The sequence below is a fragment of the Loxodonta africana genome, chromosome 21 (genome assembly GCF_030014295.1).
Source record: "Loxodonta africana isolate mLoxAfr1 chromosome 21, mLoxAfr1.hap2, whole genome shotgun sequence".
Taxonomy (NCBI): domain Eukaryota; kingdom Metazoa; phylum Chordata; class Mammalia; order Proboscidea; family Elephantidae; genus Loxodonta; species Loxodonta africana.
Window position 1 is genome coordinate 19573199 of NC_087362.1, and position 288358 is coordinate 19861556.

General features: G+C 37.4%; 2 protein-coding genes across 2 annotated transcripts; one reads left to right on the forward strand and one right to left on the reverse strand.

Moving 5' to 3' along the window:
• The first annotated feature begins 13498 nt into the window (after positions 1–13498).
• Positions 13499–136435, forward strand: LOC100664568 (probable ATP-dependent RNA helicase DDX60). The gene is made up of 37 exons (XM_064273591.1): positions 13499–13621; positions 16911–17193; positions 23657–23726; positions 28645–28985; positions 30086–30208; positions 34513–34683; positions 40535–40693; positions 41922–42063; positions 42945–43109; positions 44366–44468; positions 45325–45440; positions 55789–55955; positions 60575–60827; positions 62324–62487; positions 73022–73177; positions 74310–74459; positions 75800–75919; positions 76859–76954; positions 83096–83211; positions 83842–83981; positions 89139–89248; positions 89354–89458; positions 97863–97988; positions 98353–98480; positions 100990–101148; positions 102561–102705; positions 104474–104626; positions 109552–109656; positions 110326–110526; positions 111276–111380; positions 111518–111662; positions 114223–114341; positions 116935–117082; positions 133056–133198; positions 134569–134720; positions 135197–135259; positions 135342–136435. Exons 5-37 carry the CDS (start codon positions 30140–30142, stop codon positions 135448–135450), a joined length of 4503 nt encoding a protein of 1500 aa, XP_064129661.1. The 5' UTR covers positions 13499–13621; positions 16911–17193; positions 23657–23726; positions 28645–28985; positions 30086–30139; the 3' UTR covers positions 135451–136435.
• A 1690-nt stretch (positions 136436–138125) lies between these two features.
• On the reverse strand, positions 138126–200706 carry ANXA10 (annexin A10). Its single transcript, XM_064273592.1, is given in 12 exon segments — positions 138126–138194; positions 141155–141277; positions 144638–144696; positions 146765–146860; positions 148451–148544; positions 148640–148693; positions 160322–160401; positions 161384–161474; positions 162944–163057; positions 188583–188677; positions 192651–192732; positions 200523–200706. Coding segments are annotated over 12 exon segments (978 nt in total). The 5' UTR covers positions 200544–200706.
• Positions 200707–288358: the final 87652 nt, after the last annotated feature.

Consider the following 288358-nt stretch of genomic DNA (forward strand, 5'->3'; position numbering starts at 1 on the left):
ATGACTTTGAGGGCTTCAAGACTTGAGTGGAGGAAGTAACTGCAGATGTGTTTGAAATTATGTCTTTGAGTTGCACATCTCTAATGAATGACTAATGATATTGAGGTCATTTTCTTATGCTTGTTGGCAATTTGAACATTCTCCTTGGTGAATTGTCTGTTGAAGTCCTTTGCTCATTTTATATATTTTTTTGTCCTATTATTAAGTTGTAGAAGTTTTATATATATTTTGCACATTAGATCCTTATTGGATATATTGTTCCCCAAAATTTTCACCCAATGTGTTAGGCTGTCTAATCACTCTTTTGATAAACTCTTTTGATGAATAAAAGTATTTAGTATATATAAGGTTCCTTTTATTTATTTTATCTTTTCCTGCTCATGCTTTTGTTCCATCTGATAATCCATTGTTAAAAAGTAGACCTCACATTCATGTAGGTCTCTTTTGCTTTCTTGTAGTAGTGTTTTGTAATTTTCTTTGTATAGGTCTTTTGCATCCTTAGTTAGATTTATTTGTATTTTATTTTTTGTGGGCTACTGTAAATGGTATTGTTTTCCTGATTTCCTTTTTGTAGTTCTCTTTATTGGTGTACAGGAATCCAACTAATTTTTGTATGTTTATCTTGTATCTTGCTAATCTGCTGAATCTTTCTATTAGTTCCAATAGTTTTTTCGTGAAGTCTTTTGGGTTCTCTATGTAGGGTATCGGAAACCCTGCTGGGTAGTGGTTAAAATGCTACGGCTGCTAACCAAGAAGTCGGCAGTCTGAATCTGCCAGGCGCTCCATGGAAACTCTATGGGGCAGTTCTATTCTGTCCTATACGGTAGCTATGAGTTGGAATCGACTCAATGGCAGTGGGCTTGGTATGTATAGTATCATATCATCTACAAACAGGGACAGTTTTACTTCTTTCTCACCAATTTTGATGCCCTTTTTTTTCTTGCCTTATTGCTCTAACTAGGGCTTATGGCATAATGTTAAATAGGAGTGGTGATAAAGGGCATCCTGGTCTTGTTCCTGTTCTCAAGGGGAATGTTTTTAGCCTCTCTCCATTAGGAATGATGTTGGCTGTTGGTTTTGTATAAAAAAAAAAAAAAAAATTTAGGAATTTCCCTTCTATGTACCTATTTTATTGAAAGTTTTTATTAGAAATGGATGTTGGACTTCGTCGAGTGCCTTTTGTGCATCAATCGAAGTGATCATGTGGTTCTTTTCTTTCATTTATGTGGTGAATTATGTTGATTGATTTTCTAATGTTGAACCATCCTTGCATACCTGGTATGAATCCCACTTCATTGTGATGTTTATTTTATTTTATTTTTTTTAATATGATTCTGTATCCTATTGGCTAGAATTTTTTTGAGAATTTTTGCATCTATATTCATGAGAGATATTGGTCTGTAATTTTCTTTTCTTGTGGTGTCTTTGCCTGGATTTTGTATCAGGGTTAAGCTGCTTCATAGAATGAACTCACCAATATATCTTCCTTTTCTATGTTCTGAAATAGTTTGGGTGGTACTGGTGTAAACTCTTCTCTGAATGTTTGGTAGAATTCTCCAGAGAAGCCATCTGGGCCAGGTCTGTTTTTTATTGAGAGATTGTTTAAAATGCCTTTTCAATCTCTTTTCTTGCTATGCGTCTGTTCAGGTTTTCAACTTCAGTTTGTGTTATTTTGTGTAGGTAGTGTGTTTCTAGAAATTTGTTCATTTCCTCTAGGTTGTCAAATTTGTTGGAGTATAGTTTTTCATAGTACTCTGTTATGATCCTTTTTATTTCAGTTGGGTCAGTTGTAATGTCCCCCATTTCATTCTTTATTTGGGTTATTTGTGTTCTCTCCTGTTTTTCTTTTGTCAATTTGGCCAATGATTTGTCAATTTTGTTGATCCTTTCAAAGAACCAACTTTTGGTTTTGTTGATTCTTTCTATTGTTTTTCTATTCCCTATTTCATTTATTTCTGCTCTGATTTTTATTATTTCCTTTCTTCTGGTGGCTGTGGGCTTCTTTTGTTGTTCTCTTTCTATTTGTTCTATGTGTAGCTAATGTTTTGATTTTGTCCCTTTTTTTGATGCGTGCACCTATTTCTATCAATTGACCTCTGATCGCTGCCTTTGCTGTGTCCCAAAGGTTTTGGTATGATGTGTTTTCATTCTCATTTGATTCTAGGAATTTTTTAATTCCATCTTTGAATGTTCAATTTGAACATTCTCCTCGGTGAAGTGTCCGTTCAAGTCATTTGCTCATTTTATTATTATTTTTTGTCTTATTGTTTTTAAGTTGTAGAAGTTTTATATATATTTTGCATATTAGATCCTTACTGGATATATGGTTTCCAAAAATTTTCACCCAACGTGTAGGCTGTCTAATCACTTCTTTGATAAAGTCCTTTGATGAATAAAAGTATTTGATATCTATGAGGTACTTTTTGTCTGTTTTATCTTTTGCTGCTCATGCTTTTGTTATAATATCTGATAATCCATCGTCAAAAAGTAGAACCCCAGAAACCCTCCTATATTTTCTTCTATGCATTTTATGGCTTCAGTTTTCACATTTAAGCCCTAGATTTATTTTCAGTTGGTTTTTGTATATTGCCTGAGACATGGACTCTGATTCGTTCTTCTGCCTGTTGAAATCCAATTTTCCTAGCACTACTTATTGAAGAGACTCTTCCTTTCTAACTGAATGAACTTAGCACCCTTGTTGAAAATCAGATGACCATAGATGTATGTATTTAGTTCTAAACTCTCAATTCTACTTCATTGGTCTTTGTGTTTATTATTATACCAGTACCAGACTGTTTTGATTACCTTAGCTGTGTAGTATTTTTTGAAATCAGAAAGTGAATCCTCTTACTTTGTTCTTCTTCAAAATTGCTTTGGCTATTTGGGCTTATTCTTATTACATATGAAATTGAGGGTTGGTTTTTCCATTTCTGTAAAAAAGGTTATTGAAATTTTGATCAGGGTTTTTTTGAATGTATAGTTCACTTTCAGTAGTATTGACATGTTAACAATATTAAGTCTTCTTTTCCATAAACACAAAGTATCTTTCCATTTATTTAGGTCTTCTTTGGTCACTTTCAGCAGTGTTTTATAATTTTTATTGTATGAATGTTTCAAGTTCCTGGTTAAATTTATTCCTAAGTCTTTTATTCTTTTAGATGCTATTGTAAATGAAATAGTTTTCTTAATTTTCTTTTCAGATTTCTCATTGCTGGTGAATAGAAACCCAACAGATTTTTGTGTATTGATCTTGTACCCTGCAACTTTTCGGAACCACTTTATTAGCGTGGAAGATTTCTTGCGGATTCCTTGGGGTTTTCTATATATAGCCTTTTGTCATCTACAAATATGGATAAATTTACTTCTTTTTTCCCAATTTGGATACCTTTTATATCCTTTTCTTGCCTTATTGCTCTGGCTAGGACTTCCAATGCAATATTGAATAGTGGTGGTGATAGGGGGTATCCTTGTCTTGTTCCCAATGTTAAAGGGAAAGCTCTCAATCTTCCTAAATTGAGTATAATGTAGGCTGTTGGTTTTTCATAAATGCCCTTAATCATACTGAGAAATTTTCCTTCTTATCTTGGTGAGCTTTTTTTTTTTAAAATCAAGAAGGGTTGTTGGATTTTATTAAATATCTTTTCTGCATCTATTCAGTTGATCTTGTTGAAGCATTTTAATGATGGCTGCTTTAAAATCTTTGTCAGATAATTCAAATATCAGATTTATCTTGGTGTTGGCATCAATCAATTGTATTTTCTCTTTCAAGTTTTTATTTTTCTGATTATTGGTATAATGAGTGATTTTTTAGTCTGGAAATTCTAGATAATAGATTTGATGGATTGAACAGTAATGACTGAAGACCAGACAAGTTGTGAGATAACATCAAGTACACCATACATGAAGAAAGTAAAAGGTCATTAAAAAGAGAAAAAAAAGAAAAGATGAAAATGGATGTCACAAGAAACTCAGAAATTTGTTCTTGAACTTAGAGTAGCTAAAGTGAACAGAAGAAATGATGAAGTAAAAGAGCTGAACAGAAGAAAGGGTAGCTTGAGAAGACAAAGTAAAGTATTATAATGAAATGTGCAAAGACCTGGAGTTAGAAAACCAAAAAGGAGAACATGCTTGGCATTTCTCAAGCTGAAAGGACTGAAGAAAAAATTCAAGCCACAAGTTGCAATACTGAAGGATCCTATATCAGTCCCTAGAGAAGGCCATCATGCTTGGTAAAGTAGAGGGTCAGTGAAAAAGAGGAAGACCCTCAGTGAGATGGAATGGCACAGTGGCTGCAACAAACAGCTCAAACATAGCAATGATTGGGAGGATGGTGCAGGACCAGGCAGTGTTTTGTTCTGTTATACATAGGGCTGTTATGCATTGGAAGGGGTTTGACAGCACCTAGCAACAGCATAGACAAAATATGAAATGACACAGGAACTATTAAAAGAAGGTGGAAGAAATACGTAGATTCATTTTACCAAAATAATTGGTTGACCTTCAAACATTTCAGGAGGTAATATATGATCAAGAACTGATGGTACTGAAGGAGGAAGTCCAAGCTGCATTGAAGGCATTGGTGAAAAACAAGGCTCCAGGAACTGACAGAATACCAATTGAGATGTATCAACAAATGACAACGCTGGAAGTGCTCACTCATCTATGCCAAGAAATCTGGAATGCAGCTTCCTGGTCAACTGACTGGAACAGATCCATATATTCATCAATTCCAAAGAAAGGTGATCCAACAGAATGAAGAAATTATCAAACAATATCATTAATAAAAAAATAATACCATACACGAAAACGGTTGTAGTAGTATGTCAACAGAGAACTGTTAGAAAATCAAGCCAGATTCCTAAGAGGAGGTGGAATGAGGGATATCGTTGCTGATGTCAGATGGATCTTGGTTGAAAGCAGAAAATATTAGAAAGATGTTTACCTGTGTTTTATTGACTATGCAAAAACCTTCTACTGTGTGGATCATAACAAATTGTGGATAACACTGCAAAGAAAGGGAATTCTTGAACACTTAATTGTGTTCGTGTGGAACCTGTACATAGACCGAGTCAGTCGTTGGAACAGAGCAAGAAGATACTGTGTGGTTTAAAGTCAGGAAACGTGTGTGTCAGGGTTGTATCCTTTCACCATACTTATGTAGTCTGTATGCTGAGAAAATAATCTGAGAAGTTGGACTATATGAAGAAGAACATGGCATCAATATTTGAGGAAGACTAATTAACAACCTGCAGAATGCTTATGACACAGCCTGCTTGTGGAAAGCCAAGTGGACTTGAAGCACTTACAGATGAAGATCAAAGACTACAGTCTTCAGTGAATCATGCCTCAACAAAAAAGAAAACAAAGATCCTCACAGCTGGACAAGTAAACAACATCATAATAAAAGGAGAAACTACTGAAATTGTCAATGATTTCATTTTACCTGGACCCACAATTGACACCCATGGAAGTAGCAGTCAAGAAATCAAACAATGCACTGCATTGGGCATATCTGCTCCAAATGACCTCTTTAAAGTGTTCAAAAGCAAAGATGTCATTTTAAGGAATAAGGTGCACCTGACCTAAGCTATGGTGTTTTCAATCGCCTCTTACACATGTGAAAGCTGAACAATGAATAAGGAAGACTGAAGAACTGATGCCTTGAAATTATGGTGTTGGCAAAGAATACTGAGTATACGATGGACTGCCTGGATAATGAACAAACCTGTCTTGGAAGAAGTGGAGCCAGAATGCTCCTTAGAAGCAAGGATGACAAGACTTTGTCTCACATACTTTGGACATGTTATCAGGAGGGACAAGTCCCTGAAGTAGAGCATCATGCTTGGTAAAGTAGTGGGTCAGTGAAAGAGGGGAAGACCCTCAATGAGATGGATTGACACAGTGGCTGCAACAATGGGCTTAAGCATAACAGCAGTTGTGAGAGTGGCACAGGACTGGGCAGTGTTTTGTTCTGTTGTACATAGGGTCTCTACGAGTCAGAACCAATTCTGTGGTACTTAACAACTACTGCTACGTGTTGAGAGACTCTAAATCTTGTTTTATATTATTCTTTTAGCAAGTGATCCCTTTGTCAATGTATAGCATAAAGGCCCTGCCAACACCACTGGGCCGTGTCAACATCACTGGCAAAAACAGCACTGACATATACTGCTTGCTTGCAGAGAAATGGCATTTTTGAAGTTCAGCTCCCCCCTCCATTCTACTGTCACCTACCTGGTAAAAGTGGGACACTGACTTTCACTGTCTTGTTGCCTCTCAGTGCTGGTATCAGCTTAGCTCCCTCCTGGGCCCTGCTGACAGAAGGGGGGAAAACAAAGGACTGATTCACCCTGCTTTGTGTGTCAGAGTGAGGGTGGAAGCTTAGCTCCCTGCTGGACCCTGTTGTCATCGACAGCGTGGGGAGTGTGGAGGGAGACAGAACGTTGACTAGCCCTGCCTTGTACCACCTCATTCTGCCTCACTGATGTTGGGTGGGAGTAGATGCTCAGCCCTCCGCTTGGGGTCCTGTAGCTCCCGGGATGCCACGATGCCACGCGGGGAGAGGCTCAAAAGACTATTCTCAACCCTGGCCCCTCTGGCATGAGAAATGGGTAAAGCATGAAGGTGATTAACCCCACTTCACACTGCTTTGTGAAGTCTTATTGCTGCCAAGTGGGTGTGGAGGCTTAGCTTGCTGCTGGGCTCTGCTGACTCTCCATGGAGGGATCTGAACACCACCTCTTTCTGCCATGCAGGGAATGGAAGATCACCAACCTGCTTGGCTCTGTCAACACTACTGTGTGGGGGGAATCAGCCCCACAGTCTGCTTCCCACTCTGTTCTGCTGAAGCTGCATTTGTGGGGAGTTTCTGTTTTTCCACTGGGGTTTGGATGGAACAGGATGGTGCTATGGATTGAATTATGTCTCCCAAGAATTTATGGTGAAGTTGTAATCTCCGGTAGCTGTGAAAATGACCTTGTTTGGAAATAAGGCCTTTGAAGATGAAAAGGCCACATCAGAGCAGGATGGGCCCTAATCCAATATGAGTAGTGTCCTTTAAAAAATGAAAGGAGACATATGGAGACAGATGGAAGGACGACAGCCCTGTGACAACAAATCTATGCTGCAGTTGTAAGCCAAGGAATGCCGGGGACCACCAGAAGCTGAGAGAAACAGGAAAGGATCTTCCCCTAGAGCCTTAGGACAGAACAGGGCCCTGCCAACACCCTGAATTTGAACTTCTAGCTTCCAGAACTGTCAGAGAATAAATTCCTTTTGTTTAAAGCCACTCACTTTGTAGTAGTTTATCACAGAGGTCCTAGGAAACAAATACAGGTGAATATTGCCAAAAAGTTTTCTGTTCTTAGGCTACCCTTTTCTTAGTCCTTTGACTAGAAGGAATAGTTGGTGGTTCCAGATTGAAGGCTTTTGTAGCACCCTGCCAGAATATATGGGACACAATAAAGAAACCTAGGGAACTCACTGACACATTTTTTCTCAAGTCTCCAGGTCCCTAGGCATTCCTTCCTAAGCCTTCACCCATAACTTAAAATATTTTTCTATCAAAGAAATCGTCATGCTATTTTAATGAATCTATGAAGATGTATTATATTGTTGTCACTATTGTCTGAATTTTCAACTCATCAGGAGCCTCCCTGCTAAGAGCATTCCATGACAGGAGGGCTATGGGGACCTAAAGCGTGATGACAAATAAGAATAGATCTGTTGCAAAGAGTGGGCTTGTTGATTGTAGAGTTAGTGGCTGAGAGAAAGTCTGGTGCTTGGCCTATCAAACATGGCAGGTACTAAGAGTCTTCTCACTATCCTTGAAGCTGAAACATTGATAACATGGCTTCCTTATCAAGCTCATATAATCTGCTGTGTTTCCAAAGACTAAGCAAAGATCCACAAGTGAGTCTACATATATCCTATTAGAATATTTACCTCAGGTAGGAAACCCAAAACGAGGCCAAACCCGTTGTTGTTGAGTTGATTCTGACTCATATTGCTCATAAATAAAAAATGCTCAGAATTCTTATTTGGAAAATTAGTGAGAGGATCTTTGATATGAAAACTGATGATTATCATGGGAAGCATGTCACTCTCTTCTGAATTCAAACCAGGTTTCTATTATTAAGTGTTGTGATTGTGTGCCATTTAGTTATTAAGACTCATATTCACCCTATATGACAGTGTAGAAATGCCCCACAGGGTTTTCTAGGCTATAATCTCTACGGGAGTTCCATTTCCAGGTCTTTTCTCCTGAGGAGCCACTCCATTATGTTTGTTTGAGCCACCAACCTTACAGTTAGCAGCTGAGTGCTTACTATTACACAACCAAAGTTCCTTTCCTTAGTGCTAGAAGACAAAAAATGTCCTCAGCTATGATGAATCCAATGACAATGTGGTTTCCTTGAGAAGCATGTGTCATCTCTGTGGTTGTGTAAATGCACTAGGGGTTGTGTAAGCATATGGAATGAATATATGCTTGTTTTTCCTCATTTGACATTGATGGAGCATGCTGAATGGTGTAAAGAGCACACACAGGTGTTGATATATTTTTTGTAGGCTCAAGAAATGCTCACAGTAGAATAAGACTCATCTTTGGTTACCTTACAGAATTAACAGCATGACCATATGATGTGAAATCATTTGTTCAGCCTGAACCCCGTGTTAGGATTGCCAACCTTAAATTTTGGCTCTATCTTCAATACTTTGCTTTAAACTATGAAATTTTTAAATTTACTAAGGATCGTATATACAGGGTTGGCGAAAAAGAGGAAGATCCTCAATGAGGTGGACGGACACAGTAGCTGCAGCAGTGGGCTCAAACACAGCAATGATCGTGAGGATGGTGCAGGATGGAACAGTGTTTCCTTCTGGTATCCATAGGGTCGCTATGAGTTGGAACCCACCCGATGGCACCTGATAACAACAACAAGAAGTATATGAAACAAAACATACATTATTCATTGCTTTCAGCATAAGTTAAACATTGAAGAAATTTCCAAAATGTCCTGGACACCTTGTTTTGTCTGAGCAGACTTTCAATTCGTTTTATTGAGAACCAACCCTACCTGTATCCATATAGTACCATGGAAGCAGACAGTTTTTTATATCAGAACTCTGCATCCACAGTTGATTGGTTTTATAATTAGCACCTGATTCAGCTGACACAGGATGGGCCAATGAGGACCTTCCTGAGATATTTTGGACATGGGAATACCTGAATTGAGGTAATATTTCTCTGATGGATAATGCAGTAAGTATAATGTTCTGGAACAGAGAAGCAGAGGTGGTTGGTTGGTGTGCACACACACACACACACAAAGCATGAGATAAATGCCTCTAAAGCAGTTATAATTATGGACAGATAAACAGTGTCGATGGCATTTGTCTGGCTGGTTTATTCTTTGATTCAGAACATGTATTCTGCATTAGATACTGTTCTAAGACATGGGCATAAATAAGTATGATAAAAAAAAATCATCCTTAGTTTGGTTTATAAGCAGGTAATAAATAAATAAGCACATAAATAGATCATGTAATTATATGTAGTAATAGAGTCTTTGACAAAACAGGATAAGGGACAGAGAGTGATATACAAAATCAGGGAGGAAACAAGCCACACAAAGTTTTGGGGAAAGAGATTTCCAAGCAAGGAACAGCAGCAGTTCAAGAGCCCTGATAGGAAAATGAGCTTGTGTTCAAGAAGCCCAGCATGGCTGGGGAGGGGCAAACAAGGAGAAGGGTAAGAGGTGAATGTGGAGGGATAGAAGAAGACACCTAATACGGAAGCTTGTAGACTGTGGATTTGAAATATTAAGGAAAACCACTGGAACATTTTGACATGATCTGAACTCAAACGTACAAATGATTATGAAGATGGTGCAGGACCGGGCATTATTTCGTTGTTATACATTTTTTTTATACATAAGTTCTCCATGAGTCAGAGCTGTCCTTACCGTAACTGACAACAATAGCAATTGACACAGTCTCATCTGCATTTACAAATAAAGCTTCTGGTCATTGTGTGAGAAGAGACTGGAAAGCAGATGGGTGTGCAATGAAGGAGGTGACAAGAAGGGAAGAAGGCTACTATGATAGTCAAGACGAGAGATGTCTGTTGCTTGGATTAAGTTAGAGACAGCAGAAGAGGAGGAAGTGGCCCATTCAAGTATAACTGAGAGAATTTGTTGATGGATCATATAAAGAATATCAGATGAAAAGAATAAAGGATAACCTCAGTTTTTGTCTTATGACGGACAGGTTATTTAGCAGATAGCCATGTTTGTCACTTTCTGTTGTACATACTCATTTTTGTTTTTTTAATATCTATGACTATTCTCGTTCCCATTATTTTTCTACCTCGGCCTATTCAGTTAACCTGTAGATTCAACTTGTCCCCAGTCCAGCAAGGAAATGTATTTTCTTCTAGAGCCTCCAGAAGGAACATAACCGTGCCCGTACTTGGATTTTAGCCTGGTGAGACCTATCTGGAGCCCTGGTGGCTCAGCGGTTAAGAGCTTAGCTGCTAACCAAAAGGTTGGTAGTTCAAATCTATTCGACGGCCACAGGTTCTTGGTTTGGAAAGCTATTTAAGACTAGCGACTTCCAGAACCATAAGATGATACATGTGTGGTTTTAAGCCACTGTATTTGTGGCAAATTGTTACAGGAGCAATAGGAAATTTAATATAGTAGCAAAGCTGACCTTTTTTTTTTTGATTTGTCTATTACTTGTGTCATTCCTCAATAGATTCAAAATCTGGAGGAGGCCAAAGGGGTATTACACAAAATCCCAACACAATTTATGTTCCAAGTTTGGGGGATAAGTTGTAAGAGGAATATAAAAGCAAAGGAATACCTGGTTATGAAAAGGAGCAGTGATTTTCTCTCAGCACTAGGAAAGTGGAAATTCAGAGAAGACTTTCAGCATACATCTTAATCCGGGCTCCAAACACATTCCTTCCATTATTTTCTCATTGTTTTATTTTACTCACTTATTTTAAATGCACACACATGCACGTACACACACACACACATAAACCTAACCTATTGCCACTGAGTCGATTCTGACTCATAGGGACCCTGTACGACAGAGCAGAACTCTCCATAGGGTTTCCATGCTGCATATGGAGCCCTGGTGGTACAGTGGTTAAGACCTCGGTTGCTAACCAAAAGGTCGGCAGTTTGAATCTACCAGCCTCTCATTGGAAACTCTATGGGGGAGTTTTACTGTGTCCTGTAGGGTCACTATGAGTCAGAATTGACTCGACGGTAACAGGTATATATATAGTATACGTAAAACAATGTGAGTAAACAAATATTTTCTTAGACAATGTGGGATGTGAATAAACGCACAAACAAATGGAACCAACTGAAAGTAGATAGGTGTGAAATGAAGGATATAGTCTAGAAAAAAAGAAGACTTGTGACAATAGTGCCAGAGACATTGCAAAGAGAGTGTTGTGTGTGTGTGTGCATGTATGTATGTGTGTGCATGTAGAAGGTTGGATTCTTTGTTCTTTACCATGGAACAATCGTTCCTTCACTAGAAAATATCAGTCTGGTAAGTAAACTGTCACTGATATTCCCAGAGCATGGCCCTGAAACATCTGTATTGTTTCATTGGCTCAAGATAATTCATGTATATTATAACAAAAGAAGGGAATGAAAGCATGAAATTTTCTGCAAAACTTTTCTTTCTGTTTCATAAGAAAGTTGTCACCTTTGAGTGACTTTCTGTCTCCTGATTCAATCAGTAACAAGTTCTATTGACATATCCTTCCCAACAGCTCTAAGTTTATTTCCTTTTCTATTTCCATTCACTGTACCTGTCCAGACCCATATTATTGAAAAATTAGAGTATGTTCAGTAACTTATGCTATTTAACACATCAAAGAGATCTTTTGCAGTAGATATGCCAATGCAATGTGTCCTTTGATTTCGTGACTGCTGCTTTCGTGGGCACTGATTGCGGATCCAAGCAAAAGGAAACCCTTGGCGACTTCAATATTTTCTCTGTATATCACTATGTTTCTTACTGGTCTAGCTGTGAGGACTTTTGCTTTCTTTATGTTGAGGTGTAATCTATACTGAAAGTTGTAGTCTTTGGTCTTCATCGGTAAGTGCTTCAAGTCCTCTTCGATTTCAGCAAGCAAGGTTGTGTCATCTGCATAATGCAGATTGTTAATGAGTCCTCCTTCAATCCTGACGCCATCTCTTGAAAGTGTTGGAAAGCAAAGATTTTACTTTGAAGACTAAGATGTGCCTGACCCAGGCTACGGTATTTTCAATCACCTCATATGCATGTGAAACCTGGACAGTGAATAAGGAAGACCAAAGAAGAATTGACACCTTTGAATTGTGGTATTGGAGAAGAATATTGAATATACCATGGACTGCCAGAAGAATGAACAAGTCTGTCTCAGAAGAAGTACAGCCACAGTGGTCCTTGGAAGCAAGGATGGTGAGACTTTGTCTCATGTACTTTGGAGACATTATCAGGAAGGACCAGTCCCTGGAGAAGGACATCATGCTTAGTAAGGTAGAGGTCAGTGAAAAAGAGATCTTCAATAATATGGATTAACACAGTGGCTGCAACAATGGGCTCAAACGTAACAAGAATTGTGAGGATGGTGCAGGAAGTGTTTTGTTCTGTTCTACACAGGGTGGCTATGAGTCAGAACTGACTTGATAACACCTAACAACAAAAATATGCCATCTCAAGGGTGTCTCCTCTGGGTGTCAAAAACAGTTAAGCACTTGATTATTAGCTGAAAGTTTGCTTGTTCAAGCCTACCCAGAGGTGCCTTGGAAGACAGAAGTGGAGATCTGCTTCCAAAAGATCACAGCCTTGAAAACCCTATAGAGCAGTTCTACTCTGCACTGTGGCGTCGCCATGAGTTGGAGTCAACTTCACAGCAACTAAGAAAAACACCATCTCAGCAATTTCTACATGTACATTTCAGTGACACTGGTTACGTACCTTAAGTAATGTGCCCAAAGGTCAAAGATAATGAAGGTAAAGCCCTTGTGCTCAAGGGTGTTCACGATCCAAAGGAGAGAACTTCTGTATGGATTGAGAATAATATCCAGTAAATTTCATGACCAATTAACCACCTCTAGCTTTCCTCTGTCCTTGTTATGATCTTTGTAGAATTAATTTAAAAAGGAAATAAAGGAAAGCAGAGGAGGAGGAGAACTAGCTGAAGCTGTGTGAGCTTAAGGGGATGAATGACTTAAGCCCTAAGTGCAGTTGGTGGCCAGAGCACACACTGGACTCTAGTGTGTGTTTGATTCTGTCTACTGTCAACCTTTGTCTTCAGTGATCTCCACCTAAGCTTTCTTAGTGGGCATTGGCTAAATAAATGGAACAAAGGTGAGAATCTGTGATAAGCTATTTAGCCTTCCTCTTTTCTCAGCTTCTCCAGGAAAAGAAATCTAAGGCATTATGAATAAGTGGTGTAGAAAGGGTGGTGCCAGTGATTCAGAGAGAGGAATGTTGTAACTCTGTTTGCCTTTCCAGATCTTCTCAGGTCACCAGTGAGGACTCATCCCATCTGTCCTGTGACTGCTGCTGGCTGTTGGACTGTGAGAGAGTAAACTCCAGGCCACAGGTAGAGGTGATCATAGTGCCTTGAGTACAGGCGAAGTGGTGAAAGAAAAAGGAGTGCATGAGTTTGGGTTATTTAAGAAGAAAGATTTGTCTGCTAAGAGGTCAGCTAAACTTCAAAGTCAGGTTTTGGCCAGGATAGTCGTGGTGGTTTTAGTCCCAGGATAAAATATTTTGTTTGCAAACAAAGTAACTCCAAGATTCATCTATGACTGATGTTTAATTGACACCTTTAGATTGAATTCATATTTTTGAAACATGCTGCAAGTTCCTGGTACCAGGTTGCTTATTAAAAAAAAAAAAAACCTACTATGCACACATTTACATTTCTAAGAGCTTATAGTTCAATGTAACTAGCAAGACAAAGAATACAATTTTTTAACTGACTATTTCTAACTGTAAGGGGGAGGGGGAGAGCTTGCACTAGGGAAGAGGAAGAGATATGGGGTGGTGACATTCCTTAATAAGATAATCCCTACAGAAGAAGAGACAGGGGGTGGTGACATTCCTCAATAAGAGGGTTTCTATTTCCTTTGCTTAAACTTTAAGCCAAGGAAATGATGCCTATAGGGGCCCCTAACTTGATAAACTCCCTAACTTGATAAGGTCCCTAACTTGGTAATTAAACCAAGCCAAGGAAATAGTCTCTATAGGAGTCCCTGTCTTGGCTGTTAAACATTAACAGGCAGAGATAAGAGACAAGAAGTGTATAAAACCCTAAGAAAACAGCTGTCGGGACTCTCAGACTCTCTCTATATCTGATTAGCCCGCTTGATGCTCCCTAGCCAAGTGTCCTTTTGCTACTAACCCTTTGCTAGCTAATAAACCTCTGCTCACTTGACACTATTTGTCTCAGCGTTTGAATTCTTTCCTACACCGAAGACAAGAACCAAGGCTATTCTCTGGTAACATAACCCTCCTGGTAAGTTTGGGGGTTGGGCATCGAGGAGCTTAGCAGAATTGGTAGAGAAACAACGGTGTTAAGAAAGGGAAATATACCTTAAATGGTAGGTTATAAACCTGGATCTTAAAATACTGTTGACATAATTATCTTGGATATATTTCTAAGCTTAGTCATTGGGAATTGTGTTTTACTTGAAGATTTGTTGTTGCTGTTAGTTGCAGTTGTCAGCTCCAACTCATGGCAACCTTAATATGTAATGGGACTAAATGTTGATAACCCACTGATATATTAAAAAAAAAAAAAATTAGACTCAACTAAATTGGGGTTCTCTGAACAATTAAGACTGTGTTTTTGCAATGTTTCACCAGAATCAGAAACCAAAGTTGCTGTCTGGGTAGTTATTTCTAAAATCTAATTGTGAGGCTCAATGGAGGGGCCACTTAACCTTTTAATCTAGCATTGCTGGGCCTATTGGGAAGCGCAGAGGTCTTGGGTCGGACAAACCCAGCTCTTCAATGTACCAGCTGCAAGTCCTTAGGCAAGCTAAAAAACCTCTAGGAGCCTGGGATTAGATGTTTGTAGAATTAGGGCTAATAATTCCAAAAATGTGGAATTATTCAGAGGATTACATAAGAATGTGTAAAAAAGATTTTTCAAAACACCACAGACTTTTATGTCAAAACAAATACTGACAAACAGTGCGGTAGAATGCAAAATTTATATACATTTTTATTTAAAAAAGTAAAGTGTGAGTTGTCAGTGAAATCTTATGCTTGCTAGGGCTTCTGTTAGCTCTTTCCCTAAATCCTTCATGATTAGAGTACTTCAGGAGAAATATTTGAGGAAAACTGGTATTTGTGCTATTCATTAATCAAGGGTAAAGTTCTAGGTCATGCCTCCAGTTGTTTCCTGATAAAAATGAACAGTAGGTTCAGTAAAATAATGTTCATGCATATATTATGTGAAGAATAGGGGAGATTTTGCTTCTCTTTAAGAGGCCCAAAAGCTTGATGAGGTGCTCCATCTAAACTCTGTCCTCTGAGATCAGCCTTTGAAAATGTTGCTCTGATTTGCTAGAATGCTCTTGCTCTGTTTTCATTTGTCAAATTCCTGATCCTCCTTAAAGATCAAGCTCAAATAACACCCCTTGTAAGAAGGCTTTTTCAGTTCTTCCAGGCACGTCCCACTCCGTGCTTCTGTGGTACCTAGCTCATCCGCTAGCTATAATACGGCTCCCGTCACATTGCCTCGTGATTGGTCCGCTCACTTTTCTTCTTCTCTAGACTGTGCTCCTTGAGGTTGGCGGCCTGGAGGATATTTTCCTAGAACTGTGTCTGGCATATAGCGAATGCTCAATAAAAGATGGTGGAGTGTTTAAATAGTTAATGAAAGAAACATCCAGCAAATTGAAATTATATTTGCAGGAACTTGTATTTGCTGACAAAAGGCAGAAACAGGAAGTGCTAAAAATTCATGGATTTGGGCAAGAGTGGTCGGCATTTTTATTTCACATTTATACTTTTTTGCTTTTAGGGGAAAGTGTTTTTTTTTTTTTCTTTCCCAATAATTTCTGTGTGAAAAACAAAACCTGAAACAGAGAGGTCAAATGGTCACCCATATTATGCTGTAATTGCATTTCCTGACAACAGTTGAGAAAGAGTCTTTCCAAAACTGAGGCTTCTTGGTACGACTGAAATTTCTGGCTACAGTCTGAGCCCAATCCTTTCTTGTCCTAAACGACTCCTTCTTGGAGTTCTTCTTTGTCATATAATGCAGTTATAATGCACGCATATAATGAGTGACCACATGCATGAATTTAATATATTTCTACATTTATTCAATATATTTTTCTCCTATAATGTTTCATAATTATATTCTTCCCAATGTCTTTTGTTAGATTTGTTATTTTAGTTATATTTAGATTTATTATTTTAGTATGTATTGGTATTTTAATGGCTTCCATTCTTTTAATGCATTTTCTAGTCTGTCTTTGCTGGTGCTTAGAATCAGTATTGGTTTTTTTAAATGTTGATCTTGTATCAAAAGATATTTCTCTTATTTTTCAATTGTGTATAGATTCTCTTGGACATTTGAGGTAAGAAAAAATTTGCACTCACATGGGTCGGGTCGATTCCAACTCATAGTTATCTTACAGGACAGGCTAGAACTGTCCCATAGGGTTTCCAAGGCTGTAATCTCCATTCCTGTGGAGCAGCTGGTGAGTTCAAACCACCGACCTTTTGGTTGGCAGCTGACCACTTAACCAGCGAGCCACCAATATTTAGAGAGGGAAAAAAATCAAGCTGGTTTTGCTTTTGGAAGGAGTAAACTATATTGAGATACGCTCTTTTAAATAAACAAATGATGATTTATAGCTTTGTTTTTCTAGATCATGGCTTCTGCACCTACCTGGCTGCATCGAAATTCAAGTATGAGTGGCAGTGACAGTGACAGTGAGAACGAGATGGAAAGTGATAGCTACGGAGACAATGAGAGCACTGAGAGCTTGTCTTCATTTGATCAATCAGAAGAGGAAGATGACCTAAGCTCTGAAGGCATCATAGAAGACCCAGTGGCTGGGCATTTACAGAGTGAGTTTGAAAATGATGAAGAGAAGCGTCTGGAAGTTGAAGAAGTTACAGATGTTAGCAGTTCTGATTCAAAAATAGCAGGTGAGGCATTATCCACACATATATTTTGCTATAAATTGGACAAGCTACAGTTGAATAATCCAAGGGAGATCACTCAAGCACGAAACAAAATTGACATATCTTTTGGAGTTAAAATGGCCTGTTTGATTTTATTGCATAGTTTTTCCTCTACCAGCTGTTTCCTAACACATATTTTTTGATTTTTTATCTATTTTTAGAATTAAATTGAACTAAAAATTTACCTCACTTTTAAAGATAATTGAAGGAAATCTTTGGTCGTCACAAAATCTGGTCTTGAGGAAATGGATGCACTGGACTGGGTGCAACAGTCCTTGGTTATTTCTTTCTGAACAAGTAAAATGATGTAATGTGTGTGACTTAATAGTTTTTAAGGGAAATAACATCTCAGAGTATTGGGAGTAGGAAAGTAATTTAGATTACAATTAGAACTCGTTTTACAGACACAAAAATTGAGCTCCAGAGAAATTTTAGTATTCCAGAGTATAAACCAGGGCCTGCAACAGGGATCTCTTGACTCACAGGTAATGTTCTAGTTTACTTCGTGGTAGGAAGTTACCAAATTATGGGTATGCTAAAATTTTCAAGTCTCTCAATGCTTTATAGCTTTTTCTCAACCAGATTATTACTTCTTGCTTCTAAGACATTTACTTAAATTATATGTTCCTCTAAGTATGGAAAACAATAATTTCTTAATTTTTGCTGTTTAGCATTAATTGGACTTAAATTGGTTGAACCAGAAAAAGTCACAAACGTTTTCTGTGGCTATTTTTTTGGTCTGTGCTAAGTAAGAAATTATGTCCAGTATCATATTATGTTGTGTCTTTTTGATGCAGTATTATTTGGATTAAAACTGAGAAAACAAGTTCATCATCTGGAAATTTTTTATTTTACACTTTTTAAGATTTTTAGGTCTTTGATCACTAAATTTTGTTCACCATGTACCAAGTCAAGCAAAATTATTTTTTAATCACAGTTTCATGTATACATTTATAAAATATATATATACACACACACACACATATATGCAAAGTATATATATGTATATATACCAAAAATCCATTGCCATAGAGTTTATTCTGACTCATAGCGGCCTTATAGGACAGAGTAGAACTGCCACATAGGGTTTCCAAGGAGTGGCTCGTGGATTCGAACTGCTGACCTTTTGGTTAGCAGCTGAGTTCTTAACCACTGCATCACCAGCGTTCCATAATATATATATATAAAAAATATAGCATACATGAAAATACAAATTTTAAAAGGAGAAAAATAAAATATAAGTAGATATTCCAGTATTCCTGCATTTTCTCCCTGGGTGCTAATGAATTGTCTATGCGGCTCCTGGAATTCATGTATCCCATTATTAAGAACTTGGACCTAAACGATTAGATGTGAATTGTGTATACAGAGATATTATTTTTGGTATACTGAAAAAAAAAAAAGATTATTTTTGGTATACTAAGCACACTTTATTTACACACATACCAGCTTAGAGATGTTAATTAAAGAAATGCATAGCATGATTGGGGCAAACTTTCCTCCATGGTGAACAATTAGTTGTCAGGGCTCTACAGGGATTTCTGAGAGCTGACCAGAGGGCCAGCTGCATCAGGATCACCTTAGAGACTTGTCAATATATGGTTAGGTTTCAAAGAGAGAATCAAGCTGAGACAAAAATTACCCTTGAAAATTCCTTATTTTGGTACTAAAAACAGCTCTCCTTCCTTCCTTCCTCCCTTCCTCCCTCCCTCCCTTCCTTCCTTCCTTCCTTCCTTCTTTCCTTCCTTTCCTCCTTCCTTCCTCTCTTTCTCTCACGTCCTCCTTCCTTCCCTCCTTCCTTCCTTCCTTTCCTCCTTCCTTCCTCTCTTTCTCTCACGTCCTCCTTCCTTCCCTCCTTCCTTCCTTCCTTTCCTGTGTTCTCTTATTCCTTTCTTCTTTCCTTCCTTCCTTCATTGTTTCCTTCTTGTCTTTCTTTCTTTTTCTCTCTCAACAATTTTGGTGCCTTGGTCATTTTTTTTTTTTAATTTTGGACCATTAGAAAATATTTTTTGTTGTTGATGGTGTTCTCTGATTAGCAGTTGAATTTTCTTAGCATTATGTTGTTGGAAAAAAAGTTTTTTTTTTTTCAGTGTACATAGTTGAATTTATTTAAATGAGATATAGGTATATTCATAGCAACCCTGCTGGACAGAGTAGAACTGGTCCATAGGGTTTCCAAAGAGTGGCTGATGGATTCATATTGCCAATCTTTATGGTTAGCAGCCAAGTTCTTAACCACTACGCCACCAGGACTCTGAGTCAGAATTGACTTGATGGCAACAGGTTTGGTTTTGGGGGTTAATAGGTATATTACATTCTATTCTAAAATAGTTTCTTGAACATTGCATTGTAACTACTGAATCAACAAACCCCTGAGGTTTACAGTTTGGAAAGCAATAAGGTACTTACATAATTTCGATGATAGAACTATGAATTCAAAATCAGGTCCAAATAATTTCACTTGATTCAAAAGACTGGAAATAGTTTGTTAAGTATTAGCTTCCTAAATTAAGGACTAGCATAACATATTCAGCCATATTGAAAAGAAAATAGATGCCATGTTAAGTCTCAACATATACTCCAATATTTAAAAAAAATATTAATGACATTCTACATATTAACAGATTAATGGAAAATGATTAGCATTTCAAGATGCTGAAAAACATTTAAGAAAGTTCAACACTCTTTCAAGATCAAAATTTTTCACAAACTAGAAAATAATAAAATTTCCTAAACCTAATAAAAGTAGCCTGCTAAAAATCTACGTAGAATGTGAAAACAAAACAAAAACAACCTGATAAAGTACTAGCAGCATACATATTAAAGTGAGGGACAAGCAAGAATACTTGCTATCAGCACTACTATTCAATATTATATTGGAAGTTATAATCAGTACAACAAACAAGGAACCTTAACAAAAGTTGTGAGAGTAGGGGAGAAAGAGAGACGCGATAGCAGAACGGTCCCAAAATATTTACCTCCGATGTTCAAGAGAACCTACACACAATTGAAAAATAAGAGAAATATCTTTTGATACAAGATCAACATTTTAAAAATCAAAACTGATTCTAAGCATCAGGAAATATGGATTAGAAAATGTATTAAAAGAACGGAAGCCATTAAAATAGCAAAAAAAAAAACCCCAAAAATACTCAGGAATCATCTAACAACATCTATTAGGAAGAAAATAATTATGGAATGTTACAGGAGAAAAATGCATTGAATAAATGTAGAAATATACTAAGTTCATGCTTTTTTTTTTATGCATGTGGCTGCTCGTTATCATAAATACGTCAGCTCTTCCCATATTAGTCTTTAAGTGCAATATATATTAAATCTGCCTTTTCCCTTTTATTTTGCTTTTACAAAAAATATACAACAGAATATCTTAAGGATCTTGGGATGGGACCGGATTTTTTTTTTTAGTTTTTATTGTGCCTTAAGTGAAAGTTTACAAATCAAGTCAATCTCTCACACAAAAACTTATATACACCTTGCTACATACTCCCAATTGCTCTCCCCCTAATGAGAAAAGAAAAAAAAAAATCAGTAGGTAATAAAAAAGGTTAGTAGATTTTACCATATTAAAACAAGAAGTTTCTGTATTAAAAAAAAAAAAATCCCAAGCAGAGTTTCCAAAAAAAAAAAAAAGAACCAAAAAACCCATTGCTGTCGAGTCAAGTCCAGCTCATAGCGCCTCTATAGGACAAAGTAAAACTGCCCTGTAGAGATTCCAAGGAGCGCCTGGTGGATTAGGGCTGTGGACTTTTCCGTTAGCAACTGTAGCACTTAACCACTACGCAACCAGGGTTTCCAAACAAAGTTACGATACATAAAAGAATAAAAAACATAAAATACATAAACGTACTATGTGTAGTAACATTATTAAAAAATGATTGAGAAATCTTGCAATATTTCTGTCTCAGGCAGAATGGGAATTCAACTGTAACTGTAATGTTTTCTTTCTCTTTAATAAATACATTTGAAACAAATGAACAAAGTTTTTTTTTTTTTACATTTATCAATTCTTGGCGTTAGAGTACATGGGTGTTTGCTAATGAACCTTTGTATTTTGTTGTATTTTTAAGTTGCCATCATTCCGCAGATCACCCAAATTGTCTGCCTAAATTTAGGGTTGCCCTTTGACCATTATATTGCCAACTGCATTTTTTTTTGACTTTGATAAAGTTATCTGGAGTTTATACACTCTTCATCTGAATGATGTGAGAATAACATTTATCAAAAGCAAGTGTTAATAATTTACTTAAGCTCAAACTCCAATATTTCTTATTTACTTGCAAACAACCAAACCAAAAAAATAAAAAACAAAAAACACCACCAAGCCCGATTGCTGTCAAGTTGATTCTGACTCACAGCAACCATACAGGACAGAGTAGAGCTGCCCCACAAAGTTGCCAAGGAAAGGCTGGTGGATTTGAACTGCCAACCTTTTGGTTAGCAACTGAGCTCTTAACTGCTATGCCACCAGGGCTCCTACTTGCAAATGCAAATAAAAATAAATAAATAACAAATAAATACAGCTTACCAATTGAAACAGTTGTGCTTCTAGAATTATGTTTGCAATCAATATACAACTTTAAAATGTTTTCCCGAATGAACCTTTTTCCATGACTCCAGCCAATTAAACCAAAAAACCAAGCCCAATTAAGCAAACTTTTAATAAGCAAAACCTAAGACCTAGTGACATGTCATTACTCTGCCACTTTACTCATGGAAGGTTTTCGAATCGGGAGTCTGTAACTATTTACAATGCTAGTTTGTTGGGTCACTCCTCTGCACAGATGAAAATAATGATGATAGGATGGGATTATGAAATTCTAGGGACCCAAAATGCTGAAGACATTTGGAGATCTCTGTATAATTGCAGCAAATGCTAAAAAGGTATCATTGTAATGAAAATGAATATCTACAGTCAAGTTTAGCCTTATCATTTGGGTAATAAATTCCCTGGTAGCTTTGAGAAATGAGGAGCCAGATATTCTCAGTAAGTCTGGCCTTTTATATGAGCCTGTCTAAAGATCACATAATACTGAAAATATTCCTTTTCAATAACAGTTATTGTTGGGTGCTGTGAAGTTGATTCTGACTCATGGCGACCCCATGTGCGCAGGTTAGAACTGCTCTATAGGGTGTTCAGCGCTGTCACCTTTCAGAAGCAGGTTGCCAGGCCTGACTTCTGAGGAGCCTCTGGGTGGGTTTAAACTGCTAACGTTTTGGTTAATACTCCAGTGCTTAACCATTTGCATCCCCCAGGGACTCCCCCGCCACTGCCACACTTATGCATAAATTCACTCTTTAAAGATGGAATAATTATCGGAGGACTTAAATAATATCAGGCATAACAATGTGAGAGACTATATAAACTGTCTCAAAAATTCCCTCAAATCTACAATTAGTTTTAATACTCTTACTTTAGGCTTGACTACTAACCTAAAGGTTGGCAGTTTGAATCCATTTGGCAGCACCATGGAAGAAAGGCCTGGCCATCTGCTTCCATTAAGATGGCTGCCAAGAAAGGCTTATATAGCAGTTCTGTAACACAGGGCTTATCCTGAGTCAGAACTGACCGGACTGCAATGGGTTTGCTGTGTTTTTTTCTTGAGACCTCTCATGCTAAATGCATAACCATTTTTTGTTTTTTGTCTTTCTTTCCAAAGCCTAATTTCTTGACAGTTAGCATTCAACTGGAATATTACAAAGAGATTTTCAGGAGAAATGTGCTTCAAAAAATTAAATTGATTTTCCTTTTTTTTTTTTCATATAATGGAATGCTGAAAAGATACAGAATCTATTGTTTCTCATTAGTGGGATAACTTCTGAATACACACTGTACACATACATATATATAAACACACACACACATATATATATAGATAAATTTTGGAAATGTCAATTTTTCGAAATTCTCTGTACACTTTTGTCTTTGTGAATTTATGATACTCTATGCATGTCATTGAGTTTCATCTGCAAATGACAACTTGTTATTTTAGAGTTTACGAAAAATCCAATATCAAAGCCATAAAAGTTTGCTTATCTTGACTGTAAGTATTGTTTATTGTAATTAGGATACCGAAAAAAAAAAAAATACCAAAACCATTGCCGTCAATTCTGACTCATAGCCACCCTATAGGACAGAGTAGAACTGCCCCACAGGGTTTCCTAGGAGCAGCTGATGGATTCAAACTGCCAACCTTTTGGTTATTAGCCAAGCTCTTAACCACTTCACAGTCATGTCATTTTGAACACAGTTCTTTATCTTACAACACACATGTTGAATATTTCAGCCATGTGTCTGCATTCCTGTATAAAATGAAAATATATTCCAAGTTAGCAACAGGAAGTATTTACTATTTGATAATTAATTTAAAACTGCATATGAAGTGGCCTCTGTGATTTATTTTTAAAGGATTAACTAAATGTGAAGAAGTTCTGAGGAAGCTCTCAAAATTGATCTGGAGAACTCTGTCAAACTCTAAGTAAGTACAGCACAAATCACTCAAAGTAGTATATCCCTAGAAGAAATTTATTTCATTTGTGTCACATAATTTTTGATATTTTCTTGCCAATAAGCATTTTATAGAAACTACCCAATGGAATGAGAAATGGATATTTTGAGAATCTTCTCTTTTCTTGGGAAGCGTTACGGTGTACAAAAACAAACAAACAAACAAAACGGTGTACATCTTTCATTTATTAGTGAGCAGTAAGAGATAGAAGAATTTGAAGACGGTTGCTAGTGGAGGAAAGATTCAGCGTACGCTTTTAACGTTGCAGAAGATTAATTTAACTGACATTATATTCCAGAAAATGCAGCAGTAGTTCAAGACAGGTCAAAGCTTGTCTTTATTAAAGAGAGAATAAACAGTGTCAAAATATTATACAAATTTCATGAAATTGTCTTTGGTATGTTTGGACTAATATGAAAACGTTATGTAATATCAGCAAGGCAGCCTATACCAAACCAACGCATGAACTCATGCCCTCAACAATGATTTTTTCTGAGCCTGTTAATATGCCAGGCACTGGGGATATACAGGTAAAGAATGTCAACAATGTTCCTGGTATTGGTGGTTTCTTGAATCTGATGGCATTGATCTACACCTTCCAATTTCCTTAATTAATTTAGAATCCAAACCAAACCCACTGCTGTCGAGTCAATTCGGACTCATAGCAACCTTGTAGAGTAGAACTGCCCCGTGGAGTTACCAAGGCTGTAATCCTTATGGAAGCAGACTGTCACATCTTTCTACTCTGGAGCAGCAGTTGTGTTCCAACGGCTGTCCTTTCAGTTAGCAGCCACGCCCTTAACTATTGCGCCACCAGAGCTTCTCTAATTTAGAATAGATATAATACCAATTTGAGACAATTACCAAAACAAAATGTTACTACAAATCATGAATTCGAGCTGTCTGCCACAAAGCCAATACTGAGACAGGAGGAGGTAAGCAGCAAGAGGGCTTTTTTGAACACTGATATTCAAGAGACACCAAAAAAAACCCAAACCCAGTGCCGTCGAGTTGAATCCAACTCATAGCGACCCTATAGGACAGAGTAGAAGTGCCCCATAGAGTTTCCAAGGAGCACCTGGCAGATTAGAACTGCTGACCCTTTGGTTAGCAGCCGTAGCACTTAACCACTACACCATCAGGGTTTCCTTCAAGAGACAGAGGGAGTTAAATTTCTCACAAATTCTGCCTACGTAAAGGGCTGACAGGAGGGTTTTATATGGGAAAGGTTAGGGTTACCTAATGTTTTGAGCACATAGTCCACAGATGGTCTTATACATCACAAAACAGCTACAAGAAATTCTTTATTAAATTAGAGATATGCATGTCAGACATCTGGACTCTAATCAGTATGTTTGTAACAGGCTGAAAAAACTCACATAAGAATCTCTCGGCTAGTGGAGCTGTTCTGCCAAGTCCACTCTGGCTGAGATAGGGAGCAAGAAAAAAAGTTGCAGATTAAAAATGTCAGGCAGACTTTCTGCCGTTTTGCAGCCTGAAGGCCATTTCTCAAGAGAACAAAAGAGAGAAGTGAGACCAAGGCCACAGGAGCTGAGAGAGCTCCACACCCCTTTGGAAGAGACTGGTGCAGCTGGTGCAATTAAAAAATGTTTAGAGCTTACTTAGAGCATCATTATGGCATTAGTCATGTCAAGCTCTCAATCACCCATTGTGAATAGGGGAAAACATGTTGTAAGGTATTAGGGTGTTTGTTATGTTTAAGAGTGGAACAGGCTGCTCAGCTATATCTTGAACAGAGCCTGCACCATTTTCCAAAGACTAGAGATTAGTCACGTTTACACAGCTATACTAAAACAAATGAGGAAATACATTCTCTCTAATATTAAAACACTGAAGAAAATGCATTTTCTCTACTTCAAAAACAAAAAAAGATCCAGAACAAAAACATCATATTTTAAGCACATATTATGACCTAGGGATAGTTCTGTTTTCCTCACTTTGTATTTATGTCATTAATCCTGGTGAAGAATATTGAATATACCACGGACTGCCAAAAGAACAAAAAAATCTGTCTTGGAAGAAGTACGACCAGAATGCTCTTAGAAGCAAGGTTGGAGAGACTGCATTTTAAGTACTTTGGACATGTTATCAGGAGAAACCAGTCCCTGGAGAAGGACATCATTCATGCTTGGTAAAGTAGAGGGTAGGTGGAAAAGAGGAAGACCCTCAACAAGATGGATTGACACAGTGGCTGCAACAATGGGCTCGAGCATAACAACGATTGTTAAGGATGGTACAGGACCGAGCAGTGTCTTGTTCTGTAGCACACAGGGTTGCTATGAGTTGGAACCGACTCAGCACACCAAACAACAACGTGAATCCTCACAACGGCCTTATGGAGGAGCTGTTTTCAATCCCTGTTTTACAAGTCAAAAAAGTGTACCAGAGGATATTGAAGGAATTTATCTAAAGTCGCAAACCTTTTAAGTGATAGAGAGTCTGACCCAGGCAGTATGACCCGGAAAACGCACTCGCGTCTGCCCCATTATGTGTCGGACTACGTCAAGAATGAAGTCTGAAAGAATACCCAGAAGAGTTCACATACGTTCTTGTAAAGTTCTAATTTCTTTAAAGTGAAAGTCTTCTAAAAAAGTTTTTTTATTTTTTAAATTACAAATGTGTTTCCTGGGGAAGAACTGGATTTCTGATATGTACTAGTGCCAAGTATAAACTGATACAGCTTTGGAAAACAATTTGGCATAACCTCATACTGTCCCAGTGAGTAATTCCACTTGGATAAACATACCTAAGAGTCTCAGTTGTGTATTAGGAAGTATCCACAAAAACAGTCGTTACTGCGCAGTTTTTAAAAGAAAAAAAATAAAAGAAAGAAGAAAAAGCAAATACCCACTGACAGGAGAGGAATGAAGAAAATTGTGATCTAGACATATAATTAAATATTATACAATTATTGAAGTATTGCTTCCTGCAATGATATTCAAGAATTTTAGTATTAATTAGTAAGGAAGCTTGAAAAGTATATCCAGAACATACCTATAGTATGAGGTCCTTTTAGTAAAGATTCAAAAATAAGCATATGTATATGTTGCAAAACCTTAAAAATTAAAGCCAGGGAGTGATGTGACTAAATTCAAGGCAGTGGTTGCCTCTGAGAGGAAAGGAAGGGAGGTGAGTCTGTGGAAACAGATAAGAGGGTAGATATAAATTATAGAAAATCCTTGATTTCTTGGGTTGAGTAAAGAGGTTAAAACAGGCAGTCATGAAAGGGTTATTAACTGTCCCATAATAGTTGTTTTTCAGAGAAGTCTACTCTTGCTACATTTTTGTTACAACTTTTACAGCACTTCACCATGATTGGTTGAATCCCCAGGTTTCTTCTGCTCTCCTGATAAAAGGCCAAGGCGCAGGCACGCTGACTCTGAATCTATCCACTGTATGGCCTTCCTGGGCGGACAGTAGGGAGCAGTTGCCATTTTTTTAGGGCTGTATCCGGTGCTTTTAGAGCCGTGAGCAAAAACTCATTCACTAAAATTATGCGGACTGTACACGTATCACAAGACTGAAGGTCCTCCCCTCACTGTTCGTGCACAGGTGTGTCACTCCCTGTAAATGGAGTAAGTCGGGCCTGGTCCAGGGGGCTGGCAGCCTTAGGCCAAGAGACCCTGCCTGAATTCCAGTTTTCAAACTGTGAATAAACTTCTCCAACCCTGCGTCTGGCTGACTTTAATTTGCTAGTCTGCTTGACAAGAACCTATTAGTTGACAGCTTCAAGGTCGCAGGTATTCATTATACATTTATTTAAAAAGTCAAGTGGGATAACTCCATGAATGTCACTGACCAAGGATAGAGATTGATATCATTTTTTCAAACCCAGAGTACAAAAAGCATGTTTGTAAATAATGTCAAATATATTGAGACTTTTTTTTGTAGAAAATTCATGCTTATAAGTTTCAATTTCACTCTTAGATCCGTCAAATCGTTAAGTAAAAGCTTATTCTATTATTTTATTATTTAGGTAATGGGGAGCACTGGAAAGTTTGTACTTCAATGTAACAGTGATTTGTGATTGATCATTCTTTATATTTCATTTTTCAATTAGAAGAAAATTTGTGTGACCAACTGAATTACAGAATTTTGTCTTAAGCGTCCATCATGCTTATAATCTTCACGTTATGTGCTTTATATTTTGATTCAGGTTTGTAAGCTTACTTAAAGACTTTGTTGAGTCTGAATTTTTTTTAATTGATGGAGATTCTTTATTCATCACTTGCGTTTTCAATGTGAGCTTAAAGGAAGGACAAACTCTTCACTTCTTCTACATAGTGGAGCAATTTTTGTCTGATTTCATTCAAAAGGGAGCCAGATTTGTAATTGTCTTTTTTAAGGTAACAAAAAGATCTAATTTTCCATTCTATTTTTATAGGATCTAAGAAGTATTTAACAATTTTTAAATTTGATCAACCATAGCTTAATCTTTTAGATATTTTGCTTCTTCAGGTAGAATTAAAGTCTCCACTAATAGGAATTATATCAAGTATTAAAAAAACCCAAAAAACCTGTTACGATCGAGTTAATTCTGACCCATAGCAACCCTATAAGACAGAGTACAAGTGCCCCATAGAGTTTCCAAGGAGCTCCTGGTGGATTTGAACTGCTGACCTTTTGGTTAACAGCTGCAGTACTTAACCACTACACCACCAGGGTTTCCATATCAAGTATTAACAGTAGGAAAATAGCAAGTGAGTCTATATTTATCTATCTAAGATGCAGAAAATCTATTTTAATTGTCTTGAACTTCTTACTCTTTGTATCATGTTATACAACAAGTTGTATACAAAACTAATCTTTTGGAAAATAGTGGCTCTATTTTGTCTCTAATATTAGCATTGGTTTACTTTTTCTACAGGATGTAGAAAATATGTATTTTAATTATCCTGAGCTTTTGGCCCTTCGTACCACATTGATTCAACATTTAGAACACAATACTGAAGTTCAAATTCGTACAGAATTTTCCAATTGCTTGTCTCCAGAATGGGAGATATTTCTTAAAGAATGTTATCCATACTTCCTAATTATCACAGATAAAGGAATAACATCTCATCATACAGATTTTTAAACATTTTTATCATTCATGCTCTTCAGAAGAAAATTAATATTGTACTATTTTTGGGACAAGAGACTGATGTTCTTAGAATTTATGGATACTATGCCCCAAGTGTCTATTCACACAAGGAGTTTTTTGAAAAGGTAAGCCATGTTAAATTGCCCAGAAGAAATAAACAGTGTGAATGTGGAAGAAATTTAAAGAGATCATCAATAGCAGATGCCTTTATTTGAACATTCTGGGCTTGACAACACTTTGAAGGAATATTGTAACTTGAGAAGGATGGCAGAATTTTTTAAATGGCTTTGGCAACAGAGACCAATTGAAGCTAGCTAGTTTGGGAAGTAGCTGATCAAAGATTTTTGGAGGAGGTAGTAGTTTTTCTTGTGGATTAAGCCATTGCTTAGAAAATTTCGAGAGGTAAATAAGAACAGTTGTGGGCTGATTTCATGTACAAGAAGCAATGGGGAGAATAGCTGAGAGAGGCGAAGGAAATACAAGGATTACGGTATGTGTACACACATACACACCCATATTCATTTATGCAATATGGATAGATATTTGTGTAGGCATGAGTGTGTATACGTATTTTGAAAAATCTGGCATTTTCCCCATGTATTCTCACTTTTAAAATTAAGAGAGATGACTGAGAAAATATTTTACAATCTTATCTTTTAGTACTCTTTTTGAAACTATTTTGAATGGTTGTATTTCTTTAAAAATAGATAGCTATGTATATTAGGGGTTGAGAATATCACAGAGTTTCCTTAGTTGGTTTTGTTAAAAAAGAAGATAAAATAACAGATTAGAGGGCCCAATATAAAACAATCATACTACTATTAAGACCAGTACTGTTTAAACAGTTGGCTTTTTTGGAAATTAATACATTTTAATTGGTATTCCTATATTCTAATGCAGCCTTGGTGGCGTAGTGGTTAAGCATTTGGCTGCTAACCAAAAGGTTGGCAGTTCGAAGCCACCAGTCGTTCCTTGGAAACTTCTATGGGGCAGTTCTACTCTGTCCCATAGGGTCTTTCTGAGTTGGAATCAACTCGATGGCAACGGTATGTTCTAATAATCTCATCAGTGGGTAGTTTAGGCAAAAAGAAAGGTAGTCTTCTTTGCTTGAATTAGTTGATTTTTTGCTTGTTTTTAGGTAGTCAAATCATCACGGATATGAGAGGTTTTGTAATGTGTATTTTTATTTGAACCAGAAGATTTACTTATGTGTCTTCTTGTTTAGCATGAAAAACAACTGCAACATGCCTTACATGCCTACACAAGAGAGTATTTCCAGATGTTACAGAAAAGAGGAATATTCCTGTATGGTCGTATGAAACTAAACTTGGAAGACATGCAGAAAGAGGTAACAGACACATTTACCTGGAAACTTTACATAATATGGGTCAGCGCCAAGAAAATGTACTTTTAATGCTTTGTTGCTTCTAGAAAACAGACGTTTCCTTTATCGGCATCCATGTCCTTACTGATTACATAGGATAACATCTTTGGGATGTGTTCTTCCATCTGCATAGCATTGCAGAGGAAGGAACAACAACAGCAAAAAGTTGTAGAGTCGATTTAGACTCACGAAGACCCCGTATGTGTCAGACAGGGGTGGGTTATCCAACAGACAAGGTAAGCACAATGCTTACCTTGCTTACCAGGTTACCTGCAGTGAACAATTTCACATGTTTTCACCACATCAAAGATTCTACTTCCTGGCATCTGTCTCTCTCCCAATCCCACAGCACCTTTCAGCAGAATCAAAACCTCTTTTCAAATTTACAATTCCTGAATTCAAATTGTTCACTACAGATTAGTAAATAAGCACAAGTAAGGTAATGCTTACCTCGCTTACTGGGTAATCTGCCCCTGTTGTTAGAATAGAGCTGCGCTCCATAGGGTTTTCAATGGCTGTGATCATTCAGAAGTAGACCACCAGGAAGGAGCCCTGGTGGGGCAGTGGGTAAGAGTTTTGCTGTTAACTGAAGTAGGAGAATGATGTGGCAGCTGGCTTCCATAAAGATTCCAAAAACCAAACCCATTGCCGTCAAGCCGGTTTTGACTTACAGCGACCGTATAGGACAAAGTAGAACTGACCTATAGAGTTTCCAAGGAGTGGCTTGTGGATTTGAACTGTCAGCCTTTTGGTTAGCAGCCATAGCTCATAATCACTGCACCACAAGTGCACCCACCAAGGTTATAGCCTTGGAAACCCTATGGAGCAGTTCTGCTCTGTCCTATAGGGTCTCTCTATGAGTCGGAATCAACTTGACAAAAATGGGTTGGGTGGGTTTCTTCTGAGGTGGTGAGCATTTAACAAATTTTGATACCTGGGGATACCTCGATGGAAGGAGTCTTGCTAAATGTATTGTGGAAAACCTTTGTCATTTTCTGCAAAATACTTAGTGTTATGGATACAGTGAAATTGAGGAAGACAATTTGTTATAATTTTAAAATATAAAAAAGTATAGAATCCTAAGCCTACAAGATAGAACTTTTTAAGTGTTTTGAAGAAGAAAGGTATCTATGTAGGTAGCAAATGGCCTTTAAGCAATCAATCCTCTGGTAATCTTCCATGAGGAAGCGGCTAAGTCAAGGGTTGCTTCACCCTGCCGATTTCCCCAAACATGGCATCTGACATTGTTTCCCCTTTGACAGAGCCTTCTTTTTAGAAGACTTGGTGTGATGTAATCAGAATCACATGACTCTGGAGTTTGTACAGAAACCCTGGTGGTGTAGTGGTTAAGAGCTATGCTGCTGACCCAAGGTCAGCAGTTCGAATCCACCAAGTGCTACTTGGAAATTCTATGGGGCAGTTCTACTCTGTCCTATAGGGTTGCTATAAGTCGGAATCGACTCAACTGCAATGGGTTTTTTTTTTTTTTTTTTGGTTTGGGAGTTAATACACTTATTAGAAAGTTATTTAATTTTTCTTATTCTCGGATATCTCATCAGTAAACTAACAGTACCCACTTCATTGGGTTATTCTGACCATTCTTTTTTTACTTATTCACGTAACCATGTTTATTGAATGACTACTATGGCCTATATATTGTGCTAGAAACTGAGTTTATAATGGTGAACAATAACAGAAAAGGACCCCAGCCTCTTGGGAATTTATAATCTGGAGCCACAAATGGATATTAACCAAATAACCAAATGTCAACTTGCAACTGAAGCAAGCATTGCCGAATAAAATATACATGGCTCCATGAGAAACTGTAATGGAGGAAGGTGACTGAGTCACGCAGTTCAGAGAGATAAGGAGCCTGAAGCACACAGCACATAGTGAGCACTCACTAAGTGTTAGCCATTCTTATTTTTATATTCTTTTATTATTTTCATTCTCACTCTCATTCTTATTTTAGATCAATAGGTCCTCAACTATTGCTTTTGCTCAGAATCATTTGTTCAAATGTTACCGTGAATGCTCTTATTTCCTAAACTAGTAGCTCTCGAAGGTGAGATGTAGAACTCCCCAGGCTTCCAGAAGCACACTGGGTAAAAACTGAACTCCCTACTTTATTCTCTTCGAACATTCTCTGTGAAGGTACAGATTCCCAGATTGAATCCTCAGCCCTGATCTCTCTTAATTTCAGTCATATATCCAGGTGCCTATTAGGTATTTCCACTTGCATTTAAAAAAATTTTTAAATAATATTTTACTGTGTTTTTGGTGAAAGCGTACACAGCAAATTAGGTTCCCATTTAACAATTTCTATACATATTGTCCAGTGACATTGGTTACATTTTTTACAATGTGTCATTGTTCTCTTTATTTCCATTCTGGTTGTTCTGTTTCCATTAATCTAGCTTCCCTGCCCACCACACCCTTACCTTCTCATCTTTGTTTTAGGGTAAATGTTGACTACTCGGTCTCATACAGATGATTTTTTTTTTTTAAAGAAGCACAGTACTCATGGGTGTTATTATTTATTTTATGGGCCAATCTGTTATTTAGCTGAAAGGTCACCTCCAGCAGTGGTTTCAGTTTCAAATGTAAAGGGTAGTTTAGGACAATAGCCTCGGGGGTTCCTGTAGTCTACTGGTCCATAATCTGTTTTTTTTTTTTAAGAATTTGAGTTTTGTTTTACATTTCTCTCCCATTATATCCAGGACCATCTATTGTTTCACTGGTCAGAACTTTTGGTAGTTGTAGCTGGGGACCATCTAGTTCTGGTCTCAGGATCGATGAGGCCATGATTCATGTAGGCTCTCAGTCCTGTAGACTAGTTTCTTCTTTGAGTCTTTTGTTTCTTTCTTTCTTTTTTGCTCCAGACAAGTACATACCAATAGTTGTATCTTAGATGGCTGCTTGCAAGCTTTTAAGACCCCAGACGCTACTCACCAAACTAAGATGTAGAACATAAACTTTATGAACTATGTTATGCCAATTGACCAAGCTGTCCCACAAGACTGTGGTTCTAAGCCTTCACACCCAGTAAACCAATCTCATGAGGTGTCTGGTTATGTCTAAGTCCACTTGCATTTTTAATAAACATGACAAATATACCCTTGCATTTTTAATAAGCCTCACAAATGTAACATTGCTAAAACAGACTTTCACCCCAAACTCATTCTGTTGAAGCCTTCTCAGCTCAGCTAATGGCACCTCTATCCTTTCAGCTGTTCAGACCAAAAACCTTGGAGGCATCTGTAACTTTATCCTTTCCTTACATCCCATCCACAAGAAAATTCTGTCAGTATGTATCCTGAATCTGCCAACTTCTCACTATTTCTCCACAAAGACTATGTCATCCCCTGCCTTGATAAACGCAGTAGATTGGGCTAATGCAGTAATGTCTTTGTCTTCCTGCTCTGTGCTTGGCCTCTTAATTTATTTTCGACATAGCACTTAGAGTGATTTTTAAACAATATAAATCTACTCGTGATACTAGTTTGCTCAGAACTCTAGAGGGGTGTTTCATCAATCTTAGAACAAATCCATACAATACCCTACAGAGAATGTGAACACTAACCAACAATTTTTTAAATGGATAAATTAGGCTAAGTGATTGTCCAATTAACATCTTAAGTTTTTAGGAGAAAACAAGGATCTGTGATATCGTGCCAGAGAAAGATATTTTAAGTCTGCAGATCTACCTTTTTCTCCTATTTTTCTTGCTGAACTTTTTGACTTTTTGCTCGTTTCCAACTTTCTCAAAGGTGTGGCGGTCGTAGTATTCATGCCTTTGGCAGCAGTGGTTTACAACTATCAAATGAAGGGATGCTCACTGTTGAGCATCAAGAAAACATATTGTATTTTTCTGAGTTGCATCCATCTCACTGAAAAATGTCTGAACTATCAACACGGAAGAATTTATGGGTTAATTATTCAGAGACTTGAAAACTGGGCCATAGTTTATTTAGATCTGTTAGAACGGGTCAGTGGGAGAAATACTCATTAATACTAAAATAGCATTCAGAGCTTAGTTACTTAAAGCCTCATTCTCATTTTCTATAAGACATTTTCCAATTGTTCTGCTTATTTATTTCATAGGCACCTCTTTTATATTTCTCATTAATTTTGAAAGATTAAATTCCAATAATAATATTACAAATGTGAAAAATGCAACGCATTTTTCCAGTGCTTCAATATTACCTAAGCTTCGAATCTTATTTCTTATAATTACTGGCTCTTTTTAAAAACATATTTTATTTCAGATACATCAAGCCTTGTCCCTACTTCAGAATCTGTGGCCAGAAGGTGCTGATGTCAGAGGTGTGGTCTGCTCTGTGTCATGTTCAGTGACTCTAAAACTCTATGAAAAAATGTTATGTCATGGACAAGCCTGTGAAAACCTAAACACATGCACAGAAAATTGTAAAACACAGGTAGGATTCTTTAAAAAAGAAATTTTATTACTTAATGTAGTTTTTGAAGAAGCGATGATTAAGAGGGGTAGTAGCTATACGTGTAAACTCATCGTCAAATAGAAAATTATACTCTTGTCACACATATTTTCAATAAATGTTGAGATAAGTGTATGGATTATACTTTTATGAAAGCATGCAGGAATCTTTACAAATCAAGTTAAAATGATTTTTCTTTCCTGCTATGAGGATGTCATCTAATTACAACCAACGCTACTGCTTTCGTGAGTTGAAAACCCTTTGTCTTTTCATCTCTTCTCTTCTTTATTCATAATTTGCATTTATTTCATTATTCTTCTTTATTCATAATTTGCATTTATTTCATTATTTTAAGAGCCCTACAGCTTTGCATATCCGTTTCTTGTTTTGTTTTTATTTGCCAATAATTTTGTTTTATGCTTTAATTATAAAATATTTTTAACATAAGAATGATGCAAATATTTCAATGTTTATTAAGTTAAATGTTGGAATTCTCAGGTGATATTTAGGACGTAGAATTATAAGCCAGAGATTGCCTAATTTTTACTTTTCGTTAAATGTTTCTAAGGTATGTATGGAAAATATTAAGATTCGATAATACTGCTGTCAATATCTGGGGGTTCATTATGTTTACACAATTCTATATGTTTGAAATAATAAAAAAAAGAATCAATTTTGGAAAAGTATCACAACAAATTTCACTAGTAACTGAGCCATTCATATCCAAGAATCAATACAATGGATTTTGAGCATCTTGAAATCTATTTTTCTTATGCAAAATTTGGGAAACACATATTTAAATCAAAGTTCCGATTACCATTTTCATTTTTGGATCATATGTAAATCATAGAGGTGTCAGCTGCCTGTGTTTGTATTGTGGTAACTGATAGTCGTTAGGGTTTGTGTGTTCAAATGAGTGATTCTTATCTTCCTAGACAAATTTAGAATCAAATAATAAATTAGAACCAGGGGTCAGACGGATGGACATGTAAATATCAGTTTTCCACATTATGAAGCTGAATGGCTTTAGATCTGTAGCCAAAAACAGCTCGCTTTCACTTCACCCCTGAGGCAGACAAACAGCCCCAGTCATAAGTAACTCTGGCCACCTTGCGGGCTTTGTCCTTACAGTACTTGAGAATTCACTCATTCTATGGAGAGGCTGGATTTGAAAGAGAGAGTCCTGAAGGAGTTGACAGGAACACTCAGGGTTTCTCCCAGACTCTTCAACTATATGAATGCTTCATCCAGCCCAACTAACCAACTCTCTAAGCCATTCTTCCTCTCCCGAGAAGTGAGTGATAGGGAAGGGGGCAGGATAAGAATGTATATTTTGCTGTGTGAGAGAATTTTTCCTTCTTAGTTACCAAAAAAGAAAAACCCAGAACACCAAACCTGTAGCGATTGAGTGGATTTCTACTCATAGTGACCTTATAGGACAGAGTAGAACTGCCCCATAGGATTTCCGAGAAATGGCTGGTGGACTCGAACTGCTAACTTTTGGCTAGCAGCCTAAACTCTTAACCACTGCACCGCCAGGCTCCTTCTTAGTTAAGTAAAGTGGAAAGTCATTTATTTTTCAGGAAACAGGAAGAATGCGGGAATAAATGTTCTCCCAAAAGGAAGTTATGCTGAGAAACAACTATGCCAAAAAAGAGTTCCAGAAACAGACATTCCTTTTTCTTTTTAAATTAACTAATTAATTTATTGTGCTTTAAGTGAAAGTTTACAAATCAAGTCAGTCTCTCATACAAAAAGGTATACACTCCTTGCTATGTACTCCTACCTGCTCTCCCACTAATGAGACAGCACATTCCTCTTCTCCACCCTGTATTCCCCATGTCCATTCACCCAGCTCCTGTCTCCCTCTTCCTTCTTATCTCTCCTCCAGACAGGACTTGCCCACATAGTCTCATGTGTCTACTAGAGCCAAGAAGCTCACTACTCACAGGTGTCATTATCTATAGTCCACTCCAATCCCTGTCTGAAGTGTTGGCTTCGGGAATGGTCCCAATCTTGGGCTAACAAAGGGTCCAGGGACCATGACCTCCAGGGTCCTTCTAGTCTCAGTCAGGTCCTTTTATGTGAATTTGAGATCTGCATCCCACTATTCTCCTGCTCCATCAGGGATTCTCTGTTGTGTTCCCTGTCAGGGCAGTAATTGGTGGTAGCTGGACACCATCTAGCTCTTCCGGTCTCAGGCTGATGTAGTCTCCAGTTTATGTGGCCCTTTCTGTCTCTTGGGCTCATCTTTACCATATGTCTTTGGTGTTCTTCATTCTCCTTTGCTCCAGGCGGGTTGAGACCAATTGATACATCTTAAGATTGCCACTTGCTAGCTTTTAAGACCCCAGACACCTCTCACCAAAGTGGAATGCAGAATGTCGGAAATAGACATTTCATATCACAACTCCGCGAGTTTAAAAGAGGGTGTTTTAGTGATGTCATTTTTTCCAGTAATTATGTATTTTATTTGCATTACATTTACTTTCTTATTTAACAAACAACTTCTCAGTACCTAATGTATTACAGACCCTATCCTACGCATGAGGGATATAGCATTGAATAAGACAAGTTGTGTGCCCTCTAGGAATATTTAGCTTAGTGGGGAAAACAAAAACATCAATATTTACAAGTTTGGCTAAGGACTGTGCTAAAGATAAATTCACTAGTACAGAGTCAGGGTAGCCATATAAGAAAGGTGTTTGTGCAAGTCTTAATGGAGAAAAAGTGACTTTAGATGTAATTTGAAAAGCTACAAGTATTTTAGGATGGTCTGAGAAAGGCTTGATTCATTGACTGAGAGTGGTGAAAGACAGGCCTGGAGAGATAGCAAGGGAGATCCTGTAGGGTTTGTGCACTAAGTTGCTTTGTGAAGTGAACTAAGAACTAGAAAATTAATCCTGGATATTTTGAGGAAACATTGAGAGGTTTTTAAGAAGTCCTCTGATATGTTATTCGTGTGTTATGTATTGTATCAGTCAGGCAAGAGGACTGATTGGAGATAAGCCTGAGTAGTGGCAGTGATAGAACTTGAAGTAAAATTGTTGGGACAGGAACACATGGATTAACAGATGTTACGGAAGTAGAACCAGCAAGGCTCATTGACTGATTTGATGTGGAATTATGGAGAAAAGAATCGGGGACAACTATACTAGCTAATAATAAATATTGTTTTTTAAAAGTTAAGTATTCTTAGCACATTTACATGCATTTAGTGATTTAATCTTTATAACAACCCAATGAGTTTGACATTATTAGTATTATTACCATTTTACAGAGGAGACAACCAAGGTAGAGAAAGGTGAAGTAACTCTACCAAGGTTACAAATGTTGTAAGTTGCAGAGTTTGATTCAAGAGCAAGCATTTTAGCTGCAAGGCACTTGCTTTTCAACATAGGTATTAACATTCTCAGAACTACGGTACCTAGGTTTTAGGTTTTAGATTGGGATAACTCACTAAATGGTGGTTTTGTTAACTGACCTTGGGGTATGGGAGGAAGAGCAGTTTAGGGGGTCTAGGTCACTGCTAAGGCAATTAAGTTTTAAAAATTCCCATGATATATACAAGGTTGTGTCTTTTGTAAGTAGTTTTGCGTATGGTACTGGGGGGGTGGCGGTTTGCATATGGAACTAAAGTGAGCAGAAAGAAGACAGAAAGGAATAGCATTTGAAGTATTCAGTTGAGATGTTTTCTTTAAACCATGAGTTAACATACATAAGTATGTTATTTAATTTCAAATATTTGGGGATTTTCCAGAGATATTTGTTATTTAAATTTTAATGCCACTGTGGTCAGTGAACATATTCCGTATCACTTGAATCCTTTTAAATTTCCTTGAACTTGTTTTATGGCCCAGAATATGGTCTATCTTGGTATATGTACTGTGAACACTTGGTAAGAATGTGTATTCTGCTGTTGTTCAGTTGAATGTTATATAAATGTCAATTAGGCCAAGTTAATTGATTATTCAAGATTTCTCTATGTCTCCCCATTTCTTTTTCCTCTTTCCTACTGCTTTTTCTTTCTTTATGTATCCTATTTCTTCCCTGATCATAGGACAAATATTTCTTATTACATTCTGGTTCTCAGCTATCATCATTGCTGATGAGATTTTCATAAGCCTGGGAATGGGAGGTAACATGCCATAGCATATTTAGCATTTGTAAAAGCTAACAGGGAGTAGTGTTACTGGCGTCAGAATTATGACTGTGAACAGGATGAAGCAAGAATGTCAAAAACCTAAATTGCTTAGAGAAACACCGAAAATCAGTGTAATAGAATACCATCATTGTGAGTAGATACGATTTGAATTAGGCAGCATCACCAAACATGTCAGGAAAGCGTTCCAAAGAGACGGCAGTGGAAGTGGGTTATGTAGGTCATCATTATGTTAATTTCTCAGAAGATACATCAAATTAGCAGCGAGTAGAGCAAGGTCCATTGATTACAGAAATGGTATCACCAAGGACACACCATATATCCTAAAACAGCCTCTGGGCAGACTGTAGAGTTCCCGCTTCTGGAAGGTGCGTGAAATTTTTTGAAAGAACCCAGTGCCTAAGCTGAATGCTTCCCCTAAGCTGCTGTCTGACCTGAAGGTGATTCCAGGGAGCCAGATCCTACAAGGTTCAAAAAGACGCCGAAGGGCAGATGGCCTGTGTGGGTCACCCCAATTCCATGCACTCGGAAACCTGGATTCCAGGTGAATCAAAATGATTTTGGCCAAACTAGCTGTGTACTTAAAGGAGCACTGGTGGCACAGTGGTTATTCGACTGCTACCTGAAAGGTCAGTGGTTCAAAGCCACCAGCGGCTCCAAGGGAGAAAGATGTGGCAGTCTGCTTCTGTAAACATTTACAGCCTTGGAAACCAGTGGGGTTGCTATAAGTCGGCAATGGCCCGACGGCAGTGGGTTTGGCCTTGGTTTTGGTTAGCAATATATATTTCTCAGAGCCCATGCTTTCTGTTAGTAATACCAACAATGATGGAGATGTTACTATTAAAAATAACATCTAACTTTCATTGAGTCTTTATTACATCCCAGTGCTGGGTGTGCTATACACATTATCGGTAATCTTTACAACAGTTCTGCAGGGAAGGTAATCTCATTATTCCACTTTATAGGTGAATAATTCAAATAGCCAATTGGCGGTAAAGCTGTTATGCAAACATAGGTCTTTTCTTTTTCTTCTACACTGCACTGCCTCAGCGTGCAGATCATACCCCCTCTTCAGTCCTGGTCTCCCAGATAAGAAGAAGTGTGACAATAAGAAGCTTCAGAGACCTTCCTGCATTGCTGCTCTTGATGTTATAAACAAATAGATAAAGGGCACCTCAGAAGACAGGTCTGGTTATCTGCTTCCAAAAGGTCATAGCCTTGAGAACCTTATGGAGCAGTTCTACTCCATACACATGGGGTCGCCAGGAGTCAGGATCGACTAGACGGTAATTACCAACAACAACAGTCATGCGTCAAAACAGGTGGCCATTCCTTATCATTTTATATAATGAATGCATAAGGTACAGTGAATGATGGGGCTGTATTTATTCTGAAGTATGTACCATAGTTATGAGAATGTTAATATCCATCTTGAAGAGCAATTACCTTGGAGCTAAAATGCCTGCTTTTGAGTCTAAACTCTGCCCACCATTTAGAAAAATAAATCATGGGCTTATTACAAATTTTGTTCAAATAAAATCTCTGAAAAGAAATAAATTCACGACATAGAAAAATTGTGGATAGAGTCTTTTAAGATACTGCTACTGCATGGCTGAATTTTTACATGACAAACGTCTGGGTTGATACTTTTCTAATTCATTGGTTTTCCAGGACTGGGAGGGAGCACCAACGCTGAATGAAGCAGGAGACCTTTGCAGGATGCTCTGCCTTAGTGTGATTTTCCTTCAACATTTATCCCTGTTTCAAAGAGCTAAGAGCAGAATCGTTACTCACACTTGGGACAGAACACTGTCACCATTTCTAAGAATGGTAGGTAAACCACATGGCAATTCAGCAAGGCAAAAGAAGGCGTAATATTTCAACTTCATGTATTTATTATTTTTTTTTTTGCTGTATTCACCTTAAAAATTGCTACCAGCAAACAATGCATATTTCTGGGAATGGTTGTATTCAATGCTAAAATCTCTAATCTGCCATCTATAAAAGAATCCATCCAAATAATCTTACGATTTCTGTGAAGAAGAAATTCTCACAATTGATACATACACACTAAAGTAGTGAATAACAATTTACATTAGTCTGCGTTTATACTTCATTATGAATTTAAACAGAGACGAAAGGGGACAATAGTCATTTGTTAGCTATGGTATAACTTCACTAAGCTTAATTTCTGTATTTTGCACAGTGCTTTTTTTTCTTAGTTTGGTGCTTTTGAACAGCCTCTGGGAATCTCACATTTGGGTTAACAACTTTGCTCAAGAAAAAAAGATGCGTTTGGACCGACCCTTAATTTAAGAAGACATCCTGTAATTCTTTTTATTATAAGAACTCAAAACTGCTTAGAGTAGAAATATTCTAGTAGCCTGAGCACTGTATGAGATAAAAAAGAGATAAAGGTATAGTAAATTACATAAGGTGAGAGCACTGCCATTGTGAAGTATTTTTTAAAAAAAAATCCATGTAATACAATAAACTCAAGCATAATTTTATGGTTGTAAAACCGCATTGTTTTTTTCATTACCAGGCCTTGTCAGCACAGTAGTCTTATACATACAGGTGACATTTTCAATGTATATGTAAGAAATGTCCTTTGATATGTGACTGCATTTTATTTAGGTGCTAACTCATGAAACATTGGTTTGAATGAATTTCAACTGAAACACAGAGGAAATAGCAATTAAAAGCCCATTACTTTTATGTGTTGGTTTGATTATTTTGAGCCAATAAATAATTATTGAGTGCATGAATGCAATAAGTTCAAAAGAGTCATTTCGTTTTGGAGCTGAATACTACCTTAGTGTTCATTAACCTTAAGATCATTAAGCTTTATTACATTATATAACAGAGAGAGGACGAGTCACGCGTATCTGGTCATACATTTTGTCAACGGCAGGGACAGGGCACTGTGCTCTTGACATTTACTGTGTTTCCTTTTTCTTAGTATGAAGCATAGATTCTGTTGAGGGAAGTTAAAGTGAAACATTAATGCTTTGGGAATATTGAATAACTTTTTAATTCTTTCATACTTTTTTCCCAGCTAAAGAGATGTGAATTTTTCATCCTAAAACAGTTAAAGATTAATAACAATTGGAAAGTGAATTTCACCAGTCTCCCTGACTTAACTGATAAGATTTTATGGAAAAATATCATCTATTATTATGAAGTTGAATATTGCAAAGGTATTGTAAAAGGACTGCATATCATTAAAAAGATTTTTTTTGAAGGAGTGAGAATTGTGTCTGACAGATAATGACAATGGATCGTTAATTAATTGATTATAATGGTGTAGAAAGCTTTCTTTGTAGATCTTTTTTGTAGAAACCTGCATTTTGCTAAGAAACACCATGTTCCATGAAGGGCTCGTGTAAGAATTCTTTTTCTCAAGATGAACTCTGGGATCATTTATCAGCTATTTGGGGAGAAAAAAAGAAAGGCTAAATTGCTTACTCCTTGAACCTTACGATGAATTTCCATTTTTTGTGTATCTCTCTTTTTTTTTCTTTTTTTTCTCGTATATAATGCATCCTGGAGATGGTATAAAATGACAGCGTAGGTTTGTTTTGGAGAAGGCGTTCCTAGGAAAACTCTAAAGGAGCATAAGGTTGGAGCGTCATCTGAAGAAGGAAGATGAGCGGTGGAGGAACCCTGCCCCATAATGCCCTTCGCTGGCGCATGCCCCCCAGCGGACCTCAGAACTCCTGACTATGGACTCCCTGAGTTCTTCTGGCTACAGTGTGGGAACCATAGGCTGACTTCTCATGAGTCATATTGATTTTTTTTCCCCCCCCAAAAAAAAATTTTTTTCAAGTGATAGAAAAATATAGTAACATAGTAACTATGTTCAAAGATACTTCTACTTCCTCTAACAATAGTTATAATACTTGCCGAATATGTAAATATAAAAACTTGCCAGAACTTGATGTGTTTTGTTTTAAGCATTCAAGATGAAATAATACAGCCATAGACTTAAATAACTCATATTCTCTCAACACATAAGATATAATGATTGTCACTCAGGCTTTAAAAATTGATTTGAATATTTTTTTCTCTGTCTCCATAGAGCTAAACTTGGAATTGGGTAACACCTTGACACAGGAATATGAGAAACTGTGGAACTCAGTCTTAACATTATCAGGGGGTTGTGATTTTGGAGAACCCGTGCCCTTAAGGAGAACTTCCAGACCATTTCTTAGACAGAAAGAAATACCTAAAAAAAAAAAAAGAGGTACTAAATTTTTTTTTTTAATTGCTGTCAGATTAGCAATATAATCCTTGTTTAGAAAATAAATCTGGCCTTTGTAAGTTTTGCCTTTTTGAAGGATTAGTCCTGTTGATTTTCTTCCATGCCCACAGCATCCCCTTTGCCTTCTTACATTATTGTTGTTATTGTTTGTTTTGTTTTAAGTAAGCACATGAAAAAAGGAACTGACATTTTTTCATTACCTTTTATTATGCCCTTCACATGAATTTTTCTTATTTTGTCTTAAATCACGTAGTGAGTTGATGATAGGGGATTTGGACCCATATCTGCCTGCTTGTAATATGTTCACCATATTTTCTGCAGAGTAAAGGTTTTGCCAAAGCTTATATGAAGAAATCAGTGTGTTATGATTACCTGCCTTCAAGTTGTTAGCTGCATTCCAGTCATCCCCAACTCATGGGGACCCCACGTACAGTGGGATTGGACCTGGATCTTTTGATCCATAGAGTTTTCATTGGCTAATTTCACAAGTAGGTCACCAGGCCTTTCTTCCTGGTCTGCCTTTGTCTGAAAGTTCTGCTGAAACCTGTTGAAAGACAACTGGTGGCTGCACTTGAGGAACATTGACTGGGAATCAAACTCAGATCTCCCTCACGGAAGGCGAGAATTCTACCTCTTGCCTTCTATTAACAGATTAGACTTGGCTACGCATCGGTTGCCATGAGTTGGAATCAACTCCATGGCCACGTTTTCTTTCTTTTTTTTTAATATGGAAAATTTTTATTTGGGACTGAGATAAAATATATAAAGGCTCTTTTGAGTTTAAACTAATCAATGGTGTAGAAGTATGAATTTATTTTACTAATATTAATGTTTAAATGTAAATTTAGAAATTTTAAAACCTTTATCTTTTGTTTCTTTTGGTTTGGTCTAGAGAAAGACTGTTCCCCCCCGCCACCCCCCGAGGGCCAGAATAAGTACTTGTCTTTTCTGGATTGCATAGTGCCTTATTCACTGTATTTCTCAAAGGCATTCAGCATAAATTGAAATGAAATTCTATTTCAATTTACTCAATATATATTTTACATTTGTGACTTTGCATGTAGAATATAAATTTGATTTAAATATCCTGCCTTATAACAATTCTATTGAGTATTATTTACTTTGCAATAAATGATTGAAGTGTTTCATTTTATTAGTCCAAAACACTTACATCACAGTGATTCATTTGATTAGATTTTGATGTTGAAATATTAATTTTATTTCTGAATTCTACCAAGGATCAAGCCAAGAAATTCACATATCAGGACTCATCCCTCTAAAATCCGAGCTTATACAAGACTATGCTGGAGATATTCTTGCAGAACTGCCCTTTCTAAGCAGGTATTTATAGAAAAACTTCGCTTGTTTGTAGTATCTACATATCTCTATTTATATGTCACTAAATACAGTGGCCTGATTTGTTGTTGTATCTATTGGGTCTATTGATTAGCAAATTTCATGTTAGAAGATACATTTTTATGAGAATTTTAGTGATTTTTACTTTCTGCTTCATCAATGTTATTTAACAATATTTATGTATCTTCTTTAAACCATTATATCCTTCATCCTTTGCATGTGGAAATGTCCCCTTTATGTTTTTTCCTGCAATTGACCTGACATGATTTACAGTATAATAAAGGAAATGGGTTGCTGTGGTATGGTGGTAGCCAAGGTATAGAGCGTAAAAGCCAGATGTGAGATAAATCATTCACGTAGATCTTGAAATCATCAAGAATGATGAAAAAAGAGGAAGAATTAAGGAGAAAGATAGGAATTCACGCCCAGGGAAAGAGTGATAGTAATCTGCATTCAGTGAAAGAAATAGAGGAAAGAGGAAGATTGACCACTTCACTAAGAAGAGTTGTAGTTGACACTGGAGTAAGCTGGCAAGAGGCATGTATATACTAAAATTGATTCATTGTTTATGTGAAATCCAAATTTATCTGGGTGTCCTATTATTTTACTTTCTAAATCTCTCAGTCAGTCCTATACTGAAGGCACGTGTTTCAATGGAGTAGAGAGAAAAACAGTGGTCCTGAGCAGCAAAGAGGAGCATGGAGGGTATTCAACTGCCTACAGGATTTATAGTTATAAACATGAAGGGCAGAGATCTTTAAAATAAGTCATGGTTTACAGTAGAAACGAAACAAAAGAAACCCACATGTGTTCTGTAATGTATGTTTTCTGTTTTCCTCAGTGATGATCCTGCTGTTAAGTCTCTTTCCAAGAAGACAGAATGTGATGAACACAAACATTGGCATTCTTCTAGACCTCTTAGTGATGATTTTGAAGGAGCTCGATGCAACAATGGTGGTAAAAATAACTAATATCCAGTAAACATTTTCAATGCTGTTATTTAGTAAAGAATTGTTGTCAGGTGAGGTCAGCACAATCTGGACTAAACCAAATGCAAAGAAGTTTCCTGAGTAAGCTGAATGCTTCAAAGGCGAGCGTGGAAGGGGAGGGGGTTTAGGAACCGTGGTTTCAGGGGACATCTAAGTCGATTGGCATAATAAAATCTATTAAGGAAACATTCTGCATCCCACTTTGGAGAATGGCAGTCCATGGTATATTCAGTATTCTTTCCAACACCATAATTCTAAGGCACACATTCTTCTTAGGTCCTCCTTATTCACTGTCCAGCTTTCCCATACATATGCTGTGATTGAAAATACCATAGCTTGGGTGAGACGCACCTTAGTCTTCAAAATAACATCTTCACTTTTTGACACTTTAAGGAGGTCTTTTGAAGCAAATTTGCTCAGTGCAATGCATCCTTTGATTTTTTGACTGCTACTTCCATGGAGGTTGATTGGATCCAAGTAAAAGGAAATCCTTGACAACTTCAATATTTTCTCCGTTTATCACGATGTTGCTTATTGGTCCAGTTGTGAGGATTTTTGTTTTTGTTGGGATGCAATCCATACTGAAGGCTGTAGTCTTTGATCTTCATCAGTAAGTGCTTCAAGTCCTCTTTACTTTCAGCAAACAAGGTTGTGTCATCTGCATATTGCAGGTTGTTAATGAGTCTTCTTCTAATCCTGATGCCACGTTCTTCTACATTTAGTTCAGCTTCTCGGATTATTTGCTCAGCATACAGACCGAGTAAGTATGGTGAAAGGACCCAACCCTGACACATGCATTTCTTTCCTTAAACCACACAGTATCACCTTGTTCTGTCCAAACTGCCTCTTGATTTATATACAGGTTCCTCATGAGCACAATTAAGTGTTCTGGACTTCCCAGTCTTTGCAATGTTATTCATAATTTGTTATGATCCACACAGTCAAGTGCCTTTGCATAGTCAATAAAACACAGGTAGACATCTTTCTGGTATTTTCTGCTTTCAGCCAAGATTCATCTGACATCTACAATGATATCCTCATTCCACTTTCTCTTGTGCATCTGACTTGAATTTCTGGCAGTTCCCTGTTGATGTACTGCTACAACCGCTTTCGAATGATCTTCAGCAAAATTTTACTTGTGTGTTATATTAATGATTTTGTTCGATAATTTCCACATTCTGTTGGATTACTTTTCTTTGGGATGGGCACAGATATGGATTTCTTCAGGTCAGTTGGCCAGATAGCTGTCTTCCAAATCTCGGCATAGACAAGTGACCACCTCAAGCTCTATATCCATTTATTGAAACATCTCTACTGGTATTCCTTCAATTCCTGCTGGAGCCTTGTTTTTCGCCAGTGCCTTCAGTGCAGCTTGAACGTCTTCCTTAAGTATCATTGGTTCTGGGTTACATGCTACCTCCTGATATAGTTGAACATTGACCTATTGTTTTTGGTACAGTGACTCTGGGTATGCCTTCCATCGTTTTTTGATGCTTCCTGTGTCATTCAATATTTTCCCCGTAGCATCCTTCAATATTTCAGCTTGAGGCTTAAAGATTTTCTTCAGTTTTTTCAGCTTGAGAAATGCCGAGTGTGTTCTTTCCTTTTGGTTTTCTAACTCTAGGTCTTTGCACATTTTATTATAGTACTTTATTTGTCTTCTTGAGCCCCCTTTGAAATCTTCTGTTCAGCTCTTGTACTTCATTATTTCTGCAGAAATTGGTAAAAATCTTCAAATTCTTCATCTTTGACCTTAGTGGCTGGTGCATAAATTTGAATAATAGTCGTATTAACTGGTCTTCCTTGTAGGTGTATGGATATTATTCTATCACTGACAGTGTTGTACTTCTGGGTAGATCCTGAAACGTTCTTTTGACGATGAATGTGATGCCTTCCCTCTTCAATTTGTCATTCCCATTGCAGTAGACTCTATGATTGCCCAATTCAAAATGGCCCATACCAGTCCTTTTAAGCTCGCTAATGCCTAGGGTATTGATCTTTATGAGTTCCATTTCATTTTTGACAACTTCCAATTCCTAGATTCACGGTTCATACATTCCACGTTCTGATTATTAATGGATGTTTGCAGCTGTTTCTTCTCATTTTGAGTCATGCCACTTCAGCAAATCGAGGCCCCAAAAGCTTGACTCTGTCTGTGTGATTAAGGTAGATGCTACTTTGAGGAGGCAGCTCTTCCCTAGTCGTATTTTGAGTGCCTTCCAACTTGAGGGGCTCATCTTTAGGCACTATACCAATGTTCCACTACTCTTCATAAGTTTTCATTGGCCATTTTTTTCAGAAGTAGACTACAAGGTCCTTCTTCCAAACCTGTCTTAGACTGGAAGCTCCACTGAAACCTGTCTACCATAGATGACCCTGCTGGCATTTGAAAGTGTGGTGGCTTAGCTTCCAGCATCACAGCAACACACAAGCCACCACAGTATGACAAACTGACAGACAAGTGATGGGCTGAGAGATTATGGTCTAATATATCTCATAATCTTACCTTCTTTTTGATTTCAAATGGGTTCAGGTAGGTTTATCGCACTCGTGTATTTCTTTATAATCAGCACAATTTTTAGGCTGTAAACTGTCAGTTTGTTGTACTGTGGTGCTTTGAGTGTTGCTGTGATGCTGGAAGCTATGCCACCAGTATTTCAAATACCAGAAGGGTCACCCGTGGTGTTCAGGTTTCACTGGATCTTCCAGATTATGACAGACTAGGAGGAAGAACCTGGCAATCTACTTCTGAAAAAAGAAATTAGACAGTGAAAAACCTTTCAGATAGCAACAGAACATTGCCTGATGTGATGCTGGAGGATGAGCCACTCAGGTTGGAAGAAAATGAAAGTATGACTGGGGAAGAGTAGCCTCCTCAAAGTAGAGTTGGCCATAATGATGTGGATGGAGTCAGGCTTTCAGGACCTTCATTTGCTGATATGACCTAACGCAAAATGAGAAGAAACAGCTTCAACCATTCATTAATAATTGGAACGTGGAAATACAAAGTATAAATCAAGGAAAATTGGACATCATCAAAAACGAAATGGCACACTTGATAATCAAGATCCTAGGCATTAGTAAGCTGAAGGAGACTAGTATTGGCTATTTCAATTGGACAATTGTATGGTGTACGATGCCGGGAATGACAAATTGAAGAGGAATGGCATCACGTTCATTGTCAAAAAGAACGTTTCAAGATCTATGCTTAAATACAACATTGTCAATGCCTACAAGAAAGACCATTTAATAAGACTATTATTCAAATTTACACACCAACCACTAATGTCAAAGATGAAGAAATTGAATACATTTACCAATTTCTGCAGTCTGCAACTGATCAAACATGCAATTAAGATGAATTGATAATTACTGGTGATTGGAACGCAAATGCTGAAAACAAAAAAGAAGGATCAGTCCGGCACAACTAGATGGTGCCTGGCTACCACCACCAACTGCTCTGATGGATTACAATAGAGGGATCTGGACAGAGCTAGAGAAAAATGTAGAACAAAATTCTAATTCACACACACACACAAAATTAAAAAAAAAAAAAAGACTAGACATACTGGTCTGACAGAGACTGGAGAAACCCTGAGAGTAAGGGCACCCTTATAGCTCAGTAATGAAGTCAATCCTGAGGTTCACCCTTCAGCCAAAGGTTAGACAGGCTCATAAAACAAAACGAGACTATATTGGCACACCAGCCTAAAGGCAAGGGCAAGAACGCACGAGGGGACAGGAAAGCTGGTAATGGGGAACCCAGGGTTGAGAAGTGGTGAGTATGGACATGTTGTGGGGTTGGCAACCAATGTCATAAAACAATATGTGTATTAACTGCTTAATGAGAAACCAGTTTGCTCTGTAAACCATCTAATGTACAATAAAAAAAAAAATAATAAAAAAAGAAGGATCAGTAATTGGAAAATATGGCTTGGTAATAAAAAGATGAAGGAGATCACATGATAGAGCTTTGCAACATTAATGACTTAATCACCGGAAATATCTTTTTTCAATGACATAAAAGAAAATTATACACGTGGACCTCACCTGACAATACCCGGGAATCAAATGGGCTACATCTGTGGAAAAGAACCATGGAAAAGCTCAATACCATCAGTCAGAATCATCAGTCAGGGGCCTGGTGCAAAATCAGTTGCTCATATGCAAGTTGACACTGAAGGAAATTTAAACAAGTCCACAAAAGCCAAAATATGACCTTGAGTATATTCTACCTGAGTTTAGAGATCCTCTTAAGAACAGATTTGACTATTGACCACGATTGACTGAAGACCAGAGAGTTGTGGGATGACATCAAAGACTTCATATATGATGAAAACAAAAGGTCATTAAAAAGATGAAAAAAAGACCAAAATAAATGCCTAAAAAGACTTTGAAACTTGCTCTTGAATGTAGAATAGCTGAAGTGAATAGAAGAAATGATGACATAAAAGAGCTGGACAGAAGATTTCAAAGGGTGGCTTGAGAAGACAAAGTATAGTAGTGAAATGTGCAAAGACCTGAAGACGGAAACCAAAAGGGAAGAACACACTAGGCATTTCTCAAGCTAAAAGAACTGAAGAAAAAATTCAAACCTCACGTTCCAGTATTCTACGGGGAAAATACTAAATGACACGGAAAGCATCAAAAGAAGATGGAAGGAATACACAGTGTCAGTGTACCAAAAAGAATTGGTCAACATTCAACCATTTCAGGAAGTAGCATATGATCAAGTACTGATGGTACTGAAAGATGAAGTCCAAGCTGCATTTTAGGCGCTGATGATAAACAAGGCCCCAGGAACTGACAAAATTTCAATTGAGATGCTTCAACAACTAATTGCAATGCTGCAAGTGCTGTCACTTATCTATGCCAAGAAATTAGGAGGACAGCTATCTGGCCAACTGACTAGAAGAGATCCATATTTGTGCCCATTCTAAAGAAATGTGATCCAAGAGAATGTGGAAATTATCTAATGATATAATTAATATCACATACAAGCAATATTTTGCTGAACATAATTCAAAAAGAGCTGCAGCCTTACATTGATAGAGAACTGCCAGAAATTCAAGCAGAATTCAGAAGAGGATGAGGAACCAGGAATATCATTGCTGATGTTAGATGGATAGTGACTGAAAGATGTTTACTTGTATTTTATTGACTATGCAAAGGCATTTAACTGTGTAAAGAAAATGATCATATTAAATTATAGATAACATTACGGAGAATGGGAATTACAGAACACTTAACTGTGGTCATGAAGAAACTGCACATAGACCAAGAGGCAGTTGTTTGGACAGAACGAGGGGATACTGAGTGGTTTAAGTCAGCAAAGTGTATGTCAGGATTGTATCCTTTCGCCATACTTATTCAACCTGTATGCTGAGCAAATAAGCCAAGAAACTGGACTATATGAAGAACTTGGCATCAGGACTGGAGGAAGAATTATTAACAGCCTGTGATACGCAAATAACACAAGCTTGCTTGCTTAAAGTGAAGAGGACTTGAAGAACTTACTGATGAAGCTGAAAGACTACAGTCTTCAGGATGAATTACACTTCAACATAAAGAAAACAAAAATCCTCACAACTGGACCAATAAGCAACATAATGATAAATGGAGAAAATATTAAAGTGTTGATGATAAGGATTTCATTTTACTTGAATCCACAATCAATGCCCATGTAAGCAGCAGTCAAGAAGTCAAACAATGTACTGCATTGTGCAAATTTGCTGCAGAAAACCTCTTTAAAGTGTCAAAAATCAAGGATGTCATTTTGAGATCTTGCCATTATATTTTCAACATCCTCCTATGCCTATATCCATGGGAAAGCTGGACAATGAATAAGGAAGACCATAGAAGAATTGACTCATTTGAATTGTAGTGTTGGCAAAGAATATTGAATATACCATGGACTGCCAGAAGAACAAACAAATTTGTCTTGGGAGAAATACAGAAAGAATGCTCCTTAGAAACAAAGATGGTGAAACTTTGTTTCACTCATTTTGAACATGTTATCAGGAAGGACCAATCCCTGGAGAAGGACATCATGCTTGGTAAAAGCACTATGGTCAACAAAAGAGAAGAAGACCCTCAATGAGATGGGTTGGCCACAGTGGCCAATGGACTCAAGCATGGTAATAATTTTGAGGATGATGCAGGATCTGGCAATGTTCTGTTATACATGAGGTTGCAATGAGATGTAGCATACCTGATGGCACCTGAAAATGAACAACATAGTAAAGTTGGTGTAGGAAAAACTGAAAGTAGTTGCACTTAATTAAGACTCCTTATAGCTTGGGAAGTGGCAGACATATTAGTGTTGCAGATCTATGACTTTCACTTAGTATCTATCTTTATCTATAAATCTCTTAATTTCACCTTCATATTTGAGAGACAGTTCTGCTGGATATATGATTCTTGGCTGGCAGTTTTTCTCCTTCAGTATTCTATATATGTCATCCCATTGCCTTCTTGCCTGCATGGTTTCTGTTGAGTAGTCTGAACTTATTGATTCTCCTTTGTAGGTGACTTTTCACTTATCCCTGGCTGCTCTTAAAATTTTCTGTTTATCTTTGGTTATCGCAGGTTTGATGATAATATGCCTTGGTGACTTTCTTTTGGGATCTACCTTGTATGGGGTTCTATGAGCATCTTGGATAGACATCCTTCCATCTTTCACAATGTCAGGGAAGCTTTCTGCCAACAAACCTTTAACAAGTCTCTCTATATTTTTTGTTATCTCTCTCTGTTCTGGTATCCCAATCACTAGCTAGTTATTCTTCATGATAGAGTCGCACATGATTCTTGGGGTTTCTTCAGTTCTTTAAAATTCTTTTATCTGATTTGTCTTCAAATATCTTGGTGCCAAGTGCCTTATCCTCCATCTCTCCAATTCTGCGTTTCAGTTCCTCAATTCTGCTCCTCTGACTTTCTATTGAGTTGTCTACTTCTGTAATTTTATTGTTAAACTTCTGAATTTCTGATTGCTGTCTGTCTATGGATTTTTCCAGCTTATTAAATTTTTCATTATGTTCTTGAATAATCTTTTAATTTCTTCAACTGCTTTATCTGTGTGTTCCTTGGTTTTTTCTGTGTGTTGCCTGATCTCCTTCCTGATGTCTTGGAGAGTTCTGTATATTAGTCTTTTGTATTCTACATCTGGCAATTCCAGGAATACATCTTCTTCCAGGAGGTCCTTGATTCTCTGTTTTGGGAGTTTGTTGAAGCAATCATCGTCTGCTTCTTTATGTGTTTTGATGTTGACTGCTGTCTCTGAGACACCTATAAGTTATTGTAATAATTTATTTTATGTTTGCTACAGTGTCCTAGCTTCTTGCTTTGTTTTGTTTTGAGTTTTAGGTTGCTAGAGTGAGCTAACTTGATTGTTGGTACCTTTGAAGCACTAATGTCCTGTTACCAGATGACTACAGCTGTTACCAGGCATATGAGCCTAGGAGTCCATTCACTATTCTTGTATAGATTCAGCTCAGTTGTCCTGATAGTTGGTCACATACTGTGTGGTGTAGGCTCTCACCTACTATCTTGGAGGAGCAGTGGTGATGGGTGTATGCACTGGTTTCTGGTAGCGGCAGGGGTCACACTCTGAGGAAGGCAGGGTGCTGACTGCCTTCCCCCAAGTATCAGTGAGGAAAGAGTGTCTCATTTCTCTAGAGCGCTCTGGTGGGTGGGCTTTGCAGCTGCACCTTAGGCACCCAATGCTTATACCTCTGAAGACTGGCAGAAACCACTATCCTCAGATCCCTTTTGCAGGTGGCTAGGTGGCATGGATGGAGTCTCCAGCCCTTAGATCCCTGCTGTGGGTAGGTGACGGCCCTGTTTAATAGACAGAGTGGTATCAGACCTCTGAAACCTCCCTCTCCACCACACAGATGAAATAATTATAGCCAGACCTCTAACAGATTTGCCCTTGCAATATAATAGCCACCTGGAACCATGTAGGGGTGAAAGCCAAAGTCTGTGGATCGCTTATGCCTGGACTGGAGCCACTTCTGCTCTGAGCTTCTGGATTAGGGGAGTCAGGAAAGTATTTTTCCCCGTTTATTAATTTGTTCCTTCTCCCAGGCCAGGAGAATAGCTCAGACAGAGTGCAGCAGGTTCTGTCTCAGGCCCAGGGAAATCAACTGTTAATGAAGCTGGCTGGGGTAGGGGGGAGGGGTCAGATAGATAGGAGAGGGTGCTTTCAAAAGAAGGTGCTATTAGACAAAATCACTTATCTTGTGTGGAGAGCACTGTTATCTCAGATTCCAGAGGTGTGTGTAGCCTGTGTGCACTGGTTGGGTCCCCGCTGAGATTGGCCCAGGGGGTTAGGGCTGCATCCCGCACTTGCCTTCTTCCACTGAAGCAGCTTTGTCCTAAACTCCACAGCCAGCCCAGTAACCATCGTGGCAGGGGGTTGGGGTGCTGGCACTTCATTTGCCTTCTTTCGCTGAAGCAGCTGCTTCCTAAACACCACGGCCAGCCCTGCTGTAGACACGCTACAGGGTCAGGGGTGCTCCACTTTGCTTGCCTTCTTTCACTGAAGCTACTGTGTCTCAGGGAAACTACTATCAGCCCTGCCACCACTGCACCAAAGAAACAGTGCCAAGAAATTGGAGCTGAGGCACTGCATGGGCCCAGCAACTCATCGCTGCTTCTGCACCATCTCACCCTCCCCCATCACTCAGTTCAATTGCTTAATTCTGAGTTTGATGCTCAGGGTTCATAGATTGTCATATATGTAATTGATTCACTTGTTTTTTTGTGTCTTTGTTGCAAGAGGGTTCAGCCGAAGCTTCTGCCTAGTTTGCCATCTTGGCCCTGCATCCAGCATCTATCTTATTATTTGAGACCTAGCACTGTTTTTTTTTTTTTAATGTGTTCCAAGGAATCCCTGGGTAGTGTAAATGGTTAATGCACTCAGCTGTACCTGAAAGTTGGTGGTTTGAGACCACCCAGAAGTGCCATGGAAGAAAAGACTTGTGATCTACTTCCCAAAAAGTGGTAATTGGTAACTCTATGGAGCACAGGTCTACTCTGACACACCTACGGGTCTATTCAAAAGCAACTGGTTGGTGGTATGTGCTCTGGATTATGCTAGGTTCTGGGAATACTACAAGGAATAAAAAAGATTTGCTTCCTCTTCCTGTGATCACAGTCTAGCACAGAAAGTGGTAATGCACATACCCTTATAGAGGTAGTTATTTAAAATCATGATAAGTGCCTCAAATCAAGAGGAAAGTGTGTGACAAGAGTCTGGGAGAGGGATGGTGGATTTTCAAGACAAACTATTGAAGTAAGCTTCAAAAGAGATAAGCTTTGGGCTTTGGAGGCTGGCGGTAGTGGCAGAGAGCAATATCTTTGATCTTAATATGCTATCAGCGTTGGGACCCACTACTGTATGAACAGGTGGTGGTGGCTGGCCCTCAGCATCTGGTCAATCTTTACTTTGAAGGATGCAGTTAGGCTGTGCTCCGGTACCAGAGGGTGAGGCTGGTGGGAAAGACAGAGGTCCTGGTACAAGATGCTGTGGCATAGAGAAGGGCCTGGCTCTGCCAGTCTTAGTGCATTTGGTGATAGGAGGCCATTTGGTGCCTTGGGCAGCCTGGATGGTATTCTTGGGTCCTGGCATTTTCTGTCCCCATTGCTGAGTAAGGAAGCACTCAAATGCTTCTCAGGAATGGTCTCAAAATTAGTCAGGGAAATTAGTATCAGAATAAGTGAATAGGATCTGGTTAGGTCTGATTAGAACATGACATGTGTAGGGCTGTTAAATAGGTAGATAAATTGCAGAAGCTCATTTGGAGCTTTTGGTCTTAGCATGATACCTTACTCTAGGTTGTGTTCAGTACTGCCCCAGACTGGGAATATTCTGCCCATTGGCAGTACCTTAATTCCAGAGTCCATCCCATGATATCATCCAGAATTTGACTAAGTTGTTGTAGCCAAATGTTTCTGACCTAAGTTTTAGGGAGTTCTGTTCCCATGTTTGGTTGGTACAGTGTGTCCACAGGCTTTTCTCATGATCCTGTGACCAGTGCCAGGGTCTAACAATGACAAAGAACTGGTATATTCTCATTTAGGCCCTTCTTTTTTTTTTTTTTTTATGGTGAGTCAGAATCGACTTGACAGAAGTGGGTTATGATATTTCAACATGGCTCAAGTAATCTTATGTTACTATATCTCCATCTCTAACATGTCTAGAATTAGATTAATATGAGTTGTTACAGGATTTTGTCAAAGCCTTTTTCATGAACACTCTAAGTATGGAACTGTTATTTATAAATATTAATACCAGCATATTTTATATCCTACAGCTAATTGCAAAGATGCCAAAGGAAGAAGAGATGTACAGAAATTACATCATTTTTATTATGACTTTGGAAAATCTTTGATAGGACGTAACAAACCTCTAAGGGTTGTGAGAGAAAAGCCTCTGAAACTTCCAGCAAGGTCTTCTATGCAAAAGAAAAGGAAATGCCAGGTACAAACTTGATCTAACAGGGTATGGTGATGTGTGGGCGCCTGAGGCTCTACTCTTTGCTTGGGAGTATTGTACAAATTGGCAATCTCATGTGTTGTTAGAGAACAAGAAAGTGGTAGTGGGAAAACGCCCCCTTAAAAAAAGAAAAGAATAATTGTAAGACCAAAAAAAAAAAAAAGACCAAGCATATGCTAAATACTAGCTGTGAATCACAACCGATAAAGCAATTCATTCTCCTTTTAGAACATTTGGAAAATGTGGAAAAGTGTAATGGAGAAAATAAAATCCTAATAGGACCTTCTTACAAACTTAAGCATCTTTAACATTTTGATGCATTTTCTTATAATCCTTTTCCCTTTCATATTATTAGTCTTTTGAAATAAAATTTTATGGGTGCATAATATACAAAATGGCCATAGTATTATTAGTTTAACCACTTCCTTGTTGTAATATAAAAAAAAATTCGTAAGAAAGAAACACCTGTAATTGCACATTCCTGCTGGTAACCACTATTAACATTCTGTTGTTGGTGATGCCATCGAGTTGATTCTGAATAATAGTGACCCTATGTGCAACAGAATGGGACACCGCCAAGTCCTGCATCATCCTCACAATCATTGTTCTGCTTCAGCTCATTGTTGCAGCCTCTATGTCACTCTATCTCATTGAAGGTCTACCTCTTTTTCGCTGATCCTCCACTTTACCAAGCATGATACGATAATATCCATATGCCTACAAGAAAGATCAGCTAATGTGATTATTCAAATTTATGCCCCAACCACTAAGGCAGAAGTGAAGAAATGGAAGATTTTTACCAACTTCTGCCATCTGAAATTGATCGAACATGCAATCAGGATGCATTGATAATTACTGGTGATTGGAATGCCAATGTTGGAAGCTAAGAAGAAGGATCGGTAGTTGGAAAATATGGTCTTGATGAAGAAACAATGCCAGAGTTCGCATGATAGAATTTTGCAAGACCAACAACTTCATTGCAAATATCTTTTTTTCACCAACATAAACGGTGACTATACATGTGGCCCTTGACAGATGGAATACACAGGAATCAAATCGACTACATCTGTGGGAAGAGGCAATGGAGAAGCTTAATATCGTCAGAACAAGGCTGAGGCGAACTGTACAACAGACCGTCGTGTTCATATGCAAGTTCAAGTTGAAGCTGAAGAGAATTAAAAGAAGTCCACAAGAGCCAAAGTGTACTCAAACAGACCTTGAGTATATCCCACCTGAATTTAGAGACCTTCTCAAGAATAGACTTGACACACTGAACACTAATGATCAAAGATCAAATGAGTTGTGGTATGACATCAAGGACATCATACAAGAAGAAAGCAAAAGGTCACTCAAAAGACAGGACAATAAGAGTAGACCAAAATGGATGTCCTTGAACGTAGAGTAGCTAAAGTGAATGGAAGAAATGATGAAGTAAAAGAGCTGAACGGCAGATTTCAATGGGTGTTTTGAAAAGACAAAGTATATAATAAAATGTGCAAAGACCTGGAGTTAGAAAACCAAAAGGTAGAAACATGCTCAGCATTTCTCAAACTGAAAGAAATGAAGAAAAAATTCAAGCCTCGAGTGGCAATATTGAAGGATTCTATAGCAAAAATATTAAATGACGCGGGAAGCATCAAAAGAAGATGGAAGGAATACACAGAGTCACTCTACCAAGAAGAATTAACTGATGATCTACCATTTTAGGAGGTAGCATATGGTCCATTGAAGGAAGAAGTGAAAAACAAGGCTTCAGGAATTGAAGGAATACCAGTTGAGATGTTTCAAACAAATGGATGCAATGGCTGGAAGTACTTGTTCATCTATGCCAATAAATTTGGAAGACAGCTACCTGGTCAACTGACTGGAAGAGATCCATATTTGTGCTTATTCCAAAGAAAGTTTATTCAATGGAAGGTGGAAACTATCGAACAATATCATTAATATCACATGCAAGCAAAATTTTGCTGAAGATAATTTAAAAATGGCTGCAGTCATATATCAGTACAAAACTGCCAGAAGTTCAAGCAGTATTCAGAAGAGAACGTGGAATGAGGGATATTATTACTGATGTCAGATGGATCTTGGCTGAGAGAGAATACCAGAAAGATGTTTACCTGTGTTTTATTGACCATGCCCTTTGAAATCTTCTGTTCAGCTCTTTTACTTCATTTCTTCCATTCACTTTAGCTACTCTACATTCAAGGACAAGTTTCAGAGTCCCTCTGATATCGATTTTGGTCTATTGTTATTGTCCTGTCTTTTGAGTGACCTTTTACTTTCTTCTTGTATGATGTCCTTGATGTTATACCACAACTCATTTGGTCTTTGATCATTAATGTTCATTGTGTCAAATCTATTCTTGAGATGGTCTCTAAATTCAGGTGGGATATACTTAAGGTCTCTTTGAGTATACTCTGGCTCTTGTGGACTTCCTTTAGTTTTCTTGTGGATCATATCAAATTATAGCTAACATACAAAGACTGGGAATTCCGAAACACGTAATTGTGCTCATGGGAAACCTGTACATAGACAAAGAGGCAGTTGTTTGAACAGAACAAGGGGATACTGTGTGGTTTAAAATCAGGAAATGTATGAGTCAGGGTTGTATGCTTTCACCATACTTATTCAATCTCTATGCTGAGCAAATAATCTGAGAAGCTGGACTCTGTGAAAAAGAACTTGGCATCAGGATTGGAGGAAGACTCATAAACAAGCTGCAATATGTAGATGACACAACCTTGCTTGATGAAAGGGAATAGAACTTGAAGCACTTACTGATGAAGATCAAAGACTACAGCCTTCAATATGGATGGAACCTCAACTTAAAGAAAACAAAAATCCTCACAACTGGACCAATAATCAACATCATGATAAACGGAGAAAATATTGAAGTTGTCAAGGATTTCCTTTTACTTGGATTCACAATCAACACATATGGAAGTAGCAGTCAAGAAATCAAATGATGTATTGCATTGGAGAAATCTGCTGCAAACCCAGTGCCCCAGTGCCAAAGACCTCTTTAAAGTCTTAAAAAGTAAAGATGTTGCTTTGACAACTAAGGTGCACTTGACCCAAGCCATGGTGTTTTCGACTGCCTCATATGCACAGAAAAGCTGGACAATGAATAAGGAAAACCGAAGAAGAGCTGATGGCTTTGAATTATGGTGTTGGTGAAGAATATTGAATATACCATGGATTGCTAGAAGAATGAACAAATCTGTTTTGGAAGAAGTACAGCTAGAATGCTCCTTAAAAGGGAGGATGGCGAGACTTTGTCTCACATTCTTTGAACATATTATCAGGAAAGACCAATCCCTGGAGAAGGACATCAGGCTTGATAAAGTAGAGGGTCAAAGAAAAAAAGAAAGACCCTCAATAAAACAGTTTGACACAATGGCTGTAATAATGGGTTCAAACATAGCAAAGACTGTGAGAATGGCACAGGACTGGGCAGTGTTTTGTTCCATTGTAAATGCGGTGGCTATGAGTGGCAAATGACTGGACAGCACCTAACAGCAACAAGTTACATAGTTAGTGAGTGGCAGGGCCAGGACTGACTCTGGAGCCTGCCGTTTTAAGGGCTTAGCTCTAATGATAATGATTATCAGGATATGAGAAATCTTTCTTTTTTTGTATTCTTACCAATAATGATTTTTAAAAATCAAATTATTTGATCACTGGGTGATACGAGTATATTTTCAAATTTTACATTCCATTTGTGTTTCTTCCTCTATCATTCTCTTTTATAGTCTTTACTATTTTCTATAGTATTTTTCTTTTGATTATTGATTGCTTAATTCTTTTTGTATTTAGAGTGTTATATTCTTTATCATACATGTTGAAAACATTTTCTTAGTCTCTATTTCACACTCTATATGTGTGCTTAAGGAAGTTTCACTTTCTGGATGTTGTCCCTGAAGACAGTAAATTTCGAGGATATCTTTTTATATAGGGTTAGGATTTGTCGCTCTCAAGAAGACCTAATGTCACTAAATCAGCTGTTTAGAGTCCTTGAGATGATCCAGTGTTTCTAGATTGAGAGGTAGAGAATGGAGGAATGCTAAGTAATATATACGCACCCTGGATTCTGGATAAGAAAGTGCGTCACAGAGATTGGTGCAACAAAATATGGAAGTTCTCTGTTGCATACAATAATCTAGATATGGGAATATTAAATCTGATTTTGCCAATATTTATAACTGTCTTGATTATTCTCCCTTCAGGCTTATTAAGAATTCTTCTAGGAATCACTGGGCAAAAGTTGCATTTGTTTTTCTATACAGTATGTTCTTCTCCAGAGTAGTTTGTGATTATACCACAGTTTGTCTGATCTTAGAAAAGATATTTATTCCAAATGGATATTAGTTTGAATTGGCTTTTCTTAGACTCAACTTGCCAGACCTAGAATGAAGGAACGCTGACTTTCCACACACTGGATTAAAATATATAGTAGCTGAGAAGACAGAGAAAGGAAATGGCAAATTAAACTAATGGCCTAAGATATTAAATATTTCTTTCAATACTGTCAGATACATTATCCTGAAAAAAAAATGTGTTTTCATTGTTTAGTTGATTTTTATTTCTATGTCTTTGTTTTCTAGAAGAGCAATACAGAAAAACTTATCGAAGAAAATCAAAAGAGACAGCTAGCTAAACTAGAAAAAAGGGAGGAAGAAAGATGGAATAACTTGTCCCTGTCTATTGAAAAGGAAATCAAAGGGAATCTTAATTCTGGAGTGGGAAGACTAGAAGATTTTCTCCAAACATGCCCTGTTAAATCTGTAAAACTTATTGCTGAAATGGTAGGATTGGAGGCCTGTTTTAAGTCATGGATGGAATACTGTCTAAAGCCAGGTACGTGGATATATTAATTTTAGAATTTTCTTGAATAACATGTTAGTGAGGACAGAGCAAAGGAGTCCCTGGTGGCATGAATAGTTACACACGGCACTACTAACCAAAAGATTGCCTTGTAAATGAGACCTGGCAGTCTGATTCTGAAAGGTCACAGCCATGAAAATCCTACAGAGCAGTTCTACTCCACACACATGGGGTCACTGTGAGTTGGAATTGACTCAATGTCAACTACGAACAACAATCAAATAGAGAAAAGAAATGGCATTGACCACACATTTTGATTCTTCTGTCATGTACTAATTTGGGGAGCTACTTTTGATGTCGAAAGAAGAAGAGGGTATGCTTTTGTTTGATCCAGTAATAACATCACAGCTATAGCATGGGGAGGGTATCAGTGGATAGATTTGATTTGAAAATTCAATTCAGCAAACGATTCTTCAAAGCCAGCCATGAGTACTGAGTACCAGGTTGGGTGTCTACGGTACTCGTACTTCTGAACCAAAGAGCAAAGTCTCTGCTCTTAAGGGTCTTAATGATGTTTCTTAAGGGACTTGGGCACATGCTCAGTTTATATCACCCCACATGTACCATGGTACAATAACCACAACCAAAGCAAAAACAATAAGACTGATGAATATTTAACGATCATTTGCTATAGTCTAAGAAATACATGTTTCATTAATTGAAACATGTGAATTATACATATCATTTAATTCTCACAATTCTTTGAGGTAGGTTCCATTACCCTGAAATTACACATAAGCAATAGGGTTTCCAGGAGAGCTAATTATGTGTTTAAATGTCATCGACAGAGCAAGGAAAATTTTAATATACCACTTTTGCTTCAAAGTATATGCACAAATTAAATAGATAAATTGGGATACAAACACTGTTTTATGGATGAGGGCCAGAGAATTAACATTTTTGATTGGAGAGAAGATGAAAGGTATTTATCCCTTAATTGTGGTCAGAGGAAAGTAATTATTAAAAGTACAGTATGGAATGGCCATCTTAAAAAAAAAAAATTCAGTTCAGCCCAGACTAAATCTTATTTCTAATGATTATACTATTGTCATTATTGTAGTCATTTGACATAGATTATTTTGTTCAATCCTTCTAATATATTTATGTGATTAGACCTTATAAAGATAATAAGGCTTAGAGAGGAAGCTTTCCAAGTACCTAAATGAAGCATGCAAGTTCAATTTGAATTTCAGACAATGAATAATTTTTTAGTGCAAGTATATGACATGCAATATTGCCCCCACATTGGTACCCTCTATTTTCGTTCGTTAAAGCTGGCAACTCTAACTCCAGAGTCCACAATTTTAACTCATCTACAGTACTTGTATTACGAGTCCCTTGATTCTTGTGAGTGATGCATATGAATAAGCTTTTATTTTTCCTGTGATAAAACTAAGTCACCTTTGGGCACTGTTTTGTCAATGTCTCGCCTCACTTAAATCATGCACACAGATGTTTTACTTTAACAGAAGCAGAATCTAAAGATGTAAACATAGTAATTCAGATGATGAAAAGGATTCACGTAATCCATGATAAATACTCAGAACTATTACAAAATTCACATCGACAAAAATTAGCCAAATATTTAAAATATGTTGGATTTGACAACTTGGCACACTCCTTATGTCCTCAGGTAAATGCTATAGAACATATTATGTGGCATTCATGTGTGTGTGTATGAAGTATTTTATGGAATGTATTTAAAATAAATGTATACTAGATTCAATCAAAAGAGTCCAATCCACGATAATATCATTAACTACATATTATCATGGATATGTACAGGTCTAATATTGTTTTGGATGTATATATACCTAGAATAACATTTTTATTCATATAAGGTTGTAGCATGTCCAAATATATTTATAGTAGTTTGCTTGAGATCTTTGTAAAATTCATTCATTTATTCATTAAACAAATATTTATTGACCACCCAGCATGTATCAGGGACTGTTTTAGGCACTGGGGATACTACAGTGGTTTTTTTTTTTTTTTTAATTTCTCCTCTAACAGAGCTTACAATGGAGTTTAATTTTGAATTCTACATTTTTTCAAAAGGCAATCTCATCTAATTAATGGATTTAAATTCTATTTGCAGATGAATTCCAAATGCATATCTCCATCTTTTGACTCCTCTCGTCTCCTCTTCTATCTGATTTATGGATAATTCTTCAGTCCAAGTAGGGACTCAGTATCTCCACTCGGATATCTAATAAACTTATCAAAGTAAAATTTCTTGTCAGGGGTTGATTTCCCCCTTCCTTCTTTTCATCTAATCATCTTCATCTTAGTAAATTCACCACAATCTACTCAACTGCTGAATCACCAAATTTAGGAATTCTTCATTCCTTTCTTTCTCTCACAGACCTTTATTTCCAATCCTTCAACATATCCTGGTCCTTCTATCTTCAAAGTATATCTTAGATTTATCAATTCTCTGCCCCCGTTACCTTAGTCCAAGCTATTGTTTTTTTGACTGTGCATACTACAAATTGACTTTCCTTCAATTTCTTTCCTTGATTTCCTTACAACTTGTTCCCAATATGGTGGCAATCTTGTAAATCTTGAGTCACAACATGTCACTCTCCTACTGAAAATGTTTCAGGGACTTCCCATCTCACTTCGAATAAACTCTTTACCAAGGCCCACAAAGCCCTTCTTACCTGGTTTCTTGTTACCTCTCCATTTCCATTTCCAAACGCTTTATTATTGAGAGAGCAGATCTCATGTTTACCTCAGAGTTTTTGCACTAGCTGTTTCTCCTGTATGAATGTTTATTCCTTCAGGTCTTAGCTTGGCTGGATCTTCTGATCGTTAATGTTTTAGGTGAGACATCACCTTATCAGAGAAGAATTTATGATAATCTGGTTTGAGACGATTCAGTCATTAGAGGCATTTCTCCCTCCTCACCCCCATAACCCATAGAGTCATTAAGATATTTCCTTATTTCTGTTTCTTTACAGCATATATCACTATTTAAATTTCTTTGTTTATATTTTGTTCATTTGGTTATTGTTTGTTTCCCTAATTTAGAATGTAAATTCCATCAGAGCAGGACCCTTCTCTCTATGGTTTCTTTATGTGCCTCTCATGCAGTAAGTTTTAAAATATGCATTCAATAAATGAAAGGAAAAAAGGCAGAAAGGATGGGTGAAGGGAAGGGAAGAGTTCTGTAGATGCGATTGTTGTCTGCAAATCATGTTTTCTACATACCTTCAGAAATTTCTGAAGATCCCTGGAAAGAATTAAAATTAATCCTCAGAGAGATGGATCAACTTCATTTTTTTTTCTTAGAAAGTCTCACAATTATTTCTATTGAATATTTTGCATGTATACTGACTCCTTTAAACTCCTCATTTGTTATTAGCTATTACTTTTAGAGAGTGATTGAAGAGAAAATATATTTTAAGGTAAAGTATCTCTCTTGGTAATAATTTGAGAACCACAAATATAGTATATTTAGAAAAAGGAGAGCTACACTTGGCAGCTGCTTGATCTTAGTAAAGTGAGGATGCTTTTTGTTAAGAGGGGAATAGGAGAGAGGGCATCCACTCAGGATAACTAGCTGGTGAGAGGAGATATAGTTAGCCTTACACTTTGTCCTCAACCAGTGGTTCCTATAATGGCTTTAGAACGTCCCTGAGTCTCCATGCTGAGTGACGACAGGAATTCAGACTTTGCTATGTGGCCCATTCCTGAAGACTGCTAACATGGTCTACTAATCCTTTCAGGTGGGTCTTGCTTCCCTAGCTTCAGGATGACTTTGAACAACTCCTTGGCAATTCTGCAGATCCCTCTGGACTGCTTGAAACCAGTTTTCCTGGGTGGTTTTTCTTTTCCTCTGCTACACTTTGAGGGTCTCTCTCTTTTTTTTTTTTTTGCGTTTCAGCAGAAATTTATTATTTTTTATAAAAATATCCCTGTAGTTAGTTATAACAACAAAACCGTTTTTCATAAGCCGAGCTTACATATATCAATATACCTACAAGGCTAAAACTCTATGCTAATTTACTTTTTGAACCTTGTAATGTGCTCCTATCAGAGCTGTCATTATTACCCAGTTACAGTGATGCCTCGAATCCCATGCTTTCATCTGCACATGCTACAAGCACGCGCTGTTTTTTTCATTCCTGCTGGTGTTTTTTTTTTTTTTTTTTGCTATACTTAGGATTACAGTTTTATTACAGTAAAAAGGGTACAAATGAAGAAACACAGGGAGAGGCCTGGGAGGATCCCCAGTGAAGAGCTTCCATGTCTGCAGAAACACGTTACTCTCCCATGCTTCCATATCTATCACTGACTAGCGAGGTCACCCAAGCTTCAGGGTCCAGAATTTTTATCAGGGTTTCATTACATAAGCTTGATTGAATCACTGCTCATGAGGTTGAAATTAACCTCCTGCTTCTTTTCCCTCCCCTCCCCTGAGATTGTTCTGATATCACATTCCCTGGTGGGACTAGTCACTTCATTCACATAACCCCCCAAGTGTAATTTGGAGCTGCTCCACAAATAATGAAAATTCCAATCACTGGGGAAGTTCCAAGGGTTTAGGGATTACTTCCCAGGAACCAGGAACAAAGACCCAGTGCTCTAGTTAAAGTTAATCGTACACTCTACATTCCCAGGTCCGTCCATGTTTTTTTTCTTTTTAACCTTTTATTTTAACATAATTTAGGTTTACTAAAAAGTTGCAGGTATATTACAACATATTCTTGTAATCTCTTCATCCAGAGTCCTCAAATATTCACATTTTTTTCACTTTTTTTTTTAATTTTTATTGAGCTTCAAGTGAACATTTACAAATCAAGTCAGTCTGTCACATATAAGTTTATATACACCTTACTCCATACTCCCACTTGCTCTCCCCCTAATGAGTCAGCCCTTCAGTCTCTCCTTTTGTGACAATTTTGCCAGCTTCCAACCCTCTCTACCCTCCCATCCCCCCTCCAGACAGGAGATGCCAACACAGTCTCAAGTGTCCACCTGATACAAGTAGCTCACTCTTCATCAGCATCTCTCTCCTCCCCACTGTCCAGTCCCTTCCATGTCTGATGAGTTGTCTTCCGGAATGGTTCCTGTCCTGGGCCAACAGAAGGTTTGGCGACCATGACTGCCGGGATTCCTCTAGTCTCAGTCAGACCATTAAGTATGGTCTTTTTGTGAGAATGAGGGGTCTGCATCCCACTGATCTCCTCCTCCCTCAGGGGTTCTCTGTTGTGCTCCCTGTCAGGGCAGTCATCGATTGTGGCCGGGCACCAACTAGTTCTTCTGGTCTCAGGATGATGTAAGTCTGTGGTTCATGTGGCCATTTCTGTCTCTTGGGCTCTTAGTTATCGTGTGACCTTGGTGTTCTTCATTCGCCTTTGATCCAGGTGGGTTGAGACCAATTGATGCATCTTAGATGGCTGCTTGTTAGCATTTAAGACCCCAGACGCCACATTTCAAAGTGGGTTGCAGAATGTTTTCATAATAGAATTATTTTGCCAATTGACTTAGAAGTCCCCTTAAGCCATAGTCCCCAAACCCCCGCCCTTGCTCCGCTGACCTTTGAAAAGCATTCAGTTTATCCCGGAAACTCCTTTGCTTTTGGTCCAGTCCAGTTGAGCTGACCTTCCTTGTATTGAGTATTGTCCTTCCCTTCACCTAAAGCAGTTCTTATCTACTAACTAATCAGTAAAAGACCCTCTCCCACCCTCCCTCGCTCCCCCCTTCATAACCACAAAAGTATGCGTTCTTCTCAATTTATACTATTTCTCAAGATCTTATAATAGTGGTCTTATACAATATTTGTCCTTTTGCCTCTGACTAATTTTGCTCAGCATAATGCCTTCCACGTTCCTCTATGTTATGAAATGTTTCACAGATTCGTCACTGTTCTTTATCGATGCGTAGTATTCCATTGTGTGAATATACCACAATTTATTTAACCATTCATCCATTGATGGACACCTTAGTTGCTTCCAGCTTTTTGCTATTGTAAACAGAGCTGCAATAAACATGGGTGTGCATATATCTGTTCGTGTGAAGGCTTTAATTTCTCTAGGGTATTTTTTATATTCCGAGGAGTGGGATTTCTGGGTTGCATAGTAGGTCTATTTCTAACTGTTTAAGATAACGCCAGATCGATTTCCAAAGTGGTTGTACCATTTTACATTCCCACCAGCAGTATATAAGAGTTCCAATCTCTCTGCAGCATCTCCAACATTTATTATTTTGTGTTTTTTGGATTAATGCCAGCCTTGTTGGAGTGAGATGGAATCTCATCGAAGTTTTAATTTGTATTTCTCTAATGGCTAATGATCGAGAGCATTTTCTCATGTATCTGTTAGCTGCCTGAATATCTTCTTCAGTGAAGTGTGTGTTCATATCCTTTGCCCACTTCTTGATTGGGTTGTTTGTCTTTTTGTGGTTGAGTTTTAACAGAATTATATAGATTTTAGAGATCAGGCGCTGGTCGGAGATGTCATAGCTGAAAATTCTTTCCCAGTCTGTAGGTGGTCTTTTTACTCTTTTGGTGAAGCCTTTAGATGAGCATAGGTGTTTGATTTTTAGGAGCTCCCAGTTATCTGGTTTCTCTTCATCATTTTTGGTAATGTTTAGTATTCTGTTTATGCCTTGTATTAGGGCTCTTAATGTTGTCCCTATTTTTCCTTCCATGATCTTTATCGTTTTAGTCTTTGTGTTCAGGTCTTTGATCCACTTGGAGTTAGTTTTTGTGCGTGGTGTGAGGTATGGGTCCTGTTTCATTTTTTTGCAAATGGATGTCCAGTTATGCCAGCACCATTTGTTAAAAAGACTACCTTTTCCCCAATTAACTGACACTGGACCTTTGTCAAATATCAGCTGCTCATATGTGGATGGATTTATATCCGGGTTCTCAATTCTGTTCCATTGGTCTATGTGCCTGTTGTTGTACCAGTACCAGGCTGTTTTGACTACTGTGGCTGTATAATAGGTTCTGAAATTAGGTAGAGTGAGGCCTCCCACTTTCTTCGTCTTTTTCAGTAATTCTTTACTTATCCGAGGCTTCTTTCCCTTCCATATGAAGTTGGTGATTTGTTTCTCCATCACATTAAAAAATGTCATTGGAATTTGGATCAGAAGTGCATTGTATGTATAGATGGTTTTTGGTAGAATAGACATTTTTACTATGTTAAGTCTTCCTATCCATGAGCAAGGTATGTTTTTCCACTTAAGTAGGTCCTCTTTAGTTTCTTGTAGTAGTACTTTGTAGTTTTCTTTATATAGGTCTTTTACATCTTTGGTAAGATTTATTCCTAAGTATTTTACCTTCTTGGGGGCTATTGTGAATGGTATTGATTTGGTGATTTCCTCTTCGATGTTCTTTTTGTTGATGTAGAGGAATCTAAGTGATTTTTGTATGTTTATCTTATAACCTGAGACTCTGCCAAACTCTTCTATTAGTTTCGGTAGTTTTCTGGAGGATTCCTTAGGGTTTTCTGTGTATAAGATCATGTCATCTGCAAATAGAGATAATTTTACTTCCTCTTTGCCAATCTGGATGCCCTTTATTTCTTTGTCTAGCCTAATTGCTCTGGCTAGGACCTCTAGCACAATGTTGAATAAGAGCGGTGATAAAAGGCATCCTTGTCTGGTTCCTGTTCTTAAGGGAAATGCTTTCAGGCTCTCTCTATTTAGAGTGATGTTGGCTGTTGGCTTTGTATAAAAAAAAAAAAGGCTTTGTATAGATGCCTTTTATTATGTTGAGGAATTTTCCTTCAATTCCTATTTTGGTGAGAGTTTTTATCATAAATGGGTGTTGGACTTTGTCAAATGCCTTTTCTGCATCAATTGATAAGATCATGTGGTTTTTGTCTTTTGTTTTATTTATATGGTGGATTACATTAATGGTTTTTCTAATATTAAACCAGCCTTGCATACCTGGTATAAATCCAACTTGGTCATGGTGCATTATTTTTTTGATATGATGTCGAATTCTATTGGCTAGAATTTTGTTGAGGATTTTTGCATTTACGTTCATGAGGGATATAGGTCTGTAATTTTCTTTTTTTGTGATGTCTTTACCTGGTTTTGGTATCAGGGAAATGGTGGCTTCATAGAATGAGTTAGGTAGTATTCCATCATTTTCTATGCTTTGGAATACCTTCAGAAGTAGTGGTGTTAACTCTTCTCTGAAAGTTTGGTAGAACTCTGCAGTAAAGCCGTATGGGCCAGGGCTTTCTTTTGTTGGGAGTTTTTTGATTACCGTTTCAATCTCTTTTTTTGTTATGGGTCTATTTAGTTGTTCTGCTTCTGATTGTGTTAGTTTAGGTAGGTAGTGTTTTTCCAGGAATTCATCCATTTCTTCTAGGTTTGCAAATTTTTTAGAGTACAATTTTTCGTAATAATCTGATATGATTCTTTTAATTTCAGGTGGGTCTGTTGTGATGTGGCCCATCTCGTTTCTTATTTGGGTTATTTGTTTCCTTCCCTGTATTTCTTTAGTCAGTCTGGCCAATGGTTTATCAATTTTGTTAATTTTTTCAAAGAACCAGCTTTTGGCTTTGTCAATTCTTTCAATTGTTTTTCTGTTCTCTAATTCATTTAGTTCAGCTCTAATTTTTATTATTTGTTTTCTTCTGGTGCCTGATGGATTCTTTTGTTGCTCACTTTCTATTTGTTCAAGTTGTAGGAACAGTTCTCTGATTTTGGCTCTTTCTTCTTTTTGTATGTGTGCATTTATCGATATAAATTGGCCTCTGAGCACTGCTTTTGCTGTGTCCCAGAGGTTTTGATAGGAAGTATTTTCATTCTTGTTGCATTCTCTGAATTTCTTTATTCCCTCCTTAATGTCTTCTATAACCCAGTCTTTTTACAGCAGGATATTGTTCAGTTTCCAAGTATTTGATTTCTTTTCCCTAATTTTTCTGTTATTGATTTCCACTTTTATGGCCTTTTGGTCTGAGAAGATGCTTTGTAATATTTCGATGTTTTGCATTCTGCAAAGGTTTGTTTTATGACCTAATATGTGGTCTATTCTAGAGAATGTTCCATGTGCGCTAAAAAAAAAGTATACTTTGCAGCAGTTGGGTGGAGAGTTCTGTATAAGTCAATGAGGTCAAATTGGTTGATTGTAGTGATTAGGTCTTCCGTGTCTCTACTGAGCTTCTTTCTGGATGTCCTGTCCTTCTCTGAAAGTGGTGTGTTGAAGTCTCCTACTATAATTGTGGAGGTGTCTACCTCACTTTTCAGTTCTGTTAAAATTTGTTTTATGTATCTTGCAGCCCTGTCATTGGGTGCATAAATATTTAATATGGTTATATCTTCCTGGTCAATTGTCCCTTTAATCATTATGTAGTGTCCTTCTTTATCCTTTGTGGTGGATTTAAGTTTAAAGTCTATTTTGTCAGAAATTTATATTGCTACTCCTGCTCTTTTTGCTTGTTGTTTACTTGATATATTTTTTTCCATCCTTTGAGTTTTAGTTTGTTTGTGTCTCTAAGTCTAAGGTGTGTCTCTTGTAGGCAGCATATAGATGGATCGTGTTTCTTTATCCAGTCTGAGACTCTCTGTCTCTTTATTGGTGCTTTTAGTCCATTTACATTCAGCGTAATTATAGATAAGTATGTGTTTAGTGTTGTCATTTTGATGCCTTTTTATGTGTGTTGTTGACAATTTCATTTTTCCACATACTTTTTTGTGCTGGGACGTTTTTCTTAGTAAATTGTGAGATCCTCATTTTCGTAGTGTTTGACTTTATGTTTGTCGAGTTGTTACATTTTTCTTGGCTTTTACCTTGAGTTATGGAGTTGTTATACCTCTTTGTGGTTACCTTAATATTTAACCCTATTTTTCTAAGTAAAAACCTAACTTGTATTGTCCTATATCGCCTTGTATCCCTCTTCATATGGCAGTTCTATGCCACCTGTATTTAGTCCCTCTTTTTGATTATTGTGTTCTTTTGCGTATTGACTTCAATGATTCCCTGTTTTGAGAATTTTTTTTTTTAAATTAATCTTAATTTGTTTTTGTGATTTCCCTATTTGAGTTCATATCAGGATGCTCTGTTCTGTGACCTTGTGTTGTGCTGGTATCTGATATTATTGGTTTTCTGGCCAATTTCCTTTAGTATTTCTTGTAGCTTTGGTTTGGTTTTTGCAAATTCTCTAAGCTTGTGTTTATCTGTAAATATCTTAATTTCACCTTCATATTTCAGAGAGAGTTTTGCTGGATATATGATCCTTGGCTTGCAGTTTTTCTCCTTCAGTGCTCTGTATATGTCATCCCATTGCCTTCTTGCCTGCATGGTTTCTGCTGAGTAGTCTGAACTTATTCTTATTGATTCTCCCTTGTAGGAGACCTTTCTTTTATCCCTGGCTGCTTTAAAAATTTTCTCTTTATCTTTGGTTTTGGCGGGTTTGATGATAATATGTCTTGGTGTTTTTCTTTTTGGATCAATCTTAAATGGGGTTCGATGAGCATCTTGGATAGATATCCTTTCATCTTTCATGATGTGAGGAAAGTTTCCTGCGAGCAGATCTTCAACTATTCTCTCTGTGTTTTCTGTTATCTCTCCCTGTTCTGGGACTCCAATCACACGCAAGTTATCCTTCTTGATAGAGTCCCACATGATTCTTAGGGTTTCTTCATTTTTTAAAATTCTTTTATCTGATTTTTTTTTCAGCTATATTGGTGTTATTTCCCTGGTCTTTGAGGGTCTTTTGGTGGGGCAAGTAATTTGCAGTTGGCTACTAACCTAAACACTGGAGGTTTTAATCCACCCAGCTGTGCCACAATTACAGTCATTGAAAACCCTGTGTTCAGTCTACTCTGACACACATGGGTCACCATGATTCTGAATCAAGTAGATGGCAGTAGGTTTGGTTTTGGCTTATTACACTTCGTATCAAGCGTGGACACAGACTCGAATCTTGGTCCCAAAGTCCCATAGCTGAAATTTGACTGCCATATTTAACCAGACTTTTGAGGTCTTGCGGATATAGAAACAAGTTACAATGGGGGAAAATATCGTAACACAGTATGTGAGGTGAGCTCATACTTCAAACCCAATCAATTATAGTGTGTATTAGATATTTCTGTCTTTGGTCATTCTGTCCCTGCCTCATACTACAAGGCCATATAGCTTTCTTTCCCACAGAGGAAGGATCGTGATTGTCCATTTCTTTGATGTCCCTGGAAATCAGAAGAAAGGATTTTCCTAAAATAAACTTATAAGCTCTAGGAAAGCAGTTCCCTTTAAAAGAAAATGTGTTGACGAGGATGATGACAGACAGAAATCTAGCTACCTACTGTTTGAAACCACTCCAGATCTGGAAAGAATATTTGTTTTATCTTTGGGTAACAGAAGTTCTTTTTTTTTTTTTTTCCCGTAAACCGGAACATAAATGGGGGAAAAAAAATACTGGCAATTAAAAATAATATGTATTTGGAAATATTTAAGTGTAAGTTTTTCCTACTTCCAGCCATCAATGTTTCAAAACATGTCTCAGGATTGATTCTCAACTAGGACACCTCAATATGTAAATTCTCATTTTCCAAGCTCTGCTGATATTACCATATTTAAGAGTTATCAAAATTTTAAGAATGGAAGTTATGACACGTGTGTGAATTTGTTGTGATGGTGGGTTTCTTAGTGGTAGTAGTTGCTTACCATCGAGTACCATACTTTGAGTAAAATTTTATTTGTCAGATAATACACACTAATTACGTGGGTCCATATAAGAAAATTTGCTTTACCAAAGACACCCTTTTAAGATTAGTATGAGTTCCTTAACTGAAACACAGTTTTTTTTTTTGGGGGGGGGAGGAATTGTTCATTGTTAGCAATGATCAAGGATACACATATTGTAATTAGAAAGTAATTTTATGTGTTGTATTTAAATATATTCTTCTAGAACATGGTTCTGCCACATACAGCAGCATTTTTCTGAACCTTATAGTGAAAATACTATATTTCCTATTATTAATTTTTGTGTCAGAAGAGCGAATGCATTAAATGGAATAAAAATATTACTCTCCCTTATTTACTGTGAATTGTGCTATAAAGCTTATTTAGGATGTGTAAGATATTGAAAGAAACATGAAATAAATCAAACTATAATATGATTGGTAGTAAATTTTCCATGCCCAGGTTTAAAATTACAAAATTACCTGAAATCATAATAAATATACAATGTATATTTTAGGTAAAAGAGTCCATTACTGAAAAGGATATTTCTAAATACTCAGTTTGCATGGGAGCAGCGCGGTTTCAGTTAACACACATGGGCCCGTACTTATTTCGAGAAGAAAGAAGTGATCCTGATCCCAGGGTGCATCATTTCATACCAGACACATGGCAGGTATTTATCTAAAAGATCTGTAGCCTGAAAAAGCAAAGAAACTCCAGGGAAGCAATTGGTTTGGACCTCATTGCATGGAACTAATTGTGGAATGTAAATCATTTTATGACAATGAAAGTAAACCATGCCTTTATCTAACAGATAAAGGAACCCAGCAAAGAGTCAATTGGAATGAAAAAAAAAAATATATAATAGGCCATATGTTTATGATATATTATGAATGACTCTGCTGTTTAACATTTGGACAATCTGAAAGCACCACTACTTAAAAAAAAAGTAAATTGTTGCCAAATATGTATTATTAAACATCAGGCACTACATTTTATATGGGAAATTAAGTGATAATTACATAGTATAGTGGTTAAGATTGTCTGGTTTTTAATCCAAAATCTATAGGTTCTATTAAAGGATAGCTGTAAGTGCTATTAAATGATAGATCTATTAAATGATATAGCTATAAAAAAAAATTAAATGATATAGCTATAGGTTCTATTAAAGCATATATCTTGGAGTAAAAATTTGGCAACAGTTTACCATGTTTGAACTCATTGTTGTATCCACTGTATGAATCCATCTCTTTGAGGGGCTTCCTCTTTTTCATTGACCCTTTACCAAGCATGATGTCCTTGTTCAGGGACTGGTCCCTCCTGATAACATGTCCAAAGTATGTGACACAAAGTCTTGGCATCCTTGCTTCTAAGGAGCGTTCTGGCTGTACTTCTTCCAAGATAGCTTTGTTCATTCTTTTACAGTCCATGGTATATTCGATATTCTTCACCAACACCATAATTCAAAAGGGTCAATTCTTCCAACTCCCTTATTCATTGCCCAGCTTTTGCATGCATATGAGGCAATTGAAAACACCAAACTGATGGATGTGTGGGGGTCTGTCTTATCAGGATTTTTTAAAAAAATCTAAGTGAGGAGTTTTATAGGCGACTTTGGGAAGTGAATTATTTACAAAAGAACAGAAACTGGTGATTCCCGTAAGCAACTGTCCATTTTGAATATTGATGTGTCTCAGAAGGAACTGTGAATAGTAATTAGCTTTAGATGTAATTGAAGTTAAATTAAAATTTAACATTAAATATGTATTTTCAATCTAAAATATGATTTTTTCCCTCTTATTTAGAGGGAACTTCTTGATGTTGTAGATAATAATGAGTCTGCTGTGATCGTGGCTCCAACTTCGTCCGGGAAAACCTATGCTTCTTATTACTGCATGGAGAAAGTGCTGAGAGAGAGTGACGAAGGGGTGGTTGTATACGTTGCTCCAACAAAGGTATCTTGTCCGTATGGCACTCTATATCCTATGGTAATTTTTCTCAGCTGTAGTCATGCATCCTAAATCATAGGGAGGTACCACAGTGTACAGGCTCCAAAGTTACACAGTCAGAGGTTTGAGGGCTCATACACTGTGTTGACTTGGGCCAGTTTCTTACCTTAGTTTCGTCATCTGCAAACAATTGTTCTGAGCACTAAATGAGATAAGCAGGTAAATCTTCCAAAATACCGTCTAGGTAAGAATGATGATCAATATGTAGTACCACTAGCGATTATTTTTATTCATGCCAGTGCCTAAGCCTTCTTATTAATTTAGCCTCAGCTCTTATTATAAGACAGGACTTGACAGTTTTGAGAATCCTGCTAAAGCAAAACGTTTGAAATCTGTAGCAGGGTTGCGTGGCTTAAGAAATTATGGATGATCAGAGGGAGATAGAGCAGTTGTTCTCAGTTTTACCAGCTCTGTGGTTAGATTGGGGTCCCTGGGTTTACACTTGCCTCCTAACTGAAAGGTTGGTGGTTCAAACCCACCAATGGGCACTATGGAAGAAAGGCCTGGTGATCTGTTTCCATAAAGATGACAGCCAAGAAAATCCTATGGTACAGCTCTACTCTGTAATACCTGGAGTTGACATGAGTTGAATGTCAGTCTATGGCATTGGGTACAGGTGGTTGGATGCTCTGTAAAGTAATTCCTGATTGTTGCAAGGGGCTATAGACGTCCTCCTTTTCAGCAACATGCACAAAATAAAATCAAGTGACTCTTGACTAAATCAGGAGTTTTCTCTTCATTTATGAAAAGATTCGGGGTGTTCCTCCCTCTCACTTTCTGTAGGAGAATATTTAATTGCCAGTCTTAAAGGTGAATGGAGAGGAGAGCAGAACCAGAATGCTCATGTTGAGAGGAGACATCTCCGCCAGAGGATCCAGTCCTCTCAGTTTACTGATGAGGGAACTGAGGATAGCAAAATTGAGTAATGTGCATAGCAATTTAGATTTTGTAATAGAGTATTTTATGATAATCAAAACATTATCTAATTTTGTCTGTGGAAATACACACCTTGCTAATGTGGCATAAAATTTTTTTGGGGGGGGTTGCTTTCTAGACATAACATGAGTAAACTCTGTGTGTGATATATTTTATGTTAAGTGTTAGACTAGAGCTGGTAGAAAGCATTTCATACAAAATTATTATTTTATTTAATAAAGAAAGTTATATAAAATCAGTACTGTCTTTTCTTTACTCTTAAACTGTTCCAGATGGTCTACTTTACATAAATTTTTTGGTTTTGTCAATAATTACAGAATAACAGTTTATTGTGTCTTTTATGACTTAAGGCTCTTGTTAATCAAGTGGTGGGAACTGTATGCAATTTATTTAACAAGGCACTGCCAAAAGGACTAGCGGTGTGTGGAGTTTTTACAAGAGATTACAGTCATGACACCTTCAATTGTCAGGTATGTCACACGCATGCACACATGATGAATAATGGTGTCTGTGTGTATATATATGTGAGATGTGTGTGTGTGTGTAAATATATATATATATATATATATATATATATATATATATATATATATATATTGCCCGTGGTGGTTAGGTGGTAGAATTTTCACCTTCCTTGAGTGATCCCCAGGTTCAATTCCTGGCCAGTGCTACTCAAACACAGCCACCACTTGTCTGTCGGTGGAGGCCGTGTGTTGGTATGATGCCGAACAGTTTTCAGCAGAGCTTCTAGACTAACATGGGCCTGGTGATCTACTTCCAAAAGTCAGCCAATGAAAATCCTATGGATCACAATGATCCAATCCTGTTGTGCATGGGGTTGCCATGAGTCAGGGACTGACTCCCAGGCAGCAAACAACAACCGTGTGTGTGTGTGTGTGTGTGTATGCACATACATACATATATTTACCCATATTATTGCACTGCAGTTAGGCATTTCAAGGTTGTACTGTGATGATAAGTTAAATTTAAAATTACTCTGATGAATGTATATTTGAGCAAGTTATTTATATGATTTATCCCATTTAATACTTTGGTTAACTTTCAAACTATTATCTTTTCTGCTAAAAATAGAATGCTCTTCTTTTCTGAAATTTCAACATGAATAAGCAGCTTATTATAACACTGAAGGTTTCAAATTTTGTTGATTTTATATTCCCAGTGTAATGTGTGGGAGAATATTTTTAAATGAAATAAGTTGCATCAACTGCAACATACACAGGGATGTTTTACACAAATTCATTTACCTTTATATAAGTGCAATTGTTGACTAAACAGGGAAATGTCATTGTAAACATACTGTGTCATCTAAATTTCCTTATTAATGCCAAATGTTAAAACTAATCTTTATCAAAGAATCATCTTAATGGTTCTCCGATGTTTTTTGACAGATATTGGTGACAGTGCCCCAGTGTTTTGAAATACTCTTGCTATCACCTCACAGCCAAAAGTGGGTGAAAAGGATTAGATACGTCATATTTGATGAGGTATGTCACTATCCATTACCTCAACTAGATAATTTTTGGCAATAACATAGTGTGTGTAAGTTCTTCCTGTAATAGAGATGGCATTCACATGAATATCATTAAAATAAGTGTTAACCCAGTTTATGAAAGGACTAGGCCTTATGTGCCAGTGGTAAAGAATAGATCTGGAAGGAGCCGGGAATTGAAAAAATGGCTAAAAATGTTGAGATTAAGAGTGAAATAGTGGCAGAGAAAAGTATCTTAGAGATCATGTCTTTGACTGATATCATTGACTGACTAGCAATAAACCAAAAAAAAAAAAAAAAAGCCTAAACCTGTTGCTGTCGAGTTGATTCTGACTCATAGTGACCCTATAGGACAGAGTAGAACTGCTCCATAGGGTTACCAAAGAGTGGCTCATGAATTTGAACTGCTGACCTTTTTGATAGCAGGCAACACCAGCCCACCATGGTGCCAATAGACTTTTTTTTTCTTTCTTTTAGCCAAAGAACTTTTATCCCATTGAATCGGCTATCTTTTAAGGGATACTTTCCTACTTACTTACCACCAGGTACATTGATGGCTAAAATTAGACAGGGACGGCTGGATAAAAATTAGCTTGAAGGCTGAGTAAAAAATCTTCATACACCTAGCTAGATTTGCTCTGATGAACACTACCAGGCAGGAAACAAAAAGCAAAATATAAGCACCAACCACAACAAAAACAAAACAGAGAAAAAGGAGCAAGAAACAAAAGGGAGAGGCTACAAATTTAGGAAAATGACGTGTAATTTGAACATTAATTTTCAGTTCTTTCCTAATATATGTATCTATACATTAATCTTAAAATACTATTTTATTATTTTTATCATTCAAGTCAAAATATATTTTAATTCCCTTCTGGATTTCTTCTTTGATCCATGGGTTATTTAGAAGTATATTTCTTAGTTTTCAACGGTTTTTTTTTTTTTTTTCTTTACTACTTATCTTAAAAAAAAAAGCTAGGTTTTCTAGAAGGGCAAAACCAATGAAGGGTGTATATATATATATATATATACACATACATACATATATAGAGAGTGATTTATTTCAAGGAATTGGCTCACACAGTTGTGGAGACTGGCAGGTCCCAAATCTGTGGGTCAAGTGTGAGGTTAGAGGGTTCTCCTGACTCACTTGGTTGCAGGGGCTGAAGAATCCAGAATTGGCAGGCCAAATGGCAGGCTACTGGCTCACATCCCAAGAACTGAAGGTCAGAGGATGACAAGTCAGAGGCTGAATCAAGAGAGAGATCAAGCTTTGCCAGAACATCTGTATGTACTGAATGCAGGCCACAACTCCAAGGAAACTCTCCTTTCAACTGATCAGCTGCTCACATCAGATCACAAAATGGAGGATGCATACATAAGATCTTCCAAACCACTGAGAATCATGGCCTAGCCAAGTTGATACATAATCTTAACCATCATGGAATTTTTTGTTTTGTCTCTCTTGCATAATTACATTTAGGTCAAAAACATATCCTTATATTTTTGATCCATGAACATTCAGATTAATGAATAATTTTAATGTCAGCAACACTCTGAGAAAATTAAATATATAAGCATTTTAAATAGCATTTATAATACATAAAATAGATGGAGTACTTTGGAATAAATCTTTAGAAATTTGTGCAAGATTTTTATAAAGAAATTTTCAAACTTCACTAAATGATATTTTAACAAAAATAAAATAAGTAGAATGGTGTGGAAGAGAAACAGTCCAGTTTCTTGTACTGGAAAATTTAACATTATAATTATATCTAATAATATAATTATAATTTAATATTACAATTATAATTATGTAGATCAATTTGGACATGTATTATTAAAGCCCCAAATCACAACCTACAGATTTTTCTTTTTCTCTCCTTCTGCCGTGTGTGTGTGTGTAATGGGGTTGATTATTTGATGCTAAAATTTACATGAAAATGCAAAAGAACAAAATCATACATTTGAAAAAGAAGACCAAGTTGGGTAAATTTGCTCTATCAGATATCGATATTTATTGTAGTCTTAAGGTAATTAAGGCAATATGTATTGAAACAAGGATAAACACATAGACCAATGGGCCTGAGAAACAGAACCACATGTATACAGAAATTTTATATAAAAAACTACCCTCTAAGTAGTACTGACAAAACTGATGATCCATATGGAAAAAAATGAAATTAAAAATGAAATTAAATCACCTTATCACATCATACATAGAAATCGATTCCATATAAATTAAAAGTAAGCATACTCTGAAGAGTGTATCTTCATGATTTTAGAGTCTAGAAAGACTTTGTGAACAAGACATAAAAAACACAAACTCAGAGGAATGGATGAGGAAATTTGACAATATTAAAATTAAGAACTTGTATTCATCAAAAGGTATCATTGAGAGAATGAAAAGACAAGCCACTGAGTGTGGGGTATTTGCAATTTATAACTGAAAAAGAACTTCCATTCAGGATGTATGAAGATTTTATTTTAATTAATAAGAAAAATCCACTTACATGAGGGTATATCCAAATGTCCAATACGTGACTGAAAAGGAACTCAGCAAAAACACAAATTAAAACCACAATGAGACACATCCACCACATTAGTGAAAATTAGCACCTGACAGTATTAAGTGTTTCAGAGGATGTGGGGCAGTGGAAAGGCTCATACACTGCTGCTTGGTACAACTTGGGAAATAAATTTGACAAAACCCAATGAAAATGACAATACTTCATGAACAAGGAATTCCACTCTTTCAAATCTACCCTAGAACTAGAAAAATAAGACCTAAAGTCTTCAAAAATGAAACTGAATTTAAAAACTCTTACACATATGGACCAGGAGACACAAGTAAAATGTTCATAGTGGCATTATTAGTGGTAGCACAAAATTGGAAACAACTCATATGTCCATCACAGTAGAAATAACAAAGAACCACAAAACAAAAACAAAAAAACAGAGTGGTATGTTCATACAAGGAGCCCTGGTGGCACAATGTTTAAGCACTTGGCTGCCAACCGAAAGTTTGGCAGTTTGAACCCACCAGTGGCTCCACAAGAGAAAAGACCTGGTAATATTTTCCCATAAAGATTTCAGTCTGGGAAACCCCATGGGGCAGTTCTACTCTGTCCTAAAAGGTCGCTATGAGTCAGAATTAACTCAAAGGTCTAGAATAACTACAACGTGGTCATATAATAGAATACATAGAGCACTGATGACTGTGGAAAGACATTCAACTGTGTGGATCATAACAAATTATGGATAACATTGAGAATAATGGGAATTCCAGAGCACTTAATTGTGTTCATGAGGAACCTGTGTATAGATCAAGAGACATTTGTTTGGACAGAACAAGGGGATACTGTGTGGTTTAAAGTCAGGAAAGGTGTGTGACAGGGTTGTATCCTTTCACCATACCTATTCAATCTGTATGCTGAGCAAATAATCTGAGAAGCTGGACTATATGAAGAGGAACCGGGCATCAGGATTGGAGGATGACTCATTCACAGCCTGTGCTATGCAGATGACAAAACCTTGCTTGCTTGGACTTGAAGCACTTAGTGATGAAGATCACAGACCACAGCCTTCAGTATGGATTACACCTCAACATAAAGAAAACAAAAATCCTCACAACTAGACCGATATGCCACATCCTGATAAACAGAGAAAAGATTGAAGTTCTCACGGTTTTCATTTTACTTGGATCCACAATCAACACACATGGAAGCAGCAGTCAAGAAATCAAGACACGCATTGCATTGGGCAGATTTACTGCAAAGGACCTCTTTAAAGTGTTGAAAATCAAAGATGTCACCTTGAAGACTAAGGTGCGCCTCACGCAAGCCATGGTATATTCAATCACATCATATGTACATGAAAGCTGGACAATGAATGAGGAAAACTGAAGAAAAATTGACGCCTTTGAATTGTGGTGTTGGTGAAGAATATTGAATATACCATAGACTGCCAAAGGAATGAACAAATCTGTCTTGGAAGAAGTACAACCAGAATGCTCCTTAGGAGCAAGGATGGCTAAACTGCATCTTCTATACTTTGGAGATGTTGTCAGGAGGCAACAGTCCCTGGAGAAGGACATCATGCTTGGTAAAGTACAGAGTCAGAGAAAAGAGGAAGGCTGTTAATGAAATGAACTGACACAGTGACTGCAACAATGGGCTCAAGCATAACAACGATTGTAAGGATGACACAGGACTGGGCAGTGTTTCGTTCTGTGGTACTTAGGGTCGCTAGGAGTCAGAACTACTCGACAGCACCTAACAACAACAACAACAACATAGGAATAGTTACAGAGATGTTTGTTTTATAAAACTGTGTTAATCTGAAAATTCATGTTTTATATAATTTAATGTTATATTTCACAATAAGACAGGGGAAAAAATAATGCAAAAATTGACTCAGATATAAATAATTTTCTACATATATTGGCATACATTTAAAATGAAACAGCTACCATATTTTTTAATATTTACTATGGCATTTATTCTAAACAATTTCTAGCTCTAAAGCCATTTACTCTTCAGAGAGACACTGTAAAGTAGGTACTATTATAATGAGTACAAAATAGACGCAAAGGCAATGTAGCTAGTTTTCCCAAGTTTTCACAATTTTAATAACAGAGTCAAAATTAGCACCTCCAGAAATCTGCTCCCCTTTGTTGCACTATTACTGCTGTGTCACTTTGCAGCACAGAGTTATAGAGCCATTTCTACAGTCAAAAGATGAGATTTAATGTCCTCAAACATAACGCTGAATTTAAATGCTGCAGAATGTTTATGTCAAATTATTTTACTTCTTTTCTTATGCATTTTTGGTTAAATATTATCAAGAGTTGTCACTTCAGCATTATAAATTCCACACTCATCACTTATTTATCAATTATTCTTTGACATATCAAACACACATTCATAAGTGTTGCACTGTATTAAAATATCCTTGTTACCAATATATTTCTGATTTTCTTTGCATGTGTTCTTCTTTTCTTTTTGTTTTATTTTTCTAAAAGCTCCGCAAAAGCTTCCATTTACCTCTCCACTGTGCCTGCTTTATAACTCATTGCCTTCAAGTTGATTCCAGCTCACAGCAACCCTATAGGACAGGGCAGAATTGCCCCATAGGCAGTAGTATTTATGGAAGCAGACTGCCACATATTTCTCCCACGGAGCAGCTGTTGGTTTGAATCACCAACCTTTCCGTTAGCAGTCGAGTGTATAAACCATTGTGCCACCAGGGCTCCTGCCTGCTTTATAGTGATCAATAAAGGACAATTTCTTTAGTAAAAATCAGAGATAACTCATAACCATAGGCCTTTTGAAATTGCGTTATTTGGTTTCATTCATGTTTTATTAAAAATAGGGTGTAACATTCGTAGGGATCTAATTTTAAAGATTTACTATTCATTGAGAATTTTACAGAAAATATTCAAAATCAAGTCTACCAGGGTTGCTCTTGTTTTCATATATTTTTATTAATTGTACATATCATGTTGGCGAGTTAATGATGAATGAGTATATGACTACACTTGTCCCCGTTTGCAGTCGGGGGACCCTTAGACTTTCTCTTGATTTCTGACTATTATAGAATAAGTTCTGTATGTACATTTGCAGACTGAGTTACAGCCTGAACAAATTTATTTCAAGTTAATGCGTTTCATAAACATTTTTTGTCTATATTTCAGTGGTGGGATTAGTGACATATGAGTGAGTATTTATTTTTATAGAGGTTTTTCTTCATCTTACTATCTTTCTTTTTATGACAATCTCTGTAATTTAGCCAATATTTTGTTTTGAAATATTACATAAACCATTTATCCTTTTGCTCATCTTTTTTCTTATTTATGAATTTTTATTACTAGGGTATGTAGTAATCTTTTTTTAATAATTCAGCTATTACAGTGTAGGATAGAACAAGTCATATCTGATTTATTATCAGTAAAAGTCTCTAATTCATGTTAATTTTGCTCAAAAGCATGCTGGATTCATTGACCCACTTTGCCAGTGGATGAATGAATATTACCGAATGAAGGAGGAGGAAATGCTAGATCCTGGTAGTATAACCTCTGAAAATTTTAGAAAAGTTTAAACTGATTTATATTAAACCTATTTTTATATATCAACAGGTTCACTGTCTTGGAGGAGAAATTGGAGCAGAAGTTTGGGAGCATCTGCTTGTTATGATTCGGTGTCCCTTTTTGGCACTTTCTGCTACTATCAGTAATCCTGAAGATCTTACTGAGTAAGCCTGAATTTTGTATTGTTGCTATGAATGGATAGGTAATTTTGTACAGTCACAGGTTAATTCCAATAATCTCTAAAACAAAACAGTGTGCAAAAACCTTTTCGACTGAGATTTATATCCTTTGATTTTGGTTATGTTTAACTAGAAAGCATCCCTTCTCATTCTTTGATACAATATAATTACATATACTTACCTGTGCCCTCATGAATTTTATGTAAAAATGATAAAATTTTTTTTTTTTATACTTTGATAGTTAAATTCTTGTAGAGCAGCATAAGGAAGTTTAAAACTATCTGTCGAATATCCTATCCATACTACTAACCTCCCCATGTAAAACTTCAAGAAGAGTTTTCAAAATGGGTCAACATTTATCTAACAGAAATGGAAATGACCACTCTATTTGGGCAGTACAATTTATACGGAACCTGACAGTATCAGTCTTTGGTGTTTGGTTGAAATAAAAAAATTTATTAAACTATGTACTATACAAATAGCTTTAGAATATATTCAGAATTTAGACAATTTTTATTTTCATAAAATCACTTTGAAATGATTTTTTTTTTATTTAAAGACAAATGATGTGTATTTGTTTTTCTGTGACAATAATACCTTTATTTTTATAACTAGATGGTTGGTGCTAATAAAAAGATACTGGCAAGATGTTGAGAGCACAATGGAAGATTCTGGTGCGTCACAAAATGCCACGAAACATTTAAAGAAACAACAAAGCAAAAGGATAGAAAAGCCATCTTACCGAGTTAGATTGGGTATGGATATCTTAACATGAGAGAAGGGGAGCTCAGAAGTACTGAGCACACTCTATGTGCTTGCATCATATTGTTGATGTTGTTGCCTTATGCTATCACGCTGATTCCAGCTCATGGCGACCCCATGTGTTAAAGAGTAGGATTGCTCCATACCATCGTCTTGGCTGAAATTTTTTAAAAAGCAGATTACCAGGCCTTTTCTTCTGTAGTACCATGGAGTGGGTTCAAACCACCAACCTTTCCGTTATCACCAGCTGAATGCAAACCATTTATGGCATCCAGGAACTGTTGCATCATATTAGGGTCTCTTGTGTATGCAAAACAATTTAGTTCATTCTATAGCCCTGAAAAGAAGTCCATTTTATTTTTATTTACAGAGCAGGAAACTAAGTTCTAGGAAGATAAGTAAGCTGATAAAGTCCACACAACTAATAGTAGGTCTATTAAACTCGATGGTCAAGCTTTTCCTCAAGATTATCTATTTCAGTATAATGTAAAATCCCTGCACAGTTTCAGTATGATTAAGGATGGAGTAGTAGCAAGATAACTGTTTCACTTTTCATTTTGTAGGAAAAAATTAAAATTAAAAAAGCATATCTACAGGCAGTTTTAGCCCTCTGAGAAATTATTGTCTCAAAGATCCTATTTCCCCCATGGTCTACTTCCATGCTATCATTCCTGTTTCATATGCTGGGAGTCTTCTTTTTCATGAATTTCCTGACATTTAGATTATTAACTGTTCACCAAAGCTTACCTTTGATTTTCAATTTCTTTTTCTACAATGACCTATCTTTCATTCTTACCTTGCTCTACGTCTGACAAAATCCTACCCATTCATTATTTATAAGATATTATGTTGAGGTATAGCTCATGTATGACGGTGATTCCTCCAGTTCAAGTCCTCCAGTTCAAACTACATTGTGGTAGCCCCTGTCCTAGCAAAGGAACAACTACGTAGTGTTAGTGTTAAGAGATTGTGAGAGCACATTGACGCCCAGGGATAATAAAGTGCATATTGCAATCCTAGCAAACCCAAGTGTCTATCCACAGTACATTGAGTGTAACTTTTCATTCTTCTCCACTAAGAGAACGCAGAGCCAACATCAGCTTGCATGTGTTTCAGGAAGAGAAAGAACTCTCTGACTTCATCCAGTCCTCTGATGGAAGCAGGCAGAACGAGAGGAACCGTCTTCAAAAGGATCAACAAAATCAACAAACCATTGGCCAAACTGGCAAAAGAAAAACTGGAGAGGAAGCAAATAGCCCAAATAAGAAATGAAATGGGGAACACTAAAACAGACCCAACTAAAATAAAAAGGATCATAACAGAGCACGACACTCCAACAAATTAGAAAACCTAGAGAAAATGGACAAATCTCTAGAAACATACTATCTACCTAACTAACACAAACTGAGTTTGAAAATCTGAACAGATCCATAATAAGAGAAAACACTGAAGGGGGAATAAAAAACATCCTGGCCCAGACATCTTCACTGGAGAATTCTACCAAACATCCAGAGAAGAGCTTACACCAATACTACTCAAATTATTTCAGGACATAAAAAAGGAAAGGATACTTCCAAATTCATCCTGTGAAGCCAGCATAACTCTGATACCAAAACCAGGCAAAGGCACTGCAAAAAAAGAAAATTACAGACCACTATCTGTCATGAATTTATACGCAAAAATTCTCAACAAAATTCTAGCCAGTGGAATTCAGTATCACATCAAAAAAATAGTATACTATGTCCAAGTGAGATTCATACCAGGTATGTAAGGATGGTTCAACATTAGAAAACCAATCAACATAATCTACCAAATAAATAAAACAAAAGCATCAAATGATCTTCTCAATCAACATAGAAAAAAGCTTTTGATTAAGTCCAACACCCATTACTGATAAAAACTCTCAATAAAACAGGAATAGAAGGGAAATTCCTCAACATAATAAAAGACGTCTACACAAAACTAACAGCCAACATATTCTCAACGGAGAGTGGTTGAAAACATTCCCCATGAGAACAGGAACAAGACGAGGATGCCCTTTATCACCACTCCAATTTGACATTGTGCTGGAAATCCTAGCTAGAGCAATAAGGCAAGAAAAAGAAATAAAGGACATCCAGATTGGTAAGGAAGAAGTAAAACTGTCCCTATTTGCAGGCGGTATGATATTTTATGTAGAAAAACCACAAGAAAGACTCTGCAAGAAAACTACTGGAACTAATAGAAAGATTCATCAGAGTCACAGTATATAAGATAAGCATACAAAAATCAGCTGGATTTTTACACACCAATAAAGAAAAAAATGGAAAGGAAAATAATACTATTTGTAATAGTCCCTAAAAAAATAAATAAATACTTAGGAATAAATCTAACCAAGAACATAAAAGACCTATATAAAGAAAACTACAAAACACTACTCCAAGTAACCAAAAGAGACATACATCAGTGGAAAAACATACCATGCCATGGATAGGGAGACTCAACACTGTGAAAATGTCAATTCTACCCAAAGCTATCTACAAGTACAATGCAATCCTGATCCAAAAACCAACAATATTCTTTAATGAGATGGAAAAACTAATCATTAGCTTTATACAGAAAGTAAGTAAAGTATATATAAGTAAGGCATTATTGAAGAAGAAGAACAAAGTATAAGGCCTTGCACTGATGAACCTCAGCACCTACCGTACAGCTATGGTAGTCGAAACACCCTGGTACTAGTACAATGTCAGATACGTTGACCAATGGTACAGAATTGAGAACCCAAATGTGAATCCATCCGCCTAGGGTCACCTGATCTTTGTCAAAGGCCCAAAGCCCATTAAATGGGGAAAAGACAGTCTTTTTAACAAATGGTACTGTCAAAACTGGATGTCCATTTGCAAAAAAATGAAACAGGACCAATACCTCACACTATACACAAAAACTAATTCAAAATGGTTCAAAGATCTAAATATAAAACCAAAAAACTATAAAGATCATGAAGAAAAAATAGGATCAATGCTAGAAGCCCTATACATGGCATAAATAGAATACAAACTATAACTAACAATATACAAACACCAGAAAATTAGCTAGGTAACTGGGATCTTCTAAAAATTAAACATTTCTGCTCATCAAAAGAATTCACTGAAAGGAGAACCTTCAGACTGGGAAAAAAAAAATTTGGCTATGGCATACCTGACAAAGGTCTAATCTGCAAAATTAGGAAAATCCAACATCCCTACAACAAAAAGACAAATAATCGAATTAGAAAATGGGCAATGGATATGAACAGACACTTCACCAAAGACATTCAGGCAGCTAAGAGACACATGCGGAAATGCTCCCAATCACTAGTCATTAGAGAAATCAAAACTACAATGAGATACCATCTCACCGTGGCATGACTGGCACAAATTAAAAAGAAAAAACAGAAAATAAATTTTGGAGAGGCTAGGGGGAGATTGTAACTCTTACGCACTGTTAGTAGAAATGCAAAATGGTACAAACATTTTGGAAAACCATTTGTTGCTTCCTTAAAAATCTAGAGATAGAAATACCATATGATCCAGCAGTCCCACTCCTAGGAATATATCCTAGAGAAATAAGAGCCATCAAACGAATAGACATATGCACACCCATGTTCATCGCTGTATTATTCACAATAGCAAAAGTGATGGGAACAACCTCAGTGCCTATCAACAAATGAATGGATAAACAAACTACGGTACGTACTCACAATGGAATAACTATGCAATGATAAAGAACAACGTTGAATCTGAGAAACATCTCACAACATGGATGAATCTAGAGGGGCATTATGCTGAGTGAAATAAGTCAATCGCAAAAACACAAATACTGTATAAGACCACTATTATAAAAAATCATGAAAAGATTTAAGCACGGAAAGAAACAATCTTTGATAGTTACGAGGGAGGGGGAGGGGTGAGGTGGGAAAAACACTAACTAGACAATAAATAAGTGGTAACTTTGGTGAAGGGTAAGATAGTACACAATACTTCTATGACCAAAGCAAAGTCATAGAAGTTTCTTAGACACATCCAAACGCCCATATAGATCGAGTTATTGGGCTGAGGGCTGGGGACTGTGGTCTCAGGGAACATCTAATTCAATCAGAATAACATAGTCCGTAAGGAAAATATTCTACATTCAATTTTGGTGAGTAGTGTCTGGGGTCTTAAAAGCTTTTGAGTGGCCATCTAAGATATGTCTACTGGTTCCACCCCATCTGAAGCAAGAGAGAATGAAGAAAACCAAAGAAACAAAGGAAAGATTAGTCCAAAGGACTAATGGATCACAACTACCACAGCCTCCACCAGACTGAGTCCAACACAACTAGATGGTGCCTAGCTACCACCACTGACTGCTGTGACAGGGATCACAATAGAAGGTCCCAGACAGAGCTGAAGAAAAATGTAGAACAAAATTCCAAATGACAAAAAAAAGGCCAGACTTACTGGTCTGGTGGAGACTGGAGAAACCCGGAGAGTATGGACCCCAGATGCCCTTGTAACTCAGTACTGAAGTCACTCCTGAGGTTCACCCTTTAGCTGAAGATTAAATAGGCCTGTAGAAGAGACAATAATACACATAACTGAACCATGTATACCAGAAAAAATGGGCACAGCAGCCCAGGGGCAAGGATGAGAAAGCAGGAGGTAACAGGAAAGGTGGATGAATGGAAATGGAAACACAATGTCAAGAATGGGAGAGTGTTGACACGTCATGGGGTTGGCAACTAAAGTCACAAAACAATATGTGTATCAATTGTTTAATGAGAAACTAATTTGCTCTGTAAACCTTCACCTAAAGAACAATAAAAAAATTATGTGATTATATGTATATATATACATACACACATGCACACACACACATATGCATGATTATTTATTCATTCTATGTTCCATTATAGGGTTGCTATGAGTTGGAACTGACATGACAGCAATGGTTTTTTTTTTTTTTTTAAATATGTTCCATTATACAAAGGCAAGATTTACAAGAATGTATACAAAAATAAATTAGATAATTGTAATTAAAAGCTAGGATCTGAAGAATTACAGAAGATAATATAAGATAAAGACCAGTAGGAAAAGTGAAGCATGCATATGGACTATAGGTACATTGACTCTTCTTTCCTGTATTTACAGTACGTTACCAAGAGCGATACAATGATCTAGAAAAATATGTGTGTTCCATAAAGGATAATGACTTTGTCATCGAACATTATCACCCATGTGGGGCACTAACAGTCAATCATGTAAGTAAAAACTGCTTGAAAAATGAATAAGTTTCTAGATTTGTATACATCTGCATTAGCGATATAAAATAAATTTTTTGTGTATGTGTGTTTTGTGATTTTTAGGTAAAGAAATATGGAATCCCTTTAGACCTTGGATTATCACCTCGAGAAAGCATTCTGCTTTATGATGCTATGGTACATGTTTGGCCAGAAGGGTCAAGAATGCAGGTGTGTGTGTGTACACATATGTATAGACAGATATATATACTATGGTTACTGCTTTGCCCGACATTGATGATGAACAAATTGGTGAAAGACATTTATTCTGGTATAGATGAAGGCAGCGTAACTCATTTTTTTTTTTCAGTAAACTCTCTCTAACTGCATTATTTTTTTTTAATAATTTTTATTGTGCTTTCAGTGAAAGTTTACAAATCAAGTCAGTCTCTCACACAAAAACCCATATACACCTTGCTACACACTCCCAGTTACTCTCCCCGTAATGAGACAGCCCGCTCTCTCCCTCCTCTCTCTCTTTTCGTATCCATTTTGTCAGCTTCTAACCCCCTCCACCCTCTCATCTCCTCTCCAGGCAGGAGATGCCAACATAGTCTCAAGCGTCCACCTGATCCAAGAAGCTCACTCCTCACTAGCATCCCTCTCCAACCCATTGTCCAGTCCAATCCATGTCTGAAGAGTTGGCTTTGGGAATGGTTCCTGTTCAGGGCCAACAGAAGGTCTGGGGGCCATGACCACCGGGGTCCTTCTAGTCTCAGTCAGACCATTAAGTCTGGTCTTATGAGAATTTGGGGTCTGCATCCCACTGCTCTCCTGCTCCCTCAGGGGTTCTCTGTTGTGTTCCCTGTCAGGGCAGTCATCAGTTGTATCCGGGCACCATCTAGTTCTTCTGGTCTCAGGATGATGTAGTCTCTGGTTCATGTGGCCCTTTCTGTCTCTTGGGCTCGTAATCGCCTTGTGTCCTTGGTGTTCTTCATTCTCCTTTGATCCAGTTGGGTTGAGACCAATTGATGCATCTTAGACGGCTGCTTGCTAGCGTTCAAGACCCCAGATGCCACTCTTCGAAGTGGGATGCAGAATGTTTTCTTAATAGATTTTATTATGCCAATTGACTTAGATGTCCCCTGAAACCATGGTTCTCAGACACCTGCCCCTGCTACGCTGGCCTTTGAAGCATTCAGTTTATTCAGGAAAATTCTTTGCTTTTGGTTTAGTCCAATTGTGCTCACTTCCCCTGTATTGGGTGTTGTCTTTCCCTTCACCTAAAGTAGTTCTTATCTACTATCTAATTTTATCTAATTAGTGGATGCCCCTCTCCCACCCTTCCTCCCTTCCCCCTTTCATAACCACAAAAGAATGTTTTCTTCTCAGTTTAAACTATTTCTCAAGTTCTTATAATAATGGTCTTCTACAACATTTGTCCTTTTGCAACTGACTAATTTAACTCAGCATAATGCCTTCCAGGTTCCTCCATGTTATGAAATGTTTCACAGATTCCTCACTGTTCTTTATCGATGTGTAGTATTCCATTGTGTGAATATACCATAATTTATTTATCCATTCATCCTTTGATGGGCACCTTTGTTGCTTCCATCTTTTTGCTGTTGTAAACAGTGCTGCAATAAACATGGGTGTGCATATATCTGTTCGTGTAAAGGCTCTTATTTTTCTAGGATATATTCCAAGGAGTGGGATTGCTGGATCGTATGGTAGTTCTATTTTTTTTTTTTTAAGGAAGTGCCAAATCGATTTCCAAAGTGGTTGTACCACTTGACATTCCCACCAGTAGTGTATAAGTGTTCCAATCTCTACACAGCCTCTCCAACATTTATTATTTCGTGTTTTTTTGGATTAATGCCAGCCTTGTTGGAGTGAGATGAAATCTCATTGTAGTTTTGATCTGCGTTTTTCTAATGGCTAATGATCGTGAATATTTCCTCATGTATTTGTTAGCTACCTGAATGCCTTCTTTAGTGAAGTGTCTATTCATACCTTTTGCCTGTTTTTTAATTGGGTTGTCTTTTTGCAGCTGAGTTTTTGCAGTATCATGTAGACTTTAGAGATCAGGCGCTGATCAGAAATGTCATAGCTAAAAACTTTTTCCCAGTCTGTAGGTAATCTTTTTACTCTTTTGGCGAAGTCTTTGGATGAGCATAGGTGCTTGATTTTTAGGAGCTCACAGTTATCTAGTTTTTCTTCTATGTTCCTTATAATGTTTTCTATACTGTTTATGCCGTGTGTTAAGGCTCCTAACGTTGTCCCTATTTTTTCCTCCATGATCTTTATCATTTTAGATTTTATATTTAGGCCTTTGATCCATTTTGAGTTAGTTTTTGTGCACTGAGTGAGGCATGGGTCTTGTTTCATTTTTTCACAGATGGCTATCCATTTATGCTAGCACCATTTGTTAAAAAGACTGTCTTTTCCCCATTTAACTGTTTTGGGGCCTTTGTCAAATATCAACTGCTCATATGTGGATGAATTTATGTCTGGATTCTCAATTCTGTTCCATTGGTCCATGTATCTGTTGTTGTACCAGTACCAGGCTGTTTTGACTACTGTGACGGTATAATAGGTTCTAAAATCAGGTAAAGTAAGGCTTCCCACTTTGTTCTTCTTTTTCAGTAATGCCTTATTTATCCAAGGCCTCTTTCCCTTCCATATGAAGTTGGTGATTTGTTTCTCCATCTCATTAAGGAATGTTGTTGGGATTTGGATCAGAATTGCATTAAATGTATAGATTGCTTTTGGTAGAATAGACATTTTTATAATGTTAAGTCTTCCTATCCACGAGCAAGGTATGTTCTTCCACTTTTGTAAGTCTCTTTTGCTTTCTTGTGGAAGTGTACAGTAGTTTTCTTTGTATAAGCCTTTTACAGTTCTGGTAAGATTTATTCCTAAGTATTTTATCTTCTTGGGGGCTACTGTAAAGGGCATTGATTTGGTGATTTCCTCTTTGGTGTTCTTTTTGTTGGTGTAGAGGAATCCAAGTGATTTTTGTATGTTTATCTTGTAGCCCGATACTCTGATGAACTCTTCTATTAGTTTCAGTAGTTTTCTGGAGGATTCCTTAGGGTTTTCTGTGTATAACATCATGTCATCTGCAAATAGAGATACTTTGACTTCTTCCTTGCCGATCTGGATGCCCTTTATTTCTTTATCTAGCCTAATTGCTCTGGCTAGGACTTCCAGCACAATGTCGAATAAGAGTGGTGATGAAGGGCATCCCTGTCTGGTTCCCGATCTCAGTGGGAATGTTTTCAGGCTCTCTCCATTTAAGGTGATGTTGGCTGTTGGCTTTGTATAAATGCCCTTTATTATGTTGAGGAATTTTCCTTCTATTTTGCTGAGAGTTCTTATCATGAATGACTGTTGAACTTTGTCAAATGTCTTTTCTGCATCAATTGATAAAATCATGTGATTCTTGTGTTTTGTTTTATTTATGAGGTGGATTACATTAATTGTTTTTCTAATGTTGAACCATCCCTGCATACCTGGTATGAATCCCACTTGGTCATGGTGAATTATTTTTTTGATATGTTGTTGAATTCTATTGGCTAGAATTTTGCTCAGGATTTTTGCATTTACATTCATGATTTTCTTTTCTTGTTGTGTCTTTGCCTGGTTTTGGTAACAGGGTTATGGTGGCTTCATAGAATGAATTTGGTAGTATTCCGTCCTTTTCTATGCTCTGAAATACCTTTAGTTGTAGTGGTGTTAATTCTTCTCTGAAAGTTTGGTAGAACTCTGCAGTGAAGCTGTCTGGACCAGGGCTTTTTTTTTCTTGGGAGTTTTTTGATTACCTTTTCAATCTCTTCTTTTGTTATGGGTCTATTTAGTTGTTCTACCTCTGTTTGTGTTAGTTTAGGTAGGTAGTGTGTTTCTAGGAATTCATCCATTTCTTCTATGTTTTCAAATTTGTTTGAGTGTAGTTTTTCATAGTAATCTGGTATGATTTTTTTAATTTTAGTTAGGTCTGTTGTAATACCGCCCCTCTCATTTCTTATTCAGGTTACTTGTTTCCTCTCCTGTTTTTCTTTTGTCAGTTTGGCCAGTGGTTTATCAATTTTGTTGGTTTTTTCAAAAAAACAGCTTTTGATCTTGTTAATTCTTTCAATTGTTTTTCTGTTTTCTATTTCATTTAGTTCAGCTCTAATTTTTATTGTTTGTTTCCTTCTGGTGCCTGTGGGTTTCCTTTGTTGCTCTCTTTCTATTTGTTCAAGTTGTAGGGATAGTTCTTTGATTTTGGCCCTTTCTTCTTTTTGGATGTGTGCATTTATTGATATAAATTGGCCTCTGAGCACTGCTTTTGCTGTGTCCCAAAGGATCTGATAGGAAGTGTTTTCATTCTCATTGGATTCTCTGAATTTCTTTATTCCATCCTTAATGTCTTCTATAATCCAGTCTTTTTTGAGCAGGGTATTGTTCAGTTTCCAAGTGTTTGATTTCTTTTCCCTGCTTTTTCTGTTATTGATTTCCACTTTTATGGCCTTATCATCAGAGAAGATGGTTTTTAGTATTTCAGTGTTTTGGATTCTGCTAAGACTTGCTTTATGACCTAGTATGTGCTCTATTCTAGAGAATGTTCCATGTGCACTGGAAAAGAAAGTATACTTGGTTCCTGGTGGGTGGAGTGTTCTGTATACATCTACGAGGTCAAGTTGGTTGATTGTGGCATTTAGATCTTCCGTGTCTTTATTGAGCTTCTTTCTGGATGTCCTGTCCTTCGCTGAAAGTGGTGTGTTGAAGTCTCCTACTATTATTGTGGAGCTGTCTATCTCACTTTTCAATGTTGATAGAGTTTGTTTTATGTATATTGCGGCCCTGTCATTGGGTGCATAAATATTTAATATGGTTGTATCTTCTTGGTGTATTGACTGTTTAATCATTATATAGTATCCTTCCTTATCCTTTCTGATGGATTTAACTTTAAAGTCTATTTTGTCAGAAATTATTACTGCCACTCCTGCTCTTTTTTGATTGTTGTTTGCTTGATATATTTTTTTCCATCCTTTGAGTTTTAGTTTGTGTCTCTAAGTCTAAGGTGTGTCTCTTGTTGGCAGCATATAGATGGATTTTGTTTTTTAAACCATTCTGCCACTCTCTGTCTATTGGTGCATTTAGTCCATTTACATTCAGCATAATTATGAATAGGTATTAATTTAGTGCTATCATTTTAATGTCTTTTTTTGCATTGACAGTTTCTTTTTCCACTTGATTTTATGTGCTGAGTAGATTTTCTTTATATATTGTCCTTTCCTCATATTTGTTGTTGTTGATTTTGTTTCTGCTGAGTCTGTATTTTTCCCTTGTATTTTATTTTGATGAGTAGGATAGTTTGTCTCCTTTGTGGTTACCTTATTATTTACTCCTATTTTTCTAAATTTAAAACTAACTTTTATTTCTTTGTATCGCCGTATCTTCCTCTCCATATGGACGGTGTATGATTACATTTCTTAGTCCCTCTTTATTATTCTAATGTTGTCTTCTTTTATATAATAACATTGCTGTTACCCTGTTTTGGGCTTTTTTTTTTAATAATCTTGCTCTGTTTTTTTGGATTTCCCTGTCTGGGTTGACTTCTGGATGCTTTGCCCAGTGTTCTAGTCTTGGCTCGATACCCGATGTTATTGATTTTCTAACCAAAGAACTCCCTTTAGTATTTCTTGTAGTTTTGGTTTGGTTTTTATGAATTCCCTAAACTTGTGTTCATCTGGAAATGTCTTAATTTCACCTTCATATTTAAGAGACAGTTTTGCTGGATATATGATTCTTGGCTGGCAAGTTTTTTCCTTCAATTTTTTAAATATGTCATCCCATTGCCTTCTTGCCTGCATGGTTTCTGCTGAGTAGTCCGAGCTTATTCCTATTGGCTCTCCCTTGTAGGTGACTTTTCTTTTATCCCTCACTGCTCTTATAATTCTCTCTTTATCTTTGATTTTGGCAAGTTTGTTTATAATATGTCTTCGTGACTTTCTTTTCAGATCTACCTTATGTGGAGTTTGATGAGCATCTTGGATAGATATCTTCTCATCTTTCACAATATCAGGGAGGTTTTCTGCCAACAAATCTTCAAGAATTTTCTCTGTATTTTCTGTTATCCCTCCCTGTTCTGGTACTCCAGTCACTCATAGGTTATTCCTCTTGATAGTGTACCACGTGATTCTTAAGGTTTCTTCATTTTTTTTAATTCTTTTATCTGATTTTTCTTCAAATATATTAACGCCAAGTGATTTATCTTCAAGTTCAGAAATTGTAGCTTCTACTAGCTCAATTCTGCTCCTGTTTCTATTGAGTTGTCTAATTCTGTAATTTTATTGTTAATCTTCTGAATTTCTGATTGTTATCTGTCTATGGATTTTTCCAGCTTATTAAACTTTTCATTATGTTCCTGAATTATCTTTCTAATTTCTTCAGTTGCTTTATCTGTGTGTTCCTTGGCTTATTCTGTGTAGCGTGTCATTTCCTTCCTGATGTCTTGAAGGGCTCTGTGTATTAAACTCTTGTATTCTGCATCTGGTAATTCCAGGAATGCAATTTCATCTAGAAGATCCCTGGATTCTTTGTTTTGAGAGCCTGTTGAGGTGATCATGGTCTGTTTCTTTATGTGACTTGATATTGACTGTTGTCTCTGAGCCATCTATAAGTTATTGTATTAGTTTATACTTGCTTACTGTGTCATAGCTGCTTGCTTTCTTTTGTTTTGGTATACCCCTATGGGTTGCTTGAGTAAGCTAGCTTGATTATGTTCACCTTTGGAGCTCTGGTGTCCTGTCCCCAGCTGGCTAGAGCTGTTATCAGGTATATCAGTCTAGGAGTCCATTCAGTTTTCTTGTATGAATTCAGCTCAGGTTTCCAGGTAGCTGATATCAAGGTTGTGGTACAGGCTCTGTCCTACAGTCTTAGAGGGGCAGTGGTGATTGGCGTATATACCAGTATCTGATTGAAGTAGGGGTCACACTCTGAACAAGGCAGGGGCCTGAGAACCAGCCCCCAAGTTTCTCTGAGGACAACGCATGTCTGTTCCCTAGAGCGTGCTGGTGGGTGGGCTCTGCAGAGGGACCATGGGCACCCAAAGTTTCTGGTCGTAAGGACTGGGAGGTACCAGTTATCTTTGGACCCCTCTCACAGGTGGCTGAGTGATCTGAGTGGAGCTACCAGTCCTTAGGTCCCTGATGTGGGCAGGTGAAGACCTTGTTTAATAGGCAAAGCAATGTCAAACATCAAATACCCGCCTCCCCACTGCACAGCTGAAATGGTTGGAGTCTGCCAACAAGGGCCTTTTCTCTGGAAATAGGCCCACACAGGTCCATGCAGAAGGGAAAAGTGCTCAAGGTCCATGGACGGTTTATGCCTGGACAGGAGCCGCTTCTATGCTGAGCTCCCCTGGTTAATGGAGCTAGCAAATTATCTTTTCCCCCCAGTAGCAAATTTTTTCCTTCCTGAAGGCTGAGAGGAGGGCTCTAGGTGCTCGCCAGGATCTATCTCAGGCCCAAGGATTCAGCTGCTGAAGCCAGCTTGGGGGTAGGGGGGACGTGGTAAAATATTCACAAGTACTTAGCTTTTGCCGAGAGCGCCCTTCTCCTCAGGTTCCGGAGGTGTGAGTAGGCTGTGTGGCTGGCTGCTTCTCCCTGAGGAAACTGTGCCCGAATGCTAGTACCAGCCCACCGCCTCCACCACTGCCATTCCGGCAATGGTGCCTGAGGGATCCCCACGATTCAGGTCTGCTAACTCCTCTCCACTTCTGAACAGTCTCTCCCTCCCCCTGCCCTTCAGTTTGTTGTCTAAGCTTGCCTTTGATGGTCAGGGCTTCCAGCTTGTCACAAATATACTCGTTTCACTTGTTTTTTTCGGGTCTTTGTTGTAAAAAGGGCTCGCCAGAAGAGTCTGTCTATTCCGCCATCTTGGCTCTGCCTCTCTGTAACTCGTTTTTAAGAGCATAGACTCTGGGGTTCCAGTGCTGCTGAATTGGGCAAATTAGTTACATACTCTACATTTTCAGTTTTTTCTCTGCTAAAAGGATATAATCACACCTTGTAAAGACTGACTGAATTGTTATTTGTGAAGTGCTTATAAGAGTCTCTGGTCAAGTTAAGACATATATGTATTTTTTAAGTAAACACTTCAGCAGTTTTCATTTCTTTCCAAAGCAAACTGCAATACTGTATTAAAAATCATTTGTTTTTTGAAATTAATTTGCTCTCTAAACTTTCACCTAAATCACAATAAAATTAAAAAAAAGAGAAAGACAATATTAATAAGGTCAAAAGTTGACATTTATTTCATTTTTAAAAATTTAATTACATCTTATTTTAGGAAAATATAAAATAATCAATGTCTGCAGTTAAAATTATATATTTAATTTTATAAAAATAATTTGCAAATGTAAAAAAAATCATTTGTGTGTTGGTTCTCATGAGAACAGGATAATGTAATATTCCACTGTTAGAAATAGAAAGAACTGTTCAGCCCATATGCAGTTGACTCTAACTAAATATGAAAAAAAATGGGCATTAATTGTATGATAGATTGAGTTTCTAGCAGCGTATGTGGAAAATGTTAGAAAGAATAATGAATCCATTCCCATTGGTATTTTTGGGTCTTCATTTTCAAGGAGTTAGAACCTGAAGAATTCAGTTACTTTAAAAATAAAGTAGTCATCCTGAGAGCAGATGCAAGGAAATACGAAGAGGAACTGAAAAAGGAAATGATTCGTTGGATTCAGCTGGACCCAGACAAGGTAGTTAAGACCCTGTAGGATTTACTTAATAGGAGATAAATGTGAAATGAATCTGATTTCTTTATTTAGGTACAGGGGATCACCCTTTTATAAAGCTCCTCAGAATTTGAAGATGCGAATTCCGTTACCACGCCATGATATTCTACCTTAAATTGAACTAGCTAGCAGCCTTGGTGGCACAAAAGATTAAGCACTTGGCTTCTCTAAAAATATTTAGTGCAGGATTTAGACTTAATTCTGTTTTCTTTGTAAGTTGTTATATTTTCACTATTTCGGTTTTCAGTCTCAAATATCAACTGATTTTGTTACCTGTTTTCAAAATCACAAGTATGGTCTACTTATTACTTATAAAAATTTTATCCAGGTGGATCAGTTACTGAAGTACCTTAAGCCTCAAACTTTTGACAGTGCAGAAATTGAAAAGCGAAGAATGTTTCCCTGTTTTGTGGAAAAACTTAAAGAAATGAATAGGCTGCCTGCAATATTTTTTTCGTAAGTAATGTTTTGCACAGATATCATTACACTTGAATTCATAGGAATTTGAAGACATTTGAAAAGTATCATTAAGGAAGGATATATAATCTCTGATTTGTATTTTGTGGAACTTCGAGGAATTTTAACTCTATGTTGAAGTCATACTTGCTGTACCAAACTGGGTATACTGTGATAAGAAGGAACACCTCTCTTATACAACATACATCAAAATCTGATTGTATAGCTTGGTGGAGTGGAATTCCCTAGTCCATCAGTTATTTGAAAAATTCTATATATAATCTAAGTAAGATAATGGAAAAGGCTATGGTTACCAAAGAAGAGTATGAACACTAACAGACATGCACATATACACACATGACCACACATTGAGTATTTGTTCTGTATCTTGTTTTTAAAATTTACTATACCTAAGCCCTTTAGCAGAAACTCTGGTGGCATAGTGGTTAAATGCTACGGCTGCTAACCAAAAGGTCAACAGTTTGAATCCGCCAGGCGCTCCTTGGAAACTCTACGGGGCAGTTCTACTCTGCCTTATAGGGTCGCTATGAGTAGGAATCAACTCGACGGCAGTGGGTTTGGTTTTGGTTTTTAAGCCCTTTAGTGGAAACCTTGGTGACTTAGTGGTTAAGTGCTATGGCTGCTAACCAAAAGGTTTGCAGTTCAAATCCACCAGGTGTTCCTTGGAAACTCTATGGGGCCATTCTACTCTGTCCTATAGGGTAGTTATGAGTCGGGATAGAGTCGATGGCAACGGGTTTGGTTTTTAAGCCCTTTAATACAGAGAAAAGATCTCAGAGAAGCTTTAAGTCAGTCCCCTACTTTTATTTCTCCATTTGTCCCTTCACAGAATTAAAAGAAAAACTAGATGAGGCTTGGAAATGGCATCAAATAGTTAGCAATCATATTTTCATCATGCTCAAAATGATGATACCTAACCCCACTGCCATCGAGTTGATTCCGACTCATAGTGACTCTATAGGACAGAGTAGAACTGCCCCTTAGAGTTTCCAAGGAGTGCCTGGCAGATTTGAACCGACAACCCTTTCCTTTACAAAATTTTTAGTTGATCTGTTTTGGACGACAGGAGCCCACATTCATATGCATGACCTTGGAACAGTCAGAAACAGTAGCGTAGCCAGTCCATAAACATTTACTAAACATTGACAGTGTTCTGGGCATCCTGTAGGTACTGCGGGGGATATATGTTACCTCGGGGAACACAGCATAGAAAAGTAGTAAATGATTAACTGTAAAGCATAGTCTGCCCCTCAAGGGTACTTAACATATTATATGTTCTAAGTAAATGTGTGATAAAGATACTAAGTGCTTTATGTTTTAGCTGAAAGAGGTAATAAGATGGGCCGGGATGGCCAATGAAGTTTTAACAAAGAAGCAGGTCTTGAAATGTAGATATGCTAGACAGAGAGGAGCAGGAAGGACATCAAACCTAGATCTAATATATTCCACACTGTTTGAAACAGAGCAAGACCTGTGCCCCACCACCAAACAAAGCAAAGGGATGCGAAGTGAAGCGATGCGAAGCAAAGCAAAGCAAAGCAAAAAGCAAAGCAAAGCAAACCAAAGCGAAAGCAAAGCAAAAATTTTGTCAGAAAGTTGAGCAAATTTACATGGAGATAGCTAGCAAGTTAGAGAATAGCTTTGGCTGGAGGTGAGTTTAATTTATGCATGTGTATGTATGTGTTGAGCCCTGGTGGCCTAGTGCTTAAGAGCTACAGCTGCTAGTCAAAAAATCAGCAGTTTGAATCCACCAGCCCCTCCTTGGAAACCTTATGGGGCAGTTCTACTCTGTCTTATAGGGTTCCTATGAGTCAAAATCAAATTGACGGCAACGGGTTTGTTTTTTTTTTTAATGTATGTATGCATGCATCCAGCTATCCACGTGTAACCCTTATCGTATATACATTCAAGGAAGATGGTTGGGTAATTTTATGCCAAATTGTGAACTCCTGTGGATGCCTATTAAAAAGGAGTTTGCATTTTATCTTGTGGTAAATAGGGAAATTTTTGAGCAAAGGTATGATAAAAAGGATAAGCCAAAAATGATGAAGTACAAAATTATTCATTGAAATCCCCACAAAATTAAAGTCCCAACTCAAACTGTATTCGTGTTAAAAATGAATTACCTGGAAACAACAACAACTAAGGTCCTGGTCTATTCTTCACAAATACTCAGAACTCTTGTTATAGGGACTTTTTCATTGGGGAAGGGAACAGTTTTAAGCCAGCAAAGAGTACTTACCCAACTTTTTTCTTATTGTAAAAAAAAAAAACTATTTAAAAATTAACCTGTCTAGCTGACTCTCTTTCTTTCTTCCACTCAGACAGACTCTGATCTAGGAGCCAAGTGGGCTTAAATAAATGGAAGGCAGAGAATAATATTGCCTAAACAAATATTCTTGCTCCCAAAAATTCACTTTAGTGATGTAGACTGGTTGAGTGATATGGGCATACGATTATCAAATGTTGTCACCAATTTTTAACATAGATTCAACATTCACTCAGTGGAATATGAAGCTTTAAAAGTTTTCATCAATTTGATAAAGAAGCAAAATGCTGATAAATATCCAAATTCTGAAAGACGAAGGAAAAATTTGGAAAAGAAACTACAGAAAGCAAGAAAATCCCAAAAGAGAGACTTTGCTGCGTGAGTATGATTTCTACTTGAAACGTGGAATTAAATGTGTAATAAAACATAGGAGTTTTCACTGCTCATTATAAAACTCCACTGTTTTTATATTCAAACTTATGTCTATAATGTCGTGATGTAACTTAGGTCCCTTTTTATGACACATCCAGTTAACCTAATAATAGCTCACTTCAGGGCCATATGTAGGAGAGGATTCTTGAGTATTCTGAAGATTATTCAATGGTTTACAATATTTTTCTTTATTTTACTAGCTCATTTCCTTTTTTTAGGGACACAAAGCCTAAGTTTGCTTTTTAGAAATTATAAGCTTGCAGCTTTGCAGAAAAGAGTGCATGAATGTATGCATTCACTTATAAATAATAACCCTTGAAAATATCACACACACTTTATTGGAACAAGTTATCAACATATTTATCTTTTAATGTAAAACTCAAGAAATATTATTTTAGTATTTTTATGTGTTTGATGCCTTTAGATCAAGTATTGTCTTAGGTTAAGATATGCCTTTGTTATTTTTTTTTCATTCAAGTATTAATTAATCTGGGAAAGAAAATGCATTATGTAATAGAAAATTTCCACTCTAATCTAGGACTCTTCTCTGACTCTTGAGAGAAATGACAAAGACAATAGAATAAGTCATTCTTTCCTTGCTGTATCAGGTGCATTTCTGAGATGAGGGTGATCAGATAGGTTAAATTGAGGTCTGAAAAGAGCAAAATGGCACACATCTGTGAGGACCTATGTCTCAGTGGGCCAGGGGCCATTTGATCTTTTACGTTAATAAACCAAAATAACCAAACTCACTGTCTTTGAGTTGATTCTAACTCATAGTGACACCATGTATTACAGAGTAGAACTACTCCATAGGATTTTCTTGACTGTGATCTCAATGGAAGCAGATAACCAGGCCTTTATTCTGTGGTACTGCTGGGTGGGTTTGAACCTCCAACCTTTTTAGTTTAGTAGTCAAGTGCAAACCATTTGTTCTATTCAGAGACCTCTTTTACAGAATAGCTGATACAAACCAGTTGCCTTTTGTGTGACATAGGTTACCCTATATGTGGTATAATATAGGCCTGTTCTAATGACCCCAACGATTCTGGTTCCTCTTTCTCTTCATGTCATTCTGCTCAAGTGATGACCATTTTGCTCAATTGATTCAGAAGGAAGCCAGCATGAAGTGCTTCTTAATGCATACATTTAAAATGTAATTAAATGGTAATTTACCTAAGCAGAAAACTGAGGTAGTTAAGGATGGATTAATACCTTCTCATTGGGGCAGTTGTGTTTTGGGCTTGAATTATCTGTCATTCTTTTCATCTGTCATGTATAGACATAGCCTCAAATATGAAAGATAAAGGAACATGCTCAAATACCTGCTGATTTTTCTGATGATATTTTATATTCAGTGTTTTAAATTCAGGTTCAAATGCTATAAATCAAAGAATTATTTTACGAACAGCTGAAATAAGTGAGATAAAGAAAAATCTTAAGAAGCATACAGAAGTTTCTCCAGACTGTACATACACTGATCGTGCCAGTGTAGATGATCAGGTAAGAGAAAAGAAAGGGGGATACCTTTTAGCATGTGTATGTGTGTGCCTTTACTGTGCTACTCAACTTGTAAGGTATACAACATACTTTATCTAAATTAATCTTGAATGAGTAGATGGAAGAATAAAGTCAAAGGCTTTATTCTTACACAAATTAAGGTAATTTGTGTAAGTTTGTACAGCTATTAAAAGCAGCTCAGAAATTCATGCCAAGGTAAAACTCCAATATGTATAGCCTTTTTAACCTTATGAAATTGCCTTCATGTACTGAAAATAAAACCAAACCAGTTACCTTCGAGCTGCTTCCACCTCATGACAACTCTATGTGTGCCCGAGCAGAACTATGCTCCATAGGGTTTGCAATGGCTTCTTTCTGGGAAGTAAATTGCCAGATTTTCTTCTGAGGTGCCTCTGGGTGGACTCAAATCTCCCCACCTTTCGAACAGGAGCAGAATGCATTAACCATTTGCAGTACCCAGGGTCTCCATATTGAAAATATTTATACCTTATTCTTTTATGTAGGCAGGAATATAAAAATTAAATGTAAAATCTCTTTTCTGAACTACAATCTTAAACAACAAATTGCTCCAAGAACATCAAAATCAGCTATTGTCTTTCTTCTGAAAACTCTTCATTCTGTCTTCTGTATCTCATAGTACCTCACCACCCACTAAGGTGCGTAGTTCTTTGAATCAGAAACTGTGGAGTCATTCTTGTCTTACCCTCTTCCTTACCCCACATCTCATTCAAAAACTTAATTCTCGAGCAATGATTCACACCCTAAATAATGGGTGCTCATAAATGTTTGTAGGCTGATCTAATCTAGTCTTCATGTAGTCTAAGGCCCATGATCGTTACTTGTATATGCTTTTATCTTTACTTAAGTTATCGATGAAAAGGAGACAGAAAAAGAAAGAGGGAGCAAAAGAGAAGAGAGAGAAATAGAGAAGAGGCAGAAAGACAATAATAGTAACTGGCAGAGAGAGAAAGAAAACAGTGTGCATAAACAGAAAGAGAGAAATTGGGGAGGGAGGGTGGGAAATGGAGGGAGAGACAGCGGGAAACATACAAATGCAGAAAGACAGGCAGGAAGACAAAGACAGGGGAAGAGGGACGGAAAAAACATTGGTCAGAAATGACTGGAGATGATAATGGAAAAAAACCTAGTGGATTAGGTTCAAGTCAGTGAATAAATAGAACAAAATGAGGGTGTTGGAAAATCAGACTAAATGCAGAACCGTGTCAGGGGCATGGATGGTTTTTGGTGTTAGCCTCAGGGCACTTTGATCCCTCACCCAGCTTGTCTCACTTCTTTGAATTCTTATTTTTTCCCTTCATTGTCTCCTGTTGCCCCAGGCTGAGCCGGAGACATTTATTTAGTCCAGTAGAGCTACCACCAGTGATTAAAAGCTCTGAGGGGGAGTCCAGGTTTCCAATACCCAGTGGATATCAGGGGGAACATAGAGAGCACGTAGCTGACAAGGAATGTAGATGAAGAAAAGATGAGCTCATTTGAGGTTGGATTGCATTCTCCTCTATCAGATATCAGGCACGAGTGTCAGGTATTGTGGTCCCGCTATATTTAAATACCATATATCAGGCATCTTATTGGTCAACTAGGCTTCAGATTCTGACCTAAGAAAACAGTTACTCCTTTAGAAGTGTGTCTTCATTGATTTCTGGATAACCCTTTAACACACAACACATTGTTAAATTGAAGAGTCAGTGCTTTAATTTGACACTGAAAATGCTTTGTTTGGGTATTTCAGACTTTCAGGAAGATCGTACACAGAATTAGAAGAACAAGACGATACCATATACTGTGCAGACTGTTACGGAGGGGCATTGGGTATCATCACGGCTCAATGGAATATAAAGAAAGACAAGTTGTGGAAATGCTTTTCAGAATGGGGCATGTTAAGGTTGGTGAACTTTGAGGATAACTTTCCTAAAAGCACGGCCTTCATTTCATCCTTTGGAATGAGTTGTTTTTGTTAGTTGCTGACAAGTTGGCGCCAACTTATGGTAGCCTTAGGTATAACAGAACAAAACGTTGCCTGCCTTCAAGATCTTTATGATCTTTGATATGTTTGAGTCTATTGTTGCCGCTATTATGTCAATCCATCTCATTGTGGGTTTCTCTCCTTTTCCCTGACCCTCTACTTTACTAAATATGATGTTCTTTCTAGCATTTGGTCTTCCGTGATGATATATCCAAAGAAAGCAAAACGAAGTCTCACCATCCTGGCTTCTGAGGAGCATTGCTGTTGTATTTCTTCTAAGACTGATTTGTTTGTTCTGGCAGTCCATGGAATATGAGCGGGGGTCAATAATCTACCTTGACAGCTTAGATAAAATCCACTCTATCTTCCTCCCTCATAATCCTCCCACTTAGAGAGAAGCTTTGCTAACATTTTAACATATTTTCTTCCATTCTATTTTGTACAGTTTTATATAGTTAATGTAATAATGCATATACAATTTCAGGCTCTGTTTGCTTTGTATATTAAATAATTAATTATATTATTAGCATTACATAAACATTTTATGAACACATATCATAATAGAGATACTTAAATATTCCAGTAATGTCGAAAAACTTTTTTAAGCGTATATCAGGGAGCACTGGTGGTGCAATGGCAAAGCACTCAGCTGCTAACTGAAAGATCAGCAGTTCGAACCCACCAGAGACTCCGCAGAAGAGAAGACCAAACGGTCTGCTCCAGTAAAGATTACAGCATAGGAAACCGTATGGGGTAATTCTACTCTATCGTGTAGGGTTGGTATTAGGAATTGACTCGACGGCACACAACAGTAACAGCACACATAATATCAGCTTTCCGATTACCGACTTGGAATTGATTGATTCTGCAAAGTGAAATTAATGTTTCAGAGTGCAAAAATAATTTTAGGACTAGAAATATGTCACCAAACATCCTTTCAGAATGACTTTATTTTACTTTACGTTGCCAAATTTTGAGTATATGATTTGTTGTTGTTGTTAGGCGCCATCGAGTTGGTTCTCGCTCAAAGCGACTCTATGTACCAGGCCCTGCGCCACCCTCACAATCGTTGTTATGCTTGAGCCCATTGTTGCAGCCACTGTGTCAATCCATCTCGTTGAGAGTCTTCTTCTTTTTTGTTGACCCTCTAACAAGCATGATGTCGTTCTCCAGGGCCTGATCCCTCCTGATAATATGTCCAAAGTGTGTGAGATGTAGTCTTGCCATCCTTGCTTCTAAGGAGCATTCTGGTTGTACTTCTTCCAAGGCAGTCCATGGCATATTCAATATTCTTTGCCAACACTACAATTCAGAGGTGTCAGTTCTTCTTTGGTCTTCCTTATTCATCATCCAGCTTTCACATGCGTATGAATATATGGTTAAATATATCTAATTAGATAAAGAAATATGGTTTCATTGTTTTTTATTGAATTGTCTTTACTGTTTGTGAAGTTGACCTTGCTTTTTCATGTTTTTATTCATCAATGAAAATCTTACCCAGGGCTAGGCACTGTTCTTCTCATCATACCCACTGCCGTCAAGTCCATTCCGACTCATAGAGACCCTATCTGTAAGACAGAGTAGAACTACCCCATAAGGTTTCCTAGGCTGTAATCCCAAAGGGAACCGATTGGCAGGTCTTTTCTCCCACCAAGCGGCTGGTGGGTTCGAACCACCACCCTTTCAGTTAGCAGCCAAGCACTTAACTGTTGTGCCACAGGGCTGCTTGCTACAAACGTAAGATGTTTAATAATAGGAGAAACCACACACAGGGTGTATGGAAGTCCTTGTACTATGCTCCAGTTTTTCCATAAATCTAAAGCTATTCTGAAAAAATTAAGTTTTCAAAAAAGTGGACCATATGTGTTCTAAAAGATGAATTCTGTTGATACTCACTGCCATGTTCTGTCAAGTTTCTTAAATGTTTTGTTCCAATCTAAATCATTAAGGAACTTTTTTTTTTTTTGCCTTCTATCAATTACTAAGAAGAGAATTTTTGAGAGTGGAGTGTTTAAACCTTCTACTCTTACCATTGATTTGTCTGTTTCTCTTTGTTGTTCTGCCATTTTTCTCTTTATTTAAGATACCCAATATAGTGTAACTATTTTATAGAAGATTAAAGACAAAACACCTTAAAAGCAGGCTGAGGAAAACAAAGTGTTTACTATAATAGGTAGATTGACATCTGACTTCCCAACAGCGAACAAGGAAGCTAGCAGTAAGTGAAGTTTTACTTTCAAAAGCTTTACAAAAATAATTGTCAACTTAGACTTTTATAAACTGAAAAGGTATCCTTCAAGAATGAGGGCAAAGTAGAACTTTTTGGTAAATAAAATTGTTTACCGACTCCTCTCATCACTAAAAGAAAATTCTAAACAATATACTTCAGGTAGAATAAAAATGATTCCAGGAGAATGGTCAAAAATACATGAAAAAATGATCTGAGAGTCATAAATGTAAGAAAATTGAAACATTTATCGGTCATTTGAAAATTAAAATAACATACTGGATTGAAAAGAGACAAAATTAAAATACATTGCAATAGCCTATTTTTTTTTAGAAGGGGGGTTTCTGGAAGTAAAGTCCATAGGCAGGATAAAATTATCGATCCATTCAGGATTTCAAAAGCATGAATTATTTAATTTTGGCAGTGCCCTCTAAAGCAGAGAATAGAATTTGAGTGTGTAACATCCAAATTACAGGGAAAAAAATGGTATGTGAAAAATCTAAATCAATCGAAAAGTAAGCAAGAAAGGATTTCAAAATTTATAGTGCTGTGAAAAATGGAAATCACAATAAGGATTAAAAAATTGCAATGCTGTGAAAAATAGAAAGCACAATAGCAAACTAGACCATCACAAATCCAATTACATTAAATATATTGAATGCATATGAACTAAACAAATGTAATTATGAGAACCAATTCAACTTACTTATCAAAGTATTTATAGTTGTTTATATGGTACACTTTTAAGATATAAGAATAAGGAAGTGATTGAAAGTAAAAAGAAAAAAATTCAAATTATAATCAAAAGACAGCTGCTGTAGCTATGATTATATCAAATAAAATATATTTTAAAGTTAAAAGAATTATTACAGAAACAGTCACACGCTAGAAAGATATCGTTAGGTGCCATTGAGTTGGTTCCAACTCATAACAACCCTATGTACAACAGAATGAAACACTGGCTGGTCCTACGCCATTCTCAAGAAAGATATACCAATTGTATATTTTTACATAATAGTACTAGTTCAAAATATTTAAAATAAAAATGGCAGAACTACAAAGAGAAACCGACAAACCTACATTAAGTGGGAGATTTTTAACACACTTTCTACTCTCAGCAATTCTATTCTCAGTAATTGATAGAAGACAAAAAATTCACTAATGATACAGATGTGAACAAAACAATTAAGAAGCTTGACAAAACACTGTAGGCAGTATCTTCGGGAAACATTTTAAAGTATGGAACATTTTTAAAATTAAAATATATTTGCTCTGAAAGCAAAGCTTAACATATTTTATAGGGCTAAAATCTGAAATCATCAAAGAATGTACTTAAATTAGAATCCAACAAGATAAATACAGAAACTTCATATGTTTAGATACTAAGAATTAATTAATGGGTTAAAAAAGAAATTACAATGGAAATAAGGAAATATATTGAGTTGATAACTGTCTTGGTTGTCTAGTGCTGCTATAACAGAAATACTGCAAATGGATGGCTTTAACAAACAACAATTTATTCTCTCACAGTTTAGGAGGCTAGATGTCCGAATTCAGGGTGCCAGCTCCACGGGAAGCCTTTCTCTCTATGTTGGCTCTGGGAGAAGGTCCTTGTCGTCAATCTTCCCCAATCAAGATGCTTCTCAGCACAGGGGCCCCAGGTCCAAATGACGACCTAGTCTCCTGGCTCTTGTTTCTTGGTGGTATGCGGTCCCTTGTCTCTCTTGTTGCTTCCCTCTTTTATATCTCAAAAGAGATTGGCTTAAGACACAACCTAATCTTATAGATTCAGTCCTTCCTCATTAACATAACTGCCACTAATCCCACCTCATTAACATCAGAGAGATAGGATTTATAACACATAGGAAAATCATATCAGATGCCAGAATGGTAGACGATCATGGCCTAGCCAAGTTGACACATATTTTTGGAGGGCACGATTCAATCCATATCAATAACCCATGGCCATCAAGTCAATTCCAACTCCTAGCAACCCTCTAGGACAGAGTAGAACTGCCCCACGGGGCTTCCAAGGCAGTAAAATTTTACAGAAGCAAACTGCCACATCCTTCTCCTGCGGAGCGACTGGTGGGTTCGAACCGCTGACCTTTCTATTAGCCAATCGCTTAACCACTGCACCACCAGGGTTTCTTTATTGAGTTGATAGATGGATAAAATACACGTATCCCAACTATGGGATGCAATTAAGCTAGTACTTAGAGAAAAATGTATTGCGATTTATGTGTCTAATTTGAAAAGAATTGCTGAAAGAGAAGCAAGAAAGGACATGGGCAAAGTCAGGTAGGTAAGGTAGGACCAAGATAAAGCAGTTTCCAGTTGATGGTTTCAGTTTTCTCCAAGAAATGTTATCAGTATCAATAACATATTTGATCCAGTTAGGAAAAGTAAAAATCTTTGGAATATTCTTGAATAGCCTGTTTCCCATATCTTACACATCTAAACAATCAGAATTCATCAGCTAGTGTTACTGACTCAAAATCCAATATATAATCCAGTATAATATAACATAACTAATATAATACTATTTTTTTCTTATGAATACATGTATGTATTCTGTGTTATGTATATTTTTATATTTTTATTCCTCTGCCCGTAGGTGGTAACAGCTACCTCATCCCTTGCTTTGGGGATTAATATGCCATGTAAATCTGTTGTTTTTATGGAAGATTCTGTTTATTTGGATGCCTTGAACTTTCGACAGGTATTTAAACTATATACCTTTTATTAAATCAATATACACAGGGATGTGGAACAGTCATTCAGTACACCAAGATAAACCATGCTTACTCGAAAACATTTATGTACTACAAAAATATTTGAAGATGGGTTCTATATATTACAGTTCATAAATATGGTTAAATTTAAAGACTTTTCAAGTAGTAATTGACTGGCTAAATAGATTAGTTGTCTTAAGAATGGCCCCTATTTGGTATATATTATTAGATTTAAGCAAAAATAATATTAAGAGGAGGTAATCATTTAATCATATCTTTTGAGCACCCATTTGGTGCCGAGCACTATTTTACTCATTTGTTCACTCATTCAGTGACTATATAAATTGAGTGTCTGCTATGTTCTAAGTTCAGGCTAGTTTCTGGAAATACACAAATAAATAAGACACAGATTGTCCCTGCTTTAAAGGTTGTGATCTTTAAACAGGCATTGAGACACCGTTACATAAAAAGTAACACATTAAAAAAAAAAAATTGTAAAATAATTTTCTTTTTTTTTTTTTTTAAATTTTGCTAAAATTAATGTACCAAGAAACAAGTTAATAGAACTTCAGGATTTATTTTTGAAAGTTTAATGTAATTTACCATTTACAATATTGTTTTAAAATTATTTAAAAGTTATTGATTATCCCTTTTAGATGTCTGGTCGTGCAGGAAGACGTGGAGAAGATCTTATAGGAAGTGTGTTCTTCTACGACGTCCCATTACCTAAGATAGAAAGGCTCTTGAAGTCTAACGTGCCCAAATTGAAGGGTCAGTTCCCTCTGAGCATATCCTTGATTCTCCGACTTACGCTGTTAGTTGCCAAAGCAGATGACAAAGAGGATGCCAAAGCTAAGGTATACTGTAACATATTATTTAAATTACCTACATAAGTATGATCATTTTACCTCAATTTTCTAATAAGTTGCATTAGTTAGTAAACTAAAGGGAATAAAAAAACAATACAATAAATAAACTCATAGCGATGGTTGATTCCCTTTCATTGTAACTTTATTTGACACAAAAACATGCTTTTGACTTTACGTTTTCAAATATATGGAAACTAAGTCTATACTTTTCCTGTTATAATTACTCTTATCCCAAATTCTACAAATATTGAAAAAGAAACTTTTTTTTTTCTGTAAATACATCTGGTCTAAAACATTTTAAAAATCGAATGTCAAAAAAGCAATTAGACTTTGACAAATGTACTAGAAACTGAAATGTTCCTGATTCTAGGTTTTACATTTTTAAACCATGTGTTTACTTCTTACCTGTGAGGTATAAAGTTATAATTATTTATCTCTCCTCTTAAATTTACCTGTTGTTTTTTATTATACACGCAAACACACACATACACATATAATATAAAACATGTTATGGACTACATAATTATAATAAATATAATTGTTATAAATTATATAGTAAAGTAATATGGAATACCTAATTTAAAATGTAAAGATACGCAGTATATATAGTATATAAGTATAGATTACTATGTTCTCCAATGGAAACATTTAATTGTCCTTTTGGATATTGCAGTTGGAAGGCACACTGCAACATTCCTTTAATATCTAACTTGATATTTTAATATATGTGTATATAGGCATTATCAGTGCTGCAACATTCGCTGATGTCCTTCAAGCAACCAAGAATCAAGTGCATGTTAAAATTTTATTTCATATATTCTTTGCAATTTTTGGCCACAGAGGTAAGATTTAAACCTAATTTTACTAAAATAACGATAATTAGCTCTATTGGCCTACAATCTCCTCTGTTGATAACTTATTTGCTTGCTATTCCTGAGATCTAGGGACTGAGGTTAACATGTTGAAATTTGTTTTGTAGGGGTACCTGGATGAGGAATGTATTCCCAGGGGACATTCTGGACTTGTGTCCCATTTGCACTACCATGAACCTGCAAATTTTGTTTTAGTAAGCTTCCTGGAAAAATGTTTATTTCACAAGTTGTGCACTCCGATGAACATAGATGGTAGGCAAATATCCTTTTCCCAGAAATCTCTTTATTAAATTGCACACACACACACACATATAAAAACCATTGCTGTTAAGTTGATTCTGACTCATAGCGACCCCATAGGACAGAGTAGAACTGCCCCATAGAGTTTCCAAGGAGCGCCTGGTGGATTTGAACTGCTGACCTTTTGGTTAGCAGCTGTAGCTCTTAACCACTACGCCCCCAGGGTTTCCCACACACACGTACACACATATATTCACATATACCCACATAGTCCCCAGAACTGCAGTCAGTCTGGCTGGACGGTGTCCTGTTTTCTAACTGTTTTTACTCTTAATGTATTTGGAACGGCTGGGAAATTTTTTTATCATCAAATGTTTAAAAATATTAATATGTGCATGATGTATGTGCAGAGTATCATGATATAAATGTTTTTCTTAATTGAAATACTTCTGGCTTTAAAAAAAATTCAAACCCTTAGAATCCTTTAAGATGAAGAACATTCTTCTGAAATCACAAGGTATTTTCATGGATAGCAATTTGAAAAATTGAAATAATATATGTAAAATCACTAATTTCATTGTTTTTCAATGTGGTCATCGACATGAAAAATAGTTTCACATTTAGGTCATAATCTCTATATGTATTATAGTTAGATATGAAGCTAACAGTTCCAAGTTAAATATGAATTACAGGAATATATTGACTACACAGTGTTGCAATCTAGATATGTTTTTAAATGTAAATTATATTTTCCCATTTTCAGTAACTCTAGCATATTGCCATCAGCTAAAGAGAGAAACCCCGTGCTGTGGTTCAAACTCAAATCCAAACAACTGGGAACTGGAATATATAATTAATATTCCATCACTATATATATTTTTGAAACTTAACTTTGTTAAAATAACTAAAAATCATATTGTATTATGTACCTTACAATTACTAATAGATCAAACCCTTAAGCCTTTGATCCATATGAATCAATATTTTTTCACTAAAGAATCATGGAAAGCTATCATCACTGAATTTTATTTATTGTAAAAATATTATATGTAATGTTGCATCAAGGGGCTCTACTGGAGCAGTGCTTAAGCGCTCGGCTGCTACCCAAAAGGTCGGCGGTTCAAACTCACCAGCCACTCCATAAAAATGTGGCTGACTGGTTCCATAAAGATTTACAGCCCCAGGGATCACAATAGAGGGTCCCAGACAGAATAGGAGAAAAGTGTAGAACAAAACTCTTAACTCACATACACAAAAAGGACAAGACTTACTGGTTTTGACAGAGACTGCAGAAACCTAGAGAGTATGGCCCCCAGGCACCCTTATAGCTCAGACTGAAGTCACTCCTGAGGTTCACCCTTCAGCCAAAGATTCGACAGGCCCAAAACCAAAATGAGACTAAAGGAGCACACCAGCCCAGGGGCAAGGATGAGAAGGCAGGAAGGAACAGGAAAGCTGGTTAATGGGGAACCCAAGGTCAAGAGGTGGAGAGTGTTGACATGTTGTGGGGTTGGCAACCAATGTCACAAAACAATATGTGTATTAATTGTTTAATGAGAAACTAATCTGCTCTGTAAACCTTCATCTAAAGTACAATTAAAAAAAAAATTTACAGCCTTGGAAACCCTAAGATTTACAGCAGTTCTACTCTATCGTACAGGGTCACTATGACTCGGAATTGACTCAGTGGCAACAGGTTTGGTTTTTTTTGGAATGTTGCATCATGACATTAGGAAAAAAAACCCTGAAAACTATTTGTTCATAAAACACAACTTCCGGAAGTTTCAGTCTTAATGCTTGCTCTGCATTTCTCCAATAGTGTGAGGCAGTTGTAGCCTGTTCCCAAATTCTCTCAAGGATCGTTGTCATTTACTCAGTCATTCTCGGCCTAGTGATTAAGTGGTATTAGTATGGGCATGGCACTCTGCTCCTTACTGTGGCAGATTAAAATCAGGAATCAGACATCAAGGAGATTGAAGCCCTAAAATACTATACGTATTGGGCGTTTGAAAACACGGGCAATAAATATTAGAGAGAAAATATCAGGAACAAAGGTCTGGTGATGGAAGCAGGAGGAGCGAGTTCTCTTTGGACTGTCATGCAATTAAAGACACAGAGCGGATGTCAGTTCATATCTGGCTTCCAGTGGTGGATAAGGAGTTTGGAAAGTAGCAGAGGGCCTTCACCCCTTAGGAATTTTTGAACAGAGGTAGATAAATTGAGTGAAATAGAAGTATAGGGAAGGTTTGAAGTTATGATGGGACCCCGAAATGTTCCATAACTAAAGGGTTGATGACTGTTTTTTTGGCCCCCCCCCCCAAATTCCTACAGCAAAGAGAGGATACCAGAATACAAACCATTCAGTATCAGTAGGGGGATCGTTCGTTTTGTATTATTATAAAATAGTACTGTAACTTATTAAAAATTCACCAAATGTCTGGAAAGTGACTTTTTCAAATGTGTTTTATCTTGAAAGTTTAAGTTTAGCTATTATGAACTGGCTCAGCGTATTTATAAAACAATGAAATTTGTGCTCTAGAATTTTGAAAATTAAACTCTTTATTTTAAACAGGCCCAAAGAAATTTTCTGAAGATGTGATGGAAACCTTAGTGGTGGTGTTAGCACATCTTTTTGGAAGACGTTACCTCCCTCCATGTGTGGAAAAGTATAAGAAATGTTCTCATTCAGCGGTAAGAGAGACAAAAATACCACAACCTTGCACTTCTCTGAAAAATCTTTTCATTATAACATGAAATGCAATAGCATTTTGCCTGTAACGATGGTTTTGCTCTGATTCACAAGAGTTTCTTCTTCCTTCTGCCTTAGCCAGTTCTTAGTATATACAGTGGCTTCTCAGGTGAGGAAAAGACTGAGGTCTTGCTTTAAAAATGGAAAGCCTTTTGTAATTGACTCATTTCACTCAGCATGTTTTCAAGGTTCATCCATGTTGTAGCACGTATCAGGACTTTATTTCTCTTTACGGCTGAGTGGTATTTCATGCTGATATACAAATATCTCAACATAAGAAGTTTAATTCAATTACAAATAAAGCAGAAAAATTAAGGAAAAATATAAAAAAGGAAAACCTATTCCTGTTAGGGATTGCATTAAATATATATATATATATATAAATATATATATATATATATTTATATATGAAACAACAAGACATAAATGTTCTGTTTAAGAAGCATTTAAAAGTATTGATCTGGGCAATTCAGTCATTGCCAAATGATGAGAAAGGAAATTATGATATAACTATTAGAAAGGTAAGCATATTGAGCTGAGTACTTACCACAGCTTAATGCCAGGTGCTTAGATTTCATCCCGGCTCTGCCACTTAGCAGATAGATGGGCAGCTTTCCCACTGCCATCCAGTTGATTCTGACTCATGGCGGCCCTGTAGGACAGAATAGAACTACCCTATAGGGTTCCCAAGGTTATAATCTTTACGGAAGCAGGCTGCAAGTCTTTTTCATCCAAGTCTGTTTTTCTCACCTGTAAATTGAATCTACGTCAAAGGATTGCTGTGAGTTTTAAGTGAATTAACATTTGCAAAGTTCTAGAAAAGCGCCTGACACATAGGAAACATACAATAAGGGTTAGCTCTTGTTTTTGTAATGATTGTTATTTACACTTGAAATAACTGGGCACTGGAAAAACCAAGAGAGTGAACAGAAAAAGGATTAAAATTAATAAAAGTTTAGTGAGTTTTCAGATGCAAATGGATCTAATGAAACGTATAGCTCTTCTCACACTTAAAGAAAATGAAATGTAAAATAATCACACCAATATTAAAAAAGAATATATAATATATATTATATTTCAAGGGTCAATTACAATGAACAGTTATGTTGATAGAACTGTAAAAAGATATATCCCTTAAAAATATTCTTTACTGTGGTACTTTTCCTTCTAGGGATTTATACTAGTGATATACTCAAAGCTACAAATAAGGATGTTGTAGAAATGTGTTAAATCATAATTATTTCTAATTTAAAATTGGAACCCATCTCCATATCAACAATAAAACCCAGTGCCGTCGAGTCGATTCTGACTCATAGTGACCCTACAGGACCGGGTAGAACTGCCCCATAGAGTTTCCATGGAGCGCCTGGTGGATTTGAACTGCTGACCCTTTGGTTAGCAGCCGTAGCACTTAACCACTACGCCGCAGGGTTTCCATATCAACAATAGGGTAATAATTAGATAAATTTTAGCAGGTGTATCATATATGAGATTATATTACATATATATATACCTATATATATGACAGTATTATGCAGCAACTAAAATTTGACTTTTCAAAGAATATTCTATGACATGAGGAAATACTCCAGATATAATGTTGAGTATAAACATTTTTTTTTTATTATAAACATTAGACCATAAAACTGAATAACATAAATTTGGTTAGAACAGGCTAGAAGGAAATACTCTATATACCAAATTCTTTATCACTGATTTCTTGAGTGATGGAATTATAAGTGATTTTAGTTTTTATTTTTATACTTTGCTCTAAATAATAGAATTTAAACTTAGAAATTTATCCTCACCCCAACTTTTAAAATATTTTGACCTTGATGTCTCAGAGATCCAAGTAATCCTCTGCTTCTGTTTTGAATAGTTGTTGTAAGGTGCCTTCAAGTTGATTCCAACTCATAGTGACCCTATGTACAACAGAATGAAACACTGGTCCTGTACCATCCTCACACTTGTTATGTTTTAGCCCATTGTTGCAGCCACTATGTCGATTCATCTCACTAAGGGTCTTCCTCTTTTTTACTCTCTACTTTACCAAGCATGAGTTCTTTCTCCAGGGACTGGTGGTACCTCTTGATAACATGTCCAAAGTACTTGAGATGAAGTCTTGCCATCCTCACCTCTAAGGAGCTTTCTAGCTGTACTTCTTCTAAGACAGATTTGTTCATTTTTCTGGTAGTCCGTGGTGTATTCAATATTCATCAACACCATAATTCAAAGGCATCAATTCGTCTATCTTTCTTAATCACTGTCCAGCTTTTGCATGCATATGAAGCTCTTGAAAATACCATGGCTTGGGTCAGGCACACCTTAGTCCTCAAAATGACCTCTTTACTTTTTAACACTTTAAAGAGGACTTTTGAAGCAGATTTGCTCCATGCAATACGTCGTTTGACTTCTTGACTCCTGCTTCCATGGGCGTTGATTGTGGATCCAAGTAAAATGAAATCCTTGACAACTTACATATTTTCTCTTTTTATCATAGTGAATAGTTACATTCATCCATTTCACTGTTTCTAGGTAATTCTAGATGATCTTCCCGAGGACTTTGCTGCAGTGGTGGAGGAACACAACAACAGAATCCAGAGGAACTTTGGTTCTTTCCTCCTAACAGTTTCTAAGTTGGCGGACATGAGAAAAGAATATCAATTACCTCTCTCAGGAATCAGTAAGATTGTGCACATACATGAAAAAAATGGAAGGTCAGTAAAAGAAAATAAACACAAGTGTTTGAGTTAAAATTAAATTACAGAAAATAAGGACAATTGCAAAAAAGAAAACACCTTCTCTTCACTTACTATCTCAGTAGCCAACATTTTGCGTTTACAACCATAGTAAAAAAATCTCCTACTATTTTGTGCATTAACGACATGTCTGGCAGTAATGAATGCCAAGGTGCAAGGTGAGAGTAGCACTGACTTTGGTGGGTAAGGTTATGTGTTAACTTGGCTGGACTATGATTCTCAGTGGTTTGGTAATTATGTGATGATGTAATTTGGCAGTTATGTAAAGATGTATATTGGCAGCTATTTAGTGATATAGTGTCTTTCATTTTGTGATCTAATATGGTCATCTTCCATTTTTGCTTAACACTTATTTCACATATCAACCTGGCCTTTGGAACCTAACCATGTTGATAAGTGAGGAGAGGGTGTACACATGGAATTTAATGTAATCCTTTGGATCTGTGCTGTAGAAATTTTATAACTGAAAATCTTTTATATTATTTAAAACTAGCTAAGCCACCATGATTTGACTTGAATGTTTGAATTATTTTTATATTTCTAGTGTAATTATCAGCTAATTGCATGGTCTGTTTATTCTAGAATACTCCTTTCCACTCTTAACTAGCTCAGTTTTCAAATCTAGATAAATTTGAAAATACAGGAAAAGGAGTATTGGAGTATTTATTATAAGTCACCAGTATGTTGTATTTCCTTGAGTTCAATGGGAGATAATAAAGAAGATTTAAGGTATTGTCCATGTCTTTGAGGTGTGGACAGAGTCAATGAGATAGAAAAATTACAAAGATGTAAGGAAAATTATGTAAACTATATCAGATAAAATAAAGGCACTGGAAGTAGAGAATACACTCAGTGTCTAAAGGTGAAAAGGTGGAGAGAGAGAGTTAAAAAGAAATAAGATGGCAGAGTCCTCTTTTCCCTCACTTCCAGTATAATAGGAAGAAAAAACAATGGAGCAGTAAAGGCTGCTGAAATATTCTACTTTATTCGTATTTTATGGACGGATTATTATACACCCACTCCTTCCTTATTGACATGATCAGATTCCAAAGACCGGGTCATTATGCGAAAATCATACTTATGTGAGAGTCTTTTGGGAGTGTATTCTGTGCTCCTGTTCCCCGCCCCACCCCACACTGCCCATCAGGTACCCTCCCCCTCCATGTGGGCATCTCAGGGTGCACATAGCATGGCGATGCCCCTCTTCCCCATCACGCCTTCCCCACCAGTGGGGGTGGTGGTTGGGGAAGCCTGCCTCCTCTGGAGCAGCAGGGGCCCACCATCACCTGGCTGCATTCCAGGCCTCCGCACAGACCCCTGCCCTTAGCCTCTCCACCTTCCTGCTCTGCTAGCCCGGGGGACAAGACTTCGTGATGGGTGGTCCCAGGCTTGCAGGCAGGTGAAGCTCACCACGTGGGCCCAGCTAAGACTTTGGCGGTAGCAAACAGGCCTCTTTGGAAGAAGACTTCTGAGCCCTCCGCCCGACTCCTGAGGCCTGGTCTCCAGCTGCTGCCTCTTGCGGCCTGGTCTCCCTCTGCTACCTCTTTGGCCTGGCAGCCCCGCAGCTTTTGCACCACCCACCTGCTCTGGCTCCTGTGCCCGACCTGGGTAATGTGAAACCATCGCGGCCCTCACGCGGCCTCTCTTCCTCTTACAAACCTCACTCTCAACCTCCTCCACCTCCTCCTGCCTCGACTTCTCATTAATGAGCAAATAGTCGGGTGAAAAACTAGAACCAAATCCATTGCGGTAGAGTTGATTCTGACCCATAACGACCCTAAAGGACAGAGTAGAACTGCCCCAGGAAGCGGCTGGTGGATTTGAACTGTTGACCGTTGAGTTAGTAGCCTTATCACTTAACCACTGTGTAACTAGATAGTTTTTTTTTTTTTTAATGTGCTCGAAAGCGCAAAATGTTGGATAATGAGGCAGTCAGTGAGGAGTAGGTGTATTGGAATTTAGAAGGTTCATGAAGGCAAAAAGAAAACATTGGTTTATTTAATCAGAGATTGAGATATCAGCTGGTAATGAGTCAGCTCTATGGAAAAGAACCTAGGTATTTCTAAGCAGCTGCCTATATTTGGTACTTGGAGACATGAGTCCAGTTATGATTCCTCTGTCTTTTCTCCTGGATGACTTCTGTGACAGGCAGAACAATTACCCCCAAAGATATCCATGTCCTAATCCTGGGAACCTGTGACTACATTAGGATTCATGGCAAAAGAGGATTAAGGTTGCAGATGGCATGAAAGTTACTAATCAACTGCCCTTGAGGTGGGTGGGGAGATTATCCTGCATCACCCAGATGGGCCCACTGTAATCACAAAGGTTCTTATAAGTGGAAGAAGGAAGCAGAAGAGAGCCAATGTCAGAGTGATGTGATATGAGAACGACTTGACCAGCCATTGCTAGCTTTGAAGATGAAAGGGAGCCACAAGCTTGTAGAAGCTGGAAAAGGCAAGGGTACGGATTCTCCTCTAGAACCTCAAAGGGAACGTAGCCTTGCAGATACCTTGACTTTAGCCCAGTGAAGCCCTCTTCAGACTTCTGACCTTCAAAATTTTAAGATAACAAATGTATTTGTTTAAGCCAGTGAGTTTGTAATTTGTTACAACAGCATTAGGCGACTAATATAATTTCTAGAAAGGGACATGTGGAATTAATAAAGACTGAGAAATAATAGTTTTTTGTTTTTTTTTTTAAAACATTGCCTTCATTAGTTCACTGGAATCTTTAAAAAGTATGCAAACAGATGGAAATTAGTGTGCTTTTCCTCTAAGACACTTTGTACTCCTGTAAACACATGGATATGTTTATAAAAACACAGTAGGTGTCTCAGTCATCTAGTGCTAAAAACACAGTAGGTGTCTCAGTCACCTAGTGCTGCTATACAGAAATACCACAAGTGGATGGCTTTAACAAAGAGAAGTTTATTCTGTCACAGTCCAGTAAGCTAGAAGTCTGAATTCAGGGTGCCAGCTCCAGGGGAAGGTTTTCTCTCTCTGTCAGCTCTGAAGGAAGGTCTTCATGATGCATCAATCTTCCCTTGGTCTGGGAGAATCTCAGCGCAGGAACCTCAGGTTCAACGGACAGGCGCTGCTTCCAGCACTGCTTTCTTGGTGGTAAGGTCCCCATGGCTCTCAGCTCACTTCTCTCTTTTATTTCTCAAAAGGATTGGCTTAAGACACTATCTAATCTTGTAGGCCCCATCCATACAATTGCCGCTAATGCATCTTATTACATCATACTGATGGGATTTACAACACAGGGAAAACACATCAGATGATAAAATGGTAGACAGTCATACAGGGGAATCCATGATCTAGCCAGGTTGACAGATATTTTGGGGGGATACAATTCAATCCATGACAGTAGGGTTCTGTTGACACTGGACAAGAGTAAACTGTTAGCCGTTCATTCCGAGATGACTCTGGAGTAGGCATACATAGATACTGCTTGAAAACTTGGAGCAAGGGATGCACATGAAGTTAAGGGTCAGAGGCCATCAGCTGCAGGAGTTTCAGCTATGACCCATCACTTACCAGCTGTTGATGTTGTTAGATGCCATCCAGTTGAGTCTGACTTATAGTGACCTTATAGGATGAAGTAGAGCTGCCCCATAGGGTTTCCAAGAATGGGCTGGTGGATTTGAACTGCCGACCTTTTGGTTAGCAGCCGAGCTCTTAACTGCTGCACCACCAGGGCTCCACTTACCAGCTGGAATAAAGCAATTTCTTAGAGCCTTAGGTCCTTCACCAAACAGTAGGGATTATAGTAGCTGCTTCTCTTATTTTTCAGGCTGTTGTGGAAACCAGATGAGAATTTTCTTTCTTTTGATCTCGAATGTATCCACAAATCTAAAAGAGTTCCTGGCACATAATAGACATTTAATCAGTCTTTGTTGAATAAATGAATAAAAGATACTATACTTGAAAGAGCTTTTTTTTCTTTTTATTGTACTTTAGATGAAGGTTTATAGAACAAACTAGCTTCTCCTTTAACAGTAAACATATTGCTTTATGACATTGGTTAACAACCCTACAACATGTCAACACTCTCCCTTCTTGACCTTGGGTTCCGTATTACCTGTCAGCTTTCCTGTCCCCTCCTGCCTTCTCATTCTTGCCCCTGGGCTGGTGTGCCCTTTTAGTCTCTTGTTGTTTTATGGGACTGTCTAATTATTGGCTGAAGAGTGAACTTCAGGAGTGACTTCATTACTGAGCTAAAAGGGTTTCCAGGGAGCCATACTCTCGGGGTTTCTCCAGGCTCTGTCAGGCCAGTAAGCCTGATCTTTTTTTGTGGGTTAGAATTTTGTTCTACATTTTTCTGCCCCTCTGTCCGGGGCCCTTTATTGTAATCCCTGTCAGAGCAGTCAGTGGCGGTAGCTGAGCACCATCTAGTTGTACTGGCTCAGTCTGGTGGAGGCCATGGTAGTTGTGCTCTATTAGTCTTTGGACTAATCTTTACCTTCTGCCTTTAGTTTTCTTCATTCTCCTTTGCTCTCAAAAGGGTGACACGAGTGGAGTGTCTTAGATGGCTGCTCACAAGCTTTTAAGACCCCAGACACCTCTCACCAAAATAGAATGTAGAACATTTTCTTTACAGATCATTTTATGCTGGTTGAGCTAGATGTTCCCTGAGATCATGGTCCCCATAGCCCTCAGCCCAGTAATTCAGTCCCTCAGGGAGTTTGGATGTGTATGGAGCTTCCATGACCTTGCCTTGTACAAGTTGTGCTGGCTTCCCCAGTATTGTGTACTGTCTTACCCTTTGTGGAAGTTACCACTTGTCTATGGTCTATTTAATGTTTTTCCACCCCCTTTCCATGAGTTTTTATAGTAGTGGTCTCATACGATATTTGTCCTTTTGTGACTGACTTATTTCACTCAGCGTAATCCCCTCCAGATTCAACCATGTTGTGAGATGCTTTGCATATTTATCGTTGTTCTTTATCGTTGTGTAATACTCCATTGTGTATGTACCATAGTTCGTTTATCCATTCATCTGTTGATGGGCATTTAGGTTGTTTCCATCTTTTTGCTATTCTGAGCAATGCCAGAGTGAACATGGGTATGCATATGTGTATTCATGTGACAGCTCTTATTTCTCTAGGATATATTCCTAGGAGTGGGATTGTTAGATCATATGATATTTCTATTTCTAGCTTTCTGAGGAAGTGCCATATCGTTTTCTAAAATGGCTATACCATTTTGCATCCCCACCAGCATGGCATGAGAGTTCCAATCTTCCTGCAGCCTCTCCAACATTTATTATTTTCTGTTTTTTTGATTCATCCCAGTAATGCTGGGGTGAGATGGTATCTCATTGCGGTTTTCATTTGCATTTTTCTAATGGCTAGTGATCACGGGCATTTCCTCAGGTGTCTTTTAGCCACTTGAATGTCTTCTTTGGTGAAGTGTCTGTTCATTTTCTTGGCTTATTTTTTAATTGGATTATTTGTCTTTTTGTTGTAGAGGTGTTGGATTTTCCTGTAGATTTTAGAGATTAAACCTTTGTCAGATTTGTCATAGACAAATTTTTTTCCCCAGTTCTCTTTTTCCTCTTTTGGTGAAGTCTTTTTATGAGCATAAGTGTTTAAATTTTAGAAGATCCCAGTTATCTAGCTTATCTTCTGGAGTTTGTGTGTTGTTAGTTATGGTTTGTATCCTGTTAATTCTGTGTATCAGGGCCTCTATAGTTGATTCTATTTTTTCTTCTATGATCTTTAAAGTTTTTTGTTTTACATTTAGGTCTTTGATCTGTTTTTAATTAGTTTTGGTGTATGGTGTGAGGTATGGGCCCTGTTTCATTTTTTTGCAGATGGACATCCAGTTTTGCCAGCACCATTTGTTAAAAAGACTGTCTTTTCTCCATTTGATAGACTTTGGTGTCCTTGTCGAAGATCAGGTGATGGTAGGTGGGTAGATATACATCTGGGTTCTCAATTCTGTTCCACTTATCAATGTATATGTCTTTGTACCAGTACCAGGCTGTTTTGACTACCATAGCTGTATAGTAGGTTCAGAGGTCAGATAGTGTGAGTCCTTTACTTTCTTCTTCTTCTTCAATAGCACTTAACTTATCCAGGGCCTCTTCCCTTTCATTGTAAAGTTAATGATTAGTTTTTCCATCTCTTTAAAGAATGTTGTTGGTATCTGGATTGGTATTTGTAAATTGCTTTGGATAGTTTCGTCATTTTCACAATGTTGAGTCTGCCTATCCGTGAGCATGGTACATTTTTCCACTTACATAGGTCTCTTTTGGTTTCTTGCAGTAGTGTTTCATAGTTTTCTTTGTATAGGTCTTTTACTTCCCTGGTTAGATTTATTTCTAAGTATTTTTTTTGCAGGGGCTATTATTATAAATAGTATTGTTTTCCTGATTTCCTTTTCATTGTTTTTTTTTTTTTAGTGTGTAAAAATCCAGCTGATTTTTGTATGCTTATCTTGTCTCCTGCTACTCTGCTGAATCTTTCTCTTAGTTTCAGTGGTTTTCTCCCAGAGTCTTTTGAGTTTTCTATGTATAGTATCGTATCATCTGCAAATAGGAACAGTTTTAGTTCTTCACTACCAACTTAACCCCAACCAACTTAGATGCCCTTTATTTCTTTTTCTTTCCTTATTGCTCTAGTTAGTACTTCCAGCACAATGTTAAAAAGGAATGGTGATAAAGGACATCCTTGTCTTATTCCTGTTCTCAAGGAGAATGTTTTCAGCCTCTCTCCATTAAGAATGATGTTAGTTGTTAGTTTTGCATAGATGTCCTTTATTATGTTAAGGAATTTCCTTTCTATACCTATTTTATTGAGAGTTTTTTATCATGACTTGGTGTTGGACTTTGTGGAATGCCTATTCTGTCTTGATTAAGATGATCATGTGATTTTTTTCTTTTCCTTTATTTATGTAGTGGATTACGTTGATTGATTTTCTAATGTTGAACTGTCCTTGCATACCTTGTATGAATCTCCCCTGGTCGTGGTGTATTATTTTTTTGATAGGATGCTGAATTTTGTTGAGAATTTTTCTATCTATATTCATGAAAGGTATTGGTCTGTAATATTTTTTTTGTGTGTGGTGTCTTTGCTTGGCTTTGGTATCAGGGTTATTCTGGCTTCATAGACTGAATTGGGAAGTTTCCCTTCCTCTTCTATATTCTGAAATAGTTTGAGTAGTACTGGTGTAAACTCTTCTCTGAATGTTTGGTAGAACTCTCCAGTGAAGTGATCTGGGCAAGGGCTTTTTTTTTGTTGGGAATTTTTAAAATTATCTTTTCAATCTTTTCTCTTGTTTTGGGTCTGTTCAGATTTTCAACATCATTTTGTGTTAGTTTGGGTAGGTAGTGTTTTTCTAGAAATTTGTCCATTTCCTCTAGGTTTTCAAATTTGTTTAAGTATAGTTTTTTGCAACACTCTGTTATGATCCTTTTTATTTCAGTTGGGCCTGTTGTAATGTCTTCCATTTCATTTCTTATTTGGGTTATATGTGTCTCTCCTGTTTTTCTTTTGCCAATTTAGCCAGTGGTTTGTTGATTTTGTTGATCCTTTCAAAAAATCAACTTTTGGTTTTGTTAACTTTTTCTATTGTTTTTCTGTGTTCTATTTCACATATTTCTGCTCTGATCTTTATAATTTCCTTTCTTCTGGTGGCTGTGGGCTTCTTTTGCTGTTCTCTCTCTATTTGTTGAAGTTGTGTAGCTAATGTTTTGATTTCGTCCCTTTTTTTTTTCTTTTGACATGTGCATCTGTTGCTATAAATTGACCTCTGAGCACTGCCTTTGCTGTGTCCCAAAGGTTTTGGTATGATGTGTTTTCATTCTCATTTGATTCTAGGAATTTTTTGATTCCATCTTTGATTACTTCTATTAGTCATTGGTTTTTAAGCAGGGCATTATTCAGTTTCCATGTAATTGATTTTTTTTTTTTTTCCCTTGCTCTTCCTGTTGTTAATTTCTACTTTTTTGCCATTGTGGTCAGAGAAGATACTTTCTATTATCTCAGTGTTTTGGATTTTTTTGAGGATTGCTTTGTGGCCTAAGATGTGGTCTATGCTGGAGAACATTCCATGTGGATTGGAAAAGAATGTGTACTTTGCAGTTGTTGGGTGGAGTGCTCAATACATACGTCTGTGAGGTCAAGTTGACTGATTATGGCCTTTAGATCTTCTGTATCTTTGTTGAGTTTCTTTCTAGATGTTCTGTCCTTTACCGAGAGTAGTGTGTTGAAGTCTCCTACTGTTATTGTGAAACTGTCAATTTCTCTTTTCAGTGCTGTTAGTTTGTTTTATGTATTTTGGAGCCCTCTCATTGATATTTATTATGGTTATGCCTTCATGATGGATTGTCCCTTTCATCATTATATAGTGCCTTCTTTGTCTTTTATGGAGGGTTTTGTTTTAAAGTTTTTTTTATTTAAGATTAGTATTGCCATGCCTGGTCTTTTTGGGTAACTGTTTGCTTGATATATTTTTTCCCCATCCTTTGATTTTTAATAAATTTATGTCTTTGTTTCTAAGGTGTATCTCTTGTAGACAGCATGTTCATGGATCCTGTTTTTTTTTTTTTATCCTCTTTTTCTCTCTGTCTGTCTTTATGTGTGCAATTAGTTCATTTCCATTCAGTGTCATTATTGATAGGTGTGAGTTTATTGCTGTCATTTTGTAGTGCCTTTTTTTTTTGTGGTGCTGATATTTCCTTTGTTCCTCTTACTCCCGTGAGCTGCAATTATTTTGTTTGTGGATTTTTTTTTTCCATTTCTTTTGTTTTTGTAGATTTTGTTTTTACTGGAACTTAGTTTTTCTTCTTTATTTTGATGAGTAGGTTTGTTAATTTTCTTTGTGGTTACCCTGAATTTTACCCTTATCTTCTTAGTTTTGAACCAGTTTGTTATTACGTGGTTTCACCTTGGCTTCCTCTCCATTAGAAAGTTCTATAGCTACTCTGTTTATTTTGTCTTTTATTGTTCTGATGTTGTTGTCATTTATAAATTAACCTAGCTGATTCCCTGTTGTTAATCTTTTGGTTTTGAAGAGTCCTTGAAAGTTCATTTCCTAGGTCGGTATCTGGCTGGTTGTATCTTGTATCCTAGATTCAGGCTCTTCTCTGATGTTGTTTATTCTCAAGCTGAAGAACTCCCTGTAATAATTCTTTTAACTTTGGTTTGGTTTTTACATTTTCCCTTAAATTCTGTTTATCTGGAAATGTCCTAATTTCACCCTCATATTTGAATGACAGTTTTGCAGGATATATTATTCTTGGTTGGCAATATTTTTTCTTTCAAGGCTTTGTATGTGTCACCCCATTGCCTTCTTGCCTTCATGGTTTCTGCCAAGTAATCAGAGCTTAGTCTTATTGTTTCCTGTCCGTATGTGACTTGTTTTTCTAAAGCTGCTGTCAGGGTTTCAGCGAGTGTGATTATGTTATGCCTTGGTGATTTTCTTTTGGAGTCTAGCCTATATGAGGTTCGTTGAGCTTCTCGGATGGTCAGCTTTCATCTTTCATGATATTAGGGAAGTTTTCTGTCAGCAATTCTTCAATGATTCTCTCTGTGTTTTCTGTTTTCTCCCCTTGTTCTGGAACTTCAATCACTCAAAAATTTTTGCTTCTGATTTTATTCCAAATAATTCTCAGGGCTTCTCCATTTTTCTTAGTTCTTTTTTTATTTTTCCTCAAACAGAGTGGTATCCAAGTATTTGTTTTCAATTTTGCTGATTCTGTCTGTCATAGTTTCAAACCTGAGCCTTAGTCCCTCTATGACATTGAAATTTTGTTGTTTATCTTTTGGATTTCTAATTGTTGTTTTTGTATGATTTCTGTTTGTAGATTCATTTTGACATTATGTTCCCATATTTTTCCATTGTTTTGTCTGTATTTTCCATGAATTGTCTGCCTTTTCCATGATTTTATCTATTTTTTCTTCATTTTTGTCTACTTTTTGCTTCAACTCTTGGATAGCTCTGAATATTAGAGATTTGAATTACCTATCAAAAAAAAAAAAAAAAAAATTTTTTTTTTTTTTTTTTTTATCAGGTGGTTCCAGTGCCTTTTCTGCTACCGGAAAGTCATCTGGTGTTTTATTTTGGACACCTAGTGAAACTATCCTTCCTTTTTTTTTTTAATATGTTTTGATATTGTCTGCTATCTTTGGGACATTCGTAGCTATTTTCTTCATTTATTGATTATATATTTGTTTCATCCTGCTTCTTTGTTTTATTTGGTTATGTCTGAGCAGGCAGACTGTGCATTCTCTGTTGTTTGCTTATCTATGGGCAAGATAATTTTCACCTCATTGTCCAATGTGTAAGGCCAATTGCTCAGCTACGCTACAGTGGGGCAGGTCCGGCTGAAAGAGAAAGGCTGGAATGGGTTGTTTTTGGCATGTACTTGGGCTGACAGGGCAGGCTGGGGGTCAGTTCAGGGCAGGCTCCGGTAGGCCATGCCTGTGCTACTCCAGGGTCCAATGTTCAGAGCATGGTGCAGGTAGGCAGGAGGGAGGGGGGAAGTTGTAATGTGTGGAGAAACAATGGGTATGGGAAAGAAGAGAGAGAGGAGAGAGAAATAGGAGCCAAAAAAGAAAAAAAGTGCTGAGGGAGCCTACTGTTAGAGTGAAGATATGAGAAATGAAGAAAAACAAAAAGAAAAAAAGAAGAAAAATAAAGTAATTAAAATAATAATAATAAAAAAAAATGCTGCCAGGGATCCCTTTGGTGAGCGGGGAAGCAAGTGCCAGGCTTTGGGGTGTAGCTCATCTAGAAGGGGTGGATATGGCACACCATACCAGGTACTCGGGAGGCAGGAAAAGAAGGAAAGTAGAGAGAGATGAGAAACAGAAATGAAGAAAAATAAAATAAGAGAAAAGAAAAAATAAATAAAAAGAAAGGCCCCAGGGATCCCAGCAGCATGGCTGCACAGACTGGGAAGTGGCTCCCAAGCCTTGCAGTACAGCCTGGCTAGAAAGGGTGGAGGTGGCACCCAGTGCCAGGTATTCAGGAGACAGGAAAAGCAGTATGTACAGAGAGATGAGAAACTGAGAAATGAAAACAGGCAAAAAGGATAAAAGAAAAAAGAAAGTAATAATAAAAAAGAAATGCCCCCAGGGCTCCCACTCGTGTGGATGTGCAGACTGGAGAAATAGCTCCCAAGCTGAACAGTACAGCTCAGCAAGAAGGGGCAGAGATGGCACACAGTGCCAGGTATTCAGGAGATGGCAAAAGAAGGCAAATTAGAGAGAGACAAGAAATCAAGAAATGAAGAAAAAGAAAAAACAAACAAACAAAAAAGGCTCCAGGGATCCTACAAGTGTAACAGTGTGGATCAGGGAAGCAGTTTCCCAGCCATGTGGTGCTTCATAGCCCGTCAAGAAGAAACAAAGATGGCACACGGAGCTAGGTGTTCAAAAGAAAGGAGAGGGAGGGGATAACAGGCAGGGAAGAAGCCAAAAGAAGCTGAAAAAGGCAACACCAGCAACAAAGATATGGCACTGAAGGAGCCAGCCAGTGTGGGTAGGGCATATTTGTGCTGCATGGAGCCAGTGCATCCTGGGCCACTGTTGTTGGACCTTCTGGGAAGTGGTGGAGGCTGAACAGAGGGAAGAAGGGTAAGGGGTGGTCAAGTGTGTATCTCTGGTTACTAGGTGCTATATCTCCTGCTAGGAGCTCCGTGAAGCTGCTTTCCCATATTCCCTTTCCACCAATCTCTGACAAGAGTCCAAGTTGGTGAATCCATGCTGATAGGAGACCTCTGCTGGTATCTCTCCTTGCTCTCTGATCTCTGTCAGTTTCTTATTCCATTCGGTGCTTGGCTGAGTTCTTTATCTCTTCATTTGACGCTTAGGGTTCCAGGATTGATGTTTGTCTCTGTTTTACCTGGTTTTTCGGGCCTTTGCTGTGGAGGCATGGCACGGTGTTTCTGTCTATAGCGCTATGTTGGCCCCACCTCTGTATTTGAAACAGCTTTGAAAATTATGTATAAAAATACAAAATAAAGTGAAGAAAATCTAATCAAAGAAGAAACAAACAAAATTTACACACTACTAAATAAGTATTAGGCATGATGATATGGAGTAAGGTTGTCTTAGTCATGTAGGCTGCTATAACAGAAATAGCACAAGTGGATGGCTTTAACAAAGAGAAGTTTATTCTCTTGCAGTCCAGTCGACTAGAAGTCCAAATTCAGGGTGCTGGCTCTAGGAGAAGGTTTTCTTTCTCTGTCAGCTCTGAAAGAAGGTCCTTGTCATCAGTCTTCCCTTCGTCTAGGAGTATCTTAGTGCAGGAACCTCAGGTTCAAAGGATGCGCTCTGCTTCTGGCACTGCTTTCTTAGTGGTATGAGGTCCCCACTTCTTTCCACTCTCCTTTCTCTTCCGCATTCCAAAAGAGACCAGCTCAAGACATTATCCAATCCTGTAGACCCCATCAACACAACTGCCACCAATCCATCCCCTCACATCACAGCGACAGGATTCACAACACACAGGAAAACCATACCAGAAGACAAAATGGCAGACAGCCCACACAATCATACAAGGGAATCATGACAGACACCCCGGGGGACACAACCCAATCCGTGACAGAGGTGTTATTACTGGAATCTCCTAATAATAATTATTGGAATTTACCATTTTAATGAATTATCAGTTGATTATGCAGAATGAATTCTTCAAGTCTGAAATGTTACTGAACTATATTGGTTTAAAGAAATCCTGAAGTAGTGGCCATTAATTGTAGGATGACCATATATTTAATTAATAGGAAAAATGTTAGATGATGATTGGTAATGTTTAAAATTGTAGGGTAACTTATTTTAGGGAAAATAAATCCGAGTCATGTATCTGACTTTCAAGGCTTAAGGTCCACACATTATTTGTATTTCTTTCCCAAATTTGGAATCTATTGAGCAATTAACTTGGGAATCAGGTGGGTAAAGCTGATTTGGAGAACATGATTTTCACTTGCAGCCAAATGGGCTTTATAAAGCATTGCCTTGAATTACACTAGCCAGCTTCCAAATCCATGTGTCTGTCCATTTGTCATACTGTGGGGGCTTGTATGTTGCATGTTAATATCACATGCAAGTAACATTTTGCTGAAGATCATTCAAAAGCGGCTATAGCAGTATATGGACAGAGAACTGTCAGAAATTCACGCCTGATTCAGAAGAGGACATGGAACCAATAATATCATTGCTGATGTCAGGTGAATCCTGGCATAAAGCAGAGAACACCAGAAAGATGTTTATCTGTGTTTTATTGGCTATGCAAAGGCATTCTACTGTGTGGATCAAACAAATTATAGATAACATTGCAAGGAATGGGAATTCCAGAACACTTAATTGTGCTCATGACGAACCTGTACACAGATCAGGAGGCAGTTGTTCGGACAGAACAAGGGGATATTGCGTGGTTTAAAGTCAGGAAAGGTGTGTGTCAGGGTTATATCCTTTCACCATACCTATTCGATCTGTATGCTGAGCAAATAGTACGAGAAGGTGGACTCTGTGAAGTAGAACGGGGCATCAAGATTGGAGGAAGATGCATTAACAACCTGAGTTGTGTGGATGACACAACCTTGTTTGCTGAAGGTGAAGAGGACTTGCAGCACTTACCAACGAAGATCAAAGAACACAGCCTTCAGTGTGGATTACACCTCAACACAAAGAAAACAAAAATCCTCACAACTAGACCAATAAGCAACATCATGATAAACGGAGAAAAGATTGAAATTGTCAAGAATTTCATTTTACTTGGATCCACAATCAACAGCCATGGAAGCAGCAATCAAGAAATCAAAAGACGCATTGAATTGGGCAAATCTGCTGCAAAGGCCTCTTTAAAGTGTTGAAAAGCAAGGATAGCACCTCAAAGACTAAAGTGTGCCTGACCCAAGCCATGGTGTTTTCAGTTGCCTCATATGCATGCGAAAGCTGGACAATGAATAAGGAGACAGAAGAAGAACTGATGCCTTTCAATTGTGGTGCTGGCAAAGAATCTTAAATATACCATGGACTGCCAAAAGAATGAACAAATCTGTCTTGGAAGAAGTACAACCAGAATACTCCTTAGAACAAGGACGGTGAGATTACATCTCACATACTTTGGACATGTTATCAGGTGGGATAAGTCCCTGGAGAATGACATCATGCTTGGTAGAGTGTCCACGAAAAAGAGGAAGACCCTCAACGAGATGGATTGACACAGTGTCTGCAACAGTGGGCTCAGGCATAACAACAATTGTGTGGATGGCACAGGACTGGCAGTGTTTTGTTCTGTTGTACATGGGGTCATTATGAGTCTGAACGGACTCAACAGCACCTAACAACAACAGCTCCGAAATAAAACAGCAATTCTTGTTCCCTTGCATCCTGTTCTCTAAGTTGTCATGTGCTGGAGAAAAGTCCAGAATCCACCTTCTTAGTAGGCTGGTGATTGTGAAACAGAGAAAGACAAAAGGGAGAGACAGACTGACAGAGGCAGACACATTGTGGCGGGTGTGGGAAAGTCTGAGATGCACAAAGAAAGAGATAGAGACAAAGACGGACTTAGAGACAGAGAAGAGATCAGGGAGCAATAAACACGGAGATAGGAGCAGAGAGATGAGAAGCAACCAGTGAAAGACAGAAAGAGACAGATAGAAATTGAAATAGAAAAAAAGAGATAGAAATAGAGGGATAGAAAGAAACAAACATGGGGACAAAAAGGCAAGAGAGAGGCAGACATACAGAAAGGGAGAGATTAATCTAGATATAGAGACAGATAGAGACTGAGAAAGTGAGACAGAAAAAGAGAGAAAGAGATATGATAAAAAGACACAAAGAGGTAACAAGAAACACTCATGATAGATGAAGAGAGAGGGAGAAAGGAAGAGCAACGGAGAGACAACAAGTCATTCATGGCGAAACAAGGAGGCACCGAAATTGACTGTCAGAGAAAGAAAGTCAGCCAAGGAGGAGGGAGGAAAGCAAGGAAGGCAAGGACAAAGGGAAGAGGGAGAGAGATAGAAGCAAAATTTGAGGCAGAGAGAGCGAGAACTACTTTTCCCAAACTCACCACCAAGGCCTGACATGATTTGAGTGAGGCTGACAAGAGGTAGACGTTTTATGTGTTGCTTTTGTTTCCTGGGCAGTGAAATAGAAACTCCCTCCTTTCTGTGGAAATATGAATAGTAGAGTCTACAGAAGAAAGTGGGCATTGATGTCAATTTTTAACACTATTATGAGAAGTTTTGTAGTTTTTGTTGTTCTATAGCATCTTGAGAAGAATTAACTAATAATAAATCTCATACTAAAGTATAGGAGGATAACATTGACTTTGACCTGGTGTCCTCAGGTCCACTCCTGTGCAAAATGTGGCATATGTTTTCTGCTTTGTAAATGGTGTCTGATTTCTGAGTGGATAAATTCATAAGAATTACCCAAGTTGCCCAATTGGACTCAGTGGTGTCTCCAAATAATAGAACCATTAGCAGATGCCTGAATGAGTTTAGTTCAGAAAGAAAGCCTACCTAATGATGACCTGGGCCTATAATTCTCAAACTTTCTTCTGAAATGCTTTCCTTTTTAAGAACTTGAGTAGTTTTTCTAGTTATAATGGTATAAACAAGTAATATTTTTTTAAAAATAATTTATGTTTAATAGGAGAACGGGGGTCTCTGGCTAGTGCAAATGGTTAACACACTTGGCTGCTAGCTGAAAGGATGGAGGTTTGAGTTCACCCAGAGGTGCCTTGGAAGAAAGGCTTGGTGATCTTCTTCCAAAAAAGCAGCCATTGAAACCCTATGGAGCACAGCTCTACTCTGACACACATAGGGTTTCCGTGAGTCAGAACTGACCTGATGGCAATTGGTTTTTCTTCATAGGCATACAGTTTTCAGTTTAATTCTTATTTGACTTTTCAATTCATTTCTTACCAGACTTTTCAGATAAAGGGTGTGAAGACTCCACACTGGTCTCTCATTTGATGCCTGGATTGGAAAGCAGAACGGCTGTCTCTCCATTTGCATGCCTTTCCGGTACCACTGATCAAGATCTATCTGACATTACTGTGGTAAACGATGTATGCCAATTTTAGTGTGAAAATTCCTTTTAATCCTGTTTATTCGTTTAAGACAGAGAGTGTTTACGTGATTATGATACTAGTTAAGTGTCCAGTAAAACAAAGACATTGCAGTCATATTCCAGAATAGTAGTACTTTGCACTTAAACCAAAGAACCAGATAAAAAAAACCCTGTTGCCATTGAGTCGATTGTGACTCATAGCGACCCTATAAGACAGAATAGAACTGCCCCATAGAGTCTCCAAGGAGTGGCTGGTAGATTTGAACTGCTGACCTTCTGGTTAGCAGCCAAGCTTTTAACCAGTACGCCATCAAGTTTTGCTTTTTTATACTTAAGTAGTTTTTTTTTTTTTAATTAATTAGTCAAGAAAAAGAATGATACTTTCTCAATTAATCACTATGTATAAATGATCTCTTAGTATTGGAATCACTAAACTATAAGCCCTTGCTACTGAAAGTGTCAATCTCAGACCAGCTGCATCCTTGTCACCTGTTGGAAATGCAGAATCTTTGGCTTTATCCCAGACTCAGTAGTTCAGAATGCATATTAAAAATCTTGAAGCCCTATGATAAGCCATTTGAGGGTAGTTTATGTTTGTTTCTCCTTATTTTTGTGTCCTCTGCACCAAGAAATCATACATGGCACAAAGTAGAAACTCAATAATCATGTATCAAACACTTCAATTTTACTGCCTCACATGAAGCACTAGGCAGGCTTGGGAGGAATGAAACCCCTAATTCTAGCTGGCCCCCTAACAGGTTTTCGGTAGCATTTTGTAGTATTTCAGCAGGAACTAACCTGAGTTTAACTCTAATGACTGTGATCCAATCATTTACCAAAATAAGATACTTGTATCCTAAAAGGCAGTATATGAAAAAATAGAGTGTATGGCATAGGGAAGAACAAGCGCTATTGAATATAGCTAATGCCAATATAAGTTTTGTAGGCTCCAGAATATTTTTTCCAAAAAAAATCAACCCATAAATTGTAGGTTTAATATATTTCTGAGGTTATTAAAATGCCTATTCAACTTTAAATTTCCAATAAATTGGGAGGTTAGTTTCCATGATATCAAAAATAGTTATAATATTTTAATGATTGACTTTTTTACTCATTTTGTTGGAATATTTATGTTAAGGTTTGGAGGAATTTAATGTACTGTTTGAATATTTGACAAAGCTTTGTTTAAAATATATTGGAATATATATACATATTAAAAAAATACGTGTGTATATATATACATACATACATATGTATATTAGTTAGCTGGATGTGATTAACCAAGTATGAACTTGATCATAAATTTTGTAATAGATTAGGGCACATCTAAAAAAATGCTAATAATCTAAAATTTCTGCCTTTCCTTAGGCTATGTTACGAACCCTTAGTGTGAATGTAAAAGACATTCCTTTACTCCAGCTGAAGAAGTATGATAAAACTGGAAGGAAATGTCCATTGAATGGCTATGCATTGAACTTCTACAAACATGGTTCCCTATCAGCCCTGACCTCCGATAATTGGTATAAGCCTTTCCTATTTTAACACCTTTATCTACACGTGTGTGTATGTGTAATGAATGTTCACTGTGACTTATGAAGAATCATAAGCCGCATTATGTTGTGTTTACTTGGCACTGCTTTCAACGTATGTGAAATATTTAACAATAGTAACATTAATCTGGTGATGCACGAGAGCGCTATAAGTCTTCTTTTTTAACCAAGTGAGCCACTTCTTGACCAGCCCAGTCATTTTAGGGCTAAACTCACAACAGTGAAATACTAGATGCAAAGGACGCCAACACTTCTCTGTAGTCTTTCTGTATCCAGTTTTATAGTGTGTCTGAGTTCACTTTGGCTAGCCACGTTTTAATAAGGATGTGGTCAAAGGCCAGCAATTCAGTGGTAGTTTATTATTTCCTTTACCGCAGGTTGGGACCACACCAAAAAAAAAAAAAAAAAGCATTCCATTAAATATTACTTTTCTATTTCTTCTCTAGGTTAAATATGGGAGATGCTCTTAATTCAATCAGGGATTTTACACTTGTTATCCAAGCCATCAGGTACAGTAAACATTTCCCTATTTGAAGATCATATAAGCACTTAATCACAATGGTAATAATTTTAAAACTTAATCTTTTATAGGGTTTCACTAAGTGAATTATGTGATGACGAAGATGACAATGTCGTGTTGGCATTTAAACAACTAAGTGAAGCATTCCGCACAAAATTTTGGAAAGAAAAAAGATGCTGACGATATTGAACTTTACCTGAGTCCTGTGCTTCGGGAAAACAGGAATGGTCAACACGTCCTCCCACCCGTTTGTGTTCTGGGAAATGGCTCACTGCAAAGAGCCGCCTTACCCCGTATGACTTAGATAAGCCTGGACGATGACCCCCTTCTTTACCTGTGTCAACCTCAGACACAGACCCTCCATATTCCCGTTCTTTGTCTCATAAATGATTACCTAAACTATTTGCGCTCATTGGCCAATCTGGACAAAATAGCTGCCATCTTGACTTGACCAAACTTCAGTCGGGCTTCTCCCTTCACCACGGGCCACTGAATTTTGACACCCCCCTGACCCCGAACAGAGCCAGCATCCGAATGCCAAACAGCTACTCCTTAAGGACCTTCCCCAAATCTTCTGATGGCAAAGAAAGATACTCTGTCATCGACTGTCGTATCAAGCCACCTGCTCATCCCACTCCACCCATACTTAGTTCGTTCTAGCCTTGTTTACTCCTGCCTGTAGAAGAAAAGGAACCCTGGTGGCACGGTGGTTAAGACCCAACTAAAAGGTCGGCAGTTTGAATCCACCAGCTGCTCCTTGGAAACCCTATGGGGCAGTTCTACTCTGTCCAGTAGGGTTGCTATGAGTTGGAATTGACTTGACAGCAGTAGGTATAGAAGAAAAACCCTTCTCTGGTTGGTCGTTGATGCCCTAGCAGATCCTATGCTCTCCCTATTGTTTTCACTATCACAATAACCCCCTTCCCTTATTGCAATAGTGACCCTCCCCTTATTGCAATAATCTTTTTTAATAAATTCTCTCCCTGTCTAGGGCTGGATTTTGTTTGTTTGTTTCATTTGATAACACCTTGTCATCCCAGATAAATAAAATGCATTATCTAACTAAGTAGAGATTTCACAGTTTCTTGGGCTAATTATAGAAAGGCTTCCTAGTGAGGAAGGTTTTCAGTTGAATATCTAAATTCTCAACAGATATTCTAAGAACACTTTTTCTTTTTAATTAAAAATTTGAGCTGGCAAAGTAACATCTATGCTAAATGTTTCAAGCAATTACTATTTTTGACTTGAATTGTAAACTTTTTTTTTTCAAAGCTAGAAATCAAACCTAGATTAAAGTAATATAACATCATACACCATAACAGTAAGGTAATAAATCTTGAAGGCGATTTCAGAAACCTAGTCATTTCTAAATCTTTCATGTTGTGTCAAATTTTTTCTGTTCTAAATGTTCTGATTCATCCAGAGTGTATTTTCATTTACCTTAAGACCAGTAGATGTAGCTCCACAGGGCGGGGCTATTGCTAGTATAAAATGTAGAATAAAGCACTTCTATGCAACCTGGGGAAACCCTGGTGGTGTAGTGGTTAAGTGCTATGGCTGCTAACCAAAGGATTAGCAGTTCAAATCCGCCAGGCGCTCCTCGGAAACTCTATGGGGCGGTTCTGCTCTGTCCTATAGGGTCGCTATGAGTCGGAATCAACTCGACAGCACTGGGTTTGGTTTTATTTCCTTGGTATGCAACCTGGTGTAACAGAGTTCGGCTGCTAATCACAAAAGTCGACAGTTCAAATCTACCAGGCGCTCCTTGGAAATCCTATGGGGCAGGTCTACTCTTTCGTACAGGGTCGCTATGAGTAGGAACAGGCTCAAGGGCAACGGGGTTTTTTTTGGTCAACTTCACAAACTTGTCTATCATTATTGCATACGCATCCTCATTTATCTTGCCTGACTTCCTTAACTGCCGCTTTCTACGATCTTGGTTTTTGTGTTTACTCTTGCTTTGATTGGAAGTTCTCTGTTGTGGACTCACGTCTTTCTGCCTCTGCTTTCATACTTGGCTAGGTTGTGGCTTAGGTCTAGATTCTACTCAAAATCTGATCTCAGTGAGTAGTCTTTCTTTTGCTGATTTCAGTTTGCTGAATCTTGAAAGACAGAAGAGACCAAGCTCTACTGAATGCACAAAGCATGATAATTTCCAAAAGACTTTACTACTTATGTTAAGATGCAAAGACAAAAACAGTGAGCAATGGCTTTTCTGGCATTGTTTGGGCAAGTGGTTTGGTTAGACACTGACTCAAAAAAAAAAAAAACTTGAGATGAATTGCCTTTACTAGAGTGGTTGTCAAATGCACACATATAAACACACACAAATACCCACACACACGTGTGCCCACACACATATACATCAAAATCCCTTGTAAATATAATCCTGTCAAACACTTACAAAGCTGCATTTTGCTATTTTTATTTTCTTTTAAAAGCTGCTTTAGCTTTATTTTATTTGTACAAAAGTCTTGAAAATTCTTCTAAGGGGGATGGTCACCCACTGTATTGTCCTTGATCTCCCAAGACATACTTAGGACTGCTTTGAGAACTCTCTTGTAGAGTATCAATGGTTTACATTTCAACAATTCCTGTTTCAATGAGATACTTTTCATTAATCCATCATACACAATTTAATAAATGGCTGATTTGGATAATAGGTGAAAAGCCAGTATCACATACTTTCATCAAGAGAATTTTCTTGGGTTTGGAATAATTTTCAAGAGAGATGAGAAAATATGATTCTCTAGTTTTGTTATCAGGCTACTAGTAGCACAATTTTATCAGAAAATCTACACTTTTGATGCATCTATAAAGCAGTATGAGTGGCCCTCCAAATCCTTCTCTTTATTTTAGTAGTCGTCAGCATCCCCAGCACAGATGGCCAGCAGCGCTTTCTCATAGTGCCCTGAAGCAAAATTCTGAAAAGAAAAAAATAGATATTTGAAGTAATATGTCATAGTATTTCTAGAAGAGAACTTTATTTCCTCTGAAATGCAGTTTGAAAGACCCAAATTTATATACTTTGTCATTCAAAGCTTTAAAGTGTCCTGGGAACTATTCCCACTGGAAGTTATTTGAAAAACGATACCATGTTTGTAGTCACCATAAAGTGGTTTAAGTAAAGTTGATTGATCTCTAATATGTATTTATGAGAATAGCTTGCAGCTGAATTAAATCATCTCCTCATCTTGAGAAATTTATTATTATAAATCAGTATAGAGCCCTCTGGAGAGCAAACTGACAATGTAACTCAAAAGAATATTTATACTCATAAATGCAGTAATTCTACTTGCAGAAATACATACAAATCATTATCAATTATTGATGATCACAAAGATTTATGCTAAATAGCATGTACCTTAATATTGTTTATTGGAGTGATAAAATGAAAATAAAATGGAATGCACAAAAATATGGGGTAGTTTATATACTTTACAGCTCACACAATAGGATATCATGGTCCAATAAAAATGTCCCTTTAAGCAGTAAAATAAATGATTGTTTATATATATACATATGCATTTTTTTTTTTTTTTTTAAGACTGAAAACACCTAAAACAAAATTTCATTAGTGGTTATCTGTGGTAGATAACTAGAATAATTTTTTATTTTCTTTTTATTTTTTTTTATAGTTTGTTTATAGTTTTCTAAAAAGGAGCCCTGTTGGCACAGTGGTTAAAACACCCGTCGGCAGTTTGAACTCATGAGCTGCTGTGCAGAAGAAAGATGTGACAGTCTGCTTCCATTAAGATTAAACCCACTGCTGTTGAGTCAATTCTGACTCGTAGCGACCCTATAGGGCAGAGTAGAACTGCCCCATAGAGTTTCCAAGGAGCGCCTGGTGGATTCCAACTGCTGACCTTTTGGTTAGCGGCCATAGCACTTAACCACTATGGCACCCCGGGGTTTCCCCGTAAAGATTACAGCCTTGGAAACCCTATGGGGAGGGTCTACTCTGTCCTACAGGGTCACTATGTATCGGAATCAACTCGAGGGCAATGGGTTTGTGTTTTTATGGGGAGTTATAATTTCTACATATTCTAAAATGATAAAACAATAAATAAATACAACTATAAAAGCTATCTTCATTAAAAATCAACTATCACCTTAATGTTCTCTTACACAAGATCACGTGATTATAAGTCATTGCTTTAAATGCACATAGTAAAGTTACACTGAGCATTTGTAGACATTGATAGACTTGGAGGTGGCTGTAATTACTTGCAGTATGTGCCTAAGAACTACTTTATTTATCTGGAAAGTAAGTTATGACATGCAGTTCTCAATGGAAAATTTCTATCACCACTAAGAGGTTTGAGGTCTCTAGATGGAGCAAACAGTTTGCCCTCAGCTAGTAGTTGTCAACATTCCCAGCACAGGTTAGTGATTCGAACCCGCCCAGAGGCACTGCGGAAGAAAGGGCCTGGTGATATACTTCCACAGCCAAGAAAATGCTATGGAACAGTTCTGTAATACCTGTGGTTGCTATGAGTTTGAATTGACTCAACAGCGGTAGAAAACAATAACAAAAAGACCATAGGGTTTTCAAGGTGGGTTTAAGGAGAGTTTTATCCCAGACAAGGAGATAAGATTTCTCTTAACTGCTCCATCAACTCTTACTCTCAGGAAACAACCTCGGCTACCCAAGGACCTACAGTCTTCTTTTGTGGTTTTATGGTCTCTTGGTCCTTGGATTGCTGAGTTTCTTCTGGAGCACTCTTTCACTAAACTGAAAAGATATTTTCAAAGAAGTGTTAAGAGATACCTTGCAATGGAAAATTTCAATAGAAAACAACATGAACAAGGCGACAGCATTTAGCTACGTGCAAAATACGAGTTAAGATATATTCTCAGGCCCTGCTTGTTCTTGATTTACTGCTCGGCTGTCACCATCACGAAATTCTTAATATTTTGAGCAAGGGGCCAAGCCTTTTCATTTTTCACTGGGTCCCCCAAATTATGAAGTCACACCTGTATATTCCGACAATTCCTCGCTAGGTTTCACCAAACCCTGGGAAAAGCTTAGAAGTACCAGAATGAAGAAATTGGTGTTGAATTCTGAATCATCCTTCTCTGCACTTCAAGGGCTAAAGAGAAAATTCTACCTAACTAGCAGTGATAGATTCCTCCAAATTACCAGTTTCTGAGATTTGGCTGGCTGCCCTGCCTTCTCTGGGGGTGTGAGAGGTGGTCTGAACAGATGGCGTAGTGGTTAAGTGCTACGGCTGCTAACCAAAGGGTCGGCAGTTTGAATCCGCCAGGCGCTCCTTGGAAACTCTATGGGGCAGTTCTACCCTGTCCTATAGGGTCGCTATGAGTCGGAATCGACTCAATTTACAAGTAGTGTTGTCTTGCCAAAAAAAAATGCATTTTTCCCCCCCCGAGGACTATCTCCTGCTGATCCTGACCATACTTCAGAATTAAGCCTCCAAAGCACTATTATTGTGACTGAGTATTTTACATGGGAGCCCTGGTGGTGCAGTGGTTAAGTGATATGGCTGCTAACCAAGAGGTTGGCAGTTCAAACCCCACCAATCGCTCCTTGGAAACCATCTGGGCAGTTCTACTCTGTTCTGTAGGGTAGCTATGAGTCAAAATCAACTTGATGGCAATGGGTTTGGTTTAGTTTTATTTTACATCACCACAGCAATGGTTTTTGCTTAAGACACATCAAACAAGTGTAAATTCTGTCACTGAAGTAAAGGTTTCCAAGATTAGTGCCTGTTCATGTGCTAATGCCTGTCTGAAGTACTAGATTATCTCTGTTAGAATGCTTAATTTTTTCTCTTCTAGTATAAAGTTATTGAAATTAAAGCTTTTGTCTCAGTTTCAAAAGGGGACCTTATGTGTCTAAATAAATCACTGGCAGGAGACTTACTTTGATATCGTGAAACAGGGATTTTCCATATCTCTCTTTGTATCGTTTCCTAATGGTCATCAGGTCTATTTCACTTCTGGCAATTAAAATCCTGATTACGGTTTTATTATGAAAACCAAAGTCCTAAAGGATATAGAAAAGAGGAAAAAATGAGGAAACTGTACCTTAAATTCAGTGGGATTCCCTGGGAGGTGCAAAACAGTTAAATCCCATGCTTGTAGCCCAAAGGTTGATCATTCAAGTCCACCTAGAGGCACTTTGGAAGAAAGGCCTGGCAATATACTCCTAAAATAATCAGTCATTGAAAACATGGTGGAGCACAGTTCTACTCTGATACACACGGGGTTGCCATGAGTTGGAATCAACTTGACAGCAACTGTTTTGTGTTTTTTTTTTTGGTTTAAAATAGACTCCTTTCTTTTCCTGTACGAATTTGCTCTTCTTTCTGTGTTCCTCAATTGCTGACGGCCCTGTCCATGGAGCCCTCTCTCTTACTGCGTACATATTATGATATTCTCCTACATTTATTTTACTTTTTAAATTTTCCTGTAATTTCTATGTCCAGTGTCACAGCCTTCACTCTGGTCTTTATCATTTCACCCGCAGATTCTGGAAGAGTATCTCCGTGTTCCAGCCTTGTTACCTTCACACTGTTTCCTTCACACTGTACTATAAAATACAAACCTGATCACGTGGCTCTCCTAGGTAAAAATGCATCCTATGGGGTGTCATGGATTGAATTACGTCGCCTCAAAAATGTGTGTATTAACTTGGTTAGGCCATGATTCCCAGTATTCTGTGGCTGTCTTCCATTTTGTGATTGTAATTTCATGTTAAGGAGGATTAGGGTGGGATTGTAACACCACCCTTACTCAGTTCACATCCCTGGTCTGAAGTCAAGGCAGTTTCCCTGGATGTGGCCTGCACTACCTTTTATCTCTCAAGAGATCAAAGAATAGGGAGGCAAGCAGAGAGTTGGGGACCTCATACCACCAAGAAAGCAGTGCTGGGAGCAGAGCAAGTCCTTTGGACACGGGGTCCCTACACCTGGGAACCTCCTCGACCAGGGGAAGATTGAGGACAAGGGCCTTTCTTCAGAGGCGACAGGGATAGAAAGCCTTCCCCTGGAGCTGACACCCTGAATTTGGCCTTGTAACCTACCAGACTGTGAGAGAATAAATTTCTCTTTGTTAAAGCCATCCACTTGTGGTATTTCTGTTACAGCAGTACTAGACTAAGAGTGCTTAAAAAAAAAAAAAAACAAACTAACTCCTTGCTAGATGAATGTTATGCAGTAAGACAGCAATTACATTTTCATTTTATATTCTATTTATTATTGAAAACTGAAAAGAATAAGAACTCCAGGTACTTGAAATATTTGCTGATTTAAATGCAAATATTCAAGAAATACAAAGATCAACTTCTGTATACAAGACCCAGAAATAATACTGCTAATAGGGTCGCTATGAGTCCGAATTGACTTGAAGGCACGGGTTTTTTTAAGCTGATTAAGAAATCAGCTTCAAATTGTCTTTTCAAATGGTGTAGTAGTGACATCCAGTGGCCACCAAGCATAATATAATTTTTGATGTCAACATTTAGGCTGTCGACCTAACAAACGTTTCATAATTTGAGGTTTTTCTAAAATGAATGAGCTAACCAAGTTTCTATATTTAAATCACAGATAAGTGTTTGGCATGCCCTGGAAAAAAATTCAGAGGTTTTCTTTGGCTTAAACAAAAACAAACAAACAAAAAACCAAACCCGTTGCCCTCGAGTCAATTCCAACTCATAGTGACCCTATAGGGCAGAGTAGAACTGCCCCATAGGGTTTCCAAGGAGCACCTGGTGGATTCAAACTGCAGACCTTTTGGTTAGCAGCCTTAGCTCTTAACCGCTACACCACCAGGATTTCCTTTGGCTTAGGAGGAGTGAAAAGTGTTTTTTTTTTTTTTTTTTACAGTATTTTATATTCAAGGTCCTCATGCATCAAAAATTTGATGACTTGGGTATACAGTTCTGCCCTTTTCTTCCTAATTATTTGTAAATGCACCTCCCTTCCTTTTTTGCCTTGCAACACACACACAGCCAGGATACAGTTTACATTTATTATTAGAATAAGTAGCCCCCAATTTAGGTATAATTAGAATCAAGATAACTGTGATGATTGTTTCCATCCTTATTTGTGAGTGAAACTATTCTGTTGTGCTGGTGGTTGGTTCTTTGAAGAAGGAGACTGGTGAAATAATCCCATAGCGTTGCCCAATACACTATTTTAAATAAATTTCCATCATATAAGCTTTTCTGTTTAGAAGTAGAGTAAAAGAGAAGCAGAGGGACTGTGAGAGTTAATCTTTCCCGTGTTTTTAGGTTACATAGACTCTTCCTGTGCATAAATAAAAACGCTCTTTACATAAGACATATAATGAAAACATTTATCACAACTCACATATTCTCACACATACTGCCGACTCTAAACAGATTTTCCTGTAAAACTGCTCTGAGGATATAATGCTCTGAATATTACTGATTATTTTATTAGTACAGTAATTATAAAATTACCATACTACTGGATTTTTAGAATATTGTCTTTGCATTTTCAAGGCCATGACATATATATAATAATTCGCACCAGACTATTACTTTTTCCAAAAGTTTCAAGCCCGTGTGGCAAAGCCGCTCATTACCTCATGCACGTAGGTGTTTGTGACTTTAAAAACAGATGCACCAAAAGACGTGTGATTGAAAAACACACTAAAGTACAAAAAACGTTCCCATTTAATTACAAAGATGGCTTTAGAATGTGTTGTTGCCAAGCAATCTCTTTAAGTACTTTGGGAAACCAACACATCATGGTTAAAAATAGCCACTGACATTATTGTAATGTTTTAAAACTTCAGGAGTGTAGCAATTTCTTGGGGAGAGTTTGTAATGGTTTGACATTTTCTGCTTGATGCCATTTGCTTTGTCTTGCATAAGTGTAACGGTGGGATCTTTGGAAATACACAAAAGCACTAGTATTTACCAGTTTCCGAGGATACTAATAGGTTCTAAAGGACATGAGGGATATAGACCCCAAAGACGTAATTCTTAGATACCTAAATTTGATACAGAAAGCAGAGAATTACTTTCATTTAATGTGTCTTATGGAAACCCTGGTGGCACAGTGGTTAAACGCTAGGCTGCTAACCAAAACGTTGGTAGTTTGAATCCACCAGTCACTCCTTGGAAACCGTACAGGGCAGTTCTCTGTCCTATAGGGTCACTATGAGTCGGAATCGACTCAACAGCAGTGGGTTTGGTTTTTCTGTTTTTATTTTTGGTGTATAACACATTTTTCACTTGGGCATGCTGTCTTTGAAGTGTATATATTTATATATACAAGACCAAAATAGCTATCAACATTTTATTAAGTGAAGTAATATTTGGAAGAAGTAGACACAATTTCTGGAGAAATATTAAAAACATATGGATTGTACTTACATGGATTGCAGTATATAATCTATACGCAAAATAGGCTGGTTTATCTCGAACACAGAGAACTGGGAGAAATCAGAGAGAAAAGAAGAAACTTTAAGGGTGACGATACATATGTTCTTCAGAATTCGAGAAATTTTTTTATATGGAACAATTCTGAAATAGGGATTCTTTGAGCGTTCTAGGGATGTGGGATTCCATATTGCACACTGTATTGTAATTTTTACACTGAGAATAATAGTAAAATCATGACACAGAGAAAAAATATAAAGTCACCGTATTATAATGATTTATTCAGGTTTTCATTCGGAAGTCTCTTAGTTCCTTCATATATCCTAGTGAAGAAAAATTTATCCACTCTATCTGAAGATTAAATAGAGCTAGGAAGGAGCCCAATTTATCTCCGCTATTATACATTTTGAAAACCCTGGTGGTGTAATGGTTAAGTGCTACAGCTGCTAACCTTAAAGGTCAGCAGTTCGAATCCACCAGGCGCTCCTTGGAAACTCTATGGGGCAGTTCTACTCTGTCCTATAGGATCAACTTGATGTCAATGGTTTTTTTTTTTTTTTTTAATTATAGATTTTTATTATTGTAGGATTCAGTATAACAAAGCCCAACCCAATCCGTTCATCTTCCCTTGCAGGCTTGTGATGAGATCTGAATATATTTGAAAAGAATCTGTATGGACCATAACTGCTTTAGACTAGTTTTAGAAGTTGTCGATTCAAAATCCCTATGGCATCAGAACAGCCTAGAGCCAGGTATACAGGTGCCTTTGATGAATGTCAGTTGTTAATTATAGACATTCAACAGTGTTTATTTGAATAAGTGAACAAATTAATGAATTCTGTATTTTGGGCTAGAACTTTCTAGGCAAAATAAAATCACCATAAAAGTGTTTTCTCTGTGGTTGAAGTAATTATTTTACGTTGTGAAGCCATGCCTTTATTTTTTATTTATAATATAATCACTCTTGAGTCTCTGCTAGAATGTAAGCTCCTCGAGGGCAGGGACCCTTGTTGTTCTTTCAATATTCCCTCTGCAGTGCCTAAATCAGGGACCAGAATAGCAGGTGCTCCATAAATGTTATTGAATGAATGGATCAGTTAAAGGGTTTCTAGTACCCCTGTGGTCCACTATTTGTTCTCTCATGCCTGCTGCTTTGTTTTTGGCTTTGGTCTTTGGCAGAAAGAGTTATGCTGAGATTCAGATGACACAGGTTTTAGTCATAAATTTGTTACTAATTAACTGAAAGATGTTGAAGCAGTCATTTAACCTCCTTACATCTTTTTTTTTGTAAAAAGAGGGGCTTTGATACATAGTTTTAACTTTTGTTGAGAATTTGCTGGAATACACGCACAGTCTTCTCAGAAAACTGCACAGACGCAAATATTCATATTTTGTATACTATTTTAAGGATTTTACAGAGTGCTTGAAAGCATTTTCTTGGAACTTCTAGCTTAAAACCTTTTTACTAGATAAACTATAAAGATCCTGTTATCTTTCAGCCCCCATGGTAGATTTCTGAGTAGCTACCAGTTTTTCCTTCTATAGAGGGTACCATCTCTTACTTAGAAAAGAGTGGGCAGAATGCTCTCTCCTGATAGCCTGCAGAAATCACTGCTAAATAAAAACTTGGTAAATCTCTTCTATGGTAGGATTCTCACTGGGTTTGGTTTTTTGGTTTATGGTAGGATTTACTCTTCAAAGCAAGTTTTTTAGAGAGGGGTGGCAAAAAACCCATTTCCTCTAGGAATAAAGGAAGCCACATAGCTGGTATTTACCTGCTCTTGAACAAGGCAATGGCAGTCAATAAATATAAAGTAGATTTAAAGGTGTCAGACCCAGATTACCTGAAAAATAGGGTCTGAGAATTCAGTGTTTCCTAGCATGAAAGTTGATGCAGCTAATAGGGTTGGGTGTTTATTAGACCCATCAGACTGCCAGCTCAGTTCTTATAACAGTAGATGATAGACCTCTAGTCTCCAGAGTTAGCATTTCATTTAAATAATAAAACTCAGGGAAAAATGCATCGATCAAGTGCTTATATTTGTACCTAAATTCAGTCAGAGACTGTGGGTTTATTGTTGGAGAAAAGGTTTGCTGTACACCAGGTAATTTATTACTTACCAATGGCAACTAGCAGTTGCTGAAAATATCCATCGTAACATTCATTAATGGCGTCTACCAAGTCTTGCCCAGAAATATTTTGAAATTCCTGGAAAACTTCAACAAATTGATGTAATTCAAAGGAGAGTTTGTACATACGATAAATTTAAAATACAAATATTGATTGTGTCGCTATACATGGTGACAATGAATGTTTCCTAAAATGAATAAAAAATACTACTGCTATCAGTTGCATTTGATGTAAGAGTCAGCATAAAGCCTGCATCTTGGCGACCATTAGAGAGCCTTTGTTGCTCTCCTCTCTTAGGGAACACTTGTCATTTCTAGTGGGAGCCGCTAACTCACTGCTGATTTAAACTGAAGGGGAAGCCCAGGGCCAGCCATTAGATATGGGACATTTGCTCAAGACACATATTATTAAGTCAGTCAGACTTAAGTCAACAAAAAAACTTTCTAGTAGAGCTTACATCTGAGAAGTAAGTGTAAAAGTCCTCTGAGTGGTGATTAAAGTAGTGATTATAAAGTCTATGAAGAGTATTCTGGAAAATGTGGTATCACCTAGAGGGTCATAGGCTAGAGTTTACTTAGAACTGGGCTACATAAAGCTTCCTTATTTCAAGTACTTACTTATCCAGATTTCTCCCAAGCAACTTTTAGTTCTCACTTACCATTTCAGCAAGTTAGAAGCAGGGAGGCATTTTTTTTTAACAGCAATTCACATACAAAGTGTAGGGGTGGGAATTGGGTTAGGGTAGGTCATCTTTTGGAAACCCTGGTGGCATAGTGGTTAAGAGCTATGGCTGCTCACCAAAAAGTTGGCAGGTCATCTTTTAAAAATTTTATAGAACTTTGTATGTTTTATATACATAGAAAAAAGTTCCTTTTTTTTTTTTTTTTTAATGTAAGGGGAAACAAAAAATGCATCAATTTGGGAAAAGTTAAAGTGCAAACTGAGGCTGCACCTCTAAGACCAATAAGGCAACATCGCATAAATCATGACATTAATAACAATTGCTCTGATTTATTGTTATGAATTGAATTGTGTCCCCTCCCCCCCCAAAAGTTAACCCCTGTGCCTGTAAATATGACCCTGCTTGGAAATAGAGGTTTTCTTTTGTTATCTTAATGAGGTCAGACTAAATAACTAAGACACTCATTGTAAACCTCAATTCTGACTCACAGCAACCTAGAGTAGAGCTGCCCCATAGGGTTTCCAAGGAGTGACTGGTAGATTCAAACTACCAACCTTTTGGTTAGCAGCCTAGTGCTTAACCACTGTACCACCAGGGACCCAAGACACCCATTAGTTACACTATGTTCACTATATTTTTTCAAGACAACATAAAATACACCAGGTAGGAAATAGCTACCAATTTGAGTAAGTTCTCCTCAAAAACAGAGACAGTTTTTTTTTAAGGTTGAGTATTTGAAGATTATAGAATTTAGTTACGGGAAAAAATAAAATTATAGAAAAAACTTTACTTCTCAGTAATGTCATTAAATGAGGTCTGTCTATATAAACGTAATTCAAAATAAGTTCCTTTGAAATGAGTGGCTTTTTTTTTTGTTTTTTTCCATTTCTGTGTAAGATTTCCCCTTGTGTTCTGTTTTGTTTTTAGTTAACTCTTTGCTTTTTATTACTGTAGCATCAGCTGAGTAGCTGGAAACAACCCAGTTAATAATCACCCAGCCACAGCTGCTGGTAGCTCTTGTTGCACAGGGTCATCTGCAGCATGGTTTTGTGCTCCCCGGTCCTCTGCTGGCAGGCTTCCCACAGGACCTGGAACATCAGACAGACAGGGAGTAGCATCGGAAGTGCCCCCGAGCAGTTTACAAAGGTTCTTCACACTCTGGGTGAGAGCTGGTTCCAGTTACCATTGCGTCCTGAGCAGCCAGAGCAGGGTCTGCGTATCCTTCCTCTCTAGTTCCCTGCAAAGTAAGCACAGGTTTCCCTCCATCAGTATTTTACTGGACAACCCATCCTGGCGTCATTGGGACAAATAGCTGGAACCACCAAACACACTGGTAATTCCTGAGAAAGTTCTACGGTTATTCGAAACAAGGTGATCTCTATTTCATAGTTTGTTTGTTTTTTTTTAATTGTGGACTTTTTTGGGTTTGTTATATTTATTTATTTTTGCAGCAGTGATAATCTTTGCAAGATATTGAGGTGTTTTTCAGTTTTCCAGTTCTCTGTACTATATCTTCCCCGTTGTCAACCATAGCACCCACTGCCTGACAGGGGGTGATACGGTGGGATTTAACATTGTTAGGGTGAAAATGCAGAGAGAAAGAATGAGTTAATGTTCAGTCTCTGACATGTAAAATAGGATTTGTGCAGCAAATCCAGACTTTGTGGAGTGAGAGGATTTTTTATATTCCTCCCAGCCATTATGTAAAGAGCAGAGACGACCAAGTTGGTTGTAGAGTTTTACATAAGGGATGTCTCCTTCAAACAGAGACCGGGTCGGGGTTGGCAGGCAGAGTCCTCTGGTCCCCCATCATTATGAGGAAAAGAGAGGGGAGAAAGAAGTAGGCGAAGCAGAGACATTATTGAACCTCACCCTTTAGATCAAAATGCACAGGGAAAGCTTTTTTTTTTTTTAACTACACCGAAGAATATACTGAGAGTATAATGGCTTCTGCCCCTATCATTCCCGTAGAGTAGGTTCCAACCCATAGCAACCCTATAGACCCTGGAAATAGCCACATTGCAATGAACTCAGTGACACAGCAAAATTAGACAGAGGGAGGGCTTCAGTACTACCCTCTTGAATTAACCTCAGTTCCTAAATCTCATGACTGGAACCTATTCCTAAGTGGAGGAACTTGTATTTTAGTAGAGAACTGGAGGGGTAGACTTCCAGATGAGGTTATTTATAACTATGGCAGGGACTGAGTGTTCCAGGGCTACAAGGTAGACACTCAGCTAGAACTGTGTGGGAAACACAGATCTTAGGGGAGGGTTTCAGCCCTGGTGAGAGCAGAGGTGATGGTAAACCGGCGTGAAAACTACTTGGCTGTAACCAAACTGAGGCAGAAAAAACAAAAAACAAAAAAAACCAAACCTGCTGCCCTCGAGTTGATTCCGACTCATAGTGACCCTATAGGACAGAGTAGAACTGCCCCATAGAGTTTCCAAGGAGCGCCTGGCAGATTTAAACTACTGACCCCTTGGTTAGCAGCCATAGCACTTAACCACTAGCCACCAGGGTTTCTGAGAAAAGAGACTGTAAATTAACCACCTGCATGTTTTGGCAGCTAATACTTGAGAAACTCCCATATCCTGGACATCTATATCATGTGTTACATGTCCAGAATTGTCCAGAACTGCCATTCCGTATCCACCAGCCACTCCTTGGAAACCCTATGGGGCAGTTCTATGCTCTTATAGGGTTACTATGAGTGGCAATCAGCTCTACAGCAAGGAGGTGTTTTTTTTTTTTTTTTTCCTGGTCATTTTGTGGCTGGGACCAGCAAAAATGTGGAAAATATCTTGATGATCTGAGGACACTATGACTCTCCTGCTGACAAAAGATCTTATAAACCATGTGCACACCTGTCTACCAGGTGCCTCTGAGAGGGGAGTAGGAGGGCCAGAAATCTGAGAGGACAGTATTTAAGTTAAAGGAATTGAATGTTCACTCACACTGAGTATCCAAAGTATTGCAAGATTAAATCTACCGTATTAGATTAAATATTAGTTCTATTTCTCATTAATCAAGAGTCTGAGGCTTATGAGCAAGCTCAGTTCATTTATAGAAATGAATCAGCTACACTTTTCTTGTGAGTAAATTTGTAGCCCTGGAAAAGTTAATATTTTAAATCCTACACCAGAAGCTCTGTATTATCTAAAGTTGTACAAATGAGGGGAAATAGACATGGGCCTGCCAGACTCACTTCTTCGGCCTCATCTCTTTTGCTTAAAATACCAGGGGACTAAGAATAAAAAAAAGAATGCATGCATGTAATTCATATTTTTAAAATATGTGCATTTATATAAATATGGGTGCTTTAATGCTTGTAGGAACAAGGCAGAGAAGACAATATTTAGAGAGTGAATGCTATTTTATTGAGTGGTAGGATTACTGGTACAATTTTAATTTCAAATCACAAAAGTCGTGAGGTACAGGGACCTCGGGGATCCTGCAGTTCCTCCTCTTATGTTGGAGATAAAAATAAATGGGCTTTGAGATATTTAGTGAATATTCCAATGTGATTTCACTAATTGTTGGAGAAAGATTATGATTAGATTCCAGTGTCATTTCTGGCTCTTGAGGTTTGGTTACTATGCTCTTCTCTTTGCCTAAAGAACTCATTACTTTCAGACAATCTCCTCTAGTCACCTTTTGGATTCCTCCCTTAAGGTTTTAATCTACACCAAGCAACACATGTTTGCAAAAAATTAATGTGCTATATCTTCTGTGGCTTTACTCCATTTATCTAACAAAATAAACCTATTATGGTGATTCTTAGTCATCTTGTTTGGCTTGTCAGTTTAGAATTTGTTGGAATTGATCACTCCCTCCTCCCTGATACACATTCATCACTTGGCTTCTAGGGACTGACACTCTTTTTTCTCCTTCTACTTCCCTGGTTACTGCTTCTTAATCTCATGGTTCCCCTTTACTTTTCATAAAGCAATCACATACTAATGGAAGATCCAGTACTCAATCTCTAGCCTCCTTCTTACCTGTATACACACTCCTTGTCAATTTTTTAGAATCATGCCTGGCACATTATAGGCATTCAGTAAATGCCCACAGAATCAGTACGTGAATGAAGGAAAGCTAAACAAATAAATTTTAAATGGCAGTAGATCATTAGCAGTAGGCATGGACAGATTTTCTGAGTCACTGGAGTTCTTTCAGTGATCTCCCAATCAAAACATGTACCTATGTAAACATCTACCCTTGCAAAGTTTTTCAGAGATATTTAAGAAGATTGCTGTTTTATCATTTTTCTACATTTTTGCTTAACCAAAATCTTTTTTTTTTTTGGAAAGATAATATTTGTGGACATTTAACTTGAAATGGTGCCTATGTGTTTACCTTCCTAGGAATTAGTTCTGAAGGGCACCTTAAGCAGACTAGTTCACTAAAAAAAATGTGAGTGAGTACGTTTGTTATTTGGCTTTTCCCACAAAGACAGAGCCAAGCATGTTTTGCCATATAAAGAGCCTAAGACAGCAGTGTGGTGTGCTGAATCGATGTTAAGTATCAGAGAAATAGCATAAATGAGTAGAGAGCTTGAGTTAGGGGCAAGATAAAAAACAAAGGAATGAATTAAAGAGAGTAAAAATTGGGCTGAAAATACTTGGTACAGATAAATTCCCTACAGGTGATTACTGAAAGTTAATGGCAATAACATCCTCAGCTCAGAGGCCTTACTCTGTTTCAGTTGGAGAAATTGTCATAAAGAGAATTCTGAAAATCAGCGTGAAGAGTGAGCATCCCACTGGGCAGTTTCCATTCTTTCTCTCTGTGCAAACATTTAGCATCTCCAGTGTGATTTGCACATATTGATTAATTAATCTCTAAATTGCGAATTTTTTATTAAGATACTTAGCTCTCTGTAAATCCAGCTTAATAAAACCACATGCAGGAAGTGTTGTGAGTCACTTTAACGATTCACATTCGTTTTCAAGAAGAATGTGTTCTGGCTGAATTGTTTCCTTATTAGAAATTGTCCTGTCGGAAAACACTTTAAAGATTAAGTAAAAGATCTTTTTTCCCCCAGAAACTAAAAGTGATTTTGAACACTTTCCAATTAGTGAATACCTCAAGGCTCCTAGACTCCAGTTCCCACCCCCGCTTCTCTGTTAATTCACACACACACACAAAGTGTGGCTGAATTATCCTGATGTTAAAAAGACGAAGACGCGCAAATTTTACTTTGATTCTGAAAGTGAAGATGCATCAGGAGGTGGAGGGCATGTTTATAACAACCGGAGAACTGTAGACTATTAGTATTTAGAGGGATCTGAGAGAAGAATGAAGTCATATCCCTTAATTTATAGATTAAAAACCTAAATCTCAAGAATGTTATGACAAATCCAAGGACAAGCAACTGAAATATAACAATACCAAGAGGAAAAGATACATATCTTGTTTTATACAGAATGTGATACATATATAATATATATAGCCTCTGTGTGTGTGTGTGTGTGTGTGTGTGTGTGTGTGTGATGTTTCTCTCTGAAATAGAGATGGACAGAAGGATAACTGTCCCAACTAGAGAGTAAGAGAGCTTTGAGTTTATACTCCTGTCAACGGGCTGGAATTCATCATCAATACATTTTGTAACACTTAAGGAAGGAATTCAATTTCTTTTTTGTAAAATACCTGCAGAGATTCTCCCTGAAATGGTGTATACACGTAGTGGTCAGAACAGATTTTTTTTTCCAATTCCTTAACTCACTTTGCATCTTTTTTCAATTATCCAAATTTACTGATCCAAATCCTGAATCAGGGATTCCAAACCGAAGAACCATTAATGTAGAAGTTGGTAATCATGACAAATCTTCAAAAATTTTAAAAACCTAAGAGAAATCATATGTTTTGCTAAGCAGTATGCAACACCATGGGACTTCTCATCCTCAAAACAAACGAACAAAAAAACAGTTGTCGTCAAGTCAACCCTGACTCATAGTGACCCCTTTTGGGCCAGAGTAGAACGTGCTCCATAAGGCTTACAATGGCTGATTTTTTAGAAGTCAATTACCAGGCCCTTCTTCTGAGGCATCTCTGAGCGGACTTGAACCTCAAATCTTTTGATTAGCAACCAGGCAGTAAATTAACGATTTGCACCATCTAGGGACTCCCATCTTCAAATAGAATATTAAGGAAGATTACTGAATATGTATTTTATACGTCTATCCTCTATTATGAGTTTAGCAATCTCTATTTGTAAAGTGTGTTTTAAATTTTAAAAGAAATGAACTGTGAAATTTTCAACTGATAAAACAATTAAATTGTGTATTTTTTTAAAACGTGTATGTCTACACAAATTATTTTATTATGTATACAAATACACACACACTCTCACACCCATACCCTATCAATAATAAAAGATCATTGTTTAATTTCAGGAAAAAGGAACTGGAAATATGAGTAAGATTGATTACCCTATTACATCAACGGCAGGCACTGTTCATTGATTTTTTTTTGTCCTTATGATTTATTTTTCTCTGTTTCATTTTTAAAGTGCCTTTTTTTTTTCTTTAAATTAAAAGGATGCTTATAAAAATACACTGCCATTCTGATTTTTTGGCGTCAGTTACTTCTAAGTGGTTTTAGCTCAACCTTTAAAGAGTTGAGATTCTAAGAGGTTATTTGAAAATTGATGACTTGAATATTTTATTAAATAGAAGTAGAATTGGAGTGGAACTAAATGGAGTTGGAGGTAGGAGAAATTAAATTTAACAATAGAGGTAGAGTGTACTTATGATTGGTTTCATGTTATCTTTCTCATTAGGTAGATATGTGATCTTGGGCAAACAATTAGACCTCTCTGAGTGTCATGGATTGAATTATGTTCCTGTGCAGAGAAGCCCCTAGTCCAGGGGAAGATTGATGAGAAGGACCTTCCTTCAGAGCTGACAGAGAGAGAAAGCCTTCCCCTGGAGCTGACGCCCTAAAGTTGGACTTCTAGCCTACTGAAAAAAACTGTGAGAAAATAAATTTCTCTTTGTTAAAACCATCCACTTGTGGTATTTCTGTTATAGCAGGACTGGATAACTGAGACACTGAGCTTCAGTTTCCTTTTCATGCAAAGCAGGACTACCACCAGTTGGGTTCCCTGGGAAGCTGACTCTGAGATGGAGATTAGCATGCAGCCTGTTTATTATTGAACGTCTTTGGGATCAACCCATTTAGAAGGGAGAGTAAAAAAGAAGCAGGCTCTGGCAGAGCGTGAATAGTCCTAATAAAATGAAATGTAGTCCTAATGAAATTAGTTTTTTTCCTACTAAAGGGCTTACTTTTTTTTTCAATGAACTGAAATACATTTCTAGTTGCACGTTAAGAAAGTAAAAGCTTTTTTGATATTAGGATACAGCTCATAGATTTACAATTTAATAATTGGCTTTAGCAGGAACATTATCTATTCCAAGAACAACCTCTGAGTGAAAGCTGTTATTTTTTAAAAATTGTTTTGTTAAATAATAAACATCATTTTCATATTAAAAGTAGGAAGTAAAACATAATGGAAAAATACCATTCGCAATACCAACCCAAACATCAGATAATTAAAAATAAAGATAATAAGAAAACTGCAGTGCCCATGTCTTTTTTTTTTAAAAAAAAAGGTGATTTAGAAAGACAGACCATACTCCTGGATTGAAAATCTGGAAGCTGTTATTTTAAATTTTATTGTGTGCCACCATTACTTTCAAAATAGAAAAATAATAAGCCTTTTAAATTGAGAGACTGTTTTAATTAAAATTAATCTTATGTAATTCAAAAGTTAGAAAATATTCAATTAATATGCTGCCAAGATTATTTTAAATAATAATAATTATTATTAAGTGTCTCTTTTCCTATAAATGACTTCAGTGTCTGTTAAAAATTAAAATAAGCTTATTCCTAAGACGATTTACACAGAAATCTCAAATTTGATTATGAAACCCCAAATTATGTATCTTTTTTCCATCAGTGTTCACATTTCTAGGGATCAGAATCCTCAGTTAGGATTTGAATAATTGAGGTTGGCGATGTAGCCAGTTCTACGGGCTGTGCAGCCAAAACATGTAAATCCAAATCAAACCAAATTAAAACCAAGCTCAAAAAAGCAAATGCTTGATTTTATTCATAGGAATTCACTAAAAAATTGAAAATTTTAGCCAAAAAAATTTACATAGCAATATGATATTCTTTTCAACTGAGCAATATGATGAAATCCAATCAGCCCAAGTCATCAGCCTGTCCTCAATGTGAAGCGGTTAAATTGGCTTTCTCAGCAACGTTTTCTTTTAGATTTATTCATTCTGAATTCAAAACAAACAATAACTTGGGTGCATACACACACAACTAGATAAAAAGAATTAAATCCAGGTTGCCTGGCAATGGATGGAATTGTTAGTTTCTGTTTTCATCTGGTATATATATTTATTCATTCTTTAATTAGATTGTACTAAGTATTATGAGTCACGGTATGATTTTTTATTATGCTTTAGGGGAAATTTTACAGAGCAAATTAGTTTCTCGTTAAACGATTAGTACACAAATTGTTTTGTGCCATTGGTTGCCAACCCCATGATGTATCAACACTCTCCCCTTCTCTACCCTGGGTTCCCTATTTCCATTTGTCCAGTTTTCCTGTCCCTTCCTGCCTTCTTGTCCTGCTTTTCAGCTGCTATGCCCATTTAGTCTCGTATACATATTTGAACTATGAAGCACGTTCCTCACATGTGTTATTATTTCTTTTATAGGCTTGTCTAATCTTTGGCTAAAGGGAGAACTTCAGGAATGACTTCAGTACTGAGGTAAAAGGGTATCCGAGGGCCATACTCTTGGAGCTTCTCCAGCCTCTGTCAGACCAGTAAGTCTGGTCTTTTTTGTGAGTTTAAACTTTGTTCTACATTCTTCTCCTGCTCTGTCTGGGACCCTCTATTGTGATCCCTGTCAGAGAAGCCTGTGGTGGTAGCCAGGCACCATCTAGTTTTGCTGGACTCAGTCTGGTAGAGGCTGTGGTAGTTATGGTCCATTAGTCCTTTGGACTTATTTTTCCCTTATGTATTTGGTTTTCTTCATTCTTTGCTCCAGACGAGGTGGGAGCTGTTCAAAGCTTTTAAGCTTCCAGACACTACTCACCAAAGGAGAATGTAGAACATTTTCTTTATAAGCTGTGTTATGCCAATTGACCTAGATGTCCCCTGACACTTGGCCCCCAGCCTCAGCCAAGTAACTTAGTCCCTCAGGGAGTTTGAATGTCTATAAAGCTTCTATGACTTTGCCTTGATCAAGTTGTGCTGACCTCCCCAGTATTGTGTATTGTCTTACCCTTCACCAAAGTTACACTTATCTATTATCTAGTTAGTTTTTTACCCTCCCTACTCCTCCCCTCCCTAAACCAAAAAAAAAAAAAAAAACCAAACCCAGTGCGGTCGAGTTGATTCCAACTCATAGCAACCCTATAGGACAGAGTAGAACTGCCCCATAGAGTTTCCAAGGAGTGCCTGGTGGATTCAAACTGCCGACCCTTTGGTTAGCAGCCATAGCACTTAACCACTACGCCACCAGGGTTTCCCCTCTCCTCCCTAGTAACCATCAAAGATTCTTTCTGTGTGCAGACCTTTTCTCGAGTTTTTATAATAGTAGTCTCATATAGTATTTGTCCTTTTGTAATTGACTTGTTTCACTCAGCATAATGCCCTCCAGACTGATCCATGTTGGGAGATGTTTCCCAGATTCATCATCAAAAATTCATTAATTCTAGTTACCTATTTATTTGGTTAGAGCTCTGGTGGTGCAGGGGTTAAGAGCTTAGGCTGCTTATCAAGTGGTCAGCGGTTCTAATCCAACAGCTGCTCTTTGGAAACCCTATGGAGCAATTCTATTCTGTCCTATAGGGTCACTATGAATTGGAATCGACTCTACGGCCATGGGTTTGGTTTGGTTTTTGGTATGAGACTCATACAATAGGGTGTGAACAGTTGGCCACTTTCTACTTCTGCAGATTGGGAAGGATAGGAGTTATGAAATTAGAAACCAGGCATGAAGATAGATTGGTCACTAGATGGGAGCTGACTGACCGGCTGAATCACCACTTGGTCTAGAGCTGCTCACTTGTCAGGAGTACCTGGTCTGGTCGTTAAGTGGTCTTGACCAATGGCTTTCACCTTATGCTTTTAGACAACTATTACAAGAAAGAGATGAGCTAGGTAAATAATTGGCTGGCTTACAAACAAATAAAAAGCAGTAGAAAGAAATTCCAGAAGTTTGATGTTTCTTGGTTCCTCAAAATTAGAATGGGAATCACTTATTTATATTAAGTAATGGGAGCTGAGACTTAAAGAGGCTTCGAATGAATGGCAAAAGCCCTTTATGATTCAGCCCTGCAGTAAATATCCTGCTAAGTTTATTATCTGTGATGGTCTTCAAGTCATTGACTTAAGTTGTGAAAAATAGAGACATAAGGCAGTGCATAGATGCAAAGATAACTCATATTTGATAAATATATCTAGGGAAGAACTTTGGGTGTGGCTAATTAGTACATGGAACTGATGGAAGCAAGGAGATCAGAACCCTTCTAATCTTTTTAGGAGTTTGTATTTCTGAAAATATTGGAAACCCAAATTAAAAAAAAAAAGCCATTCAAGCTGTAAACATGCCCTTAACCTCCAAATTAGCCAAACTTGAGCTGTGAAGGGTACACTCCACAGCACCACTTAAGATAAAATTGTGGAGGATAAAGAACAAGGAAGAACCCCTCAGAGTTTGGTCCCAGGAGCCTCAAAAGTGTTCAGGCTAAAAACCAATAATCTAGGAACTCACGGAGGCAGCTGGCACTGGAGTGGCTCATAGAAAAGGAAGAAGGAGTAGACAGAGAGTTTTTACGTGTGGGGCATTGGGGTTCTGAGGGCATAGGCAGCATTCTCACTCTAGTCTCTTTCCCTTGGTTCTTTCTGTCTTCTTTTAAGTACCACGCTTCCATCTTTATTTCCACTAAAGGGACTTTCATTTTTTCTTCTTCTTTCAGAGGCCATGGAATCTTTTCTCAATGTCAAATCCTATGTACAACATTCTGTTTACCTACAGCTTATATCATATCAGCGATTGCAAAGGTGACGCAGAACTGGACAACATTTGGTTCTGTTGTACATGGGGTTTCCATGAGTCAGAGCTGTTTGCACAGCAATTAACAACAATAACATGGCTTATTGTGAAATTCCATGGCAACAACTCAAAGTGATGTTCTTGACATATAAAGGAAAGGTTTGAGGATTTAGAAACTCTTGTTTTATCATATACATATACACACACTCACACAGATACACAATTTCCCCAGCTATAGCAGTGGTGAAGCATTTGGCTGCTAACCAAAAGGTTAGCAGTTTGAATCCACCAGCTGCTTCTTAGAAACTCTATGGGGCAGTTCTACTCTGTCCTATAGAGTCACTATGAGTTGGAATCGACTTGATGGCAATAAGTTTGGTTTTTTGGTATGAGCTTCCAGATTATCTTTTGGTAGGTAAGCATTGAACACTATTTTGTTGCATTCCTGAATGCCTTTGTTCAACAGGATTATGGGCACGTTCAAGAATCTGTGCAAGACAAGAGATAATTCTATTGTTAAAATATTATTCTTATTACAAGGTTAATATGTGGAGTGTGTCCAAGCACTACTGATTGAATAGAAATAATTACACATCATTTAGTCAGTACAGAAAAATAAAGTGGCAAAATCTAATTTTATTTTGAAGCAATTTTCCTTTGTGGCAATATTATAGGCAGCACTGAGGATCATAGGCTAGCACTTGGGATTCTATAGAATTAAATTCGAATTCTAAATTTCTACCTACTAGCTCTTTAGACAGTCAGAAAACAAGGACCTTATACTTTTTGATTCTCTGTTTTCTCATTTCTAAAGTGCTCATAAGAATATTTAATTGCAGTGTTTTTATAGCTACTAAATGAGAAAATACACTTCTTTCCTTTCTCATTACTGGGCGCTTAGTAGGAGAAAAGTCAGTATGTTCCCAGCTTGTTTCGCAGCTCTAAAAAATGGATTTAGAGATAGAATATTCTAACTGAGAAATAGAATATTCTAAATGGAATATTTTAATCTTTTAAATCCCGTGGCATATGTAATTATGTATGTATATATAAACTCAAAACCCATTGCTGTCAATTCGATTCTGACTCATAGCAACCCTACAGGACACAGTAGAATTACCCATAGGGCTTCCAAGGCTGTAAAATCTCACGGAAGCAGATTGCCACATCTTTCTCCCACAGAGTGGTTGGTGGTTTTAAACCACCGACCTTTTGGTTAGCAGATGAGCCTTTAACCATTGAGCCATCAGGGCTCCTTTGTATGTATGTGTGTGTGTGAGCCTGACTAGTAGTTACCCTATGGGGCAGAGTAGAACTGCCCCACAGGGTTTCCAAGGAGAAGCTGGTGGATTCAAACTGCCGACATTTTGGTTAGTGCTGTAGCACTTAACCATTAGCCACCAGGACTCCCATACACACACACACACACACACACACACACACACACACACACACACAGAGGGAAGAGGTGGAGGGCCTTAACAATTTGTACTACCCACGAACTGATATACATACGTACATATACATATATTTATAATTATCCTAAGTAGAAATTTATTTGTATTTTTTGAAAACAGAGTTGATGCATTATTCATATTTGTTTGTTCCTGCTTCCAACCTGAGTTTAGCCTTGAATTTAGCTGGTATTCAGTAAATGCTATTATACAGAAGTTACAGTTAAACTTTAACTTGAGTTTCTTGTCCTAGTTTTCGAAAATGACATGACATACAGCCTTTTTTTTAAATAGCGCAAAACAATTTGAATTTTGGAATGCCATACCTGAACCAAGTTCATGAGGGTGTCTCTGAAGTGTCCTGAGGTCTCTGAGTAAATGTCCCCTTGAAGGTCACTGCCGTATTCTGGGAAAAAAAATGTCTATTTTAAAGGTATGAGTTAGAATAATATAGCAATGAGCTTTGAATAAATTGATGCTACTTCCTCAGCTGTGAATGAAAAGCACAGGAAATATAGTCAAGCTGTTGACATTTCTTTGCCTTTTGCCACCTTTTACCAAATGTAGCAATAAATAGTCTGCCAATGAAACCTTGTACCTAATAGTAACGTAGGCAGAGGTCTTAAAAGTACTATTTTTTTCCCCAAATTGAAAAACAACATTGAAAGTCATTTCATATTTTCTAATTCTCAAAATTAAGAATCATGCATTTCATTTCTTATAGGCTGCTGCCAGGCCACAGCTCTTCCCAAATGCTTTGTCTCATTTCCATATTAGAAGGGAAGGCTCTTACTTTATCCTCCTTGGGTGAATCTTGTTTTTGTTCAAATGCAATAGAGCTGTCTGGAACATTTTCTGGACATTCAATTTTACAGAATACATTATGCAATGGAACTTTAAGCATTCAATTTTCTTGAAATGAAAAGAGTCAAGCTATTCTACTTTTCAAATGTGCAAAAAAGATGATTTTGAGGCAGACTACAGGGATTATGAAATTCATGTTAAGTGAAGTGGTTATCTATATTTTAAAAAATTCACTGAACAATTGTTCTGTTTTGCTTCATTTGATCTAGGTGTCTGGTCTCCCCTGGGTAAGAGATAATATGTCCCCTGAACCAAGGTGCTGGACACTTGCTTTTCTTAAGGAAAATAGCCACCTCTTAGACACTGGTCGTTTTTCCTAGAAAATTTGGTTAATTTGATTGTCTAAGGAATTGTTTTCTTTTTAGTAGCCTAATCATCAATTTTATTTGATGAGTTCATTGGTCTTGAGTGAGTCATATTTAAAATATGGAAATGCCCCATAAAAATCCTTAAAATACACACAGTGGAATATTTTTGTGTGTTATTTGGAAATACAAAGTTAATATGTGTGTAAATTCCCTTACGCAAACAGTAGGCTTCTCGCATCTGGAAAATTTCTCCATTTGTTCTTGAAGCTAATATATCAATGAGGCAATTCTCTTCAGTGCCTACTCCCTAGAAAGACAGAGAAAGAAAATATAAAGATATTTCTATTGGGATTAAGAGTCATCTTATATAGAATAAAGGGATATGGCATTCCTGGTATTCTGGGAGGTTGTGTGTTTGGGATTGAGACTCAGTTTGAATTTTGGCCCTACCATTTACTCCCGGTTTGACCCTGAGAAGATTATATTATCCACAACTCTGTTCCTTTAGTTAAAATAATGCAATACAGGCATTTATAAATAATGTGGAAAAGAAGTGTTTAAACATTGCTCATGACATTGAGCATTTCCATTTTGCTCCTGGAATACGACTTCTTCAGCAAGCTAAAATTAGAACATAGGTCTCCTCGGGACGTTTCAGGGACCTGCCCTTCCTCTCCCTAGATGAAGAATTTTGTACAACCTGCCTAGACATTTGGAATGGGTGCTTTCTAGGGTCTCTTACAACCATATATATATTTGTCTCTGATAATGGTTGTAAAGACAACACACTTTTTTTCCAGGAAAGTTTCAGAAATTCTTAGCATTCTAAGAAATATTGATCAATTATATCAGTTTTGTTTAAACAGCAACAAGTAACTTCATTCTTATAATTTTCAGTCACATACTTTTATAAGAGGTAGACATTGACATATACAACCTTTTTTTTAAAGCAATTAGAAATTCTCTTGAATTTTATACAACGTCTATGCTGAGCAGCAAACATGATGGCCACAATCCATGTTCCCTTAATTTTTTTTTTTTCCTACTTTGTCACACATCGTTCACAGATTGTGGTAATCTCGTCATTGGCAGCCATTATATTGGAATAATTTCAACCGTTTTGCAGGTGGTTAATATCAGCATTTGGAAAGAAGGAGAAGAGGACTTCTTTCTCCCCATCCCTTGCCAACAAAATCTGTAACAAGTCTGCAGTCAATTTATTTCATGGAAATGACTTTTCTGTAAGGAAGAACCATTCTAAGCCTTCAAAAGCAAAATTCTGATACCTTTAAGCAATAGTTTTTGTAAAGGACTAAATGAAGGTCATAAAAATAAACAAAGAGGGTATCTAAATCCTGTGTCTGATTCAGGGTTCTATTTTTATTTCATGGGCCAAATTTTTACAAATAATGTGAAGAGAGTCACCTGATTTGTAACTTTCCCCATTGATATACCAATAAATATTGAGGAGAGGCCGTCTGAATAAGTACTTCTTTCCTTTGGGTAGCTTAGCAAGTGGTTGGCTCAGTATATCTGAGTTTGTACAACAAATAAGCAGACTCATCCCAAATCCTGAGATACGGCGGCTCCCCCTCTGCCCCACCCTAATAAGGCCACTTCCCCTGACTGTAACATGTTCACTGTAAGCTTCTTGCTCAGATATCTTATCCCCCGCACCCAATTCTGTAAGTGCGTAGAGACTCACTGAGCAGTTCCCCCTGTACTGGATTATCTGTCTGAGTCTGTTACACGTATGTTTTTGGATCAGGTCACTACCTTCATGGCATGCCAGAGCTCATGAGCATCGTAAGACGGTGGTGGGTACATGAGGCCAACCATAACATCTTTGAAATGATCTGAAAGTGTCTCCTTCAGATCACCAATCAGGTCCTGTTGAGAGGGGGGGAAGTAAAACATTTTATTAAATCAGTTACCAAGTTTACAAGAGAAATGAAGTAATTGCAGAAAATCTTCCGGTAACAGTTCCTTTTCCCTACCGGTTCACACAGTAACAAGTCTAGTTTTGAGTCATGCATATGTAAGTGGATTACCCCGGGTTATAGACTTCATGGAGCCCTGATGGTGCAGTGGTTAAGTGCTCAGCTGCTAACCCAAAAGGTTGGCAGTTTGAATCCATCAGCTGCTCCTTGAAAACCCAATGAGGGAGTTCTACTCTGTCCTAGAGGGTCCTCATGAATCGGAATTGATTAGACAGCAACGGGTTTGGTGTTTTTTTGGTTTATAGACTTCATAGCTTGGAAATGACTGACTTACTGATAGTCTTTTCACAATCCTTATCCCCAGTCCCTCTCATGATTTGATTATGAAAATGAATAAAGTTGAAACCTAAGAACATTTTAGTTGGGTGTTCTTTCTTTTCTCGTGCAGAATCAATTAACATTTTACTTTAAAATAATTATCTTATCATTACAGCAGTCTCTTTTAGCTGGGACAATCTCTGTAGTATTGTCAAAAAGCATACTGAAAAGGATTTAGTAAGTAATCTTAGAAGTTTCTTCAAATAGCACATTAATATACCTATTTAAAATATTGAAAGCTAAACACTAAAGAAAAAGACAGTGGATTTTTTTTCTTAGAATACAGTACAAAGACATAAAATTGATGATTTTAATTTTTTCCTAGTACAGGGTGCAATTTAAAAATGCATGGAATTTATTTTCTGTAGAATTATAAACATACCTTTAAATATAAAGATAATTCAAATAAAGATATAAAAATATTTAAATATTTAAGATTTATTAAATAAACTTGAAAAATTTACAATATCTTGCAAAAATATATAGAGATTATTCAGAATTACATTTAAAATATGCAATATTTTAGTCTTAGCTTTTTAGGTGGTTCAATGATAGAATTCATGTATAAAGTACAAGACACAATAAGCATTATTAGCATAAAAACTGCAATTCATTCATTCGTTCATTCATGATTCATTAATTCATCCAATGAATACCTGATTGGCCAGGCTATTTCAGGGACTGGGGGGTCCAGTGTTCAACTGCATAGATAGGGTCTCTATTCTTATTGAGCTTACAGTAAATGGAAGAGGAGACTGAGATTCATGAAGGACTAAAGATTTCTAAGAAGTTCATTTAATAATCAGGATACTTTATCCAATTATAATAAAATACAGATAACTGCAACCTCTTTTATTTTTAGTTGGCTGCCTGAAATAAAGAAACATTATTGAAATAATCAGTTTCTTTCATAAAATATTTTCTGTTTTGGTCTATATGTTCAGATTGAAGGTATTGGGGTCTGGGGAATGGATTTTTAGACTGTTATAGGGTTCAATGACTTTTGAGAGATCTAGGCCGTCCAGAGGAAAGAGACTCTCTTCCTATACTTGACTCTAAAAGACCACCAACATAGCTTCCAGAGAGGTATGTTGTTGTTGTTGTTAGGTGCTGTTGGGTTGGTTCTGACTTATAGCGACACTATAGGACTTTTTTTTTTTTTTTATAGGACAGAGTAGAACGGCCCCATAGTGTTTCCAAGCAGCAGCTGGTGGATTTGAACTGCCGACTGAGCTCTTAACCACTACACACCGGTGCTCCCCAGAGAGATATGTAAAACCCATAGTTGAATAAATCAAGATTAAAGTATCTATACAGAAAACCAAACCTGTTACCATCAAGTCAATTTTGGCTCATAGCAACCATATAGGACAGAGTAGAACTGCCCCATAGAGTTTCCAGAGAGCGTGTAGTGGATTTGAACTGCCAACCGAGCTTTTAACCACCATGCCAACAGTGCCTCCAGAGAGGTATGCATACCCATAGTTAAATAAATCAAGATTAAAGGATCTAGGCAAAAAACCAAAGCTGTCACCACTGAGTCAATTTGGAGCCATAGTGACACTATAGAACAGAGTAGAACTGCTCCATAGGGTTTCCAAGGAGTGCCTGGTGGATTCAAACTGCCAACCTTTTGGTTAGCAGCCATGGCTCTTAACCACTATGCCACCACTCTTTCAAGCAGGTAGATATACTGATGGTGTCGTTTATAACATATATCTAGCAAATACCAGCAGCCTACCTGAGTCAATGGATTAAATACTTGCTTTCATATACTGTATCTTTTTTTTTTTTTCCATATACTGTATCTAGGAACCCTGGTGGCGCAGTGGTTAAGAGATCAGCTGCTAACCAAAGGTCGGCGGTTCAAATCCACCAGCTGCTCCTTGGAAACCCTATGGGGCAGTTGTACTCTGCCTGATAGGGTTACTATGAGTTGGAATGGACGCCATGGCAACTGGTTGAGTTTTGTTTTTTATAATCCTCACGATAATCCTGTGAAGCTTTTATTATTACTCCCATTCTCTTCCTGAGGAAATCGGGGCACAGAGAAGTTAATTAACTTGCTTAGGGTCATATGACTATTAAGTGGTAATGTCAGAAGTTGAACCCAGTATTTCCAACTCTGGATCCCGTGCTCTGTATATCTGATCTGACCAGCTGTCTGTATAAAATATAAAGAATATGGCTTCTGTGGGTTTGAGGCTGTGAACTTTCTTAAAGAGTACTAAGTGTGTGTGTACCCACACAGAAGAGGAGAAATCCATTTCTGCTGTTTTTTTTTCTGTTCCTGTGTGCATAGGCTGGTGTTTAGTCTTCTACAGACTAATTGAACACTTGTTTTGTAACTTCTCAAATATCTCTCTCTAGAACACATTTCCTAAATTCCAATACCTTTTACCTCAAATACGGTCTTTTAACTCAATATCTCTTACTACTACTTTCTCCTACAGAAATGGATAAAGACGTTTTCATTTTGAATCTTTCGCCGTTTCTCTATTAGTTCTTCACTGAATATTTACGGCCATTTGAAATGATCAATTTTATCATTTTGCATCATCGAGAGATATGGGTCTTAATTGATGATATCAGCTATTTCAACTTTAGTTCCGACCCCCTTATTAATTTTAAAATGTCCTTAGAATTATTAGCATAAATAATGTTCAGCTAGTTGTTTTGATGTGTTAAAAGGAAAGGTTAGAACACTCATTTCTTTCTTTAATGGACTCTTATGTAAGATTAAATAAATAATTTTAAAAGGGAAAAGATATTCATGTAGGGAGCCTATCAGAGTCTCTAATAGAATGACATTACTTCTTTTTATTAAGCAATTAGTATGTGCCAGACCATGCAATACATGTCATTCTACTTGAATTAATTCTTAAGAACCTATGCAAGGAATAATTCATTTACAGGGGAGAAGCTGAACAAGAGTGACTAAGAATTGTCTTGGGGTCACACTGCAAATAGGTGACAGGGAAGGAATGTAGATTCATGTCTGAGTGATTGGATCCCCCCAGCCTTAGACACAACTTCTAGCTGGTAGATTGTGTCAAGCCTCTCCTGATTTCTGGCTAACTCGATCTCTAAAAGATGACCTTGATCTGCTCTTTTGGATTTCAAACTTACATTCTCTTATGTGTCTTGACAATCTGCCTCCAAACTTCAATTTAACCCTTAGGATCATTCTCTTAATTCTAGATTTGGAAGTAGAGGGCGTGGCATGTTAACTATGCTGTTCTGACCGGGCTTTCTTTGAATTCTCAGTCTTGTTACTTCACTTTCTCCCCTGACCACCTGGAGCTCCTTCCCAACAGTGGGCATCTTGTACAGTTGGAGTGGGGCCTGGCTGAGAAATTTCCTTCCATAAGGCTTGTGATGGGCCCTTTTGTGATTCTGAGGAAAATTATTAAGTATCCAACTTAGGTTGAAATAGGTGTAACTGAGAGAAAATAATAATTACTTTATAAAGCCTCCTGCTCCACTATTTCCAAAAATGTAAAACATTTTTTGAAAGATATTAATGTTGTCAAGCTGGGATGTAAAAAAAAAGAGAGAGAGAGAGAGAAAATAGCTCAAATTAAAAATAAAAACTAGATTCCTGAAAAAGCATCCGCAAAAGGTACTGAATTCTCTTTGGATCCATTTGACAACTACTAAGTCACACCAGGAATATAAATTAATTCATTAATGCATTTTGATCCTGACAACATGCCTGGGGAAACAGATTAATAATAGGAATCAAATCCAATTAAAAAGCCTTCCGTACAATCAGGCCCAGGATTAATGAAGAGAGTCTTGAGAAGTGAGGATTCTAGATTATCATTATTAATGATTTAAATGATCATTTTCTATGATATTATTTCAAGAAGAAAAAATTAGATCATGTTAAAACTTACTTGAAAAGGAATCGCTCTATTTATTGCTTTTGAGTATTTCTCTATTTCATTTTTCTTATGCCCAAATTGGCATTCTTGCAAAGCCAATTTAAAGATAGTCGTGATTTTAACGATAAAGGAACTGATATAAATTGCATTTCTGTTAAGAAGTATGTACTTTGCAAGATACTTTACACAGGATTGTTCATTAAACCTGATAAGAAATTTGCTAAGCAGATCTCAATATCTCAGATTTGTAAGTGAGCAAATGGAATTTCTGATTAAGTACATTGCCAAAGATAATCAATGGCACCATTGAGCTTTCGTGCCAAGATTGTTTGACTCTTTCCACTGTACCCATGATTTCTCCAACTATACTTTTATTTACTTGCTTTATTTTTCTATTACAAAGCAACATGTTATTCTGAAAAGATGCTTAAAAGTTGCTTAAATAATAATTTATCAAGAAAGGGAGTAAAACGCATCGATAAAGAACAGTGACGAATCTGAAACATTTCATGACATGGAGGAACCTGGAAGGCATTATGCTGAGTGAAATTAGTCAGAGGCAAAAGGACAAATATTGTATAAGACCACTATTATAAGATCTTGAGAAATAGTATAAACTGAGAAGAACACATACTTTTGTGGTTACGAGGAGGGGAGGGAGGTAGGGTGGGAGAGGGTTATTTACTGATTGGTTAGTAGATAAGAACTACTTTAGGTGAAGGGAAGGACAATACTCAATACAAAGAAGGTCAGCTCAACTGGATTGGACCAAATGCAAAGAAATTTCTGGGATAAACTGAATGCTTCAAAGGTCAGCGGAGCAAGGGCGGGGGTTTGGGGACTATGGCGTAAGGGGACTTCTAAGTCAATTGGCAAAATAATTCTATTACGAAAACATTCTGCATCCCCCTTTGAAATGTGGTGTCTGGGGTCTTAAATGCTAACAAGCGGCCATCTAAGATGCATCAATTGGTCTCAACCCACCTGGATCAAAGGAGAATGAAGAACACCAAGGTCACACGATAACTATGAGCCCCAGAGATGGAAAGGGCCACGTGAACCAGAGACTTACATCATCCTGAGACCAGAAGAACTAGATGGTGCCCGGCCACAACCGATGACTGCCCTGACAGGGAGCACAACAGAGAAACCCTGAGGGAGTAGGAGATCAGTGGGATGCAGACCCCAAATTCTCATAAAAAGACCAGACTTAATGGTCTGACTGAGACTAGAGGAATCCCGGAGGTCATGGTCCCCAAACCTTCTGTTGGCCCAGGGTAGGAACCATTCCCGAAGACAACTCATCAGACATGGAAGGGACTGGACAATGGGTAGGAGAGAGATGGAGATGCTGATGAAGAGTGAGCTATTTGTATCAGGTGGACACTTGAGACTGTGTTGGCATCTCCTGTCTGGAGGGGAGATAGGAGGGTAGAGAGGGTTAGAAACTGGCAAAATTGTCACGAAAGGAGAGACTGGACGGGCTGACTCATTAGGGGGAGAGTAAGTGGGAGTATGGAGTAAGGTGTATATAAGCTTATATGTGACAGACTGACTTGATTTGTAAATGTTCACTTAAAGCTCAATAAAAATTATTATAAAAAAAGGGAGTAGAGATAGCATTAGAACTCTCATTTGTTAGAGAATCCTCTTGCCATCTCAGTTATTCTTCCTTAGTTAAAAAAAGTTTCTACTTTATTGAGGTCTAATTTATGTAAAGTGATATACACACATTTAAAATGTACACACCAATGAATTTTGACATGTTTTTACGTCAGTGATACCATCACCAAAGTCAATATGTTAACTATTTTAATCTCATACAAACATTTCCTTGTGCCTCTTTGCAATCTATCCTTCTCTCCAGCTAAGGTCTTAGGCAACTACTGATTTTTTTGACATCACTGTAAATTAGTTTGCATTTTCTAGATTTTTTTATAGCCAAAATTATGTACTCTTTTTAAAATCTGTTTAACTCAATTTAATAAGGTTTGTTATTCATACTTGTTGCAGTTTCAGTATTTTGTTTTTATGGAGAAGTAGTATTCCATTGTATGAATATACCATTTTTATAAATTATCTATTCAGCTGTTGATGGATGCTTGAGTTATCTCAAGGTTTTAGGTATCACAGGAAACCTGCTATAAACATTCATATACAAATCTCTGTGAGATAATATGCTTTCATTTCTCTTTGGTGAAACACTAAAAATGGAAAGTTTGGGCCAAATGGCAGATGAGTGTTTAACTTTTTAAGAAACTACAGTCTCAAAAATTGTACTGTTTAATGTCTTTACTGGTAGCATATTAGGACCCCAGTTGCCTTGGTGGCGTAGTGGTTAAGAGCTTGGCTGCTAACCAAAAGGTTGGAAGTTCAAATCCACCAGCTACCCCTTAGAAATGTTATGGGGCAGTTCTACTCTGTCTTATAGGGTCACTATGGGTTGGAATTGACTCGATGGCAATGAGTTTGTTTTCTGAGTTGCTATATATTCTCAATTACACTTAGTATTGAAAATGTTTTTAATGTTAACCATTCTGCTTCCTGAATAGCAGTATACTATTTTTGCATTAATTTCATTCCTCTAATGATTTTTATGTTGAACATCTTTTCTAGAGGTTTTACAGTTCTACATTTAGATCTAGGATTCTTTTTCAATTTTTTTTAAATTGTACTTTAGATGAAGGTTTACAGAACAAACTAGCTTCTCATTAAACAGTTTTATGACATCAGTTAAAAACCCCGTGACATGTCAGTACTCTCCCTTCTCGACCTTGGGTTCCCTATTACCAGCTTTCCTGTCCCCTCCTACCTTCTAGTCCTTGCCCTCAGGTGGTGTGCCCCTTTAGTCTTGGTATGTCCTATGGGTCTGTCTAATCTTTGGCTAAATGGTGAACCTCCGGAGTGACTTCATTGCTGAGCGAAAAGGATGTCTGGGGGGCGCATACTCTTGGGGTTTCTCCAGTCTCTGTCAGGCCAGTAAGTCTGGTCCTTTTTTTGAGATAGAATTTTGTTACATATTTTTCCCTAGCTCTGTCTGGGACCCTCTATTGTGATCTCTCTCAGAGCAGTCAGTGGTGGTAGTCAGGCACCATCTAGTTGTACTGGACTCAGTCTGGTGGAGGGAGGCTGTGGTAGTTGTGGTCTATTAGTCCTTTGGACTAATCTTTCCATTGTGTCTTTAGTTTTCTTGAGTTTCCCTTGCCCCTGACAGTGGAGTATCTTAGATGGCTGCTCACAGGTTTTTAAGACCTCAGACACTACTCATAAAAGTAGAATGTAGAACATTTTCTTTATAAAATATGTTATACCAGTTGAGCTAGATGTTCCGTGAGACCATGGTCCCCACAGCCCTCAGCCCAGTAATTTGGTCCCTAAGGGAGTTTGGATTTGTCCTTGGAGCTTCCATGACTTTACCCTGAACAAGTTGTGCTGGCTTCCCTAGTATCGTGTACTGTCTTACCCTTCACCAAAGTTACCACTTCTCTATTGTCTCTTTAGTGTCAATTAAATTTTTTGGGTGCTGTTACCTTATGGTGTAGTGGTTAAATACTACGGCTGCTAACCAAAGGGTCGGCAGTTCAAATCCGCCAGGTGCTCCTTGGAAACTCTATGGGGCAGCTCTACTCTGTCCTATAGGGTCACTATGAGTCGGAATTGACTCGACGGCACTGGGTTTGTTTTGTTTTGTTTTTGGTTATCTTAAGGTTAATTTTGTTACTGTTCTTGTATTTTCATCAGATATCCAGCTGTTGGAGTCCCTGGGTAGTGAAAACAGATAACACATTCGGCTGCTAACCAAAAGGTTAGAAGCTCAAGTCTAACCACAACTGCCTCGAGAGAAAGGTCTGGTGATGTACCCCCCCCAAATCAGCCATCGAAAACCCTTCGGAGCACAGTTTTTGTCTGACACACGTGGGGCCATCATGAGTTGGCATGAAGTTGTTTAATCTGGTTGTTACTACAGCATGTGTTGAAAAGACATTTCTTTCCTCAGTTAATTGCTTTGGCAACTTTGCTAAAAATCATTTGGCTCTATTTGTGTGCATCTATTTCTATGTTCTCTATTTGCTTCCATTGATTTATATGTCTTGTCTTTCACCAATTAAAAAATGTCTTGAATAATGTAGCTTTATGTTGTCTTGAAATTAGGTACTTCTTTGTAAAAATTTCCTAAACTATTTCCATTGATATATACATTTTAGAATAATCTTCAGGTATGAAACAAAAGCTCCTGAAATTTTTCATTCTGAATGAGTTGAATCTACAGATCAGTTTGGTGAGAAATGACATCTTAAAAATATTTTGGCTTCTCATTCATGAACATGGTATATTTCTCTATTTCTGTAGGTATTCTTTAATTTCTTTCAGTTAACTTTTGTGAATTTAATGGGGAATATTGAATATTTGTTTAGATTTGTTTCTAAATATTTATGTTTCTTGGTGCTATTTTAACTAAATTTGTTTTTATAATTTCCTTTCTAATTGTTGCTACCATGTGAAAATATTTTTAATATTAATCTGTATCCTGCCAGTGTGCTAAATTCACTTATCAGTACTTGTAGTTGTTTTATAGATTCCTTGGAATTTTGTAAATAAAATATATCATCAAAAATAGGGAAAATTTTACTTCTTTTTTCCCGATTTTTAGGTCTTTTATTATTTTTCTTGCCTTATTGTTGTGGCTAGTACCTCCAGACCAAAATGTCAAATAGAAGTCGTGAAAGCTGGTATCCTTGCCTTGAACTTGATCATGTTACTAACTTGTTGAGACTTTTTATCAGAAATGTGTTTTGAAGTTTTCCATATGTTTAGTGTTTGAAGTTTCAAATGTTAATCTATATAAAAAAGAAAGATCATTGGTTGCCTTGAGCAGCTGGATGGTGGTCTGATAAGGATCAGGGACAAAATCAGGGAGTATTTGAAGTGCTCTGTAATTTGACTGTGGTTGTCGTTATATGGGTATATACATGTGTGAAAACTAATCAAACTTTACAATAAAATGAATGCATTTTATTTTATATAAATTATACCTCAACAACGTAGACTTTTAATTTTATTTAAAATTTTATGTTAGCATCTATAAAGTGAATATGTTCCAAATTGTCAATTTATTGAATTCTTTCAAAGAGATACTCTACAATATTTATATGCTACGTTAAGTAATACCTGGTCTCAAGTTATTTACCATTTAATTTAGTGCACTTTGATATTTTCCCCAAATTACTGCACCTTAGGAAATATATACACCCTTTTATTAATATCATGGAGCCCTGATGGCACAGTGGTTAAGAGCTCAGCTGCTAATCACAATGTCCCAGTTCAAATCCACCAGCCTATCCTTGGAAACCCTATGGGGCAGTTCTACTCTGTCTTATAGGGTCACTATGAGTCAGAATTGACTTGACAGCAATGGATTTAGTTTGGTTTTATTAATATTGGTGCCATAAGGCAATTATTCTTTTTTTAAAATATTTTATTGTTTTAGGTGAAAGTTTACATAGCAAATTAGATTCCCATTTAACAATTTTTATACAGATTTTTCTGTGACATTTGTTACAATTTTTGCAGTGTGTAAACATTCTCGTTATTTCCATTCTGTTTGTTCTGCTTTGCATTTATCTAGCTTCCCTGACCCTCCTGGCCTTCTTACCTTTGCTTTTGGGTAAATGTTGACCGTTTGGTCTCATTTAGGTGATAGTTTAAAGGAAGCAATTATTCTTTAATAGGGCTGTGGTAGGGTGCCATATGAGAATCATAGGTGAGAGAAAGAGTTGTTGAAATTATTCAGATGAGTTTAATGTAGCATCATATGTGTCTCTCAAATTTTCCTTAATTCAGCATCTAGCTTTAGTACGGTGCCAAGGGTATGGAACGTGCAGAGTATACTGTATATAATTAAAAAAAACCCACTGCCGTCTGGTTGGTTCCGACTCATAGCGACCCTATAAGACAGAGTAGAACTGCCCCATAGAACTTCCAATGAGCACCTGGCAGATTCAAACTGCCGACCTCTTGGTTAGCAGCCGTAGCACTTAACCACTACGCCACCAGGGTTTCCATACTGTATATATAACCTATAAATTAATGTATAAACAAAAGAAATAATAAACAAATGAATGAATGAATGAACTTTGAAGGAAAAAAACCTTATTTATTGATTAGATGTAGAGGATAAAGGCAATGTTAAGTTGAATATTTTTTCAGTTATTGCAAAAGTCTTTTATTTAATCTAATTCACATTTCCTTGATCACTATCCCTTCTCACATTTATAATAACATCATTAGCTTCTTTCCATCTTTATGCATTATATCATTGTACTACTATTGTCCGTCTACAGTCTAAGTATTCCATTGTGTAACATGCTGAACTTAATGCTTCCACTAGATGGAGCTGGTGTATCTTTATTTTGTAACATTGTATGTATGTAATGCTCTGTAACATGTTACACACATACATATTTAATATATATGTACTTATGAAAATATTTATAGTATAGCAAATATGTACATATATATATTTGCTATAGTAAACAGTTTTTGAAATATTCCAATAAAATATTACACTTTCAGGGAAAGAAACAGCATCAGATATTATATATTGTCATTAGAATATGGACGTTCTGGAGGTGGAATGTTTAGGTTTCAATCACAGCAAAGTTCCATCTGTGAGATCATGGGAACATCCCTTAACCTCTGTATATGTGTCTGCTTCCTTGTCTGTAAAATGAGAATAATAATTGCACCTAACTCATAGAGTTGGCGCATTAAGTGACTACCAGAGGAAACTCTTAGGATATTTTATAATGCATAACAGGCAATTAAAAACTGTATTTATAAAAATAATTTTAATTGAAGAAACTGTGTAACAAGAAATAAGAATTTTACTCCAGATTAAAAATGGCTCATTATCAGCAACACCAGTATTCAGTTCTGTCTCTCACCTACTCTCTCTTCCTATCTCTATATCTCTCTACTTTAGAGATCTATGATACTGTATTTCTTCCATCCAATTGTCAGTAAATCCTTCTGTTTACAAATATATCCAGAAACTGATGATTTCTTACTACTTCTACCACTATCACGCTTGCCCAGGCCACCATCATCATACTCCTGTGTTAATGGCAAAACCTCCAAATGAGTTTCCCTTCTCTCCTTGCGTCCTACAGTCTTCCCTCAACACACCTGACAGCCTGATCCTGTAAAAATACCAATCAGATTAGTCACGTCTCTGCTCAAGATGCTCTCTTCCCACTCCAAACACCAGGATAAAATATAACCTTCCCTATGTTTTTTTTTTTTTTCCCCTATGAGTTGGAATCGACTCTACAGTGACAGTTCTTTTTCTTTTGTATAGTTGAACTCAGAAGAAAGTGAATACCCCAGCTGTTTTAACCCATGTAAATAAAATAAAAAAATTTTTTTTTTTTTTTTTTTAAAATACTGAAGTCCTTACAATGGTTGACAAGGTACTACATGGTGTGTTCTCTGTCACTTTTCTGCCCTTATCTCCTATTACTCTTCTCCTTTCTATTGGTACTTCTACTCTAACTGCAATGGTCTTCTTACTGATCCTAGCATAGCAGACCTGCCCTGACCTAATGGTCTTTGCTTTTGCCCTTCACTCTACCTTGAATGTCCTTCCTTTAGATACTCACATGACTCACCCATCCCTGCCTTCAGGCCTTTACACAAATATCACCTTCTCAGTGAAACCTACCCAGGTCACCCTATTGAAAATAACACCAGATTGTAGCACTTCCTGTGTCTTTCCTTTGGGCTTCATCTCTTTTTCATAGTGCTTTTTGGTTGACATATGACATACTTTACTAATTTATTTTATTTATTATTTGTCCCATACCAGTAGAATGCAAGTTCCATCGTGGTAAAACTTTTGGTCAGCTTTATTCATGGTTATTCCACTGGCATAGCCCGGTGGCACATTGGTTAAGAGCTCGGCTGCTAACCAAAAGGTCAGCAGTTCAAATACACTAGCCACTCCTTGGAAACACTCTGGGGTAGTTTTACTCTGTCCTATAGGGTCACTGTAAGTCAGAATCGACTTGATGGCAATGGGGTTATATTTCACCAGCACATGGAAGTGTGCCTAGTACATAATAAAAAATTAAAACCAAACCCTTTGCTGTCAAGTCAATTCACTGCCCATAGCATTTCCAAGGAGCAGGGGATGGATTCAAACTGCCAACCTTTTGGTTAGCAGCCACTACACCATCAGGGCTCCTCTTAGGTATATAGTGCTCCCCGGTACATGACACAGAGACCCTCGTGGTGTAGTGGTTAAACGCTATGGCTGCTAACCAAAAGGTTGGCAGTTTGAATCCACCAGGTGCTCCTTGGAAACTCTATGGGGCAGTTCTGCTCTGTCCTGTACGGCTGCTGTGAGTTGGAATCGACTTGAAGGCAACAGGTTTGGTTTGGTTTTTGGCACATAATACACACTTACAAAATGAGTATTAGAAGAATGAGAGAATGAAGCCCACTTGTAATTCAGTAAACATTTCTTTGGAGTCATTCTAGGCAATTCAGAAACAAACCCAACCAAGGTCCTTGTCCTCAAGCAGTTTCATTTAGTGGAAGGGGCTAATATGCAGGAATCACGATTGCATTGCAATGCAAAATGTAGCCGTGGTAATGACATGATATCATTAGGATGCTGGGAAGGAGATATTACTTTCAGTTGGGAAGATAAATATTGAATAATGTGTTTAAATAACTAAACTCTGCAAGTTCCAAGAGGAACCTTCAAATAGGTTCTCTAATTAAAATCTTAAATTCTCACTTGATGCGATATAAATAACTTTGCAGATGCAAACCTTTGGAGTGTGACTCTCCCCAGCCTGGATGCCTTAGCTTTTTTTGTTTCCTAAAGACTTGCCCTGAAGCGGACTCTGCAGGGAATCACAGTGTGGCCTTACATTAAGCTAATGAGTACTTGCTTTCCAAATGGAGCAGTTCCATGTTGCTGATGGAACTACAGATTGCCCACGCTGTAGCTATTCTGACCACTGCAAGTAAACGAAAAGTAAATTTGCAGTTTCTTCTGTGTGGCCCCTCTTAAAAAAATTTTTAGCTATCTCTAATTATGGGTAAGCAGGGATAAAACCATAGCAAACCCATTGCCGTCGAGTCAATTCCTACTCATAGCGACCATACACGACAGGGTAGAACTGCCCCATAGAGTTTCCAAGGAGTGTCTGGTGGATTTGAACTGCTGACCTTTTGGTTAGCAGCCATACCGCTTAACCACTACGCCACCAGGGTTTCCAAGCAGGGATAAGAAGTAGAATAACATCTTGCTTGTCAGAATGCACTCAGGAGAACAGTTTCATATGCATTGAGCTCATATGCCCTTTTCTATTACCAGAAAAATCATACTTGATGTTTAAACACTCAGTGATGCAGGCCCTATAAAATACAATTTAGAATTTTTCTTAATTCTACTTACCCCAGCCCAAAACAACAAAAAAGCAAACCTGTTGCCATCTAGTCAATTCTGACTCATGGGAACCCTATAGGAGAGAGTAGAACTGCCCTATAGAAAGGTTTCCAAGAAGTGCTTGGTGGATTTCCAACTGCCGGCCTTTTGGTTAGCAGCCGAGCTCTTAATCACTGTACTACCAGGGCTCCACCCACCCTAGCAGTCACTGTATAAATCCTTGTACAATTTATATTGTATTATGAAAATATTCCCATGACCTGCTTTTTCACTTCGCAGTGATTAGCGAATATTCTTTTGAACGACTTCATTTTACAGATGTTTTCATGGCTTATTCAGTGATTCAGTTGTCGAGGGATATTTGAGTTGTTAATTTTTCTCTGGTGATAAAAATAAAACCTTTGTCTGTGGAGAAGATGAAAGCTAAGACTCTCCTCTTCCAAACACCGGGGTAAAACGTAACAAAAATTCTTTTAAAAGCATACTTGTTCTTAGAAGAAAGGGATTCAATGATGTAAAACCATTAGAGGAATAAGGATCAGAGGATAAGGAAATGATCTGACCCGGGAGATGATGTTGCAGGTGATTGAAGAAGATAGGGTTGGTTTGAGAACTATTTGTTTGGGCATTAATACCCAAGGACAGGAGAACATTTATCGAATCTGTTAACACAGGAAATTAAGTCTGAAACCATTCGTAATGCAGTTCGGACCCTCCAAGAATTACACCCTCAGTAGAATTGTTATCTAGGAAAAAAGAAGTAGCGTTCACCATTGGAGGATGGGCAGAAAGCTCACCTATCATTGCATGAATTTTGAGTACAGGGATATTCTCCCCGAGAATCCAAAACACTAGAGCTGTGTCTCAGTTGGGCTTAAAGTTCAAATTTATTCTGCCCACATGAACTAAGACTTCCCATGAAGAGATAGTATCATGACTTCATCCTAAGCTGCTGAGTCTCCTGAGACACCAGTAAGAAGCACCTGCAAAACAAAACTAGAGAAATTCTCTGACTCCACAGAACAAAAATGATTCTTACTGTAGAGCAAAACAAAACAAAACAAAAAACAACTCAACTGAAAAGTTCTTAAAAAGTATCATGAAATACACTTAGAAATAATCTCCTAGGATGATAGCAGACTCTACAAACAGCAAATTAAAACCCCATGAATTTGAGATAATTAATAAGAATCTGAAGACTCAATATAAAAAAAAAATAACAGGCTTGGTTAAAAAAAAAAAAGCAAATAGCATCTAGAAATTAAAAACACCTAGAATTAAAAAATGTAATACATATTTTAAGGAATTGATACTAGCAGCTAAAAATGAATTAGTCAATTGGAAAAATATGAAAAAGTGATAAAAATTTAGAGTGACAAAAGATAGATAATATGAACACAAGATTAAAAGACATAGAAAACTAAATGACAAGGAAAAATGTCCAACAGGAGAGAATATAGACAACTACAAATGCTATTTCAAATCTTATGTAATATGTGAATTCTAAGCTGTTTAGACAAAAACACACAAACTTATTGATTACCACAGTGAAACTCAGAATACCAAAGATAAATGAAAATATTTTAAAAGCAACCGGAGATAAAAATAACAGACAACCTACAAAGAAAAACTCTTGATGTGAGAAGAGATTTCTCAAAAGCATCAGTGAAAAAAAAAATTGAATAGATATCTGCAAAGTTCTGAGGAAAAATAAATGAAATTTAGCCTAGAATCACATAACCACCTAAACTAATATTCAGTAATGAACAACAGATAAAGATATTCTTGGGAAAAGACCCGAAGACCAAATTCACTTGTTACTTCTGGAAAAAAAAAAAAAAGTGCCAAGGAATGTTCTTTTGGAAAAATCCTATTGAAATTAGAAACACGGAGCTGAATGTTAGAAGAAAAATGAACAAAGAAATTGAAAATCATGAATAAAACTAAAGCACTAACTTATAAAACAGCAATAATAATAATAAATTTAGGGGAGTATATGGATTGAAGTGTACCCCCAAGGTATATATAAGTCCTAACTCCTGTACCTGTGAATATGAACTTTTTAGGACACAGGGTCTTTGAAGATATCAGTTAACATGAGGTCATACTGGAATAAGGCGGGTCCCAATTCAATCTGAGTAGTGTCCTTATGAAAGAGAAGAGACACACACAGAGGGAAGAACCTCTGGCTACCAAGGTAAGCTTTATCGGCAAACCAGAATGCCTGGGGCTACTTGAAGCAGAGCGAGACAAGAAAGAATCTTCCCCTAGAGCCTTTGGAGAAAATTTGATTCTACTGACACCTTGGCATAGTGGTTAAGAGCTAAGCGCTCCTCGGAAACCCTATGGGGCAGTTCTACTTTGTCCTATAGGGTTGCAATGAACTGTCTCAGTGGCAACGGGTTGGTTTGTTTTTTTTTGGGGGCACTCGGAATTTGGAATTCTAACCTCCAGAACCTACCTGGATTTAGCATCCAGACAATAAATTTCTGGTGTTATAAGGCACCCAGTTTGTGATATTTTATTATGGCAGCCCTGGGAAACTAATAAAGGGAGAATAAAGAAGGTGAAATAAAAATATTGGACAATAAAAGTCTACCTGGAAAATTCCCCTAGCTCTTATGTTAAAACCAGGCAAAAACCTGTAGCATCATGAAAACGGGGCTGCAAATTCTGTGGATTAAGATGGACTCATTAAAAAAGAAGTTGCCATTGTATGAATTAAGCTTGTGTAAGCCAAAGGGTGAACATCCCTTAGCTGTAGCCAGAAGGAAATGTGTCTCTGGCTACTGAGTCCAGGGCCGCCAAAGCTGAATAATACGCCATCAGTAATAATGGCCTTACAACCTGATACAGGGCTTTGCCTGAGCTGAAAATATTAGAAGTTCAGATGTCACACAGAAAATAAGTGTGCTTGCTTGCTGGTGCAGAGCAGGTCTCTCCCTCGTGCTTCTTGATCTTTCCCCTCCTTCAGCTTTTTAAGTAGGAAAATATTTAGGGGTGTGACGGAGGTCTTTGTCTCTTCAATGTGGATGATGAAAGGCTTGTCTGAATATTCCATCTGAGTATGCTTGTCTGTCTATGTATTGTTGCAATCTACAGCAGTATATGGACAGGGAGAGGCCAGAAATCCAAGCTGGATTCAGAAGAGGACATGGAACAAGGGATATCATTGCTGATGTCAGATGGATCTCGGCTGAAAGCAGAGAATACCAGAAAGGTGTTTACCTGTGTTTTACTGCCCATGAAAAGGTATTCAACTGTGTGGATCATAACAAATTATGGATAAAATTGCTAAGAATGGGAATTCCAGAACACTTAATTGTGCTCATGAGAAACCTGTACATAGACCAAGAGGCAGTTGTTCGAACAGATCAAGGGGATATTGTGTGGTTTAAAATTAGGAAAGACGTGCATCAGGGTTGTATTCTTTCACCATACCTGAGCAAATAATCTGAGAAACCTGGACTACATAAAGAAGAACAGGGCATCAAGATTGGAGGAAGACTCGTTAACAACCTGTGATATGCAGATGACACAACCTTGCTTGCTGAAAGTGAAGCGGACTTAAAGCACTTAAGATAAAGATCAAAGATTACAGCCTTTAGTATGGATTATACCTCAACAAGAGAACAAAAATCCTCACAACTGGACCAATAAGCAACATCATGATCAATGGAGAAGACATTGAAGTTGTGAAGGATTTCATTTTACTTGGATCCCCAATCAACACCCATGGAAGCAGCCATCAAGAAATTAAACGACATATTGCATTGGGCAAATTTGTTGGAAAAGATCTCTTTAACGTGTCAAAAAGATATCACTGAGAACCAGGGTGCGCCTGACCCAAGCCATGGTATTTTTAATCACTTCACGCATGTGAAAGCTGGACAATGAATGAGAAATATCGAAGAAGAACTGATGCCTTTGAATTATGGTGTTGGTGAAGAATATTGGATATATCATGGACTGCCAGAAGAAGCACAGCCAGAATGCTCCTTAGAACCAAGGATGGCGAGAATTCATCTCACATATTTTGGACATGTTATCAGAAGGGATCAGCCCCTGGAGAAGGGCTTAACGCTTGGTGAAGTAAAGGATCAGCGAAAAAGAGGAAGCCCCTCAAAGAGAAGGATTGACACAGTAGTTGCAACAATGGGCTCAAGCATAGCAATAATTGTGAGGATGGCACAGGACTGGGCAGTGGTTTGTTCTGTTGTACACAGTGTCTCTAGTAGTTGGAACTGACCCCACAGCACCGAACAATGACCACAACATGCTTATCTGAGTGTGCTGGGGAGAATTAGAAGTAGAAGGACTCAAGTTTTTATGAATCTGTTGGATACAGGTCCCTGAGTCACATTCTTCCTATTATCTATTGGTGGGATCGTACTTAAGTTTAACTGATGAGATTTGGGCAAGGCTAACAGTGGAGAAAGGAACTAACATGACCTTGTGACTGGGGCCCTTGAGCTGATTCACAGCTGATTATTGTAGCTTCCACTGCTAGATATACTTCGTATTTGCTTTATTTGCTTTGAATGCTTGTAAGTACCAGGGAGGTGCTCTCAGTAAGGAAGAGTCGCATACAGGAAAGTGTTTCTACCTTTGGGGCCCCATAACTCTAATAAACACTTTTCAGTTACAATTCTCTGTGATAGATGATTTGCTGATTGGAGGGGAAGTAGCCTCCTAGAGGTGCCTTTTGGTGTTTTCAACTTGCCATCCTCACAAAACTTCCAGGTATACCAGTTTTGAAAACAGGCTATTAGATTACTCCTGGAATCTTGTCAAAGCTGCATACGTGACCTATGGAGGCCTTGTGACTCTCGTACCTGATTTTCCCATTTTGAGGAGGGTCAACTAAAACTCAATGACTGATATGTTGAAAGAATCCAACGTACCTCACTTGGCCCCCACAGCATCTCAGGTTTACATGAAAAAGTGGCAGATGTTCCTTTGGGTGAAAATTTAACCTCCACTCTGCTGCCTGAAGCCTGAAGCAAAGCTGCTGAATTAAAGGATGTCAAGCAGTTCCCCTAAATGCCTTGGCCTCGTAAATTGATGGCTCATCTGACATGAAACCAAATGGTATCCACTGGGCTTCTGTGGCTATTCAGCTTAGTAACTGCTGCGCAGAGCCAAAACATGAACAAGGTCATTCTGTTCAGTGGACTGAAATCAAGGCTTTTTTCATAGCTCTCACCAGTATTCTCTTTAATTAACATCGTTATCTTTTTACTCACTCTTTGGTCTAACACTTGGAAAAGTACATCCTGGCATATTAAAAAAGGGTCATTTGGGGGATGTAAAAAGGTGGAAATAAATTGGAGTTGCTGATAGGAACTTATGAATCATTCTTGCAGGTGTCCATGGTGAAGTCTCATTCTCTGATGAAACAAACTGGAGTCCAGCTGCTGATCAGGGCTGCCCTGCCAAGATACACCACTGCTGCCTCTATCCATCATTATTTTGGACATCACAACACATACACTATCATAAACTGAATGTAAAGAAAAGTACTCTATGTGTCTGATGCCAAGGGTATGACTGAATATAAGACTTGTTGCTCTTGTCAAAACTTGATTTTTTTTATGGTGAAAGAAGACCAGTGCCTCTGTACCGTCCTGGCAGATGGACTGCATGAGACCTTTGATCCCCTCTTGGGGCTAGTGATAGTCCTCACGACTTTCGACACTTTTCAAATTACAGCGCTGCTGTTCTAGTTCAATTAGCCAACTCCAGTCACACTATGTAGTCCTTAAAACTAACCTGTATCATGTTTTTGGCTTTCCAGGCTACTTTCCAGTCTGACCATGGTGCATCTTTCATTGCAAAAGCTGCTCAATACTATGCTAATTGTCAAACAAGGTATTTGGTGTACTGCCCATGCTCCCCACCATCCATAGGCTTCTGGTATTGTTGATCATTGGAATAGCTTCCTAAAATATGAACTCAAAAAGATTTCTGACTCTATCTCCTATACTTCCTTTTGGTCTACATAGCTTATCAAGGCAGTTTTATCAATGAATAATAGTCATCCCAGAAAAGGATCAACTTCTCTCGACCTCCTCCTAGCCTAGATAATGGTCAGGATGAAAAGCGAGGGTTGTATAAACCCATTCTGAACATAATAAATTTCACCCTGACCATTACTGGGCATGCTGCTGCTTTCTTTCTTTGAACAGAAACCTCAGGGTCTATTGGTTGGTCCACTCTACGGCTGCAAATCAACTAAAATTAGGCATAGGTAATTCACACTTAATTCTCACTTAGTCACCTAGATTCTCTTTGGAGTTTCATCATCCTGGATCATAGGTAATGACCACTTGGTTGAGTACACTGCTCAGATGTGGAACATAATGACTCTCTAGAATTTTTGTAAATATGGCCTTGCATCTGATCCTTCCAAATGAAAGTTCTGGCTGTCAGTTGGAGATAATTGGAAAAAAAGGTGAAGTTATACCTACTGGAATGGGATTTGGCAATTTTCTGGTGATGAAGTGAGAACAACAAACTTATCACCTGGGAAGGGAACACCTTAGACCTCTCGATGTATGGAGGAGGAATGGCCATTAATAAACCTGGTCTTTCAGGCCCATCCTTGTATACTTCCCAATTCATTGCAAGCCCCTTACATTTTACTGATTGCTGAATCTGTCTTCTCCTTCAGCACAATTATTCCCCTTAACTGGAAGTATTTGCAACTGACCCTTGCTCCTGAACCTCCCATGACACCTTCAGATGTCTTCATGTCTTTCCATCCCCAGTCCCATGCCCATTGCTCATTTATTCTGTGGGGTAGACAAATGTCACCTGGCTGTGGCGTGGGTGGACAGGACAGGTTGGATTGACTTCCCTTAGGCAGTTCCTCCAAAAATAATGACTAGACTTGATTATCAGTGGAACCCCTAAGGCTTACTGGCTTGCTTACAGGGAACCGTCAACCTGCGTCCCTGACTAAGCTAGGTCTCACCTGGGGACTCTCAAAATTGCAAATAACACTTTCTTTGCAGGGACAAATAAAGGTAGATATGTTTTGGGGAAAATAGTTTGTGGGTCTCATATTTCTGCTAACTTATCTAGGTGCTAAATGAGGCACCAACTGCCCTTTGCTCTGGACTATCTTTCCAAGGGTGTTTGTATAGTGAATACCCTTGGAAGATAGAAATAGTGTCCTGAGTAAGGGGCAGGATGCATTCTGCCAATTAGAAGTGATTCGGGTTTCCTAAGTTCCTGGTTTCTCTTCTTAATGAAATACACTGGATGTGCGGTATCATCTGGTCTTCTTGCATTGGTCCGTGGGAATTGAGGTTGACAAACGATAAATAATAATCATAATATGTAAGTAAATTATGTAGTATGTTAGAAGATAATGCATGTTATGGACAAAAGAAAAAGAGCAGGTAAGGAGGGTCTGAAGTGCCAGCATGGGCATTGAGGTGGGTTACAGTTTCAAACAGGGCAATCAGAGCAGGCCCTCTTCAGTAGTTGACACTTGAGTGAAACCTTGAAAGAAGTGAGAGAATTAGCAATATAAAGATCTGCCTTAAGCGTGGTGCTTACTCAGTTGAGAAGAACTGGCATTTTTGAGAATTTATAGCAAGACAAGACTTAGAGTCAGGTTATCTTGGCTCAAGAATTACCTTTGTGTGACTTTGGGCAAGTCGGTCTCTGCATTAAATTGCATAACTAATGCCACAGTTTAAATGAATATCAGAAACCAGAATATGTCAGAGCTGACCATTCCTGTTTTAGATGAGAAATGAGAAAATTAATTGCTTCAGTGCTTAACTTGAACTCTGTCAGGAACCATTGTCAGGCTGCCAAACTAAAAATGTATGGGTAATCCCCCTCCTCTCTTACCAGAGGCATTTGACCGTTCATTTGTTTCATTGCACCATCAATAGACTAGCACTTGCTTTGGTGTGGAAGATCAGCTGTGAACATATTAATTGCATTGATAGATATGTCGATCAGAGGCATTGGATTCCAACGGGCTTTTTAGTTGAGTCTAGGGATTAGTTTCTGCTATGGGTAATGCAAAGCTGTTGATGAAATTTAGCAGCTATTCACTAATGTAAAATATCAAGTAATAAGTATTTGTGGAGGATGTCTAGAATTGTGCTTTACTCAGCATCTAAGAAAGTGATTCTGTCAATTATTATGCTCTTGATTATACGTGTTAATAAAAATAAAAAAAATCAATGATTAACATAGAGGATAGTCTGTAAATATTTGCCACAGAAAGGGGGAGGTAGCAGTAAATACACTTTGGCCAAATAGAAGAAGTAATTTTGAGTGTGAGCAACATGGAAGGTCAAGAAGACTTAGCTTGAAAGCCAGTCAAGTTAACCTGGGAGCAACCAGAGCAGGGAATGACGGAAAAGAGAAATTTAGGCAATTTAGGAGCACTCATTTTTAACTAGATAGTGGATAACAAGAAGATGTTTTTCTTTTTATTTATATATCTATTCTAAGAAAAATAAATATGCAGAAAATAAGTCCTTAGATGCACTTATTTTACAAACCCAGTGCGTCTTCTATGTCAGGGCTTGGGTTGAGGTCTGCAGGGACAGCAGCAAATAGCCCAGTCCCTGCTTTCCTAGGAGTTAAAACTCTAGTCAGCCATTAAATCAAACTAACACAACCCAGTATGGCAACTGCCATGGTCACAATGTGCACAGGAGTTGTGGGAACCTAGCAGGAAGTACCTAGCACAGAGCGCGGATGTGTGCGCGGGCCAGGAGGGCTTCCAGGAGCAGCCAAAGCCTAATTACATCTATCAGAGGAGTGGCAGTCAGCTATGCCTTCATGCTGTTGTTCAAGAAACATTAAGCAATCTTGGTGTGTTAGATGGACATTTGTGCCAAACTCTAGGAATGTACAAGGTGCGTTCCCAGCCTTCGAAAGTTCACTAATAGTAATTGGGTGCTGTGGGAAGTTGTGTGAAGGATGCAGTAGCACCACAAGTCAGCGCCACTCAATTTCCGGAGTGGTGGCGTAAGGAATGGGGGCAAGTGTCTGGGAAGGGGAGTTGGTGTGCAGTCGGTGGAGTTAAGAACCAGGTCATTGGATATAGATGATATGCCATGACTAAAGCTGAGAGAGCAGACTTGGTTAACGCAGAGAAGTATAAGCGCAATTGAAGGTAAACCTTGGTGCCACAATGGTTAAGTGCTTGGCTGGTAACCAAAAGGTTAGAGGTTCAAGCCCATGAGCAGCTACAAGGGAGGAAAGACCTGGTGATCTGTTCCCATGAAGACTAAACCCAAAAAACCAAATCCATTGCCGTTGAGTTGATTCAGACTCATAGTGACCCTTTTGGACAGAGTAGAGCTGCCGCAGGGTTTCCAAAACTGTAAATCTTTACAAGAGCAGACGCCACATCTTTTCCCCATGGAATGGCTGGTGGGTTCAAATTGCCAACCTCTTGGTTGGCAGGTGAGCCCTTTAACCACTGAACCACTAGGATTTCTTCCATAAGGATTACAGCTTAGGAAACCCTATGGGGGCAATTCTACTCTGTCACTTTGGGTTGCTATGAGTGGGAACAGACTGGAAGGCACATAACAATAAGAACAGATGAGGGTAAAGGGAGAGCAGAAACAAAGCAACCAAGACTCTGTATGTCCTGGGAAGTCATTGGGATTTATCCTGTGTACATATGGATATTTGCGAGAGAGGAATGGGATAAATTTTAAAAGATTAAAGCAGGAATGTGAGGAGTGAAAATTTAGATTTTAGGAGTCATCCTCACAGCAGCGTGGAAGAGGGATGGGAGAGGGGTGGTGGCGAGATGAAGAACTGACTTAAGACTGTAGAAATGCAGTCAAAGTGAGGGAAAGAATGAGAGGAGAACTAGCTATTTTACGGGACTTGGTAACTGCATGCTTCAGGGGGAAGAAGCCAGCTGACTCCCTGTTTTCCAGTTCGTGCAATTTAAAGAATCAGCCATGCCTTCCCATGAAGTATGGATTATTCAGCAAAATATGAGGGTTTAACAAATTCTAAGACTTTATATGTATAGTGAAAGATCCTTCATTAGATTATAAATTCTCAAATGGATTTTAAATTCCTTGAATCTAAGTGCCACATTTCTAAATTATTTTATAATCTACTTTAGGCTAATTTTGTAGAGACTATGTAATAAATGTAAACTAACCTGATGTGTAAAGAACAAAGATGTATATGTATTTTGTGTTTAAAAAAAACAGTTACTAAAAAAAGACCTCCCTTATAGCACTGTGCATATTAACCAAAACAAATAAACCCATTGCCATGGAGTTGATTCCGACTCTTAGCAAGCCTATCAGCCAGGGTAGAACTGCCCTGTAGGGTTTCAGTGGGGCAGCTGGTGGATTCCAACTGCTGACCTTTTGGTTAGCAGCCGAGCTCTTAACCACTGCGCCACCGGGGTTCCACTGTGAATATTAAAACAGCATTAAAAAAAAAAATGCTGTCTAGTCGATTTTGACTGAAAGTGGCCCTATATGACACAGTGGAATTGCCTCATAGGATTTTCTAGGCTATAATCCTTACAGGAGCAGATTTTCAGGTCTTTTCTCCCTAATGCCTGCTAGAGGTTGGAACCTCCCACCTTTTGGCTAGCAGCCTTATGCTTAACCACTGCGCCACCAGGGCTCACTAAAATAATATTAGAATACCAGTGATACAATTTTTATAGTTTTTTTTTTTGTACCTTAGATGAAGGTTTACAGAACAAACTAGCTTCTTACTAAATAGTACACAAATTGTTTTATGACTTTTTTAAAACGGTTTTTTATCTTTACACTCAAAAGAAAACCATCTCTAGTGTCATGGGAATATAAGAGATAAGATGACGGTTCTACCTGGGGAAAAAAAAAAACCGCATACGTTGAGTCTCCTTTGGCTTAATTCAACTAATTTCACTAGCAGGAGTGATTTTTTGGATCATTAATTCATTCTACTGCTGAGGGCTGTTCTTTAAGTCACGTATTATGGTTATTTAAAGCGTGAGGCTTAGGGATGGAGTAAATTGATATGAACTAACTCTGTAGAGAATGTTTTATGACAGTGTCCCGTCATAATGCTCAGTTTACGAAGTAATTGCTATTTCAGGTTCTTTTGGCCTGAAGAGTGTTTGTTCTGAATCTGTGTTTTAAATGCCTAACAAAAGAACCTTTAAAGCTACTTGTTTTGAAATTAGAATGTGATTCCTTTAAAACACCATGGATACTTTTATTGCCTTCAACTATTTTTAAACTGCCATTCTGTTTTAATGGTCTTTATATCTGCGTGCTGTGAGAAGGCAAGCTCGTAAGAGAACTCACTTGGGTTGAGAGGTGAGGGCCTTTGGAAAATGGCAGGAAAAGATCTTATTTTTTGACCTGGTGACCATAGTCCTTTCTACCCTTTCCCTAAAGCTCAGCACAGGACAGTTTCCAGCGCAGCATTTTTAGCCTAATTGGACGAGCTAGCAGCGTAAGGCTACGAACGCTTTTCTTTTTTGGAGGTGGAATGATTTTTGCCAAGGGAATAGCGGATCCCTGTGTCTGTGAACAAAACTCGCAGATAAATGACTTCGCGATATAACGTTCTTTTAGTCCTTCAAACATAGTAGAGGGATATGAACTCTTTCTCATGCACGGTGGGGCCTGAAATCTTTGTCATCTGTGAGACCAGAAACATTAATATTACCTGTTCTCTGAAAGAGCAGTTATTTCTGACAAGTTTGGCCCTAGAAACAGGTCCAGGTGAAGAGATCTTACCCGGCCATATATGCTCTGGTATGCCTCCGCGATCATCTGCCTTTGAGCATTACAGCGTTGAGTTAGAATGTCGATCAGCATGTCTTTGTTGCAGTCTGGAAAAGTGTATTTGAAGATTAATAAAGCTGTTGTTCTGTAGTTAAGAAGAACCCTAAGAATCAATATGAACATTCAAACGTTATCTCTGATGATACTTTATAACAGAGAGCAATTTTAACCAACTCTTGATGGGGCCTAGCCTCTCCCTATCTCTTATTTTAGTGCTATTACTACAAATTGCTTCTCTTCCTTTACAAAGATCCAATAAAAAATACAAGGGAGCAAAAAGAATGTGGTCTTCCTTCAACTACCACTTATCCCACCAAAAAAGGGTTCCCTGACCTTCCAGATGATAAGCATTTGAATGGGCACAACATCTTTCTCATTTGACAGTTACGGTCAGATTGACAATGAACACATATTAAGGGAAAAATGACTGCTCTAGTCCAGAACCTTCAGGGGAAGGAGGGCTAACAGAGAAGGAAGTCATGACAGCGTAAAATGTCTGCACCTTTCTGAGGGATGGTAGGCATCTGTCATGGCTTGCATGGAACATGGTCTCGTGCCCATAACACAGGCTGGGCTATGTGGCCTCTACTGCTTAATATATCAGCTCACTGAGCTAACCACCAGTTGTCATTGAGTTGATCCTGACTCTTAGGGACTGCATGTGTGTCAGAGGAGAACTGTGATCCAGAGGGTTTTCAATGACTAATTTTTTTCAGAAGCAGATCACCAGGACTTCCCTTCCAGGCACCTCTGTGTGGACTCCTCCAACTTTTCGCTTAGCAGCCAGAAGCATTAACCATTTGTATTGCTGAGGGAACGCACAGCTAGTTTAGATACATTTAGCTGTAATTATAGTCAGAATGAAGGAAATGCTTACTGGAGATGGGGAGATAAATGAATTGAAAGGTTAGGCTATTAAGCATATCATCCTCTTGGAAATTAAAGTTATCCCGAATGGGCTTAGGATAACAGCAGGGCTGTGAGTCAGGCGTGGAAATATCCAGGTCATAGGGAAAGTGACTAAGATGTACTTAGATGACCATACCAATTCAAGGTAAAAGGAAGAGCAGGTGGAAGAAATGGTCTGAAAGCTGTAATAGGGAGGCGGGAAGGCACAGAACCAACTCCAAATACTGAGGTTTATGGCTTGTGAGAGAGAAGGCAGCCTCCACTGGAAAGGCAAAGAGTAAAATGTGTCCTGGGATAAACCCAGCTGAGGCCTTGGCTGAAAGGAAAATCCGTAAATAGCTCTAGAGGAGTCTATTAGCCACATGATAAAAAAAAAAAAAAAAATTTTTTTTTTACATGATAAAGTCACCCACAAATTTTGCATATAACAAATAGAAGATTTTTCAATTACTGCCACTGTTTCATTCTTACTATCATTATATTGGACTGCCTGGGAGGTGCAAATAGTTAACGCACTCAGCTGCTAACTGAAAGATTGGCAGTTCCAGTCCACCGAGGGGCATCTCAGAGAAAAAGACTTGGAGATCTACTTCCGAAAAATCAGCTGCTGAAAACCCTATGGAGCACAGTTCTACTCACACACACATGGAGTTGCCTTGAATTAGAATTACTCAACGGCGCCTGGCTTACTGGTCTCATCATATTGGCGTAATTGTTATAGTCTTTACATAGTGGAGGAATATGAGCTGTCTCTGACATACAGTGAGGCCTGACGTCTTTGTAATCTGTGAGAAAGAAAAAAAAATAGAACCTGTTCTCTTTATCTATGTTATCAACTAATAACCCATATATAATGCCTGATCATTTTAGTGAGGTCCTGGACAGCTAGAACCACTTCTAACCCACGTGCCTGAATCTAGAGAAAGAACTAGACAAGCCAAATTTTTTTTTTTTAAATAAATTCAGTGCTGTTTAGAAACAATTTGCCATTTCAGTAATGATTGTTTTCTTGACTGTTAGGCCACTTTTACCTCTCTGGCCATCCATAAGATCAGAAAATCTTATAAAATTACTATGGCTCACTATGCCAGAATTTTCTTTTAAATTCAGAAAAAAATAATTATCTAGAATTTCCTGTCCTAATGCAATAGGACAGGAAAGAGAAAAACACACCATGATTCTACGAAGAAATCAAAATTATTATTTGCAGAAGATGTTGCTATCTATCTAGAAATCCAAGATAATTAACGAAATTTTTTATAAAATTATAGCAGAATTCAATAATTTTTATTTATAGAATGTAAACATAAAATTAAATATCACTTATATAATTATGTGTTAAGAAATGAATAACCCCACCGAAAAACAAACAAACCCATTGCCATCGAGTCAATTCCAACTCATAGCGGCCCTATAGGACAGAATAGAACTACCCCATAGGGTTTCCAAGGAGAGGCTGGTGGATTCAAACTGCTGACCTTTTGGTTAGCAGCTGAGCTCTTAACCACTGGGCCACCAGGGCTCCTCATAAGAAATGAATAGAAAATAGTATAACTTGAAATAAGAATAGATGTGCAAATATGAATAATTTTAACAAAAAGCTGCTTGTTATGTGCAAATAGCCTATAAATCTTTAGTGTTTTAGGAAAAAAAAATACCATAAATAATTCAGCAGTTATGTTAGTAACATAAAGACAACTCTATGAAGACTAAAACCTTCAGAAATAGCTCAGCCTAAAATACTGATAAGCCAAAGATTAGGACGGTCAAAACGAATCCATATTCTGACCCTAAAATCGTAACCACAGGAAAATTGAAACTGAAGCAAAGAAAAAGAAATCATTGAATAGATTGTTCTGATCTAGAGTTTTAAAGCAAAAATTGCACTTCTGAAACAAAAAATAATTCATAACTGTTCTCTTGCCTCTCTATTATTCTAGTATTGATTGATATTTGAAAAGCCATGAAAAGATTGCAAACTCCTAAAAGAGACTTCAGAGAGCATACTTAAGATCTTTTATTGTTTTCCTGTGGGTTTCTCCTAGTGAATAAAACACAGGTGTGCACACATGCTTGCACACACACGTGCTTGCACACACACACACACACACACCCTCAGTAACGTTCTTGTAAAGGGGACCTTGACTTTGAAGTTAAGAGCTCCCTTTCTTATGAAAGGCTCTGCATGTTTTATATGTTTTATGCAAATATTTTTCTTATGCTGTCAATGTTTATCTTAGTGCTTGTGAGAAGTCATCTTAAAACGGCTTCCATTTAAAGGAAATACGTGGATGCTTAGCAATGCCATATCGTATCTTATTTAAAGATGAAATCTTTTTTTAAAAGAACCCAACAATACTTCTCCTTACTTCTTTCTGTATTCCTTTTCTAAGCTCTAGCTTCATTCACTGAACATCGATTAATAAGTACCTGTACCCCAGACTCCATGCTCTGGGGGCTCACAGTGCAGACAGCAGGTGAGACAGAAGCAAAAGCTCAGTGATTATGAGGTTAGTGACCCAAGAGTTCAGACGCAGGGAACCGAGGGTTGGCATAGGTGGTTGAGCGTGGCGTACTCAGATAAGGTTATTTGAACAGAACCTTGAAGGAATTAGACAAGAGAAGAAAATTGCATTGCAGGCAGGAGGATTATTAAGCCAATTTACAGAGATGTGTGAAAAAGTAGAGCCTTTTGAGGGAATAACAAGAAGTTAGATTTGGCTGCAAGTGGAAGGAGCAAGAGAAAGAGACTAGGAGAACAAATAAGGGCAAGGTCAAGAAGATTGCTTTGTCTTAGATTAAGGTTTGTGTTTCTTTGTTTGGGATTTCATTTAGCAGTTAGTGGTGAGGCATTTAAGGATGTAAGGGAAAAACACGTCAAGGTCAGCTTTGCAGTGGAGAAAGGCAAATCTCTTCCTCAGTATTTTTCTTTTCTATTACTTTCGTTCTCATCCTACTTCTTTGGCAAACTTGATTTTCTATTTTTTAATATGTGTCTTGCTTTCATTGCACATCAGGTATTTCACAGTCATATTATAGCCTTAAAACAAGATAAAGCAAAAAATAAATAAATAAATAACAATCAAACATTGTAGAAATTATGGGGCTTACCAAATCCTTGCAATGCTTCTCCTAGAATTTGTGCATCCATAATGGGATTGAAATTGGGAGCAGGGAAGATGGTTCCTTGCACCTGGTGGGAAGAGTCAATGAGAAAGTGATTGCAGTGATTCATAGTAAAGGATTCAACTTTTTTTCCAGAAAAAATGAAAACTAAACTATAGGCTATATATGTAAATTACTGTAAGACCTACGCACAAGTCTATTGAACAATTGCTTATGTTAGTTGTAGAGAACAAATTTGTTGAGTATATTTCATCCATTGGCCTCCACTGTATGGACATCTATTATTCATCTAAGAAACTGAGGTACTAGAACCAATAGTAGAAAAGTGGAAGAATCGAATTAAAAATATATGTCTCTTTAATACACGGTAAGCATTTTTAGAAATTGCAGCCTAATTTGTAGAAACTGAAAACTGTACTGGGGGAATTCATGTCGTTCATATGAATTAGAAGTGGCACTTGTGACCATAGCTTTTTTTTTTTCTTTTACCTTAGGAGACCTAACATCACATTAGAAAAATTGAAATATTTGAATTTGGATTACAGAGTTCATAAAAATCCAAGTGATATGGGTAGGACAAAGATTTTTAGCTCAAGCTTGCAGCTGCAGAGAAAAACATAAAAACACAACTGACATCCCATTGACACTCTCTTGCCAGTAATAAAATGGCAGAACATTGAAGACAGGCTTTGGATGCACATGGCCCATTATTTCAGATAAGTGCAGCCAGGACTAGAAACCATATCATCACACTGGGCACAAGAGAACTGTCAACCAAATTTATTAAGAAGAAAGGAAGTTTTCCCCCAACAGGGGGAACATATTGTCACCATTCCCAGAAATGTTGGACAAAAACCACCTCCCCATAGCAGACAGGTTTACCAAGCCCAGAGAAGAGTTCAGAAATTCACTGAGCATTTCTACAGCTGTAACCTCCTAGCTGAAGATGAAGATTTCTAGTGCCCGTTGTCTAACACAAGAAAATTAATTCATGAGCAAGACTCTACCATCAATTCTAGTTAAATAAATATGCATACTAATACCAACATATTCATGAAGAGGTTCTTGGAGGATTAAGAACACTGTTCACTTGGGGTAAAGCTAAGAATTCAGTTGAGTTTGGATTATATTTCATTGATACTAATAAACATGAAGATGTTCATTTGAAGTAGACAGAAAACCATGTAACAACTGTGACATGGCTGTATTTTCATACTTAGGAGTACAGATATTGTTAGTGGAATGTTCTTCTGAATTGTACTCATGGACCCAAACCAAAAACCAAACCGGTTGCTGTTGAGTCAATTCTGTCTCACAGCAGCCCTATAGGACAGAGTAGAACTGCCCCATGTGGTTTCCAAGGAGCAGCGAGTGGCTTCCAAAGTGCTGACCTTTTGGTTAGCACACAGCTCTTAACCACTGTGCCACACATGGGCAGATACATGTAATTAAATTTAGCAATCTGACATTGCTAAAGTGCAGTCATTTACAAATGAATTGCTTATTTGCTCCTGAGATCTCAAGTTTATCGGAGAGAGAGAACCTCAAAATGAAGTTCTCTTTGAGCCCGTTCCTAATTCTAGATTAGGAAACAGTACAAATATTCTGACTCATTCACTAACCTTTTGCTTCTGGTGAGACACTTTGAGGACAATAGGCTTTAATTCTTCTTATACATATTACAATTCTACTGTAAATTCGTAGGTTGATTCTCTCTACCTCAAGAGTTTTCCTGGAACTGTCATCTGCCTTTAAATGGGAACATTTCTTTTCTGATATTTGTCACTGCCATTTACTGAATCTTTTTGGTCTGTGTAGTTCCGTATCAGTTTTTTCTTTGGGAAAATTAAAGGTTGGTTGGGGTAAAGGAAAGAAATGCTTGACTTTCCCACCGGTTTCCGGGTTGGAAGACTTGGGTTCTTGGACAGTACTGCCTTGGTGACCTTACCCAGGCTGATTGCTACAGGCCAGAGAGATTACAGGACTGTTTTGAGGCCGAAAAGAGGAAAATGTATATGAAAGCAATAAGGTATATTGTTAAATATGTGTAAGTTATCTAGGCAATTTTAGGCACATAGTGAGCAGCTGTCCACCACAAAACATTTTGTTTTTTGTCAGGCTGAGATCCCTGGGATTTGTACTGGAGTAAGTGCTGCAAAATAAAACTATGTGCCTTTTTTGCAAAAAACAAACAAAACTCACACACACATGCACACACAAAACCAACAACAAAAAAACTGCTTTGAAAGTTATAGAGAGGGAAACTTAGGTCTACAGAGATTTATCATACTTAATCTGCAGGCTAAAGAAAAAAGGCAATGGGTTTTTTTTTTTTTTTTTTTTTTTGAGTGCATAGCTACAAGGAGCCCTGGTGGCGCAGTGGCTAAAGCAGTAGACTGTTAACTCAAAGGTTGGCGGTTCGAAACCACCAGTCGCTCCTCGGGAGAAAGATGAGGCAGCCTGCTTCCCTAGGGATTTATAGCCTTGGAAACTCTGTGGGGTCGCTATGAGTCAGGTCAAACTGCCTTGGAATTCTTTCTCCAAAATTTGTACTCAACCATATTCTATGCATTTCTCAAAACTCAATACCAGTCCCTCTGATGGAGTCAACATAAGCTGAGCCCTTCATTCACTAGGAACCCTGGCGGTGCAGTGGCTAAGAGCTTGGCTGCTAATCAAATGGTTTGCAGTTCAAATCCACCAGTCTCTCTACGTGAGAACGACTTGGTGACCTGTTTCTATAAAGATCACAGCAGCAAAGCCCTACAGGGCAGTTCTACTCTATCATATGGGGTTGTTATGAGTTGGAATCGACTTGAAAGCACTTAAGAACAACAGCAGTTACTGAGACATATTTCAAGTTAACCCATTAACAGTAGTTGAGCCTTCTAAAGTCAGAAACTGTCGTTTCAGGTGTTTTTCAGCATTGGTATCTTTTACAGCAATGTTCTTTATATATATATGTGTGTATGTATATACATAACCAAAAAACCTGCTGCCATCGAGTAGATTCCAACTCATAGCGACCGTACAGGACAGAGTAGAACTGCTTGATAGAGCTTCCAAGGAGCACCTGGTGGATTCCAACTGCCAACCTTTTGGTTAGCAGCCATAGCACTTAACCACTACACCACCAGGGTTTCCATATATATATATATATACACATATACATACACATATACATATACATATACGTATACATGTGCATATATATGTATATATATATAGCTAAATTTTATTGCCTCAGGATAAATAAAAAAATTGAAAAAATGAACATTTTCAAATGTGGCAGTGAAAAAGAATATGTACATGTATATGGGAAGATTATTTCATTTTTCTTGTTTTGAAAATTGACAGATTTAGAAATAGTATCACTTATCTAAAGCAAAGTAGATTATAATGTCTGTCATGTCAATTTGCATCCTTACCATGAGGCAATCAAAATATGATCTTTGCTTCTAGTCATTTGTGAATCTGCCTTTTGACAGAAAAATAATAAATAAAGATACTCCCTTTTTAGAAGACAAACTACCATATAAACTGACTATGTAAAAGAGCATGGGTAACTGCAGATTTGAAATTTGGTTGTAAAAATTACCCCCCGAGTAAATAATGAATAGATCTCTTTACCAAAATGAGAAATTGTGAAATTGTTTGCATTTGACTCTCTGCAGACTGAAAAAATTACACATATTTTGCTCATAAAGTTGATACAATTATTTTTGCTATCCCATACCAATATGTACATCAATAATTCCATGATATTTCATTTATTCATAGCCAGTCAAGGAGCTAGAAGCGATAAAGCCATGTTCCTCAAATCTATCACCCACATTTTAATTATTTTTCCCAAGTTGTTTTGAGCCACACTCACCTTGACAACCCAAGTGCCTCAAGGCTTAGACTTTGAAACGTTAGCCATGTGAGTTGACAATTTCGCTAACTGCATACCTTCTACAATACAGGTTTTAATGAATAATTCAGCATCAGGAAGTATCTTAGTTTTAGTGTCATGGGGATTATTAGATCTCTAGCTAATTCGATGGCACTGTTTTTTTTTTTTTCTTTTTAGCTAATTTAGAGGAGCCCTGGTGACACAATGATTAAACCCTCAGCCACTAACAGAAAGGTCTGCAAATTAAATTAGGTAATTTAGGAATTTTAGAGTCTTTAGAGGAAATTCTACTGAAATCTTGGAATTCCTTTTCCACAGGGCACTTCCCCAGAACCAGCCATTTGCTCAGCTTTGGAACATTGGCGCTTGGATCTCTATTATCTCAGGACTGAATCCCCTAAATTCTGAAGGTCTACAGCCCATAATCTCTTCTGCCTCATATCTGCCAAGAATTGTTCTGAAGTGTTTTCAATGGCTTTAAAAAACAGCCAGCACTAAAGGATGGGTTAACATGCTTATTATCAGAAAAAAGTATAACCAAAACTTGATATGCATCTGGAAACCTTCCCATCTCCCATATGCTCCACATCTAATGAGCCATTCTGTATAATTCTGCCAGCCCTACCCACACAATAGCCTTTATGTGATTTCTCTTCTTTTTCATTCCTCTTAATACTAATTTAGCACGGGCTTTCTCACTTTTCCCTTGGGTTGTATTCAACGAGTTTCTACTTTATTGCCAGAGTAATCCTTCTGAAAGATCAAACTCATCATTTGTCTTTCTGTGCCTAAAACCTCAGTGTCTAAAGCACTTCTACGCAATATTTGCTTTCTCTTCAGGCCTACATCCTGAATAGAATTCTCACGTGAAAGACAGATTCATGGGAATGCCTAGGTTCATGAACACATTCCGGTATGGTAACTTGAATGACATCCCATTCATTCAAGTATTTGAGGTAATCTTACGTGGAGATCCCCCCCATACAGACTATGGATTATATCTTTCTGTTCCTTTTAGACCATACATCCCTGAGGCCATTGATTCTGTGGTCCATCCTTGTACGAGTGGTTCAGTATCTCCGTTGAAATCACTGCTGATTTAGCATTTTCAAAATTTTCAACAGACTGTCAGAATTTTGACAACACATATTCCTTCATCAAATTGATTTGAAATTTAGCTAAATAGAATATGTTGGCTTCAGTTCTAGGCATTGCCTTTAATATTTATAATTCACACAACTGGAATTTAGCCTTACACTATATAATGTTATGGTTGGGCTTTAAAATTACATGCAAATGTATTTCCAGTTAAATTCCTTACCAAACAAACCAGTAAAGGGTAATCATTTCCTAATCACCGAATATCTGTCAGAAACGCCATCTCCTTCATCCTATTTTAATGAGATTAACCAAAACCCAAGCCAAACCTGTTGCCGTTGAGTTGATTCTAACTCATAGTGACCGTATAGAACAGAGTAGAACTGCCCCATAGGGTTTTCAAGGAGCAGCTGGTGGATTCGAACTGCTGACCTTTTGGTTAGCAGCCGTAGCTCTTAACTACTGAGCCCTCAGGGCTCCAAATTTAGGAGGTTTGGAAATCATGTCAAAACATCATGACCTGAAAGGACTGCAATTGGCATGGATTTTAGAGAATTAGTCTTATTTATGAGAGATAAAGTGGCGGATGAGGCAGGTGAGCAACTGAAAGAGAATACATCTGTGTAAAAACAGTACCTTCAGGTGAAAAATTGAGACTGTACGGAACATAGAAACCCTGGTGGCATAGCGGTTAAGTGCTATGGCTGCTAACCAAAAGGTCTGCAGTTCGAATCTGCCAGGCACTCCTTGGAAACTCTACAGGGCAGTTCTACTCTGTCCTATAGGGTCTCTATGAGTCGAAATCGACTCCACGGCAGTGGGTGGGTGGGTATACGGAAAATAAGGAAAACAACAGTGTGTACTCTAAAATGAAGGAATATAACTTTGAATATCCTAAAAGACTCAAACTTGGAATTTCATTGAGTAGTGCAGCAAATGTTCTTAATTTTCTTTAACTACAAGCATTTTTTATTATAAAAATATAAAGAACACATTTGCCCATTCAACGTTTTTCACGTGTACAGTTCAACAAAGCCAATTCCACTGATCATGTTGTACAACCATCACCAATATCAGTGTCAAATTTTCCATCTCCATTAAAAAAAAAACACTATACTACCTAAACAGTGATTTCCCCTTTGCCCATCACTCTTGTCCCTGGTAACCATTATTAAACTTTAATATCTATACCTTTATCTATTCTAGCGGAAACCCTGGTGGTGCAGTGGTTAAGAGCTATGGCTGCTAGCCAAAAGATTTGCAGTTCTAATCCACCAGATGCTCCTTGGAAACTCTATGGTGCAGTTCTATTCCGTCCTATAGGGTCACTATGAGTTGAAATCCACTTGAAGGCAAAGAGTTTTTTTGTCTATTCTATGTATTTCATATTAGTGATATCACACCATATTTGTTCTTTTGTGATTGGCTCATTTCACTCAGCATAATGTTTTTAAGGTTCATCCATGTTATTGCATCTATCAGGACTTCTCTTTATGGCAGAGTAATATTCCGTTGTATGTATATACCACATTTTGTTTATCCATTAATTTGCTGATGGACCATTAATTTATTGTGAATAGTACTACAATGAACTTTAGTGTACATGTGTCTATTTGTGTCACTGCTTGCAAGTCTCTTGGGTATATAACTAAGAGTGGGATTGCTGGGTCATATGGTGGCTTTATATTTAACTTTTGAGGAGCTACCATGCCATTTTGCATTCCTACCAGCAATTGATGAGGGTTCAGATTTTTCCACATCTTCACCAACAGCTGTTATTTTCTCTTTTTCAATCTATATATCTTTAATCAGTTTGAAATTGATGCTGATACTCTTGAATGAGAGAATGAGACCATTAACATGAAAAAATGTGTATAGATAAAATGGTAGCCCACACTTTTTTGTGGTGTGTATAACATATTAACATTAATTGTAGTTTCACAATTTACATTTTCTACTTCTTATATTGAATAATTAAGTCAATGGAGTTAATGGACATTTGAGTTGTTTCTTAAATTTATGTAGGAATTTTCCATGTAGTTTAAGTTGCCTTAAATATTAATTGATTTTAGTTTTATATCTTACAGCTTAGCATATCTCTTATCAATTTATTCAGTTATTTTATTTTTTTTTTTATAATAACTTTTATTAAGCTTCAAGTGAACGTTTACAAATCCAATCAGTCTGTCACATATAAGTTTACATACATCTCACTCCCTACTCCCACTTACTCTCCCCGTCTTGAGTCAGCCCTTTCAGTCTCTCCTTTCTTGACAATTTTGCCGGCTTCCCTCTCTCTCTATCCTCCCATCCCCCCTCCAGACAAGAGTTGCCAACACAATCTCAAGTGTCCACCTGATATAATTAGCTCACTCTTCATCAGCATCTCTCTCCCACCCGCTGACCAGTCCCTTTCATTTCTGATGAGTTGTCTTCGGGGATGGTTCCTGTCCTGTGTCAACTGAAGGTCTGGGGAGCATGGCCGCCGGGATTCCTCCAGTCTCAGTCAGACCATTAAGTTTGGTCTTCTTATGAGAATTTGGGGTCTGCATCCCACTGATCTCCTGCTCCCTCAGGGGTCCTCTGCTGAGCTCCCTGTCAGGGCAGTCATCAATTGTGGCCGGGCACCAACTAGTTCTTCTGGTCTCAGGATGATGTAGGTCTCTGGTTCATGCGGCCCTTTCTGTCTCTTGGGCTCTTAGTTGTCATGTGGGCTTGGTGTTCTTCATTTTTCTTTGCTCCAGGTGGGTTGAGACCAATTGCTGCATCTTAGATGGCTGCTTGTTAGCATTTAAGACCCCAGACGCCACATTTCAAAGTGGGATGCAGAATGATTTCATAATAGAATTATTTTGCCAATTGACTTAGAAGTCCCCGCAAACCATGCTCCCCAGACCCCCGCGCTTGCTCCGCTGACCTTTGAAGCATTCATTTTATCCCGGAAACTTCTTTGCTTTTGGTCCAGTCCAATTGAGCTGACCTTCCATGTATTGAGTGTTGTCTTTCCCTTCACCTAAAGCAGTTCTTATCTACTGATTAATCAATAAAAAAACCCTCTCCCACCCTCCCTCCCTCCCCCCCTCGTAACCACAAAAGTATGTGTTCTTCTCAGGTTTACTGTTTCTCAAGATCTTATAATAGTGGTCTTATACAATATTTGTCCTTTTGCCTCTGACTAATTTCGCTCAGCATAATGCCTTCCAGGTTCCTCCATGTTATGAAATGTTTCAGAGACTCGTCACTGTTCTTTATCGATGCGTAGTATTCCATTGTGTGAATATACCACAATTTATTTAACCATTCATCCGTTGATGGACACCTTGGTTGCTTCCAACTTTTTGCTATTGTAAACAGAGCTGCAATAAACATGGGTGTGCATATATCTGTTTGTATGAAGGCTCTTGTATCTCTAGGGTATATTCCTAGGAGTGGGATTTCTGGGTTGTATGGTAGTTCTATTTCTAACTGTTTAAGATAACGCCAGATAGATTTCCAAAGTGGTTGTACCATTTTACATTCCCACCAGCAGTGTATGAGAGTTCCAATCTCTCCGCAGCCTCTCCAACATTTATTATTTTGTGTTTTTTGGATTAATGCCAGCCTTGCTGGTGTGAGATGGAATCTCATCGTAGTTTTAATTTGCATTTCTCTAATGGCTAATGATCGAGAGCATTTTCTCATGTATCTGTTGGCTGCCTGAATATCTTCTTTAGAGAAATGTGTGTTCATATCCTTTGCCCACTTCTTGATTGGGTTGTTTGTCTTTTTGTGGTTGAGTTTTGACAGAATCATGTAGATTTTAGAGATCAGGCGCTGGTCGGAGATGTCATAGCTGAAAATTCTTTCCCAATCTGTAGGTGGTCTTTTTACTCTTTTGGTGAAGTCTTTAGATGAGCATAGGTGTTTGATTTTTAGGAGCTCCCAGTTATCGGGTTTCTCTTCATCATTTTTGGTAATGTTTTGTATTCTGTTTATACCTTGTATTAGGGCTCCTAGGGTTGTCCCAATTTTTTCTTCCATGATCTTTATCGTTTTAGTCTTTATGTTTAGGTCTTTGATCCACTTGGAGTTAGTTTTTGTGCATGGTGTGAGGTATGGGTCCTGTTTCATTTTTTTGCAAATGGATATCCAGTTATGCCAGCACCATTTGTTAAAAAGGCTATCTTTTCCCCAGTTAATTGACACAGGTCCTTTGTCAAATATCAGCTGCTCATACGTGGATGCATCTATGTCTGGGTTCTCAATTCTGTTCCATTGGTCTATGTGTCTGTTGTTGTACCAATACCAGGCTGTTTTGACTACTGTGGCTGTATAATAGGTTCTGAAGTCAGGTAAGGTGAGGCCTCCCACTTTCTTCTTCTTTTTCAGTAGTGCTTTGCTTATCCGGGGCTTCTTTCCTTTCCATATGAAATTGGTGATTTGTTTCTCTATCCCCTTAAAATATGACATTGGAATTTGGATCGGAAGTGCGTTAAATGTATAGATGGCTTTTGGTAGAATAGACATTTTTACTATGTTAAGTCTTCCTATCCATGAGCAAGGTATGTTTTTCCACTTAAGTATGTCCTTTTGAATTTCTTGTAGTAGAGCTTTGTAGTTTTCTTTGTATAGGTCTTTTACATCCTTGGTAAGATTTATTCCTAAGTATCTTATCTTCTTGGGGGCTACTGTGAATGGTATTGATTTGGTTATTTCCTCTTCGGTGTTCTTTTTGTTGATGTAGAAGAATCCAAGTGATTTTTGTATGTTTATTTTATAACCTGAGACTCTGCCAAACTCTTCTATTAGTTTCAGTAGTTTTCTGGAGGATTCCTTAGGGTTTTCTGTGTATATAATCATGTCATCTGCAAATAGTGATAACTTTACTTCTTCCTTGCCAATCTGGATACCTTTTATTTCTTTGTCTAGCCTGATTGCCCTGGCTAAGACTTCCAACACGATGTTGAATAAGAGTGGTGATAAAGGGCATCCTTGTCTGGTTCCCGTTCTCAAGGGAAATGCTTTCAGGTTCTCTCCATTTAGAGTGATATTGGCTGTTGGCTTTGCATAGATGCCCTTTATTATGTTGAGGAATTTTCCTTCAATTCCTATTTTGGTAAGAGTTTTTATCATGAATGGGTGTTGGACTTTGTCAAATGCCTTTTCTGCATCAATTGATAAGATCATGTGGTTTTTGTCTTTTGTTTTATTTATGTGATGGATTACATTAATGGTTTTTCTGATATTAAACCAGCCTTGCATACCTGGTATAAATCCCACTTGATCAGGGTGAATTACTTTTTTGATGTGTCGTTGGATTCTATTGGCTAGAATTTTGTTGAGGATTTTTGCATCAATGTTCATGAGGGATATAGGTCTATAATTTTCTTTTTTTGTAATGTCTTTACCTGGTTTTGGTATCAGGGAGATGGTGGCTTCATAGAATGAGTTGGGTAGTATTCCGTCATTTTCTATGCTTTGGAATACCTTTAGTAGTAGTGGTGTTAACTCTTCTCTGAAAATTTGGTAGAACTCTGCAGTGAAGCCGTCCGGGCCAGGACTTTTTTTTGTTGGGAGTTTTTTGATTACCGTTTCAATCTCTTTTTTTGTTATGGGTCTATTTAGTTGTTCTACTTCTGAATGTGTTAGTTTAGGTAGGTAGTGTTTTTCCAGGAATTCATCCATTTCTTCTAGGTTTTCAAATTTGTTAGAGTACAATTTTTCATAATAATCTGATATGATTCTTTTAATTTCATTTGGTTCTGTTGTGATGAGGTCCTTCTCATTTCTTATTCGGGTTATTTGTTTCCTTTCCTGTATTTCTTTAGTCAGTCTAGCCAATGGTTTATCGATTTTGTTAATTTTTTCAAAGAACCAGCTTTTGGCTTTGTTAATTCTTTCGATTGTTTTACTGTTCTCTAATTCATTTAGTTCAGCTCTAATTTTTAGTATTTGTTTTCTTCTGGAGCCTGATGGATTCTTTTGTTGCTCACTTTCTATTTGTTCAAGTTGTAGGGACAGTTCTCTGCTTTTGGCTCTTTCTTCTTTTTGTATGTGTGCATTTATTGATATAAATTGGCCTCTGAGCACTGCTTTTGCTGTGTCCCAGAGGTTTTGATAGGAAGTATTTTCATTCTCGTTGCTTTCTATGAATTTCCTTATTCCCTCCTTGATGTCTTCTATAACCCAGTCTTTTTTCAGGAGGGTATTGTTCATTTTCCAAGTATTTGATTTCTTTTCCCTCATTTTTCTGTTATTGATCTCTAGTTTTATTGCCTTGTGGTCTGAGAAGATGCTTTGTAATATTTCGATGTTTTGGACTCTGCAAAGGTTTGTTTTATGACCTAATATGTGGTCTATTCTAGAGAATGTTCCATGTGCGCTGGAAAAAAAAGTATATTTTGCAGCAGTTGGGTGGAGAGTTCTGTATAAGTCAATGAGGTCAAGTTGGTTGATTGTTGTAATTAGATCTTCCGTGTCTCTGTTTAGCTTCTTACTGGATGTCCTGTCCTTCTCCGAAAGTGGTGTGTTGAAGTCTCCTACTATAATTGTGGAGGTATCTATCTCGCTTTTCAGTTCTGTTAAAATTTGATTTATGTATCTTGCAGCCCTGTCATTGGGTGCATAAATATTTAATATGGTTATGTCTTCCTGATCAATTGTCCCTTTTATCATTATATAGTGTCCTTCTTTATCCTTTGTGGTGGATTTAAGTCTAAAGTCTATTTTGTCAGAAATTAATATTGCTACTCCTCTTCTCTTTTGCTTATTGTTTGCTTGATATACTTTTTTCCATCCTTTGAGTTTTAGTTTGTTTGTGTCTCTAAGTCTAAGGTGTGTCTCTTGTAGGCAGCATATAGATGGATCGTGTTTCTTTATCCAGTCTGTGACTCTCTGTCTCTTTATTGGTGCATTTAGTCCATTTACATTCAGGGTAATTATAGATAAATAAGTTTTTAGTGCTGTCATTTTGATGCCTTTTTATGTGTGTTGTTGACAATTTCATTTTTCCACACACTTTTTTGTGCTGAGGCGTTTTTCTTAGTAAATTGTGAGATCCTCATTTTCATAGTGTTTGACTTTATGTTAGTTGAGTCGTTACGTTTTTCTTGGTTTTTGTCTTGAGTTATAGAGTTGTTATTGCCTTTTTGTGGTTACCTCATTATATACCCCTATTTTTCTAAGTAAAAACCTAACTTGTATTGTTCTATATCGCCTTGTATCACTCTCCATATGGCAGTTCAATGCCTCCTGTATTTAGTCCCTCTTTTTGATTATTGTGATCTTTTACCTATTGACTTCCATAATTCCCTGTTATGTGTATTTTTTTTTTTAATTAATCTTAATTTGTTTGTTTTTGTGATTTCCCTATTTGAGTTGATATCAGGACGTTCTGTTTTGTGACCTTGTGTTGTGCTGATATCTGATATTATTGGTTCTGTGACCAAACAATATCCTTTAGTATTTCTTGTAGCTTTGGTTTGGTTTTTGCAAATTCTCTAAACTTGTGTTTGTCTGTAAATATCTTAATTTCGCCTTCATATTTCGGAGAGAGTTTTGCTGGATATATGATCCTTGGTTGGCAGTTTTTCTCCTTCAGTGTTCTGTATATGTCGTCCCATTCCCTTCTTGCCTGCATGGTTTCTGCTGAGTAGTCAGAACATATTCTTATTGATTCTCCCTTGAAGGAAACCTTTCTTTTCTCCCTGGCTGCTTTTAAAATTTTCTGTTTATCTTTGGTTTTGGTGAGTTTGATGATAATATGTCTTGGTGTTTTTCTTTTTGTATCAATCTTAAATGGGGTTCGATGAGCATCTTGGATAGATATCCTTTCGTCTTTCATGATGTCAGGGAAGTTTTCTGTCAGAAGTTCTTCAACTATTTTCTCTGTGTTTTCTGTCCCCCCTCCCTGTTCTGGGACTCCAATCACCCGCAGGTTATCCTTCTTGATAGAGTCCCACATAATTCTTAGGGTTTCTTCATTTTTTTTAATTCTTTTATCTGATTTTTTTTCAGCTATGTTGGAGTTGATTCCCTGGTCCTCCAGATGTCCCAGTCTGCATTCTAATTGCTCGAGTCTGCTCCTCTGACTTCCTAGTGTGTTGTCTAATTCTGTTATTTTATTGTTAATCTTTTGGATTTCTACATGTTGTCTCTCTATGGATTCTTGCAACTTATTAATTTTTCCAGTATGTTCTTGAATAATCTTTTTGAGTTCTTCAACAGTTTTATCAGTGTGTTCCTTGGCTTTTTCTGCAGATATCCTAATTTCATTTGTGATATCATTAAGCATTCTGTAAATTAGTTTTTTATATTCTGTATCTGATAATTCCAAAATTGTATCTTCATTTGGGAAAGATTTTGATTCTTTTGTTTGGGGGGTTGGAGAAGCTGTCATGGTCTGCTTCTTTAAGTGGTTTGATATGGATTGTTGTCTCCGAGCCATCACTGGGAAACTAGTTTTTCCAGAAAATCCGCTAAAAAAAAACTGCAGTCAGATCCCTATCAGAGTTCTCCCTCTGGCTCAGGCTATTCAGATGTTAATGAAGCCGCCTGGGGAGGGTGGGGGAGGGAACAGAGAGATAGGAGAGTAGCACCTCAGAATATAGCCAGAGTTGCTTATCTTGCTTGGAATGACTGTTATATCTGAGATTCCCGCGGGCGCGTCGCCTATGTGTGCTGGCTGTGTGGAGATTGCCCCCGGGGGGTCTGGCCCGCTGGAGTCACGGTCAGATCCTCCGCTTCCAGCCCCACGCCCAGCGTCAAGGCTCCCCTACTGGGACGGTGCACTCTCAACTCCAAAGTCAGTCGCTGCCTCCCGGGGACTTCTCGTCCCACCAGCCGCGTGGCCGTGCCGCCCCCGTGAACCAGGTGGGCCCCCTCCCGGGGTTAGTTCAGATGGGTGGAGTAGCTCCCCGTGCTTGTGCCGCGACCAAGTGTCCCGGCTGGAACGCTGTTCTCCCCACTCCAATACCAGTCGCTGCCTCCCGGGGACTTCTCCTACCGGCTGCGTCCCACGCCGCCCGCGCGACCCGGCTGGTCCCCTTCCCGGGGTTAGTTCAGGGGGTGGACCAACTCTCCGTGTTTATGGCGTACCTGCGAGCAGTCCAAATCCCTGCGGGACGGTTCCCCGGCTCGGATGCTGCTCTTTCTGCTCCAAGATCAGTCACTGCCTCCCGGGGACTTCTCCTACCGGCTGCGTCCCACGCCGCCCGTGGAACCGGCTGGTCCCCCTCCCGGGGTTAGTTCAGGGGGGTGGAGCAGGTCTCTGTGCTTGTGCCGTACCTGACTGGTACGCTGGCTCCAGGCTCTGGAAACTATCGCTGCTTCCCCGTATTAGTTCGTTCTCCGTCTCTAAATCCGTGTTTGTTGTTCAGGGTTCGTAGATTGTTATGTATGTGATCGATTCACTTGTTTTTCCGTGTCTTTGTTGTAAGAGGGATCCGAGGTAACGTCTGCCTAGTCCGCCATCTTGGCTCCACCCCCCGTTCTATTCAGTTATTTTTGAAGCAAATTAAATAAGCAACTAATATGTGTATCATATTACACTACACAATGTTGGTATTTTTACTACTGCAGATCACAAACATATACATAGCTAATTCAAGGCAGAAGGTGATAAATTATATCATAAAAGTCTAACAAAATGTCCTGGAATTAGGAGGGAGGAGATAATCTTCAAGTGAAAAATAAGAAAGAGTTCAAGGGAAGTCTTTTTGAGAAGGCTTTGCTTGAGGTGAATACCTCAAACTGGAATTGCAATGTTTGCATAATTTTCACATTTCTGGAAAACCATGTTTAAGTAAGAATTATTTAATACATTTTTATACCTGGGAATATTTATAGAACCAAATCTTCATATTTAGATTTCCTTCCTATGAATTTCATATACATGAAGGTTCATACACATATTTCAAAGTTCCATTTAAATTCTATCTCCATTAAGTGTTTTCTGGTAAGCACAGTTAAAAATGATCTTTCATGACTTACTATAATAGCTGCCATTTACAAAGTGCCAGAGATTGCACTAAGCTCTATTATGCAGCATTGTATTTCATCTGAGAGCCACCCTATGGTTTTAAAGCCATTATTACCTACATTTGGTGGATGAATAAGTGAGGCATAGTGAGAGTAAGGAAATCATTGTGCCTACACAGCTACTTAGTGACAAAGCATTAATACTTCCTCGTAATACTTGGACATTATTTGGCACATATAATCTTTATTGTTGTTATTGTTAGGTGCCGTCGAGTAAGTTCCGACTCATAGCGACCCTATGCACAACAGAACGAAACACTGCCCGGTCCTGCGCCATCCCTACAATCGTTGTTATACTTGCGTCCATTGTTGCAGCCACCGTGTCAATCCACCTCATTGAGGGTTTTCCTCTTTTCCGCTGACCCTGTACTCTGCCAAGCATGATGTCCTTCTCCAGGGACTGATCCCTCCTGACAACATGTCCAAAGTATGTAAGATGCAGTCTCGCCATCCTTGCCTCTGAGGAGCATTCTGGCCGCACTTCCTCCAAGATAGATTCGTTCGTTCTTTTGGCAGTCCATGGTATATTCAGTATTCTCCGCCAACACCACAATTCAAAGGCGTCAACTCTTCTTCGGTCTTCCTTATTCATTGTCCAGCTTTCACATGCATATGATGCGATTGAAAATACCATGGCTTGGGTCAGGCACACCTTAGTCTTTAGGGTGATATCTTTGCTCTTCAACACTTTGAAGAGGTCCTTTGCAGCAGATTTGCCCAATGCAGTGCGTCTTTTGATTTCTTGACTGCTGCTTCCATGGCTGTTGATTGTGGATCCAAGAAAAATTAAATCCTTGACAACTTCAATCTTTTCTCCATTTATCATGATGTTGCTCATTGGTCCCGTTGTGAGGATTTTTGTTTTCTTGCTGTTGAGGTGCAATCCTTACTGAAGGCTGTGGTCTTTGATCTTCATTAGTAAGTGCTTCAAGTCCTCTTCACTTTCAGCAAGCAAGGTTGTGTCATCTGCATAACACAGATTGTTAATGAGTCTTCCTGCAATCCTGATGCCCCGTTCTTCTTCATTTAGTCCAGCTTCTCATATTATTTGTTCAGCATACAGATTAAATAGGTATGGTGAAAGAATAAAACCCTGACACACACCTTTCCTGACTTTAAACCAATCAGTATCCCTTTGTTCTGTCTGAAAAACTGCCTCTTGATCTATGTAAACGTTCCTCATGAGCACAATTAAGTGTCCTGGAATTGCCATTCTTCGCGGTGTTATCCATAATTTGTTATGATCCACACAGTCAAATGCCTTTGCATAGTCAATAAAACACAGGTAAACATCCTTCTGGTATTCTCTGCTTTCAGCCAGGATCCATCTGACATCAGCAATGATATCCCTGGTTCCACATCCTCTTCTGAAACTGGCCTGAATTTCTGGCAGTTCCCTGTCCATATACTGCTGCAGCCATTTTTGAATGATCTTCAACAAAATTTTGCTTGCATGTGATATTAATGATATTGTTCTATAATTTCCACATTCGGTTGGATCACCTTTCTTGGGAATAGGCATAAATATGGATCTCTTCCAGTCAGTTGGCCAGGAAGCTGTCTTCCATGTTTCTTGGCATAGACGAATGAGTATCTCCAGTGCTGCATCTGTTTGTTGAAACATCTCAATCGATATTCCATCAGTTCCTGGAGCCTTGTTTTTCGCGAATGCCTTCAGAGCAGCTTGGACTTCTTCCTTCAGTACCATCGTTTCCTGATCATATGCCACCTCTTGAAATGGTTGAAAATCGACTAACTCTTTTTGATATAATGACTCTGTGTATTCCTTTGCATCATTTAATATTTTCCCCATGGAATCCTTCACCATCGCAACTCGAGGCTGGAATTTTTTCTTCAGTTCTTTCAGCTTGAGAAACTGCGAGTGTGTTCTTCCCTTTTGGTTTTCCATTTCCAGCTCTTTGCACGTGTCATTATAATACTTTACTTTGTCTTCTCTAGAGGCCCTTTGAAATCTTCTGTTCTGTTCTTTTACTTCATCAATTCTTCGTTTTTCTTTAGCTGCCTGACATTCAAGAGCAAGTTTCAGAGTCTTCTCTGACATCCATCTTGGTCTTTTTTTTCTTTTCTGTCTTTTCAGTGACCTCTTGCTTTCTTCACGGATGATGTCCTTGATGTCATTCCACAACTCGTCTGGTGTGCAGTCACTAGTGTTCAATGCATCAAATCTATTCTTGAGATGGTCTCTAAATTCAGGTGGGATATACTGAAGGTCATATTTTGGTTCTCGTGGACTTGCTCTGATTTTCTTCAGTTTCAGCTTGAACTTGCATATGAGCAATTGATGGTCTGTTCCACATTCCGCCCCTGGCCTTGCTCTGACTGATGATATTGAGCTTTTCCATCGTCTCTTTCCACAGATGTAGTCAATTTGATTTCTTTGTGTTCCATCTGGCCTGGTCCATGTGTATATAGTCACCTTTTATGTTGGTGAAAGAAGGTATTTGCAATGAAGAATTCGTTGGTCTTGCAAAATTCTATCATTCAATCCCTGGCATTGTTTCTATACCAAGGCCACATTTTCCAACTCCTGATCCTTCTTCTTTGTTTCCAACTTTCACATTCCAATCGCCAGTAATTATCAGTGCATCTTGATTGCATGTTTGATCAATTTCAGACTGTAGCAGCTGATAAAAATCTTCTATTTCTTCATCTTTGGCCCTAGTGGTTGGTGTGTAAATTTGAATCTTAGTCGTATTAACTGGTCTTCCTTGTAGGCGTATGGACATTATCCTGTCACTGACAGCATTGTACTTCAGAATAGATCTTGAAGCATTCTTTTTGATGATGAATGCAACACCATTACTGAGCTGAAATGGACGGGTATTGGCCTTTTTGAATCAGACAATCATATAGTCTACTATGCTGGGAATGACAACTCAAAGAATCTTTATAGTAGCATTGTCTTATCACGTAAATATTTTGTTTGAGGGCAACAACGAAATTTCAACAGCATGAAGCAAAAGAATCATGCTTTGTACAATAGTTTCTAACTCTCAAAGCGTAAGGCCAGATACTTTGCCTGGGCTCACTAATTAATTTGAATTGGGCTGTGGACTAAATTGTGTCTTTCCAAAACATGTGTTGAATTCCAGGCTCTTGTTAAGGATTCCATTTTATTTGGATCCACAATCAATGCCCATCAAAGCAGCAGTCAAGAAATCAATCGATGAATTGCATTGGGCAAGTCTGCTGCAAGAGACCTCTTTAAAGTGTTAAAAAGAAAAGAAGTTACTTTAAGGACTAAGGAGCGCCTGACCCAAGCCATGGTATTTTCAATCAGTTTATATGCGTGTGGAAACTGGACAATGAATAAAGAAGACTGAAGACGAATTGATGCATTTGAATTGTGATGTTGGCAAAGAATATTGAATGGACTGCGAGAAGAGCAAACAAATCTGTCTTGGAAGAAGTACAACCGAATGCTCCTTAGAAGTGAAGATGGTAACATGTTATCATGGACATGTTATCAGGAGGGAACACTCCCTGCAGAACGGCAACGTGCTTGGTAAAGTAGAGGGTCAGTGAAAAAGAGGAAGACCCTCAAAGAGATGGATTGACAACAGTGGACTCTAACATATCACAATTGTGAAGATGGTGCAGGACTGAGCAGTGTTTTGTACTGGACACTGTAAGTCAGATACGACTATGTGGCAAATAAGAACAATAAAAACAAAATACGTGTTGAATTCTTGGCTTTCATACCTTGGATAAGTCCCTGGGTGGTGCAAACAGGTAAATGCTTGGGTGCTAACAGAAAGTTGAAGTCCACCCACAGGTACCTCAGAAGAGAGGCCTGGTGATCTACTTCTAAAAAAATCAGCCGTGGGAAACCTTTTGGAGCACAGTTCTACTCTGACAGACATGAGGTCATCATGAGTTGGAATCAATTCCACAACAGCTAGGCTTTTTTTTTTTTTTTTTTTTTGCTATTTTGGATGTGATCCTGTTTGGAAACAGGGTTTTTCCTTTATTATGTTAGTGCAGGATGGATCCTAAACCTAATCACTTCTGAGTTATTAGAAGACCAGAATAGAAACAGAGACACACACGGAGGGAAGGAGAAGACAACAATAAGAGACAGATGTGTCTACAAACCCAGGAACACTAAGGTTTTCCGGAAGCTGCTGCAAGCTGAAATAAAGGAAGTTCCTCCCCTTAAAACAGTGGACTTTTAGCCTCCTGAGCTGTGATAAAATAAATTTGGTTCTTTAAAGTCACAGGTTGGTGATATTTCTGTTACAGCGGCACTATGTAACTGTAACAAATGTATGTAAATATTTTTCAAATAGCTCAACCATGTGTACTAATCTTTTTTAACCTGTTCTAAGCTCGTGGGGATATATTCATTTGAATTGTAGAGCTTGGTTCAAGTCATTAAATCCAGATACAGTACTTGGGTATAATGTAAGCTGTTCGGCATAAACATGGCTCCAAAGAATGATGGCTGAACTTTAAACCCTCTTGCAAATATGAAATCCTATGATTCTCTGATAACTATTTCACCGTACAAGAGAAGTGTCTGTTAAATGACGGGGAGCTTTATGAGCCTACTACATAGGCAAACAGCCAGGTTTTCCTCGTTTGCCATTACAGCCAATTTCCAGTTCTGTGAATGCACTTTGTAGATTTTTCTGACTCCACTTACTGTGAGTTTCTCTATGAGGTTCCATCTCATTTCCTGAGATAGTTTTATGCACTGACTCTTCTAACTTCCTTTTCACCGTATCATATTATTTCCAGACTTATTTTCTATCGCAAATCTAGATAGTATTAGACACTTGGAACTAATAAGAGAGCAAAAGATCTATGAAATAGGCTCTTATCCATCATGGAAAAAACTTATATACTAAGGGAAACATTAGACAAAATAAGGTTGTTCAAAATTAAATTAAAAAAAAAGCATTATAGATACAAAATATTTCCAACTAGTAGATTCTGGAAACGCTGGTGGCATAATGGTTAAGAGTTTGATTGCTAACCAAAAGGTCAGCAGTTCAAATCCGCCAGGCGCTCCTTAGAAACCCTGTGGGGCAGTTTGACCCTGTCCTATAGGGTTGCTATGAGTCAGCAGTGGGTTTGGTTTTAGTAGAGTTTCTATCATCTTTGATTATTTACACATACATTGTTCTCTGCTTGTCAGATAATTTAGAATTAACAGCATAATATATAGAGGAATACAGAAAACCATGAGTAATAATTTTTAACCTTCTGATATTGTTTCTTTTTCCTAAAGAGTAAAAAATATCTTAAAGGTGTCATTACACATTTCAACAGTATTTTCAGAATTGGTTTTCCTCTGAATTAAAAAAAAAAGTATATATATATATTCATATTTTTTTCTTTTAAACAAATCTCTAGAAATTTCCCTCCACATTGTGAAATGGTTCTGAGGATGAAATCCTTTACAGTACAGGATACATTCTGTAAGGCTTTAAATTTGAACTTTTGACATGTTTTCAGGAAGGACCAGTAGTCCTTGGATAGGGAAATCATGCTTGGTAAAGCAGAGGCTGAGCAAAAACAGAAAGACCCTCAGCGAGATGGACTGACACAGTGACTGCAACAATGGGTTCAAACATAGCAATGATTGTGAGGATGGCACCGGACAGGGCAGTGTGTTTCTTTCTGATGTACACATAGTCGCTGTGAATTGGAACCGTTGTTAGATGGAACCTAACAACAACACAGCTGCTCTAAATGCAGTCTTATGAGTGAAACACCAGCCAGGTTCTGAATAATTTAGGCAACTCCCCATTCATTAGTATGACTTACTGGAAAAGAGGAAACGGCGGTCCCATCATGGAGTCTCCACCGTTCTGAGAGAGCAATCACATTACAATCACTTCTCTCTCAGATTGGTAGAAAAGATTTTTCAGGAACCGAGAGCACAGCATAAATCTAGGTGAACAGGAGCCTACAGAATTACAGCAGCTTCCTTCTCAAAATAGAAAACACGTGGCTGGGACCTCAGGGAGACTGATAGCCAAATGATACTCTCTCTACATAGTCATCTCGGTTCAAAGAGAGGAAATGCTTACATTTTTATTTAATCTTTTTGAAAACTCAGTTGTTTTGTAGCCCATGCTAATAAGGCTAAGGGCATACTCCCTCCCTTTGCCTCTTTTTTCTTCATAGCTTTACAACAGTCCTCATCTCTAGACAATGACAGAACTATGTATGGGAGATTCAGTCCCTGCTCCTAAGAAACTTAGTATATATCTCTGGTAAGAAAACCATGTGATTAAGAAACCATAGAGTGGTGCGATTTATTCCTGCTAAAAATTGGAAGACTACAACATACATTTATGCATTTAATTGTCCAGTGTGCTTTTAAAACATTTTGAAAGACGCATTATTATCCTAATTGTTCAAATACCACCTGGGACAACTATTTCTGAATTGCCTTCAGAGATGTTCAAATTCCTCCATTTAACAAATAAAAAAAATAATAGGTATCACTTAATGATGGATTTGATACTTACAATTTGCCAAAGCCAAGAGTTAGGATATGAAGAGTAATATAGCTATCTGGATGGCACCATTGTATTTATTTTTTTTCTGGTGAAAATTATACTATGATATTGGTAAACCTAAAGGTATTTTCTAAAATGAAATTGAAAAATAAAACTTTGCTATTAGACTGTATACTGTTTTATTACCTCATGACTGTGGTAAACCACATTTCACTTAGCTAATAGGTCACAAAGGACACGGATTAGAAAAATATGAATGATCTTGGCTTTAATCTATCCCTACTTGTTGGAAAATATTTGCCTTACTGAGCCCTAGTCGGTAGTCACTGTATATAGAGAGTGACACCATTTTCTAATACCGCCCTTTTGCCACAATGAAAAATTTTTTTCTTAATTATTAAAATGCTTAAATATATTCAAATAATCAAATTATAATTTGTGTCATTATTGCTCTAAAATAATATTTATTTATTCAATATAGTTTTATGATATCACAAAAATAATCAATAGAATATGATATCTGAAAACTGGGCCTTTGGTTAATCTAAAGTTAAATCAAACTCGCAATTTGTCAGTTTCATTGCTTTAAAAAAAAAAAAATTTAGGCACTGAGAATTCCAGTCATTTGGTTTATTTGGGGAGATCTTGAGTTTTTATTCTTCTATTTTTTTTTTTCTTTCTGTCATTCTGGTAATAGGGAAGGCTGTGATAAATACTACACTTCTAGTTTTTGTCCAAGTAAATGGTCACTGATCTTTGCCCATGGGCAATATAATACACACAAGAAGGGAAAGATCCAGGGAAAGACAGCTGGAATAGAGTGATACTGGGAAAATCCCAAGCTGATCACACCTGTAGTCAGAGTGTTAGGGTTTATTTGTGCTTGTAATATTAACTAACCACATGCTTCTTAGACACAGATTCGAAAAAAAACATTTTCCCTCTCTTTCATATACATAGATCAAATCCCCCCCAATAATCTGGATGCAGCTCAAATCTCACCTATCGCATGCAGTCTTTTCAGATTACCAATGTTATTTTGCATCTCTATTACACAGGACTTTGGGTTATTACACAGGACTTTGCATTTTTTACATCTCTCTTTACCTCTAAATTTTAAACTTCCTTAAGGCAGGTATACTTGTCTTCTTGTTTTTCAAAGCATCCAGAGTTTTCGTTATTGTTAGGTGCCATTCAGTCAATTCCAACTCATAGTCACCCTGTGTAAAACAGGACGAAACACTGCTTGGTCCTGCACCATCCTCACCATCATTGTTATGTTTGAACCCATTGTTGCAGCTACTGTGTCACTCCATCTTGTTGAGGATCTTCCTCTTTTTCGCTGACCCTCTATTTTACCAAGCATGATGTCCTTCTCCAGGGACTGACCCCTCCTGATAACCTGTCCAAAGTATCTGAGATGAAGGCTCAACATTCATGCCTCTAATGAGCATTCTGGCTGCACTTCTTCCAAGACAGATTTGTTTGTTCTTCTGGAAGTCCATGGTATAGTCACTATTCTTTGCCAACACCATAATTCAAAGGCATCAATTCTTCTTTGGTCTTCTTTATTCATTGTCCAGCTTTCATATGCATATGAGGCGATTGAAAACATGGCTCGAGTCAGGCACAGCTTAATCCTTAAAGTGACATCTTTGCTTTTTAACACTGTAAAAAGGTCTTTTGCGGTAGATTTGCGCAATGCAATGCATCATTTGATGTCTTGACTGCTGCTTCCGTGGGCATTGATTGTGGATCCAGGTAAAATGGAATTGTTGACAACCACAATCTTCTCTCCATTTATCGTGATGTTGCTTATTGGTCCAGTTGCAAGGATTTTTGTTTTCCTTATGTTAAGGTGTAATCCATAATGAAGGCTGTGGTCTTTGATCTTCATCAATAAGTGCTTTAAGTCCTCTTTGCTTTCAACAAGCAAGCTTGTGTCATCTGCATGTTACAGGTTGTTAATGAGTCTTCTTCCAAATCTGATGCCGCATTCTTCTTCATATAGTCCAGCTTCTTGGATTATTTGCTCAGCATACAGATTGGATAAGTATGGTGAAAAGGTACAACCCTGATGCACACCCTTCCTTACTGTAAACCACTCAGCATCCCCTTATTCTGTTCACATAACTGCCTCTTGGTCTATGTACAAGTTCTTCATTAGCACAATTAAGTGTTCTGGGATTCCCACTCCTCACAATTTTATCCATAATTTGTTATGATCCACACAGTCGAATGCCTTTGCATAGTCAGTAAAACACAGGTAAACATCCTGCTGGTATTCTCTGCTTTCAGCCAGGATCCATCTGACATCAGCAATGATATATTCCTCATTCCACGTCCTTTTCTGAATCCAGCTTGAATTTCTGGCAGTTCCTTGTCAATGCTTTTGAATGATCTTCAGCAAAATTTTTCTTATGTGCAATATTAATGACGTTGTTCAATAATTTCCACATTCTATTCAATCGTGCCTTGGATATAATGCAGATTTAATGAATGTTTATAAAATATAAAAATACATAGACAGTGACATTTTTTACTCATATATGCAGGCTCTGCTCTGGGCATTTTCACCCACATTTCCTAGGTAATCAGCTCAGCAGCCTTGTGAGACTGATACTATTAATATTTCACAGACGAAGATGCCATGAGGCTGAGTAAGTTGTTTAAAGCTACACAGCTCGTGTGTCATCTTGCCAACAGTCAAATCCAGATCTAACTTCACGGCCGTTGTTGTGTGCTGTCTAGTCAATTCCAGCTTATAGCAACCCTATAGGGTAGAACTGCCCCATAGGGTTCCCAAGGCTGCAATCTTTACAGAAGCAGACTGCCATAACTTCTCCTGTGGAGCGGCAGGTGGAATCAAACTGCCGACCTTTCGGTCAGCAGCCCAGCACTTAACCACATGACTTTAATTAAAGCTGTAATTGATGTAAAAAGTACTATGTAGTATTGAGTTTTTTTTTTTTTAATGTTTATAAGAATAAAATGCTTCCATTTGCAAAGAGCCTTATAGGTAACAACAAAGTTCTTAAAGTCTGAGTTCTTACTCCTTAAATCGGTTCAAAGAGAAAGAACAGAAGAGAAATAGAGAGAGGTAGAGAAAAAGTTAGTCACAAAAAGAAAGACAGAAGGAGAGAAAAAAATCTGGGTTGAAGCAATACTTCACAGGTAGTGAAATAAGGGGTTTGTCTTTACTTTTATGCCTAATTTATATTGTACATAGTATTAATGACTCAAACATAGCGCTAAAATCCTATATCATTTTTACTTTTGCAATGACTGGTTCACCTACAGCTTTTTTTTTTTTTTTTTAATATAATCACAGTTTAGATATGAAAAAAGCCAAGGGAGGGATTTTATAATGGAAAACTCAATTATTGCCAAGTTCATATTTAGGATAACCAGTAACCAACTGGTTGCCATCAAGTCAATTCCACAGGGACCCCTTGTGTGTTAGGGTAGAAGTGTGCTCCATAGGGTTTTCACTGGCAGATTTTTCAGCAGTAGATTGTCAGGCCTCTCTTATGAGGCACTTCTGGGTGAACCTGAATCTCCAACCTTTGGGTTACCAGCCAAGTGTTTTAAACATTTACAGCACCCAGGGGCTCTTGATATTTAGAATGTTATCTGCTAATTGTTTTAAAGGATCAGTATTGTGGTTTTATTGCAGGCAAGACTCAAAGTTTAAAATAGTCCATTGGGAATTCAGTGTTTCTGATCAATCAAACAAAATGGTATGAGTAATGAAAATCTAAAATAATTTTAAAATACGAAACTAAGAAAGTTGTCTAATCTATCATCAATAAATTATAAATATATAGAGTATCAGTTTATATCAGCAAGGATCTCAGAATAAAATGTTATAATAAAATTGCTAAGACACTTAACTTGTTAACCAAGGTGTTGAAACAGGTTTTACCTGATTGGCGTTTTGGTAACTGACAACTGAATAAGAAGCCAATTTTGTTCAATGCCCAAAACAGTGAAAACTAACATTTTTGTCATTTAAAAAATATTTTTCAAGCATAGAGCTTAAAAAAATAGTGCACAATTAATTAGTTGGAACATGTAATAACACACACAGAAAATTTTATCTCTGGATCTGTGACTTTTAAGGAGTACCTGTTGTCATTGCTGTCAAGTTGATTACAACTCATAGAGACTGTGTAGGAGAGAGCAGAACTGCCCCATACAGTTTCCAAGGAGCAGTTGGTGGGTTGGAACTGCCAATCATTTTGGTTAGCAGCTGAGCTCTTAACCATTACACCACCAGGGTAGAATTCCATAATTTAGCATGCAAATAATGGGTGCACTTTAGTTAAAAAAAAAAAAAAATGGAGAGAACACACAAGCCTATAATAATAAATTATGTTTTATTTGTTCAAAAGAACCAGTCAAAGTCAACTGGCATAATAAAATCTATTAAGAAAACATTCTGCATCTCACTTTGGAGAGTGGCGTCTGGGGTCTTAAATACTAGCAAGCAGCCATCTAAGATGCATCAATTGGTCTCAACCCACCTGGATCAAAGGAGAATGAAGAACACCAAGGACAGAAGATAGTTACAAGCCCAAGAGACAGAAAGGGCCGCATAAACCAGAGACTACATCAGCCTGAGATCAGAAGAACTAGATGGTGCCCGGCCACAACAGATGACTATCCTGATAGGGAATACAACAGAGAACCCCTGAGGGGGCATGAGACAGTGAGATGCAGATCCCAAATTCTCGTGAAAAGACCAGAGTTAATGGCCTAACTGAGACTAAAAGGACGCTGGTGGTCATTGCCCCCAAACCTTCTGTTGGCCCAGAACAGGCACCATTCCCAAAGCCATCTCTTCAGACAGGGATTGGACTGGACAATGGGTTGGAGAGAGATGCTGGTGAAGGTTGAGCTTCTTGGATCAGGTGGACACTTGAGACTATGTTGGCATCTCCTCCTGGAGGGGAGATGAGAGGGTAGAGGGGGTTAGAAGCTGGCGAAATGGACAAGAAAAGAGAGAGTGGAGGGAGGGAGCAGGCTGTCTCATTAGGAGGAGAGCAATTGAGAGTATGTAGCAAGGTGTATATAAGTTTTTGTGTGAGAGACTGACTTGATTTGTAAACTTTCACTTAAAGCACAATAAAAATTAAAAAAAAAAAAAAAGAACCAGCCTGAAAGAGTCTGTGTTTGAAGTTCATCACCTAAACTGAGCTTTGAATATAAAAGTTTAAATAGGAATAATGGTACTGAATCCATAACAGGGGCTATAACAAGTGGGTTTCTTTTGTTTGTGTCTGTTTGTCAGTCTCTCACATTTATGGGTCTATTTAACTAGCTTATCTGTCTATATATCTATCTACCTAACATCTGTCTGTGCCTGTCTTTCTCTGTTATTTCATGATATAAAGCAAAGGTAAAAAAAATATTGTAGTTTGGTCGATACAGCACAGATCAACTAAAGTTAGGAAGGTTATAAGAATCTGAGGAACAACAAACACATACCAATGTGTTAGAAAGGAGTAATGATATGCATGGACTCAAACATACCAGCAATCCTGAAGATGGCACAGGACCAGGCAATGTTTTTTCTGTTTCAGGGAAGGCCACCGTGAGTCAGAGCGGACTTGACAGCAACTAACAACAGCAATGAATGATACGCAAAACAGATTTCATGAAGGAGACAGTCCAGAGAATAAACATACCCAGAAATTCCTAAACAAAAAGTTAGGTTAAATATATGGGAAAATATTTTCTGAAATGCTTTATCTCGTTTTTTGTTTTTTTTTTTTAGCTATTGCAATAGTCTGTAAATGATAATTCAGACTTTCAGTTATCAGGACACAGAGGAAACCTTCGTGGAAATATTCTCGATGTGCTGGATAAAGAATAGGAACTAGAAATGCCTTAAAATCACCTGAACAAGAAATGAAATAACCAGAGCAAGCTGTGCCTACTGCAATTTCAAAGAAAAATGCAAAATATTAAATCAACTATTAAGATATTTCAGTGCAATTTTACTGGCAAGAAAAATTCTTAATATATTGGTCTCCAAAACTGTATCAAATAAATAATATCTCCTCTTAATCTAAACTGAACATCCTTGGCTTCTAAATGAGCAAAGACTAATCACTGGAAGACTAGATTGCTCAGAAACAACCTATTTATGACCAGTAATGCATTTTGCAAGTAGGAGGTCTTTAATAGAAGCCTTTTATAATTGAAAATTTTTAATGCTATCTGAAGTATATATTGCACAAATTGCCCATGTTGGCCCTGTCGTTTAGTGCCAGCAGAGCACTATAAGACGTGAAACCACATACATTATCTACTTACCAGCAAGTATTGAAACTCACATTTGACTACCCCAAAGGATCAGAATTCACAGGAAAGCATCTTCTTGTTAACTGACTGTATTTAATTGAAATCAGTGTATATTCTTGATATTCTCAGAATTATGTACACCTGAATTTTGACTTTAGTATCATATAAGCAGAACTATTTTATCGAATTAAGGAGGCAATGCTATACTGGTCAATTCTCAAAAAGTCAGATCTGCTAAAGATTCAAATACTTTTGATTGATTCTTGCCCTAAGTGCCATTTCTTTACTTAAATTATACCACTGTAATAAAAGAAGTTCACAATAGTCAACAGGTACAGTAGTCAATCAACTGATAATCAATCAAACAAGGAAAAAAAATGAGCGAACAAACAAGTAGACTCAACTTGAAACAAAAACATGTTAAACTGTGAAAACTATTAGAAAACCTCAGATAACCAGACTCAGTTTCCTGTCTGGTTATCTGAGGTTTAGATTCCACTTAAGAACATCCAATGTTGATAAAATATTCAAGAATGGTGTAGGAAATGTGCCGTTTGTGTGTGTGTGTGTGCATTTTGTTTTGTGGTAATAGTGACTCTGATGCCATCAGACTTCTGCTTAAGTCATTTGGCTCACTGCAACAGACAAACCTCGGTAGGACTGAGCCCACTGGGTTCATATTTTACTCCCTTGGTCCCTAATTGAGTACCCTGCATAATATTCTCATTTTCCTGGAAATGGAATGCTACTTTCTCCTTCCACAACTATTCCAGAGATCAAAAGTCCCTAAGAACCCATGGCTGTACACAAATATCCTCAGCAAGTTCTATAATATCAAAGGCCCTCTGACTAGATTGCTGACAACTTCCCTACTTCCCAGTTGCTATGCTCTATCCTCTCTGTACATGAAGTAACACCAAACAAAAACAAGCAGGATATTTAAGTCTATACCAATTGTGTATATAATCCTCACAACTGGACCAATGAGCAACATCATGATAAACGGAGAGAAGATTGAAGTTGTCAAGGATTTCATTTCACTTGGATCCACAATCAACAGCCATGGAAGCAGCAGTCAAGAAATCAAAAGACGCATTGCATTGGGTAAATCTGCTGCAAAGGACCTTCTTTAAAGTGTTGAAGAGCAAAGATGTCACCTTGAAGACTAAGGTGTGCCTGACCCAAGCCCCGGTATTTCCAATCGCATCATATGGATGTGAAAGCTGGACAGTGAATAAGGAAGACCGAAGAAGAGTTGACTCCTTTGAATTGTGGTGTTGGCGAAGAATATTGAATATACCATGGACTGCCAAAAGAACGAACAAATCTGTCTTAGAAGAAGTACAACCAGAATGCTCCTTAGAAGCAAGGATGGTGAGGCTACGTCCTACATACTTTGGACATGTTGTCAGGAGGGATCAGTCCCTGGAGAAAGACATCATGCTTGGCAGAGTACAGGGTCAACGGAAAAGAGGAAGACTCTCAACGAGGTGGATTGACACAGTGGCTGCAACAATGAGCTCAAGCGTAACAACGATTGTAAGGATGGCGCAGGACCGGGCAGTGTTTCGTTCTGTTGTGCATAGGGTCGCTATGAGTCGGAACCGACTCGACGGCACCTAACAACAACATATATACACACACACACATATTCATGTATATACATATACATACACCCATACATTTGTGTAAAATATGTAAACATGTATACTATATATGTATATATGTACACACACACATGAAACTACATTTACATATCTATTTATTTATCTAATCTGAGAAACTGGAAAGAAGCATGCTCAGAATATTAACTTGTTAGTAGAATTACCTTAATATGACTACAAGATACTGATTTAATATTTTCTTTCTTTTAAATCCTTTTTATATTTTCTAGATTTTTATGTAGCACTACAAATAACTGTACTAATCGTTTTGACAAATTGACACATGTTCTCTACCTTAATAAGGAAAACACCTCCGAGAATTATGTAGGGTAGGGAACGTGAGAGCCCTGGGGGCATGATTTGAAAGAGTCCATTGGATAAAAAGACATTTAAAGGCTCTGCAAAAAAAAAAAAATGGTTAGCCATTTGATGTCGAGGATGTGGAGAAGGACAGCCAGTAATAAATTCCCTTTGGCTGGGCTGCTAAGTAATTTTAAAAATAGGGTGTCTAATATTTAATTTCAAGTTATTTGTAGAATTTCAATTTAAACCCCTGTGTTGTCATTAATCTTCAAAGAGTTTAGCTAGCAAGATTTTTGATGGTGATATTTTGGGAGAGTGAAGGAATCAGGGTCGTGTCCATGTTAAGATCACCCAGCATGAAGAAGGGCTAACATAAATGGGCTGAGAGGATATCCTCTCAAGTGATTAATCAGCAGGAAGGAGAACATGCACACTGAGCTGACTAAGAAAATCGATAATGTTTTTTCCCTGTGTTCCTCAAGCTGCAGACAAAATACTTTAGGGAGACAAAAGTCATTGTGTTAAGGATTTTCGTGAACTTCATTTGACTCTCCAAGGAAAACTTTACATCCAGGTTATGCTTCCAATGAAAAAATATGGATATTAATACAGCCAAAATAAAGTTTAGTGAACTAAGGACTAGCGATAAGATAGCTTTAGTTACATTATTTTCTTTCAAATTGATGGATCAACCAGTTACTAAATTAGTTGTTGTAGAGTTGTTACAGCTTAATAGATCGATGTCAAGGAGTCTAAGAAAGGGATAAATGAAAATCAAATTCAGCCATACAACCTGTTTAAATTAAAAGCCAAGAGTGCCTTCACTAACACAACGTTACTGTTTTAGGAAACGCTCTCCCAGGGAGGTGGAAGTGTAAATAACTCTTTATAGAAAACTACTAAACCTAACATAATTAGAGTGAAATAGCGTCAAATGAGTACTTTCTCTTCAAAATCCAAGATTTCACCGTGTAAACTGAATGATGTTGTTGTTATTAAGTGCCATCAAGTCAGTTCTGACTCATAGAGACCCCGTGGATCCAGAACAAAACGTTGTCCAATCCTGTACCAACCGCACCCTCACATTCATTTCATTGAAGGATATCTCCCCTCAAATAGCCATTTCCTTATCCCCAGAACACGTGACTTCTACTTTATATGGCAAAAGAGATTTTGCAGGGGTGACTTAGTTAAGGACCTTGAGGATACTTAAAATAGGCAGACAAGGAAATCAGAGAATCAGTGTTATAAAAAATGACATTCAACATTAATATTTTGAAATTGAATTTAAGTGTGTGTAGTCTGTTAGGCTTTTTTTTTTTTTTTTTTAATCCTCTTATGCCAGGTTTGTTTTGTTTTGTTTTGTTTTGTTTTGTTTGTTTCGGATTGGTACCAGAATTCTCTTTTGCAAAATTAAATATTAGAAGGCCTTTCCAGAATCCAGAGGGAAAGATCTATAACTCAAACGTTCCATCAGCCAAACTATAAACTACAAGAAAAGGCAAAAGGAAAAATATCATCTACGTACTCTTCTCCAAAAAATAATGCGCAAGTATGATTCCAAATGAATGAAAACCGAATTAGTGTGAAGAGCTCAAGTGAAAAAAAGCAGTTCAATACTATTAATAGCACAATCTACAAATTAATAGCTAATACTTACATATTGAATTATCAATATGTGCCAGGCACCATTCTAAGTATTTTACCTTACCTCATTTCAATCACTGAAGATTAAATGAACAAGCGAACATAGAAACAAGTGAGGTAGGTATTTTTGCCATTGCTGAAGGAACTGAGATTTAGAGAGGTTAATTTTCACTGCTAGGAACATAAGCCCAGATTCAAACTCAGATTTGTCTGATTGCAAAGCCCATGCTCTTAATTGCTAGACTTCCTTGCATATGAAGAAGAATTGCAAATGGGAGAATTTTTTAATAATTAGAAAATTAATACACAATGCAATCAATTATCAAATAAAATCTCTGACAAAGAAAAGTTGAAAAGTCATTTATAATCTTTGTCTAAAAATTATTGTTAAATTTTCAAATGAGTATAACAAAAGCATAAATAGGAATAATTATTAATAGTCTATGCCAAATGCTCTTCTAAGTGCTTATTATATCTTTATATGTTGTTATATGCTTTTTTTTAAAAAATGGAATCACATATTATACATTATCTGGCAGACTGTCTTTTTTCTCTTAATATTGTATCGCTTTATAGGAGATTTCTTAAAATCTATTATGCTAGTTTTTAATTTTTGAAGGTGATTACGTATCATGGAGCAAGTCTAAAAATACTATTCCACAACCCTCATGAATGGTCTAATTAAAAGTAAGATGTCATATAGGACTTTTTATTTTCATCGATGACATATTATTTTAAGAGAACAGATGTAACATTTAAATCTGTAGAACATATTTGTATTCGAAATAAAATAATGTGTAAATGTATTTTGCAAACCAGTGTTATGGAGTGATGGAAGCATTTTGACTTCATACTATTTGTCTAGCTCTTTGCAATTTACAAAGCTCTTTTATCTTTGTCTTGTTGGATGTTATCAACAGGCCTGTATCAGGCAAGGTAAGCATTCCAGTTTCTATATTTCATATGAAATGATGACTCAGTGTTATTACACAAAGCCACTGGCTTAATAATTAACAGCCTAGAATCATAGTCTTCTGACTTTAAACCCAGTGCTCTTTCTATGTATCTTAATTCTCTCTTCTTCTTCATTTTTACTGTTGGTTATTATTCTTATGTTTCAAAAAAAATTAAGACATATGTTTGCTTACGTCTCTTATAAAAATAATTTGAAAATCCCAATACACATAAATTAATCTAGGGGTGATCAAATACACAGTAACTTATCATCTTGAAATAATTAAATGAGGCATGCGTTTAATACAGCATCTAAGAGACTGCTCAGGCTGACGCAGCACATACAACCTTGAACTTCACGCTTAAGACAGAAATTATGCTGCTCCTTAATGTGTGAAAGATTGCATGTCATGGATTTACTAGAACAATTTCTGCACAATGATGGTGCAGCCCTTAAATGAAAGCTGATGTGCAAATTCTAGCACTTCCCTCTAATTTGATAATTTAACAGGGTTGTAACCAGCACTCTCAAGACCTAGTAGCCTATTTCACACAAGAAACAGCCTCTTGCTGAGTAAACGTTTCTTCAGCTTCGATGAGAGAGATCAACAGCAACGTTACCTACCGCACTGTATGTTCTTGAGATATTCATGAGAAAAAGAAGCACCTCTTTTGCATACCGTTTTTATTCCTGTTTGGATACTGACAGACTGCTATGGGGAGATGTTCTATCCCCAGTGGAGTTTACCTTTTGAAAAATGCTTTAGTTCAACCTGGATTTACAGTTTTTCTTTCCCCAAGCTTATATTAATTGAAGCCAGAGGTTACCATTCTAAAGTCAGTTTGCAGCTTAGTAAAACCTCGGCTGGGTAATTCATAAATAAATTGCTTAACTAGATAACAAAGAACTTTTAGATTTCTATGTTAAAGGGAATTTAATTCAAACAAAATTTTAGGATTTTTGTAATTAATCTTGATACCATTAACATAAGATATATGATGGAGTTAGAGGTGACAGTCAGTTTGTTTAGGTTGTCTTACCTAGAGCTATTTTTAAATAAATAACCAGCATAGAATTTCTTTTTTATTCAAAGAGTGAAGATACACAAACTTCAGAAAAATGAATCATACTAAAGGAAAAATGTGGTATTAATATGATTGCAATATATTCAATTATTAGAAGTTGTACATTTAGCCATAATTTACTCTGGTGATGAAGGAGACAAAAGAAGTCTATTTTACCTTACTTGATTTTATAACAATTAGTTAACAGGTTTCAACTTCTAAAATCAAATCTATTAGTAGCTTTATAGTAAGGAAAAAGATAAGTGAATTATCTTTACTAACAGCTGAAGAGATTTTAAAATGCTTAAAATATTTAAAGGTCACTGTTGGAAACCCTGATGGTGTAGTGGTTAAGTGCTATGGCTGCTAACCGAAAGGTCAGCAGTTCGAATCCACCAGCTGCTCCTTAGAAATTCAACAGGGCAATTCTACTGTGTCCTATAGGGTTGCTATGAGTCGGAATTGACTCAACAGCAGTGGGTTGGGTTGGGTTGGTTTGGTTGGTTGGTTAATTTCTCAAGGGTAGGGTTTTATGATGACATTGAATTTCAATTTTGCTATATATTTCCTTGTAAAACTTGATCAATGCTCTGATAAATAGCAATTCACAAGTTATCTCCTTGTGAAAAAATATGTTTCAAAAGTTATCATCTATCCTTCTGTATAGGAAGGAAAAAGATGATTCAGAAAATGTTAATGGTCACCAGCTTATAAGAGGAGTCCTCTTTTAATCATCGAGCTCATGTTTTAGTCATTTGTTCAAGCACAAAATGATACAAGGACAGATTCAGGAAAGCATAGTCACCTGCCCCAAAGTATCACGTTTTGAAAAGAATGCTCATCTGATTATTTTTACATTTTGAAGCATTAGTAATGCTCCTAAAATTTGCTTAACTTACACTCAAGATCAATTCTATTTTTTGCTATCAAAAAATAGCAAATATCAATTGCATTTGGAGCATTTTTATATCACCTTTTTCTTTTAAAATCTGAAATGGCTACAGGAATCAGGGTCTATGCTACACAACCAAAAAAACAGTTGTGATGCAATTGATTCCATCTCATAGAGACTCAATGTGTTTCAGAGTAGAACTGTGCTCCACAGCATTTTCAAAGCTGTCACCTTTTGGAAACAGATCACCAGGCTTTTCTTCTGAGGGGCCTACAGGTGGGCTCAAACCCCCAACCTCTCAGTTAGTAGTAGAGGGCTTAAGCATTTGTGCCACATAAATGATATGTATCAACCTCCTTTCTGGAGAGCTGGCAGAAATATTTATTTGATGGACAAATGGTGAAAGAACAAATGGCAAAGAGTCAAGATGTTTATATAACACTGTAGCAGGATACTAACTTTGGTCTCTATAAGTCAGTGTTTATTGAGACTCTAACCTGATAGCAAAAATAGCACCAATCACGTGCAATCATATTCCAAAATGAGGATAAACCACCTAGACAGAATTTGCAAAGAAAATTCTAGAAACCAGCATTGTAACTCTTGGTCACTCACCAATCAAGAGGAATTGAAGAGGTCCTATTTAAAAATTATACATAGGATTTATTTGGGTAGAGGGCATAGTGTTCTATGTGCTTTCCCTACACTGTCATGGGGAGCAAGGTGAAAGGGAAAGGGTGATTTCTCTGTAACTTAAAAATTATTGATATCATCTTTAAGAAAACCACCAAAGAGAGAGGTTGTATATGTCCATGGAGTTTGGAGAACATGGCGGACTCACACTTGGATAAATTAGAGCTGAAATTGCACAGTTGGCCAGCTACTTTGATTGAGGAGAGGTGGCTTTACGAGGAATGTCTGAATTCCTAGAATTTATTGCACTTCCAGAGTTTGTTGCATTCCCAGAGTTTATTGGGACCAAGAGTGTGTAGGTGTTTACCATGGACCAGATGAAAGCCACAGAGTAGGAAGTTAATCATAAGCCATTATGATGGCATCTAGTTCCAAAAGGTATTCAGGAGGAGTAATGAGAACTCTGAGAGACCACATTGATAAGCAAACTGCAGAAGATCCTTGTCGATGAGAAAAAAACCAAAAACCCACTGCCGTCGAGTCGATTGCAACTCATAGTAGGACAGAGTAGAACTGCCCCAGAGTTTCTAAGGAGCACCTGGTGGATTCAAACTGCCAATCGTTTGGTTAGCAGCCATAGCTCTTAACCACTAGGCAACCAGGGTTTTCTTGTCAATGAGAGGAATCGTAAAACCTGTAACAGTCCCAAAGAAACATTTTCAATGGTCAGAGGGTATCAGTGCAACATAACTATAAATCAAAAACCAAACCCGCTGCCATCAAGTCGATTGTGACTCATAGTGACAGTATAGGACAGAGTAGAACTGCCCCATAGGGTTTCTAAGACTGTAATCCTCATGGAAGCAAACTGCCACATCTTTCTCCCTCGGAGTGGCTGGTGGGTTTGAACTGCCAGTCTTTCAGTTTGCGGCCCAGCACTTAACCACTTTGCCACCAGGGTCCTTATATGACTATAAAAACCAGACCTAACCCATTGCCGTCAAGTAGGTTCTGACTTACGTGCTACATGTTAAATAAGACCAAAGACTTCCCTGATTTTTTTATACTACGTACTCCTTTCTCCCTAATCGTGGAGATGTTAGAAGCCCCAGCTAGACCGCGTTCAGGTGGGACAGGATTGACCCAAAGAAGGAGAAAGAAGTCAATTCACACCCCCTATATCTAAAGCAGTTTTTTGGCTTGAAACTGGCAAAAGTTAGTAAAGGGGAGAAGAGTTAATTAAGAAAAAAAAAACTCAAAATTTTTTTACCATGACATAAAAGCGGTCATTTTTAATTTCTGTAAATTTTTGTGACTGAAAGTGACTTATGAACATTTACTTAACTGAGAATAACAGAAAAGCCATGGGACATATGAGAAACTAATCCTAGAGAGTTTAACTGGACGGTAAAAAAAAAAAAATTATAAGAGTAAAACAAAGGGACATATTTTCCCCCCAATAATCACCCCATGTTTAATTTAACTACCTGAAAAAAAAGTCAGTGTTTTGCAAAAATATTTTTTAAATAAAGCATACATAAGTGTCTTAGTCATCTAGCGCTGCCATAACAGAAATACTACAAGTGGGAGGCTTTAACAAAAAGAAATTTATTTTCCCACAGCCTAGTAAGGCTAGAAGTCCAAATTCAGGGCGACAGATCCAGGGGAAGGCTTTCTCTCTCTGTCAGCTCTGGAGGAAGATCTTGTCAATCTCCCCTGGACTAGGAGCTTCTCTGCGTGGGAACCCCGGGTCTAAAGGACACGCTCTGCTTCCCATACTTCTTTCTTAGTGGTATGAGGCCCCCAACTCTCTGCTTACTTCCCTGTCCTTTTATGTCTTGTAAGATAAAAGGCCACACGCCAGGGAAACTCCCTTTACATTGGGTCGGGGATGTGACCTGAGTGAGGGTGTTACAATGTCACCCGAATCCTCTTTAACATAAAATTATAATAAAAAAATAAAGAACAACCACACAATACTGGGGATCATGGTCCGGCCAAGCTGATATACACATTTTTGGGGGGACATAATTCAGTCCATGACAGAGTTAAATTGTCTCAGAGAGGTAGTCAGTAAAAAAATTCTATAAAGCCTTAAACTGTTCCTTAACCTTCACTGAAACTTTGTTCTGCTTCACTCCATTACCTCCTCCACTTACTTTCTCAGTCTGTATCTATCTCATTCCCAATAACTGTTTTAAAATGAGAATGGCAACAAATTAACAGCTATTTAGACTACAAATTTTAAAGCTTTGGCTTGGCTATTTTTATTTTATGTTCAACTGAATTATTTGATCTTTGATTTGCAATCAAATAAATCCTTACTTTCTCTTTTTGATTGACCTGTTTTGATCAGCATTGCTTTGCTTTGCTTGATTGGCATTGCCCATTGGGTCCATGTGAAAGGAAAACTAATAGGGTGATGATTTCATAGTATATTTTGGTCTTTTCAAGATGTCTTAGTGAAAAGTTAAAAAGCCCTCCATCTACCCTGGGGTGTGAAGGATACTACTGCAAAGAACACCACAAAGTTGTCATTGCTGTTTCTCACTGACATAAATCCTTCCATCCCTGAGGATGGCAACACATGTACAACTAGCTACTTCTATATCTAATATATCTTTATTCAATACGGCTACCATGTTCCTGATTGTGGGTGGAGGGGCACGAAAAGAAGCATATATCTATTAAGTAAGTGAAGAAATCATGTAGCAAATATCATGTAGCATGTAACCAGGAAACATCTGATCATTACCTTCTCTGATAATTACAGTGTAAAATAATCAAGGGTAACTAGTCAAAGTTATGACCATCTCTCCATTTCTCTTAAGATGGTGGAGATACAGAGTTGATTCCGACTCATAGTCAACCTAGAGGACATAGTAGAACTACCCCATAGTTTCCAGGGAGCGGCTCGTGGATTTGAACTGCTGACATTTTGGTTAGCAGCTGAGCTCTTAATCACTGTGCCACCAGGTCTCCAGAGATTTATCTAGGGACATATATTTCACCAGAAAAAGGCAGGCTTAATTTCAAATCATCTTTGTTCTGTTATTCCTTTGCAATACAGCAAATTAAATAACCCCCTTTTATTCAGACTTTGTGGAATTAGAGTTGCAGATGCTTTGTAAACTTGAGTTAGTACGAAGATTGGTCAGGTACATATTTCCATCAATAGTTGTTATTATTAATTCTATTATTCTTCCTCCTCATTATTATTAACATCAACCTGTAATCCCACTCAAGTTTGGATATTTTGAGAGTTCCATGGGACACTATATTATCACTTTCAAGAGTTATTTTGATATATAATTAGAAATATCTAACTTAATTTAGTTGTAAACTTAAAACCTTAAGCCTGGTTTATAAAATTGAAACTTTAGCCAAAGTCTGCCAGAAAAAAAAAAAAAAAATAGAGAAGACACAAACCATGAATATGAGAAGTAGGAGAGGACTTCACTACCAAAAGAAATGCTATGAACAATTCTATGCCCCAGAATATGACAACTTAAATTATCTGAAAGCCTAAAACCACCAAAACTAATCAAAGAAAATGAATAACCTGAATTTAAAAAAAAAAAAGCCTTCTAGTCAATTCTGACTCAGTGATCCTACAGAACAGAGTAGAACTGCCCCATAGGGTTTCCAAGGAGGAGCTGGTGGACTCAAACTGCCAACTTTTTGGTTAGTAGCCACAGCTCTTAACCACGGTGCCAACAGGGCTCCATATTTCCACTGGTGAATTCTACCAATCATTCAAGGAAGAAATAATACCAATTCTATAGAATCTCTTCTAGGAAATAGAAGAGAAAGAAACATAATAAAAAAATATTATGGGACCAGAATTACACTAATACCAAAACCAGACACTGCCAGAATAGAAAATTAAGGAAAAAATATCCCCTACTAAAATGGATGCAAAAATGCCCAACTTAATATAAATAAATCCAATGTAGCAGTATAGAAAGAATAATGTAACACAACAGAGTGGGGTTTATCTCAAGGATAGATGACTGTTTAAATATTCAAAATCAATAAATTTAATTTACCATATTAACAAATTAAAGAGGAAAATAATGTTATCATCAAAATAGGTTCAGAACAAGCATCTGACAAATATAGTGTCCATTCGTGTTAAAAATTCTCAGTAAATCTGGAAGAGAAGGCAATTTCCTTGATCTAATAAAAGACATCTAAAAACGTTACATCTAACATCGTAGAATGTCTTGATCTAATAAAAGACATCTAAAAGCATTACAGCTAACATCGTAGAATGTCCTCTCTCACAAATTAGTCAAAATCAGACTGAAAGTCCTAAGGCAGTGTAATAAGAAAATAAAAATAATAAATAAAAGGCATACATATCAAAACAGAAGAACCAAAACACTGTTGACAATAATTTTAAAAGACGAAATAAACAGAGAGAGATGGTATTTCCATGGGTTGGAAAACTCAATATTGTTAAGATGTCAGATCTCCTAAATTGATCTATAGATTCCACATAATCCCAATCAAAATTCCAACAGGATTTTGACAATCTGATTCTAAAATTCCTGTGGGAATATAATGGACAGAATAGCTGAAACACATTTGAAAAGGAAAAAAAAATTTGGAGGAATAACACTAATTTTAAGAACTAGTATAAAGCCAGAGTAATCATGAAAGTGTGGTATTGACTAAAGATTTAAAAAATTACATATTTCAGCCAATAGCTATTATTATTCTATTGCTCCCCCTCCTCCTTTTTCTCCTTATTATCATTTGCTTCAACTTGTAACCCTACTCTGGGAGAGTCGAGAAATAGATCCACATAAATATGCACAAATATTTTTGGCAAAGGTGTAAATTCATTTCAATGGAGGAAGAACAGTCTGCTCAAGAAATGGTTCTGGACAATTGCATATCTATATGCAAAAAACAAACAAAAACCCTTAAGTTTGACTGATACATCAAACCTTATACAAAAATTAGCTAAAAATGACTCATAGACCTAAATAGAAGTGTAAATCTGCAAAACTTCTAGAAGATAATATAGGCAAAAGTCTGCATGACTTTGGGTTAGTCCAAGTCTTTTGAGATATGTCAATAAAAACATGAGCCATTGAAGAAAAAAAAGGATAAGTTGGACTTTATCAATATTGAAAAATTTTGCTATATAAAAGACACTAAATAAAAAGACAAGTCACAGACAAGGAAAACATATTTGTAAATTACGTTTCTTACATTTCAAATGAAGAACATTTATATGAGATAAATAAAGGAAGATTAAAAAAATCACCAATTAACTAAAAAATAGGTAAACATTCTATACAGGCACACCACCATGGAAGATATGATAAATAAGCAAATAAAAAGATTATCATCATTGTCCATCAATGAAATGCAAAATAAAATTACACATACTGCTGGTGGGAACTGAAAATAGTACAGCCACTCTGCAAAAATAGTTTGGCAGTTTGTTGTAAAAGTAAACATACCGTTGCCGTGAGACCTACCAATTCCGCTTAGAACTATTTACCCAAGAGAAATGGAAACTTTTCTTCATTCAGACCTTTACTTGAATGTTTATAACACCTTTATACATAATTGTCAAACCTGGAAACAACCTAAACGTCCTTCTGTGAAGGGACAGATTTTGGTACGTTAACGCAACAGAATACAGATCAGGAAAAAACATGGGACATATATTTCACCAGAAAAAGGTAGGGTTAGTTTCAAATCATCTATGCTAAGTGAAAGAACCACCATAAGTCTGTTGGTTTGTCGTTCTGTGGGGGCTTGCATGTTGCTGTGATGCTGGAAGCTATGGCACAGGTATTCAAATACCAGCAGGGTCACCCATGGTGGACAGGTTTCAGCTGCACGTTCAGACTAAGACAGACTAGGAAAATCAAGAGGCAGTTGTTCAAACAGAACAAGGGGATACTGCATGGTTTAAGTCAGGAAAGGTGTGCATCAGGGTTGTATTCTTTCACCATTCCTATTCAATCTGTACGCTGAGCAAACAATCTGAGAAGCTGGACTGTATGAAGAGGAACAGGGCATCAGGATTAGAGGAAGACTCAGTAACAACCTGTGTTATGCAGGTGACACAACCTCGCTTGCTGAAAGTGAAGAAGGCTTGAAGCACTTACTGATGAAGATCAAAGACCACAGGCTCAGTATGGCTTGCACTTCATCATAAAGAAAACAAAAAACCTCACAACTGAATCAATAAGCAACATTGTGATAAACTGAGAAAAGATTGAAGTTGTCAAGGATTTCATTTTACTTGGATTCACAACACCACAGAAGCAGCAGTCAAGAAATCAAAAGACGCATTGCATTGGGCAAATCTGCAAAAGACCTCTTTAAAGTGTTGAAAAACAAAGACGTCACCTCGAAGACATCTTTGGTGCGCCTGACCAAGCCATGGTGTTTTCAATTGCCTCATATGCATGCGAAGGCTGGTCGATTAATAAGACCAAAGAAGAACTGATGCCTTTGAATTATGGTGTTGACAAAGATTATTGAACAAACCTGTTTTGGAAGAAGCAGAACCAGAATTTTCCTTATAAGTAAAGATATCGAAACTATGTCTCACATACTTTGGACATGTTATCAGGAGAGATCAGTCCCTGGAGAAGGACACCATGCTTAGTAAAGTAGAGGGTCAGCAAAAAAGAGGAAGACCCTCAATGAGATGGACTGACACAGTGGCTGCAACAATGTGATCAAGCATAACAATGATTGTGTGGATGGGGCAGGACCGGGCAGCGTTTCATTCCATTGTACACTGTGTCAGTATGAGTCGGAACTGACTCAATGGCACCTAATAACAACAAGTGAAAGAAGCCATATACAAAAGGCCCCAGAGTCTGTATTTCCTTTTATATGACATTCTGGAAAATGCAGAACCATAGGGATAGAAACCAAATCACTATCTGCCAGTGTTAGTAGTTATGGAGAGGGGTTGCCTGCAAAGGGGTGGTAAGGAGGTAGTGAGTACATCATATCCATAATATTTTTTTCCTAATCATATATAACCTCAATCTAATCAAGAAAAACATCAAACTTAAATTGTGGGGCATTCTATAAAATAACTGACTAGTACTCTTCAGAAGTCTCAAGGTCATGAAAGAAAGTAAAAAACTGAGAAGCTCTCACAGAGCAGAGGATACTATGGAGACATGGCAACTAGATGAAATATATGACCCTCAATTAGATATTGGAACAGGAAAAAAAAAAAAAAAGAACGTAGGGGAAAAATTGGTGTGACTCAAATAACAGCTTTAATTTAGTTAATAGTATGATACCCTTCTTAATATCATTGTTTCGATAATTTTAGAACAGTTATGTAAAGTTGTAACCACTAGAGGAAGCTGTAGGAGGAGTAATTGGGAACTCTCTGAATTATTTTTATAACTCTTCTGAAAATCTGAAATTTTCTCAGAAAGTTAAAAAATAGTTATTTGTGGGGAGCAAATCTAGCCTCCTATAAAATCAATCAGAATTGCAAATCAGAAATTACTACATTGGTTCAAATGTGGCTTCAAACAGCAGTTTGACAATGAGATTGTGCAACTGGAGGATTAAGACAAAGGTTCAAACGTGAGAATAATAGTAATGGGGTGTAGCAGGAAACAGCCAGAGCCCAATTTTTTTAAACTCCACTTTACAGAACACACTATACTAAGGAAAGAAATGGGTGAGAGCTCAGGGCTAAGGATGAGGGAACCTGTATTGGATACACAAGGAGAGAACAAATTCGGAAATACGAGGGCAACAATATCACAGCCACATGGAAAATGTCCTCCCTCACATATTTTCACACTGAAGCGACAGAGAGCCTCATGGAGAATGTAAATCTGTAGGAATCTGTTCTACATCCCTCTCTGTGATAAGAAGGTTCTTGTAGCTCGAATGCAGATGGTTATCTTGGGATGAGTGAAGGACAGAGCATGTTGCCAATAAAGCTAAGCATTTTTAAACTAATTCTGTTTTCATGGTCACGTAAACCAGAGAGAAAGAATCAAGATAAAATTTTTGGCTAAATGTAGTATAAGATAACATGACACATAGGATTTCAATAGACCATAACGTTTGACTTCCCTCAGAATACAGTACACTTTTCCCAACAATTCGTTCTTACGTCAAATTCCAGATCACATAAATTTTCCTTTGTGTGCATTTCTAACCTACAAAGAGAATTAAAAAAGAAAAGGAAAGGAAAGGAACCTAGATATTAAGGCCATACTCCTGCCCCTGATAGGGGAGTGGAATGGAGCCTGATATTTAAGAGGAGGGCTGAAACACTTGTTCCCTCATTATTTTATTTTATTTTATTTTATTTTTTAATAATTTTTATTGTGCTTTAAGTGAAAGTTTACAAATCAAGTCAGTCTCTCAGACAAAAACTTATATACACCTTGCTACACACTCCCAATTGCTCTCTGCCTAATGATGCAGCTCACACACTCCCTCCACTCTCTCTTTTCGTATCCATTTCCCAGTTTCTAACCCCCTCTACCCTCTCATCTCCCCTCCAGGCAGGAGATACCAACATAGTCTCAAGTGTCCACCTGATCCAAGAAGCTCACTCCTCACCAGCATCCCTCTCCAACCCATTGTCCAGTCCAATCCATGTCTGAAGAGTTGGCTTCGGGAATGGCTCCTGTCCTGGACCAACAGAAGGTCTGGGGGCCATGACCACCGGGGTCCTTCTAGTCTCAGTCAGACCATTAGGTCTGGTCTTTTTATGAGAATTTGGGGTCTGCATCCCACTGCTCTCCTGCTCCCTCAGGGGTTCTCTGTTGTGTTCCCTATCAGGGCAGTCATTGGTTGTGGCCAGGCACCATCTAGTTCTTCTGGTCCCAGGCTGATGTAGTCTCTGGTTTATGCAGCCCTTTCTGTCTCCTGGGCTCCTAATCACCTTGTGTCCTTGGTGTTCTTCATTCTCCTTTGATCCAGGTGGGTTGAGACCAATTGATGCATCTTAGATGGCTGCTTGCTAGCATTTAAGACCCCAGACGCCACTCTCCAAAATGGGATGCAGAATGTTTTCTTAATGGATTTTATTATGCCAATTGACTTAGATGTCCCCTGAAACCATGGTCCCCAAACCCCTGCCCCTGCTATGCTGGCCTTCGAAGCATTCAGTTTATTCAGGAAACTTCTTTGCTTTTGGTTTAGTCCAGTTGTGCTGACCTCTCCTGTATTGTGTGCTGTCTTTCCCTTCACCTAAAGTAGTTCTTATCTACTATCTAATTAGTGAATACCCCGTCCCACCCTCCCTCCCTCCCCCCTCTCGTAACCACAAAAGAGTGTTTTCTTCTCAATTTGAACTATTTCTCAAGTTCTTATAATAGTGATCTTACACAATATTTGCCCTTTCACAACTGACTAATTTCACTCAGCATAACGCCTTCCAGGTGCCTCCATGTTATGAAATGTTTCACAGATTCATCACTGTTCTTTATTGATGCATAGTATTCCATTGTGTGAATATACCATAATTTATTTCTCCATTCATCCATTGATGGGCACTTTGGTTGCTTCCATCTTTTTGCTACTGTAAACAGTGCTGCAATAAACATGGGTGTGCATATATCTGTTTGTGTAAAGACTCTTATTTCTCTAGGATATATTCTGAGTGGTGGGATTGCTCAGTTGTGAAACCCTGGTGGCGTAGTGGTTAAGTGCTATGGCTGCTAACCAAAGGGTTGGCAGTTCGAATCTGCCAGGTGCTCCTTGGAAACTCTATGGGGCAGTTCTACTCTGTCCTATAGGGTTGCTATGAGTCGGAATCGACACGACAGCACTGGTTTTTTTTTTTTTTTTTAATGGTTCCTTCATTATTATTGGCAGGAAAATTATATGTAGCCCTGTGATTCTGAGAAAGGGTATCATTTAATACATATTTCTCCCTGCTATGTATCTTAAATAGCATTTTCTAAAATTCCCGTTCATCTCTCAAGCATTAAAATTATGCCTTATTGGCATCATGCATAAGGCCAATTTCACTAAGTCCTGAGATCAAAAATGATGGAATATCTTGAAGGAAGCCCAGGTATACACAGGTACAATCATCCTAATATTCGTAACATCTGTGATGAAACAAAATAAGGGAGTAACACCCTGAAGAGCTTCTACTGACAAGGAAACTGTGATAGGCTTAGCAGTGACCTTGGTAACACACAAAAAAATTTTCATTTCAAAATTAGCAATTCACCTGTCACTGCTGGTTCACAGATCTAACCCTTTTTTGCTGTGAAAGGACTATTATATTTGCTGTGAATATTTACTTTTTTAAAAAAAATTTAATCTGAGCAGCATGTTTGATTAAACTCACAGTAGTCAACCCGACTACCCAGGGAATGTTTCGGTTTGTTGTACATAGGGTTGCTATGAGTCGGAACCCACTTGGCAGCACCTAACAACAACAGTCAGCCCGAAAGTTTGGTGGTTGGAGCCCACCAGCTACTCCATGGGAAAATGACCTGGTGATCTGCTTCCATAAAGATTACAGCATTGGAAACCCTATGGGGCAGTTCTACTCTGTCCTACAGGGTTGCTCTGAGTTGGAATGGAGTTGACAATGGGTTGGGTTTGTTTTAGTCAGCAGGACAAGTGATAAAAGGTACACAGAAGGTGCCTGTGCCTCCAGGTACCAGCACCTCTATCATTCAGCAGCTCTGTCTGTTTTCTTACTTAACCTTTAAAACAATGACATTTCCAGACTGGCAAGTAAATGAAAGTCTAGAAGGATGTGCACATATATTCAATATCTCCGAAGAGTTGACCAGTGTTTCGAGAAGATGACTGCTGTGGTGATGGCAGTAACAATGAATGATTCAACTATAAAATGCAGTATGATTCATGCAATTTTTAAACTATTGCTAATACATGGAGCCCCGGCAGCACAGTCGTTAGTACTTGGAACAATATGTCTTCTGGGCTTAAGGTGTTTTCTCTTTTTCATAACTTAAAAAATATCACTGCATGCTTTCAATTCTGGCTTATTTAAAAATAAAATGGCACAAATGTTGCAATTAAGAGATAGAAAGATAAAACACATTAAGACCCCCTGTTGCTTTATTACAAATTGCCTCAAAATAAAGATGAAAAGAAGCTTGTGAGCAAGTTGATTCCCACTTTACTTATAACAGGAGTACATAAAATGCATTATCTTGGGCACAGAAAGTCCATAATTACTTTTATGTTTTGTACTTGATGCTCGTCATAGTCTGTTGAAAAAATTTTTTTTTGGTTCCTTCTAGCATAATTACCAGAATGTCAGAAGGACATAAATAAAAGTGTAATTAAGAAAGACTGCACTCAGAAGTATGTGTTGTGAAACAATGTAATGCTTGCAAGGAAAATGGGCCCAGAGGGGCAGTCTTTACTCTGCCTTTGGATACGAGAATGTGTCCATAAGCTATGAGTAGAATTTTATGAATCCTTAGAGACCATTCAGAAGAGGTGTAAGCAGAAAGATTGACAACATAAACTCTGAAATCCTTTTTTTTTTTTTTCAATTCCTGTAATTCTTCCCCTATTTGTGAATCAGGGTGAGATGGTCTTAATAACAAGGAATTTCTACTGAGAGGAAGTCCAAAGTAGACAGAGAGCCAGATATTGGTCTGGGAAAGAGTACAGCAGAATGGAAAATCACTAATGACTTCTAAATGGTGCCTTTCTTCTTACTTTTGTTCACTCCACCTAATTACAGAAATGCATTACTCATTTTAATAACTATGAATCGTATTGCTCAAACATAATTTCTCCAGACTTATCTGATGATTTAACAAAAGCTTTTAACAGCTTGTGATTTAGTCTGATGATTTTCTTCCTATCTTATTTGTTAAGTGGGTTGATTCATCAGGAAAAATAAAATAAATATTTAGTTACCAACTGTTCTTTGTTACTTGGGCTTTACCACCTCTAATGCTATTTAAATATGCAGAGGATTCTGGGTTTAAAGTAAAGCTTGTTTAAATGAGCACAATGAATTAATGTTAATAGTAGAAGCATGTTGTTGTTGTTATGGCCTTTGAGTTGGTTCCAACTGATAGCAACCCTAAAGAACAGAGGAAAACTGCCCCATAGGGTTTCCAAAGAGGGGCTGGTAGATTTGAACTGCCAAACTTTTGATTAGCAGCCAAGCTGTTAACCACTGTGCCACCAGGTCTCCTGTACAAGTATAATGTCAAAATAACTTTCCAGAGAATTTTATAATCAGCCTGGAAAACTCTAGTATTCCGGAGAAGTCAACACATCCAGAGAGGTCCAATTTTCCACAGCTCGTATGATCTAAGTGTTGAAAGTGTTTTGGAAAATGTATATAACTCTACAAATTTAAGGCTTATTATTCTTGTTATTATGGTAAATGTTCTCAGAACTTGAAAACTGGACTGAACACTTTCTCATCATCACCTCTGTAATGTTTTTTTTCCTTTTACTCCACAATATTGTCTGATTCTGAAAAGAATGGTTCCTACAATTCAGTGGAATGCATGCTTCAAGAGGGTAGAGGTTTTGACAGTCTTATTCACTACTGTATCCTGAGCACCTAGAATTAGTGGCCAAGGGTAGAAGCAGGAGACCAGTCAGGAGGCTACTGCATTAAGCTAGCAAGTGGTGATGGTAGCTTGGACCAGGGTAGTTGCAGCAGAAGTGGTGAGGGGTGGTGAGACATTATGAATCTATTTTGAATATAGAGCCAAAAGCATTTACTAATAGATTGTTTGTAAGGTATAAGAGAAAGAGAGGAGTCAAAGATAATGCCAATTTTTAAATGTTTACTTTTTTCTGTTTCTGCCTGAGTTAATACGAAGATGGCATTTCCAGTCACTCAAGAAACACTTGGTTATGTGAATTTGGGGTTCAGGCATCGATGCTGGGCTGAGATATAGATTTGAAAAAAGATTCAGTGTGTGGATTGTAAATAAACCCATAGGATTGGAAGCTATGACCGAGAGAGTGGACATACACAGGAAAGGGAAGAGTTTCAGAATTTAGCCTGAAACGCTCCTGGCAAAGGAGACTGTGCCAAACAATGCCCACACATTTAGTGAGATGAGGAGTGAGAATTAGGCACGAGATTAAGCCATATGGGAGTCACTGCTTACATTAATAAGAACAGTTCAGATGAAGTGGTTGGAGACAAAAGCATCATTAGAGGGGATTCAGAGAGAATAGGAGGGGAGAAGTTAGATGTAATGAGTGCAGTACAGTTTTGAGAAGTTTTTGCCATAAAAGATGGAGAAAAGTAGGTCATAATTGGTGAAGGAAGTGGGGATTATGACATTTCTAAGATAGACGTGGAGCCCAGGTGGCACAGTGGTTAACAGCTGGGCTGCTAACCAAAAGGTAGACAGTTTGAATCCACCAGCCATTCCTGGGAAACCCTATGAGGCAGTTCTACTCTGTTCTATAGGGTCGCTAGGAATCGGAATCAACTTGATGGCAACGGGTTTATTTTATTTTTTATACATATACATATGCATGTCTAATATATGTATATATGTCTCTGGGTGGTACAAATGGTTAAGTGCTTGACTACTAGCTGAAAGGTTGGTGGTTTGAAACCCACCCAGAGGTGCCTCGAAGATAAGACTGGCAATCTGTTTTCAAAATATCAGGGCCTTGAAAACCCTATGGAGCGGTTCTACTCTGGACACATGGGGTCAGTATGAGTTGGAATCAACTCAAAGACTCAATGGCAACTAACAACAGGGACTCTGAGTATATATGTATAAACCCCAGTAAACCCAGTGCAGTCGAGTCGATTCCGACTCATAGCGACTCTATAGGACAGAGTAGAATTGCCCCATAGAGTTTCCGTATATATATTATTTCCCTTTAGTGATAGATAAAAACTTAACCTCCTCGCTAGAAGCAATATATTGTGTTGTCGAAGGTCAGAGATTTGGAGTCAGACAGTTGGCTTCAGAGCTTTAGCATTGCTACTTAATAAAATTGTTAAAAATTTCTAACCTGCAAAGTATACTTCAGGTACTTTTTATTGCCTTGCACACCACTTAATTCTCAAGAAAATCTTATAAGATAAGTGCTATCATTACATCCATTTTACAGGCAGGGAACTTGAGATGCAGAAAGAGGAAGTAAGTTTTTCTCAGTCACACAATGCTGTGGAGTCAAAGCTGGCCTCAGCTACATTTAATCACTACGCTACAGTCACATTTGCCCAGCACCTACATTAAAGACAATCTGTGACTTTTTTTTAAAGCAGGTTTTAAGAATTTAACAACATGCCTATATAACATTTCAAGAACTAAAGTTGTTGTTGTTGTTAGGTGCTGTTGAGTCGGTTCCTACTCATAATGACCCTAATTTAACAACATGCTTCTATATCATTTCAAGAACTAAAGTTACTATGTTTAAGTTCTCCAGCTCAATACTGGGGGAGTCCAACAGAAGCTTCAGTAAAGGTCGAAGTCGTAACAGTATGATTCATAACTTGTTGAATCAAAGTGTGTAGATTTCAGACAACATACTCTTGCGATAGTAAAAAAGCAATCTAAAGCCTGAACAACCTTTTAATAATATTTGTTCAGTAAATCATACTGCAGATAAACAATCAAAGTCAGATTTCTTGGATGGAAGTTTTTCTCCCAGGAAAACCTTTCAATAAGAAGAGCCTGCTTTGAAAATAACCTTGACCTAATCAGCCCAGAATGCTCATTAGAAGGGAGAAGGGCGAGACTATGTCTCACATACTTTGGACGTGTTATCAGGAGGGATCAGTCCCTGGAGAAGATGTCATGCTTGGTAAAGTAGAGGTCAGTGAAAAAGACGAAGATCCTCAACGAGATGGATTGACACAGTGGCTGCAACAATGGACGCAAGTATAACAATGATTGTGAGGATGGAGGAGGACCAGGCAGTGTTCACTCTGTTGTACGTAGCGTCACTATGAGTCGGAACCACCTCAGTGGCACCTAACAACAACAAAATCAGCATCCTCTGCTCCCATGGTGGGTGGGGGGCTTCTTAGCCTGTAATCACTCCTGGATAGCATGCCCTGAATTTGTTTCTGATTTACCGAGTCCTTTTCCTTCGTGACATGTGATTCACTGATAAAAACAACGTTATTTCTTCCATGCTAGATGTACTAAAATGTTGACTATCTTGATGCCCACATGGATACTACCTGACCCACTATTGCCTGATATTGGTGCTGTCCTGAAACCGTGCTGGGGCAAACTCACAAGTAACAGCATATTTGGAAAGATGATGCTCCTAATTTTATATATATTTATTGGGTTCATGAAGGATCTACTTTTTGTTTCATAACACGAAATCTGAAATTTTGTAGAAGAATTAGACTTAGGCTCTTATCTCTCTCTGTCTCTCTTTTTTGTTTTTGTGGTAGAAAGAGCAGAGTAATGGTTTTAGAGTTAGACAGGATCTTATGTCTACTACTTCCTGGCTTTTTACCCTGAGAAAAATATTTAATTTCTCCAAGCCTCATTCTTTTCCTTTTGAAAAAGGAGAAGCTAATACCTTCCTTGAAGGATGTGAAGACTAAAATAAAATTTGTAAAACCACTGAGCAGCATACCTCAGACATTCAAGAAGAACTTCCAAACCTTTCCATCTTCATTGGGGTTCTTGTAAGACAGTTTGCTATGAAGATTAAATTAGTCAAGGTGTGCAAAGTTTCTGACGTCTAGTAGACACACAGTAAATTATAATAATCACTATTTTTTGTTGTTATTGGGTGCCCTCAAGTTGGTTCCAACTCGTAATGACCCTATATACAACTGAACAAAATGTTGCCCAGTCCTGCATGCATTTTATGTGCAATAACAAAAGCTATTCCAGTTATGAAATATACCAATATGTTACATTGCTTTTCATACAACCATAATTACCATTTTTCTGTCAGTCAATAACTATGGTAGCAATAAAAAAAACCTGTCAAAAGGATAGAGAAAGGAATGGGATTAAAGTTAATTTAGAGGGCAAAAGAAGGGTATAATAAAATAATCTATAGGTGATAAAAGGTACTTGCATGATACAAACGGTTGGTGTTTACGTACTAACCTAAAGGTTGATTATCGAGAGCAGAACAACTAGATGGTTCCCAACTACAACAATGACTACCCTGACAGGGAACACAACAGAGAATCCCCGAAGGAGCAGGAGAACAGTGGAATGGAGACCTCAAATTCCCATAAAAAGACCAGACTTAATGGTCTGACTGAGACTAGAAGGACCCCAGAGGTCATGGTCCCCAGACCTTCTGTTAGCCCAAGGCTGGAACCATTTCCAAAGCCAACACTGTTCAGACAAGGACTGGCCTAGGCTATAAGACAGAAAATGATACTGGTAAGAAGTGAGTTTCTCGGCTCAAGTAGACACATGAGACTATGTGGGCAGCTTCTGTCTGGAGGGGGGATAAGAAGACAGAGGGGGACAGAAGCTGGCAGAATGGACATGGGGAATACAGGGTGGAGGAGTGCACTGTCTCATTAGAGGGAGAGCAACTAGGAGTACATAGCAAGGTGTATATAAGTTTTTGTATGAGAGGCTGACTTGATTTGTACACTTTCACCTAAAACACAATAAAAAAATAAAATAAGAAAATAAAGGTTGGTTGTTCAAACCCACTCAGTGGCACTGTGGAAGAAAGGCCTGGAAATCTCCTTCCCTAAAGATTATAGTCAAGAAAATCCTATGGAGCAGTTCTACTCTGTAACAATGACAACTCCGTAACAATGAGTTTGGTTTTGGTATAGGTGATAAAATGCTACTACAAAAATAAGGGGGTTAGTTCATGACGAAACACAACAAAAGCAACTAACGATTTTACTGGAGGAATTAGGGCCATATATTTTGAAGAAGACAGTATATTTCACTGGAAGATAGTCTGAGTTCTGGGGTTCTAGAGATACCTGTGTTTGGTTCATGGCTTGAAAAAATGTCCTAGTTGTGTAATGTTTTGTAAGTTATTTAATGTTTCTATAAATTTTTTTATAACCCAGTTTCCTCCATTATAAAAGGATTATTACAATAATATCTTCCTGAAGGATGATTTAGATCTAACTATTAATAAATTTGGAGACCCTGGTGGCATACTGGTTAAGTGCTACAGCTGCTAACCAAAAGGTCAGTAGTTCAAATCCACCAGGCACTGGAAACTCTATGTGGCAGTTCTACTTTGACCTATAGGGTCGCTATGAGCCAGAATTGACTCGACAGCAATGGGTTTGGTTTTGGTTTATTAATAAATTTGAATAATTACAGACTTGTAGTAGTTGCTTAATTAAGTCTTGCTTTCCGTAGATAGTTTTACAGTCAAGCATGTGAATAAAATACACCTATTGAATCAAAGGGAGCCCTGGTGGTGCAATGGTTAAGAGATTGGCTACTAACCAAAAGGTCAGCCGTTCAAATCCACCAGCCACTCCTTAGAAACCCTATGGGACAGTTCTATTCTGTCCTGTAGGGTCACTATGAATCGGAATTGACTTGATGGCAAGGGGTTTGGCTTTTGGGATGTAACTAAGGAGCTCTGGGTGTGCAGTGGCTAAGTAAGTGTTCAGCTGCTCACCCAAAGATTGGCAGTTCATCTCTACCAGCCGCTCCTTGGAAACCCTATGGGGCAGTTCTACTCTGTCCTATAGGGACGCTCTGACTAGAAATTGACTTGACAGCAACAAGTTTGGTTTGGTTTTGGTATAAGGTAACTAACGGAGCCCTGGTGGTCCAGTGGTTAAAGCCCTCAGCTGGTAACCAAAAGGTTGGCAGTTTGAACCTACCAGCTGCACCTTGAGGAAAGATGTGGCAGTCTGCTTCCATAAAGATTTACAGCTTTGGAAACCCTAAGGGGCAGTTCTACTCTGTCCCATAGTGTTGCTATAAGTTGGAAAAAACTCAACCAAATCAACCTGATGGCATCAGGTTTGGTTATTTTGGTTTAATCCACATAAACTACCTTAATGACAGGGGGCCTCTAACTCCATAATTCTAGAAAGTAATTTAAAAATATTACATATGTTTATTTCTTGTAGATCTGTAACTACTTTCTATATGCTGGCCTCTTACCTGACATATTCTGTACTTTGTAACTGACACAGGTGAATTAACTCTGTGGCCGTCAGAAATGGTAAAATGTTTGAATCAAGTATATAAGTTCAGATGTCATACACCCTGAATCAGAACTGCTGAGTAGAGGGCGAATGATTTTACTTTTAACAAGCAACCCAGCCAATAATTACCCACACTACAATATGAAATTTTTTGCTTTCTTGCCGTTGGAAGAGTTTGTGTTTTGCTTGAGGACACCAGACTCAAAGTGGAGATTAAATAAACTTGGCCTCAGATATTGGCCTTGTTAACACCAAATTCTAACTACCGTTGCCATATTTCTTAAGGTGATAGATTATTGCTTTAAAATATAATGACCTTGATTATGTAAAACCACTTGAACATGAGAAATTGTTGAGATCACACATAAAAACTAAAATTTACCTCCCATATTTACAAGGAGTTTTTAGATATGCTGAAAGCCAACTCTGTAACCTTAATTTTCTTTATCTGCTCTAGAAACTATTGCACTTCTTTAAAATTTTGTTACCATGGTAAATTTTAACAATCCCTGAAATATAATTTAGATATTCTCCAAAAGTTTCTTTTGCTAAATTGGCATTTAAGTATCAATACCAGACTATATAGTACACAGAATAGAATATTAATTACTGCTAAATAATTTTACTTGAATAAATAGAAAAAAACAAAAACAATAGCCTTTTCCATGTTAAATCATTTACCACGCTGGCCTAAACTACCTAATTCCTTTTATTTCCCTGTAGAGCAATGTAACTGCCTCCCTACTAACAAAACGATCTTGGGAACTTCCAACTGCAAATTGAGATCTTGAAATCCCAAAATGAAATTAAGATCCTTAAGAAAACGGGATAGAAAATACCTATAATTTAGGTCCCCATTTATCTTGAAAAATAAAGTAAATAAATTTTTTTAGGAATTAATATTTTGTATGTGAGTAAATTATATTCATTCTTATATCAAATAATCATATTAGGATGCTTTTTGCAAAAAAAGTTTCCTGGGTGAGTTTTTTATAATACAGATTTAAAAAAACACCGTTATCAGCACACACACGTTTATATATAATTTCCAAGACCGTTGTATAGCTATTCAAAGTCTGTGTATTTAGATCATACAGTGTCTATGTTGGGTCTTCAGAAGCTGGTGGACAATTACAGCAATTGAATTAAGATGATGCAGGGAAGGAAAACAGTGAAATGACTAAACTGAGTTAGAAATTGCTTAAATTCTATGGATATTATTTTTTAAAAATTGTATTACTTGAGAGCTCAGATTTAAAAAAAATTAATAATTAAATTTATGTTCATTCTTATATAGAGAAATAAATATGGGGACCAGAAAAGCCTTGTTATAACATAATTCCTCAGTTATAATTCTGAGACGGCTTACTTTTGAAAATTGGGGTAATAAAATTGTCTTTATGGAATAATACATTATTTCAAAATTAGCACAGATTTTCTATTTAGTAAAATTAATCCAGTTTAATGTTTATAGTGAACACCTACTAATTAAAAACTTAATAAAAATTTAAAATGACAAGCAGGTCCTATTACAAATGTCCAGCAAAACAAGTGAGATTTTCTAAATCAGGACTCATCTCAAAAGCCTGGAAAATTTTACAGAAATAGCCATTATACTTACATAGTCCCCGCAGTACATTTTGATGATAATGGTTAGCTTCAGAGTAGATCCAAAGATTGCCAGCAGGTACTCAACTGCACAGAGTTGTTTCACTACGGAGCCAGAAAGAACCGAGGTGCAATGTTTAATCAAATTTAAATACGTGTACCATTAACCTCTGTCTTCTAGGCAAGAAAAATTAGAGGCAATTTTCCATATAACATGTCCGGAGATACAGTAGTTATACTAGGCTATTAGTCATAGGTGAATACCCCAAAAGAATTATTACACAAAATAAACAGAACTATTAGCCTAACCCTCTGTTGTATGTTGATTTAAGAAACATGAGGTAGCCAATCAATGAAAGAAGTGTAATCTTTTGAAAAAGCTGATGACTTATGGAAACTTCAGTTGATTAACCGCAAAGTTAATGATTTATTTTCTGCTTAATCATTTTAAACATCAAGATTCTTTTAGCTGTTCAAGGCCCTGCTTTCATATTTCCAGTCACTAAATTCTATGTGCATCTACACATTTCAATATTTCGGTTACTGTATATCAGGTCTTGTTCTTTGAAAGTAATGTATTTAGGACAGACTTAATTGCCGAGGAATAAAAGTTTTTGGAGATAATCATGTACTCACCATTATTTCCACAATTCACTTCCACAGGTATTTTATTTCAATTTTTGAATGTTACATTTTAAGAAAAATTAAAAAAAAACTTCAAGTTCAATAGATTGTTATGAGATATCTATCCCCATAAGCTTCATATGGAACTCTGGTGGCACAGTGGCTAAGAGCTCAACTGCTAACCAAAAGGTCAGCAGTTCGAATCCACCAGGCACTCCTTGGAACCCCAATGGGGCTTCTACTCTATCCTATGGGGTCTCTGTGAGTTGGAATCAACTCGACAGCAACAGGTTTGGGTTTTTTGGTCTAAGCTTCATACATTATTCCAAAAAATCACAAAATAAATTAGTATCACATCGTTTACTACTTGTCGCAAATATTATATAATTCACACTTAACAACTTATGACATTTACTAGTATGACATATCATTTACTGCTTATATTATTTATCAGTATTATATAATTTTCTACTTGTCTAGGAAACCCTGGTGGTGTAGTGGTTAAGAGCTATGGCTGCTAACTAACAGGTCGGCGGTTTGAATCCACCAGGCACTTCTTGGAAACTGTGGGGCAGTTTTACTCTGTCCTACAGGTTTGCTGTGCGTCGGAATCAGCTCGACGGCAACAGGTTTTCGTTTTTTTTTTCCTACTTTTCAATGAGTATTACATCATTTCCTTGTCATTAAGGGAGTGGTACAGACAATGTTCATTTAGGATATAAAATGTAAAAAATACTTTGAAGAAGAATGGGGAATAAATAATTCTTGGTAGACAGAACTGAGTGCTGTAGGAACACCATCCTTTTTTTAAAAATGTTATTTATTCTTAATTCTAGAACAGCTCATTCATAATAAAGCTGATATCAAAATATCAATAAAATAAATAAGCAGGATGTCTTAATATGAGCAATATAATGAGCGGCAACATAAATTCTGCAGCTTTCAGTTCATACTAGAATTTGACTAATTTAATAGTATAGTAGGATGAAGATGTGGAAACCCTGGGGCTGTAGTGCTTAAGAGCTATGGCTGCTAACCAAGAGGCTGGCAGTTCAAATCCACCAGGTGTTCCCTGGAAATCATTTTACTCTATCCTATAGGGTTGCTGTGAGCCAGAAATCAACTTTATGTCAATGGGTTTGTTTTTTTATTTTTCATGGAAGATGTAAACAAGCATAATATCTCCTTTCAAAGAAGTTATAATAAAGTGAGGCAATGTCATGTGTGTGTGTGTGTGTGTGTCTGTATGCATTTGTGCCTGAACCTGAGTCTTTTGTTTTCTCTGTGTGTATTTAGACAGCATATGTTGTCGTTGTTACCTGCAGTGGAGTCAGGCCCCCGAATTATGGTGACACCATTCACAACTGAACAAAATATTGTCTGGTCCTCTATGCCATCGTAAGTTGCAGATGTGACTAGTATCGTGATCTAAAAGGTTTCCATCTACTGATTTTCAGGACTGGGTCCCCAGACCCTTCTCCCTAGTCTGTCTTAGCAGAGAAGATGCACTGAGATCTGTTCAGCATCACAACAACGTGCAAACCTCCACTGACAGTTGGTGGCTGTGGACGAGGCGTGTCAGCTGGTAATTGAACTAGAGTCTCCCACATAGCGGATGAGAATCCTACCACCCAAATGCCACTGCATCCTAGATGCCATGTAGTAATTACTAAATTATAGTTACACTTATTAAATGTATACCCGATTGCCGTCCAAAAAAAAAAAAAAACCCAACCCATTGTGGCTGAGTTGATTCCGACTCATAGAGATCCTATATGACAGAGGAGAGCTGCCCCATAGGGTTTCCAAGGCTTCACGGAAGCAGACTGCCATGTCATTCTCCCACTGAGCGCCTAGTAGGTTCTAACTGCTGACCTTTGGGTTAGCACCTGAGCTCTTAACCACTGTGCCTCCAGGAAAATGAGGTTTTCAACTAAAATTACCTATTATTTTCTTTTTTATGTTTATATTCTAAAGCTGTGGCATTTATGACTTCAGTTGCAGTCTACGTTTGGAATAAAAATTGTTGAAATAACTGAGCAAACATACCTTTCCCTAACAGGATCAGATAATTGAGAAAACAAATAAAAAAGAAATCTGATAATATTCCCAAATTATTTTCCAGACGTTGATTAGTTAGTGGATATTTTTTATTTACCCATTTTAAAATTTAGCTTTAGAAAAAAGTCCCCAGTGGAAGACATGTCTGGAATTTATAATACTTTATGCAAAAAAGGAAGGGATATGAAGAACCTGTGGCAAAGTCTTGAAATATTTGGGGAGATGGTGGCTAATTGTTGTTGTTATTAGCTGCCTTGGGCCAATTCTGACTCATAGCAACCCCATGTGTGCAGAGTAGTACTGCTCCACAGGGTTTTCAAGGCTCTGAGCTTTCAGAAGCAGTTCCAAGGCACTTTTGGGTGGGATCAAACTGTCAACCTTTGAGTTAGTAGTCAGGTGCTTAACCTGAGGCTATTCTAATTTGTATGCACCGGAAATTTTTCATAATAAAAAATTTAAATGATTTGAGTTTAACTTAGGTGTCATTTAAATATCATTTGGGTATCTACCATCTGAAAAGTAATATATGCTAACAATAATTGAGATTTTACTCTATGCTACGTATGGTTTAGGAGCTCTGGTGGTGCAGCGGTTAAAAGGATGGACTGGTAACCAAAAGGTCTGCGGTTTGAACCCACCAGCCGCTCTGTGGGAGAAAGATATGGCAGGCTCCTTCCATAAAGATCATAGCCTTGGAAACCCTATGTGGGGTAGTTCTACTCTGTCGTATAGGGTCGCTATGAGTCAGAATAGACTCAATGGCAGTGAGTTTGGTTTGGTTTGGTAGGTACTGTTTCAAGTGAATTTACTTGTATAAATGAATTTAATCCTTACAACAATTCTATGGGTGAGGTACTCATATCACTCTTACTTTAGCAAATAGGAAGTGAGGTACTGAGTAGTCATGAAATTTGCCGGAGTGGTAGAGAAATTTGACAAGGTGAAGATTTGGACCTATGCAACCTAGCACCAGAACTTATCCTCTCAATCTCTAAAATATACAGGTACTCTTTTAAAGAATAAAACACAACAACCATTAAAAAGAAAAAAAGCACGATTCAAAGAGATTTACAGTTTAGTAGAGAAAATTAATAGAATACAAGATGAGAAACGCTAAGTGCCATAAGCGAGCCACATAAAACATTATGGAAAATTTTGTAAGAGATAAGTTACTTTAGGCTGCAAGTAAATCAAGAAGACTTCACAGGTTAATTAGCATTTGATATGTGGCTTGGAAATTGAAGGAAAGAGTCTTCCAGGTAGAGAAACCAACACTAGGGGTGGGGCATGAGGCGGGCACTGTAATTGTCTTAGTTCCAAATTAGATTTTCAGTAGTTATATATGGTCTATAAGGAAATGCATTTTTCTGCTTCATTTATTTGAGTGAAAAGTCAACTTAACAGGTGCAAAGGAGAAATATTAGTGGCATCCAATATCTTGGAATTAATGTAGTTTCCTGGTCATAAATCAGTACATACTGATTCAGAGAGGAGAAAGACTAAATCAGCCTAAAAAGACAGAATGACTCCTAGGTCAGTAAGACATGATTATAACCTTTCGAAGTTAATAATTTATTTGAAGAAATAGTGGAGATAAATCAGGAGGCAGGTAGATCTCTTAGGAAGGCTAGAAAAGTGAGTCAAGAATTGGGAGTATCCCTGTAATAAATGCACAGGTTAGATGGTACGTTGATTGGAATACCAATGTAATGTAAGGTACATTGTTTCTTCTACTAACTACAGGCCTGTGATAGATTATACTAATGTTCACACTTACTCACTTCCTTCATTTCCTAGTTAGGTGGAATACCACATGCATTCCTGCACCTTTGAATTTGGGTTTGGCCATGTGACTTACTTCAACCAATGGGATATGAGCAGGTGTGGCACGCTACACTTGAGCACAAATTTTTAGAAGCGTAGCAATTTTCCACTGCTCTTTTCTATCACTTTTGCTCTCTGGCACAAAAATAACAAGCCTCCGATTGAGAAAGCTTAAATGAGCAGTGAAAATAGGCCCATAAGAAATCCACAGCCTCTGAGGTTTTGGTGTTGCTTCTGCTTCAAAAGATGGCTAATGCAATCTCAGTTTGGGCAATATTTATATTATCCTGGCTGGAATACAGTCAACATAAAATGAAGCTTATCATTTATTTTCTTTGATAACTCTTCACGATGAAATCTCATAGTTAAAATTTGAATTCCTGTGTAATATGCAATACTAATATTTAATTTAATATTTAATCCTGCTGAGAGTCACATATAATATCATTGATTCAATTTATTAGCAAATATTTATTAAGTGACTAATATGTGAATGTGGTGTTTCTGAATTAATGATTTGGTACTTCCATTTTATATGTAACACAAAAAAGTATAATTAACACAAAACTGTTTAGTTTATTTATGTTGTTGTTCTCAGGTGCTGTTGGGTCAGTTCTGACTCACAGCGACCTTATGCACAATAGAACAAAACACGACCTGGTCCTGTGCCATCCTCACAGTTGTTGCTATGCTTGAGCCCAATCGTTGTAGCCACTGTGTCAGCCCATCTTGTTGAGGGCCTTCCTCTCTTTCTCTGACCCTCTGCTTTACCAAGCATGATGTCCTTTTCCAGGGACTGATCCCTCCTGATAAGATGTCCAAAGTACTTGAGAGGCGGTCTCACCATCCTCACCTCTTAAGGAGCGTTCAGACTGTACTTCTTTTAGACAGATTTGTTCATTTCTCTAGCAATCCATGGCATATTCAACATTCTTCTCCAACACCATAACACAAAGGTGTCGATTCTTCTTTGGTCTTCCTTATTCATTGTCCAGCTTTCCCATATGTTTGAGGCAATTGAAAATACAATGGCTTGGGCTAGGCGCACCTTAGTCCTCAAGGTGACCTCTTTGCTATTTAACACTTTAAAGAGGTCTTTTCGAGCAGGTTTGTGTAATGCAATATGTCCTTTGCTTTCTTGACTGCTGCTTACATGCATGTTGATTGTGGATCCAAGTAAAATGAAATCCTTGACAACCTCAATCTTTTCTCTGTTTATTATGATGTTGCCTATTGGTTCACTCGGGAAAACTTGTTTTCTTTATGTTGAAGTGTAATCCATACTGAAGGCTGTATGCATGTAGCCTTTGATCTTCATCAGTAAGTGCTTCAAGTCAGCTTCCAGCAATCAAGGTTGTGTCATCTGCGTATTGCAGGTTGTTACTTAGACTTCCTCCAATACTGATGCCACGTTCTTCTACACATAGTGCAGCTTCTTGAATTATTTGATCTATATACAGATTGAGTCAGCATGGAGAAAAGATACACCCTGATGCACACCCTTCCTGGTATTAAGCCCCACAATATCCGTTTGTTCTGTTCGAACAACTGCCTCTTGATCTATATATAGATTCCGCAGAAGCACAATTAAGTGTTCTGGAATTCCCATTCTTTGCAATGTTATTCATAATTTGTTATTATCCACACGATTGAATGCCTTTGCATAGTCAATAAAACAGAGGTAAACATCTTCCTAGTATCCTCTGCTTTCAGCCAAGATCTATCTGACTTCAGCAATGATATCTCTAGTTCCATATTCTGTTTTGAATGTGGCTTGAATTTCTGGCAGTTCCCTGGGGATATAGTGCTGCAACCACTAAAGAATTATCTTTAGCCAAATTTTACTTGCGTGTAATATTAATGATATTGTTCAAATATTCCCAAAATCTGTTGGATCAATTTTTTTTTTTTTTTGGAATGTGCACAAATATGGATCTCTTCCAGTCTGTTGGCCAGGTAGCTGTCTTGCAAATTTCTTGGCATAGATGAGTGAGCACTTCCAGTGCTGCATCAGTTTGTTGAAACATCTCAGTTGGTATTCTGTTAGGTCCTGGAGCCTTGTTTTTTGCCAATGCCTTCAGTGCAACTTGGATTCCTTCCTTCAGTACCATCAGTCCAATCCCTGTCTGAAGAGTTGCCTTTGGGAATGGTTCCTGTCTTGGGCTAACAGAAGGTCTGAGGACCATGACCTCTGGGGTCCTTCTAGTCTCAGTCAGACCATTAAATCCGGTCTTTTTACAAGAATTTGGGGTCTGCATCCTACTGCTCTCCTGCTCCCTCAGGGGTTCTCAGTTGTGTTCCCTGTCAGAGCAGTCATCGGTTGTAGCTGGGCACCAACTAGTTCTTCTGATCTCAGGCTAATGTAGTCTCTAGTTTATGTGACCATTTCTGTCTTTTGGGCTCATAATTACCTTGTGTCTTTGGTGTTCTTCATTCTCCTTTGCTCCAGGTGGGTTGAGACCAATTGATGCATCTTAGATGGCCACTTGCTAGCATTTAAGACTCTCCAAAGTGGGATGCAGAATGTTTTCTTAATGGATTTTATTATGCCAGTTGACTTAGATGTCCCCTGAAACCATGGTCCCCAAACCCCCACCCCTGCTATGCTGGCCTTCGAAGCATTCAGTTTATTCAGGGAACTTCTTTGCTTTTGGTTTAGTCTAGTTGTACTTACCTCTCCTGTATTGTGTGTTGTCTTCCCTTCACCTAATATAGTTTCTTATCTACTATTTAACTAGTGAAAATCCCTCTTCCTCCTTCCGTCCCTCCCCATTCTCATAACCATCAAAGAATATTTTCTTTTCTATTTAAACTATTTCTTCAGTTCTGATAATAGTGGTCTCACAATATTGGTCCTTTTGCAACTGACTACTTTCACTCAGAATAATGGCTTCCAGATTCCTCCATGTTATGAAATGTTTCACAGATTCATCGTCGTTCTTTATCTATGTGTCGTATTCCATTGTGTGAATATACCATAATTTATCCATTCTTCCGTTGATGGTCACATTGATTGCTTCCATCCTTTTGCTATTGTAAACAGTGCTGCAATGAACATGGATGTGCATATATCTGTTCATGTAAAGGCTCTTATTTCTCTAGGATATATTCCAAGGAGTGGCATTGCTGGATCGTATGGTAGTTCTATTTTTAACTTTTTAAGGAAGCTCCAAATCAGTTTCCAAAGTGGTTGTACCATTTTACATTCCCACCAGCAGTGTATAAGTGTTCCGGTCTCTCCAAAACCTCTCCAACATTTATTATTTTGTGCTTTTTGGATTAATGTTAGCCTTATTGGAGTGAGTTGGAATCTCATTGTAGTTTTGATTTGCATTTCTGTAATGGCTAACGATCATGAGCATTTCCTCATGTAATTATTAGCCTCCTGAATGTCTTCCTTGGTGAAGTGCTTTTTCATATCTTTTGCCCATTTATTAAGTGGGTTATTTGTCTTTTTGTTTTTGAGGCTTTGTAGTATGTAATAGATTTTAGAGATTAGACCCTGACTGGATATGTCTTAGCTTAGTTGCGTTATCACCCATCTCATTTCATATTTGGGTTATTTTCTTTGTCTCCTGCTTTTCTTTTGTTAGTGTAGCCAATGGTTTATCAATTTTGTTGATCTTTTCAGAGAGCCAGCTCTTGGTCTTGTTACTCTTTCAATTGTTTTTCTATTTTCTATTTCATTTAATTCTGCCCTAATTTTCATCATTTGCTTTCTTCTGGTGCCCGAGGGCTTCTTTTGCTGCTCTCTTTCTATTTGTTCAAGTTGTTGAGTTAAAGTTTTGATTTTGGCCCTTTCTTCTTTTTGGATGTGTGCGTTTATTGCTATGAATTGACCTCTGAGCACTGTTTTTACTGAGTCGCAAAGATTCTGGATGGATATTTTTTTGTTCTCATTTGATTCTGCGAATTTCTTTATTCTGTCCTTAGTTTCTTCTATAACCAAGTGTTTTTGAGCAAGGTGTTGTTCAGTTTCCACGTCTGGTTTCCTTTTTTTCCTTGCTTTTTTTCTTATTGTTTTCTACTTTTATGTCTTTATGGTAAGAATAGATGCTTTGTAATATTTTGATGATTTGGATCCTGTTAAGGCTTCTTTTGTGACGTAACAAGTGGTCTATTCTGGAGAATGTTCCGTGTGCATTGGGAAAGAAAGTATACTTGGCTGCTGTTGGGTGGAGCATTCTGTATATGTCCATGAGATCAAGTTGATTGATTAAGGCATTTAGATCTTCCATGTCTTTATTGAGCTTCTTTCTGGATGTTCAGTCCTTCACAAAAAGTGGTGTGTTGAAGTCTCCTACTATTATTGTGAAGCTGCCTATCTCTCTTTTCAATGCTGTTAGAGTTTGTTTTATGTATTTTGGAGCCCTGTTGTTGGGTGTGTAAATATTTATTATAGTTATGTCCTCCTGGTGTATTGACCCTTTAATCATTGTATAGTGTCTTTCCTTATCATTTGTGGTGGCTTTTACTTTAAAGTCTATTTTGTCAGAGATTGATATTGCCACTCCTGCTCTTTTTTGACTTTTGTATGCTTGATATATTTTTTTCCACCCTTTGAGTTTTAGTTTGTTTGTGTGTAAGGTGTGTCTCTTGTAGGCAGCATATAGATGGATTGTGTTTTTTTAATCTATTCTGCTGCTCTCTTTGTTGATGCATTTAGTCTATTTACATTCAGTGTAATTATTGATAGGTATGAGTTTAGTGCTGTCATTTTGATCTCTTTTGTTTTGTTTTGCTCAATATTCTGTTCTGAGTCATTTTTCTTTATGTATTTTCTTTTCCTCTTTTTCACTGTTGTTTTTGTATTTCTTGAGTCTTTATGTTTTTCTTGTTTTTTTATTTTGATGTGTAGAATTGTTAGTTTCCTTTGTGGTTATCTCTTAATATTTGCCTCTATTTTTCTAAGTTTAAGCCAATCTTTTGTTTCTTTATATCACCTTGACTTCCTCTTCTTGTGAAAGATCTATGACTATTTTTCTGTCCCTCTTTTTTGTTTTAATGTTGTCATCTTTTACATGGTAATGTCTCTGTTTCCATATTTTCAGTGTTTCAGCTCTGATTTATTTTTGTGACTTCCTTATCTGGGTTCATATCTGATTGCTCTGTCCTGTGTTTTAGTCTTGAGTTCTTATCTGATGTTATTGATTTTCCTAACCTGAGGACTCCTATATTCTTAATTTTTAGAAAGTATCTAATGGGATCCAAATACCATAGCAATTCAACACCCACAATCATTTACTTAAAATTATACAATAAGATCTAGTTTAACAGTTGAATATTTTGCAGTATTATTCTATGTCTCTGAACTTCTATTTTCATTTCACTTTATAGAAAGTTATCATGATGTAACTTATGTTTGAATATTTTTGGTGGCATAGTGGTTAAGTGCTATGGCTGCTAACCAAAGGGTTGGCAGTTCGAATCCACCAGGCACTCCTTGGAAACTCTATGGGGCAGTTCTACTCTGTCCTATAGGGTTGCTATGAGTCTGAATTGACTCGACGGCACTGGGTGGTGTATCATATATTTATAAATCAAATTATGTTTAAACATTTATTTTTTCTCTAATCCTGTCTTGCAAATATTGCAATTTTCATTTAAATCTGTTAGTCACTGACTCACTTCCATGAATATTCCTTTTTTCATAAATATCTTTTTTGAAGTATGAGTTATCTATTATTAACTGCATCCATTTAAAATGCAGTATTTGATAAATTTTGAAAGTGTATACACCTGTGAAACCAACACCATACTCAATATCAGAACAATTTCATTACTCACAAACATTTTCTCATGTCCCTTTGTAGTCTACTCTTTCCTGTACACCATGACCCAGGCAACCACTGATCTTTTTCTGTAATTATGGATTAGCTTGCATTTTCTAGAATTTCATACAAATGGAACAATACAATATATACTCTTTTTTGTCTCATTTCTTTCAGCATAATATTTTTGAGTTCCATTTGTTGTGTGTATCTAGAATTCTTTCTTGTTGAAGCTAAGTAATATTCCGTTGTATGGATATACCATGTATTTTTAATCCATTTATGCATTGATGGTCATTTGGCTGTTATAAATAAAGATGCTTTCATCATTTACACACCCATCTTTATATGAATATATATTTTCATTTTACTGGGCAGTTTGGTAAGAGTATTATTAACATTTAAAGACACTGCCAACAAAGTTTCCATAGTGGTTGTAACACTTTCCATTTCCACCAGCTATGTGTGAGTTTCAATCGCTCCAGATCTTTGACAACACATAGTGTTATCAGTCTTTTATATTTTAATCAGTCTAATTTTTATGTAGTTGCATCACATTGTGAATCTAACTTGCAATTCCATTGTGATTAATAATGTAACGCATCTTTCCAAATGTTAAATGGCCATTTTTATGCCTTATTGTATAAATTGTTAAAATTTTTAATTCATTTTTAATTGAGATGTTTTATTTTGTATTATAGGAGTTTTTTACAGATTCTTGATATACACCCTTTATCTGCTGATTTGCAAATACTTTCAATCAGTGGCTTGTTTTTATTTTTGAAATATCTCGTGAATAGGAAAATGTTTTTCTTTGTTTCCTTTTAATTATTATGAAGGCTAATTAATATACATTTTTTATACTTCATGCTTTCTGTGTTATATCTGAAAAATTTTCTCCTACTCCAAGGTTTTTGCTCTAGAAGTTAATTGTTACAACTTTTACAAGATCTGTGATCAGTTTTAGTTATGTTATGTTTTGTATGGTATGATGTAACAGTAGAGTTTCATCTATTTCCCCCATAGAGATTATCCAGTTGTTACAACCCTGTTTGTTCAAGACATTTTCCTTTACCCGTTGCTTTATCTTGGCATCTTAGTAAAAATGCATCTAACTGTATACTTGTGGATCTATTTCTGGACTCTTTATTATGTTTCATTGATCTGAATGTCTTTGTTTTCCCCAACACCACACTGTCTTAATTACTTAATTACTATAGCTCTATTATAAAGGTGGAAGTTAAATAATGTAATTTCTTCAACTTTGTTGTTTCCACCTCCACTTTCTCTTCTTCTACTTCTTCTCTTTCTCCTCAGTTTTTTCTGAAAATATTTCCATTAGCCCCAAAACATGTTATAGCAATTCTCATTTTAAGAAGCAAACAACCAACCAACTAAACATAAAGCTTCTCTGACTCTACATTTTCCTCCAGTTAGTTCAATCTAGTACCTCTGTTTTTCTTTATAGAGAAAGCTTCTTGAGTTATCTATACACTCTCTCTCCATTTCTACTATTTCTACTTTATCTGATTTCTTTTAGGTTTTTCCCCACTACACTGAAATCACTCATCACAAATGGTGGGCATCTTTTTAAATAATGGCTCACTCTCTGTTTTCATCTTAATTGGTAGTTCTCTTATTCTTCCTTGTTACTTTGCTTCACTTTTGGAACACCACACCGTCTTGGCTTTACTCTGACTTCATTGTTTGCACTTTTTTTGTATCCTTTAAAATAAATTCCTTTGATTTCAAACTTTCAAATTTTTGAATATCCCAGATGTGATGCAGAGAATTACAAAATAGGACCCTTATAGCCACACATGGTCTTGTGACTTCTACAGAATTATTTGGTGGTACTATGCAAATAAGGTGCTTGTGGCCCACCAAGGGGATTGGACAGCAATGGTAATAATGCAAATAAGGTGCACGGCACCATTGTGGGGGTGGAATCATGCAAATAAGGTGTATGAAACCCTAACAAGGTGATTGGTTAGTTTTGCCATTCCACTAGGCTTAAAATGAGCCATCCCAGAGGCAGAAAGGGGGGGGACCTCACTACCACCAGGAAGAGACAGTGAAGCTCGTTCTTTGGGCCTGGGGTCCCTATGCTGAGAACCTCCTAGACCCAGGAGGCAAAGAGAGTTCTAACACTGGAGATGGCAAGAAGTGGAAGCAAACCTAGCAGAATCCAGTGGCAGAGAAATGGCAGCAGCAGAACCAGGAAACTGACACTTCTCAGCCCACCAAGAGAGGCAGTTACAGTGGGTGTGCTGTCCCACAGAATGAGAAAGCTCAACATCTTACTGAGCTGAAAGAGCTTTGTTACACTTCTCTAGCAGGGCAAAGGCCAGGCCCAGGGTTGACAGCCAAGAGCCAAGGGTCGAGGGCAGAGCCTGCCCTGAGGAGGCCAAAAGGAGCCTGTCCTGAGAGGGTCTACAGGAGCCTGTCATTGGAGCTGAGAGAAGCCCTGCATTACCGAGAGGAGCTGAAAGAGCTGTCCAGCATTGAAGAAGGGAGACTTCATCTACATGTTTGATCCTGAGTTATAACCTGGTACCCCTTGCCATTGAGTTGATTCTGACTCATAGTGACCATATAGGACAGAGAAGAACTGCTTCATAGAGTTTCCAAGGCTGTAATCTTTACAGAAGCAGACTCCCACATTTTTCTTCCATGGAGTGGCTGGTGGGTTTGAATCTCCGACCTTTATTTTAGCAGCCAAGCTCTTAACCACTGTGCAACTTCCCTAATAAACCCCGTAACCTTGAGTATTGTCTTTGAGTTCTGCGTGGCCATTGCAACAAATTGTTGAACCCAGCAGAGAAGTAGAGAGTGCCATGGGAAGGATGACTGGTGCCAGAATTGGTAAAAAAAAAGGTTGGAAGGTGGAGGTATGTCTGGCATCTACCTCACAGGAATCAGCTTTGGGCTATGCTGATGATCTTGATTTTCCTCTCCCCTTGTGAAGTTAGAGGAGGTTCAGATGCCCCCACCACACCATTATTGTACCAGGGATCACTCTGTTTGTTTTCTGTTTCTTTGTAAACATCTATTCTAAGACATCACATTTAATTCCTGGCTTTAAAACCATTTATATACTGATGAATGCTAATTTTGTATCTTGCCTCTGAGCTCCAAAATGTTTGTTGAATACTTTCATTTGGATGCCCAAAAATGCAGGATAAATATAGATTTTTTCCCACACTACCCACTGACCTGCTCCTTCATGTCAGTAAATGCCACCACCATTCATTTAGTTGCTTAAGCCAAAAACCTGGACACCTGTCTTCCCTTACTCCCTACACTGAATCATCAACAATCTCTGTTGATTCTTTTCTTCACAATGTGTCCTGAAACTGATCCCTTTTCATCATTTCCACTGCATCCATCTTAATCCAAGCAGAGACTTCTTTGTATCCTTGCAGGACTTCTTTGACAGCTTGCCACACTAAGGACTATCCTCCACACAAGAACCGGAATGAATCAGATGCATTGCTCATCTGTTTAAAATCTTTCGGAGACTTTCGTCAACACTTCAAATAAAATCCAAATTTCTTCCCAAGACAAACAAGGCCTTACATGATCTGGCCCTGGTTGTGTTTCTGCCCTCTTCCCCAACAACTTTTCCCATGGCTTGTTCTACACGAAAACCCAAACCTGTTGTCATCGAGTTGATTCTGACTCATGGAGATTCCGTGAGTTAGAGTAGAAGTGCTCCGTAGGGTTTTCTTAGCTGTAATCCATATGGAAGCAGATCACCAGGTCTTTCATCTGTGGCGTCCCTGGGTGGGTTCAAACAGTCAACCTTTAGGTTAATAGCCAAGAACAAACCATTTGTGCCACCAAGGGACTAAATATCACTACATGGCATTTACTAAAAATCTTAACACTTGCCACTTACACTTGCTTTTTATTTACGTAACCTCCCCTACCACCTTATTTCAGCAAGAATGTCTCTTTCTTCTCATTTAGACTTCTGCTTCTATATTATTTTGTTATAAATACTTTACCTAGCCACTTTTTTAATAGACCCTTCCACTTACAGCACTGTCTATACCTTCATTCTGTCTTATTTTCCTCATTTCACTAGCTCAAGTTATATTTTTTCGTTTATTTTGGGGATATGTCTCTACCACTGAAATGTAAACTCTATGAAGATAGAAAATTTCTTGGTCTTGTTCATAATTACAGTACATAAAATAGTATATAAAATATAAAAAAGCATTCAACAATTTTTTTTTCTGAGTAAATGAATTTGGCTTTCTAAGATTTTGGAGCTGAAGGCAAAATGATGAACCATGCTTATGGGGTCATTAGGCTTCCCTCAGTGACCATACTCTATGGCAATTCTCTCAACCTTTAATATGCGTATAGAGCATCTGCTAGTTTAAGAACCACTGTTCTATGTCACCATGCTACATGTACTTTTTCTCTGAATTTCTTTTCCTGGAACTTCAAACATTTTTATTATTCATCACCCTAGTTAGCGGTCTCTGTAATTTCACTTTTTATATACTTCAAGATCATTCCAAAGTAAAATAGCAAAAATTATCTTCCTTGAATTACATTCTAACAACAGATTTTTTATAGCACACACCATACTTGTCCTACTCAAAATACCACTATTATTTGTTAAAGATTGCTGGAGAGAATCAACGTTGAAATTTGAAGCAATCCATCAGGTAGATAGATGCACAGACAACGTGCAATAGATAATCAGGTTGTGGGTAAATGAACAAAATATGCTTTGAAAGGTGATCTTTATTCCACACTTTGCGCATATTCTGAAATTCTGAAGTCCGTTTACTGCCCATTCTAATTGGAAATTTGCACTCTTTCCTTTTTTGTAGCAATGGAAGTCATAAATAAAAATAAAAATAAAATTTTATTATTAATTATTTTTCAAATCATATTTCCAAAGCCTTGTAGAAGAAATTAAAAGTCACAGAAAAAAAGAAACTTACTATAGAATTATTTTCATTACTTTTGAAAATTACATTCTAGCATACAGTCATGTACATGAATTTGAAACAAAGTTCACATTTCCGGACTAATAATTTTCATATATTTCACAGGGATTAGAAGTCAGGGAAGCATTAACATTAAAGAAGAAATATTTGTGCAGCTACATTGGTTTCATCTGAAATTATTATTAAAGGTACAATATATTATATATCAAGTGCTTTGTGGTTATATTTATCTCTTGGTTTATAAACACGTTTTCTTTTGTCTGGAAATAAACTGTATATCATACATCTTACTCACCTTTTACATGATTAATCCAGTAATACAGAAGAATGATATTCTCAAGGAGCCAGTGTGGCTGGAACTAGAGTCTTAAACTTGATTAAGCTTCCCTTGAATCAGTAAATAAAATTCATATTGTATAATGAAAAAATTCTGTTTTTAACATATACATATGCTAATATTATCCTTCAAAATGACAAATACATTTTTAGTTAAATAAGTGATTCCATTATAATATGTAACTATAAAGAAACTTAAAGAAAAACAACACATTAAAAATTTATATATTCAAGTATGCACTGTCTTTTACCTTGGGAGATTATACATTAACTACTGTAATGACCCACCACGTGTCTGTCCGTTTGTCATACTGTGGTTGCTAGTGTGTTGCTGTGATCCTGGAAGCTTTGCTGCCAGTATTTCAAATACCAGCAGGTTCACCCTTGGTGGACAAGTTTCCAGACTAAGACTGACTAGGAAGAAGGACCTGGCAGTCTACTTCTGAAAAACTTGGTGAACGAAAACCTTATGACCCTCAAGAAAATGGATTGACACAATGGCTGCAACAATAGGCTGAAGCATAACAATTGTGAGGATGGTGCAGGATCTGGCAGTGTTTCGTTGCGTTGTACATAGGGTCGGTATAAGTCGGAACTGACTTGATGGCACCTAACAACAACAACAATTCTGCAATGATGCCATTGCTCCAGTGATAAATGATATTATTTTTAAATATTTAATGTGCCAGCTCTATTTGAAACACTTTAAGTGATTTAATTTATTTGTGAAGACAACCCTGTGAGGTAGGATTATTATTACTCAATGATACAAGTGGAAGTTGCACGTACTGAAAATTATGTTCAGATGATTGAAAGAACTCATTAGACTCTATAGAGCATACTCATTTAAAACTTTTAATAAAGGTAAAGAACACTGTGCAGCAGGAGAAAGGGAAGGTAGACAAACACCAGGGCCCTGCTTATCAAGGCCTTCTCATTTGCACAGGACATATCTCATCTTCAGACTGAACTATCATCTGTGCAATAAATTTGTTCTGGGAAACCTTTCTAAAAGTTTCCCATGGAATATTTTATGCCCCTCTGATTATGTAGACAAGCCAGGGTGCATAGTCAGTAGTAAGAGGTAATGGTGTTAATTTGGAAGTTATCGAGGAGGTTATTTTCATAGGCACCAGCATGATGCATTTTGATATCTACCCTTCAATTTCACAACAATTCCAAAACATAGTGCCATATACCAGGGTTTCTTCATCTTCCAGTCATTTAAAACTCATTTTTGGAGCATATTACTCATCCATTACCTAATACTCAAGAATTGGCAAAAGTCATTTTTGCTATTATCTAGTTCCTCTGATGCCATGGGAAAACACCATACTTAATCCCACCCATTGTAGAAGTTTATCTTTTACTTCTTCAGTTAAAGTGACAACATCAATCCATCAACAGTGTGGTTGCTTTCTAGAATGAGTGCTAGCCAGGCTTCCATACTTGAGCACCATCGATATATATGAATCATCCTGCTTCTTTGACATCCTTAGATAACTTGTCATGAGGTGGAGGGGGGACATTCGTTTATGTTCCATGTAAATCCACCAAGTGATCTGATATAGCAGCTAAAGGATGGCAGCCTTCTGTTTATAAATATGATGAGAACCCCTAGTGGGCCCCCATGGCAGGTTTTTGAATTTACCCTTTTCATTTAGTGAGAAGCTTCTCTGCATTTTGCTCCAAGTTGGAATGATGATCTGACATAACTTAAGACAGGATGAGTATTTCAGGCCTCAAAATAAGTTTATGTTGTTTTGTAATAGGAGCAATTTCAACTAAAGCCCAATAACAACAACAAGCCAAGAACTGACTTCAGATGGTCTGTAACTTGAAGTTGTGTCAGGCTACATTCTAGTCTAAAGTGGTAGCAGTTGCCATTATATGGCAGTCATGGGCTCTTGTGAAAGGCTTCAGTCACCATGAAATTATAGTATCGTTTGAGCACAGAGGTAGTAAAGCCACCAAAGTCTTGATTGTGCTACGGTTCTTTAAAGTTCTGAAAGAGAAAACAAAAAACAAAAAACAAACTATTGTTGTTTAAAGCCCTATTGAAGTCTATTTTTTTTGCTTAATAATTTTGTGAATTAGGGCTAATAAATTTTTCAGATACTATATGAGATTTCTCGAGAAACCAAACAAACCAATCTTTGTGCTACTTGTTAAGGTTTTGGGGTTGACAGAGACAGTAACTTGATTTTCTAAGAGTCGTTCTAGTCACCCTACCTGAGGGATGCCTAGGAATTTTATGGTTTTTGCTGGGCCCTGTGCTTTAGCTGGGTTCATCCGCCATTCTTTGGGGGTCAAAAGATTAACAAGCATTTGTAACTCAGTTTTAGCTTAGTGTTCGGATTGCGATGTCTACATTATATCATTAATAAAACGAATAATAGCACTTTCCAACTGAATCAAGACAAAGTCTCTTCTCATCAGGTTATGGCAATAAACATAAGTATTTAAATCTTTGTGAGAGCTCAGTCAGTGTGTATTGGGGTCCGTCCCTCACAAATGCAAACTGGCTTTGGATTTCTCCTTAAGTAGAAATGGAAAAGAAAGATTAGCCAAACTGATGACAGAACATACCAATCTCCTTAGCTTGTTGCATGGCTTGGAGAGTCGATGCCATATTGTGCACTATTAATATCATGGAGGTTATTATTTATTTATTAAGACTTGTATAATGTACAATCTCCGGAATTCATCAGCTTTTCTCACATGCCGTACTGGACTATTAAACAAGGCATAATTAAACAAGAAATTTGTGGGTATTGATATATCTGGATCTAACAGATCGAAAACTAAAACCAAAGTTTTCCTATGCACCCCAGTTATCCTACCCTAAAAAAAAAAAACCTGAAAGCCTAGTCTAACTTAATTATTTTAAATTAGTCTCTTGAGTGGGCTTAGGAAATTATAAATGTTCCCATCTAGCATGCTTGGTTAAAAGGGGATGAAGAACAGATCTGCGTGACAATCTTTTCCTCAGTAGTTTGGGTAAGGAAAGAGTCCTCACTCAAACATCACATCCATTCCAATTATACATTCAGGTGGGGATGGGACAAGAACCTTTCATAAATTTTGCTCATACGGTCCTGTTAAGCTACACTTTTACCTGCTGTCCCTATAATTTGCCTCACCATGTCTCTTTAATTTAATTATATTGTCTGTTAAACTTCATTAGCAGGCTTCAGTGTGTTACACTGGGTGCCAAATAGTTCCTTCACCACTCTTAGGCCGTGTTTTCCATACTAATGCATAGCAACCCACACCTTAGCCCTCCTGTCATCCAGAGTCATAACCTTCTCCTTTGCTCCACACAGTTTTCATTTGCTTTGGCTCTTAGGGAATTATATATTCCTCCTTGTATATTCAGATTAAAAAAAAGAATTCGTCAAGGCTAAGAAAAATTGAGCAAATCTGTTGTAGTCCCTTCACAGTTTGAGAAATTGGCAGGGCAGCCAGACCAGCTAATTTTGTGTAGAAATTCATTGAAATTTTAGTAATTAGTCCATCTCTTACTTTTCAGGCTATTTTAAATCAACCTTCTGAACACTTACATTTAGTCTAATTTTGGGTTTTTTTTTTAAATTATTCCTTTTTTTCCCTATTTCCTTTCTTTGAATAATCTTAATCATAGCCCCATCATTAACTTCCGTTTTTAGAAGTTGGATAAGGAGTTTCCCTCACCTCATCTTGCCCCAATGACAATAAAGTCATAAAGTCATATAAGGGTTCAAGGAGTTAGAGCCCAATGTATCCCAGCAACACTTGGCCAAAAGTATAACATTAGGAGAAAATTTAGAATCATTACAGCCAATCAAAACTTACCTTCTCATTATTTCAGCAGCCTCAGAAGAAGTATTCCGTTTGATATCTAAGAGTGGAATTGGATAATTCTTCTTCTCAGGATTTGTTTTCTATACTCTTGTCTTTATACAGCTTAACAGGTTGGGATTTGGCCCCTCTATCTTGATGGCAATGGGTTATCCACATTTTGGGGCCCTGGCGGTGCAGTGGTTAAAAGCTTGGCTGCTAACAAAAAGGTTGGCAGTTCGAATCCACCAGCTGCTCCACGGATACCCTATGGGGCAGTTCTCCTCTGTCCTATAGGGTCGTTATGGACCAAGTGGCTGGTGGGTTCAAACTGTCAATCTTTTAGTTAGCAGCTGAGTACTTAACCACTGTACCAGCAGGGCTTCTAACAAAACAACAATGCAAGAGAAATAGCTTTTTGTTGTCCCATGTACAACAACCATTTCAGATGAGGTTCACAAGTGAATTTGTGACAACAGTCTAGAAAGTAGTGTAGCTATTTAACTGAATACCCTTGTGTTTCCATAGTCTCTTAATTTCCTTTCCCTGTGACTTGAGTAATCTTTTAGTGATTCCTGTTCATACAGGGACCATGTTTTGATAAAACAGTTATCTTCCCACTTACCCTTCTGCATTCAGTCTGAATCACATTCTGTATTGCTGCAGCCCTGGAAGCCACAAGCTACTTCTCTGTTGCTTTCATTTTCACTAGAACAGAGAGAAGCTGCCATGGCACAGTATTCCAGACAGACTCCTCCTTTTGAATTTCTTTTGTTATCCATTTAGCTGTCTCCCCCATTCCTGGATCTACTTCTCCATCTTCTTCTGATAGCCATTGCCTTACAAAAATGGTTGTAACATTTGTGCAACCTGACCCCAACGATGGGCAAGAAGTCTTTCTAGTAAAAATGGTTCCTCACCTTCCATTTATAATTGTCCCAAACAAAGCCTTCACTATTATTTAAATGTTAGGGTCATTGGTCACTTCGAAACTCCAGGCAAATGCTTCAACTGCACAGATGAAAACAGGTAAGATAATTGAAAGATCTCACAAGATTACACAGAACATACGCATTCAAGATTTTAATATAGGCAAGGGCACAGCATTGGAAAGAGAGTACCAGGCAGTATCAAGGGCCTGGAGAGATTTATAGGACTAGTTTCTCCAAGTCCTTCTCATTTCCACAGGGCACGCTTTGTCTCAGGTTGAACCACCAAGATTTGGATGATAAATCTTGTTTTGAGGAGTTCCCTAAAAGCTTCCAGTGGGATTTTTTTGATGTGTCTGTTCACTTAACGAAGACTGTCTAACCAATAATAACAGGTGCAAGCCATCAATAGCTAACTTTTCTTGGTGCCACCAGGGGAATTTTGATCTTTAAACAACACATTATAATTAGTTATAACACCCACTGCCCTTACCTTGACCAAGACTCAGTTCCAGAATTACAGTAGACCCTGGAGATAAACATAGAAGTATCTCAGTTCAGTTGTAAAATAACTATTTTACACAGGAATGCTGAGACACAAAGGCTAGGCCAAAGTTTACACAGCTAATAGGTAGAGCAGGGATTTGAACCTAAGCATTCTGGCTCTGAGGGCCTACACTAAGCTCCAAGTCCTTGAAAGCATTTCCGTAGTACTTTGGAATTGCTTTTAAAGTAATTCAGAGCCTCAGAAGACAAAAGTCACTAGACTAACAGCTACTTTTGAATAAGAACCCCTTCTTAGTTTTCTTCAAATGCTGAGCCCCTAGTACAGTGTCTAGTCCATTGTAGGTAATTAATGTTTATTTAAATTAATTGAAATAAATCTGAATAAAAAAATCTGAATACATTATTTTTAATGACACTTTATGGAACACATATATCCAACTGGGAAACCCTGGTTGTGTAGTGGTTAAGTGCTATGGCTGCTAACCAAAAGGTTGCCAGTTCGAATCTGCCAGGCACTCCTTGGAAACTCTACAGGGCAGTTCTACGCTGTTCTGTAGGGTCACTATGAGTCGGAGTCGACTCAATGGCGGTGGGTTTGGTTTTTTTTTGATATCCAACTAAAGACTTCCAATCTGGCTTAACTAGTCATGGAAAAAGAAAAAATATATATATATAAAATAGTTTATACTCTGGGGCCAATTTCATTTCCAAAATTCAGTTAAGTTATGAAGCATTCAATTGACCAATTTTTTTTTTTTTAGAAAATGGAGCTTCTTACTGCACAATCCTGGAGGCCCTGTTTATCGCACAGGCTACCTATGTGACTCTAAGATAGTTTTAATTTCGAGCTGTAGAATTCAATAACCCAGTGTTTTACAGACCAAAAAAAAAAAAAAAGTTATAATGCAAATATGTGCTTATGATTTGATTTGTAATTTTAAATTTATTTCAGAACTTGATAGGAAACATACTACAAATGTAAGCAAACTATATTAATTTTGGCAGATGAACATATAATTGTTCAAATACTTATTAGGTATTTATTACCTGTGCTATTGTGGTAGATTCTTTGCCACATTTTTAAATGATAGAGAGACTTATTATCTGAGCATTTACAATGTAACATAAAATGTAATAATATATATATTGATTTATATATGTACCAAAAAAAAAAAAAACAAAAAAACTAAACCCAGTGCTGTCGAGTCGATTCTGACTCATAGCGACCCTATAGGACACAGTAGAACTGCCCCATAGAGTTTCCAAGGAGTGCCTGGCGGATTCAAACTGCTGACCCTTTGGTTAGCAGCCATATTACATAGATGTAAAAAGGAGCCCTAGTGGTGCAATGGTTAAGTGCCCCACTGCTAACTGAAAAGTCGATGGATGGAACCCACCCAGGGGCTCCATGGGAGAAAAGACCTGGTTATCTGCTGCCGTAAAGGTTACAGTTTAGGAAACCTTGTGGGGCATTTCTACTTTGTCATATACGGTCGCTATGAGTCGAAACTGGCTGGACAGCACACAACAAAGCAACAATATAGATGTAAATATATATATATATGAGAAACTACATAGGATATTAAAAATTAAACCTTATGTAAAATCTTTATGCACAAATATTTTTGCTTACTTTCATATTTAAAGGAATAAAGGGTTATGTATTATCCTTTCTTCTCATCAAATCATAATCTATTTTGTCCCCTTTTTGTTTTTATAAATAAATATATATTATCATGTATAGTTTTTTTAGTGATATTTAATGTAAAGTTTACATTTTATGTTTTTACTTATCATATTCACTTTTCAAATGTCTTATATATATTATTTCAATGGAATTTTAATGTTCTATTAAATAGCTATGCTGTTGTTGTTAATTGTCTTTGAGTCCATTCCAACTCATGGTGCCGCAACATGTGCACAGTAGATCTGCTTCATCGGGTTCTCCAAGTTGTGATCTTTCAGGAGCAGGTCATCAGGCCTGTCTTCTGAGGCACCACTGGGTGAGTTTGAACGTCCAAACTCTTGGCTAGTAACTGAATGCTTAGCCGCTTGTGCCACCCAGAGACTCCTTCAAATAGCTACACATTAATTTGACTAATTACTCCTTTATGTCTAGATTATTGTCTTTTTGCCAGTTTCATTCCATTATAAATATTGTCGTAATGAATAGTCATTTTTTTCTCTTTTATAGTTTTTCCTTGGGTTAACCTCTTAGAAACGGGGTCCCTCGTTCAAAGAGCATCATTTTTTTTGCTTGCTTGTATAAGATCAAATATTATTATGTTATTTTTGAAAAGCTTTTTGTGGTCCTATATTTAATGAACGAAGTCCATCTGGTTTCGGTACACTCTTGCTAGCATGGATTAGTTTTTTTCTGGTAATTAAATCTGTGTCAAGCTGTATCTCATTACACTTTTAATATCTTTTTGAAATTATTTTGGGTCTGGCAATTTTCTGCTTTCATATTATTTTTTTCCTTGCATAAATTGTAAGTTCATACCCTTAGCTCATTTATCTTATTTCTTACCAATTTGAAGCAGTTCTTTATGTAATATACACGTATAGTGTAATTTGTACTGTTTCACCAAATGGATCTCCTGTAAAGGGATTACTAGTAAATAAAATGATTCTTTTGCCATTAGGCAATCCAGCATGAGTTTCAAGGCATTCTTGTTTTTCCATTCTGTGGCCATGGGAAGGGGATTGTGGTGAGAATAGAACTCTTGTTTTGGATCATTAGTGATCATCACACCTTGCTCTATTGTGATGGCATGGGAGGCCTCTTTTTACCATTAAAAAGATAAATTAAACATATGATGGTAAGGATTTTCCCTTGATCCATAATTCTAGTATGAACCATTTCCTTTTGTCCACACATGGATTTGAGATGATGAAAGAGATCTACCATCATGATTAATAGATTACACTTCCAACTGATGATTAAAGACCAGTTAGCCTGATCAGGCTCAGGAGGATGGGGGTAGTCAAGACCCATAATTACATAAAGACATGTTCTTGATCTTCATGCAACCCATTAAGATGGATACCGTTATTACTTTCATTTCGCAGAGGAGGAAACTAAGGCAGTAAGAAATTGAAGATCTAGAGGTTTGTTAATCATAGAACTGGAATATGAATCTTGGCAATTTGCAATTTGTTGTCTTAACCACTGTATGGAACTTCTCTAATGGTGTTGTTGTTTTTATTATTATTATTTTGCATACAGCAGAGTTGAAAAACAGTATTGATAAAATATTGAATTGTTTCATATTATTATTGAACTAATAGAAGAGTATTAGGAGGTTTAATATCTTATGCAGACTATAAGACAAAGAATGGCAACTTCAACTTACAATGAACTCACAACAGAGGACATTCAGAAAGATGTGGGGTCTTGCAAAGCTGCATTTGATCTGCACTATTGTTTAAGTTGGCACCAGATTTATAGGTTAATCCCAGCATAGGACATAGTAACACTACCTTCTACTTCTAGTAGATCACTTAAAACTATTACCTGTGGGTGCTTGTAGGGTGCTATATGTCAGAAAGAGCAAATAGCTACCTGTGTTTCAAAGGGATCCACAAGAACAGTGGCTTAATGTTAAAAAAATAATAAAAAGTAATCATAAGCTAGTAATGAGTGTTTTAATACCTCTGAATTTTCTTGGAAGAGGTGTTTAATAAGACAAAGAAAACATGTATGCTTAAATATTAGAGTACGTAGTGGCAGTAGGGTTTTTTTATAGTTACAGATACTTCTCGGTCATAACCAAACACCTTGTGAGACTGGTTTCCTGAGTTTGAAGGCTTAGGACCTTAGCCTCATGGAACAACTCAGTCAATTGATATAATATAGTTCACACAGTTCATGTTCTGCATCCTACTGAAGTGAGTAGCATCTGGGGTCTTAAAAGCTTGAGGGCAGCCATCTAAGACTCAACTATTGGTTTCTACTCATCTGAAGCAAAGGAGACAAAAGGAAACCAAAGTCTCACAGAAGAAATTAGTCTATTGAGTTAATAGCCTACATCTTTCCTGAGACCAGAACTAGATGGTGCCTGGCTACCACTACTGACCATTCTGATCAGGGCCACAACTAGTATATGCTAATAGAACGGGAGAAAAATGTGCATCAGAACTGAAAATCTTAAAAACTTCAGACTTACTGGACCAGTTGAGACTAGAGGACTTCCCAAGATGATCACCCTGAGATACTTTATAAACCTTAATACAAAACTATCCTCTGAGGTCACTTTTTAGAAAAATAATAGATTGGAACACATAATAAAGACTATTACCTGGGAGTACGGTGCTCCATTATAAAACATCTATATGAGGTCACATACCTTTGGACATGTTATCAGGAGGGACCAGTCCCTGGAGAAGGACATCATGATTGGTAAATTGAGGAAGACCCTCAGTGAGATGGATTGACACAGTGGTTGCCACAATGGGCTCAAACTTAGCAATGATTGTGAGGATAGCGCAGAACTAGGCAGTGTTTTGTTCTGTTGTACATAGGGTCACTCTGAGTGGGAACCAATTCAATGGCACCTAGCAACAACATGGGACCAAAAGGTCAAAAATTATTCTAAAACAAAGATAAGAAGATAAGGGGGGCTGAGAAACTAGAGTACTAGAAACAGAACAACCATAACATAATTAAAGAGAATGTTGACACATTGTGAAAAATGTAACTAATATCAAGGAAAAATTTGTATAGAAATTGTCAAATAGGAACCTAATTTACTGTGCAAACTTTCATGGAAAGCACACTAAATATTTTTAGAAAATTTAGGACAACCCCAAAATAATAGTAAAGGAATATAAAACAAGTAATTGGGAAGCACAGAACTTAGTAATGACAAAATATATTAAAGGTAGAACAAATGAAACAACTATGAGGTAATAGATTCAGATACACATAGATCAGTAACTACATTAAATATAAATTAACAACATCCTTCAATTTAAAGAAAAATTTTCTTAGGACAAAAATATAAAAACATCTGAATGCTGACTCAAAAGGCATACCTTGTTTGCAAAGAAAATAGACATGTTGAGTTTAAATAAGTGGAAATGTTCGTACCATAAAAACATCGTCCTAAATAAAACTTTTCTAACTATACATAATGACAGAACTTGAGAGTCTAGAGATAAGAGTACCCTTTTATGGTCAATTGATCTTTGAAAAGGGTACTAAAGACATCAAGTGTGGACAGAATAATCTCCTTAATAAATGTTCTGGGACAACTGGATTTCACATGCAAAAGAATGAAGTTGGACCCGTACCTCAAATCATGCACAAAAACTAACTCAAAATCAAAGACCTGATGTACAACCTTAAACCATAAAACTTCTGGAAGAAACCACAGATGTAATGCTTTGGGACCTAGTCTTCAACAACAGATCTTTAGATATGACACCAAAACCATAAACAACAAAAAACAAAAAAGATAAACAGGATCTCATTAAATTAAAAAGTTCTCTACTTTAAACGACTTTGTCTACAAAGTGAAGGGAAGACCTACAACTGAGAGAAAATTTGGGGGGACCATATAAAGAATAAAGGTCTGACATCTAAAAAAATATTCCTACAACTTAACAACAAAAAAACAAACAACCCAATTTAAAAATTGGCAAAGAACCTGAATAGATATTTCACCAAAGAGAATATAACAATGGCCAACAAGTACATGAAAGGATGGTCAACATCATTACCCATTAGGGAGATGCAAAACCACAATGAGATTGGGCTTTACTCCAGCCAGGATGGCTAAGATTAAAAAAAGAAAAGAAAAGAAAATAACAAGTGTTGGCAAGGATGTAGAGAAATCAGAACCCTTATCCATTGCTGGTGGGAATGCAAAATGGTGTAGCCACTGTGGAAAACAGTTTGACACTTCCTCAAAAATTTAAGTACAGAGATAAAAAAAAAAAAAAATTTTTTTTTTTTTTGATGTGACCTAGAAATTTCACCCTTTGATGTACTCCTAAGAGACTTGAAAGCAGTGATGCAAACAGACACATGCACATTGGTGCTCATTGCAGCAATACTCACGATAGTCAAAGGTGGAATCAATCCAAATTCTCATCAACAGATGAATAAACAAAAAGTGGTGTGTACATACAACGGAATACTACTCTGACATAAAGAGAAATGAAGTCCTGATACATACCACAACAAGGATGAAACTTGAAAATCTTATGCTGAGTGAAATAAGTCAATTACAAAAGAACAAACGTTGTATGACCTCACTAATATGAAATACCTAGAATAGGCAAATGTATAGAGATTAGAGTCTGATAGTGTCTTCCAGGGGCAATAGGCATGGAGAAAGGGGAGAGTCATTGTTTAGGTGGCATTGAGTTTGAGATTTTCTTAACGGAGATAGAAAATTTGGCAATAGATATTGGTGATGGTTGCACAACATGATTGATGTAATTGGTCTCACTGAATTTTACATGTGAAAAATGCTGAAATGACAAATGTTGTGTTATCCATATTTTTACAATTACAAAAAAAACTAATAGTAAAAGTTTCAGCCCACTAGATAATAATACAATTCTAAATCTGTCATGACTTAATGGCTGCCTTAGTCATTAGTGCTGCTATAACAGAAATACCAGAAGCGGGTGGCTTTAACAAAGAGAAGTTTATTTTCTCACAGTGCAGTAGGCTAGAAGTCTGAATTCAGCACATCAGCTCCATCTCCATAGGATGGATTTCTCTCTCTTTCGGTTCTGGAGGAAGGTCCTTGTCATCAGTCCTCCCTTGGTCTAGGAGCATCTCAGTGCAGGAAACTCAGGTCCAAAGGACGCACTCTGCTCCCGGCACTGCTTCCTCGGTGGTATAAGGTCCCCCACTCTGCTTGCTTCCCTTTCCTTTTATCTCTTGTAAGATAAAAGGTGGTACAGGGCACACCCCAGGGAAACTCTCTTTACATTGGATCAGGGATGTGGCCTGAGCAAGGGTGTGACAGCCCACCCTAATCCTTTTTAACCACAGGCAGAGATTATGATTTATAACACACAGGAAAATCACAAAAGGGAGGAAAACCACACATGGCCTAACCAAGTTGACACATATTGTGGGGGACACAATTCAATCCATTACAATGGCAGAGCCTCAAAATATATGAAGTAAAAATGATAAAAGCAAGAGAGAGAGAAACGTATAATTATAGTAGAAAGATAGTAAAAATCATGGTACCTAATAGAACCGCAGAATAAAAATAGTCATTAAGAATACAGAAAATATAACAACTTGATTAATAAATGATTTAATTGATATATAAGGAATGTTTCTTCTAATAAATGTCCAATACATATTCTTCTCCAGGGCACATGGGAATTTTACCAAAACTGAGAATATATTGGACCATAAATAATCTTAACACATTTCAAAATATTGTATTCAAACAGAATATATTCTTGTACTGCAATTGACTTAAACTAGAAATTCATAAATGAATGATAACTAGAAGATCCTTATATCTTTGGAAAATAAAATGAAGGTAAAAACATTTTTAAATTAGAGTTAAGAAAAATACTATAAATTAAACATTTTCAGATTAAGCTGAAGCTTCAAACTGGCAGAAATATATTATCTCAAATGTATATGAAAGAAGAGAAACATCTGCAAAGATTTTATGTAACACTGGAGCATTCAATAGAGACTCTAGAAGGATCATGTCTCAGTAGCAGGGCTAGAGTAGCCCTAGAGTAAAGGCAATTACCCTACACCCACAATAACAAAATTTAAAAATAAGCTGTGAAATTTTCATGTTGGTCTGTAAGTTTCTTAACTGACCAAAGTTAATACTCTTTACTTTGTTATGTTACTGACATAACAAAATGCAGACGTTCAACAACATCACGTTAACAACATGATAGCACTCAATCAGAAATTAGAAGTCACACAAAGAAGAAAGAATACATGACTCAAACTGGAAAAACAAATCAGTTAATGGAAACAGAGCTGAAATAACAAAGATGATAGAATTAGCCGCAAGGACTTTAAAACAACTATCATTAATATCCATTAGGATATAAAGGCAAAGAAACAGTGAGATTAGAAATGGGTGATACAAAGAAGAATCGAATGAATTTACTATGAGGAAAAATATCTTAAAATAAAAAATACTGAAAGTAATTAGAGTCTTTTTTATGACCTACAAACAAAGGGGAGATTCGGATTGCTCCTCATGAAATTAATGCAATTTCTTCCTGAAGACTGAAGGACTTTCTCCGGCTAGATGAAGCACGTATCTGTCATTTTATGAAAAACGGGAAAAAATTGCTGGCAAATTTTCTTTAGGAGACTCCTGCAAACTCCACAAGAAGCTGTTCATTGTGCATCCAAGAGCAGCTTGTGAAGAATCGACTGAAAATTAAATGCAATTTAAAGCTCTAAATCCTGATACCTGCTAGATATAGGTCGTCTTGAATGACTTACAGCACTTACACATCAAAGCAATGGTAGTAAATTAAGGTGAGGTTTCAAGAACTCTCATGAGTATATCTAGTATCTGAGACCATGGATGCTGTTAGAGATTGCTGGGAGTAATTATACACGAGTATGTAATTCTGTCACAGAGACTGACTGCTTTAAGTTAAAATACAGCAGGACTCCCCATAGTAAGAACCACAAAAATGTGATCTCAATGAAGGCAGTTAAGGATAAGTGATATACTGCTGAATATTGGCCAGATCATTGAAAAGATATATTACTATGTGTCATGGATTAAATTGTGTCCCACAAAAACTTGTGTCAACTTTGTTAGGCCATGATTCCCATTATTGTGTGGCTGTCCTCCATTTTGTGATTTTTCTATGTGTTATATCATAATCTCTGCCTGTGATTAAAGAGCATTAGGGTGGGATGTAACACCTTTTCTCAGGTCACATCCCTGATCCTATGTAAAGGGAGTTTCCCTGGGGTGTGGCCAGCACCACCTTTTATCTTACAAGAGATAAAAGGAAAGGGAAGCAAACAGAGAGTTGGGGGCCTCATACCACCAAGAAAGCAGTGTTGGGAGCAGAGCTCATCCTTTGGACTCAGGGTTCCTAAGGCAGAGAAGCTCCTAGTCCAGGGGAAGATTGATGACAGGGACTTTCCTCCAGAGCCGATGGAGAGAAAAGGCCTTCCCCTGGAGCTGAAGCCCTGAATTTGGACTTTTAGCCTATTAGACTGTGAGAAAATAAATTTCTGTTTGTTAAAGCCACCCACTTGTGGTATTTCTATTACAGCAGCACTAGATGACTAAGACGCTCTGTGTGCCTAACCTTTTTTGCAATGTTAATAAGGTTGCCTGAGGGTAAATAATAATAATAATGAAAGAAAGAGGGAAGAAGAGAGAAAGAATGAAAAGTGATGAGTATATATACCCACTGCCGTAGAGTTGTATTTGGTTTATGTAACATTACACATTGTCCTTGGCCAATAGCTACTGGAATAAGCTAACATGATGTCCATGTCTGAGAGGTTAATTTCATTGAAAATGTTTTAAATAAAATTGGCAGAGGAGAAGGAATTGTTGATGATATTTATCAAAACATTTATATTGCTAAAAAAGTAGGGGATATGGAGTGTTTGAGACAAGGAAAACCACACAAAAACAACCTTACTCTAAGCCTTAGAGTAGCTGCAGAAGTACTTTCTGTTCTTCATTCTTTCCAAGGCAAATTGCCAGAAGAATATTCTTCCACAAAAACAGATTGATGATTTATTCATTCGTTAATTTAAAAACACGTATTGAATACTTCCTATGTGCTAAGCACTGTTTTGAGTACTGAGGATACAGATGTGAATAAAACAAACAAAAATCACTCCCTTTATGAAGTTTAAATTCTGGAAAAATAGCAATAAACAAAATAAATACATGAAATATAAAGGATGTTAGATTGCGTAAGCACCATGTAGAAAAATACAGCAGATAAGGGAAATAGAGAGTGCCGTGGTTGTCTTATAGTTTGTTGTATGGCGGTAGCTTGTGTGTTGCTGTGATGCTGGAAGCTACACCATTGGCAGTTGGGCTCAAGTATAACAACTGCTGTGAGGATGGCGTAGGATGGGGCAGTATTTTGTTCTGTTGTACGTACAGTTGCTAAGAGCCAGAATTGACTCATTGGCACCTAACAATGACGTGGGCCTAAGGACGGAGGCTCCATCCACACCACCTAGCCACCCTCAAAAGGGGCCCAAAGATAGTGGTTCCTACCAGACTTTACAGGTATAAGCATTGGGCGCCTAAGGTATAGCTGCAGAGCCCACCCACAAAAACACTCTAGAGAACAGAGATGCTCCTTCTTCACTGGCACTTGGGGGAAGGCTGTGAGCCCCCTGCCTTCCTCAGAGTGTGACCCCCTGCAGCTACCAGAAACCAGTGAATACACCCATCACCACTGCTCCTCTAAGACAGTAGGTGAGAGCCTACACAATACACTAGGGGACCAACTATCAGGACACCTGAGCTGAATCTATACAAGAATAATGAATGGACTTCTAGGCTCATGTACCTGGTAACAGCTTTAGCCATGTGGTAACAGGACATTAGTGCTTCAAAGGCTCAAATAATAAAGTTAGCTCACTCTAGTAGCCTATTTGGATATATCAAAACATAATAAAGCAAAAAACTAGGACACGTGGGCAAACAAAATAAATTAATACAATAACTTATAGATGGCTCAGAGACAACAGGTGATATCAAGTCATATAAAGAGGCAGACCATGATTGCTTCACCAAACTCCAAAAACAGGGAATCAAGGCCTCTGCTGGATGAAGATGTATTCCTGGAAGTACCAGAAGTAGAATACAGAAGATTAATATACAGAACTCTTCAAGACATCAGGAACGACATTAGGAAAGAGATCATGCAACATACAGATAAAGCCAAGGAACACACAGATAAAGCAGTTGAAGAAATTAAAAAGGTTATTCAAGAGCATGATGAAAAATGTAATAAACTGCAAGAATCCATAGAGAGACAGCAATCAGAAATTTGAAGATTGACAATAAAATTACAGAATTAGACAACTCAATAGAAAGAGAAGCAGAATTGAGGAACTGGAATGCAGAATTAGTGAGAATGAAGATAAAATACTTGGCAACAATATATTTGCAGAAAAAACAGATAAAAGAACTAAAAAAAAAAAAAAAAAGAAGAAGAAACTAAGAATCATGTGGGGCTCTATCAAGAAGAATAACTTGCAAGTGACTGGAATACCAGAACAGCGAGGGATAACAGAAAATACAGAGAGAATTGTTGAAGATTTGTTGGCAGAAAACTTCCCTGACATTGTGAAAGATCAAAGGATATCTATCCAAGGTGCTCATTGAACCCTACAAGGTGGATCCCAAAAGAAAGTCACCAAGACATCTTATCATCAAACTTGCCAAAACCAAAGATAAAGAGAAAATTTTAAGAGCAGCCAGGGGTAAGTGAAAAGTCACCTACAAAAGAAAGTCAATAAGAGTAAGCTCGGACTACTCACCAAAAACCATTGAGGCAAGAAGGCAATGGGATGACATATATAAAGCATTGAAGGAGAAAAATTGCCAGCCAAAAATCATATGTCCAGCAAAACTGTCTCTCAAATATGAAGGTGAAATTAAGACATTTCCACATAAACAGAAGCTTAGGGACTTTACAAAAACCAAACCAAAACTACAAGAAATACTAAAGGGAACACTCTGGTTAGAAAATCAATAATATCAGATATCAACCCAACACTAGAACACAGAACAGAGCAACCAGATATCAATTCAGATAGGAAAATCACAAAAATAAATCAGGATAAAAAAAATGCCCAAGACAGGGAATCAGTGATGTTATTATGTAAAAGATGACATTAAATCAATAAAGAGGGACTAAATAAAGTAGGCATAGATCTTCCATATGGAGAGGAAATCAAGGCAAAATAGGGAGATACAAGTTAGGTTTAAACCTAGAAAAATAGGGGTAAATATTAAGGTAACCACAAAGAATACTAAAATCCTACTGTTCAAAATAAAAAAAACAAGAAAAATGTAAAGACCCAGCAAAAACAAACTCAACTACAATGAAAAAGAGGAACACACAATTTACAAAGAAAAACGTCTCAGCACAAAAAAGTAAGTGGAAAAATGAAACTGTCGACAACACACAAAAAAGGCATCAAAATGACAGCACTAAACTCATACCTATCTATAATCACCCTGAATGTAAATGGATCAAATGCACCAATAAAGAGACAGAGAGTTGCAGAATGGATTAAAAAACACGATCTGTCTATATGCTGCCTACAAGAGATGCACCTTAGACTTAAATATACAAACTAAAACTCAAAGGAAGGAAAAAAATATATCAAGCAAACAACAATCAAAAAAGAGCAGGAGTGGCTGTACTAATTTCTGACAAAACAGACTTGAAACTTAAATCTACCACAAAGGATAAGGAAGGACACAGTATAATGATTAAAGAGGCAACACACCGGGAGGATATACCTGTATTAAATATTTATGCACCCAACAACAGGGCTTTAAGGTCCATAAAACAAACTCTAACAGCATTGAAAAGTTAGATAAATAGCTCCACAATAATAGCAGGAGATTTTAACACACCACTTTCAGTGAAGGACAGAACATCCAGAAAGACACGGAAGAGCTAAATGCCACAATTAACCAATTTGACCACACAAACACATGAAGAACACTCTACCCAGCAGCATCCAAGTATACTTTCTTTTCCAATGCACGTGGAATGTTCTCTAGAATAGACCACATATTAGGCCATAAAGCAAGCCATAGCAGAATCCAAAACATCAAAATATTACAAAGCATCATCTCTGACCATAAAGCCATAAAACTAGAGGTCAATAACAGAAAAATCAGGGAAAAGAAATCAAACACATTGAAACTGAGCAACACTTTGCTCAAAAACAATTGGATTATAGAACAAATTAAGGATGGAATAAAGACATTCAGAGAATCCAGTAAGAATGAAAACACTTCCTATCAGAACTTTTGGGACACAGTGAAAGCAGCGCTCAGAGGTCAATTTATATCAATAAATGCACATACACAAAAAGAAGAAAGGGCCAAAATCAAAGAATTATCCCTACAACTTGAACAAATAGAAAGAGAGCAACAAAAGAAACCTTCAGGCACCAGAAAAAAGCAAATAATAAAAATTAGAGCAGAATTAAACAAGATAGAAAACAGAAAAACAATTGAAAGAGTTAACAAGACCAAAAGCTGGTTCTTTGAAAAGATTAACAAAATCGATAAACCATTGGCCAGACTGACAAAAGAAAAACAGGAGAGGAAGCAAATAACCTGAATAAGAAATGAGATGGGCGATATCACAACAAACCCAACTGAAATTAAAAGAATCATAACAGAGTACTATGAATAGTTGTACTCTAACAAATTTGAAAAACTAGAGGAAATGGATAAATTTCTAGAAACATCCTACCTACCTAAACTAACACAAACAGAGTCAGAACAACTAAATAAACCTGTAACAAAAGAAGAGATTGGAAAAGTAACCAAAAAACTCCCAACAAAGAACAGCCCTGGCCCAGACGGCTTCACTGGAGAATTCTACCAAACTTTCAGAGAACAGTTCACACCACTACTACTAAAGGTATTTCAGAGCATAGAAAAGGACGGAATACCCCCAAACTCACTCTATGAAGCCAGGTACTAAAACCAGGTAAAGACTCCCCCCAAAATGAAAATTATAGACCAGTATCCCTCATGAACTTAGATGCAAAAATCCTCAACAAAATTCTAGTGAATAGAATTCAACAACATATCAAAAAAATAATTCACCACAATCAGGTGGGATTCATACCAGGTATGAAGGGATGGTTCAACATTAGAAAAACAATCAATGTAATCCATCACATAAATAAAAGACAAAAACCATGTGATCTTATCAGTTGATGCAGAAAAGGCATTTGACAAAGTCCAACACCCATTCATGATAAAAACTTTCAGCAAAATAGGAATAGAAGGAAAATTCCTTAACATAATAAAGGGCATTTACACAAAGCCAACAGCCAACATCATCCTTAATGGAGGGATGCTGCAACCATTCCCATCAAGAACAGGAACCAGACAAGGATGCCCTTTATCACCACTCTTATTCAACATTGTGTTTGAGGTCCTAGTCTCAGTGCAGGGACCCCAGATCCAATGACACACTCTGCTCCCCATTCTTCTTTCTTGGTAGTATAAGGTCCCTCTCCTCTTTGTTCTTTTTGTTCTTTTAGATCTCAAAAGAAATTGACTCAAGATACAACTTAATCCCGTAGATTGTGTCCTGCCACATTAGGATAACTGCCTCTAAATCTGTCTATTAACATTATAAAGTTTAGGATTTACAACACGTAAGATAACTAGATCACAAAATGGAAGACAACCACCTAATACTGGAGTCATGCCCTGGCCAAGTTGACATACACCTGTGGGGGATACTATTCAATCCATTACATGTGGTTTTCTTTTTTCTTTGTTTTGATTTTGTGTACAATTGATATGAAAGTAAAATGGCTTCAAGAACTTCCTTTTTAGTAAATAAAGTGACTTCTTTTGATTAAAGGGGGAAAAATCTCACAATATGGGAAAGCAAATTTTTCTAACTACCAGTATAGAAATGTTTTAGAATACAAATACTCTGTAATTATTTGCTTTAAAAATGAGACAAGGAGATAATCAAGCATAATTAATGGTTCTGTAATATAACTTTAAGGGTAGTGTGTAAATGCCAGGGGAAGAATATCTGACCTTAGCAATGTAGTCTCATAGATGTTTTAGTGGAAACTCTATGCCCCCATCTAGGAAGCAGACTGCAGAAGCCAAGCAAGCAGAATACCGGGCTTTTAGTATTCAACTGTTTCCTTGACAACTGGTAATTGGTATTAACTGTGATGTCGTTTGTAAAGTGAACTAGTTTAAAAAAAAGAACATTAACAGGAGCTTTTATTAACAGCAGTTATACTATAAGTGTATCATTGTGGGCAGCTCAGAGCAATTGGCACTGCACGTGCAGATGGCTGAAAATGTCAATGTAATTGCTTTTTATGATTTTAACTACAAAATCAATCCATCAAGCAAATGTATTACGCTTAACTTTCTGAGGGCTTGCTGTTGGTAGTTGCCCTCGAGTTGATTCCAACTCATGGTGACCATATGTGTGCAGAGTAGAACTGCTCCATAGGTTTTTCAAGGCCCTGACCTTTCAGAATATCACCATCCAGGCCTGTCTTCTGAGGCATCTTTGGCTGGGTTTTTGCTAGTAGTAGAGCGCTTAACTGTTTGCACCACTCAGGGACTCCTTTCTGAGGACTAGCTAAAAACCAAAAAAACCCCAAACCTGTTGCCGTCCAGTTGATTCTGACTCATAGCGACCCTATAGGACAGAGTAGAACTGCCCCATAGGGTTTCCAAGGAGTGGCTGATAGATTCGAACTGCTGAGCTCTTAACCACTAAGCCACAAGGGCTCTGAAGCCTAGCTAAAAACCGAACAAACAAAAAACAAACCTGTTGCTGTCAAGTGTATTTCAACACGTAGCAACCCTATAGGATAGAGCAGAATTGTCCCATGGGGTTTCCAAGGAGTGCCTGGTGGATTCGAACTGCTGACCTTTTGGATAGCAGCCGTAGCTCTTAACAATTATGCCACCAGGGTTTCTGAAGGCTAGCTACCACCACCACCTAGGAGTATGCAAATAATTTATTTTATTTATTTGTCAATTTCTCTCTAGTCATATCATATATATATATATCTGTACTAGTGTTTTTATTTTTTAATATTTTATTTTTGCAGATTATAGTACATTTTAGGGAAACAGTATGGACAGTTGTTCAAATTTAGAACACCATTATTTACTGTTTATGTTTCTGATGTTAGTATACATTTGGAAACTTTCCTCGTTGATCTAAGACTTTTGATTTAAAAAACATTACAATCATTTGCAGGAAATAATGACAAGCAGAATGCACAAGTTTTTTTTTTTTTTAAATTTAATTACTTTTAGAGCAGTTTAAATGAACAGAAATATTGAGCAGAAAGTTCCCATGCACCCCCACCCCCAGTCACTCCTGTTACTAACATCTTGCACATTACTGTGATGCATTTGTTACAATTGATGAACCGATATTGGTACACTGCAGTTAACTAAAGCCAATACTTCACCTTTTTGTTTTGTACAAAGAGTTACAGGTTTTGGCAAATCTGTAATATAATGTATTCACCATTACAGCATCGTGTAGAATATTTTACTGTCCTTGAAATGACTCATGCTTCACTTTTTCATCCCTCCTCTCCCCAAGCCCCTGTTAACCAGTAATATTTTTATTGTCTCTGTAATTTTTCTTTTTTCAGAATATCATGTAGTTGGAACCATAGAGTATATAGCCTTTTCAGACTGGTGTCTTAAACTTTGCAATATGCATTTAAAGTTCCTTCATGTCTTTTTGTGGCTTGGTAGAGCATTTCCTTTTATTGCTGAATAATAGTTCATTGTATGTATCACAGTTTGTTTATTCATTCACCCATTGGAGAACATCTTGGTTGTGCCTAAGGTTTGACAGTTACAAACAAAGCTGCTGTACACACTTGTATGTATGTTTTTTGTGAACATAGTTTTCAATTCACTTGGGTAAATACCTAGGAGTATAATGGCTGGATTGTATGTTTAGCTTTGTAAGATACTACCAGACTGTCTTCCAAGGGGTCTGTTCCATGCTGCATTCCCACCAGCACTGAAAGAGAGTTCCTGTTGCTCTGTATCCTCACCAGCTTTTGGTATTTTCAGTGTTTTGGATTTTAGCCATTCTAACAGTGGTATGTCATTGTTGTTTTAATTTGCAATTCTGTAATGACATATGAAAAAAAAAATGAGTCGGAACCAATTTGATAAAAACTAACAACAACAACAGTGACATATGAAGTTGAACACAGGCTTATTTTCCATCTGTTTGTCTTCTTAGTTGAGGTGTATGTTCAGACCTTTTGTCTATTTTCTAATTGGGTTGTTTCTTTTCTTACTGTTGAGTTTCAAGAATTCTTTATTTTATATTAAAACCCGTTGTCAGGTATGTGTTTTGCAAATAGCTATCTATATGTAGAGCTAAAGAAAACCCAGATCTCTCTACCATCAAATCCAGGCTATTTTACTATATTTTGCTCTAAGGACTAAGGAAGGGGCATGGTTAGATAGAGAAAGTGTCAGGATCTGCGGTAAACCAGAAGTAGTAAACAATGAATAAAGTGAGGAACTGGAGAGATTTGAGTTAGACTAGATCAGGAAAAAAAAGGTTGAAGAGAACTGGGAAATCCTCACGGTTCAAACGGGGTTTAAGTAAAGAATGAGGTCACAGTAATCAGTAATCTAGTGGTACTAACACAGACATTATATCAGTGGAACAGAACTGGGAATACAGCTAAACCTTTGCATTCATGGTTAATACATTCTCAGCAAAGAAACCAAATGAAAAAGGGATAGTCCTTAGGACAAATAATTCTGGAACAATTGGATACCCACATACACAAATATGAATTTAGATTCTATAAATACACACACACACACAAAGAACTCACAATGAATCATTGACCCAAAGGTAGGAAATAAAATTATAAAATTTAGAAGAAACATAAGAGACAATCTCTGAGACTTGGGTTAGGCAAGGAGTCTAAGACAGGACACTAAAAATAAAACCAACACAATAAAAAATTTAAAACACTGACTTCCAAGCATATTTTTAAGAAAATTTAAAGAAAAGCCACAGACTTTTAGAGAAAATATTTGCATATTAAATATCTGACAAAGAATTCAAATACAGAATATATAAAGAACCCTTGAGAACTCTGTAATAAGACAAACAACCCATTAGAAATAGAAGATTTGAATGAGCACGTAACCAAAGAACATCTACAAATGACCAATCAACACATGAAAAAATACTCAACATCATTAGTCACTAGGGAAATAAAATTAAACCCAAAATTTGATACCAATTTACACCTATTAGAACAGCTATAATAAAAAAGATAGATAATGAAAAGTGTTGGTGAGAATGTATAGAAATTTGAACCCTCACACATTGCTGGTGGGCACATAAAATGCTACAGCCATTTTAAGAAACTGCCAAGCTTTGGTAAACAGTTTGGCAGTTTTTTAAAATGTTAAAAATAAGTTTACCTTACAGTTATCTACTCCTAGGTATCTACCTAAAAGATACTAAATCGTGTATCTACACAAACAGTTATACCTGAATGTTCACAGCAGTATTAGTCATAATAATGAAAAAGTGGAAACAATGGAAATACCCATCAACTGATGAAGAGGATAAAAAGTGTGGTATACTCGTTCAATGAGATACTATTTAATAATATAAAGGAATTAACTAATGACACATAATACAACATGGATGATCCTCAAAACTATTGCTTGAAGTGAAGAACTCAGATTCAAGAAAATATATACAGGATTATTCCATGTACATAAAATGTCCAGAAAAGGCAAGTTTATAAAGAAGGTAGATTAGTGTTTTCCTAGGACTATGGGGTGGAATCCTAAGAACACTTTACATACTTGGAATAATGCAATTTATAGTTTGGACTATGGGGTGAAATGAAAAGTGATCCAGCAGAATGTGGAAGTTATAGAACAACATCATTAACGCCACACCCAGGTAAAATTTTGCTGAAGATCAGTGAAAAACAATTGCAACAGTATACCAACAGGGAACAGCCAGAAATTCAAGTTGGATTCATAATGGAACAAGGGATATCATTGCTGATGTCAGGTCGATCTTGGCTGAAAGCAGAGGATATCAGAAAGATGCTTACCTGTGTGTTATTGACTATGTAAAGGCATTTGGCCTTGTGGATCATAATAAATTGCAGATAATATTGTGAAGAATGGGGATTCTAAAACACTTAATTTTACTCCTGTGGAAACTGTACACAGGCCAACAGGCAGTCGTTCGAACCTGTTGACCTGCGTGTAGTTTAAAATCAGGAAAGGCGTGTACCAGGGCTGTATCCTTTCACCATTCTTATTCAATCTGTATGCTGAGCAAATAATCTGAAAAGCTGGACTATATAAAAAAGAATGCAGCATCAGGATTGGAGCGGGACTCATTAACAACCTGCGATATGTCTATGACACAACTTTTCTTGCTGAGTGAAGAGGACTTGAAGCACTGATGAAGATCAAAGACTACAGTCCTCAGCATGGATTACACCTCAACATAAAGAAAACAAAAATCCTCACAACTGGACCAATAAGCAACATCATGATAAACAAAGAAAAGATTGAAGTTGTCAAAGATTTCATTTTACTTGCATCTAAAATCAACACCCACGGATACAGCAGTACAGAAATCAAATGATGCAATGCATTAGGCAAATCTGCTGCAAAAGATCTCTGATTTAAAGTATTAAAAAGCAAAGATGTCACTTTGAGGACTAAGGTGAGCCTGACCCAAGTCATGGTGTTTCCAATTGCCAGATTGCATGCAAATGCTGGGCAATGAATAAGGAAGACCCAAGAAGAATTGATGCATTTGAACTATGGTGTTAGTGACTATACCATGGACTTCCAGAAGAATGAACAAATCTGTCTTGGAAGAGGTCTAGTCAATGCTCCTTGGAAACGAGGATGGCAGACTTCATCTCTTGTACTTTGGACAAGTTATCAGGAGGAACCAGTCCCTGGGGAACAATATCATGCTTGGTAAAGTAGAGGGTCATTGAAAAAGAGGAAGACACTTAACAAGATGGATTGACATAGTGGCAGCAACAACTGCTTAAAACCCTGGTGACATACTCTTTAAGTGCTATGGCTGCTAACCAAAAGGTCAGCTGTTCCAGTCCACTAGGCATTCTTAGAAAATCTATGGGGCAGTTCTACTCTGTCCTATACAGTTGCTATGAGTTGGAATCGACTTGACAGCAACGGGTTTGGGGTTGTTTCTGGTTATTGTGAGGACCAGGCAATGTTCCGTTCCATTTTACATAGGGAAACTATGAGTCAGAACCCAACTCCATGGCCATGGGGTGGAGTGAGGATGAAAGGGAAAGAAGGGAGAGGAGTGAAGGGAGAGAGGTGACTGACTGCAAAGGGGTCCATAGCATCTTTGGGTCGTGGTGGAAATGTTCAAAAACTGGATTGTG

Excerpts from the sequence above, each read along its gene's own strand:
- LOC100664568 (XM_064273591.1), top strand. The coding sequence starts at position 30,140 with ATGTTACAGAAAAGAGGAATATTCCTGTATGGTCGTATGAAACTAAAC. Across the intron at positions 44,469-45,324 it reads GAACTGCCCTTTCTAAGCAG|TGATGATCCTGCTGTTAAGT; the intron begins GTATTTATAGAA and ends TGTTTTCCTCAG. Across the intron at positions 83,982-89,138 it reads ATCTTACCGAGTTAGATTGG|TACGTTACCAAGAGCGATAC; the intron begins GTATGGATATCT and ends CTGTATTTACAG.